General features: G+C 37.4%; 5 protein-coding genes across 6 annotated transcripts; 4 read left to right on the top strand and 1 right to left on the bottom strand.

The window, feature by feature from the left end:
- The first annotated feature begins 12,558 nt into the window (after positions 1–12,558).
- LOC127632088 (kinase suppressor of Ras 1-like) lies at positions 12,559–61,461 on the top strand. Its single transcript, XM_052110566.1, has 18 exons — positions 12,559–12,968; positions 32,323–32,463; positions 45,794–45,941; positions 47,163–47,625; positions 48,642–48,799; positions 49,495–49,564; positions 49,678–49,761; positions 49,846–49,907; positions 50,002–50,114; positions 51,583–51,751; positions 53,777–53,819; positions 54,884–54,944; positions 55,249–55,661; positions 56,173–56,263; positions 56,518–56,651; positions 57,176–57,307; positions 58,129–58,270; positions 59,096–61,461. Exons 1-18 carry the CDS (start codon positions 12,723–12,725, stop codon positions 59,216–59,218), a joined length of 2,793 nt encoding a protein of 930 aa, XP_051966526.1. The 5' UTR covers positions 12,559–12,722; the 3' UTR covers positions 59,219–61,461.
- A 4,613-nt stretch (positions 61,462–66,074) lies between these two features.
- Positions 66,075–73,772, top strand: LOC127632108 (galectin-9-like). The gene is made up of 10 exons (XM_052110615.1): positions 66,075–66,230; positions 66,934–67,022; positions 69,045–69,252; positions 69,395–69,514; positions 70,012–70,041; positions 70,353–70,382; positions 71,469–71,498; positions 72,519–72,607; positions 72,738–72,894; positions 73,076–73,772. The coding sequence occupies exons 1-10, from the start codon at positions 66,195–66,197 to the stop codon at positions 73,220–73,222; spliced, it is 936 nt and encodes a 311-aa protein (XP_051966575.1). The 5' UTR covers positions 66,075–66,194; the 3' UTR covers positions 73,223–73,772.
- Positions 73,773–85,245: 11,473 nt separating this feature from the next.
- On the top strand, positions 85,246–203,470 carry LOC127632117 (neurofibromin-like). Of its 2 annotated transcripts, XM_052110624.1 has the most exons (59): positions 85,246–85,506; positions 107,192–107,335; positions 107,435–107,518; positions 109,406–109,596; positions 109,820–109,926; positions 110,292–110,359; positions 110,467–110,542; positions 110,642–110,799; positions 114,804–114,977; positions 115,109–115,237; positions 115,663–115,737; positions 115,847–115,978; positions 116,112–116,240; positions 117,311–117,424; positions 117,572–117,651; positions 117,758–117,881; positions 120,674–120,920; positions 121,247–121,320; positions 121,674–121,757; positions 123,089–123,433; positions 125,261–125,400; positions 125,527–125,649; positions 125,762–125,845; positions 125,962–126,078; positions 127,482–127,663; positions 128,077–128,288; positions 129,213–129,374; positions 129,566–129,669; positions 130,110–130,245; positions 136,788–136,850; positions 138,761–138,919; positions 140,339–140,436; positions 141,074–141,220; positions 143,201–143,347; positions 144,855–144,965; positions 170,116–170,548; positions 171,636–171,976; positions 173,042–173,244; positions 173,416–173,609; positions 173,886–174,026; positions 176,271–176,550; positions 176,881–177,095; positions 178,464–178,525; positions 178,695–178,836; positions 181,250–181,351; positions 181,519–181,659; positions 190,600–190,726; positions 191,043–191,174; positions 191,598–191,733; positions 191,897–192,036; positions 192,695–192,817; positions 193,628–193,746; positions 193,901–194,001; positions 194,929–195,071; positions 195,265–195,311; positions 196,568–196,784; positions 197,574–197,651; positions 201,145–201,198; positions 203,188–203,470. In XM_052110624.1, the coding sequence occupies exons 1-59, from the start codon at positions 85,447–85,449 to the stop codon at positions 203,328–203,330; spliced, it is 8,394 nt and encodes a 2,797-aa protein (XP_051966584.1). In that variant the 5' UTR covers positions 85,246–85,446; the 3' UTR covers positions 203,331–203,470. The 2 variants fall into 2 exon arrangements, with proteins under 2 accessions (XP_051966584.1, XP_051966585.1); XM_052110625.1 differs by lacking the exons at positions 197,574–197,651; positions 201,145–201,198.
- LOC127632103 (oligodendrocyte-myelin glycoprotein-like) lies at positions 151,897–155,014 on the bottom strand. Its single transcript, XM_052110603.1, has 2 exons — positions 154,632–155,014; positions 151,897–153,155 (listed from the first exon to the last, which is right to left on the bottom strand). Exons 1-2 carry the CDS (start codon positions 154,643–154,645, stop codon positions 151,976–151,978), a joined length of 1,194 nt encoding a protein of 397 aa, XP_051966563.1. The 5' UTR covers positions 154,646–155,014; the 3' UTR covers positions 151,897–151,975.
- Positions 203,471–208,825: 5,355 nt separating the features above from the next.
- On the top strand, positions 208,826–234,773 carry LOC127632089 (A-kinase anchor protein 1, mitochondrial-like). Its single transcript, XM_052110567.1, has 11 exons — positions 208,826–208,960; positions 218,338–219,935; positions 223,684–223,817; positions 226,220–226,346; positions 226,433–226,560; positions 228,076–228,253; positions 228,329–228,479; positions 228,591–228,658; positions 228,745–228,818; positions 228,900–228,965; positions 231,582–234,773. The coding sequence occupies exons 2-11, from the start codon at positions 218,363–218,365 to the stop codon at positions 231,642–231,644; spliced, it is 2,562 nt and encodes an 853-aa protein (XP_051966527.1). The 5' UTR covers positions 208,826–208,960; positions 218,338–218,362; the 3' UTR covers positions 231,645–234,773.
- Positions 234,774–239,216: the final 4,443 nt, after the last annotated feature.

Raw genomic sequence — 239,216 nt, 5'->3', positions numbered from 1 at the left:
CATTCTAACCGTGAAGCATGGGGGTGGAAGATCATGTTGTTGGGGTGTTTTGCTGCAGGAGGGACTGGTGCACTTCGTAATATAGATGGCATCATGAGGAACAAAAACTATGGATATATTGAAGCAACATCTCAAGACATCTGCCAGGAAGTTGAAGCTTGTCGCAAATGGGTCTTCCAAATGGACAGTTACCCCAAGCATGCCTCCAATGTTGTGGCAATATGGCTTAAGGACAACAAAGTCAAGGTATTGGAGTGGTCATCATAAAGCCCTGACTTCAATCTGATGAAACATTTGTGGGCAGAACTGGAAAAGCATGTGCGAGCAAGGAGGCCTAAAAACCAGACTCCGTTACACCAGTTCTGTCTGGAGGAATGGGACAAAATTCCAGCAACTTATTGTGAAGAGCTTATGGAAGTCTACCCTAAATGTTTGACTCAAGTTAATCTATTTAAAGGCAATGATACCAAATACTAACAAAGTGTATGTAAACTTCTGACCCACTGGGAATGTGATGAAAGAAAAAAAGCTGAAATAAATAATTTCCTCTACTAATATTCACATATCACATTCTTAAAATAAAATAACAGACCTAAGACAGGGAATGTTTTCTATGATTATATGTCAGGAATTGTGAAAAACTGAGTTTCAATGTTATTGGCTAAGGTGTATGTAAACTTCTGATTTCAACTGTAAATCTGACATTTGAAAGAGTCGTTGACAAGAACGGTTGTCCAAGATGATAAAAATGAGGTCTTTTTGTCCTTGATGGTTTTATCAATTTATGAAAAACTTACAGTAATTAAAAAAATTTTAGTAAAAAGTACTAATAGTAAAGTATAATTATAAGCAAAATATGCGGGTATTGAGGGTCTAAAGGGGTTGTCTCCTATGTGTTTGCCCAGTTCAGTGTTAACAATCAAATGACTGGTCGTAAGCACACAGTGTTTGGCTAAGGTATTATTGGCCCAATCAATCATACATCTTTGACTAAATCAGCAAGGACTTGGTAGCTCCCTTTGTTCAGTGGGACATTGACCCAGTCTGTGAGTGTACAAACAAGGATCACTTTGAGACTTCACAGCTGTGCTTATCTTCACCGACTTCCCCATAACAACTCTCTCCTCACAGTGGAAAGCATTCTACTTGCTCAAACTTCAGCCCAAGGAACTTAAGATTGCTGGAATTAGATAAGTTAGATGTAACAGTCACCTTCTGTAACATATTTGGTCAAAACAGTTGTTTTGGAAATACTTTGTATAAAACTGCCTTCTGTTGAAGCTACATTCCAGAAAGTGTGGAAATTTACGTGAGACCAAAAGGCATGAAAGGTCATTATCAGGTTGATTATTGACTAACACCGGTAATGCTATCAGGTTAAATATTAAGGCTTACTGCACTGCCAATAAAACGTAAACTTCACAGAGATAAAATGATTACTGAAGGCGGTGTAAACATGCATGTCTCACATTCAAGTCAGTAAGTTCTAGGCTATTAAGCCAGATAGATCTGGAAATGCCCACGTGTTTGTCAGCTTGTGTTGCATATGTCGCAACCTCTTTAGAGTGCCTCAACTTCCGAATGTTTCTGTAACTTAGTATGTGAAGACAAAGACCGGTAAATTTAGATATGTTGTGGTTATTTCACAGTGGCAGACATCCTTCAAATTCTTTACAATTGGGTAATTTTTTCCCTCTAGATAAAGCTGTTTAGTTATCACTCTGTCTATAAGAGTTTTTCTATTTTACTGCAAGAAAATGGGGGTTGGGGGGTTGGGGGGGCGGTCATAGCAGTCTGAGAAATGGGACAGATATTTGTGAGCAACCAGTTCATGGCCAAACTGACGCGAGCATTTTTGACGCATGGAAAAGTGTTATCAGCTGAATGCATTAAGCCAGCACAGAACTGCCAGGAACATCTGGCATGACCCAGTTGTTGTTCAAGATATAAAAATCACATTCAGACAAATTCTATTTAGTTTTGATGGATATTCTATGCATGCAATTCAAAACTATTCAGTCCGAAAGCAGAGTGTGGCAGATGCAAACATGTCCACGTCCCATGCACTAAGGAGAGGTTAGCTGTCTTGGCTTGGTCTGCTATTACTAATCCAAAAGTGTAAAGTGAGCAGATGTATTTGGGGTATATACTACCTCTGCCAAAACATTGTGTAACAGGTATGCAGAGTTACAAATCATTTAGACAGACTGTGGGTCATCAAGCCAAGACACAAGATCAACAGATACCACAACATTATGTAGCATAACAAAAATGTGTGCTACTTTTTCCAGATATAAACTCTATACACCTATAAAGCTAGAGTATACCTGAGTATTTTCACTATTTAGGATATAACGTCACAGTTTTTAGGATGTATGCCTTGAATTTGACTTTATCTCAGTTATTCATATTTTGAAAGTAATTTCTTCCTCAAGAGAATAAGATCACCCAGGCTGATTTTTTTGGAGAGGCACTGTGTAGCTATCAGTCAGATGTGTGTGCAAAAAAATCCTGGTAGTCTTTAATGGTGTCCTGAAAACAACAAATTTGCCATCTACTGTGTCCGAGGTTGATACACTGTAACTACATATATAGTTGGAGGACCAAAGGTTTGGGTAACAGAAAATTAAATATGTCCATATTTCCTGTTTTAACAAGGTATTATTTAGAATAATAATGAAATACTCAAATACTAAAAGGTCTAACTGATTATAGTTTATGACATTAATTGACTTAGTAAGTAACTGGAGGTTACTTTGGAAAAATGGCACGGTCACTTAACCAATATTTGTTCCCAGCCATCTTACTCACCTGCATGTCACCTGTCCCTTCCGGACCTGTTACCAATACTGCTATTTTATCTCCCTCTTTCTTTGACCTGATAACATTAAAATATACAGTAGTCATATACCCATTTACCCATTCACACACCACAATGCTCAAAACTAATTAAAAACCATTTGGCATTAGTTTGTCACAACTACAATGTACAATTTATTATGTATTTTTTTGGCTTTTTATTTGTATATATATTTGGCACCCTTTTCCCCATATAAAGCACAGAGGAGAGTGAGGTAAAATGAGCCTGTGAGTAAGTTGACCCAGCCCCTGTATCTGGCATCATATCATCATGTGACCTTGTAAGCAGGAAGTATCCATCATATTTCTGTGAAGAGAAGCACACGAGAAAAGAGCAAAATATGTTTTTATACCGCCAAAAAATATTTTTGCTGGCCAAAGTTATTCTTTTTTTACATTTGAGGTTTACTGATTGTGTGCCACAGCAAATTTACCCAGGTACAAAATTACATATAATGCATAAAGGTGTTTATTCAGTGTATACATTATTTGATAAGCACAATATTAGCTCTGAAGCACTAAGATTTTTCCAAAATCTTTACTATAGGGCAAAATGAACCTTTATGTATTTACTGTAGGTTATACTAAGTGATTGATCTAAACATTTCATCATTCACATGGAATAAAAATCAATGTTAAAGGAAACACAACTAAAGTATTGTATTATAATTAACAAATAAATAGATTATAGATTACGCAATATAGATAAAAAATATATATTTGGAATTTTATTCAGTGTATAACTGGAGAAATTAAATAAGTCAACCCACAGATTGCTCATCTTACCCACTGACCAGGAGCAATTTTACTCAATCCTGGACCAGTTGATTTTGTGGCTTTCTGTCACAGACTCATTTTATAATATCAAGTGATAGCAAACACCTTGATATAAAGGTAGCTCAATTTATTTTACCTCTGTCTAATTTTTACTTGTATAGGAGACAACACATGTAAAAAATCGTCTCATTTTGCCCCATTCCCCCATGCCTGTATCCACGTTCCCTGATGAGAATTACAATAAGGGAAACCTTGTAAAATATCATGTTTTATTCCCTTGTTTTTATTTAATATTCCTAGTTGAATACATGTTCATTGACTATAGGGGCACTCATAGATCCAAGAGGTCCGATCTCTACATTTCCTTCCCAGCAAAGGTCCGGATAATAGTACGTAGCATGCACAGTGTCATATGTCTATGAAATTATATAATATATATATTTTTAATAGTTGTTATAACTTGCTACTTTACTTAGTTTTTACTTAGTACTTTGTAAAAACAAAATAATTCTAAACAGTCAAAATAGTCTCTTCAAAACTGGGCAGGATGAGGACATTGGGGGGCCCAGAGACAGCCAAAGAAGTGGGATCTGAGGGATCTTCAACCAAAAGATAAAAATTGGTGTGGTGGGGGCGTAGTTGAGTGCTGGTGAATGGAGAGTGAGATCAGGAGATGAGAACGGTAAGGATTATCACTTGGCAATGATTGCCTCTAGCAGCTGTTTGCTCATTGAGAGTAGAGATGGGCTTTAAGAGTGAGACAGATGCCAGTGAGATGGAGAGAGATACGAGACACAAGCCGAAAGAGACTGTTAATCTGTGTTCGCTGAAAACCGTGTTTTTAAGTGTGACTGCTAAAAAGCGTGAAGTTTGAGTACAAAAATAAACTGACCATTTGAGTTGGATTTGCCATCTCCCGCTTCCTCCTTTTGCCTAACTGTGAACATTGTTACACTGGTGTCAAAACCCAGGATTAAGGGAGGAAGAATGCCGCCATTGATCCCTCACCTCTGGAGGACTTGGTCAAGAACCTCGCCAGCATCCACCAGATACAACATCAGGCCCTCCTCAAGCTGCACACCGAACAGGAGCAGTGATTCATTCCGCTCCTCCAGGCCCTAGCAGAGGACTGGCAGATGTTCTGAATCTTGCTGCACCAGGAGGATGCTGCTGCCACAACCTTGTGACCACCCCACTCCATGTTCCGCTAGTCAAGATGGGCCCCCTAGATGATCTGGAGGCCTTCTTGGAGCTCTTTAAGCAGACGGCGAGGGCATGCGGATGGCCGAGCACCCAGTGGGCAGTCCGGTTAATTCCACTGCTGTCAGGGAAGCCCTACTCGTGGCACAGCATTTACCAGCAGAGAACCTCCTGGTGTACGCTGACTTGAGAAAATCTATCCTGCAATGGGTCGGCCGGATACTTGAGCAGCAGCACCAACGCTTCCGCTCCATAACCATTGGCGAGCATGGCCGCCCGTTCGCCATCCCCCATTAGCTCCGGGATGCCTGCCGGAGGTGGTTGCTGGCTGAGCAACGCAAAGTCGGAGCTGTCATCAATCTGGTGGTACTGGAGCACTTCATCGCTTGACTTCCAAGAGGGACGGCGGAGTGGGTCCAGTTCCACTGCCCGGACTTGCCCCAAATGGCCATCAAGCTGGCAGAGGACCACATGGCGGCGTATTCGTGAGCCAGCAAGCCCCGAGATTCTTCTCACTCTCGTTTTCTTGTCTCCTCTCCTCCCCCTGAAATGGGCAGGACCCCCTCACATACCGGCTCCTCGACTACAGGGATTGCAATCCCACTGGTTTCCCCTGCCATAGTGCACAAAAGTTCAATGTTCTCTGTATAGCAACTATAAAACAGTATGTATTATTAAAAGCACTGTATTCATTAAAAAGTTATTTGATTCTGTTATTCTGAATTATTGTCCGCACTGTTTTCCAAATTACCTTTTCCATTTAAGAGAAGACAAGCACATTCTACAACACTCAACAGAAAGTGAATTGCAGGCAGGAAAAATGCAGGGCAGAGGAAAATCAGAATACAGTTAATTAAAAACCTGATAAAACATCTCACTACTGTAAATGTCTCATTTAATAATTATGGTCTTTCACTGTAGAATTTATCCATTTAGCATCAGCATTAAAACAGTTGAAAACATGGTCACACTCACAGGCAGTTCAGAAAAAACACTGTTCCATTTTATACTTTTATACTAATAATGCCAAAACATGTGAAGCATTCACAAAAAAAGATTCTTAATAGAAATGAACAAACTCTCAACATTTCTAATGAACTTTCAGCACATGTACACACACCTGTTAGCACAATAAAGCTATTGTTTATGTAATTCATCGTGCTCTGTTTCTGGATGGCTACTGCAGCCGGACCGTAACAGTGGATAATATATATAATCCCCACTGTTGACTTCTTGCCAATAAAGTGAAAAGAGCACACCAACTAATTATTCCAAAGCTTTTTCAAACAGATGTTCCTAAGTCAATCCTTCTGTTGGCAGCCGATGGACTAGCATCTGGGACAAGAGAGCTGTGCTTTGCGAGTCTCTGATTGCTGTTTCATACAAAACTTTAGTTCCCATATGACTCAGTACACTTGATATTGCGTGCTAATGCATTTGGGGGGGTTGTCCTTTCACACAACTTAGTTGAAACCTCTCTACAATAGAGATGTCCAGTTTGTGAACGTATCGTTCTTTTGAACCAGTTCTTTTTAGTGAACGAGTTGAACAAGTTCCCTAAATCGGACTGAATCGTTTGAAACAGTTTGCGCCTTGAGTCAAGGCTGATCCACAAGTTACTCTATCTTAACCTGTTTCTTTGACATGCATGACACTCTGACTCGAAATGAGCTGATAACCTGGAGTAATATAATTCTAGAACTGGTGATATCTGCTTTTCCTAACTCTTCTTTGCAATGAACCGCACAAACTAGTTCACAAATCAGACTGAACTCCCCGGTCTCAACAGTCCTCGAGTCAACAGTACAATGAGGCTGATTTGCATCAGTAGGTTTCTTAGCACCCTCAAGCACCCCTGTAGAACCGGGCCATCAACACAGGTTGGATTGCGGTGTGTAATGGACGCCTGACTTTCAACATCTGGAAACAGGTGCGAAATGGCCATTACATGTCAACAGCCTAGAGCTACTGTCTGTCTTTCTAGCTTTAAGAGCTTTTCATTACGATATTGTGAATCACCACATTCTGATTTGTTTGGACAACACAACAGTAGTGGCATATATATGTTGCCATGACACGCTGGCCCATGTATGTCAGGCGAAATGCAAGTGTGCGCTTCCCCTGGTGCGCCTCCTTCATTCTGTCATCAGCAAGTCCGAGTGGACATTGAAACAGTTCTGTTTAGAGTTGAGGTACTCGAGTCCAATTCACAAGTCTAATTTTAATGGACTTGGACTTGTCACAGACTCAGATGCATTTTTACTTGGATTTGACTTGGACTCGAGCCTTTAGAACTCAGGGTTCATAAAATGTATGTATATAGATATTTTAGTTGCATTTATATTGACAGATAGTTTTTCTTAGTTGTGAAGGTTAAAATAAGCTTAAAATATTGATGTTGAGTTTACGGTTACAATTTTAATTCAGATCCTTGAACAAATGGATCCGGACTCGACTCGGACTCGGCATGTTATGGACTCGACATTGAGTCCGACTTGGCCCCTTTTGCACTGGGACTCGACTCGGACTCGATTGTTTAAAGACTTGGACTTGACTCGGACTCAACTAATGTGGACTCGAACCCAACACTTGTTCTGTTTATTGCGCCGAAATGGCCCAATCAGCCATAGTTTCCGGAAAGGATAGAGATGTTACAGCTCGCCATGGGAAATACTGCTGAGGAGGGATCCCCTCTCTCAGTCACAAGGCACAATCTGGCATCCCCAGTCCAAGCTGTGGAACCTGCATGTGTGGAACCTGCATGTGTGGACCCTGCATATGTGGAACCTGCATGTGTGGAACCTGCATGTGTGAACAGAGCACGCTAAAAACGTCAGAACTGATTGGTGTCTTTCACATGGCAAAGACCCAGTAAACTGCCTGAGATAAATTATGTTCATGGGCAATGGAGGAGTCAGAAGACAATGAAGCAGGTTCATGGTCAGTCTCTTTAATTGTTTGTTTTCAGCACTCCATCGACGGTAACCGTCGACAACATACAATAAGTTGTAAATAAATGAAAGCACTCTCAATTAATGACTCTCTTATTCCGGGCTGTCGTGCTTCCTGGTCACTCTCTCTCCAACACTTACACTCTGGCGTGCCTTTTCAGGTCGCCCTCCGCCATCACTATAATTAGAGACAGGTGTTCGAGTACTCACAAAGCAGGTGACAAGCCTTACTTGCTCTCCCTCTCCCGCAGACCGACACATGAACACGCCCTCATGCCACACTGCAATTTTTTCAAGAGCGATAAGACGCAGGACCCACTCCGTCAATGCTCAAAATATATGAGGTGACTATCTGCGTATCATGCACCTGAAGCCAGTTCCACTATAGGCAAGCATGTTTTAATCATAAAGTTCCTTAGAGGAGCAAGATGATTAAATCTACCTTGGCCGGCTATAGTCCTGACTTGGGACCTAACTTTGGTCCAAAAAAGTGCACACAGGGCCCCCTTTCGAGCCTTTGGACTCTGTTGATTGGGTTCGTGAAGGGGTAAATTCATACTATATGACTATAGTTCATATATGTATTCTGAGTGCTCCCCTCCTGGCACAACATGAGGGTCACTCTCTTGCGGCATACTCATGTCAGTCGCTGTCCCGTGGAACTTCGGCATCATGTTTCCTTTCTGGAAAGTTATGTTGTGTCGTGCGGCGTGATGGGATTCTGTTCCCCATATGCGTTAGCACGCAATGTCAAGTGTACTGAGTCGTAAGGGAATGTCTCCGTTACATATGTAACCGAGACGTATCGCTTGATTCTTAGGATAACCATTAACTGCACACATTGTCTGGGAAATTTCTGAGACATTTAACAACATTTAAAAAGCAAGAATCTAACCACATGACACTCAAGCAAGCAGTGACCGGCTACAGAGAAAACACTTACCAATCACACTTCCGCTAGCTAACCGGAAATTCCACCCACCTTGCGAAATACAGTAGACTCACTGAGAATATTGTGGATAGTGGGATGAGAGGCAATGAAAGGCAATCGCTGCTGTTCTGTGATTTTCTGATGTCAGCCGAACTTGAATTTGCATATGCAACAAATACTCTCTCTGAATCAACTACAAAACATGCACGAACTCCAAAGGAACAAAGCATCTTAATCTTGGATACTTATATTCTGCAAAATAGCCATTTGAATTTCCACACATCATTATTATTATTATGTCTGTGTGCTCATCATTTTCCAATTTAAGCCATAGTCATTGGCTTTGGCAATTCATTTGTGTGGCTTAATGCTCAATAATTTTTCTGATTCTTTCATTCTATATTCTTTATTCTTTTCTAACAATTACTTCAGTTCCAATGTTTCAAAAGCAAAACTTTCATTATTAAATTTCAAATTATATTTAAATTTTGTTCCAGTTACCGAAAGAGAGATTTTAATGTTACAGATAAATCCCTATTTATGTATAAATATTAAAATTACAATATGCAAATTAGATGGTGATGATGTCTATCAATTCTAAGGCCCTCCTTAGCTACCTCTCTGCCTAATCAATCAGCAAATCAATCCAAACCCAATCTATGTCTCTAATTATATTCATTTTCCTATGAATAACTGGTATGTGATAAGAAAATAAGCATGCACTGTAAACAAATTGAATGATGAAATAGAAATATATAAAACAGGTCAATAACTGTCTTTGATCAATTATTAAAAAAAATACAAATAAAACTCTTGGAAAGAAATTTCTAGAAGTGCAACAAAGTATACCTCTAAACTTGTAAACATAAATACTTCTAAACTTTTCGTGCCAATCATTTGTCAAATTGCTATCCAGTAAGGATCATGCAAAAGCATTGAAAGATTCACATGATTCAAAGGTCCTGCTTGTGTCCACAGTTCAGAAAATAAATGCACTATTTTACCCTTCCTTCAATTGTCTCAACTTCCTGTTCACCAAATACTTTTCTGCTTGTGAATCGCTTCCTGCCCCAATGTTGTATCTAACACTGCAATACTACACCACCAGATTTTAGAGTAATACCTATGGAAAATGTAACAGATACATCTACAGTGTAATACTACAATCAGTGCTACCAAGCAGTTAGTTACTGTAACAAATGACCTTTTAGTAAAAAAAAATTCTTGTAAAAAATTCTTGTAATCAGATTATGATTACTGACTTTCAATTAAAGTATTAACTTTAAAGTACATTACTTGGGTTACACATATTTCTAAAATAAAATGTAAAATGCATTTAAAATATAAAATCATGTGTTTATATGTTCGTCTCTTTGAGTTTCTGTAACAGCTAAACTGTGTGCAACAATGAGCAAAAAGAGGATACAGACCTTAAATTTAATTTGAGCAGGAATTTTTTTTATTTTATGATGTGTTTCAGAAAGTAATTTAAAAGTAAAGTCTTTAGTAATGTGATTGATTTTTCAATTAAGTATTATTTAAATTAATATGATTAAAATATTTTAGAGATGTAATTTGTTGTGGATTATTCATTTTAAACCTGACACTGACTACAATGTTATAAAATATTACAAGTTGTTGAGAGTGAGTTAATTTTAAAGTTAGCTACTATACTTCTTTTTCCAGCAGGAGGCAGCATGTTCTTACTCCAAAATAAACTCAGGCTCATCATCCAAATGGCAGTGAAGATGATGATAACAATTGCGTTTTCACTTTTTCTTCCATTTTTTCTGCGCAAAAAACAACAACAAAAAAAAACATCGTCATTTCAATGTGTTTGATTAAAAACTGCTATCAGATTTATTAAACAGATGTTTTGTGTGTACACAGTTGGTTGAAAATTGGATAAGCAACTCTTATTTACCAGCTGATAATTCAAAGTTTAGCAAGCCAAAATACAAACTGGTTGTAGTTTACTTTCTGTTCAGTGTGGATCAAAGCACCACTGGAGGAGCAGACAGAGAATGATCTCAAACCTATATGATTTATGTATGTTTATGATTGTTTGCGCATTGATCATACAGCAGTTCTGAATGATTGGTTAAAAAGGGATTTGGGGGTAAAAAGACAGTTGGCAGTGCATAGAGCCTCTTTTCTGACTTCTGTCCGCTTTACTGTCCAGGTAGAAATTATGTCTCCTATGGTGCACTCTTGGCAATCTCTTGGAGAGGAGAATTTTCCCATGTGAAAGTGTGAGCATGATAGAGGAAAGCTTTACTAAATCTACATGCTCAGAAAACATTTCTACTATGTCGCAATTCCTAAACAAATTATTGTTTGCTGACAACACATGTATTACAGTATATTGCATATAACAGCTCAAGAATACAAAGACTTGTATAAACTCTGAGCTGCCAAAATCCTGTTTATGTGGATGATCATATCTTTATTTATTTAGAGTAACAATTTGTTGACATTAAGAATTCCCAGGAAGTCGTAACTGAGTGGAAAGTTTGAAAAACTGCTCTCTTCTCATCTGAGTGGGCAGAGCAGTAGCTATAAACAGTCATACATGCTCTCTCTCTCTCTCTCTCTCTCTCTCTCTCTCTCTCTCTCTCTCTCTCTCTCTCACACACACACACACACACACACACACACACACACACACACACACACACACACACACTGAACATGTTTTTCCAGCCCTTATACAAATTATGCCTCTGATGACATAATGGGAACACTGTATCACTGAGTCAACATGAGAATAGATCAATGAAGTTACAGTTACAATATAAAGGGAATATATTGTTAAATATGTACAATCAATTTCAGATATACTGATACCAAACAAATACATATCTTTGATTTTGATGCATTTCATTTCCAGGCATAATAGAATAGAATAGAACAGAACAGAATTGAAGCTTTTATTGGACATTTTTGTAGGTACAGCTATGTAACATACATTAAATAATGTGTGAAAGTGCACATGAACAAATTTACAGTAATGTGTAAGATAATACACTACAAAATACGGTACAAACACACTTTACAGTCCTAGATGCAATGCCAAACAATGTATATACAGAAATCTGATATATGACCACATAAAGTGTTGGGTGTAATTTAATTATAAAGTACAACTGTAATTAGTTACTTTAATCGAATTACTTTTCAGTACAAAAAGTAGTGAAGCACATTACATTTCAAGTTCTTGTAATCCAATTGCAGTAACTGACTTTCAGTTAAGATAATTATTTTTAAGAACAGTAGGCCTACTGGGGCTACATATATTTCTAAAATAATATTAAATATGTAGAATACAGTAAAAACATGATTTATGTTCATATGTACCACTTTTTGCATTTTGACAGTTGAAAAGTGTGTGCCACACACACACACACACACACACACACACACACACACATACACACACATACACAGAGAGAGAGAGAGAGAGAGCGAGAGAGACAGACAGTTTATATATTTATGCATATATAATCACATTTCACTGTGATTTAGGAAAATAAAATGTTACATACAGTTGCAAAACACTACAAAAAACGTGACTTTTACATTGAGTTGTAAAAATAAAATAAAATGTAATGTGGCAACAGAATCAATAGTAGGCTATGCATATAAATGTCCGATTCTATCTAACTTGACTGCAACAATCAACAAGAAATCCTTTACGTAACAATCCACAAACGGTCCGTTGCGCGTCTTCAAAGAACTTCATTCACCATGATGCAACGCTTCAAGCGATGTTTCAAACAGCTGACAGAGGCTCAACCCTATGCGAGCGCTTCTTAGGGGTTCACGGGATCTAGACACAACGTCTGAGGCGGAACAAGCTGACAACGCGTCTTATCGGACTGTCAAACCAGTTCAGGCCGTTCCAGGAGTATGTTTGCACTCTTACGCTGTATAAAATAAATGAGCTAGGACTGTCACTGCCACTGCTGTTTCTAATGTCTTTGAACTAGTTGCGGTTCGAGCCCATGCCCCTCAAGCTGTGCCAATGCCGAGGAATGGATACTAGTGTCTCTGTCAACGGTGGAAACATGGTCGCAAGTGATGGTGAGCATTTGGAAGGGACCGATAGCAGTAACGTAGGGATGGACGCGCTTCACCAGTGCAAACTCATTCAGAACCTGATCGAGATCTCCATCTCCAGTCTGAAGGGACTCCGGACCAAGTGCGCCGCATCTAACGACCTGACACAACACGAGATACGCGCTTTAGAGGTAATGCCAAACTGCAATGCTGTAGGGATTCCCTGTGTCTATGAGTAACAGGCAACAGTGCATTGAATTATTATGGATGGTGTACATGCCAGGTTGTACACATCCGACAAGTTTATCAAAACTTTGATTACTTAGTGCGACTCAGGATGTTTGTTGAGATCAATGATAGGTCTTGATATGCTACATAATGATAATTGCTTAAAAAGCATTTACTTTGATTTTCATCAGAATAGGGATCATAACAGTCATCATAAATTGCTCTTTTCTATTGATGCATTGATACAAAAAAATGGGGTTATGGAAACCCCCTTTAACTGATATTACTTCCTGGTTCTTTAAGTAATTATTTAAGTCAGCACATGCAGACCCGCTCAATGTGATATTTTATTTGTCAAACTGTGCATTAAAATTGGCCTATGCATAAGCAGGGACGGATTATGAATGGCAAGGGTTCCGGGGCCAATATTCTTTTAGGTCCCACTCGGTCCAGTTATCTTTGAAAGTTGTGATCCATGCAATCAGTTTTCATTTGTCTCTTAATACCTTTTCTGTAATTTACAGTCAGATTAATCCAAACACACAGAGCGGATGTGGTAAAGAAACCAATCAACCGAAACATGTTCGCTGAACAGCCACTGTTCTTAAAGAGAAGGATCCATTTTAACATTTATGTAATTATGTAAACTCAGTGTAAATACCTGTACTTGAAAATACTACAAATTATGCATACAATAAACAAGCATGAAACAAAATGTATAATAAATGTGTAAATGTGCATATATTTAAGGGGGCAATAATACATTATGAAATATTTTAACTTCATCAAACACTTGAAATATTGAAGAATGTAACAAATAGGCTCCTACAGCATCTATGCATGGGTTTGGTTAAACTTGGCAAAGAGTTCAGGCAGTTCTGGCTCACGCTGCCATATCTTTTCTAGCTCATCTGAATTATGGGGTGCGTTCCATTTAGAAGTGATCATACCTATACCATATTTCCTTAGACTTTACCCTACTTTGTGAGAGCTTCAAAGGGCTGAAAGGTGTGGAGCTCAAATATAGTGGTCATTTGGTAATTTTATTGGAAATTCAGTATGGAACGACCCTACAGCTTGGCTACCATTATTTTTCTCCCATTAAAAAGCCACGTGAAGGCATCATTTAAGTAAAAATCCCTTAGACTACATTACATTGAGAGACTGTTAAAATATAAATATTTAATATTTTAACTGGGGTTACACCTAACCCCAGTTACATTTTGTAATGTAGGGCAAACATGCAGTTATAGCAATGAATAGTCAACCCGATCTCATGATAATTCATATTTTACGAGTTGGCTATTTCGTACGATTTAGTTCGTATAAATTCGTATGATTTCATCACGTGCAAATGCCCGGACGTCTAATAAGGAAGTAAGCACAAGTTCCACTCTCGAGGCATTAAGGACATACTTATTAATATTATGCCTTTACCCAAACCCCTTATCTGAACCTAACCGATCAGTAGAGTGTGTAAACATGATAGGAAGCTGTTATGTGTGATAGAAGCAAAAAATTGTCGCATGTTAAATGGAAACGATGTCGAGCGATGTCATTGGCTGTGGTGAAAGTCATACGATATCATACGAATTAGCCAAATTTAGAAAAGTCAAACGAATCCTTACAATTTCGCAGTGAGAGTGTGTTGGAATAGTATAATAAATGTATAATATATAATTTTTAGATTATATCATACGTTAGGTTTATAGGGTTAAGCTTAGTTTTTTGTATGAAAAGTTATGAACGTATGAAATAATCAAAAAATTATATATTTTATAATCTATTTATACAGATTTTTCAAAAAATAATGACATTTTAAGTAAACACATGTAGCTTCAATGCACTAAATTCACATTTTTAAATAACAGTAACGCTATAAACATTATTGTTAATTTAACTTTTATTAAAATCAGCAAAGATTTCACAGCAAAAAGATGAGTGCATCACAATATAAATGTAGCCATTTTGGAAATTATATTACAAGGTCTTCTACTTCCAGAAGTGCATGGAAACTTCCTCCAGGAGACCGTATACACGTATGATAAACTTGATGATGATTTAGAGGCTTTATAAAGTCAGGTATCATAGGGTTAAAGAAACAGGAAGGTGCTATAAGAGGTGCAAAATGGTGCTATAAGAGGGCTGGGGCCCCTCATAGTCACATGGCCTTATTGTAGGGGCCTTTAATGAGCTTGGGGGCCCACATATTCAAGCATATATAAACATTTGTTTCAAAGTTGATGGGCTACAACACCTTGCAGCCCAGGGTCCCCTGGTAGCCAAAGGCCCCTGGGCACTGGCCCCACTGTCCCGGTCCGTAATGCACCTATGTGCATAAGACATCAAAAGGCACCCTCAGATATATAGTATTGCTGTGGCATGTCTTATAAATTTACCTTTTAGGCTTTTGCAATAATGAAGTTGTACTTATTGAGCAGTTGTCATACTGATTCTCATGATAACCAGTGCAATGAATGAAATACTTTTGCAATAACCTGTTGTAGATGAGTAAACTAATCAAAGTCCTGTAGCTGGATTTAAAACTTTATGTTCCAGGTTAAACAGTCTGTTATCTCAGTTTCACTCTACAAACAAGAGGAGCATATGTCAGAGTAGTTGTGCGCTATTTTTAACCACACACAGGTATCTTGCAACACTGGTTAACCCCTCCCACAAAAATGAACTGAAATCCCTTGCTGGTTGAACCTGTGGAATAAAGAGTGTCACTTTCAGTCTTATTATGGTTTTGATTCTGGAAACCATATAAACAAGTGGCTTTTCTGTGAAGATGAACATGTTATCTTCTTAGTAAGGTCAATCACCTTGTTCTCTGAATCAATAAATGGCTTTATCTGAGTATTTCCCACTTAATGGTCTGTGCTCACATACTCGCACTTAAAAATACTCAAAAGGAGTTTGATGAAACCATAAATAATCCATCCACCTGGGAAGGTTTTATGATGCTAGTTCCCACAGACACTGGTAATTGTCACATTGTTGTTGGGTCTGGTGCTTATTTTGTTAATCTTATTTGAGAGAGTGAGTCTTAGGAGTGGGTTAATTCTTGTATTTCTCATAATTACATTCAGAAATAGGGCTCACTTACTTGAGTTGTTGTCACTCTACTTATTATAAGACAAACATATGAGACATAATGACATATAATGTAGTTACTCTGAAACCACAGCAAAAATATATAACAGAGAATGATAATCTGTGATGGCCCTGGCCACACAGCAAATTATAATTACAGGCAATAAACAATAAATACCAAACAGTAAACAAAATGGACTGCGTAGTTTACCGTTTTAAAATAAGTGCAGACAGTGTTATACAGACTTGTGTTGCAAGATGTAAACGTGCACAGTGTCAAGTGCTCATAAATTGACTGTAATGCAGCAAAGATTGTGCTGAGGAGGAACAATAACAAGCACAGTCAGGAGGATGGGTTACACTACTGCATTGGCAAGTGTGGTCATTGTAAACTGTAAGAGTTATTATGTTGTCGGTTGGTTTGCAGGAAGAAACTCTTCTGTTATCTGGCGGTTTTGCACTTAATGCTTATCAACCTTCCTTCAGTAGGTAGGAGTATGAATATACCAAAATATAACATAATAAAACAGTAAAAGTACTACTTCTACACTATATTCTAGGTCTTCTGAAGTGATACAATGTCTGAGTTCGGAATTGCATACTACCGATTCTGCTCTTAATATATCTGCCATATGTGTCTGCAACAGAAATATTATGGTAGTATGCATTTCCAAACTCAGCCAATCACATTGTGGAATGAACAGAATGACATTTAAGACATTAATCACTCTACAATCAAATAAAATAATTAATAAAGTGCTTAAATAAAATTGTCACCTACGATGTTAACATCAATCCTCCCTGTGAACCACACAATGAGAACCAATAAGGTTTGATGCAGAAACCATAGAAATTATAGGGCCCTGATTCCTTTTGTAGCTTCTGTCACCGCATTAAAATTATAGGGACCCGATAATTTAGGGCACCCACAAGCAAGAACATAAATTGGCCCTTATGATTTTAGAACTTCTTCGTTAAGATAGAGGTGTTCACGGTCCATGGGAAGTCGTTGGCAATTTGCACACCAAAGAAATGGAAGCTATGTTTTACATCAGTATCACACCGCTGATGCGCAGTAGCATTTTACCTACTCAACTCCTTCTAAAGTCTCCAAGTATAGTTTCTTTTCTTTTTTTTCATTAGACTCACTTTTCGTTAGACTTTGAGACTCTTGAGTCTCGTTGTTGTTGATGAGTGCCACAACTGTGATGTCATCGGCTCATGTGCTCATGTTTGTCAACACTCAGTAGGTTTACATGCACTATAAACGTTTTATTTCTGTCAGAATAAAACTGTAATTCATAATTTTAATACGTCACATATGTATGTATAGCACAGTCTGACTGAAATCATGTAATTCCGATTTTTTTAAGTCAGACTACCAGGCCGAGATAATATGATTGTAGCCCGACTTCATCCAGCATGCACATGTTAATCTGACTAAAATTGGCCACATTGTTCTGAGCATAATCTGAAAGACAGAGGTGACTTATGATTGTATTTAACCCAGAAGTTGAAGGCAATACAAAAAAGGTAGAGGTTTATTATTCAATAATACATACATGTCATGCATACTCGGACAGACAGGTGAAGACCATAGCTTGACTATGCAAAAACCCACTAAAGCACGACTGTAAATGTGCATGTAAGCAACTGTCACAGGTCAGGAAGGTGGGCACAGGAGTGGACTGACTGTACACAGCTTTGGCTGACGTTTGAAGTCCGTGAACAGCATGAGGCCTCAGCTGTTTTGATGCATGTGGAGAGTTGGTTAAGTGTGACGTGCGCTCTGTTCCTAGAATCAGAAGCTTTGAAGTAGAAGCTTTGAGGCTATATAGTTGGGATTATTCTGAAAATCATAAACGATCCAAACAGTTGCTGATATAATCAGTGTTGGATGATGCAAATACTTCAATGTAACCTAAACAGCTCTTCTGAGCGTATTCCAATTAGTATGCTTACATGCTCTTCAAAAGTTTGATTTCAGTTGGACTAAAACAGTAATTTGTGTTTTTAAAATGTAATGTAAATGCTTTAGTCAGACAGAAATCGTTTCAGTCTGATTTTTGCGAAGTTGCACTAACAGAACTAGATAGTACGATTGTATCTCGGTTTTGTACAGCATATACACACATTAATCGGACCACAACTGGCCTCTGTATTGTGTGCATGCTACGAAAGGCTGAGGTGATGTGTGACGTGCCGTGTTATGTAAGTTACTCAAAAAAGTCATAACAAATTACTAATTGCTTCTCTAAAATTGTATCTAGATTACTGACTTTACTGATTACTTAATTGAATAAGTAATTCATTTTAAGTTACTTTCTAAACTGACTTTACAACGGTGTGAGTAGGGGTGGAACTCTCGGTTTGTTCAATCACCAGAAGACAGGGGGTGTACATGATAAACTGCTTGAAAACAATGTTTATTTTTGCAATCCTGTTCGGTACCACTATTGGTGCAGTAATTACACACATCAACTTTAAATAAATTGAGGGATAAAAAACAAGGAACAGCGAACTTTACAAAATAAAAAGTCGCCAAAATGCCAGAAGTGGACTTAAAGGTCAACCGTAAAACTTCTACTTCACTTCACCAGCTGACAACCTTTCTTCAAATATTCAGTTGCACACTGTGTCATATTGGATGTACAGATGAAGACTGTATAGCTCAACTACCCAAAACCCTGCTGTAGACCGATTATAACTGTGCTTAAAATTTACTGAGTGTGATCGAAACAGTCCTGCAGTGGCCACACTTTGATAACCATGGTCATCTGTGATCTCAAAGCTGAGCACAGAGAGAGAATGCTAAATGGCAGTTAACATGAGATCCCTATCACTAAATCTCTTTATTCCTGTGGAAAACTGGCTTTCAAACATTGAAGGAATGACTGTGGTGAACAGCTGAGAGTCTTTGGTTGGTGGCCTGTCTTCTCTGGGCATTGGAAAGATTGCAGTATGCTTGTAATGTGCTATTGTGGCTGTTGCTATATATAACAAGAGCCCTCCCTTCATCTGGATGTGGGAGATGTCTAAAATCACATAACTTGCGATTTGTGTGCAAGAATTGGTAGTGATTTGGGAAAGTGGGTCAGACTTGCCCTATCTCCACTAAGTACTTTTTTGTAGACAGAGGGCATCCATCAAAAGCTTGAAGAACAAAAGTGGTGGAAAGTCCAGGCAATGTATTCCTCCCTCTCTCCGCTTAAACAATAAGCCTGCTAGCGGCAGGCAGAATTGCATTAGGAGTAGGGTTACATCAAGCACTCTGAATAAACTGTGTATTCTGTGTGTGTTTATGGACATTGGAGAAGGGGGACAGTTTGCAATATGACATCTCCTTTATCTGTCTCGGAGGTGGAACAAAAGGAGATCCACCTGTTTGATCTAGTCAAGGAAACAGATGCAGACCTGGGCACCAGCAGATGTCCTACAACCATGTGTTACACAACAACTATAATAACCAGGTAGTGTTACATTTCCATCTGGGCACAGAGCCCTTCTCTCTCCTAATAAAGATGTCGGAGGAAAGGTGCATTCACTCGGAGAAAGGAAAGGCGATTTGAAGTGACATGAGCGATCGACCACTTATTTTGTATTTTAAACCATACTTATTTGTGTCTCCACAGATATGTAATGGTTTTCTATTGTTATGTGTGCACACGTTCCAATTGTGGTGAGCTGTGGAGTGTTTGAAATTTAGATCTAGTTTAGCTCAGAAGGGTGTCACCTCTTTTCACAGCTTACTTCTAGGAAACAAATGTCGGTCTGTCTTCATCCAGGTGTAAAAATGTTCCACTTAAAGCCGAGGCGTGTATTTATTTATTTATTAATGTAAAATACTTTTTCCTTTACCATTTTAATATGCAGCCAGGACTATAAGTAAGCCATTTGTAGGTTGATTTTCCCACATCAGTGTAAACACTGTATCTCTCTGATCAAAACAGTGTTTGTTTGAGCATCTAGACCAGCCCAGCATAGCAACATTGCCTCAACCAGTGGTGTGAGTTTAGGACGGGACTATATGTTTGGCCACACCATGGAAGATGGGGTATTTGAATACTGTTTGAAAACAATCAGTATTTTTGCTGTTCCATTTGGTGACGCTAGCATAGACCAGCCCAGCATAGCAACATTGCCTCAACCAGTGGTGTGAGTTTAGGACGGGACTATATGTTTGGCCACACCATGGAAGATGGGGTATTTGAATACTGTTTGAAAACAATCAGTATTTTTGCTGTTCCATTTGGTGACGCTAGTGGTGTAGAAATAACCAGCCTGATCCCATTAAGTAAGGGAGTAAATTTTTCTCCCAAATGGATATTTAAAATAAAAAACCTACCTCTCAACCCTAAACCTTTAACCTAAACCTAGCCAATTGTGTCAATTGATAGATCAAAAATGCAAGAGTCGACTTGCGTGCTGTTTAGGACCCAGGTCCTTTGCTTTGCAAATGCAACGTTCTATCAGTTGAGCTTCCGTGTAATTTGATTGTACTCGAACAAGCTTGTAAATGTAGTTGTCCATGTAATGCAGATATTGAAATGCATGACCTTATAAGTCATTCTCTATAGTAAGTGTTTAAATGTCATAAAAACAGGGCAAAAATTATGTGTTAATATAATCATAATCTGCCATTTTATTCATGATTTGTGACAAAGGAAATTGGCTTAATGTCATTGTTGCTGTCGTGCCTCTAGTGTTCATTTCACCAGGAAAGTACTGCGAAATATGCAATGAGCCACGCAAAAATAATTTTACATAAAATAATATTTTTTTCTGAACAACAATCGAAATCAAGCAATTATATTATTTGGTGACTAAAAACAGCCATTTGGCTCCTTAATGTATCAGTTCTGGAGCCAATGGCTCCTAAGTAATTCTTTTAGTCTGGAGAGCTGACACAGTGTTTAAGAAATCGTTCTCCCAATATGTAAAATTCTGTTTGTTTGTTTGTTTGTTTGTTTTTTTAGCTCTATGTAATGCAGGTTCTCATGTGAACATGTATGCCACTGCTGAACAATCTTCTTTCATCGCGCTCATGAACGTACATTTTTAATTGAAAATGGCATGGACTTCTTTTATTATATTTTTGGGTGCTTTTTTAACTTTAAAGTGAATCTCTATCCACTGCCATTGTATTGAGATGACAGACTGCGATATTCATAAAAATGTCTACTTTTATGTTCTGAATAAGAAAGAAAGTCATACGGGTTTGTAACAACATGAAGGGGAGTACATTTTTGCTTGAACCATCCCTTTAATGTAAACAATGTACCTAGTTTGAAACTTGGGCAGTATAGTCAAGATACAAACCTGTTTGAGTAACCTGATTTTCTTGTAAACCACCTGCAACAACCTAAACTGGTTCTATTGCCTGCAGCATGGCTTGTGGCTTATTTCAGAATCTTTAAATATGCAGTGAATGGGAAGAGCAGTTGCCACACTGATGTCCTCTCATTTCACTTTCTGATGACACAATCTGGTTTTCTAAGCAAACTGCATGATATTCTTGTATGATGCTCTTCCATGTAATAGATAACTATTTGATATCATAATTGAGTGTAGAGATGTGGGGAAAACACATTTTAACAGCCACAGCCGGCTCCCTAACGTCTCCGTTTTGGTTTCTGGGAAATGCAAGTCTTTGCTCAATAGCGTGAGTGCTCATCAAAGGCGCTTTAAGGCTCATATATACTTTTTTTTTTCTATGGATGGAAAGTTAACACATCACTGCGTGGCTCATTAGGTGCGGTGGAGCATATAGGTCTTTCGGCCGACTAATGTTAGTTCATATCAGGAAATCCCCACGCGTCTTTTTTTCTCAATTCTCTTTTTTTGTGTCTTATGCTTCACAGGCTTGTGTAAGTTCTTCATTGTCATATACTGAGCTTTTTACTTCATTTTTTTAATGCATTTTTTTAAAATAATTTTTTAAAAATTATTATTATTATATATTTCCTCAAATTTAGTTCTAGGCCTAGCTATACATATCATTACATAAAATGTAAGTTTAAAGTGATTTATTGTTTTCATAATATTTTAATTAATTATTAATATTATAAGTTATTATTAGTGAATATACCCAATAGAAGAATGTGTTTCTATGTGGTTAGAAAAATATGCCTTCATAAAGGTAAAAAAATGCACAATTCTACAATGTATTGCAACATTTCTCTTCCCCTGTGACAAAAATGAAGTCTCAAAGTGTTGTCTTCCTGTTTGACCCACATCGATTTTAATAAACTGTATTCCTTCCATGATTGTTGGAATTTAGCATGGTTGTTTAATCCTAGCATGCATTATCCCATATGCCTTTATGCCTCTAACAGAAACAATAGGAGCTGGTTTGCTTGTATTGGTAACACCATGTGTAATAGCATCCACTGCAGTCTACAGTTACCTAATCATCTTTTACAACTGTGGCAGCTTTTATGTAAAGCTTTTACAAATTCCATGCACCCACTGATACATAAACTGAATATAATAAATATTATAGTGGGGCTATGACATGATACATGCTGACACAAAATAAATTACATAGGGAAAATCCAGTATGTAATCACATGTGTCTTACTCTGGGCACCCCATGCCAGAAACACTCCTCTTCCTAAAATTTCTTCAGCACAGCTTTACCAGGTGTCCATGGTGATTTAAATCAGCATCACACTTGCTATACTCTTATACTCTAAAATTTTCTTTCTTTTTTGAAGATGCATAATAGATATTTAATAGATTATTTGTACAAATACTTAACATTGCAACAATCCCATGTAGCCTTAATCGCCACTGTAACAGACATCATCAGAGGTACACTACATCACCCAGTATGGATTGTGTCTCCCGCTCTTATGAAGAAGCTAGCTCATTTTGCATGCACAAGCCCTCTCTTGCAAAACTGCCTGCTTTCTAATTTCACTAAAGATTCTCAACCTACCCTCTCAAGTCTCATGCAGACACTTTAGTTAAGCAGGTGGGGATGAATACCGGTCCCCCCTGCCCCATATTCCAGCCACCCCTTGAGAGGTGTAACCGAGATGGCAGATGAGAGTGGAGATAGTCATTGAATACAGGCATACCCTTGCGCATTGTGCCACCCTGTGTCTGGTGCAAACTAACACCCGCTTGCGTTTGTGGCCGACCAGTGCATTAAATCAGCTTGGGAGCATTCTAAGACAAAAAGAAGTATGCTCACCTTCTCAGACTGATATAAACCTGCTGAAACTTTAACGATACGCTGCTCTCTAATCCTTATTTTAAGACCACGCTACATGCTATCTTGGCGGTTAGTGGTTTAGACAGGGTGAAGTGATAATAAACTTCACTTTATGTGACTTGAGAGGTATTATATTTGAGGCTCATCTCATCTGATGCTGTCTTGTCTCAGAACGAACACTCAATGCAACTAAAAGGATTGTTCACTCAAAAATAAAAACTCTTATCATTTATCTACCATTATGTCCCATTCAGCCAGTGTTGTATAAAGTATCCATTTGTCATACTTGAGTAAAAGTAAAGTTACCTTCATGGAAACTGACTCAAGTAAAAGTTAAAGTAGCTCATGAGAAAATGACTCATTTAAAAGTAGTAAAGTAACTCTGTGGCAGGGTGGAGTGCGGGGCCGGGTCGTGATTCTACACACCCCGGTCCCTTATCAGGCTAATCAAGCCCCCGAGAGGGATAAAGGCCAACTGCGGAGGATGGTGCGGGAGAGAGAGATCGTTTACGGACATGTCCGTCATGTGTGTGTGTTTGTTTTTTAAGTTACTCATTAAAATATTATTTATGTGGTCAAGCCGGTTCTCGCCTCCTCATTTCCATTGGACTGCTTTACACTGGTGCTGAAATCCGGGAAGGAGGAGGGATGCCCGTCGCGGAGTCCTCCGCAGTCCGCGAGGCGAGTGGGGACTGGACTCCCCGACCACCTGGAGCCCTGCCATCCCCCAGAAACGCAAAGGGGTCGACAGAAGACCGCCGTCCGCGAGGGGAGGAGGGAAGTGACTCCCCAGGAGTCGCCGTGAACGCAGAGTGGCGTTCTTTCTGCCGTATATGACTTTCTTTCATCTGCAGAACACAAACAAAGATTTTAAAAGAATATTTCAGCTCTATATGTCAATTCAATGCAAGTGAATGTTGCCAAACATTTCAAGCAACAAAAAGCACATTAAGGGAGCATAAAGCTATCCATACTACTACAGTGGTTATATCCATGTCCTCTGAAGCAATTAAGTTGATTTTGTGTGAGAACGAACCAAATTGTAACTCACTGTAAATCTTGCCATTGCAATCTCTAGGCACGATCATGATATCAAGCTTTCTAGTGCTTGACGCGTGCACAGAGCCCTAGGAGGCGCTATAGGAAGTGTACTTGAGCTTGAAATCATGATCGCGAAGGAGACTGCTAATGTAAAGATTTATAGTCGAAAAAGGAGTTATATTTTGGTCTATTCTCACCCAAAACCAATTAGATCTGTTCAGAAAACTGTGGTTGAAACTACTGGAGTCTTCTGGATTACTCTTATGCTACATTTAAGTGCTTTTTTGAGCTTCAAATTTCTGGCCACAATTCACTTACATTGAATTGACCTACATAACAACAATAATCTTCTGAAAATCTTTTTTTGTTGGTGTTCTGCAGAAACAAAATGAAAGTCATACACATCTTGGATCGAATGAGGGTAAGAAAATTAAATGATCTACCCCTTTAATGGCGCATTAAAGTCAAATCAGAATGTTCATATTTATGGAATGAGTGTAAATGAACACCACAGTCCATAAGAATTCACATCTTCATAAAATATCAAAATATATATTTATGGACATATTCATGAGAAAATATCAAAATAAATATTGTTTGACATTTTCATGAATGCTGGTAATTATCCATACACATCATATCTTATTTAAATGTCAAATGTGATTGACTTTTATATGGATAGGTCTCCTGGAAAGGCGGGAGACTGATCGCAAATAACTGGCGCGTGCTTCGCTTGTGATTTTGATTCCGACTCGTGATTCGCAAAGCGAATCATTGAGAACGCTTTTTGAATCTTTGTTCAGTTCAAAAGAGTCAAATGTAAAATATTCGACTCTTTTGATTATTTTAACGAATCACACATCACTATCGCCGATCAGCATGCATTTATACACATACAGCTGCTATTTTTTTGCTGTGTTCAGACGCAAAATTAATGAAAGGGTCTGGAGAAATAATAATTAGTCTGGAGTAAAAGTATCAATTTCCTCTTCAAAATGTAGTAACGTTAAAGTAAAAGTCCAAGGAAATATTTATACCTAAAGTAGAAAAATAAAAAACTGTACTTTAGTACAGTAACGAAGTATTTGTACTTCGTTACTATACACCTCCACATTCGACCCATATTCGACTTTCTTATGTGGAACACAAATAAAGACATTTTGAAGACTGTGCTGGTCGCAAATTTCCATGCAATTACAATGAAAAGCTTTGAAGCCTCCAAAAGGATGCAAAAGCACCATAAAGGTATCTTAAAAGTGGCCCATACAAATTGTATGCTATATTCAAAGTCTTCGGAAGACATTCGATAGCTTTGTGAGAGAAACAGCTGCAAATTTAAGTTGCTATTCACTGAACATCTTGACATACGACATAGTTCTCCTTGGCACATTAGTTTCAGATTCATTAACAAATACATGTATATATATACTTTTCTGCTTCTTTGATCACTCTGCGATCTCTGCAAGTAAGCTAATAAAATCATTTCAACTCAAATTCATGTTTCATCCCAATTTATTTATTTATTTGTCAAGTAGCCTTGTAATAGGCTGAATAATGAGTCAGACAGTCATTTTCACAAAATAAACATCAACAGAACTCAGACGCAAATCGGTAGTGGATTTCAGCTGTTCAGCAATTTATTTCTCATCACTTATCTACATAATTTCAATGCAAATCAATATTTTAGGTCTATTTATATATTTATTTGTTTAGTAACCGTTTAATAAGCAGGATAATGTACAGTCAGTCGGTTGATATCACAAAATAAACCAACGTCAGGATGAAGCATCTGGGTTTATTTTGCGATAACAACTGGCTGACTGTACACACACATAACTACTTACATTTTGATAGCTTTATTGTTTGTTTTCAAATATAACTTAATTTAGAATTTTTGGGTGATCTATCCCATTAACAGAGATACAGATGATCTAATATAGAGATACAGGTGTTCTAATACGGCAGCTGCAATCTACCAGTGCACTTTGACCTTAGATACAAAGCTAATCATATGCACAGGTGGCTGGTTGCTGGGCTACAGGTGCAGGCTGCCACTGTGACCTATAAGGACTTTTTTTTCTATCAACAGATATCTTTCTACAGACAGAGCATGCAATTGTCAAAACATGGAATTATCTGGAAAGTGTGTAACAAGTGTGAAATAGACACGGCACCAACAAATCTGTTGTTTTGTTCATAATACCAGGTATTATTCTTACATACTGGCAGCTCTTATAAACTACTGGTACTCTCCTCTGTTTCTGCTCGACAAGAGTCTGCCCTGTCACACTCACTGTTACATTTCTGTCTATCTGCATTAAGTCTGGTGTTTATTATAGCTTATTCTGAGCAAAATTAACTAATTCATTTTGCTTGTTTTTTTTGTTGTTTTTGTTACGGTGGTTTTACAGTTGGATCAGTGGCTCCTGCAGCTGTACGGATGTACGCGCTGTGTGTACCATGTGCGCTCCGACTGGCCTGAGAAACATTTGCTCTCTCAATATTTAATCAATCATCAAGTGTGTCCCGTATTTCTGTATAAAAGAACTAGCGATGTCCAATTTGTGAATGAATAATTCTTTTGAGTCGGTTCTTTTCAGTGAATTGGCCAAACAGTCTTGCAAATCACAATTAGTTTGGAGTGCTTTTTCACTGAATCATTTGGAGCACAGTAAAACAGTATATTTATGAACAGCACTGTATAAAGTAGGGTGGTTTATAGCATCTCTCATGGGACTGCTGCATTTTAGATGCTGTGTCAAGTTAAAAAGAACTTCTTCAAATTCTCGAGACAACTGCTTAATTCTTTATGGTCTGTTTAGCTTTTTTAACACGAGAATGAGTTTGTTCTGAACTGTTATTGGAGCTTTAGCCAATAGTTACATGAACGCTACTCATATACAAGAAAAGAAATGCTTCTCTCAAAGTCATCAGAATTTAATGCTTTGGTGTTGTTTTTACAACCCTAAGATGAAATCCTGCAGGCACCCTTGCAGTGAATATTTGGGGCATAGCACAGACATCTAGTCTTAAAGTCTAGTCTAGTCAGACATAAAGTTTTAATTGTCAATTTATTTTTTACACAAACCTATCGATTTGACATTAATTAATCAACTGTAGTCATGTGGATTACTTTTATGCTGCCTATATATGCCTTTTGGACCATCAAACAGCCACCAGCCTGATGGCACCCATTTACATGAATTGTATAGAGTCTGTAACATGTATAGATCAGCAAGTGAAAATGGCCTCTTCTCTATGAATAGAGTTGCTGTTGTGGCTGTCTCAGGGGTGTTTACACACTTCAAAGCAGGTGTGTGGTGGTTTCTGTTAACCTGTGGACCACAATTTCTTGCTGCTCCATGATGTCACACGGGACTCGCTGTGTTCCAGCCAGGGTTGCCATAGTGACAGAACAGACACCCTCATGAGAAAGAGTCCAGACTCCCTTGCCATGATAACCAGTGTCTATTTATAGACAGCCCTGTTTATTACAGTGGGAGCGCTACACCAATAAAGGGAGGGCACCATCTGTAGTTTCTTTGTATTAAGAGACTTGAACATGATTGGCTTGTTGTTTTTAGCCCAATATCTGTCTAGTTATGGTAAGATAATGATGGGTGGATGCTTGAAACTAGACTCTGGCCTTTATTTAAAGTGAAAAAAAGAGGCTGTGGCGTGTTTGTACAGTGTTTGTATGTACCAGATGCGTAATGCAAGTGGATTTTAAAGGGAACTTTTTCCCTAAAAATATCAAATTAAAATAAATATTTAAAAAAGTTAATTGTGTCCTTGATAATTAAGTTGTACTATCATATTAGGTATATCAAATAAAGTGTTTGCTTAAAACACTGGCAGAAATTCACATCAAAATGTTGTCAGTCCAATTGAGTCGCACCTTACACAAAGGGAGTGATAATCATATTGTCAAGGCTGCTCTTTTTTTAACACTGAAAATGTTTGGATCACTGGATGTCAAGTTCGGTTGCAATTGGTTTAAAAAACATCTATGTATTTGGTCGGGATTTGATCCAGGGTCCCCTTGATCGCTATTTAAAAAATAGGCTCATGGCACCCCTGGTATGCACTTACTGTAGTTACTTTGTTATTTTGCTGATACCACACTCATACAAACACAAATGTTCATCACCCACTTTCAATGAAGTCACACATGGGGATTTCCTTTGCTTTGTTCTCACTTTGCATTCTGCATGCAACGCTCACTTGCGGACACAAAGGTTTTGAGAATCTGCTTGCTCTGAAATATCGCTAGGTTTCACATGCATGCATCTCCACTGCAATCTCGTGTGACATCTTGCTTGTCCCATTGAATCTGCTCCTTTTTTCTCAGAAGTGCTGTGAAACATGATAAAACATTAGAATATTTTGTGATGTCACAAAAATGCAGTTTTGTTGCCAGTACTGATTGTTCTCAGTCCTCATCCCTGCAAAAAATCAAAAACAAAACATAAAACAGCCTGAAGTGGTTTGCCAGTTTTAGCTAGTTTAAGCTGTTCTTACAGCCTGGCCAAGTTGGTACTCAACTGGTTTAACTGGTCGGCCAGCTGGTCTCTCAGCTTGACCAGCCAAAAAGTTTCCCCAAATCCCTCTAAACCAGCAAGCTGACAAGCTTGACCTGGTGGGAGATCAGCTAAGACAAGCTACCTATCATAGTCTGGTTTAAGCAATTTTTTTTCGAGCAGGGTTCATGTTAGCAGGGGTGTGAAGTAATGAATTACAAACACTCACATTACTGCAATTAACAATTAAAAATGGTATACTTTTAATTGAGTACATTTTAAGTGCTGTAACTGTACTTTTTAATGAGCTATTTTCCCACCATCTGTGTTCGCTACTTCCCTGTCCTGATAACATTTTTATCTATCAACATGATTGGCTAGGTAGAGTCTGGTGACTCCCATCCAATCAAATCACACCTAAAAAAGCTTGAACGGCAGCTGCTGATCTGGCGCCAATTGTTATGGATCTGGAGAATGCCTCAAACACAGTTTACAGCTGAACATCTCGGCCGCACCTAAAAGGGCTTTTCGCAGTGAAAAAGGCCAATTTCTTGATCGTGACTGTCATGTGAGTTTAACTTGCTCAAGCCAGATATCAGCGTAAATCCTGCCTCTAATTTGAAGATACATATCAAGGTAAATTTCATATTTCTGTTTACTAGATTCTGTGTGCCTATAATTTAACCATCTATCAATGAGATTATTGGGCTGCTGTGAGAGATTAATGTAATGTTATCAATAGGGCTGGGCAATAAAATGATCTAGATGTTTAGCGGAAAAAGTGAGATGTTCTCTATCAAACGTTTGAGTAGTTTGCTATATTTTCTACATCTAGAACAGGTGTGTTCATTACATCATTTGCGATAGCAAGACCACCACTGGTTGGTTGATCTAGATAAAATATAAAAGATTGACTTTTTATTTCCTGACGTCTGTCACTGCATGTTGTTTGATTGACAGGTGGCTAATGTTTGAGCACTAATGATCAAATACACTTTAGAATTCTGCCAATGCCCGTCATGGTGAGGATTTAATGTAAACTCAGTCGTTTATGTCTAAAGTGAATTTAAACAGTAGGACAAAAAGTGTATTTGCATCAAAATGTCGTACTTGAAGTGAACTTGTAACCGAATTGAGCACTATCTAGTAGGCTATGTCATACAAAGGCTATTAATCAAACAACAACAACATAACTTGTACAGCGGGGGCAGTGGTGGCTCAGTGGTTGAGGCTCAGGGTTACTGACCAGAAGGTTGGGGGTTCAAGCCCCAGCACCACCAAGATGCCACTGTTGAGCCCTTGAGCAAGGCACTTAACTCCAGGTTGCTCCGGGGGGGATTGTCCATGTATAAGTGCACTGTAAGTCGCTTTGGATAAAAGCGTCTGCCAAATGCATAAATGTAAAACAGTGACATTTTTAATAGTAATATTTTTTATAAATGTTTTTTTTAATAATGCTGACCCCTGATGTAGAGAGTATGTTAATTGGTATAATAAATTACCAGGAAAGTAGAGATGATAAAATAATTTGTAGTTCTATAAAGATAGAAAAGTATCAACATCTGCAGAGCAAAACTTCAGCAGAACATTCCACCAGTCACAAACTTCAGAAAATTGTGCATCATGCATTAGAATGAGTACACAACTATTTTTGGGCTTACAGATACAAGAACTAAATCAGTGTTGAACATTGTATCTCAAAATCCCCCCCATGTGCTACTTACTTTTTTAGAAGAATATTGCAGCTCTGTACTGAGTGCTGAGTATTCAATATAAGTGAAGGGGTGCCAAAATGTTGATGCTCCAAAAAGCACATAAAAGCAGCATACAAATAATACATACAACTCCAGTGGTTTAATCCATGACTTCAGAATTGATATGACAGGTGTGGGTGAGAAACAGATCAATATTTAAATCAGTTTTTGCTAGAAAGTCTTCTTTCTGCCCAGTAGGTGGCGATATGCATGAAGAAAGTGAATCAGCAAAAACAAAATAAAGTAAAAGTTTAAGTGGAGATTGACTGAGTAGGGAGGATAAATAGTAAAAATGTATTAAATATTGATCTGTTTCTCACCACATCTATCATATTGCATCTGAAGACATGGATTACATCACTGGAGGCACATGGATTAGACTACTTTTATGCTGATTTATGTGATTTGTGGAGCTTCAATGTTTTTGCACCGATTCACTTTCATTGTATGGGCCAAAAGAGCTGAGATATTCTTCTAAAAATCTTAATTTGTGTTCTGCAAAAGAAGTAAATGATGAGAGAATTTAAATTTTTGGTTGAATTATTCCTTTTTAAGCGTGATGTAGCCCCTGTACCAAACCAACACATTCTCACACCCCAACTCGTCACATACGGACGCTCGGGCAGGACCCCTTGGCGTCGCTTATCGACGCGCCGGGTGTACCTTTGGCGTCATTTTACGACGCGTCCGGGTTCTGAAACATCAAAAAACAGTTGGAGGGCCATTGTAGCCTATTCCTTTTTATTTTTATTTATTGCGGTCTCGACTCTCGACCCGTTCGTGGCGTGAGCTTTTACCCAAAACGTGAAATTTCAACGGCACAACGCTCCGGTTCAGAGATACATAGAAGTCTATCGGACTACCCTGCGCGTCGAAAAACGAAGCGATAAGCGACGAAACCGCCCGGAGCGTCCGTATGTGACGAGTCAGGGTGAGAATGTGTTGACCATACAAATTTTCCCATGCCTGCTCTACCTCCTCTATTGTGCAGGACATGACGTGCCAATTGATCCTGCTTATTTAGCATTTTTTTGGCATCCTTGCATTGTTTTGAACATGTTTATGCACAACAATAACGCTCTGTCAGCATTAAGGGAAATTTAGATCCTACACATAAACTGATTTTAATGTAATTGTTTCATACATTACTATTTAAAATGGTGATCGGTGTATTGAAAATAAGCGTGTATTTTTCATCTTTTCATTTCTGTTATCATGTCTCCCTTTTATTTTTTGGAATCAGGTTAATGTAGTGTTTATCATAGATAAGTGATGTATTTTAAAAGTTGGCATACAGTGTTCATTATTATGGGGCATAGGTTTTGCAACTCAGTACTCAATATTCACTACTCTTGAGTACTTTTAAATTAGCTACTCTTTTACTTGAGTAGTTTTTAGTACAGTTACTTTTAATCTACACTACATTTTTTGGGAAGTAACTGTACTTCTACTTGAGTATGAATTTTCAGTACTCTTTCCAACCCTGCATGTTAGACATTTCACACATTCAGTGCTTAGTCCTTTTTAGTTTGAAGGGAAAAAATGGTTAAACTAATTTGAGGGTACACAAGATTGCCAAGCAGTGTCAGTATAAAAGGCAAACATTTTGATCCTTTGATAGTAGCTCCTTACCATAGATGAAACCAGACATTACCCAAGTCTATGTGTGTGTGATGGCCCTCTACAGGTGAAGATAGTGAAGTACATCCGTAAACAGTTAGAGTGGAAGCAGAGTGTTCCAGGAAGTGACCGACCGCTGGCACTGGACTCATACCCACACCTCACAGACTGGCTCTACACCCTCAACCTCAGGCCAGAGCTCATAGAGGTACCTTATGTGTGTGTGTGTTCTGTGCTCATACTCCGATTATGATTTTCAAAAATGTCTTGCTTCATGGCCCCAATGAGTCGACATTTAAATTTTGGTCCTAAATTGCATTTTCATTGTTCATTTATTTATGTTTTAATTTAAGGATTTGAGACATATGTAATTGACATAACATGAATATTTAAAGGGATAGTTCACCCAGTAATGAACATTCTGTCATAATTTACTCACCCTCATGTTGTTCCAAACCTGTAAGGCTTTATTTTTAGTTACTAGTCACTTTCATTGCATCTTTTTCTATACAGTAAAAGTAAACGGGGACTGATGCTAACATTCCCCTTTTGTATTGCAAGAAAAAGAGAAAATCATATGGGGCTGGAACGACATGAGTGTGAGTAATTAATATCAGAATTTTCATTTTTGGGTGAAAAATATCACTCTTTTTTTCACCTTCAAGATATTAGGATACTATTTAAATTGTAAAAGGAAAAGTATATATTAGGTGCTGTAACTGTTCTTAATTTGTTGTTTGTTGTAATTTTTTCCCCCAACATTTTTTTTTATCAAATTAGCTTTTTGCCGTTCAATTAAATAGTCTAGCAGTGTAATTATTTTGATTTTAAAAAGGCTTTTTCAAAAGTACAAATGTTCCATGCAGTTTTTCCATTAATAAAAGGACAAAATCGGCAAGTACTAATAATAATTCTACAAGAATAACATTTTTGGTTTAAAATAGTTTTAGATGTAGTATGTCACTCCACTATACTGTCATTGCTTGACTATCCATATTCAGGTGTTTTTGGATTTAGTAATATTTAAAGCATGAAAGTCCAATGGGATCTCTTACCATTAAAAAAAAAAATTGTATTTAAGGGTTAAAGAAGAGATGTTTTGCTAGCTCAGTGCTGTGTGTCTCTGTTGCATTTAGTCCTCTGTGGATCCACGCACCTGATGCCACTCAAAAGTTCAGAATTTGCTGTCAGCCGCTCTATCAAAAACTCTCCCATCTGTCTATTTATACTCTTCCAAATGAGGTCTATCGCTCCCTCCCTCTCTCTGTAACAAACACATACAAAGCTGACCAGAACAGAACTGCATTCAGTACTGCCTGGCAAACACGCTGGCTTGTGTGGCCTCATTAGACACGGAAACAGACAAACAGGGAAATAAACAGAACAGACAAGACTGAAGAATGAAAACGTTAAAAATAGAAGCTTAGTTTATCCTAGTGGAGATGAGAGGGGGTCAGTTTGCAGCATGCCTCTGATTAGCTCACTGCTTCCTTTTGGTCACTGAGGTAGGTCAGAATGGGGTTTCCGAAATTGTGCTTTTTGTTTTTGTTGTTATGTGTCCTCCAGTTTTCCCTTTTCTTTGATCCAAATGTCACAAAATACTTACCCTGCTTTTGTGTTCTCCCAAGAGTTTCTTTCTGTTTCTAACTTCTGTGGCCTTCTGTCCTCTAACTCTCAACTAGTTTTGCTTCAGTATATGCACTATTTATATACAATTTGATTAGTAGTATTATATATAAATGTATTATTAATCACATTTAGCACTTTATCTCGCATGGTTTTATTTTTGAGGAACATGCAGTTGTTGTCCATCTTGGCATCTATTTAATTTGTCTAAGTGACACATGAATATCTGCCAAATTTTCAGATAATTTTATTGGACACTCATCCTTTGACGTCGAACACAAAAGACATGGGAAAAGTTACCACTATTTGTTTTCTTATGCTAAATATGAATTTTATTATTCACATTTAGCATTGTTTTTTGGGGGTGTTTTATGGGTCTCTACCTCCCAGTTATATGGTTTTCTAAATCAGAAAACTCCAGTTTCTAATAAGGTTGTTTTTTAACATATCACGCCAAGGCTGCCATGCAGCCATAGTGTGAATTAGGGGCAGGAGTGCAAGCATGGGCAGGAGTGGGCAGCAGGGAGTTCAGTGACCCCTGCATATCACAATATGTGAGAATAGGGTTAGCCCTGTATTTTCCCAGGAAGAGATGGTAGGAAGACAAGAGTGGACTGAATCAATGAATTTGCATGATTGGACGGTTCAGGGAAATGGATTGCATAGCAGGTATTTTACATATATGTGACTTGTGGTTCCCAACGTGTCGACAAAATACCTGGAAATACCTCTGGTGGCTTCCCTGTTATTGTTAGTGGATGTTTACTTCTAGATTTTGTATTGTGTATTATGTATTGTATTTTTCTACATTAAAGTATTGTTACCAGAAAGACCAGTTTGATCATATCCATATCCTATTTCATTTAATATCTGATCAGGTTTATGTCTAATTTCATACAATATATGATTTCATACCTCCCTATATGCAGTGTATGTATGTGTATGTGTGTGTGTATATGTATAATATATATATATATATATATATATATATATATATATATATATACACACACACAGTATATGAATTTCCAGTGACCCCAAAAAGTTACTAAGTAGACACTTAATACACACTTAAAAATGAACAAATGACATTGTATACTGTAAATAACACATTATCAAACCAAATGGCATCACTTTTCATAGCCACTTGTTTCAATTAGTTAGTACAAAATATCCAAATACTTTTTATCATAATTTTGAGGAAGATTTAGAACCTATTTTGCATGAAAAGTGTCCATGTTTTAAGTGCCCAAAACCCACTGTGGTTTCATATACAATGTTACCATACCCTGACATATACTAATTTCCATATCAGTTAGGATGAGAAAAAGATTGTTTTCTTAGAGCTAGAGTCACTACACAATAATAACTATATAGTATAGTATAGTCTAATATACTACACTGTATTATGCATATTGTGACTTACTCCTTGATATGGTTATCTGCTTTGGCTTGGTGGGGTTTCCCATTGCTCAACGAGAGTGAGTGGAATAAACATGATCCACCATTTAAACCTTTTTTTTTTTTTTTTGACATTTTAGATCGGAAACTTATTGTGAGTCACCTATGGAATAGAATGCTTATATTAGTCTTACCAGTGTTTGGAACATTTTTGTTGGAATGTTTTGGCAGCCCAAAACATTCCATTGTGTATTGGTTATCATGTAAGTTCAAAGGGCACAGGCAAGAGTGGTTTCTTGAGTAATTTCTTTGTTTGTAACATCCTGTGGATCTACAAGAGGCTTCCTTAAGTTAGAGAGATAGAGACAGAAAGAAAAATTAGATTTTGACAAAAGCAATCTCACCAAAGCCTTTGTTTCCTGTGCTCTTCCCCTCTCGCTCTCCTTTGTTCCTTTGGTTTGGCCTCTCTCTTGGCCCAGAATTATAATTCATGCTCAAAATGCATGGTGGCAGGTCAAACTTAACCCTCATTAATCTCTGTTTCACACAGTCAAAAGACATTTAGCACAATTAGTAGCCTCATAAATGAAAGTCTTTCTGTAGAGCATATGGCGTATTTATATTTACATTTATGTTTAGTCATTTAGCAGATGCTTTTATCCAAAGCGACTTATAAATGAGGAACACAGCAAGCAATTTGTCATACAATAGTCAACATATCTGCAGGATCAGAGTGTCAAGTTTATACTCATGTTCAACTAGTGGTTTTAAAGCGATGTTTCTCAACTGGTGGGTAACAAGCAACTCAAAAATGTGTTGCAGGTCTGTTCTGATAGGGTTGTTGTGGACAGCAGGGAAGAAACATGGATATTCGCAAATAATAAAATGTGAAAATAGTCATACACAAGGAGGATAGACAAATATCAACTTTTAAAAGGGACGAGCAGCATTTTTCTGCTCTTTTGTTGTTGATGTCAAAGGCTGTGCGTCCAATCAAACTCTGTGGTATTTTGGTGTATCTGTTCCTTAATTTAAGCAACAAAATATCATCATGGACTGGTGGTGAGACAGGCTTCATCCTTGAAAACCATGAACAAAATTACATAATGTTAAGGAAAATAAAGCCCACACTCATTAAATACATTTTTACTTGCAAAATGGATAAAAATGCTGTTTGTGCTTTGAATTATTGGCTACCGGATGAATGAAAACATTAAAACTCAAGAAACATCTAGAAAACAAACAAACAATCAAATTATAAAGACAAGCCTAATACAATATCTCAGCTCTGTAGGTTCATACAATGCAAGTTGATGGTGATCAGCAATTTAAAGCTCCGAAAAGCACAGACAATCATAGTAAAAGTAATCCATTCGACTCCAGTGGTTAAATGAATGTCTTCTGAAGTGCTATGATCACTTTGGGTGAGAAAGAGATCATATATTTAAGTCCTTTTTCCTATAACTGATTACTTAGTCACTCTCTAATGTGCATCTATGAGGGGAATCCGTTCACGCTCCCTCTCGTGTGACAAAAGTGCACTGGCATGTTCAAATGAAATCAAATCCATTTAAACATGTGAACAGCATTCTCTTGTAAACAAATCATCGCATCAGTTCTCGCGTAAACGTGAGAAGGCACTACGTCATGCGAGAGGCAGCACGAACTGATCCCTCTCATGGACGTGCATTGAAGAGCGACCAGAAGTAAGTTATTATCATGAAAAGGACTTAAATATTGATCCTTTTCTCACCCAAAGCGATCGTAGCCTTTAGAAGACATTAATTGAACCACTGGAGTTGTATGGATTAATTGAACCATGACTTTTTGTGCTTATTGAAGCTTTAGAGTGCTGATCACCATTTAATGCATTATATAGACCTACAGAGCTGAGATATTTTTCAAAAAATCTTTATTTGTGTTCTGCTGAATAAAGAAACGTATACACATCTGGTATGACGTGGGTGAGTAAAAGATGAGAGAATTTTCATTTCCTTTATAAACCTGTCTGTTTGAGAGAACTCTCTGTTAGTGCCACTTAGTGGACATTTCACCTCGGAACTGCGGTGATATGTGTAATGAACCATGTTATGTCATTTTGCAAGTCGTGTAATATTGATTAAATCAGGCTGGGACTGACAGCCTCAGTCCCATTCACATTCATTGTATGGACAAAAATACAGCATCAACATTCTTTGAAATTTCACATCCTCCTCTTCTGAACATGGAAGAAAGAAAAAAAGGTAATACGGGTTTGGAATGGGGGTCTATAATTAATGAGAGCATTTTCATTTTAACTAGCCCTTTAATACATTTCAATGTTTGAATCTAAGGACAATTTTGATACTGTGTTGGTTCACCACTTGATATCCAGTGTACTGTAAAACTTGGTACTGAATCCGAAGTTTTAAATAGTCAGTTCTGTTGTGTCCTGGAGATTAGATTTGTGTATACAGAAAACACAGGACTTCTTTGGGACGGCCCAGTCGGTGACCATTTGCTTTTAGGAGGAGTGTCCAGAGCTGTGGAGACTTCTCAGGCATATTCACAAGAAGGAAAGATAGAAGGGAGGGACAGTGCAGAAAGGGAGGAGAGATGGGGTGGGTATGAGGAGAAGTTTGGGTTAGAAGAGAGCAGTTCTCAAAAGCTTGTGTGACTTCTGAGGGGGAGACTTAGATTTTTCGTTTCTGGGAAATGAGATTTAAGAAAGGGCAACTTAACAATCTCCCATGGTATTGTATTTTTTTAACTGTTTCTTGTTTTAGAGCCTTCCTTTCAAACTTTGCGTCAACTGTCTTTTGTGTTTTTTTATGTTTGTTGGTTTCCTGCCTGCATGCAAGTTGGGTTGAATGTAGAGAGACTCTGTGGTCATAGAAAAGCTGCAAGCAGAATTGGCAACAGCAGAAATCTACTCAATGTGTGTCAAGAGTGTTAACAGACTTGCAAGCTTGAGGTAATTCCTCCAATTCCTGTCTATTATACAGTTTGTAAAGGCAGTTTGTAGGTCAGTAAGTTTTTTATGTAGCTATTTGGGTGCTTATTTGTTTGTTTGATTGTAGTTTAATGGGAAAGTATTCACAGACCAGATGTAGCCACCATGTTTGTATACATGTTTGGTTGGAAGCTAATGCATGCTGCATCTCGGTTTGATGTTCATAGCATCACTCCCATGGTTATGTCGGCTCATAAATTCAGGTAGGAGGCATGTCCAGACATCACCTTGGTATCGGTATGTGTCGTTTCACCTGCTTTCTGCCCCGGCTTGCCCATTTTAACACAGAACTCACACTTATTAACTCAGATACAACCTGTATGTAATAACGACAGGTGTTGTTACGCCCTCCTTATGCAACCGTGGCCCTTTAATCTCTTATTGGTTGTGTTTTGTGAATGACAGTATAGAGAAATAAACATGCGTCCGTTAGATGAATAGTTAGTCACGGTACTGAGGGTTTATGGAAGGATTAGGCTTATTGTTTGGCTAAGACCTGGCTTACGTTGCTTTTTGTACTCTTGTTGTTATTCCAACTGTAAGCTAAACCTTGAGAATAGGATTTGGGCTAATATTTGGTTTGAAAAAGTCGCAGGATGCAGCTAAATCTGATCTCTGGCTCTTTGCCAAAAAGGAAGTCTCCATTAGGAGGGTGATTTCCATTCCTCTGAGTGCCATGCATACCATTTTAGATGGCTTTCACTTGTTTGTGATGTCGTGTTGGTTTTATTTTCTGTTTGACTGACACACACACACACACACACGTTTACCTATATTACCTATCTATATTGAGACATTTTTTTTTGTGATTTTATTTAAATGTATTGTCTTTATGTTTTTGTTGCAAATTTGTACTGAATATCTAGCTTTTTTTTTTTTTAAGATGTGCGTGCGCGCACACACGCACACATGCACAGACCTTGGAGGCTGAGGTCACCAGAACACTATTGTCTAATAAAGTGCCCAAGGTTCGACGTGTTGTGCATTCTGAGATGTTATTCTGCTCACTACAATTGTACAGAGGGGTTATCTGAGTTACCGTAGCCTTTCTGTCAGCTCGAACCAGTCTGGCCATTCTCAGTTCACCTCTCTTATTAACAAGGGGTTTTCATCTGCAGAACTGCCGCTCACTGGATGTTTTTTGTTTTGGGAACAACTCTAGAAGTAAACTCTATAGAGTTTACAGAGTATATAGAGACTGTTGTGCGTGAAAATTCCAGGAGATCAGCAGTTACAGAAATACTCAAACAAGCCTTTCTGGCACTAACAATCATGTTTACATAAAAAATCACTGAGATCACATTGTGATGGTTGATGTGAACATTAACTGAAGCTCCTGAACTGTATCAGCTTCATTTTATGCATTACACTGCTACCACATAATTGTCTAATTAGATAATCACATGAATAAGTAGTTGTACAGGTGTACCTAATAAAGTGCTCGTGAGTGTATTTATGCTTTTTGTCTACAATAGAGTGCCGTTTTCCTCCACCTTTCGAAAACGCTCTGCATAGCTGCATGCTTTCAAAAATTATGACGTCAGGAAATTGAAAATGGAGGATTAAAACTTAAACGGTCTGGTGTGAACATGGCCAAAATTTGTGAGGACCTCTCATGGCCGTTCTGGAAAAACCAGCCTAAACTGGTAGGCTAAGTTTGTATAGCTGGTCGCCCAGCCTGGTCAGGCTGATCAGTTCACTGGTTTTGGAGCAGTTTTGGGCACTGTTTAGCTGGTTAAGCTGGGAGACCAGATTAGGATAAGGCTGGTTTTAGCTGTTTGTTTTGTTCAGTAGGGAGATACAGTGGTTTTCATACTTGGCTAATGATATTTGAAATATTCTAAACCTGACCACGATGACGTTAGTTGGGAAATAATGAACTGTCCTATTTGTTGCGCTCAGGGAAATGCTTCCCTCCCTGATGGCCAAAACAGAGAGAATGAGAAGGAGCTTCTGTCCCCAGGCCATCCTTGTCCTGAAACAAGCACAACACCAGGACTTATTTCACTATTCAACAACACACACTTGAAGCAATATTACACTCTACATTATGATATTATCATTATTCTACATCTACAACATCACCTCTATAACATCAGCCTGTTGCAGGTCAACATTACTGCACAATTGCACTGTACCTTGCACAATGTACATATTGCCAGCCAAACTGTTGCTTCTACTACCTCTACATCTGTCATTATGCACTATTTAATATTCATATGCATACTTCATATGTCTTCCTTCTCCTATTTTATTGTGTATTTTAATGTGTTGTAAACTGTCTTTTTTTATTGTGTTTTTTACTTCTATTTCTACTATCTATCTATCTATCTATCTATCTATCTATCTGTCTATCTATCTATCTATCTATCTATCTATCTATCTATCTATCTATCTATCTATCTATCTATCTATCTATCTATCTATCTATCTCTTTATATATATATATATATATATATATATATATATATATATATATATATATATATATATTTATTTATTTATTTTTATCGTAAACTATCGGGAGAGAAGTCTTACCAAGAATTTCACTACATGTCGTACTGTGTATGGTTATTTATGTGACCAATAAACCTTGAGACTTGTGAGGACAAATTAAGGCTCACATACATAGTAAAAAAGTGCACACCCAAATCAACATTTAAATAATGCACACGCATATCCCTGGTGTCAAGAAGCACATCAGAGTCTATGTGGTTTTCCTGGCCCAGATATTCAGAGCCTGAACTCACGAAAATTATATTCCGTTGCTCCTTACACATATTGCAGCAGTTCCAAAGGTTAAATGTCCACTCTGTGTTGTAAAATCAAGTTAATGTTCTCCCAAACAGACAAGGTTTTTAACGTTAAAGGCGTTCGTTATTTGCTTGGAGGCAAAAAGAAGTCTGAAACGGCTGCGCACCGACATACTGTCTGCGAACATCAAACACCGGCCACACTGCTTGGAGAGGAGTTTAGAGCATGCGTTCATGGCGCTAATGCACTAACATGCAATATGCGGACATAATATGCGCTGGTTACACTCTACTATTGTAATATACTGTATGATGACACTAATACTACTGCAAAGATGTATGTATAAATGAGTGTTAATGGTCAGAATACAGACAAAATAATTTTGATGTGCATTTCTTACTTTTGGCAGATGCGTGAATGGCGTTCGTCTGCGGAAGGTACTTGAGTGAAGCAACATATCAAACAACAGAGTGAATGGGCACATAAGAGTATTTAAGTAGATTTGATCACACACATATATATATATATATATATATATATATATATATATATATATATATATATATATATATTAAATCAACAAAACCTACCTCCCTACCCTAAACATTAAACCTAAACCTAAACCTAATGGATACTAGTGTCAGAAATAGCAAATGCGACATGAAAAACTAAATTTCTGAAGCAACTGCATAATTTTTCTGGTGCTACTATGACATTTTCAGCTCATATGTCCACTCACATCCTCTTCAGATTGTACCCTGGTTCTTTTCATAGCAAGTGCAATGTTCTATCAGTTGAACAACTGTGAAATTCAATTGTGATTCATCAAGCTTGTAAATGTAGTTGGTTGTGTAATGCAAACGTTAAGCATATCACCTTACAAGTCATGCACCATTGGAGAAGTGTTTTGATGTCATAAGATAGCATTGTGTGAGGAACAGGGTGAATAGTAAATGTTTATGAACTGATAATCTGCTGTTTTACTTGTGATTTGTGTATAGGGAATAGAAGTCATTGTTGTTTTAGCACCTTTTGTGTTCATTTCAGCAGGAAACTGCAGCGATACGTACATTAATGTGTCAATGTGACGTGGTTGTATATACACTGTACAGCAAACTGGTCCACCTAGTCTATATTTAGTAACCGAAAACGAAAGCACAGTTATCAAAATAGCCCCTGTGACCACTTTGCGTTGGTGTGTGCTATATTGAATCACACTTTTAAATTCAAAACCCTGAAGAATGTTGTAATGATGAGTCTGATACACCCCATTGTCTTTCAAATTAGAGGTTTGGCCCCTCCTCTGATCCTCTATAAACGGGACCTTCTTGTGTCCTGTTGTCTAATCATTTACCATGTAGACCACACTAACCACAGCGCCAAATGTTGCTGGGCAGTTTTTCAGTCATGCAAGTTAGTGTGTGTGTTTGGGGTGAGAATTTAAATATGCCAGAGAGATGCCAAAGAGCACAGGAATGTGGTTGGGTGGAGGAATTGAACAGAGAGGAGCAGACAGAGAGAAAGAACTGTACCATGCAGGGCATTTTGACCAGGGCTAACTCTGGGGCCATGAGATGCCAACAGTCTTAGTGGCTGCTGGGGAATTCCAGGAGGACATGATGCTGCTTTTGTCTGTCTCTGTGAATCATCCTCTAATTAACATACAGACTCCTCCCCGCCCATCTAAAGCCACACGAGGCCTCTCATTGAGAGCCTAGCTTTGGCACTGGCAATGCCAAAGGTCATGGGCTTAATTCCCAGGGAACACACATATTGATAAATTTGTATTTAAAAAACCTTGAATGCACTGTATGATGCTTTGGATAAGTGTCTGACAAATATTAATTAAATGAGTATTATGGTGGTTCTGATAAGTAAAAAAGTTAATAAATGGGCCAAATAAGATATAGAAATTAATACACAGCTCTCTGCAATACTTGATTCTTATTGGTTGATCATGGCATTCTGCAGTCAAATATAACGATAGTGAAGCTGAATAATTGACTGATGTCCATTCCAATGCAATAACCAATACATAAAGTCGGTTTCATCTCACATAATTAAACAAAACAAAACAATAAATAAAATAAAGAAATAACAGTTTATTTATTCAGTAAGTAGCCATGTAATAAGCATGATTTGCTGGTCATTATCACACACAAACACACAAAACTCACTTTTTGGATCTGGATCCTTTATTTATTTTTGCTATAATGACTGGTTGACTTTACATGATCCCTTATTAAGATAAAGTGTAGTGTGTACCTGTATGTGTGTGAGAATATGAAATAGCCCACCTGCATCATTCTGCTCTACTTAGCATTGTCAAAAGATCTTTTCAGTATGCAGGTTTGTCAACCTGGATACACACCCAAATTGTTTTAAATACATATTGTCAGTACTCTGTTCTGTTGATTGGGTGTCAACAAACTGTCTGTTTTAAAGGGAAACAACAGGTGTACATTTTACGTCGTCTATCGCTGTAATTATGGGGACTAACGACCCATGCTGACCATTCAAACAGCAGTACCATCTCACGCATATCCAGTCCTTGTTATTTTGGAGACATTGATAGACTAGTATTGTTTAGTTAGACTTTTGTCTGGTACGCTTTGCTGCTTAATCTGACCAATAACCACTCACTTAGACAGACTGTTGCCATTTGTCTGACATGTAATGCGACAGAATTCAGTATGTTTTATTTGAGTAGAGGCAGGCATAACTGTGAGAGCAAATCATAATATACAGGTATGGCCAAGGATTGTTTATAAGGGATTAAATGTCTCCAGAAACACTCCTGAATATCTTTGAAAGATTTGATCCCATGATGAACCTCACAAACTTCAGTAATTCTAGTGACTATTTCTTCCTTGGAAGTGCTTATTGTAGCAGCCTGGGATCTTGATTTTGTTTCCGGGCAGACTGATAAAAATCTGTGCACTTTGATTCCTGGCAATTGCACAGAAGCCAGCATTAGTTTGCAACTGGTGATATCAGCCAACTCTCTGTATTTCTGTGTGCAATTTGCACAAGAGTCTAAGAATGATCTGTGGGTTTCCATTCTAAACAGTGTTAAAGGAATATTTCAACCAAAAATGAATATTCTCTCATCATTTACTCAACCTCATGCCATCCCAGATATGTATGACTTTCTTTTTGCTGAACACAAACAAAGATTTTTAGAAGAATATCTCATCTCTGTAGGTCCATACAATGCAAGTGAATGGTCACCAGAAATCACTTAAAAGCAGCTTTAAAAGGGGTCTGGGTAGCTCAGCAAATATTGATGCTGACTACCACCCCTGGAGTCGTGAGTTCGAATCCAGGGTGTGCTGAGTGACTCCAGCCTGGTCTCCTAAGCAACCAAATTGGCCCGATTGCTAGGGAGGGTAGAGTTACGTGGGGTAAACTCCTCGTGGTCATGGTTAGTGGTTCTGGCTCTCAATGGGGGTGCGTGGTAAGTTGTGCATGGATCGCGGAGGGTAGCATGAGCCTCCACATGCAGAGTCTCCGCAGTGTCATGCACGATGAGCCAAGTGATAAGACAGTCTCAGAGGCAACCCAGATTCTTGTGAGTAACCACGTCTTGTCCTCTTGTTCTCCGCAACCCAGATTGAGGTGAGTAACCATGCCACCATGAGGACCTACTAAGTAGTGGGAATTGGGCATTCCAAATTAAATGTTTTTTGTTTTTTTTTAGAAAGCAGCATAAAAATAATCCATACGATGCTAGTGGATAAATCCATGTCTTCAGAAGGGATATGATTGGTGTGGGTGAGAAACAGAACAGTATTTAAGTCCTTTTTTTACTACAAATGTCTACTAAGCACTCACTTCTCTCCTATGAGAGGTGGTTCTTTTATTTTTGTTGATAAGCATTCTTTGTGCATATTGCCATCTTCTGGGCAGGGAGGAGAATTTATAGTATAAAAGGACTTGCATGTTGATCTTTTCCTCACCAACTCCTATTATATTGCTTCTAAAGACATGGATTTAACAACTTGAGTTGATGGATTACTTTTATGCTGTCTTTATGTACTTTATGGAGCTTCAAAGTTCTGGCACCGTTCATTTACATTTTTGGACCTACAGAGCTGAGATATTCTTTTAAAATCTTTGTTTGTGATCAGCAGTAGAAAGAAAGTCATACACATTTGGGATGGTATGAGGGTATGTAAATGATGAGAGAATTAAAATTTTGGGTGAACTATTTCTTTAATCTCACCAATGACATTACTGTTAAATAAAGTTGATGATTTTTTAAAGTGTCAGCAATAATGAAGGCGAGACGAAAAAGATGCATCACAATGATAATCAAGCAGTTTTAATTTAAACGTGCTGTGGACGAAAATATCTCATGAAGAAAATAATGCTGTAAAGATATAGAACAAGTTTAAATAGTTAATAATAATTAAGTTTTATAAGTATTTTATACATTTTTCAAAATATTGGAATGTTTGGTAAAATTTTGGTCTGTTACAGTTTTATTGAAAATTGACTAAAATTTATGAAAATAACATGAACTATTGACTGACTTTAAATGACATTTTCAGGCAAAAACTAAAATAAAAAACTGTGTGAAAACTATTGATGGATGGACTTCTTAGTTTGGATATTTTCCATGCAATGAATAACATTAATTCAATTGTTTTTTTTTTAAAGATTTTTATTTTCCAGTGCTTAATAAGAAGTGTGTGCCATATGCAACCACACGTGTCCATTTCTGTCAATATGCATTTGTTATAAATGTATTCTGTCTTCCCAGGCAGTTCCAGTGAAGTTATCGTTGGATGCTCTACTGCAGATGTCCAGTGCCCAGGTGGAGGAGACCATGAAAAGACTGGGCTCCAGTGGTGAGGAGTGTTCCCGCATCACCGCTGCCCTCTCCTGTCTCAAGAGCGCTACTGACACAGGTCAGGGCTGACCCCTTCCTCTTTCCATTCTTCAGGCTGTCTCAGCTGTAGGCTCTCAGCTCAGCAAAGCAGAGAAAGGCACAGAAAAGACAGTGTTTGATTATGCATAGTGTTCTGATAGTCAATGTATTTAGTGAGTAGAGTATGTTCATGTTCAGATCCTGCCCAGGGCACTTCCTTGACCAATTATTTTTAACCCTTGAGTAACTCCTCCTTAAACTCCTGTTACTCCAGTATGCTCCCTGTTCTTTGACTTATGTAAATTTGATTTAAGGGACATATGCAAATTATAGCCATTTGTAACTATGCAAAAAAAGGACTGAAGACCACAAAGACTTTATGCAAATACGCAAACATAAATGCTCGGCCAATGCATAGCAAATGTTCGGTCCCATTCTACAGTATATACTTTCTGTGTTTTTGCATTACTGTGGCAGTAAATATCCTCAGTACTCAAGGGTGTCCCTTCAAAAATGTCTGTGCCATTAACTAAATGTATTATTATTCAGTTGCTAGCTAACATGTTGACCGTTTAACTTTAGCTCTTCAGACTGTTGCTCTGCCATGACTTACATTTACATTTATGCATTTGGCAGACGCTTTTATCCAAAGCGACTTACAGTGCACTTATTACAGGGACAATCCCTGGAGTTAAGTGCCTTGCTCAAGGGCCCAACAGTGGCATCTTGGTTGTGCTGGGGCTTGAACCCCAGACCTTCTGGTCAGTAACCCTGAGCCTCAACCACTGAGCCACCACTGCCCCAAGTACCTGAAGAGGGAACTGACTATAGAAGACAGTTTACTCAATGGTCGCTACAATGCCATTTGTGGCGATGCTGAAAACGCAACGTACTGTTAAGTTGCGCGTTTGCACATTTTGGAATGCAACTGTACTAGAAATTGAGCTTGCATAGATATTTATTACTTCTATTACTCAATATTAACAATCGCTATTACAGTATCAAGATAATTAATAAACAATTATGATTAATTAATGATTAACAAGCCCTAACTTGCAGTAGGAGTATGTTTCAAGCCTTAAATGTGTAATCAATGCTCGTAAATAGAATTATACTCACTCTCCTTGGTATCACGACAACTACAGAATACATCTTTTTGCTTCAAAACAACCTTCAGAGATTACTTGGTTTGAATTTCAGTGTCTCACACTCCTTCAAATGTTGTGTTGCAAACTTATTAAAATCTCTCTTTTTTTTCCAGGAGGTGAACTAAGGAAAGGGGGTATCCCCTGGATTGCAGAACCCACTCAACGTGACAACAGTACCACTGCTGACCAGCTGACCTGTTCCATACGTGCACATCGACCTTACAGTCCCAGCCCCATCAGCCGTACTCCTCTTACCCCTTCTGCTGTCCCTGCCCCTCGCTCCTGCATCTCTGTTTCTGCCTTGCCCTCTACGGACTTCCCTACATTTGTCCATACATGCTGTGATGGACTGACAGACCCCTTTCCACCCTCACCACAGCTCAACCGCTGCACATCTGGGCTGCTCTCCACCCCCCCAGCTACCCCACCATCGAAGAGGTATGGTAAGCTGATGCTCCCCCGGACCCCACCAGCTCCCCGTCGCAAACTGCTGAACCTCCTGCCCAACATCACACTCAGACGTAGCAAGAGCCAGAGCCAACTGGCCAACCAGATAGAGGACCCCATGCCCAACAAGTATGTTTAGCAGAGAATACTATTTCATCCACATTTGTGATTGTCCTAAGCCAAACGCACTTAAAGGAATAGGCATGGCAAGTTTATTTATATAGTACATTTCATACACAATTGTAATGTGCTTTACATAGTGATTTACATCATTTTCACCCAAAAATGAAAATTCTGTTATCATTTACCTATCCCCATGTCATTCCAAACCTGAATGACTTACTTCTGTGGAACACAAAATAAGATGTTTTAATGAAGTTAAAGAACCCTGTGTCTTTGCAATACAATTGCAGTTGATATTGACTCATTTTAAGGCTTAAAAAGGACCCAAAATAATAATAAAATTAGTCCATGTGACTAATTCAACATTTTCCAAGCTTTCTGATGGCATAGGATAGGTTTGAAACAACCCATTTGGAAAGCTGCTTCCCCTTTAGTTATGTGTGATGGAACTCCTTGGACAAAATGTTCTACTATTTTCAACTCTATAGTTCACGTTTGTCATGTGCATACCATTCTTTGCTGTCTGTATGCCCTATATACCAAGTGTGTTTTGTCTGTGGGAGTGATCTGCAGTGTCATTTGAGATCACTGATGACCCAGTTCCAGGTAGGTTTTGGAGGGGGGAAAGTAGTTCAACACTTCTTGTGCATCCACCCCTTCAGTTAGCCACAGTGTTTCCCGTTATCCCAAGGCTGAGGTCAGAACCCTTCTCAGACTTGCTGGAGTCCAGTACTAGATCATTCCCACTCATTTCCTCTCTCTCTCTATGAGCCAATTAACATAGCCAATTTCGAAGCTCCTCCTTGGAATATTTGTGTGAAATGAAGTCCACTGCACAAACTCCCTACCTCTGAAACAGCATGCCTGCATTTGTCTACCAAGTTTATTAAATATTTGTGGTTGCATGCTGCTGAATCGGGTTTATTGAGTGCTGTAGAAAGGTCACTCTAGTCCAGTAAAACTTTGTATAGGTGGCAAAATAGAACTTGTAGATATTTAATCTAGTCTCCTCTGCCTTGCAGAAGTGGGAAGAAAAACAAGCCACTGCCGAATGTGCAGATAAACGGTGGAGGGAATGTCTGGGAGGACTCTCACTCGAGGTCGCCGCTGCTGTCGGCGCGTTCCCCCTGCATACTACCAAACACCCCCACTCAACTTGGGGACCCTACGGGGGTAAGAAGTAAGTGTTCTTCTTCAGTCCTAGTAAAACTATATCAGACAATATAACTAGACAATTTTAAAACATCATAATGTATTGTAAGGCTTTAGTCTCGACATAAAGCTGTTCTAAAAGGTACGTATAAACATTATGGTGCCTTATAAGATTGGGCTTGTTTTGGTTCTAAAGAAGCATCTCATGCATCCTTCATAGATAAGGCACTCCCATAATCCATGGTGACAACAAAATGAATCCAAGATGGCAGCAGAGTCGAGAAAAATTTAGACTATACATATATGTAATTTAATACTGAAATATATCAATACAAATAGTTTGATCTAATTATTAATGTACTATTTATCCAATATTTATGTGTGCTATGTATTTTTATGCTTACTTGAGTACTGCCTCATTAGCTTAGCAACAAGCTAACTTCAAACTCTATTGGAATCAATTGTGAGTCAAGTCCCACATGCCTTTCTTACGAGGAGCACTAATTGTGTGGTACACAGTTGCTGCCTGTGGTTCCATGATGCTTGCGATGCTACTTTAATAGGCAGCTGTATAAGGAGTTATTGCCAAGATGACTCACTCAGTTTTTGGAACAGAGCTGAAGTCATCCATTGTCAGCCAAATTTTGATGGTTGTTTCACAGACATTTTTTTTTTTTGTCTCATTACTATTTGTTATTTTCCACTGTCTTTGCCATTGTATAGATAATGTTGCAACGCATGGAAGCTCTCCGCTAATTATGAGGAAAGATATTGGTCTAGATGTCACACACAGGTATAAACCACAACATTTTTGTCTGTTTTTATTGTTTCATATCTCCTTGTTGGTCTTTCAACTTTACTTTGGGTGACAATTGAAACTGGCTTTCTTATTTATCCTCTTCAAAGGTTTTCCACCAAGTCCTGGTTGTCTCAGATGTGCCAGGTGTGCAAGAAGAACATGATGTTTGGTGTAAAATGTAAACAGTGCAAGTAAGGAATAACAGAAGTCCTTGTATGGAAACCATGTCTGATTTCCCAGTATCTTCTTGCTCATGATTACTTTAATCTTTTTAGGGTAAAATGCCACAACAAATGTACCAAAGAGGCTCCTAAGTGCAGAATTTCATTTTCACCATGTAAGACTTCAACATGGTACAGACCTTAGTATATTTTTACAGTTTAATGCTTTAAGCTGTAGAGCATGCAAAGTTTCTGTGTCTGTTCTTTCAGTTCCAAACAAGATCAGAAGAACAGAGTCAGTTCCGTCAGGTATTAACGACAAGGTGGAGCGGCCGGCCGAATCTCATCAGTATGGAACGTTACCGAAGGCAATAAACAAAAAGGTATGTAGCAAACCACACAAACCAGGAAATTAAGTGTCATGTCATGTTAAAACACCATCACCATCAAATTAAAACGCAATTTGTGTTCTGACTCCATGTGGTGGTGTTTTTTGAAGAGGTGAACCTTCATTACATTCTGTATTAGTGAAAATTGTTGTGAACTCTGTGGCTGCTGTGCATGGAATATAAATCTATTTTCATTTAATGGGACAATAATTGTAATCTATTCCATTCCTTTGAACCTACATAAGTTTCATTGTTGGAATGTTATTGTTAAATATTTTTTAACCAAATGTTTTGGGAATAGTTAAGACCTTATTCACGCTAGAGCCATCTTTCATTTTAAATGGGAATGGCAACAAGGCTGTGAGGTATAGACTTAGTCTCTTCGATTGACTGTACTGTACTGCAGTTGAAAGTTGTGACGAGGAGGAGGACGTGGCCGGACTGTGATGGAGCATGGCCGGCGCTGAATCAGCTGATCAGCAGGAGAGCGAGATAAGGGGCAGCCGGAGACGCTGGTTGGGGAGAGAGAAGCACGCGGCCGCGTTGTACTTTGTTTTATGTTGTGTTTCAAAATTAAACATTTATGTTGATTGTTCAGCTAGTCCTCTCTATCTCTCTGTGTTCACTATGTGCTCACACTTTCCCTCCGGCCACGCCCTCCTCGTCATCACAAAAGTGTTTTTGGATCGTTCTGCGGACAAAACATTTAAAAAAAATCTGTCCAAGGATATTCAGTATACAAAGACAACATGAGTGCTTTATACCACTCGTGCCATTGAAGAGATGGTAAGTCTATCCCTCACAGCCTTGTTGCCATTCGCTTTAAAAATCAAAGATGGCGCCAGCGTGAATATGGTCTATTGTCTTTCTTCTGTGAAACATCAAAGTAGATCTTTGACAGAATGTCTGAGCTTCTAAGTAGATGGCAAAACAAAGTTCTAAAAATAGTTAAAAAGCACCAAGTATCATAAAAGTGGTCCATTTGTACTGGTCTTCTGAAGCCATATGATAGCTTTGTGTGAGGGAACAAATAAAAATTCTCCTGTTGTTGATCTCAATGTCATATTAACGTCATTGATGCCAAACGGCATTGGATCTTTCATGTCACCTGACATCATAAAAATACGACTGCAAATTATATTTGAGAGCTATGACAGAGGGGAAGATTATCAGTGAATAACAACCAAACATTTGATCTGTGTTGGAGTCAGATGGACAACTTGTACGATACCTAGGCAATGATTTACTTGAGCTTGCTAGTAAAATAATTTGAAAAAATGTTGTTTGAAAAAGATCTGCTTTGATATTCTGCCTTACTTAGTTTTGTCCCTTTTGTATTATGTCCCTATTTGTACTACAATGTATGTAAATAAATTCTTTCATTTCAGGTTTATAAAATGTTTATAAAATTTGTGCACCTTTTGCTAAATGTTAACTAGTGATGTGTCCCTTCTCCCTTCAGGACCACCCTCAGTCACTGAGTCACCTGGACTCCAGTAGTAACCCTTCCTCCACCACCTCCTCCACCCCCTCCTCACCTGCCCCCTTCGGTCAGTCCAACCCCCCAAGCGCCACCCCGCCACCCAACCACTCCCCTAAGTGTCTCGTTGACAGTCGCTTTCACTTCCCAGGTCAGTCTTATTTACATGGATACCATATGTACTTACCGCCTCATCTCTAAAACCATTTCAAATTCTACACTGGAAATATCAGGGAATTTTAGAATTGTGTTTTACAGGCATGGAAAAGTCAAGGAAATTTCTACAGTGAACATACATTTTTCTTGTTACGCTCTGCTCTGAAATAGTTCATCTAAAAATTGCTTTTGGTTAAAGCTTGTGGAGGGTAGAATTTTCTCACTAGCCAAAGTGATGTCCGATTTGTCAAATTAGTCTGAATGATTCATTAACGAATCAGTTTGAATCAAAACGACTAAAAAAAAAAATCATGGAATTTCATTAGTAAAAAAAGAGTGGGAATCCTGACTACAAAATATCACACTTTTTAAGTATACCATTCTAGCAGTCCTCTGTTGTCTGGCTTAGAATGCTTAGCATTTTGATGCTCAGTAATGTCCTCCTTGATTAATGTATACTAACATTTATTAAACGTTGTGTGTTGCTTGCTAATATCTGTCATTAACACGGCCGTAGTGCAGTTTTAAAGCAAAACCTCACCAGAAATATGTTTTCTGGTAATTTTTTTTTTACCAAGCTGGTTAAACTAAACCCTTAGGATTGCTTTTTAACAAGCTCTCTCTCTTTTCCTTGTGTCACGGACAATTTTCTCTCTGTCCTGCTCATTAGCTGCCTGCTACTTTCAGCATAGACAACAATTTATTTTCCCTGGTGAGTTAACACCCCACATTTACTCTTCAGGTGTGGTGTTTAGATTTCTTGTCCAGTAATGGCTTTTTGAATATCTTGAGTGCTTGATGTATGATTTGATATTAAGTTGTATTTATACTGTTGTATGGACGCCTCCTGGTGGCCATTTGTGGGAATTGCTCTAAATGTTCAGTTGTCTGCTCTTCGAGCTCTGTGTGTCTGCCTCTTGTGTTGTGCCAAGAGAATATTTTAAAAGAAAACAAGCACTGATACACCTATTATTCAGATGTATCATTTTAAAGGTGCACTAGGTCATTTATTGTTTGTTTTACTGGCCATTACAACAATTGTCTTGCAATTTGTACTAATCCCTGTTCTATAACAGCAAGATAGGGTAGTATGTAGCTATTTTGCAACCTGTGTAGCATAAAATATATTTTCTAGGCCACTTACTGGAGTCTTTATTTAATGTTGGTGTGAGAACTTCTTTTTTTTATTTATTTTATTTTTTTTACAAATAAATAAATAATAATAATAACTTGGTGCACCTTTAAATGTAATCTGACTGTTTAAAGGGATAGTTCACCCAAAAATGAAAATTATCTCGTCATTTACTCATCCTCGTGCCATCCCATTTGTGTATGACTTTCTTCCTTCTGCAGGACACAAAAGAAGATTTTTAGAAGAATATCTCAGCACTTTAGGTCCATACAATGCAAGTGAATGGTGACCAAAAATTTGAAGCTCCAAAAAGCACATAGAGGCAGTATAGAATTAATCCAGTGGTAAAATATATGTCTTCTGGTGAGATCCAATCATGACAGACAAAATGTAAATCCTTTTTCACTGCACATTTTGCAATCGCAGTCTCTAGGCACAATCATGGTTTCAAGCTCGATTACACTTCCTAATGCTTGATGTATGCACAGAGTGCTAGGAAGTGTAATCAAGCTTGAAATCGCTATTGTCAAAGATTTATAGTGAAAAAGGGGTTACATTTTGGTCTTTTCTCACCCAAAACAAATTGGATGACTTCAGAAGACATGGATTAAGCCACTGGAGTTGTATGGATTACTTTTATGCTAGCTTTATGTGCTTTTTCAATCTTCAAAGTTTTGGTTACCACTCACTCGCGTTGTATGTACCAACAGAGCTGAGATATTCTTCTAAAGATCATTGTCTGTGCTCTGCTGAAGAAAGTCATACACATCTGGAACATCATGGATTCAATTTTTTTGGGGTGAACTATTCCTTTAAATAGCTAATTAAGCATACACTGCTTTTGCGATCAATAAATGAGTGACTAAGGAATCACTTTTTTTCTGACAGATGTATCTAATTCCATGCATTCAGATGGCTGCTACAGCACGGGGTAAGACAATACTTTTTGCTGTATTTCAACAGTATTTCTAAAAGTGTTTTGACCCAGTGTAACTGAAACACAAATCACATTGGTTTTGGTTCCTCATAGCACATTGTAATTACTGTGCATTTTTGAGCAGTGTAGCAACACTCTTCGTTATTTTTCCATGCAGAACCCACAGTATGTGACAGTTCTGACTTCCAGTAAAATATACCAGCAAGTTCACATGCATCAAAGAAGCATACATTTTTTTAGATATAGATCTTATGTAGGACTGATATTGCTATATGTAGTGGCCCCAAAAATATTTGGACTCTTTTGGATACTAAAGTCACACTTACAAATGCTATAGATATATTAGAGACATTTATTTAGTATCTAATGCAATCTAATTGCACAAATCTCAGTTGCTACCACGTCTGAGACGTCAGTCCACGCATGTTATCATGTGGCTTGTTAAGCGCGTTACCGCGAAGACCTAGCACGTGTGGAGGCTTCATGCTAGTCTCCGTGGCATCAACGCACAACTCACTACGCAGCCCAACCGAGAGCAAAACCACACATTATAGCGACCACCAGGAGGTTAACCCAATGTGACTCTACCCACCCTAGCAACCGAGCCAATTGGTTGCTTAGGAAGCCTGACTGGAGTCACTCAGCACACCCTGGATTCGAACTTGTGACTTTAAGTCAGCGTATTTACTTGCTGAGCTACCCAGGCCCCCGAATTTCTGATGTAGCCATTTTTGCTGGTACTTTGGACCCAAGTTCATTTTTAGTGGCTGCATGAAGTCCATTCCCCTAAAGTTCATCATATTATATGGACATGTTCCACAAAGTTTGACAACCTGAAAGTGTCAAAATACTAATATATCTATTGGTTTTAATTTCAAACCTAATAAACTTGCGACATGTTTAGCTTGAATGGTGTGTTTGTGCTATAAACCTTTATCATGAATTCCTCTTTTGATATGTAATCTAACCTAAAAGTGGCTTAAATGTACTTTTTGTCAGCACTGTAGATAATTTGATTAGTAAAAGACAGCTGTGTATTGTGCCTTTTTCCTATTTAGAGAAACAGACCATGTGGATGGTAACATCATTCAACAGTCGGCTAGCCAAAGGGAAGCTGTGGTGAGTGCTGCAGGGCACATGTTCCTCAAACAGAGCTACCAGGAATTCGTAGTTGCTTACAAGAATTACTTAGAGGGTACAATTTCTAGTTTACAGTGAGGTCACATTATTTTGATATATGGCTAGTTACCCTAAACCATAAGGAGACAAACCCTTTTTAATTGAATAACATATCTACATTTTGAATCATGTGATGACAAAACATAATCAGAATTCTTTAAATATGCAAATATCAAAGATTCAAAATGTACATTTAAAAGGGGACAACAACAGGCTAAATATGTTTATTATATTCATCTTTGAGAATGAAGATTGTGAAGAAGAGCAGCAGGGGGAAGAGGACGGTCAGGGTCAGGAAGGATCAGGCGATGAATGTGAAGGGGATGAACTAGATGACCTGCCCAGCTGCAGGGGCTACTGGAAGGACCACATCAGCCGTAAGGCCAGTCAGACCAGTGTTTACCTGCAAGAGTGGGATGTTCCCTTCGAGCAACTGGAGCTCGGAGAGTTGATCGGTAAAGGCCGATGGGGGAAGGTGTACAGGGGCCGCTGGCACGGAGAGGTGGCTGTTCGCATGTTAGAGATTGATGGAAACAACCAGGAGCATCTGAAGCTGTTCAAAAAGGAGGTGATGAACTACCGGCAAACGCGACATGAGAATGTGGTTCTGTTTATGGGGGTCTGCATGAACCCACCCCATCTGGCCATCATCACCAGGTTAACATCTCTTAGTATTAACATTAGTCATTTTAAAGACCCCATAAAATCAAACTTGGAATTGTGGGGCTTTTTGCCTTTGTCTATTAGCTTCAAAACTATATATTTATAGTTATAAATATTATAGCTTGTGTACTTCTAAAGGTTGAAAAAAATTAATCTAAAATATTGTCGGCTCATGCTGCACTATACAGATTTTTGTCCAATCAAATGCTCTCCAGAATGAGAATGTATAACAGCAATTGCAATCAATTAGCAAGTAGCAAATGTGCAGGAAATATGTCAACACAGAAGAGAAAACTGTGCTCATGGGATCTGGGAAACTCATGGGAAACTGATTTCATGGGATCTTTAAATGAACAGATGTATATTTTTTAAAATGTGTTTTCAATGTATAAAACTCAAGTCAGGTTGAATTTTATTTTGCTAAAGTGAAAGGTTATAAGAGCATTTTTGTGTCTTAAACTGGGTTTTGAATGTGTTTCAGTGTATTTGTTTTGTCGTTTCACAGCTTCTGTAAGGGACGGACACTGTACTCGGTTGTCAGAGACTCTAAACTTGATATCAACAAGATAAGACAAATCGCTCAGGAAATCGTAAAGGTATGTGGCGTAACGGATTCTTAACACAGCCAGCATCAGCTTCAATCTTTCATCAAAATGAAACTTGCTCCACCTCTGAAAGATCTTTACTTTTTAGCTGATGTTACCAAGCCTTTATATTTTCAAACCCCTCCTTCCAACCAGCTTTTCACAATCCAATAAATTCCTGATGAATAAAAATCAAGTCCTGCTCTACATTCGAGCACCATTTCTTGTTGACGTTATCTTTTTTAATTTCTTCTCTTTTTTTACAGGGTATGGGCTACCTACATGCAAAGGGAATTGTGCACAAGGATTTGAAGTCCAAGAATGTGTTTTATGATTCAAACAAAGTAGTCATAACAGATTTTGGCCTGTTTGGGATGTCTGGAGTCGTGCAAGAGGACAGGTAGGCTCATGTATTTATTTTGTTTCTTTCTCCCCAATTTGGAATGCCCAATTCCCAGTGCGCTCTAAGTCCTCCTAGTCGCTTAGTGACTCACCTCAATCCGTGTGGTGGATGATGAATCTCAGTTGCCTCCACATCTGAAATGTCAATCCACACATCTTATCATGTAGCTTGTTGAGCGTGTTACCGTGGAGATTTAGCACGCGTGGAGGCTTCAAGCTATTCTCCGTGGCATCCACACACAACTCGCCAAGCGCCCCAACGAGAGCGAGAACCACATTATAGCAACCATGAAGAGGTTACCCCATGTGAGTCTCAGTCACCATTCATTTTGATTGTATCTTTTTTCCATACAATGAAAGTGAATGGTGACTGAGGCTATCATTCTGCTTTACATTTACGTTTGTGTTCCATGGATGAAGGTAAAAAGTCAAAGGGTTCAGAACAACATGAGGGTTAATCATTTTCTTTTTTGGATTAATTATTCATTTAAGAGCCTTATTAACATGTGTGTTTATGTGTAGGCGGGAAAATGAACTGAAGCTGCCACGTGGATGGATCTATTACCTGGCTCCTGAGATCGTGCAGAAGATGGGACCAGGAAACCAGGAAGACTGTTTGCCCTTTTCAAATGCTGCTGACGTTTACGCTTTTGGGTAAAAACCACAGCTCTGTTTTCCCAAGCACTTCTAACACAAATAATGGTTTGGGAGTCAGTGGCCCAAATGACACTGTGCACGTAAACTACACACTATGCACTCAGTCATGTAGTATATTAAGTTTAATGGAATGGAACAATAAAAAAAATTATTACTTCACGGAAGCCTCATCCGTTTTTTAGCTGGCGGAAGTGACATTTTGCTTGCATGCAATATTTATACTAAATTTAGCGGATTAGACAAACTCAGTTTAACACTTGTATCTCAAGGAATGTACATATTCACACAGCGTGGGGTGATGGTAAAGCATTCAACCGGACACTTGTAGTCAAGGGCCTAGCCAGGAAATGACTTTTGGGTCGGCCTCAATAAAAATGGATGGGCCAAATTTTCCTTGGCAAAAGAAAGGCAGTTCTTTCACACTTTCAGGAAGCAGAATTTACTAATTTTGAAAACTATTTTATAAATACATATTTGAAGTAAAAAAAAAATATCTCTAATATTCTGGATGGGCCTGGGCCTAATTTGGGTGGGCCTTCCCACCCTTGGCTGCGCCACTGCTTGTAGTACTCTTCTTATGTTGCATTTTAGCTGTACTACTTTCACTGCGTACTCTGCAAAATAACATAGAATAGTGCAGAAGTGTGCAATTTAATCTTGAGATTATTTTCTGCTTCCTCTTTGAATTCATTTTCAAAAGATATTATAAACGTAACTTGAAAGCCTTTATCCCCAATTGTATATTTTCAAAGTCAAATTAAAGTATTTTTCAAGTCATTGCTTGGATGATCGGTTGACTTTGTGTGTTTTTGTCTCAGCACCATCTGGTATGAACTCCAGGCCAAAAACTGGCCCATCACCAACCAACCAGCTGAAGCTTTGATCTGGCTGGTGGGGAGTGGAGAAGGCATAAGAAGGTTACTGGCCCAGAGGGGTACTAGCCTGGGCAAGGAGGTTACGGTAAATCAACCCCAGATACTGTGGGGCAGCTCACCAATGGACTTTGTTGACCTAGGGTTTAAAACCAATATACAAGAGTTTCTGTCCAATTATGACTTTTGGCTTCTGTTGCTAATTCTATGTTGTTGATCATTCCTAACTAAAACACACTGCCAATGATTATATTATTACATATGAATGGTCTTGATAGAACTATATTATATTAAATTGAAAATTGTGGGAAAACCAATTCTTTCCCTTCAATACAAAGTAGCAACTCTACTACAAATTTTTTTTAGGATTGCGACAATAGTTCAGCTGATCTGAAAATAGGATAGCTTTTCCCGTTACAAAGTAGTGGTATAATATAACAAAATACCATATTGCACTTTTTTGACCCATTATATTGCGCTTGCAACTTTACAGCCTATTGAGTTGATGCTATTATGAAATGCATTTTTATGTAGCACTGAGAAGTCTGATTCAGTTTAGTGAATTGGTTCTTTTGGCTGATTCATGTAAAATGTTTAAAAAAAAAAAGGATTCACCAAATGCAATATTTTATGTCTTCTGTTTTGTGGCAAAATGTTTTGTTAAATGCTGCTTATAGTCACTATGTCTCTAGTATAAATGTATCTGTTTATTTGTATGTTTAATACTGTCGTCCTAAATACTTATGACCTTTAATATTGATTATATTAGATTGTATTATCTGATAGTTTCGTTACATAGCTTCAGTATAGTTGAAAAATAGCTTTTTGTAGCTTTTTAAAAATAATTGAATTACTGCAGTTAATAACATATATATATATTTAGGTCTAATGTGATCACTGTACTACTTTGTAGGAGATCCTGACAGCCTGCTGGTCATTTGAGGTGGTAGACCGGCCTACATTTACTCTCCTATCAGACCTACTAGAGAGGCTGCCCAAACTCAACCGCAGGCTCTCGCACCCTGGACACTTCTAGAAGTCTGAGGAGTATGTATCCTAGGTTTGAACGCTGGGATGCTTAAGACTTGATACCCCATTTCCCCACTGGTCTAGAGAGTGAACTCTACTAACTGATCGCTTGGTTTGAGCCAACATTTTCATTTTCAATTAATTTTTTTATTCTGAGCCTTTTTTAACCATCTTAATTTCTGAACGTATTGGGTAAGGATGCTGTGCATGGATCAGCAGGATGTGTGCTGCTCATTTATGATCAAACACAATATAGCCTATTTTATTGGGTAGGAAATCATTTCCGAGAGCGTACTTGAGTAAGCTGGAAAGTGTATGTTTGTACTACAAAAAGTGCAAATATGTGTAATGCCCTACCATTAGAGAATTGTCTTTTATTATTCACCATATAACAGTTCAAGGCTCAGGTTGTGTTCTGAAAATGAGCGGCTTGAGGGAAGGTGCCTCTTATAACCTATAGCATTTTGAGGAGGTTCATATACACCAGTATCTGGCCTGTGGTCAGTTATGCACATCTATAATACATAGTTAATATATGACACAATCCTTTATAGAACATAAAATCATAATGTCTCTGTGTTTTGTCTGTGTTATTTTTCCTGTGGCTCTCTGACCTTACTGGGAATGGTTCAAACCTGTGATTTTTCCTGTCTCTACTTTGATGCCACGATCTGTGTTCTTCATACTGTACCAAATCCTTCCAAATCCTTCCATATCATGTTTTCCCTCATTCATACTGTGATTCCTCTCTTCTGTTTGTCGATTGGCCGGATGTTTAGTGCATGGTATCACCACTGTCTGCGTGAGCACTGTAGCCAGGGCCTCCGTTCTCGCTGTCCCTTCATGTACAAAAATGACGGTTTTAGCACATCTGCCATTGACTGCAAAAAGTATTTACTGAATCAGTATTTTTGTCCCTTTTTTACAATAAAAATACCTCAACATCATTAAAACATGATCAGTTTACTACAGAAGCAAACCGTATGAGAAAATAAGACTTGTTTTCAGAGAATATACCTTCAAAATAATAAAAATGTTCTTGCCCCATTGGCAAAAGTTTTTTCCCCCTTCTTTAAAGCATAAATGTCACTAAATTTAATTAGATTTATGCTTAAAACAAGAAAACCAAAAAAAAAAAAAAACGATATGCTAATAGGGTACTAAAAATAAACTTAATTAGTGTCTTGTTTTAAGGATGTTTAGATATTTTTAATGGAAATCAAGACAAAATATGGATCTTTTTTTACGGTTTTTATTTTTATTCCTTATTCATTTTTTTAATCGGAGCCTTTGATAAAGAAATTGTCTTATGTACCGTTGCAATGTTCACATTGATGTTGTTGTTTTTTTAGCACAATCTGGAAATTGACAAAGCTAATGGTAGTTCAAACTTTAGCATCTCTAAGCCTTTTCAACTTTGGTCTGTATGCACCTATTGACTTATACCTAAAGTTTTTTAAGTAATTCTTGCTAAAGTTGAGTTTGTGAGTGAAAACATGCTGTTGACTACTGGATAGGGTTTCAGCACTTTAATTCATTTTGCAGACATGGTGGCATTGTTTCATATTTCTATTTTGTGTGCTGTGTCAATGGAATGAGATCACCCTAGCTGTCTGCTTAAGTCAGAGAAACAAGAACTGATATTGTTGCAAACCACAAAGCATTGTACACAACAGTACTTTCACAAGTATGAAGAAAATTACCTTTATTTTAACATATGTGAAGTCTACTTTGAGTAGTAATGTCTTAAAAATCTATCCATACTCAAGATATTTAACTCACATTTCTGGTAAATATAAAGTTGTTTGTAAGAGCAGGAGTGAAAGATGTTTTTTGACCCAGCAGGACAATGTTCAGGAACATTCAATGTAATACCTCTCTCGTGTGTGTGTGTGTGTGTGTGTGTGTGTGTGTGTGTGTGTGTGTGTATGTGTGCGTGTATTTATCACTTTGTGGGGACCAAATGTCCCCATAAGGATAGTAAAACCCAAAATTTTTGACCTTGTGGGGACATTTTGTTGGTCCCCATGAGGAAAACAGCTTATAAATCATACTAAATTATGTTTTTGAAAATGTAAAAATGCAGAAAGTTTTCTGTGAGGGTTAGGTTTAGGGGTAGGGTTAGGTTTAGGGGATAGAATATAAAGTTTGTACAGTATAAAAACCATTATGTCTATGGAAAGTCCCCATAAAACATGGAAACACAACATGTGTGTGTGTGTGTGTGTGTGTGTGTGTGTGTGTGTGTGTGTGTGTGTAGCGTGTATTTATCACTTTGTGGGGACCAAATGTCCCCATAAGGATAGTAAAACCCGAAATTTTTGACCTTGTGGGGACATTTTGTTGGTCCCCATGAGGAAAACAGCTTATAAATCATACTAAATTATGTTTTTTGAAAATTTAAAAATGCAGAATGTTTTCTGTGAGGGTTAGGTTTAGGGGTAGGGTTAGGTTTAGGGGATAGAATATAAAGTTTGTACAGTATAAAAACCATTATGTCTATGGAAAGTCCCCATAAAACATGGAAACACAACATGTGTGTGTGTGTGTGTGTGTGTGTGTGTGTCTTTCTGTCTGAGTAAGTGTCAGAGTGTGTGTGTCTTTCTGTCTGAGTAAGTGTCAGAGTGTGTGTGTCTGTCAGTGTGTGTCTATTTTTGCTGTGCTGCACCGCACTGAATTAAAGTGGCAGCGCATTGTTCACATTAAAATAGACATAGATTGTCAAGAAACTGTAATAATTTCCTCATATACGCATAATTAGAGTTAATGTGTTCTACAGTTACTAAATTACAGGGTCAAGAAAAGCAAAAAAGTATGATTATAGTCCCAAAAGTTGCAAAATGCCATCATAGATGATTTTTTTTACCCTAAAAAAAGACAGTGAACCCAAATACGTCTCATTCTTCTCCTTATTAGCAACAGATATAGCGCGATAGCTTTTCTTCTGTCAACAACTCGAACTACATGTAAAACAAAGAAACACAATGATTAAAATTAATTTTCATACTGATTCAATGCCTTAAACAATCTCAAAGTTAACGTTCCTTACAAAATTCCTTACACATTTTGATTTTGTGGCACACAGACACTGCGGATCAGTAGCGCACTGCAAACGCAGCATAGGCTATGTGAAAGCACTATAGCGCGTGCTGCTCCTGTATCGTATGCGCACCGCACACGGAGTATGTGTGAAACGGGCGTAAGTGTGTGTCTGTCAGAGTAAGTGTCAGAGTGTGTGTGTCTGTCAGAGTAAGAGTGTGAGTGTTTGCATGCAAAGTTTTGGGTGATTTATTTTGTATTGAACAATGACTTTTGTTCAAGATTGCAGTGACCATCCCCACTACAACAGACAACTTAAAGGAATTTTGAAGAGAGACGTGTTGTTTTATTTATTGTACAGTTAAAATGTCATATATTATTTGTACAAAATTTTATGTTTTTGTCACAGTATTTTGAAAAGGTACTTTACTCCTGTTGTACAGCTTTTTATATAAAAACATAAAATGTAAATTTGTAGAATGAGATTGCTGTTTTAATGTTATGTATGCATTCATATTTTTGTAACGCTTGTGGCCACTTGTCTGTAAACAATGTTATTTTAACTCTAAAAAAGCAATAAACAAATCAAAGATTTCTCTTTTTCACCTTCAAGGAATGTGAGAGAATGGGACAGAGCAATATTACATAATGTAGTTCATAAGTGGGGGTGATAACTAATGCCTTTAGCGCTATCTTTTCATATTTACCCTTAAGAACTTTGTATGTGTAACACAGTTAAGGATGGGCAAGGAGGAGGCGAGAACCGGCTTGTCAACATAAAATCACAATTTTAATGAAAACTTAAACCAAAAGCATAAACAAACACACAAGACGGACATGCCAGTAATTTTTCTCTCTCTCTCTCTCACCATCGTCACCGGCCGCCTATATCCCTCGCGCGCCTCATCAGGCCGATTGGGGACCGAGCGCGCGATATTCCGACCCCGCCCCCCTATAGAATCAATTCCATGCCACATATATTTGCAAAAATATAAAGTATTGCATACGCCCCCCCTCCGCTCCACAGTAAGTTCAAGTGATTTCATTACTGACGTGCGGTCTGGGTAGGCAAACTTGGCACTGCCTACCCTGCCAAAATTCAAAAATAAAATGTTTATTAAATAATAAACTTGTATTTGTATTTTTACTTTTTATTCTTGTGATTTATATATGCAATATGTGTGTTATTCCAATTGTTTAGACGTTATGATGACAAATGTAAACAAATGGTAGAATAAGCAGTGCTTTTACGGTCCATTCATTGCAGACGACAAGCGGAAAACTCGATCCTGTCTGTATTCTTTAACATGTACGGCAAAAAGCACAAATCTTCTGTGCCTTTTGACGTAAATATGTTATGCCCGTAATCATCTCCGTTACGTATCAGACACGGACCAATTAAAATCCAGATATTCCTGGACATTTGCGTAGCTAACGTCATTACACCACAGCTAGCGTACATGCCTAATCCCCGCCAAATTCAAAATCAAAATGACAGCACCGGCCGTAATCACGGAATTAAGAAATTTTTCCAAGCTCGATTTTAATTCCAAATATGAGTTAATTGCAAGAGGGAGGTCTACGCCAGCCTTAGATGGACTAGTACAGCAAAAGGTCCCAAAATGTATCCGATCATTTCAAACTGATTGGTATGTAAGAAAAGATTGGCTATGTGGCTGTGCTAACAATCAGCGGCTGTACTGCTATCCCTGCCTGCTTTTTTCAACCAGTCAGACTGTTTGGACTTCAGCGGGATATTGCCGATGATATGCCGCGCTTGTGCGTAACGTTCACTGTTTACGCGCTTATGTGTGTGTGTGTGTGTGTGTGTGTGTGTGCGTGAGAGAGAGAGTACACGATAAACATCCTGATTTGTACATTTCTTGATATGCTGCGCTTGTGCGTAACGTTCACTATTACGTATTATTAGCTTAAACAGTAAATCAGGTAATCTGGCTTTCATAACTCAGTGCCTAGCCTCTTTAAGACATCACCGCACTGGATTTCATAATGTTGTATTCTTCACTTAGTAGTTAGAATTTCTTGATATAAAACATAGCTAATGTTGCTATTGGGTGCAACGCTGAACTTTATATGCACCACAGCAGGCTACCTTCCTTTTCTGTTGAACAAAAACACATGAATAAACCTGTATCGAATCCTCTCATCAGAGATATGTGAATGATACAGAAGAATATCATATATGGCACTTAGTAGGCCTACCACGTTTCCAAAAATATTTGTTTCTAGTTACTTGCAAGAGTTTTACAACTCTTGCAACTACAGATTTACATTTTGCTAGTAGTTGCAAGTTAAAAACACCTTTTTTTTATTTTTATTTATAGATTACTTCCTGAATAAGAATTATGAAGGTTGTATTTTGAAAAGATATTGAGCATTTCCTTCCAACCAGAAATAAATTTGTTGTCTTGGTCAGGGGTGTAAATTACAAATACTCTTACTACTATTAATACTGTAATAAAGTTGTTGTTTTTTTTTTCACAGGAATTGTACTTTTTAAGTAGGCCTACTTTAAGCACATTTTCTACACTTATCCTATATTCTGCATCTAGACCACGTGTTCATTACATCGATCACAATAACAAGACCACCACTGGTGTTGATCTAGATAAAATATAAAAGATTGACTTTTTATTTCCTGACGTCTGTCACTGCATGTTGTTTGATTGACAGGTGGCTAATGTTTGAGCACTAATGATCAAATACACTTTAGAATTCTGCCAATGCCCATCATGGTGAGGATTTAATGTAAACTCAGTCGGATTGGTCTAAAGTGAACGTATTTGCTTCAAAATGTCGGATTTGAAATGTATACATGTAACCGAATTGAGCACTATAGTAGGCTATGTCATATAAAAGCTATTAATCAAACAACAACAACAAGGAAACGAGAAAACCTTTTGGCTGAATAACTTGAGTAGCTTTAAAAGTATTCATGTAAATAGAACAGATAAATTTTGAATAATGATATTTTTGAATAATATTGTTCGTTTTTTAACTGAAATTAAATTTAGAATGAGAACACAACTATTTCTGGGCTTAAAAGTTGCAATAATTAAATCAACGTTGAACATTGTAGCTCAAAATGAGGACAATGTGCCCCCATGTGCTACTTAAAGAAATAATTCACACAAAATTGAATAATTCTCACCCTCATGCCATCTGTCTATGACTTTCTTTCTTCTGCTAAACAAAAATTAGATTTTGGAAGAATATTTCAGCTCTAGGTCTAATTTGTGTTCTGCTGAAGAAAGAAAGTCATACACATCCGGGATGGCATGAGGGTGAGTATGATGAGAGAATTGTCATTTTTGGGTGAATTATTCCTTTAAAGCCCGATGTGGCCCCTGTACCAAACAACTGCTCTACCCCCTAAACTGTGCGGGACATGACGCGCCAAGTGACCCTAGCTTTTTGCATTTTTTTCCTTACATTGTTTTGAACATGTTTTATCTGCATCAGTCGGTATTAAGGGAAATCTAGACCCTACACATAAACTGATTTTAATGTAATTGTTTCATGCATTATGATATTGAAAATAACATTTTCATCTTTTTATTTCTGTTATCATGTCGCCCTTTTATACTCTCTTTAAACCAAGTGTGCTAATGACATCTTTGTAAGATTGTCGACTGAAGAGAGCGCGGGTAAGAGAAACCGAATATCCAACGAATGTGAAACTTAAAACGAACTTTACCGCGGTCCCAATCTGCGTGTTGAACACACAACTGAAAGTCAACTTTCCGACTCCAAACCGCTATCTTTTTTCTAATGTTTTTTTCCAGAAGCGCGTCATCTATGGGCGGTATTCTCATATACATATATTCTCTGCATTCTGCTTTTGTAGCTAGGCTTTAGAGATCTTGACAATTTTAGCTTTAGATACGCTTATATACGACTTTATTAAAGTCAGAACTGGCATAATGGCATTTTATCAACAACAGCCGTTTTACAACCCGGTAAGTGACAAACTGATTTTTGTAATCGCCCATAACGCAATGATTTATCCACAGCATATATCTGTGGCTATTTGTCTCTTCTTACATCCTCTTTCAATGTATTATTTCAGGATGTCACTTACAGAGTTCACTATTTAAAGCTACAGTGCAGTGCTGCGCTCAAAACTAAAACCGTTTTGTAACAAATATGATAGCATTACGAATTGCACCATTTTTATGTGCAAAAGTGTATATTGCCCGATTAAGCTCTTGTATTGGTTTATTCTCCAAATGACGAGGAATCAATCTTCAAAACGGAAATGCATAATTACTCGTCACAAATATAATAATTGTAGGCCTAAAAAAAATATTATTTACTTCAAAACCACAATTACATCAATAAACATGGGTCCCATAAAACAGCTTACATTAAAAAATTATTTTGCAGGTTAATTTAATGTTGCAGGTTCTTCTTCAAAATAAATTGAATTATTTACTCAACGTAATAGCCTGCATATTTTCAATAACTTTAAAACACTATTTTAATTAACAAAGGTTGTGTTTTAATGCACTTACATTTATGAATATAAATTTCCCCAGAAAAATATAAAATAATATGTAATAAAATCTGTGAAGTGACCATGCTCTATTATTATTCTCTAAGAAGTTATATCATTTCTTGAACACAAATAAGGTGTTATGAATGATATTTACTCCAAAACAGAAAACCCCATTCCCCGGTTTGATCCAAGGAGGCCTGCAGGACGGAAAGAGTATTATCATCAGTGGACGGGTTCTGCCAGGGGCTAACAGGTGAAAAACAGTTTTGTTAAAACAAAGTTTTATTATAGGTTGTGGGTATTACATACTCTATGTAACTGGTGCAGACCTTGTTTCTTTATTGTTCTGTACTCTGTACTTGTAAAAAATGGTAAGCTACAATTGTTACCTATTTCTTCTTGATCTAACCCTTGTTGTTTCATAATTTTGTCATATTTTTTACTTGAAAACCAGTTAATTTAGATGTAATCAAGTGAAGCACATTTTTAGGTTACCTAACAAAAGTATTTCTCAGATTAGTGCAGATATGCAGTCTGTGGCATTTTGCAGAATTGGGTTTCGATGGGTGAAAATCAAGGGTTTGGTGCTTGAAAAGCCTGTTTCTCAGACTTTTGTTAAACCACAATATGCTTTAGGGCTTAAACGATTAATCGGTGTTAATTGACAACGTCGAGAATAAAAAATTGTCGACAAAAATGTAAAAAGTTGTCAAATAGTCGTTTGATCTAATTTAATGTTGAGATAATTTTAAACTCTAATGATGAGAGCAGAACTGCAGCTCGCACCTGAGAAGAAGAATTACACAGCTCACACTCCAGATCCAAATTGGGCTTCAGGTGATGTAGATCCCACAGTATGAGAGAATTATAATGCAAAAATGCAAAGTAAGTAAATACAGAAGCACTATCGTTGTGGAAAAGTGGAGCTGGAGCGGCAGTCTGCTGAAGCAAAACTTGTGTCGAGCGTCTGTAAAGGAAACACCCTGCCAATACATCTTTAATGCATTTATATTTAATGCGTTATAGATTTATTAAAGTTCAAATAATATGGAAGCAGATCATGTAAATAACTAAAAACTCCAAAACTGGCATTTCTCTGTGCGGTGTAGAGCCTCTTCTACGAGTTGCGCAAATGTCCAGATTCTGAGGGGGGGGACTGAAACTGCACCCGGCTGATGCACACTCTGTCGCGGTGATGCTCGTTCCTCACGCGTGCACGCTTAATGCAGCTAGATTATAACGTGATGACTCTCGAGTTATTGAATCATAATATATATGTTACTGTGTATTTCTTATCGTGAAGAAAATTGGCAATAAGCAGCTTTATTAATTAAAGAGAATTCGTTTTTTGTGAGTTAAAGATGGATTGAAGTGAACAAAAAGGTGAGAGAGGTAGTCTTGACTCTTCACTCATTATGCACTACAACAAAATATGTTTTTGATTTGTATTTGTTTTGGCTTGTTTTCCAATATAAATATGTAAACTCTTTTAAAACAATGTACATTTTCTTTAGCAGCTATACTGCAGAAGAAAATGTTTTTTATCTGAGAATGTTGAATATAATATTAAAAATACAAATATTATAAAATATCTAAAAATCCTTTAAAAAAAGATGCATTCACCTGAGAAGCAGCATATGAGATATTTAGACTTGCTTTTAGAGAATAGATCTTGAATATTTTTGACTTTACTGCACTCACAGAAGTATAACCAAGTAAACATTACTGTATATTTAAGACATTCTCTTTAAAGCATGTCTAAAAATCTTATATGTTGCTTCTCAATTAAATGTATCTTGTTTTAAGGAATTTCAGACATTTGTAAATGGAAAACAAGACAAAAACACTTGATTCTTCCCCTTTAATACAGTGAATGTCATTTAGAGCTATTTTTAAAAGACGATTTTAACCCCCCCTTTATTGTTAGTAAGCACGTTTAATACAACCTTTTAAGTTGGGACACAAGCAGAATAATCGGTTAAGAGCTAAAGATTATCAAAATAATCGTTAGTTGCAGCCTTAATATACTTACCAAATAATGGTGTTTTTCTTTTTCCTTTACTGTAAGCAGCAGAAGTGAGATAAAGAAAATGCAAATTATACATTTCTGTTCATTATTTACCAGTTCAAGTGTCCTTTCTTGAAACTTGAGCTGGATTGCACAGGACTAACATATAGAATTATAGTCCTGGCAAACTATTTCTCATTGCACAATACTTGTTAGAGCTGTTATTTCCTCTTTCTACACTACCTCAGTTCTCATTGTGGTTTCCAGATTTCATGTGAACCTTCAGTGTGGCTCTCAGAGCAAAGCAGATGTTGCTCTGCATTTTAACCCACGCTACGAGAATGGCTCTGGCTATGTAGTGAACAATGCCTATCAGAATGGTTGTTGGGGCTCAGAAGAACGCAAGTATGAAACTCCCTTTCCATCAGGCCAACCATTCACCCTCCAGATCCTTGTCAGCATGGATGCATACAAGGTCATTCACTCTCTTTCACATTTCTTTTTATGAACTAAAATGTTCCTGAGTTGGTTTACTCCTTAGCTGGTTATCTATCTGTTACAATGATTAATTGTTAGAGTATTTCTCCTCTACCTATTTCTACAATGACCCTTTCTAGATAAGCACAAATGGGAGACACTTCATGGACTTCAGACACCGTATTCCTTTTACTCGTGTGGACACCGTCTTTGTGGATGGAATGGTGGAACTGAATTCTATTGCTTTCCAGAATCCTATGGTGAGGACAATTATAGCAATGTTTTTGGTATTATATGAAAGTATTGGGGATAAGAAAACGATATACAACTCAATACAGTGGACACAAAATATATTCGGGAACTTTTAGATACTTGAGTCACATTTCAAATGTGTGCATTTCATTGCCTTAGGTAATAAAAATAGATGTTGAACCATTTTTCCGATTACTTGAGTCCCGAGGTAATTTCAGTGTATGTATGAAGTTGGTTCCTCTCAAACAGGTGTCCTAGTAGAGTAACCACAGCTGTTGTTTATCACATTAACTATGGACATGTTTCACCAAGTCTGGCAACCAGAAAATATCCAAATGGTTTTGTCTTAATTTCAAACAGAATATCTATTGTTGTACTATTTGAAACCTAACTTGCTTGGAAAGTGTGCTTGTGCAATTTTCTTTAAAATGAATGGCATTTTAGTTTTTGTATGTATTTCAGTAATATGATAAATACACATTCTGAACTTTTTTCTTATTTGCAGTCCTACTTTCCTCCACAACCAGGTTATCCAGTAAGTACAAACATCCCTGTACCTTTAAGACAGAGTTAGTGTAATTTCAGCTTATTCATTTTTGCTCTGTCACTGTTGATTGTTACCTGACAAGCATACCATTGCAACATCTTTTAGCCACTTTGTACATTTTGTAACATATTAATATGAGCCAGTCTTTCCAGGAAATCAGGTAGGAACATGTTGGAGGTATGATAATGTCTTTTTGAACTGTTTAGTCAAGTAAAACAAGGAAAAGATCATTTTTTAAAGAATTGCATTTTCATTTAAGCAACCCTGCCATAAACAACCACAATTCATTTCATTTACAGCCTCAGTATACTGCACCTCCAGGATGTGGGGTAAGCTCAAGATAGTAAATACCCAGAAGTCTTTGAAATGCAAATCATGTGACAACTTTATAGTGATCTATGAAAGAGAGTTAAAAGATTCCTGGATTTAAGATTCAACAAACATTAACAGATCTACAACTGATGATCCAATGAGTTTGAAAAAGCCTCTAGAAACAAGATTTATATTATGAATCACACAATTCATTAGATTGCTGGTTCAAAAATCCCTGTGATCATTCTTAGAAATTCTTAGTAAATATATGGATCTGGCATTATGCCTCATTTTTGGATTGAACATTAGAGGATTTTTTATTCATCCATTGAGAAACATGTTGTTCTTTCACTTAGTTTTGTCCACACAGCCTATTCTACATTCTGTATTCCATCAAATACCAATGAAAGAACTGATTACAAAGAATATCTATGGATAAATGTGTTTTTACATGAACATATTTGGTAGGCAAGGAAAGACTTGTGGGGCTCAAGAAACTGATTAAACTTAATCCACTTTGCAACATTTACAGTAACTCTGCACTGACAGTAACTTCCTGTTTTTCTAAGTGATTTCAACATACCAGCTTTACAAAGTGTGACTCCTCGGTCAGAATTTCAGTCTGCAGTGTGATTTGTTTAGCTCTCATTTTTAATAGTTTTATTTCATTACATAATTAATTATTATCTTTCTAAATTAATTATATAAAATTTGTGTGTGTGTTACATATATTTTGTTGACAAAACAATGACAGAAAGATATGAGGAAATGCTAAATATGATCTGAAACAGTAGAGAACAATACAGCAGAAGATACTACAATATGTATTGTGACAAGGCGGAGGGCAGGGCTTATGATTTTACACACCTGGTCGGCCCTTATCCTTAGACCAGGTGTGTAAAATCATAAGCCCCGCCCTCCGCCCTGTCATATGCATATTGTAGTATCTTCTGCTGTATTCTCTACTGATTCAGATCATATTTAGTATTTCCTCATATATTTCTTTCATTGTTGCGAGATTGCACTGTATTTCTTCTTTATACAAATGTGAAACTACTACTAATAACATATATATATATTTTTTTTGTTGTTGTTGCTTTCAGTTCCCTTCTTACCCGGCTCCAGCTGCCTATGTAAGAGCGGTTCCCATCACAGGAAATTACATCACATTTACAGCAAATCTAGGGGAAAATTCATAAATGAATGATTATTTTTAGATTATATGTATGTTGCCTTACAAAACAGTTGAGGCTTTAGCAATTCTTCAACTCTCACATTTTACTGAATTTAACATAAAATATTATCAAGATAATCAGTTGACACTGGTATCTAGCATATATATATATATATATATATATATATATATATATATATATACTGTATATATACTGTATATATACTGTATATATACCTCATGTTGTTCCAAGCCTGTGTAACATTCTTTCTTCTGTGGAACACACAAAAGGAGATATTTGCAGAATGACAGCCCCAGTCACTATTCACTTTTGCTGCATCTTTGTGTCATACAATGATTCTTGGATGAACTATCCCTTTTTTGTGGAACATTTGCCAAAGAAAAGAGTTTATAGCCTTAACTGTAAAAGTTACTGTAGGACATTCAACATATTTTTTCAGGAGCCACCCAGATGTTGGCCTTCCCTTTCCTTTGTATGCATTTGGCAGACGCTTTTATCCAAAGCGACTTACAGTGCACTTATTACAGGGACAACCCCCCCAATAGTTCCCTCCTTTATTTTCCATGAAATCCTCTTGCACTTTAAAATAGATTTTAAGTCTCTGCTGACAAAGAAAATCTGTAGTTATAAACATAATTTCGATATAGAGATAAATTCGCATTGGCATTTGCACCTGAAATTTGTCTATTTTTATTCTGTCCTCACATTTTGAAGTTCTAGCTATTGCTGAACATGTTCATAAAACCAGTGTCACTTTAAATTAAGCCTTTTTTAAATGTTTTAACAAGTATCACATATAATTCAATATGAGAATGTGTTTGTATTTCAGAAAAGTGTAAGAATTGAGAAAAGAGAAACAAAATACTATTTTTATTATTACAATACAATATACACATATGTAATGTGCTATATTGCAGTCCATCATAAATATTGTCTATTATTTTTACCCTCACTCAGACTATCCCGTACAAAAGCGTCATCAATGGTGGACTGCACCCTGGCAAAAACATGGTCATCCATGGAGTGATCAACCCTAACGCTACTAGGTTTGACACATAACAGAATAGCTCTTCAGTTTCAAAATATTTTTTTAATCATTTTTGAGTCAATATTAATGTCACAAAGTGAAGATAATTATAACATGTTTGTCTTTAATTCTGCTGCTTTCTCCATCAGAATAACATTTAACCTGCGCCACAGAACTGGGATTGCATTACACTACAATCCCCGTTTCGATGAGAATGTGGTTGTGCGCAACACCCATCATATGGAGAAGTGGGGAACGGAGGAACGGTTTGGAGGCATGCCGTTTAAAAGAGGGGAAACTTTTCAGGTAGACAAATTCACATCTTTTAGATCCCTGAAAAGATACTTAATATTCAAACGCACTGTAATAGACATGTTTCTCGAAATCCTTAATAAAGGTAGTCTATGTTGTTGCTGTTAAGAATTGTCGTTGTGAAAATGGCAATAAGTGATAACGCATCTTATTCTTAATGTTTTATGTGTTTCAGGTCACTATCTCTTGCAATCCCCATCATTACAATGTGTTTGTCAATGGCCAACAAGCACACACTTACAATCATCGTTACACAAAACTGGACGATATTGATATTTTGGAAGTTTGCGGAGATCTGCAGTTGACTTCAGTGCAGGCCTAACAAGGATTCAGGTCTTCAGGTCTTCATTTATGTCATAAAGTGCTCTTAAAAATGCAATTTACTCAAAGGAAAAGCATTGTTAATTAAGGAGTTTCACTGTGAAACACATGAAAACTGTGAACTAATATCATGCAAAGTACTGTGATTTTGTTGTATTGATTGTATGTTTCACAAGAAAAAACATACAGTAAATTCATATTTGTCCATATTTATCCATGCAGCCTCATTGATGAAAAGACATAGATAGCATGCTTTAGTTTATATGTGCCAATATGTTTTTATAAAGTTCCTTACTGCCTATGTGCTTTATTGACATTGTACTAGCTATTTGTCTGTACTAACATGTTTCTATGCTGGTTAGAGAATAAAAAATGTCAACTGTGATGTTATTATTAATGTCCCTTAGTTAACTGTATTTTTGGTTGCTGTAAGAATAAAGATTAATCTTGTAATCTGAAGTCATTCAATAGTTAAAAGAGCCTAATATTAGGAAGATTTATATTGTATGCGTGAATAAGAAAATAAATGGTGTCTTTGTTTTGACTTTGAATATGCTGAATAAACAGACAATAAATATTTAAACCATATTCTGATTTAAAGAATCTGACACCTAATAATGACTATCCTCAATAGCCATATTTTGGCTTGTTTTAGATTTGGCAGTATAACACTGAGCTCAAATCACTTCAAGAGTGTAGGAAAGTAAGTATGGACAGAATGGCTTTCCACCAACTGCAGCACATTTACAATCATAAGTGGCTATTTTATTTATGTTATTGCCTTTAAAATGAGAAAAAAAATGTATTAGGTTAGGTTTATCAGCAGCAGACTGAATGTTCACCAATCTACCTATCTTTATAGAGTTAAAGTGAGTTTAAACTATCAGAAGTAAATGTGGCCAGTTCCATACAACAAAGTTTTTCTTTGACAACTGTTTGTTTCATCATTGTATATGTATATGTATATTTTAGATTAATGCAAGTGATGCAATAAATGCATGTAACATGAATGTACAGGATGTGAATCATAATGGGCTCTCACATAGCCATGGGCATTTGACCCTCATTTGACCCAACATTTTTGGGCTGGAAACTGAACAAATGCACACAGAACAGGATTAAACTGACGGTAATCAGTATTTAATAACTCACAGACCTGTGTAAATATTAACAGATCATCTGGTTAGAGTTCAAGACACTCTGTACTTGTAGCCTTACTGCCATTATGCATCATGCAATTTGTTACTGCCTTGTAAAAAGACTATAGGCCAGCTGATTTGAGATATCCATTGGAAGAAGGAGGAAGAGGAGGAGGAAGAGAGAGAGAGGGAATCTCTCATTGCACACTCTCACTTTAGTCTCCTTTGTTAACCTAATTTAAATTATCCATTAGGCATATTTAATATCTTTAATATATATAAGTATGACATGGTCAAATGACTCACTATGCGTTCTTGTCTGTACTTGTGAAACATCGTCATTCGCAGCCCAAGTACTGTCCAATTTGTGATTACTTTTCTGTGTTCTTCTTATGTTCTCGTGGACTCATCCTACGTCATTATCCACTGCCGAAGTTTGATTCCAGTCTTCAAGAACGATCATTTTAATGCAGTAATAAACATGGAGAGTTTACAAACTTTATTCTTTTAACATGTCACTAGTCCTGCATCACTGGTGTGATGATATTAATGCTGTCACTGGTATGAATGTCAGTAGTTCTCTCACTGGATGCTGTGACGGTTAATTGCACAACAGGAAGTTTGCAGCACATCTCAAAGCTCGCAATAGTATTTTTGTAGGCCAACTCGGAAGTTATCATCACCCTGTTTTTTTTTTTTTTTTACATATAAAAAATCAGGTGGGGTTTATTCAGGACCATTTCTTTTCTGATAACATTAGGCGTTTCGTCAATATTTACATTTATGCATTTGGCAGACGCTTTTATCCAAAGCGACTTACAGTGCACTTATTACAGGGACTAATTTGTGTGATTTTGTTAGTGAGTTAATTTTAACACTTTAATAAAAAGGTTTTTGAGTGATGTGGACAGGTGGGCTTCACTACATTTATCAATGACTGGGAAGGTTAATGTTATAAAAATGAATTGTATTCCAAAATTCAACTACCTACTTCAGTCTCTCCCCATTGAAGTTCCCCTCTTTTAATATTAAACAATTTGATAGTAGTGAATGGTAAACATCCTCGGACAGGCCAACCATTCACACTACAGATCCTTGTCACCAGGGACCATGGTCATTCACTCTTTTTAATTTCTGCTTTGATGTTTTTAAAATGTTTCTGAGTAGGGTTGGTCCACAGCAGTGCTTCTCTATTGTTCTGTTCTAGCAGAACAAGAACAATTAATGAACTAGAGAAGTATTTCTCTTCCTATACTGATTTTCACAGTGGTTCTCTTTAGATAAGCACCTCGTGGACTTCATCCAGTGTATTCTATTCACTCGGGTGGACACCATCTTCGTGAATGGAAGGTTGGAATTTAATTCTATTGCTATCCAGAATCCTACGGTGAGGACAAAAATACACACAACCACTATTAGGCATATTGATAATTTGCTTGGAATGTGTGGTTGCACATCTTTCTTTAAAATAAATGTTTTTTTGTTTTTTTACAATGCAAAATACTTTTTGGGCTCATTGTATATTTGAATGGTGTATATAATCACCCTTTGCCTAGAATTTGCAGACATGTACTCTTGACATTTTCTCAACCAACTTCTTGAGGTATCACCCTGGGATGCTTTTTAAACAGTATTGAAGGAGTTCATCTATGTTGGGCACTTATTGGCTTCTTTTCTTTATTATTTGGTCCAAGTCAAAAATTTCAAAAACATTTTTTTTTTTTTTTAATAAAATTTTTGTTTTATTATGAAATAAATGAATATTGTGAAACTAAACTAATTTCAAACATTTAAGCATACACCTTCAGATAAAAAGATTTTTAAGATAATTTCAAAACTTTTGTCCGGTAGTGTATATGAAGATTTACTGTTGACCTTCAGCTTGTCTGCATGTTAACCTGCTGCCTAATGATGTCAAAATTGCATCGTGGTGTGTATTCAGGGGATAAATTAGGATTTTGGAGTTTTAACAAAATGTAGTGTTCTGAAAAATGTCAAGAAAATAATTACAAGTCACACATTTGTTTGAAATTTAAGGATAAAAGATAAGCATTTCAAAATTTTTATGTCTACAAATTTTAAACTACATTAAATTAATCAGATTAAATGTATTTTGTGTGTTGGTTTACATTTGCCTGCGATGGACTGGCGACCTGTCCAGGGTGTCCCCCGCCTTTCGCCCAATGTTAGCTGGGATAGGCTCCAGCCCCCCGCGACCCTGTACACAGGATAAGCGGTTGACGATGGATGGATGGATGGATGGATGGTTTACATTTGCAATTTTTGACACATTGGCCTATTTGAACATTCTGCCAGTGTAAGGCCACGGTCACACAGCAGCAGAATACAGTTGTCAGGCCTGTTTTAAGAAATGCTTAATACGGTTACATTCAGACACTTCCAGTGTTAACTTCCAGTGAGAACAGTATGTACAGAAAATGTGTGCAAAATAAGGAGAAGTTACATTGAGTTTTGCTGATGGTTGAGTTTGAATGAGAAAAAAAAATATTAATTTTGATAGATGTGGTCATTGAATACACTTTGTATGAAAGTATATACAAAAAGGATCCACAATTAATTTATTCCAGATACCCTGCTCTTTTGCTGACTGTATGAAGAGTTTGAAAATGTGTTTTTGGTATTGAGAATTTTTTATTTTTTTTATTTATGAAAAAACTGTGAAATACATTCTCCTATCTCAGACTATTATGCAGAAACAATGATAAGTAAGCTATTTGTGGGTTTCTTTCCTTGAGAACACAATAACATTGTCTCGAGCAATGGCGTGAGTTTGGGGCAGGACTGTCTGTTGATTTGATCAGTGGCAGACAGGGAGTGTTAAAAAAGCTGTTTTTAAACAAGGGTCATTTTTTCAATTCTGTTTGGAGAACACTCTTACACACTTCATCTTTTTCTATGCACCCGCTTTTCTACATCTTGCATTTCAACTGCATGCATTCGTTTTCTCCTCTGTGTGATTACTCCATCAATGTGAAACTTCTGCTGATCAGAAACCACTACAACAACAGCAAAAAATTGCATGAGGGATTCACATCAATCTGAAACCCTTACCGCTCAAGAATAACTATACCAACAACAACAAAAACAATTGAGTCATGGCATCTGCTTATGTTATTGCTTCCTGTATTGCATTCTGCATGTTTACTATAGCTTCTTCCATCAGCAGTGAGGGATTTACTTGTGATAAATATAAGAAATTAGTCAGGCTGACAGAGAAATTGAATGAGTTAGAGCAGGGGTCGGCGACCTATGGCACGCGTGCAGCATTGGCACGAGGAGGGGTAATCACTGGCATGCCAGCAACGGCGAGCGAGAAGTAGACTATTTTATTTATATAAATTCTGCACCTGCATTCCAATCTACATCTTGATGAAATCCTTCCTCATGATCATTCAGCGTGTTTTCATGAGCTGAATGGGAGGCTAAACAAAAAGTAAAAATGTGACGAAACTTCACTATACCCAACAGACTCGTGCAGCACATGCAAGCCATTCACATATCATGAGCCGGATGTGCTTTACTTTCAGATAAACGCAGTAAATGCACCCACTTTGCTTCGGTCAGGCTACGCAGATGACAGTGTTTTCAGATGACATTCCGTGTTTCATTTGTTTCTTTTTGCTTTCAGAACAACACGTGATATAATAATGAAAACATCACTATTAATCCTTAATATTTCCAACCCAGCATACAGGTACACCCTCCTTAAATCATGGGGTTAAAAAATCTGAGTCTATTCAAAATATAAATTAAACCTGGAAATAAAGTTTTAGGATTTTACAGGTGTGATTCACCAGAAAATGCAAACATTTGTGATGCGCGAATGGCTTGCACACGCAGCGCAAATCTCATCACACTTTAATAGTGTTTACCCTCCCGTTTAGCTGATGAAAACATGCTGTGTGATCATGAGAAAGGATTACATAAAGATCACATTACATCAAATACATTACATGCGAAAACTTCACATAAATAAATGTTTTGCTCCTTTCTCACTGTTGCTTGTATGCTAGGAATTTTTGACCAGGAAAATCACCAAAACAGTTGCCGACCCCTGAGTTAGAGACATGCATCCAAATGCTAGTGGAGGCCAGTGAGAAAGAGAAGCCGGTAGATACTGTTTCGGATGTGGGTAGAACAGTGAACAACACACACTGTGGTTCCGGCTGTTGAGCCCCCGCAGCAGGGTATTTGGATGACGTCTCAGCGGCATACTCAGCAAAGCGACACCACTCTCTCGTTCCTGTTAGGGTTTCCAATTGATTCTCCCCATTCAGTGATGCACCCACTGAGAATAATTTTGAAAGTGCCCTTGGTATCGGAGATTCTATTATAAGAACGTGGAAATAGAGACTCCAGTCACTATTGTTAAATTAATTTTGGGGGCTCGGGTGTCTGACATCAGATCACATTTACAAGCACTGGCTAATGCTAAATGTAGATTTTCTTAAATTGTTGGCACTAACGATGTCCGGCTTCACCAGTAAGAGATCACTAGAGATAATGTTAAAGAGGACTTGCAAAAACTATGCCAGGCACTGTAATATGCTCTGGCCCCCTCCCTGCTCATCATGGTGATGAGGTTTATAGTATATTAGTGTCAATGAATGGCTGGATGTATGAGTGCTGTCTGGAGAACAGCATATAGACAATTGGAAGAGTTTTTGATGTAGACCTGACCTGCTAAAGAAAGAAGGACTCCATCCCTCCAGGGAAGGTGCCACTCTCCTCTCTATTAATTTGGCTCATAATCTTAATAGTGATAGAATTTGACTAACTGGGGCCCAGGTCAGGAAGTAGACAAACTGGCTTCTCCAAACGTCTGTTAGCTGCCTTGAGATGTCACACAGGTCACATAAACTATAACACATAGTGACTGTATAACCTAGATATCACATAGAGATGGTGTCTGTTCCCCGAACCAAACACAAACACAAACCCCTCACTAAATCATTCAGAAAATGTTTTATTAAGGTAAAACTTGAAAATAAAAAATAAGAATAATAATAAGAAAGAAATGTAAGATAAACATCATATAAAAGGTTGGGCTACTAAACATTAGATCTCTTTTTTAATCAAAGCACTAATTATAAATGAAATTATTACAGATCACAATTTGGATGCACTTTGAATGAAACCTGGCTTAAACCGGATGAATATATTACTTCTACGAATCTACTTTCACAGGTTATTGTTATAAACATGAGCCTCATCTGAAGGGTCGCGGAGGAGGTGTTGCTGCAATTTACAGTTACGTTTTTGGTGTTTCTCAGAGGACGGGATACAAGTTTAAGTCTTTTGAACTAATAATGCTTAATGTGACACCATCAGATACAAATAAAAAATCTCTGTTGTCTTTTGCCCTTGCTACAGTGTATAGATCACCCGGGCCTTATTCTGATTCCTTGGTAAATTTGCAATTTTTCTATCAGATCTAATAGTTACTGTACATAGAGCTTTAATTGTTGGTGACTTCAACATTTAAATAGATAATGATAATGACACATTGGGATCAACTCTCTTGGAGTCAGACAAAATATGACAGGACCAACTCATCGCCATAATCATACGCTAGATTTAATGCTGTCATATGGAGTTGATGTTGAGAGAAATTCTGCTGCAGAGCGATGACATTTCAGATCATTACCTCATTTCTTGTATGCTGCGATCAGCTAATGTCACTCAATCTACACCACGCTATCGTTCAGGTAGAACTATTCTTTCAACCACTAAAGATAGCTTCACTAATAATCTTCCAAATTGATCTCATATACTCAGTAAGCCAAATAGTCTAGGAGAACTTGATATAATAAGAGAAATTATAAATACAGTCTTCTCTAGCACTCTTGATAGTGTTGCCCCCCCCCCTTCAATTAAAGAAAATTTAAGAAAAAAGCCCTGCACAATGATCACACTCATGCTCTCAAGAGAGCAGCTCGCACATGTAGAAGAATACAAAATTAGAGGTATTTTGTGGTGCATGGAAGGATAGTGTCTGTAGTACAGACAGGCACTAAAAGCTGCATGGTCAGCACATTTTAGTAATCTCATAGAAAACAGCCACAAAAATCCTAGGTGTTTATTCAGTATTGTAGCTAAATTGGTTAGGAATAAAGCCTTGACTGAACCAGATATTTTGTCTCAGCACAATAGTAGTGACTTTTCTTCATTAATTTACTGATAAAATTGAAATCATCAGAAATAAAATGTTAATTATCTGTCACAGCACCTAGTATCAAATGACTTGCTCTTATCATCTTATTGCTACTGCTTTTCTCATGTAGTTTTTTTTTAGATCTTATAATGCCTTCGACACGGTATATAACAACATTTTCTTTAATAGGCTCGAGTAATATTGGCATTTGTGGACTTTAATTCAAGCATTAACATGGTTTTGGTCCTATCCACTTTGTCTGTGTAATTGTAAAATCAAACAAAAGTTAAATATGGAGTGCCACAGGGATCAGTTTTAGGGCCTTTTCTTTTCTACTTATATATGCTTCCCTGGGAGATATCAGGAACAGAGGCGCCTGCAGCCGATTTTGCCGGGGCTTCAGCCCCGAATGTTTTGAGTGTAGCCCCGAATGTATTTTGAAAAGTTGACTGACAAATATGAAACTGGACAATAGCCTATGTAAACCCCCGAAATCACAAGTTGCCTTATTTCATTGTGCTTTGGCTTTGCACATAATGCATACAGCCTGTAAAAATAGACATAGGCATAATCTAGCCTATAGAATAAGTTTCTTTGCTGTCGGTAGCCTATGGGTGACTCCGTTTCTTCCTCTCTGTTGAATATGCAGCAGGTAGGGGAGGAGCTGACATCAACTTACTTTACTTAGTGGCGAGTTAACAGCAGTTAGCAGGAAAGACAGCAAAAATGAAGCAAATGAGGCTTCTAAAATTTCCAAAAGAAGTCAGTGGGTAAGAATTCGCATTTGTTTTTGTCCTTAAAGTCTAAAGATCATCATCTGGCTGGCTTTCACCCACAGTAGGCTAAACCTGCTACTGATTGATATCATATGTTGTAACCTCTAGCCTCGTGGTTAACGCATCAGCCTATCACACTGGAGATTGCGGTTCAAGTCCAATTTAGAGCATAATTTTCTTGTTTATCAGGTGTTATTTTCTCTAAGGATAACCAATAAGCATTAGCATAAAATGTATGTGTGACTTGTTTTGTGATATTAGTTTGTTGTAAATATACACTTTGAGGGTAGCAAAGATGTGCCAGAATCAGGCATGGAAACTGGTAACAATTAATCAGTCACTTTACTTTAGAAAGTTAAAAGTGAAACATTGTTTATCCCAATGATCCTAATGAAAGGATTTTGACAGATGAACATGGAGAATTATATACAATTCGATGCCATGGTGTGTCAATGAACTTAGACTAAAGTCATTCATGTATTGCTTTAACTTAGGATCTTATACATCATTTTGACTATTTATGTCAAAAAATATAAATTATTTATATAAAAAATTTTTTTTGCTTCACTTTACTCACTATAATAGAACTCTTTTGTGATGACTTTATGGTAATGTACATGAAAATTCAAGAATCATGATAGATCTTAGGGCAATCCCACTGATCTGCTCTTCCCAATACATTTACTTCAATGGTATTGGTCTACAATTTGAAACATGTAGCACTTGATGAATTAGTTGTTTGAAGCTGATTTGCAATAAGTTATGTGCTGTATCTGTTCTTTTGCATCACAGATGATTCAGGGAGGAGAGAGGATGAGTTAGTCGAGGATAGTACTAGAGTGGAAGATTTAGGAACTGTAGAAACAGGACCAGCCAGAGCAAAACTCAAAGAATAGCCTGTCACCAGCTTTGGACTACAGAGAAGTGGTTGCTAGTGTGAAAATAAAATTGTCTGGGCTAAGCCCCGGATGTCCTTCAATGCTGGAAACGCCTCTGATCAGGAATCATGGAATAAGTTTCCAATGTTATGCCGATGATACCCAACTTTATATTTTTTCAAAACTAATCAAATTTCACAATTCTCCAAATTAGCAGAGTGTTTTAAATAAATGAATCAGATGGCTAGAAATGTCCTTCTACTCAATTCCGACAAAACAGGGGTACAAATTATTGGACCAAAAACTCTAAAAATAAGCCGCTAAAATATTTTGGACTCTCGATGGATGTACTGTTACATCGCCTTCTACAGCAAAAAGCATAGGTGTTATGTTTGATACAAATCTGTTCTTTAACATTGTTACGAGTCACGACCCTCCTATGACTCGTACCCATCTAGGGCTTTTAGGAGGGGAACACATATAACCATCTCAGACACGTCACACTATAACACTGAATGAGGTTAGAAAACACGAGACCACTGAATAAGTTTTAATATATATAATGAATAAAGATATACCATAACAGAACCAACCACAAAGGAAAAAGGGGAAAATGAATTGTGCCAAAGAAATGAAAGTAACAAACATAAAGGCTAACACATTAAACAGCTAATACTATAATACAAAGAAAACCCAAATGAAAAGTCTTCAACGTCCAAGACGTCATAACTAAAACTACACTAACTAAAAGAACATAAATACAGCGGGTGGCACAAGACTCATCGTCTTAACTGACAAGCACGATAGCCAATCCGCAACAACCTAAGAAACTGAGAGTGAGAGAAACCCCCAACCCCCCCCCACCACACACACACACAACTATAAACGTTCTTACGGACGTAACAAACATAAAATGACCAATGTTTGTAGCACAGCACTCTTCCACCTCAGAAATATTGCTATGTTACGACACATGCTCTTTGTTGCTGATGCCAAAACATTATTAATGCGTTAATGACCTCAAGACTATATTGTAATGCATTATTGGGAGGATGTCCAGCAAGTTCAATAAATAAACTTCAATTGGTTAAAAATGCAGCAGCCAGAGTGCTGACTAGAATCAAGAAATATGATCATATTAGCCCCATTTTATTGGCTACCTGTTTAATTTCTTATAAATTTTTTAATTTTGTTAACTGTGTACAAATCTTTGAATGTTCTTGCTCCGCAGTACTTAAGTGTCCTTCTACCACACTATATTCAATCAAGTTCATTACTATCGCAAAATTCTGGCCTGTTAATAGTTCCTAGAATATCAAAATCCACAAAGCTACATGTCTCTGAGTGATGATGACTAAATGCAGCTGGTGCCAGCCAGACATCACTTCAGTCTATTACGATGGACTTCAGAGGATGAACTGATGCCAACTCTAACCATGAAATGACCTGCCGGCTCAACTGCGATGCACCTCACTGATCTCTGCCTGCATCACCTCGGCCTAATGATGGACTACAACCTTATAATGGAATACATAGACTTTCAATGATTTGCCAACAAAACCCTTCATCAGCAAACTAACAAAGGACAATGCATCAATGTGAACTTCTGCAGTTAGTCCAGAATGGACTTCAAAGACATTAGTTATTAATCTTATAGTTCATACAAAATCTTTTACTCCATTTTACTTTAATAAGGGTAATCTAAAACCTTAGGAGCCTTAATGTTGTCTTAAAGCACAAACTACAATTTATTAATACTAGATGAGATGCTTTCTTGTTTGTTTATGATTGTTCATGATGATTAATGATATACCACATCAGATTCAAAGATTTGTTTTTTCTTTTAGGTTACCATACGGAGTCCCTTATGTGACCTTAATCAAAGATTTATCACTTAATTGGCTCTGTATTACAAACTCTTGACTGGAGGACAAACTGGAGGATATTGAAAGTTTGGAGTTTGTGCATATGTGCTGTTTTAATTAGTCCATTTTACGGTTGTATATAGATGATTTTTTTCCAGGTTTAGGAAGTGCATTTTCAAAACTTCTATGAATTGATTTGTAGTGGATTTAGCTAACTTTAGCATGTCAACATAGCATACAATTCTACCAATTTCGATTGTAGGGTGTTGTCAAATTACCCTAAAAAATAAACGTACTATCTGAAAATAAATATTTGATATTATAATTTAGATATACCTGAAGATGGCAGTAGAGATCCACTAAGTATTCACATCAGATAATTACTATAGCCTTGTGAGCTTTAGCGTCTCTAGCGGCATTTGTATGCTAAAATATAAAAGGAAAAATATTTTAGGACGGGTAATTTGATTCCGTTACAGAAAAACTTTTAGACTTTTTAAATAATCTATAAAAAACTTCACGAGTATTTTTAATTGTCATTTATGGTCATCAGAACCCTTTTATATAATCCATGGAAGAGTTTGTTTGTTGTCTTGGATAGTGATTTTTAAGGAAAGAAATGCTTCCTGTGTTTTTAATCAGATATTTTTCAGACAGGTTCTGCACTTACTGAGTCTCAGACAGATGGATTGGATTGATGGATGGACAGATAGGTAGGTAGACAGACAGGTGGATGTTTGGAGGACGGATGGATAGACAGACAGACAGAAAGATGGATGGATGAATGGACAGACAGATAGGTAGGTAGAAAGACAGAGTGATGGATGGAGGATAGATAGATAGATAGATAGATAGATAGATAGATAGATAGATAGATAGATGTAGAGACGTTGTACACAAACATTTTACACAGCATTCTTACTGTCCCTCGATTTATAAGAGCAACTAACAGCAAATTTACCAGAGGAATTGCATCCTATACTGATACTTGTTATTGCGTCTTATTACCTAAAATGACACATTTATCTTATTATTCTTTTGACCCCCTCAATTGAGGCCCACGCATTCTATCTACCTATAATAATGTACCATCTTCAGCACAGCAGCAATAGCCGCGCACGCGCAAAACCCCAGACAGGCTCGAGAGAGAGGTGGTTTTAAACTTCCGGTGGTGTGTCATGGCGGCGTGGTGGAGTAAGCTTGAAGTGAAAAACTAAACCCAGACCCCCCTCCTCCCTCCACCTCCTTCCACCTCCTCCTCTGTTCTCCTCCTATATTGTTTTTCGGAGCGCTTTTGGGGGTATTTGGCGCATCGGGGGCGAGGCGCGAACAGGAATCGGGATCGCAAAAGTGATTGATAGGAGACATTGCGGCGCGCGCATCCGCCTGAGCATGGCGGCGCACAAGCCCGTGGAATGGGTCCAGGCCATCATTAATAGATTCGACGAACAGGTAAAGAAAATACACAACTTGTATGTCTTGTTGGGGTCTTTGACATTTCAAAGCCAAAAAGCGAGCACGCAAACTGTGAAATGGTTGCTGCATATGCATGCACGCGCACTGTTTATGTTGAGGATGGTAGGTAGGTTGGTGGTGTTTGGGCTTTTCACTGGCCAAATGCTATACGTGCATGTCCTAGTTCAGGCCTGATGTCTTGCAATTGGTCAGCGAAAGCCAATGTTGGGTTATGGATCCGTGATTGATCTGATGAATGTTCAGCTCAGTTGCTCGCGCGCCGTGGCTAAATATAAACAAAAGGAATCAGACTCCATTTGTGCTGTTGACACAGAGAGATGAGATTGCATAGTTGGAGCAGCTTCACAGAGATTTACCATCCTGTGCATGCAAAAAATGCAAACAAATGTTTCTAATCGACCTAAAACATAAGAGTTGTTTCAATTAATGAATGCTCTATGTGCTTGAAAGATGTTTGAATTTTTTTAAGACAGTGTTGCACACAAAGTTTGCATTCAACATTCTGTGCTGTCAGCAAGTATACAGGCTAGGTGTTTGGTTCTTGTACTGGGGTTAAGGGGCTGGATGTGGTTCGTAACAGTTTGATTAAAGTGTAACAAGAGGTTTAGGCCGATTTACCTCTAAGCTGGTTTAGTGCTCTTTAAATTGGAGCTTTTAAATTGGATTAAGGCTCTTGTTTGGAGTCTTAATGTGTTGACAAGTCAAGCTTTGACCACCTTCTTGCACTTTATTCATTCTGTATGTTATCACAGTACACATGATGTATATGACAGCTGCTCACCATAAGCGACCAACAACAATTACATTCCAAGCATAATATAACATTTTCAATAGTTAATTCACCCAAAAATAAGATTCTGTCCCTAAACATGTGTTTTAAACATGTATGGCTTTCTGTACCCCCCTCCTCCTCAACAAAGTTAATAGTAATTGAGGATACAATTCTACTTAATATCTCCTTAAGAGTTCTGCACAAGAAAAAACAGTCAGACTTGCTTTGATTAACTTGAGAGTAAGTTTATCCTGACTGAATTTTCATTTTCAGGTGAACTATCCCCCAATCTTGAATAATAGCTACAGGATTACACTTGGATTGCTTGTTGTTTTTGCTGCAAGATCAATACTGATGTGTGGCTTGTCCCACTTGTAATAGGCAAGTTCTCAGTCGTGGTTATTGCCTCGTCAGCAGCTGTATGAATGCTAAGAGCACCTTGAAACAATGACCTCACAGATGCCATTGCATGGTCATGGAAAACTAATCTGTCCTCTCTCTGGGGAGAGCTCTGACTCAGGAATGAGAGGTTGATGAGGCATTGTATTCTACATGGATGCCAGTTTTGGAGATTTAGATTTAGTATTTGGCCAAGGTTTCACTACGAGATGGCAAGAATTTGAAGATTATTTCAACTGAATGAAGATGACACTTGATTGAAGGGATTTTTCTCTTCTCTTGGTCTTGCTGTTGTTATTTTTCATAGTTTTATTTTTTTGCCAGTAGCTTAAGGGCAGTGTAAGCTGTTTTAGTGTTCTGAAGCTTTCACGTGACTGAGCCGTTGAATTAGCCATGCCCCCTCATTCAAACCCTGCTCCCCAAAGATAATTTTGAGACCAAAACTGAGCAAAAGAGCAGAATTGTTTGTTCTTGTGGCTATCAAATACTAACAGTGGCAAAATAGCGCCCTCAACTGACAAACGCTATGAATCATAGCCTCAGTGACCATTTAAATACAATACTATTAGAAAGAGCAAAATGATTGACAGGTATATCAGACACTTATTTCATAAATTTTTTAAGGGAGTAGGAATTATTTTTTTTTTGCATACATTTCCATGAAAAAAAAATTGCTTACAGCACTTTTAATGGAATGGCATGCAGCAAATAAAATTCTGTCATTCACCCTGCCCTAAAACGTAGATTATTAGGAAAAATTATGAAGAATGTTTACGCTGCCCTTTTCCATAAAACAAATACATACAGTGACTAAGGGCTATCCTGCTGCAAAAAGGACCATAAATATAGTTTGGTTCTCACAAGACCTGTCAAGGAAAATCAATGTGTATTTCTACAGTTTACTGTTTTTTTTTACGTACATCTGTTTTTACGAGCCTCGTCATTAGTTGGCAGCACGCATCTACAAACCTCACAAGCAGCACAGTTACAGAATGAGAAGTGCTTACTTAAGCCCCATTCACATTGTCAGTGATTTTGTCGCTAGATGTTGCTAGTCTCTGTATTTCTTGTCGCTAGTAGGTGTGCCTATTACTGTCGCTATAATATTATTGGTTGGGTGCACAACTGGCCATAGCTTTAGAAAATCTGATCACTGATGAGTAGGGCTGCAACTAACGATTATTTTGATAATCGATTAATTAACGATTATTAGAATGATTATTTGATTATTCGGCGATTATTGCAACAATTAATCATTAGCTCTTAACCGATTATTCAGCTTGTGCCACGACTTAAAAGGTTGTATTTAACATGATTACTAACAATAAAGAGGACAAAATCATCTTTTAAAAATACCTCCAAATGACATTCACTGAATTAAAGGGAAAAATACTTTTTATTAAGTTTAATTCAGTAAAGAAATTCACTGCAAAAAACTATTGTTAAAGTGTTTTTTTCTTGTTCTCCATTTAAAATGGCCTAAAAATCCTTAAAACAAGATACATTTACTTGAGAAGCAACATATAAAATATTTAGACTTGCTTTAAGAGAATATATCTTAAATATAAGTGTATTTTGTATATGTGTATTTATTTCGCCTTGTTATACGTCTGTGAGTGCAGTTAAGTCAAAATATACTTGTATTCAAGATCTATTTTCTAAAAGCAAGTCTAAATATCTCATATGCTGCTTCGCAGGTGAATGCATCTTTTTAATATTGTATTCAACATTCTCGGATAACAATTGCAGTACAGCTGCTAAAGAAAATGTACATTGTTTTAAATGAGTTTAGATATTTTTATTGGAAAGCATGTCAAAACAAATCATAAACATAAATTGTTGCATATAAATGCATTAAAGATTAAAAGGGTGTTTCCTTTTAAGAGCTCCGACTCCACTTGTGATTCCACAACGAGAGAGCTTCTGTATTTACTTATTTGGTATTTTTGTATAATCCCTTGTACTTTGCAATCTACATAAGCTGAAGATGTTTGGAAAGTTTAGAGTGCACCTGGACAGTGAGCTGTGTAATTCATCCTCTCCTCAGTCTTGCGTAAACTGCAGTGCTGCTCTCGCTCATCATCATTAGAGTTTAAAGTTGTTACATGTTACATTAAATTAGATGATTATTATGTCATGATTATTCGACAAATAAACATTTTTATTTATATCAAATATTTATTGTCTAGGTTTACTTGCTTTAATGTTCAAAAACACTTTATTTTTCTCATACTGTACATTTCAGCTAAACCTATTCTCATCCTCTGGCTCAAATGCTCTGATTTAGGCCCTGTCTATTTAAAGCCCCTCTTTCCGAAAAGCCCAGCTGGCCTAGTCTGTTGTGATTGGTCTACTGCCTAGAGAGTGTGTCGGAAATGTAACGTTCCTTAATATAACTAAGTTAATGGCAACCAATATAATGGCAAACAATCTGCTTAATTCTACACATTTGTAAGTAAAAGTGGCCCACAGCTGATTAGCAAACCTATTTCAACACAATAACATAAGCTAGCAGGTTAGCAGATGCCCACATCTGTGCACTGGATGTGCACCGTAACTACAACACAAAACTCTGCATTTGAACTCTTGGTAGCAGATAAATCAACAAATAATCAAGCATGCTTGCAGCTTATCCTGAAGCACCAGATTGTCCCAATGAAACGGGAACTGCGCCATCTTTCAGGAGTAACTGTTTTGAAAATCCAGCATTGTGGTTGTACTGCTGAATAATTAAAATACATTTTAACCACTGAATCTTCAATTAGTCTGCCTTTGGAAGTCCTAACAAAGAGGTTTTGCTTTTGCAGTGAAGAAATCAGCATCTTCTCGACATGGCGACAACACTAAGCCAACTCTTCCTGGCAGGTGGCCAAAGTAGCATTAGAGCTGCATGATTTGGACAAAAAGTAATATTGCGATTATTTTGAAAAATATTGTGATTGCGATTTGAACTGCGATTATGATGGTAAAGTTTTCCACATGTTTAACTGCAAAAAGGCTACTTGGGTTTTCACACTTGAGCCCTCTTAAAAAGAACCAAACTACAAACCACAAACAAATAAATATATAAACAGTGAAACAAAGTCTTCTTCATATTCAAATGTTACCGTCCACCGTGTACCTGTTTTTGTCCATTTTGTGATAGGGTCTCAGCCCACTAATCATCGTCATTAGTTTTTGAAACACAGTCAACTTGAATATTAGGGAAGCTCCAATCAGGATTTTAACATCCAATACCGATCTCCAATTTTCTTTTCATCTCATCAGTCGATGCTGATCATTTAACTTTTTATCAGCAGCTCTGTCAAAACTGGTTATATGTAAACGTTCTGCTCAATGTCACTGTTAACTAAATTGGATAAAAAACTGTTAACTGTGGATTATCCCGCTTATACCACGGTTATTTGCCAAGTTAAAAATAAGTTAAAGCTGTAACTGATGTTAATTTTGTAAAAATAATGTAATTTTTTAACAGACGTGTAAAAATGACGGTTATTTTCTTAAGTTACGGCTCGTTAGTTCTAGCACTCCGTCCACTTTAAATAAAGTAGAGCCATCGGATTGCTTTTATTTGAATGAATTATCACATTTATTTAAATTCATTATTAAAAGAGAGAGACAAAGAACTGAAAGAGTCCCCTCGTTGCTTAAGCATATAGCTAACTTAATGATTATTTAATGGATTTATTAAAATTATTTATGAATGACAGGCAACACTGACAGTGACAAGGCAATCTTTATTTGAAATAATCATGTCATTTTTTAAATGAATTATGTAGAGTGTGAAATAAAACCGGTGTCTCTAACCACGATTAGGCTATATAAAGACACATTAAATTTATTGAAATGCATTAAATTAAATGAAAACAAAAAAATCAAACAGTTGGACATTTCGATAGGGGATTGTTTTACTCAGCATTATACTAATTGATGTTAAACTCTACATTTCCATTTATCGTGAAGTTAGACATGGAAAAGGGTAGGGTTATTTCAGTTTTAGGCTTGGAGGTGAAATTATGTTTCGCTTTGCTTGTTGAGGTTCTAGATGTCAGTATGTCACTCCATTCCCTCCTCTCTGACAAAGATGGGGCCCAATATGACTGCAAACTCGCCTCGCATCGGTGGCCTGTCACTGACATGATCTGGTGACTTTCTAGTCCTGCATCAGAGAGTCGTCCAACGGCAGTGCTACGCAAACTATGGTTTGTGTACATTTGTGAGATACCTTCCACCTGAACAACAACAATTTAAAGTATACAATTTAGATTTGGAAAATAATATAAACACAGTTTAAATTTATGGGCAAAAACGAAATATCTATTACCAACCTCTTCACAAATACTTTTTAGCATATTGCCAAGGTAGTTGAGCCCCATCGGCTCCCTGGTGAACCACATTTCGGTGCTCTCGAGTTTGCACAGAGGGATGCGTCTCGGATGCAAATAGAACGCTCCGGTATTTTCTGGACACTTTGACAGATATTTTTTAAAGCTGTCCACGGGACAAAGTGGGTCGCCGGGGCTCGCAAACATAAATCCTCGTAAATTTTCTCTATCCGATGCGGTGGGATCCTTGTGGTGTTTTGTCTCTGGGTTATGCGCCAGGGTCATGTACTCTTTCCCATTCTCGTCTTGCCGGAGAACGAAAGACTCTTTTGATAGGTTACGGTTTCCTTCTCTTCCCCTCCGTGCAAAACACAGCTGTATGTCAAACCAAACATTTTTTACAAGCCCTGTGGGTGTGAAAGGGGAGAGTGCAGGTGCATTTCTAATTTTCTCCAAGTCAGACTCAGTAATACGCGGATGATGAACGCTGGTGTCTTTTCCATTTTTCCTGTAGCGCTTTAAAAATGATTTAAAGATGGCATTGCTTGACTTGAAGTCTTTATCACTTACAATGTTGTATTTTGTAATGTGACGGTTTATACCTGCTCTGAGACACATCAAACTTGCAACACTGTATTCGCGTCCAGCGGTAGACTGAACAGAGGCATAAAACTCCCGCAATGTCTCATTTAAAAGAGAAGCAGAGCAGGTCTCGAAATCAAAATTTTTCTGTCTTTGGCGCAAAAAGTCACTGAAAGTGTTAACTGCCCATTTAGTTGTCTTTTTCAGTATTGACCTCATCTTTGTCGCTCTTCGATCTTATCTAGCTCTGTCGGTGTTAATTCTTTGTGCCGCTTTTTGTCATTCAACGTCTTCTCCAAGTCTTCTATTTCGTCTTGTGCCTGGGCCCATTTCTCAAAATTGCCATATTCACCATACAAATTAAACGATATGCAAAAATCATCCATTTAGCCTACCTAAATAAACGTTTTCATATGTTTCTCTCACTCTGTTTGCAAGTGTAACTGTGTTACTATGGTTACCAATGATTATAGTAGCGGATTAATTTCGAACTGTAATCAAACTGACTGGTACTACCTGGGCATTAAACGGTTTTACTGCGCACCTTCCAGCCAATCAGAATCGAGTATATAAACAGCCCGTGGTATAATGTATTATATTTAATTAAGCAATGCATTATATTATAGTAACTAAATATTTGATATAGATTTATTTTATGTATGTTCCTTTTCCTTTTGTTGGATGTTGGTAATATCAGTTCCGCTTTCCCCTGTTTCCTTGGGGAGTGTAATAAGCTCTCTCGTGAGGTAAACAAATGACAGGAGTGTGAAGAGATGTTTCTGGACTCTATAGGTGTTACTGTTAATGCTGTTTGCTCAAAAATCATTTAATAAAGATGTTTGAATTATACCCTATAATATCTTTTATTCTGTGATATTAATATGATACCTATGCCTTGCGGACACTGCTACCGCAGATAATAATAAAAAATGCTTCACACAGGACGCGCCAGTTTAGTGTAAATAAGCACGTAAACAAACGGAACCGAACTCAGAGCACTTCTGTTACTGTAAGCATGAGAGGGAGTTGTGGAGCACAGAACCGCTCTGAAAACATTGTAACAATACTGTAATTTAATATAGACTGGACAGAGCAGCGCAAATAAACTTTGAAGGGAGCATACTGTTTATTTATTTAATTAAATCGCAGCCCGTTGCAATTTAATAAGCGCACAAGGTCATATCGCGGTTTTGATTTTATTTCGATTATTTGTGCTGCCCTTGCGGGCATAATGCAAATGTGTTACATAGTGACGTAGATACTTTACGGAAGAAATGGCTGTACAATCCAGCCGTTTCTTGTAGTTCTTGCAGTGTTGTCTGTGGGAGAGAATAACTCCCTTTTGCATGGACTTTGTGCTTTGTAAACTTGCAGACATTTTACATGTGCTAACAGCTGTATTACACACTAAAGGAAAGGTTTTCCCTTTCCCTTTTTAATTTACTTGCCTCTAAATATGAGTATTCTGGACAGGAAAGTGTTATAAACTTCAACAGTACTCAATGCATTATATCAACACAAAGATAGATCTTTCAATGTATCAATTAAACTCGCTCAGAATGGTGACAAATTCTGACATGGTTTTTCATGCATCATTGTTTTCTTATATCCATGTAAGATCTTACAGAAACATGATATAAAACAGTGAAATCGATGACAACAACAACTCCCCCATCTTTCCTGCACTCGTCTCCATTATCGCACTGGAGACAGATTACCGTTTCACTGTCATTTCTCATTGGCTGTCGCTGCCCAATATCGATCTGCATTCGTCGTGTCTCTTGACATGCCCACATCCTGTTGCCAATGATTACTGTCGCCGGATGTCACTAGCTCTCATTAAAAATGAATGGTCATCTGCCGCATCCAGAGACAAAATCGCTGACAATGTGAACGAGGCTTTAAGCCCCATTGACACCGCTGGTGGCATCGCGAAACACAATCCTATTAATTTTCAATGAGAGCAGAGCGACTTGGAGTGGCACGAGCTACAGTGACTAGCAAGTTGAGAAAATGTCAACTTAATGCAAATTCTCAAGTGACTGCCAATTAGAGTGAAGACAATGGAGCTCACGTCACCTGTTTCCAGGCAGTGAGTGTGAGATACTGGAGTTGAGTGCAGGCAAGATGGAGAAGTTAAAAGTTTCTGTGAGCGATTTCTCTATTCTATCATTTGTCTGTTACAACATACATGGATTTAGCCTAGACAAAATAATGCATGGAAAGCAGTGTCAACATTCAGTGTCGAGTGAGTTTGAATCATTCATTTAGTTATTGATATGATGCATTGAGCACTGCTGCAGGTTATATAAAAACACTCATGCAAAATGTTAATTTTAGAAGCAGTAAAATGGATCCCTTGTCGAATTAGAATGACATCTTAGTTTTACTGTTAGTATAATCTCTAATCAGAATTTCCAAAGCTGCTATGGCCAGACGTGCTTTCCATCAATACAGTTAAAGTGACAGGAGGAAGGACAGCAGATGGGCGAAGCACAAGAGAATACAGGAATCTTGAGATCCGATTTACTCATTTTCATCTACTTTTAACTTGACACGGAAAATGTGGCGTTCATGATGCTGAATACTAGTGAGATGCCCCAAACATGTCTGTCTGAGGCATGCACATGTACATTCTGCAGCAATTAAAAATTGCACAGATGGAAAGCAATAAAACGCACTGTGAGAACCAGACACATTGATGAACTCAATGCAAATCAGATTGCGGTGAACTGTTTGCTTGATCATTAAAATAAATCAAACAATATATTGAATTCTTAAGCCTTGAGTTCTTAATATAAAGAGATCTTTTTTTATTGTCTAATCCAGTGTTTCCCAAACTTTTTCAGTCAAGCCCCCCTTTACTAATCAAAACATTTTCAGGCCACCCCCTATAGTTTTTAGATAAAACTAAAGTTAATGTAATTTTGTTCAAATGTAATTGTAACTAATTAATGTTGCATACAGCGAGCTCGTCGTCACAACAGAACGGGTGAAAAGTGGTGCAAGACACACTGGTGTGTGCTCCATAGATGTGACGAAACCACACATGAACACACACAACCCGACTGTCACCAATGGTGACTAGATTTGAAACAATAGTCGCATTAAATTGGTCTCTTTTGCAACCATTTTAGTCATCGTCTGGAGCCCTGAGTGGTAGGAAAAGCCATGTGCCTCAATGATCGGTCCGAGTGATGTTGTGTATGTACATCGAGAAGAGGAGGGGTCCAAGCACTGATCCTTAGAATAAATGGTCCGAGATATGTAAAGGGGTAACGAGGATATTGGAGATTATATTATATGTAGGACCACCAGCGAAGCGATGTCCTCAGGGAATGAAGACCGCAATATATCTAGCTCTTCAACAAAGTTGGCTAGTTGACCTGGGGTGCTATAGATGACCAAAAAGTGGATTTTATCAGGAGTAGTGGCATGACATTCAAAAGGTGTGTTATTGCAGAGAGAAGAGAGTGGAGTGAATTTCCATGAGTTTGAAATAAGCAAACCAGTTCCCCTACCCCGCCTAGTCAGACTAGGGGTGTGGGTGAAAGTTAAGTCTGTAGAGAGAGCTGAGGGAGTTGCAGTGTTGTCTCTGCAGATCCAAAAATACTGAGTTTTGATTGACTGGAAAAGGCCGGAATAAAGACTGATTGTTGACCGCTGATTGGCAGATCCACAGTCAAACAGAGATAGAGTGGGGCTGTGGAGAAGCAGTGTTAAGTGACTCGCAGGTCTAGAGATAGGTCTTCACACGAAGAGAGCTGCACACAAGGGCTGCCGCTTCCTCTACAGTTTTCTCACTACTTAAGTACTAATTTCTGTACAGCTGAGTCCAGCCCACAAATTAGCAACTCAAAGTCAAAAAGTGTCAAATGCCTGAAACTGAAGCAGTATTGCCCTAAAAAGCTCACTAATAGGCAAATATTTACTTTAATTGTCAGTGAAGTGCAGCTCAATCTCCTGGCTAACAACAGCTACTAGTCCAGTGTCACAGCAAACAAACAAACTACAGTTTTTGTTCCCCGTTGACAGACCAATTGCTTGTTCTGGCAGGTAAACAGCAATGAGCCTGTTATATACCTCAACAAATGCATGAGTAAACCATTTTACTGAATTGAGAACTGTGCTTTTGTAGAAGAAATTTTGGTTTCCTATTCCAAAACAGATATTGTTTGACTTCCACAGTTGTAATGCACAATTCTGCAATAGTTTACTGTGATAAATCCTAGTAAGGTTGTTGTTGATGTGTAGACGTGAAAGTCTTATAATTGATGCTGGTGAAGACAGGTGTTTTCTCTTTGTCAAATCTGTTTAGTATGTCAGTGCTGTAGCTGTTTGAAATGGTTGAATTGCTCCATAGCCCTTTAAAATAGAAAATTCTCCTGAAGAATTCAAATGGGTTGCATACGTTTAGTCGTCTGCGCCACGAAGTTGAGAGAAACCCAGTTTAATCATGCATGGAACCCATTCTGCACTATCCTGTCACCGGAGCTTACATATCGAGGGAAGCCTGGTTGACGTGCATGCACCTGCATGCTCCAGAGATACAGTAGAATAGAGCAGAGCACATCTCGTGTGATTCTCTGTGTATCGCACAACACTCACGTGAAACCAGTCTTTTAACCCATGCTCATCCATGTTCCAGATGAGAAGCATAGTTAGTGTTTATAAAATGGCAAAAGCATGATGAATTTGAATATCATATAATTTGATTCAGTGGCATTTCAATTCGTGTTCTATATTTTTAGTTTATATTTAGAAATATAACTATACATTACATTTATAAATATTTGAAGTATACATTAAAATAATGAACTTATTTTGGGGGCATTTCTCAGCAAATAATGATGTATGCAATTAATTCCAACTAATTCGATAAATTAATCTGCATGTTATGTATATTCAGATGATGTAGATTGCAAATTATGAGGGAATTATAATGCAAAAATACAAAAGTAAATACAGAAGCACTTTCGTTGTGGAATAAGCAGAGCCAGTGCTCTTTAAAGGAAACAGCCCGGTGTTACATCTTAAATGCAGTTAGATTTAATGCTTTATAGCTTAAAGTTCAAATAATATGGAAGCAGGTCATGAAAATAACTCTGAAAATGGCATTTCTCTGTGTGGTCGGTGCCTCTTCTATGAGTTGCGAGAATGTCCCGATCTAAGGGGAGAGACTGAAACTCTACCTGGCTGATGGACACACTGTTGCGGGGACGGTCTTCCCTCAAACGTGCATGCTAAATGCAGCTAGATTTTAACGTGATGGCTTGTGAATTATTGAATCATAAAATATGTGTCACTGTGAAGAAATATTGTGTGTGACACTGTTTTTGTTTTGGCTGGTTTTCGTATATAAATATCTACATTTAAATCAATGTACATTTTCTTTAGCAGCTGTAATGCAGAAGAAAACTTTTTATTATAGAATTTTGAATACAATATTAAAAATACAAATATTTTAAAATATCTAAAAATCCTTTAAAAAAAAGATTAATTCATTTGAGAAGCAGCATATAAGATATTTAGACTTGCTTTTAGAGAATATATCTTGAATCTAAGTATATTTAGTCTTTTCTGGACTCGCAGAAGTATAACCAAGTGAAAAATGTACTTCTATAAAAAATACACTTATATTTAAATACATTCTTTTAAAGCAAGTCTAAATATCTTGTATGTTGATCTCAGGTAAATTTATCTTGTTTTAAGGATTTTTAGACAATTGTAAATGAAAACAAGACAATTTGCATTGAATTTGCATTGAATTTCTTTACTGAATTAAACTTAATAAAAATATTTTTCCCTTTAATTCAGTGAATGTCATTTAAAGGTGTTTTTAAAAGATGATTTTTGTCCTGTTTATTTTTAGTAATCATGTTAAATACAACCTTTTATGTCTGGGCACAATGTGAATAATCGGTTAAGAGCTAATGATTAATTGTTGCAATAATATTTTTTTAATTTATTGTTCTAATAATCGTTAGATTAATCGATTGTCAACATAATCGTTAGTTGCAGCCCTGTTGTGGTAATGAGAATTTTTGGGTGAAATGTGCGTAACTCATGAAAATGATGTCACAATAATGATGTTGTCACAATGTAAAAAATCTTATGACCTTAAAATAGTCCCAGTTTTCTTTATGCATAATATCATTTCTAATTTGTTTCTATTAATTTGAGTAAAATAGGACCAGGACATTTTCTGGTCAGGTTTCGTGAAGTCACCAGTCTATAAGTCTGTTAAGTTATATTCTAAGGTCTCTGAAGCCATACACAATAGCTTTGTTTGAAGAATAAACTGGATATTCACTTGACATCATTTTAATTTTTAAACTATGCTTTTAAAATTAGATAATTTTGTAATTAGATCAGATGCAATGTTCCTGTCATGTCATCTTTTTTTAAAATTGTATTTAATGGCCACACTCCATAGTTCATACGAGCACAACTAACTCTGCCAAAGCGCACAGAAGGGAAGTGTTTGGTGTCTGACCTTTCTGGAATTTTAAACCGTGCCTGAGAAACAAAGTGCTCACTGTCCATAGGCATCCTGTATTAAAATGGATTTCAACAGGGTTGGGCTGTATGTGTTGGGAGAGTGTCTGTGTTTCACGTGTGTAGAATTAGTATTTGTGTGTTGCTGGTGCGTTGGGCTCAACAGCCGGATTCTTCTATGGTCTTGGGACTTTCATTTCCAACCACTCGCTTTTCTCTTATGGCCACACAGCAGAGAGCCAGAGAGAAGGAGGGGGAACCTCAGGGTTTCTCAGACTACTAAACCTGATGTTCTTAAAGCTACATTGGCCATCATCACCATTATTGATTTGCAGGTCTCAACAATTAGTATGGCCCGCTGGCCCAGGGTCAGTCAGTACATTAACATTCACTTTAAATGTTCGATTTCAGTTGGACTAAAACAATAATTTGTCTTTTTAAAATGTCATGTAAACACTTTAGTCTTCTCATTTTATTTGTTATTTATATAGTTATTATTTATTACATTTATGTAATATATGACTAAAATATATTAGAAAAGTTTATCTGTAGCTAGCTACAGGTTGTCATATGACTTTTTCAAAAGAAATTACAGGAATATATAAATTGTATAATAATAACTAATAATACACTTTTTCACAGCATTGCTAAACGATCTGTTTAAAAGCTGCAGGAAATTTCTGTGAAGTTTCGTTAACAAAAACATTTGAATGAGTGCCTTATTGCAAATATGGTAAAATGCTCTTATCTCTGCTTCTGTCCACAAAACATGGTGTCATATGGTTGTTTTAGATTCGTCAAGTAACAAGTAGTGACCAGTTAAAGTAAATTTAGAGAATTGTAACATGTAGCAGGTCTTGACATTAACACTTTTCCGGGTTAAGTAGCCTAGTTAAAATGTCAATAAGTGAAAAAAATGGCTATATTTGTGATATAGCCTATGTGTCACATATTACAATATTCTTATTCTGCTGTTATTATAATATAGAGCACGTAGGCTTCTGCATAGTGTGGATTAGTGTTGTCAAAAATACCGGTACTCCGGTACCAAGTCGGTACTCAATAAAAATGTTTTTACGATACCAGAATTTCTGAAGGTACCGAGTACCGGGTCTACCTTGTTCCCAATCAGGGTCGGGAACTTTCGAACGCTCACAACAAGCAAAAGATGGCGACAAGCAAAGCTGCTGCTGCGGAGTCTCAACTTAATCTTGTCGAAAAGAAAAGTGGAAAAAGCCAGGTTTGGAAATTCTTTGGATTTGAGGCTGATGAAAAGGGAAACATCATAGATCAGCAAAAACCTGTTTGTAAATGTTGCTTTCACGATTTTCTGACGAAAGGAGGAAACACATCAAACGTAATAAAGCATATGAAAGACAGACACCTGGATTTATTCAATCAAATAAAGCAGGTGAGTTTAAAAGCATATTATGATTTCCATTAGGGCTGAAACGTTTAGTCAACATTATCGACAACGTCGAAAATAAAACATTGTCGAGATAATTTTTCGTTGTCTAATAGTCGTTTGATCTCATTTAACGTAACATGAAATCTCATTAAACTGTGATGATGAAGCGTGAGAGCAGCACTGCAGTTCACGCCTGATGGAGGAGAAGGATTACACAGATCACAGTTCAGATGCACTCTAAACTTTCACAGCTTCCACTTATGTAGAGCCCAAAGTATTAGGGAATTATAAAAAAAATAATAATAAATTCAGAATCACTCTCGTTGTGGAATAAGCAGAGCCGGAGCTCTTTAAAGGAAACATGCATTGCATCTTAAATGCAGTTATTCTAATGTGTTATGGCTTTATTAAAGTTAAAATAATACAGAAGCAGCTCATGTTAATAACTATAAAATCAACTATAAAATAACAGAAACTGGCATTTCTCTGTGTGGTCGGTGCCTCTTCTATGAGTTGCGCGAATGTCCCGATCTAAGGGGGAGAGATTGAAACTGCACTCGGCTGAGAGACTCATCCCTCGCGTGTGCGCACTTAATGCAGCTCGATTAGAACACGATTGCTCGCGACTTATGTAATCATAATATATGTCACTGTGCATTTCTTATTGTGAAGAAAATTGGCAATATGCAGCTTTATTAATATGAGAGCACTTTGTGCATTAGTTTGGAAATTGTTTTTTATTCATTCTATTGTATGCTTGTTTATTTAGTGTTTTTTTTAGTACTTGGTAAAAACTAAACTTAGTAAAAGTTGAAGCAAATTTTATAAGTGTTCAAAAATACATTGCATATATTGTACAGTTTTGTTATAATTCAAAAATAGTATAGCTCAATGGTATATTTTTGTTCTTAGTTCAGCTGTTAATTTGTTAACTTTGTTAATAAAAGAGTGTTGTTTAGTAACCTGTTTTTGTGTTTTGCTTTGGTACCGAAAATGGTATCGACTACCGTGAAATTTCACTGGTATTGGTACCGAATACTGAAATTTTGGTACCGTGACAACACTAGTGTGGACTGGATAAAGCATACTGTGTACCAGCTGAATATCAGACAAATTTACCACTTTAAAATTGGTTAATTACCTCACTCAAACCAGCCTCTGTTCATGAGATAAATCACTTTATCCACAACATATAATGTTTGTAATATTACAACTTACATCTGCACAGACAATTAAGCGAATGAACAGGTGAACATCCATACAAGAGGAACCATCACAGGAAACTAATAAGTCTCTAAAGTATAAAGAATCCAGAACACAGTAACTTTTTAAAAGTAGCTAATACTTCAGTATAGTCATTAAAGCCTATGCTATTATTTCAAATAGCTCACATCTGTCACTCTGTGCATGAGATTCAATTTGTGGAGTAAGCAACAGACAGAACCACCTCATGTGTGCTCAGAACAAAACTGTGCATGAACAGCGTGATGCGCTTGCAGACTGTTTGATTAAATCACAGCCCTTTGCGTTTTAATATAATTTTTAGTTTGATGGATCATTTAGCCCTACGCAATGCAATAGAAAACATGTTGTTCTTGTGGTATTTTGCAGCATGTGCTCTTTTTATCTCATCATCTCACAACTTGGCTCTTGGCAGAGCGCATGCATAGGCACTTTGTACATGCATAGGCACTCGGTCACCTTCAAACAGGTGTATTTGTCGCCCTTACGCATACTATCATGTATACTTGACCATACAGATGAAGATTGATGGTCCTTTAGTCAGCAAGGAAAAGAGGATGTAGGATTTATAAAAGTGGGCATTTGGGACAGTCTTCAAGACTTTAATCGATGATGCATTTTTATATGTTATGTATGTTAATTTATAGTTTCTGAAAAAATTTCAATAAAAATGTATTATTTTTATTGTTGGGCATGTTAAAATCTGAACCACTGACCCGACAATTAAATAAGACAACTAAATAAGAGGATAAATACATCAGTCTCTAGTTTGAGAAATAGACACCTCACATGTCCTTAGCTGACATTAAATTCTACCCGCTCAACTGCAGTTTCATGTACAACAGTAAAGAGAAGACTCAGGGGTGCAGGACTTATGGGAAGAATTGCAAAGAAAAAGCCACTTTTGAAACAGAAAAACAAAAAGAAAAGGTTGGAGTGGGCAAAGAAACATAGACATTGGACAACAGATAATTGGAAAAGAGTGTTATGGATCTTAACCTCATTGAGCTTTTGTGGGATCAGCTAGACTGTAAGGTGCTTGAGAAGACAGCCACATCTATGGCAAGTGCTACAGGAAGTGTGGGGTGAAATGTCGCCTGAGTTTCTGGACAATCGGACCGCTAGAATGACAAGGATCTGGAAAGCTGTCATTGCTGCACGTGGAGGATTTTTTTATGAACTCTTTGAAGTAGTAAAAAAAAAAAAAATCAAATTGTAATAATCATTTTTCACGTTATTAATGTTGTGATTAGTTGAATGCCACTTTGGATGCCACTTTGTACAAATAATGTACACATTTGACACACATCTGTACATTATTCCAAACTTTTGCCCGTGTGTGCGCCTGTGTGTGTATGTATGCATGAATACACCCATACATACATATACATTAGTGTTGCACCGATCAGGAAATTTGATGCTGATAACGGTCTCCTATTTTTTAACACTTAGATCGGCTGATACTGATTTTTTTTCTTATAGTTTCCTTTGCCACACTTTTGCAAATTATATGTTGCAATTATATGTTTATACCCCATACAGTAAATTTACGGTAACACTTTACAAAAAGGTTCCATTTGTTAACATTATTTTACAACATCACTGTAGTTAATAGTTATAGTTACAACATGTACTAATACATTTTTAAAATCAAAAGTTGTATTAGTTAACATTAATGCACTATGAACTAACAATGAACAATTGTATTTTTATTAACTAAAATTATGATTAATAAATGCTGACATTTTTTTTGTTCATGTTACTAATGTTAAAGAAATGAAACTTTTTTTTATAAAGTTTTACCAAAATTACATTAATTGTGAATTGCTAACATTTAATTGTGACATACAACAGTAAAAACCATGGGAGCATCTCACACAGCAGAGAAACATTCAAAAATAAGAAAGAAAATCCATTACAAGCTCTAAAACTGCTCCAGTGGGAAATCATTTATATCTATGATTTGTTTACTGTCTTTGGCGTTCGCAGTACTGTTCTGCATATCGCGGCACAGTTTTCTGCACCGTTGAGCATAACGTGCGGCTCATTTTTGCTTATCGCGGCCCATTCTGCACGTTTCACGGTCGATCCACCAGCCCGATCGGTTTTCCCGCTGGCCAGTCCACCTCTGACCGGCCCCAAAGTGTGTCGGCCCACCGGGAAAATGCCCGGTATGCCAGATTGCCAGTCCAGTCCTGCATCCGACTTAAAAGGATGGGGCATCCTCTATTTCCATGTCAGTTTCAGCCGCACTGATTATTCAACACCTTTCTGGCAGCAGCTGCTAGTGTGCTATGAAGTGACTCTGTTCACGTCACCGAGTGACGTAAGTGTGGAAAGACAAAGAAAAAAAAATATAGAAAAAACTGTCCAGTCTCCACGACACAATAATTTTTTGAACCACGTTACACAATATATTGTTACACCCCTAGTAAACAGAGTGCAAATTCACATTGTAGCATGAGGCACATACAGAGTGCATACTTATTTAATTAAATGGCAGCCTTTTGCGGTTTAATAATCATTCTGAGTCACGTGACGATGGGCTTTTCCAGAGTGGGAAGCTGCCATCAAATGTCAGAGCTCCTTTAGGGACTAAAAACAAAATGTTTTTCGGTTCGTTCTTAGCAAAAACTGTTTTTTCATTAAGTCTCATAAGTTCTGCAGCCTCCTTTCCAAAAGGTGATCTGTTAGGACAAAATAAGAGTTTTTTTATTTTAATTTTTTTTTATTTTTTATAAATGACAGCACTGTGGAGTGGGCAAAATACCAATTGCAGTGTTGCCAGATCTCGCAAGAGAAACAAGTAACATGGTGTGGAAAAACAAGCCCAATATTTGCCACTTGCCTCACCAAAATAAGCAATTATTTTTTTTTCCTATGTGGTGAATACTGAAGACTTCAGTGAAGACTTTGAAACAACTAAGAAATGTACATGCTACCTCTAATAATGTTTTACTTGTAAGTGGATTAGCTGTGCATGTATATGTAGTAATATAGTTGTTTAAAAGGTCTACATTCAGAGAATGCAACATCTACAATGAGCAATTAGACAAAGAAATGTGTGATGCAGCAGTTTCCTTCAGGATCAAAGCATGTTTCATTTTTTCAGGCAACATGAAGTGGTGCAGTTACAAAAAGTTTCTGTTATAAACCCTTTGGCCTTTAATGGCACTTTGAAAAGTTCAATTTTCACTGGTTAAAAGTTAAGAATTAATTTATTAGACTCCATTTTGATGATAAATTAAACTTTTAAACATGAGTTCTGGAAAATAATAATTATTAAACTATTAAAAATATCTAAACTGGTGTGTTCAGTAGCACAATCATATTAGCATATTTTTGCTGTGGTATCAAAATGGGTATCGAGAACCGTGAAATTTCACCGGTATCAGTACAACTACTGAATTTCTGGTACCGTGACAACACTACTGGGAACTTGAGTTTGATCACTTTCTTTTCTTTATTTAATAGACAGTAAAAAAAGCAAATTCTGGTCAAAAGAGTGGAGAATGGGATCAGGAAATGTTGCAAGCCACATTCAAACCCACATTGCTCAAATGATCACCGTAGCTCAACATGCCATGCACTAACCACTAGATCATGGCTCCAACAGTTATCTGATTCTGTGTTGCTGTTGTCCATAAGCGGTATTGGTTTAAAACTGTTAATGTAGGCTAAACAGCAAAGAAAAATTCCTCATCAGGGAACACTTAGAGGGGGGAGACTCCTCCACCCCCTCATTCTACATTTGCTTCATTAATAAGGCAGCCAGACCGTGTGTGCTTTCAACACTCCCACTGCACAGACTTAACTGCTTGTGTGTTTGAGAGAACCAGAGCAGATGTGCTGGCCTGCAGGTGTGCAGCAGAGGCCAAAAGTCTGGATTGCTTGGGGCTCTGTTTTAACACCTAAAGTTTGAGAGTTTAGACCCCAGACAGGGTGGGTGAGGTCTTAAAATGCTTGGATGTTTTCTCTGCGGTGGGTGTGTCACATTTAAGGCCGATTGACCTCTGACTTCTTCCTGTGCAACCCACATGTTATTAGCTGTTCTTTACCCAGTGCTCTCAGTAAAAGCACATCAAGATCCAAAACACAGACTGGCCACAGGAACCCAACATTCACACCTGTTTGGTAGATACATGGGTCCTCTCCCATCATTCTTATCCCTTGTTTTGTATGAGGACTGTACATGTATTATTTGTTTTTTTATTTTTATTATTTGTTTGCGTTTTGTAGTGTGGTTTGGGAAAGTTTGTGTTGTTCAAGGTTAACAATAGACCAATATTAGGAGTGTAACAATTCACTCATCTTTAGCGTTGCAGCGGTATACTGGTTTCACGGTATGAAATTTATGGTTTTCATACCATGTACATTTGCTTATCTATCTAGAAAAAAAATGCAACCGGACTGAGAATCTCACCTGCGCATCTCCTTTCCTCCTCGACAGCCTGTCAGACTGGTCAACTTGCGACACGCACACATGCAGCGGAGAAAATGTCAGAAAGAGGCGAGGGGGTCTGACATTTGTGCGTGTGTATGCGCTCGCGTGCGCGTGTGTGTGTTAAAGCAATGTTTCTCAGGTTATGGGTCGCAGATCTGTTTGGACTGGGTCATGGACCGAAGGGAAAGAACAATGCCATGTTTCTCCAATTTAAGATATTTTGGCGGCCGCCCAAGTGATAGCCTATTTAGGATTACCGAAGCAGATTTAATGATAAACTCAGTTTAAGGCTTCTCATCAGCACTTTCACACAAGCGTAACGGAACCAGCTCACGATCACGATCTGCTCTTCTCTCTGTCACGCACGTGCAACAACCGGGCTTCACTTGATATTGCGGAGCGCAGACCTCAAAACTGATGTGACCAATTTCAATTCTAGTGAGACTTTTTGAGTTTAAAGCGTTACGGATGAAGTCAAGTCGAACCTCTCAAATAGTAGGCAGCCCTGACAAACAGCACTGAGGAGAAAAGGAGCACCACTATGCTATGCTCTTTATTTTTTTTATAGTTATACATCACCTTTACAAAATTGTTCATGATTTTACATGAGTAAAAGTAACTTATATTTTGACAAAATTGTATAGTTTTATGTGAAATAATCTAAAGTTAGAATCTATTAGACCTCATTTTATATCAACAGTGGCAGTTTTAGTTATAGTTTCAAGATGTGTTTTAGCTAGTATTTATTTTTTCATAAATACTATAATTTATTATTATTATTATTATTATTATTACTATTATTCAAGACTAGCTACACTGACCTAACCATGGTAATGAGGAGCTTTTCCTCCTGTGTATTATGTACAGCCATGGCCAAAAATATTAGCAGTGACATACATTTTGTATTTCGAAAACCATGAACAAAACTATGCAACATAAACAGAAGTGCGAGCCAGGATACATTAAATACAGGTTACGTTTTTACTGTGGTGGTTCGACACTTGATTTCCAATGTAAAATCTGTCCTGACGCAAAACCAGTTGAGAACCACTGAGTTAAAGGTACAGACAAGACCAGTCTGGCTGCAATGTTGCGCACCTACTGTATATTTTGATTATTAATAATCATAGGACATTACTTCAAAAGCTCACACAGCTGATGCTATTATTCATTTAGTAGTTAATTTAACATGCTATGCTAACATGTAAACTAACATACTTTAGTTATATAACATGCTATAGTTACATGCTAATTTCGTCTATAATTCTGTTTATTATAATTCTGTTAGCTTTCTTATTTTCATAAGGGAGAATTTTTTACATCTATTAAAACAAAATGGTTTTAAGATTAATTTATAATAAAGTGTTTGTTAGCATAAATATACACAGTATTCTGCATTATATATAGTAGATTAATATGGCATACTGTCATTAAACCTCAGATCACTCTCGCGCTTCAAACGGACATTCGATCTCAAGTGATGAAACATATTGTTGTGATTGACGGATATGGCTTTGTTAAATGGCTGATACAGTTATTTAGAAAGCAAGATGGCTAATATAAATGTATATTTAGTGATAGCAAAAAAGATGTACACCAAATGTTTCAATTTCAATACGCTGTATTCACAATATACACTAAAAATACATAAAAATATTAAAAAACAGAACATGAACATGTGCACTATCCATAGACAGAATGACTGACAAATTCTTGGCAAAATGACTAATTAAGAAAAAAAACTGGCATATTGGTTTGTCACTAAAATATTGTGTTGAATAACATTTAATTTATTTGCACAATTTTATCTCATTTAAGTCTCATTTTGTTACTCAGATTTGTGTGATCTCATTTGCTGTCACAAAATTGTGTTGTGTACTGTATATATCTAGGTATTTGTTAAATCCATATTGGTTGCCCACTCTGGTCGTCACTGCTCTGATTTGTTTTTTGCTGAAAATGTTCTCTGTCTCTCTCTCTCTCTCTCTCAGCTCCCTATTAAAACAGGACAACAGAGCACCCACACCAAAGTGAGCACAGAGCACAACAAAGAATGTCTGATAAACATCTCTAAGTACAAATTTGCCCTCGTCATCAATGGCCTGACCAACATACTCAAAAATGTGAACAATATGGTAAGTCCAGTCAATAACATTCAAGTTGCCCACTTAGTTAAATGAGTAGTTACATTATGACAGTTTTTGATTATTCAATTTTGTATATTTCATTCATAGCGGATTTTCGGCGAAGCTGCCGAGAAGAACCTCTACCTCTCCCAGTTGATTATTCTGGACACACTGGAGAAATGTCTGGCAGGGGTGAGCAGCCCGTCCTTCAAAGTGTAGACTTGTGCAACCAATCCCATTTTTTCACTGTCCTACATCCTGCCTTTTGTTACACAATGCAATTTCAGCTTTATAGCTGAATGCAAAATTACTTTATAGTCTCAATCGTTCCATGATTACCTGCCCACACCTTATCTCATTGTAATCTTATGGCAAACATGTTATTAAAAAAAATAACAAACTTGATGTAAAGCAACCGTAACAAACTTGTTACTATTTTAGATTGGAATCTGTAATTATTGTCTCTAACCCTAATTTCCAGAAATGGTTATGATTACTCATGAACTCTTTTGTTAGTCTTAGATATGGAGCCCTGGTAAAACAATTAAATACTTGGCTTTTACTCCCAGATGAACCGCTCAGGAAAAGCCATTGCAGGAGATTATTACATTTGCAGGTGTTTCCTCATCTTGAGATCAGCTTTATTTTCCTGTATAGATTATTCATTATTGTGCACAGACTATTCTGTGCATTTGGTTTGGGTTATGCAAAATGTGACGCTTTCTTGTCAAACTGTTTTTATATCGAGTTAATATGGAGAGATTTTTAATTGAGGATATATTTAGTAAATATAATTTACTTGTCTCTTATTTTTCAGGATAACATGAAAAATGTAATATAAAACTCTCAATATAAAATGACGAGGGTTCTTAAACTTTCTCAGCTTGACACCCAAATATGACGTTTTGTGTTTACCTGGGACCCACTCAATATGCAATATGTTGTATTTGATTTTCCAGTAATTTATTCAAAAAACAATTGTGATAAAGACAGACATTTAGAGAAAACATAATTATTTTTTCAAACTCAAAAGAACATTTGAACTGAAATTAAAAATTTGAACATGCACACTTTAGTAGATAATAATAATAATAATAATAATAATAATAATAAAAAAATCTATTGAAAATAAAATTATTTGTATCCAGTTTTAACTGGAAAGCATCATGTTTTGCAATTATAACCTCTGTAAACCTTTACCAGGGCAACCATAATTTCTACCAGAAATACTATAGTTACTAAAGTAATGTTTTTTTTTTATATACAATATTTATCATCAGTAGTGCTTGGCACACATCCAAAATTTGAAAGCTCATTTTAGCATTCAAATGATCCTTTTTGTCTTAAATTTGGCGAGTATTCAAATTTTGAATTTTAATTTAATGGGTTTACAGTAGCCAGTAAAGCTAAAAGTCATGGACCAAAAATTACATAGTTCCCATTTTGATTTCATGGGTTCTGGTGGTAATGAATGTCGACTGATTGCTCCGCCATCATTGTTACACATTCATGCGCTTTGCCTGACACTGTCAGTACAAGCGTGCAGGGCATTGATCTACTAATGTGTTAGTTGGGTGCTCTGTCATTGAATTTCTGTTCCGTCTCTTTTCTGCTTGCTGCTGATATTAAAACTCTTTCCCCTCACTGTAGCCTCTGTACGGTTTTCAGCTCACTTGTGTTGGCTGATTTATTGTGTTGGTGTATTAGCACATTGTAGTGTAGTGATTACAAATAGATATACATGCTCTGGTCCTTGAATGAGAAGAACACTGGCCCTTTGAAATAAAATTAACCCAGATTAGATCAGACCCAACCACTTTTAGACTTAAACTTTGGTGATTTATACATTCAAGGTAAGTAGCAAAAATTCAATGCTACTTGATGGATAACATTGTTATATTTTCAAACTTTTATTTACTATAATATTACTGTTATTAGGATAAACATCTTTTGAGTATTATTAAAATTGTTGCAAAACTGTTTAAAACAAACAATTTTGATATAATATTGTGTTAAAGTATACTGTAATCACAGAAAAATAACATAATATGTGTGTGTTTTTGCATGTTCGTTCTTCAGCAACCCAAGGACTGCCTGAGGCTGGATGAGGCCATGTTGGTGAAGCAGTTGTTGCCTGAGATCTGTCACTTCCTGCACTCATACCGTGAGGGCCAGCAGCATGCTGCTCAGCTACGCAGCTCAGCATCAGCCGTGCTCTTTTCCCTTAGTTGCAACAACTTTAATGCCGTCTTCAGTCGTATCTCCACCAGGTGTGTCTACAACTCAACAGGGTTTTCCACAGGGCTCTGTTCTAGGCCCTTTTTCAATGTGTGTTTAAGTCCCAAAATACCCCCATAATAACCGATTAAAATGCTTATTGTCAGCATCTGGTCACATTTTTGTGTTTTGTGTGAATGTTGGGCTGTTTTGCTTGGTTAGCTACAATTGTAGATGTTAAACCCTTGATGTTTATTTACTGATGTCTCCTCACAGATTGCAGGAACTCACAGTTTGCACAGAGGACACAGTGGATGTCCATGACATTGAACTAATACAGTATATCAATGTAGACTGCTCTAAGTTAAAGAGACTGCTACAAGGTAAACAAAACTGTTTCATCCTATCTGGACACAATGATTTTTTTAAATGGCATAAATGAAATGCAGTACCATAAATACTACCTAGATGCATTTGCATTTTCTTTATGGTCAGGAGTGCATTTAATGCCTATTACAGAAGGCTACTGTCAATTGGGGAGGGGGTTTAAATGTGCCTAGTTGTCATACAAATAATGTACAAATTGAATAACTCTTAATGGTCTGAAGTAGTCTAAATTTTGGGGTGAAATATTGCTTGTATATTTATTGAGTTTTACCCTTACATGTAACATGTAAATGCTCCCTTATGTTATTTGATCATTCATTTCTTGATTGATTGCTGATAACTTCTCATATGTTCCCTTTAGAAACGGTACTCAAATTCAAATCTTTGAAAAAGCCAGCGCAACTTTCAGTAATCAGCAGTTTGGAAAAGGTATGTACTTCTTATACATTAAAATAGATTTAAACATCCCTTAAATTATACTCGTTAATTTCAGGTTGAACGTAACAAATAGCTTATATACATTATGCTTGTGTCAGGCCTTCTGGAACTGGGTGGAACACTACCCTGATGAGTTCACGAAGCTCTATCAGAGACCCCAGGCAGACATGGCCGGTGAGTGACATTATGATTCATATCTGAATGCACTCGTTTACCAGAGTGTTGAAGTTCTTGTCTAGATGTGTGAGGTGATATGTTTCTGTGCAAATGCAGATTGTGCAGAAAAGCTGTTCGACCTGGTTGACAGCTTTGCGGAGAGTGCGAAAAGGAAGGCTGCGGTGTGGCCGCTACAGATCATCCTCCTCATCCTCTGCCCAGAGATTACTCAGAGTATCACCAAAGAAGTGGGGGGAGAGGAGAAAGCCAACAAGGTCAGAGGTCACACACACAAATACTTTTGTTTCTGCTTCAGTTTGTCTGCAATCTTTGTTTGACAGCACAATTAATCCATACTGAGGCGATTTGACTAATTAAAGGGATATTTCACCCAAACATTTAAATTATCATCCTTTACTCTCTCTCATGTTATTTCAAACCCATATGACTGATTTTCTGCTGTGGAACCAAAAAGATGTTAGGGTGAATGTTAACCTCTCACCATTCACTTTTATTATATGGAAAAAAGATGCAGTGAATGGTGACTGAGGTAAAATTTAGCCTAACATCTCCTTTTGTGTTCCACATTAGAAAATGTATCTTACGGGTTTGGAACAGCACAAGGGTGAGTAAATGTTTACATAATTTTCATTTTTGGATTACCGTAATTTCCGGACTATTGAGCGCACCTGAATATAAGCCGCACCCACTGAATTTAAAAAAATATATTATTTTGAACATAAATAAGCCGCACCTGTCTATAAGCCGCAGGTGCCTACCGGTACATTGAAACAAATGAACTTTACACAGGCTTTAACGAAACACGGCTTGTTACAAAAATAAATAGGCTTTTACGAAACACGGTGTGGCAGCGGGGGCGTGGTCATGCGCCCGTCCGAGAGAGAAGAACGGTAAGGGCGCTTACATCAAGTGCTGAAAACTGTCACACTGGTGCCAGTGTGACAGTTTTCCCAAGAAGGACACGTGAAGCAGGGCACTTGACGTTCCAGGTAAGGCTTTTAATGGCCACAGCAATGTTTACAATCAATTTTATAAAGTTTCTCAATTCTTGGTCTTCTATGCGCCAACACTAGACTGACGTGTGTCTGTCTGTCTGTCACTCACTCACTCACTCACTCACTCACACTCTCTCTGCTGCCTTTTTATGCCCCTCTCCCCACGCTTACTGAAATTAGACACAGGTGTTAGACATTAGCTCAGGTGTAAGCGCCCTTACCGCTTTTCTCTCCCGGACAGGCGCTTGACCACGCCCCCGCTGCCACACACGGCTTGTAACAAAAAATAAAAAATTAGCAGTAAACAGTAGCCTAGCAAGAAAGTCATTGGTCACTATCTTCCTCCTCCTGTGCACATGAAACCACTGAAGTCATCTCCTTCGGTGTCGGAGTTGAATAGCCTCAGATTTAGTTGTCTTTTTGCACTGAGTCAATTCATCACGCTGCTGTTTCCAACGTCTCCCGTGCAGCAGCTCTATTTCCTTTTCCAACAGCCAGATCAATCGCCTTCAACTTGAAAGCTGCATCATATGCATTTCTCCGTGTCTTGAGGGTGACAAAATGACTACTATAATCAGAATGATGGGAAGTTTGAGCGCGCTCGATTTAATCTAAACCGTAAACAAAAAAGTTGTTTGACCTTAACCCGTTCGGCAATTTCATTGGTCTAATGAAAGCTTCACGCCGCCAAAAAACTGAGCACGTCACAGAATGTTTTTAATTTTTTTTAAATAAAATTTGAAAGCAGGAAAAATCCATATATTAGCCGCGTCGTTGTTTAAGCCGCGAGGTTCAAAGCGTGGGAAAAAAGTTGCGGCTTATAGTCCGGAAATTACGGTAACCCTCTGGGGTCTGAGGGTGTTTTGGGCCCTGGAGAAGTTTTGACGTGCCTTGACATTTGTGATTTTTTTTTCAGTTGCTTAAAAACACATTAATGGCTAAAGTCTGATAACCGTATTCAGCACAAACTGGGCTACAATAATATGTGAGCAACATGTGTGTGCATGTTTGTATTTTTGAGAAAATAATGTTTATGCATGGTTTTTGAACAAAACTAACATTTTAAGTCATTGAAATAAGGCCATATAACACATACTAAACATTTGTCCACAATCCTTTTGAGAACTGGATCTTGTAGCCTAGATTTTCTGCTACAAAATGATGTGAAAACCATCCTGATCACTCATTCATACAAAACAATATAGTAATTGAACTTTTGTAAGACCCTTTTAGTGTTAGAAAGGTCATGTGCGAGGAGGAGTGAACTATCATGAATATTGATTGTAATTCACACCTGAGGAGACAAAGACCCTCCCCTGGGCCTATCAATGAGGAATGTGACAGAAAGAGAATGAATGTGAGGAAACTTAATGATCAAAATCAAGTTTTAAGTTAAAAGAAGTAATCTGACTATACATTTTCTTTAAATAAAGACTATTTCATTTTAGACCTACACTACCATTTATAAGTAGTCTTTTCTGCTCACCAATTCTGCATTTATTTGATCCAAAATACAGTAAAAACAGTGACATTTGTAACTATTTTTGCAATTTAAAAGAACAGTTTTCCATTTGAATATATTGTAAAATGCAATTTGTGATCAAAGCTGAATTTTCAGCATCATTACTGCAGTCTTCAGTGTCACATGATCCTTCATAAATCATTATAATATGCTGATTTTCTAATATGGGCATATTTAAAATGCATTTTACTCATTTACACCTGAACAGATATTTGCAAGCACAAGCATTGATGATAATGAGGCAGCATAAGCACTAGATCAAATATATTCTATACATTCATATAATTTTATATTATATTACATATCATATTTATATCATACAGCATACAATTTAAATACCTGCTTTAGCCACAACAGCATTTAAATGTAAATAAAACTTGCTTATTAGGACATATTTCAAATTTCAATACTCTGAATCCTGGCTGGCAAGTCTGGAAACAGTCCCACTAGTAAAATATGTACATGTTTATATAAAATAGCATGTCAACTAATGAAAACTAAATGACTTACTCGTCTGAAATTGTATCCTCGGCTGGATCAAGTCTCTCGTCAAAATACAAATGTTCATCGGAGTCCCGCTCTTCTTCTGAGGAAAATTGTAACTCTTCGTCACTATCCAGGAGTTTTCTCACTTGTGTATCATACTGTCTTTCAAACGTGCAGAAAAATTAACAAACTTGTTGTTTTTATGGCACAGTCAAGGTGGGTTTACCATTTGCATTGATCGTCTCAGCACATTAGCGTATGAATGGCACGCTCTGCTGGTGGGTGGGATCATATTAGAGATAAATTAGCTGAGCCAGGAAAACTGTACATTGCTTTGTTTCATACAGATTACATTGCAGGAGAATATTTGTTTTAAATTTGAAATGTATTATTTAAAAGTAGACATTTTAAGCTTTCTTTTGACATATGTTTCATGTTTGTGTGATAAGTATTCACAGAGTTTCAGTTCATTTTTGTGACCTGTTTCAGAAATATGCTCGTGAACACAGTGACTCCTGAAAGCTCGATTTTACAAAAGCACAAGGTTTTGTTGCTTTTGTGAGTGTACACAAATAAAAGTAGACCCTTTATTGTATCTAACGATGTCTTCCACTTATATGTATGCCCAAAAATAATTTTATGTTGTTTCCGCTGTAATGGCGAAGAAATCCAGCAGTACGCGCCAGCGTCCAATAAGAAGTGTGTTGAAGGGCAGTTTTGACTTCATACACCCAAAGCACATGCTTTCCTTCTGAAACAACTTTGAAGTTTGATCAGCAGGATATCATTTATATATGAAATCAACAGGTGATTTTGTTACATTCATATTGACAAACTGTTTTTCATAGTTGTGAATTTAAATATTAAAATATTGATGTTGAGTTTACAGTTACAATTTTAATTCAGATTCATGAACAAATTAATACGGACCCTGACTTCACTCGAACTCGACCTGTTATGGACTCGGTCTTGAGTCCGACTCGGTTGTTTAAAGACTCTGACTTGACTTGGACTCGACTAAGGTGGACTCGAACCGAACACTAATTAAAAGTGAAAGTAACTAAGTAATTGTTATCATATCAAATCGAGATAATATCGATTTGTAAACATCATATCGTATATCAAACCGAATCGTGAGAACCATATCGTCCTACCGCTTGTAGGGAATGTCCAGCAGGTTTCTTGGATTAACAAAGTAAGCTGTTTTTTTTTATATATATATATATATAATATATATATATATATATATATACAGAAGTCTTTTGTGGACAGTCTGCGGAAGGCTCTGGGACAGCACAGCAGCAGCAGACAGTTGACCGAAAGTGCAGCCGTTGCTTGTGTAAAACTGTGCAAAGCCTGCACTTACATCAGCTGGGAGGACAATTCAGTCATCTTTCTCCTTGTTCAGTCCATCGTCATGGACCTTAAGGTAAGGGAGGAGATATTTAACAAAAGTGAGTGAATACAGATACATAGCCTAAATCTGCTTGGTGGAAACTTGAAATTTTATGTGAAAAATTTAAATGTTTGCGTGTAACCTTGGTCTGTCTGTTATACCAGGGTCTCCTGTTTAACCCCACTAAGCCATTCTCGAGGGGTGCGGGCTGTCAGAGTGCCGATGTGGATCTCATGATCGACTGCTTTGTGTCATGCTATCGTATAAATCCTCGTAACAACCAGCACTTTAAGGTCAGTTTATCTTCCCTTAAAGTTTACAGCATGTTTAGGGTTTCCAGGGCATTACAGCATTAAGAGTTTTTTAGTTTTTTTTTGGAGTTGATCACTAACCAGAGAGTAAAGTCAATCAAACCCATATTTTTCAAGCCCTCCATTTCCAATCAATTCTTAGTGAATAAAATCAAGTCCACCTTACATTTTTGTTCAATTTCACTCAAAAATAAGTCACATCATGGAAGTAAAATGGGTTGGGAATGCCGTTTCATGTTGATTATCACAATAACAGCATACTGAGAAAATCACATTTCATTTAAACAGTGTAAACCAAAAAAGTATTATGTATATGCAATGTAGATGTAAGACAATTGTCACATATGGTAGGATTTTAACCCTAACCCTTACTGAACAGAGAATTATTTAACACATTTCTTTGCTAGGTCTGTCTGGCCTCAACATCTCCTCCTACCTTCCATTTCGTCCTGGTTAATTCACTGCACAAAATTATCACTAATGTAAGTAGGACCTTATAATATGGGTTTATAGTTGCTACAGAAGTGTACTTATTTGCAGTATTAAGGGCATTTGCTGCATGTTAACCTTAAATACTCATGTTCCCTTTAGTCTCACCTGGACTGGTGGCCAAAGATCGACGCCATCTACTGTTACTCAGGAGAACTGCGCACCATGTTTGCCGACACACTTGGCAGAGTAATTCAGAGTCTCAGTGCACATCCACCTCTGAGGACGACATCAGTAAGACAAGCTGTATTATATCCTAATGAGAAACATTGAACACACACACATGCATCAATGCCCATCTAATCAAACTCAAAGCAGGTGTCATGTATTTTGCTTTTGCTTGACAAAGTTGTATTTTTGTCTGCAGAGTATGACTTTAAAGGAGAAAATGACAACCAGTTTAAAGTTCAAAGAGAGGTCGACAGATCTTGACTCCCGTTCTCTGCTGCTGGCCCTGGTCAAACTCATTCATGCCGACCCCAAACTAATGCTGCATGTGAGTATAGTAAGAGGGCTTTAATGTTATGATGTGTGTTTTGGTAATTTAGGATGCAGAGTTCAGTTATGTTGGGTATCTTTTGTGAATTCACTATGTAAGAGATAAACTGCTCTAATCCAGCTGTGTTTGGGTTTTTTCTCGGCTAAAGCTTTCCTTATTGTTTTAATTATTTTTAAAACAATTATCCATGGATTATCCAGATCGGGTCTTACATGTGGATTTGCTCCTTTTTCAAAAGAATGGATCATTTTGTAACAAAGTGGATGTGAATGCTTGTAATTTAGGCCTAAATAGTGTGTCTTGTTAACTTTTCTAATCCTAGGAGTTGCATTTTAGTTTAAGGAAATTTAGAAAGAACTACAACCCCAATTCTAAAAAGTTTGGACCGTATTGAAAAAGCTAATAAAAACAAGAAGTAATGATTTGTACATTTGATTCACCCTGTGTTATGTTGAAAGCACTACACCAACACATTATTTGATGTTCTTATGAATTGAATTGTTTTTTGGAAGTATTTGTTTTTCAAGAGCAAGGATGTGTTGAAGCTGGCCAATTTGCCAACAGTTATGTAAAAAAAAAAAAAAAAAACAGCTTTGGGAATATTGTTCCTTAAAGACAAAGGATATTGGGCATTTCACCCTCTACAGTTTATAAAATAGTTAAAAGATTCATAGAATCTGGTTAAATCTCTGTGTAAAGGGCAAGTCTTATAAACTGTCATGTGTCTGTAATAGAAATCATGACATGGGCTCAGGAATTCGTCAGTAAACCTTTTGTCAGTCAACAATTTGAGAATGTGTGGTGCATTATGAAGCTCAAAATATGACTATGAAGGCATTTTAAAATTGTTCAGTTGAAGACATGCAAAATGGATGAATTTGGGAAAAATTTTCTTGCTACACCTAAACTTGTTATACTTTCTTTCAATAGCACAGTGTGAATAGAATTAAAAATCACTCCTTTTTATTTTTATTAGCATTTTCCATTCTATGTCAACTTTTTCTGAATTGTGGTTGTAATTGATGCTGATTAAATGTTACTGTACTGACTTTTTTTCGCACCACCAGAATCCAGGAAAACCTGGTCAGGAAATCCAGAACAGCACAACTGAGCTCATCAAAGGTCTGGTCAAGCTGGTTCCTCTTACACACAGCACAGAGCTCTCACAGGAAGCCATGGAGGTAAGATCTCCTGTTCTTCTGTAAGATTTATTTTGTTACCCCTGATTGTTCTTTATTCATGGTTGTTATTCCTCAATATACTGAGCTGTTATGATTTAGATGTTTTTTCAATGCAAGAAACTTAATTGTGCCTTTGTTGTAACCCAGGCGCTTTTGGCATTACATCAACCAGAAACCATTGAGCAGTGGAATCCTGATGCACCCATCGAAACCTTCTGGGACATCAGGTGGGCAACACATGAAAAGATTTCTCAGCTGATTGGAGGTGTTATTCCTGGAGGTTGGAGGTTGTGCAGACGAGATGATTTGAGTGTGTTTTCTTTCTCATCTCAGCTCTGAGGTGTTATTCCTGATCTGTAAGAAGCTGATTGGCCATCCAATGATCAACAGTACAGAGATACTGAAGTGGCTCAGGGAGATTCTCATATGCAGGAACAAGTTCCTCCTCAAGAACAAGGTGAATACACATTCTGAATTTGCATAGACATCTTTTAAAAGCTACGTATTTATCCAGAATTGTTATTATTTTTTTTTTTTTCTTAATTCAAATTACTCATACCTGATACTGATATGGGAATAAAACAAACAATACACTGACTTCTAAAGCCAATTTTTGTATTGTCTAATCAATGCTTTATTAGTTTGCAATAATTCAAAATGTTTAATCAGAATTATATATATATATATATATATATATATATATATATATATATATATATATATATATATATATATATATATACACATACATACATACATACATACATACATATACATATATACAATTCTGATTAAACATTTTGAATTATTCCAAATGAATAAACAAATACATGTATACAAACACACACTACCTGTCAAAAGTTTTGAAACACTTGACCGAAATGTTTCTCATGAGGCGTATGCTTAAATGTTTGAAATGAGTTTTGTAGACAAAAATATAATTGTGCCACCATATTAATTTATTTCATTATAAAACAAAACTTTTATATAAAAAAAAACTTGGAACGAAAAGCAGCCAATAAGTGTTCAACATAGATGAACTCCTTTAATACTGTTTAAAAGCATCCCAGGGTGATACATCAAGAAGTTGGTTGAGAAAATGTCAAGAGTACATGTCTGCAAATTCGAGGCAAAATGTGACTACTTTGAAGATGCTAAAATATAAACACAGTTTGATTTATTTTAGATTTTGTTTAGTCACAACATAATTCCCATAGTTCCATTTATGTTTTTCCATAGTTGTGATAAATTTACCATTATTCTAAAATGTAAAAAAAAATTACAATAAAGAATAAGTGTGTGTGTATATATATATATATATATATATATATAAATATATATATATATATAAAATATATTTCAATTATTACATTTTATTTATATTTAATTATCATTATTTCTGGACATTTCTCAACAAATATTGATGTGTGATTAACTAGATTAATTAAATGGCATTTTAATTAATTTGAAAATATTTATGGATTTAATATTATTTATGAAATGGTTAGCTCAAACCCTAAATTCATACACACCGTATATATTCATATACACTGAAAACCCTAATAAGTTGACTTGACTCAATTGAATGAGTAATGGTGTCTCCAAAACTTGTGTAATTATGTTCATATAGAATCAAGTTAGCTAGATGGTAGGAGACTTTAAGTGATCGTTCACCCAATAATGAAAATTCTCTCATCATTTACTCACCGTTATGCCATCCCATGTGTGTATGACTTTATTTCTTCTACAGAACACATTTGAAGAAAAATATCTTTGCTCTGTAGGTCCTTAAAATGCAAGTGTATGTTGATCAGCACCAAAAAGCACAGACAGTCAACATAAATGTCATCCATATGACTCCAGCAGTTACATTCATTTCTTTCAAAGCAATATGATTGCTTTTGGTTAGAAAAAGATTCATATTTAAGTACTTTTTAACTATAAACCATCGCTTCTGGTCAGCAGCAGAATACGCATTCACGAGAGTGCCGAGTTCACTTGGTCTCTTGTGTGACGAATTCGCATTGGCATGTTAAGGACATAATCTCAAAATTTTCTCTCAGTTGAGATATCCAGGTTAAGCACACAAATTAACAATTGTGAAAAACAAACAGATACAAATACAGATCAAAACCAACAAAGATTCTGTGCAGCATTTCTCCTACATGGTAAACAGCGCAGCTCTTCCAAGTATGTCGCACGTGTGTCGATTCTCATGTGAACATGGCAACGTGCATACTGCTGATCAAATGTGTGGAGATTTAGTTAATATAGCTTGATCGAATCAGAATAAGAATGAGCTTTATTGCCAAGTATACACACACACACACACACACACACACACACATACACACAAGGAATTTATCATGGTGACAGAAGCTTCCAGTGCAAAGAGAATGCAACCATATATGCATACATACATATAAACATATACATTTAAACATGTATACCTATAGTGATTGTGATCATTTAAAATGTTCAGAGAATAAATGGATGATTTAATAAACAGCGCAGCTCTTCCGGGTGTGCGAACGTGTGCAGCTCGTTTGCCAATGTGATTCAGCACGCACATACTGCTGCTGACCGGAAGCGATGCTGTATAGTTATAAGTACCTAAATACCTTTTTTTGCATTGAAAGCAATTGTCACTTAAGAAGACATTAATGTAACCGCTGTAGTCATATGGATGACGTTTATGGTGACATCACCATGGAGGGTTAACACTGTAGAAATGAGATGGCACTATATAAAGGTGCCAAGTTGCCACGTTACTTAGAATTTATAAACAGTCTGCAGTTTTGCAAATTAACTATATGACTTGATTATTGTGGTTATTATAAATAGTATTGAACAATTTATTGAACATTTATGTATTTTGTCGAATGACACTTCATATCGTTCATATACCCTCATCTGTGGTAAAATCAGGTATCAAAAATATAAGCTTTACTGCTGTGCACTTTAGGCCATTATTATGTTATTATTTTTCAAATGTGCTATTTGAAAAATCTATACGCAAAATGTGCATTTTGTTGTACTTTCTGACTAAATTACACTAATTGTCAACCAATTTTTGTTTGTTATGTATATACATTTTTTTGGTTGTGCATTAAAATTACTGTCAGTTATTACTGTGTAAGGGAACAGAAATTTCTGATTACTCCGAATTAAAAACTCATCCCAAAATGGAACAAAATTGTTCATATGCAATGTAAAGCAAGCCCAGTCTGCCTGTGTGTTTGCCTTTAGGAGTTTGCTACACAGGGCAGTCTCATCCCCATAGGTAGACAGGCTCAGACTAAACTGGAGGTGTGTCTTTACACTTTCCTGTGGAGCCCTGACGCTGAGGCTGTGCTGGTGGCCATGTCCTGCTTTCGCCATCTCTGTGAGGAGGCAGACATCCGCTGCAGTGTGGATGAACTGCCAATGCACACTGTCCTTCCCAACTACAACACCTTCATTGAGCTTGCGTCTGTCAGCAATATGATGGCTACAGGTTAGTGGTGCCAAAACCTGGATGCTGTAGTGGAATGCGTGAAGCCTCCACATGCGCACTATGTCTCCTTGGCAACGTGCTCAACGAGCCACGTGAGAAGATGCGCGGATTGATGGTCTCAGACGCGGAGGCAACTGGGATTCATCCTCTGCCATCAGGATTGACGTGACCACTAGGACTTAAAAGCACATTGGGAATTGGGCATGCCAATTTGGGAGAAAAAGGGGGAAAATATTATAAAAAATATTGTCAGTTTGTACAAGAAGATTTGTACTTTCACTGCAAAATAAAGCAGCCTATAAACTATATGTGTTTTGTGCGTTTAGGCCGAAACACCCTTCAGAAGAGAGTGATGGCCCTGTTGAGGAGGATAAAACACCCTACAGCTGGGAACATTGAGGTAATTGTATAATCATATCACTCGGTGCGATTTTTGAATGTAATTTTGGTCACTTTTTTATTTTGCAGTGTCTTTTACACACATTATGCTACAAAAATTAATTACTATAGTAGTAATTATAACAATTTGCATTTACATGCAGATGTACAAAACAACTACGGAGTATGTACATGTAGTTAATCAATATTACTTTGTACTTATGTAAATACACAGTGACACAGACACTGTAAAACCAAGTTTGACCATCATTTTTTTTCTGTTGTTTAGAGATAAGTGGTTTTATATGCATTGTAGCTGTTTTGCTTACCTCTCTTCTTTAGTTGACTCCGATTTCACCTTTTTGTTTTTGTCAGGCATGGGAAGACACATATTTAAAATGGGAGCAAGCTACTAAACAGATACTCAACCACCCAAAAAACAAAGTTGAAGATGGACAGGTAACTGAATCCGGACAGATAATATCTAATCCATTGGTTCTCAACTGTGGAACAGTGGAAAAGGAGTTCTATTTTGACCTGTTCTCACACAAAAGCGATTAGATCACTTCAGAAGACATGGATCAAACCACTGAAATTGTATGGATTACTTTTATGATGCCTTTATGTGCTTTTTGGAGCTTCATGGTTTTGCTCACATTCACTTGCATTGTAAGGACATTAAAGCTTAGATATTCTTTTAAAAATCTTTGTCTTCAGTAGGGCTGGGCGATAGGACTATGTAATCTGATATTGACGATGTCTTACAAAGAGCCCGATGCCGAACAGACATAATCGACAATACCGGGAAATTGCTAAACCATGGATCTAGGAAGTCACCAAATATATAAAACAGTGACCAGGGTCTGAATCTAGCACCCCCCAACCACCAAATGCGATGAGGCTGAGTCCAGTTCGCAAGTTCCTCATCCATATGTGTTTCAGGCACGGGTCATTTTGCTCATCTACCCGCAACAGGTCGGCGATGTGCTGCAAGACGTCTCGGAGTAACACATGACAAGTAATGCTGTTAGACATGCGCTTGAAGAAACACACTTCATTATATTTTTAAGAACAGAGAAAAGAAAAGCCGTCAATACCTGTTTTTTTTAAGATATTGCTTAAAATCTGCTGGATGGAAACACCAAGATGCAAAAAAAATCTCCACAATGCGCATGGAAAACTTACACGCTCGCTTGAAGTGGATACATTTTTTATTCGATAAGAAGAAATGTGCATAAACTATGATGGAAACACATTTACAGAATAATCTCCTATTGAATTTAACAGGAATACAAGATATGCATCAAAAAAATCATGTGACTGAATAATTCATAACTGGACGAACCAGTGGATCAATCATCACAACTGAATTGTTGTCCTGGTCTTTCTAAAATTCCGGTGTCCTAAAAATCCAAAGCCTGCATAGAGTTCTCAGAGCAAATAAGTTAAACAGAAACATGCACTTTTTAAAGAATATCTTATAGATTCACACCGCAAAGTCATGATGTAGGAACGTGCACACACACATGCAAGAATACTGTCGTCTATGAGAATGCTGAAAATGATCTCTGATCATCTCAGGAGGTGCTGTTAGTTTAGTTTGCTTTATTTCCACGCAGTTGGCATGCATTGTGAATTGTTTCATACTCATGCACCCAATAACTCGCTACACAAAGCAGATGAATTTGCATTTTTCTTTTTTGTTGCCCTATAAGACTAGACATATGACCCATTTCCTAGCGTATTTCTCCTTGTCTGTTTTCCCTTCCTAAATTTATTTTTCTCCACAGGAGTGGATCAACATGACTGGTTTCTTGTGCGCTCTGGGAGGGGTGTGTCTCCAGCAGCGCAGCACACCCAGCCTGGGCACCTACAGTCCTCCCATGGGCCCTCTGGCCGAACGCAAGGGCTCCATGATTTCCATTGGCTCATGCGAAGTGAACAGTGAGACGTCTCTCAACAGGTTCATAGAGCGTCTGCTGGCTCTAATGATCTGTACGCATGAGAAGGTGGGCGTGCAGATTCGCACTAACGTCAAAGACCTGGTGGGACTAGAGCTCAGTCCAGCGCTCTACCCCATGCTATTCACCAAACTACGCAACAGCATCGGGCGATTCTTTGATACCCAGGGCCTGGTAAGAGGCAGCAGCTATGACATGCAGCATTGGAGATTATTTAGTTTATAGATTGTGATAATTTAAAATGTTCAGAGAATAAATGGATGAATCTGAAAAAGAATATTTATTTGGTTTATTTCACCCCCAAATAAAATAATAAAAAGATATTTAAGATTTTATACATTTTTCCAGTCTATTTCAGGTTCTTGTTTTTCCACCACATGAACTAGTTCCATTTGGAACTAAATCCTGTAGCAAACCAGGAATATTTTTAATACCTGCTCCTGAAGTGGTACTTTCCTTGCAAAGGAAATGCAATGTTCAATAAATATGCGCCATCAGACAGCCGATACCAGACGTTTTTGTAAACATTGTTAAAACTTTTGTTGAGTTGTTATTTTCAAATTGAAATGGATAGGACAGATAAATCAATGGCCATAAATTAAAACATTCAAACAAAACCTTTCACAGAGACATCCATTGTTTATGTTTTGATGTGAGTCGGCTCAGCTATTTTTGTACCAAGCGTTTACCTCAAAGCTTTAAAGAAGTTTGCTTTTGTGCCCTAGGTGACAAACGATGATTAGAATTTAATCGGACCGGGTATAGTTCTTTTGTAACATTACTTTCATGACAATTCATCACCCTTCCATTACTGTATTGTGACAAAAAACAAAAAAGAGTTTATTCAGAATGGTGACAGAAACAAAAAACATCCAGTGAGCGTCAGTTCTGTGGATGGAAATTCCTTGTTGATGAGAGAGGTCAACAGTGAATGGCCAGACTGGTTCGAACTGACAAAGTCTATGGTTACTCGGATAACCCCTCTGTACAGTTGTGGGTTGTGTAGTTTTGGCGGCATGAGGGAGACCTAGACAAAATTAGGCTGTGTGTGTGTGAAGTTAGAAATGTATATAGGTTTGAAGACAAGAGGACATTTCTCCAAAAAGTAAAATCTTTGACCCATGTGCACTTGCAAACTGTAGTCTGGCATTTTTTTTTTATGGCGGTTTTGGAGTGGCTTCTTCCTTGCTGAGCAGCCTTTCAGGTTATTTCGATATAGGATTCGTTTTACTGTGTATTTAGATACTTGTCTACCTGTTTCCCCAGCATCTTCACATGGTTCTTTGCTGTTCTAGAATTGATTTGCACTTTTTGCACCAAACTACATTCATCTCCAGGAGACAGAATGCATCTCCTTCCTGAGCAGTATGATGGCTGCATATATATATATATATATATATATATATATATATATATATATATATATATATATATATATATATATATATATTAGGGCTGTCGATTTAACACGTTATTTCAGTGAGATTATTTTTTTTCAAAATAACGCTTTAAAAATGCCCCCGGACTGTAATAAGGAAGATTCCTGAGAAATACAAGCTTGTAGTACCACCTGTTTACTCCAGAGGGCAGTAAGTGAAACTTCAGCCGTATGAGCAACGCACAGTTTATTCAGTGAACAAAACAAACCTTAATGAAATTGAAGAAAACATATTGTTTTTATGATATTCACTTAAATAGAAACAGCATAGATCAAACAAATGACTTATTGTTTCACTAATAAGTTGTCATTTATGTTTTTTGGACATAAGACACAACATTGCTTGATCAATCTAGATAATGCAGTCTTACAAATACTATCAATTCAATACTTTTTATGAGCGATCATTTTAATATAGAATGTTATTACATTAATTGAATACGATGTTATTTGTGAATGTCATGTTTATTTGTATGTTATTCCATAATATCCGCGTTATGCCATCTTTGGTGTTTTCCGTTAGTTACAGTCATGTTCATTAACTTGGTCACTTTCTTCTTCAGGTTCCCATTACAGACACTAACACACTGTTCGTAGAGCAGACCATTGCTATTATGAAGAATCTGCTAGACAGTCACACTGAAGGAAGTTCTGAGCATCTTGGCCAGGCCAGCATTGAGACCATGATGCTCAACCTGGTCAGGTCAGACCTCATATAGCCCATATCAGTGCTGGATTTGTGTAGATGTGTAGGGGGAAATAATTTCAGGATTATACTTTAAAATCAGGTTTTGTTTCAGACCCTCTTTCTCATTTTTATGTCTTACAGATATGTGCGTATTTTAGGAAATATAGTTCATGCCATTCAGATCAAAACCAAACTGTGTCAGTTAGTAGAGGTGATGATGGAACGCAGGGATGACCTCTCCTTCTGTCAAGAGATGAAGTTCAGGTAAACTCCTTAATGGATTCATGCTCCAGTTTCAGATGTCACCTTTGATTTGTATTTGTTGGCATGCAAATTGTGATTTTATCATATGTCTGATATGTTGCTTCATTCCCAGAAATAAAATGGTGGAGTACCTTACTGACTGGGTGATGGGCACCTCCAATCAAGCAGCAGATGATGATGTTAAATGCCTCACCCGGTATGATCTCTATAATTTCAATGCTTTTACTGCCATATAAGCTCTTCTTTGCTTTGGAAACATTCTACAGTGTGCTATTATCTCATGCTTGCCATTCATTTGAATGTGTTTTTCAGGGATCTGGATCAGGCAAGTATGGAGGCAGTGGTCTCTTTGTTAGCCGGTCTTCCTCTGCAGCCTGAGGAGGGTGATGGTGTGGAGCTCATGGAGGCCAAATCTCAGCTCTTCCTGAAGTAAGTTAATTCATCTCTCTATTGTTTTTCCCAGTTTCTTCTTATATCATGTCCTAACAAGGTTTGACATGAAGCGACGCAGTGATTAAAGCTAGCTCTTCTATGCAGACCTAGTTGTCATAACCAATCAGAACTATCAACAAAATTATTAGTTTGACTTTCTAATTACCGTAATTTCCGGACTATTGAGCGCACCTGAATATAAGCCACACCCACTGATTTTTAAATAAAATACTATTTTGAACATAAATAAGCCGCACCTGTCTATAAGCCGCAGGTGCCTACCGGTACATTGAAACAAATGAACTTTACTCAGGCTTTAACGAAACACGGTGTGGCAGCGGGGGCGTGGTCAAGCGCCCGTCCGGGAGAGAAAAGCGGTAAGAGCACTTACACCTGAGCTAAATTATGTCTAACACCGGTGTCTAATTTCAGTAAGCATGGGGAGAGCGGCATAAAAAGGCAGCAGCCACAGAGCTGAGAGAGTGACACACGTCAGTCTAGTGTTGGCGCATAGAAGAATTGAGAAACTTTATAAAATTGATTAAACATTGCTGTGGCCATTAAAAGCCTTACCTGGAACGTCAAGTGCCCTGCTGAAAACTGTCACACTGGTGCCCGTGTGACAGTTTTCCCAAGAAGGACACGTGAAGCAGGGCACTTGAAATTAGACACCGGTGTTAGACATAATTTAGCGCAGGTGTAAGCCTCTTACAGCTTTTCTCTCCCGGACGGGCGCTTGACCACGCCCGCTGCCACACACGGCTTGTAATAAAACATTTGCAGTAAACAGTAGCCTACCAAGTCATTGGTCACTATCTTCCTCGTCCTGTGCACTGAAACCACTGAAGTCATCTCCTTCGGTGTCGGAGTATAGCCTCAGATTTAGTTGTCTTTTGCACTGAGTCAATTCCTCACGCTGCTGTTTCCAACGTCTTATCATCGACTCATTAAGACCAAGCTCCCGTGCAGCAGCTCTATTTCCTTTTCCTTCAACTTCAAAGCAGCATCATATGCGTTTCTCCATGTCTTTGCCATGGTGAGGGTGACAAAATTACTACCGTAGTCCTAATCAGAATGATGGGAAGTTTGAGCCTTCGATTTAATCTAAACTGTAAACAAAAAAAGTTGTTTTGACCTTAACCCGTTCGGCAATTTCATTGGTCTAATGAAAGCTTCACGCCGCCAAAAAACTGAGCACGTCACAGAATGTTTTTTTTTTTATTATTATTATTTTTATAAAATTTGAAAGCGGGAAAAATCCATATATTAGCCGCGTCATTGTATAAGCCGCGAGGTTCAAGGCGTGGGAAAAAAGTTGCGGCTTATAGTCCGGAAATTACGGTATTAGTTTTGTCTCTTGAGTCTCATCTCAGCCCTCTATTGCTTTTCTCCATTCTAAGGTACTTCACTCTGTTCATGAACCTGTTGAATGACTGCAGTGAAGTTGAGGAAGATGGACAGCAGGTGGCGGGTAGGAAACGTGGCATGTCTAGGCGACTGGCTTCTCTGCGGCACTGTACAGTGCTGGCCATGTCCAACCTACTCAATGCTAATGTGGACAGCGGCCTCATGCATTCTATTGGTGAGAGGCACTCAAATGATCAGTTACTTACTGTACTTTTTGAATTGTGAAGTGACATCAACTTTGAGAGGGAGTCGTATCTGTATTTGTTATGAACTTTATTATTAATGGTATGTAATTTACAGCAAATAAAGCAAATTATATTCATACTAAACATACATTAGAATAGATCAGACTGAATTTATTAAGAGGAATAATTCTAATTCTTGCATTTCTTAACTATATCTATTTAAATTGATTTTAAAATAAGCTATGTGCACATTATTTGGGATCCTCCACATTAATTTTATGTTTTTAATGTTAACGATTAATAAAAAATTGCTAATAATCCGATCCGATCAACTGTTAAAGTTCCTTAAGTGACATTCATAAATTTGAATTCTCTTTTTATGTTGCATTACATCTCTATACAGGTCTTGGGTATCATAAGGACTTGCAGACACGGGCCACATTCATGGAGGTACTCACTAAGATCCTTCAGCAGGGGACAGAATTTGACACATTAGCAGAAACTGTGCTGGCTGACCGCTTTGAACGATTGGTAGAGCTGGTCACAATGATGGGAGATCAGGGGGAGCTGCCCATTGCCATGGCACTGGCCAATGTAGTGCCATGCTCCCAATGGGTGAGATGCATCAACAATTCAAACGTTTATAATTTTAAAATATCTAAATTTGGGTTATGTTTGTTTTAACAAAATAAATTAGAATGTGAAGGCCTATTCACACCAAGTCAAAATGATTTTGCATGCAACCAAACCGCATCTTTTTGACCTTATTTCACCCATCCCAGATGTGTATGACTTTCTTCAGCAGAACACAAAGATTTTTAGAAGAATATCTCAGCTCTGTAGGTCCATACAATACATGTGAATGGTGATCAGATGTTTGTACCTCCAAAAATCACATAAAGGAATCCATAAGAATCCCTGCGGCTAAATCCAAGTCTTGATAAGTGATATAATAGGTGTGGGTGAGAAACAGATACAAATTTAAGTCCCTCTTTTACTCTAAATCTCTACTTTCTCAAGTGGAAATCATTTGGAGATTTAGAGTAAAAAAGGACTTAAATATGGTTGTGTGTCTCACCGACACCCATCATATCGCTGCAGAAGACATGGATTTAAACACTTGAGTCATATGGGTTACTTTTACGTTTCCTTTATTTGACTTTTGGAGCTACAGTGGTCTTATCACCATTAACTTGCATTGTGAGGACAAACAGAGCGGAGACATTTTTCTAAAAATCTTCATTTTCTTCAAGAAAGAAAGTCATACACATATTGGATGACATGAGGGTGAGTAAATTATAAAATTATTTTCATTTTTGGGTGATCATATACCTTTAATTCAGAATCCGAACCGTTTTCTGAGATTTACAAAATTTGTGATTCAGACTTGTACTTGTCAATTTGTCATTTTGACATTTTATTGCATTGTTTTTAGCGTAAACAGGGCTTAACTCTGTTTTGTAGATAAAGAGCAATACATTGTATGTGTTTGGTTATTGTTCATGGTAGAAGAGTTGTGTTTAATGTTCTGATCTGCAGGATGAGCTGGCCAGGGTGTTGGTGACACTGTTTGACTCTCGACATCTGCTTTATCAACTGCTGTGGAACATGTTCTCAAAAGAAGTGGAGCTGGCTGACTCCATGCAGACCCTCTTCAGAGGCAATAGCCTGGCCAGCAAGATCATGACCTTTTGCTTTAAGGTAACATGAAACGCTGTCACTCATAGCCCATGTTGCATGCAGAAAGTGGATGTTATAGTGTAAAACTCAATTCAAATTTGATTTCCTATAAGATTCTGTAATTAATGTCAGAGAGCCTCAAATATGAATGTCTTGACTCATGATAAGTTTCTTTTAAATGACTTCTACATTTGTACTCCGTGGTTTTGCAGGTGTATGGTGCTGCTTATCTGCAGAAGCTTCTGGAACCGCTCTTGAGAGGAATAATCACCACACCAGAGTGGCAGCAAATTAGTTTTGAAGTGGACTCCACCAGGCATGTCTAACGACCTAGAAACTAATGCTTCACCATATAGCAAACAACTAAGCAGTTTTATATGCAGTTTTACATTTGATTGAAAAAGATCACGGTGTGATCCATGTTTAGCAAAGCAGTGAAACTAAACTATCGTCAGATAAGCTTATACATGCACTCTGGTCCGCACAACTGATGACGACTGAATGCTGTTGCACGTGCCAATGTGTTTTGTTAATCTCACCACTGATTGCTGAGGCTCACGCCTAAGAACGCTGAGTTTTGCACAGAGTGCTCTGGTATTTCAGATGACGAGACAAAATCAGTTGGAAGGCCAGACAATTGACTAGCCCTGCTGTATGTACATTATTTGTCTTTTAAATACAGAGGATTTTCTGTCTTTGATTCAGTTGAATTATAGCTCCCTGAGGGATTTGTTAACCTCTCTATCCCTTATTTAGGCTAGAACAAGCAGAGAACCTGGAGGAGAACCAGAAGAACCTGTTGCAGATCACTGACCGCTTCTTTCTGGCCATCATCAACTCTTCCAGCGAGTTTCCTCCTCAGCTGCGCAGCGTGTGCCACTGTCTGTATCAGGTACATCCATTGCCTAATGCCACCCTGCTTTAGCTGCATCCTTTGAATGAATGCACTGAGGCTGTCTGTCATGCTTGGGCATCCACTGACCAGTCTTTCAGTCACTTCTAACAAGGGAACCTGTTCTTATCCTGTCTTGCACCACTGCTCACAGCTGCCTATCTGTGTACAAATAAATCAGGCATTTTAAATATTTTTTTCCTCATGCATCCCACAGTTGTTGGTAAATATACATTATTTTAAAGGTTCCTATAGGGCTGTTATAATTTAATTTATTTTGTTGTTTTGATGATTCATATTTTTTATAATTTATTATGTTGGCTTGACATACTGTTGTTCTACACACTTGGTTAAGGGTTTTTTCAAAACCCCTAAAAGGAGACCAAAACCTCCAACACTTACTCCTAGAGCTTTCAAGATACATCCACCAAACTTGCCACTTGCCCAGAAAAGATGGCACTGCAGATTGCTGCTTCGGTGTGGAGCTCTTTAGCATTTTTGTTACTGTTGTTTGTTTGGCATGTTTTTTGTCACTCTTTCCCAATCAGTTTCACCAGAGATGATCTGCTGAATATTCGGCAGAGCATAGCTGATACATTTTTTGCCAGTGTTTGATTATTCAGACATTTTATTAGACCTCTTAGTTGGAGTCGCAGCTGTGCTCTACAAGTGATCCAAAAGACGCACATGAGGGAAGCCAGCCGGCACACTTGTGAAGCTCCATCAACGTGGCTTTAGGACTCCGCTGCCAAGTATTCATCTGGTGAATGTTCACTCCGCTAAACGGATGAACTGCTTCTGCTCACACAAACAAAAAAAGGACTTTTCTAACTCCTCTGCTCTGTTTCATGTAAACCTGGCTGAATGAAGCCACCCCGGACAGCACGTTACATCTGCCGGGCTTTCAGCTGTTCAGAGTTATCAGGGAAAACAAGAGGTGCTTTTACATCAACGTAAGTTGTTGTACAGATGAAGATGTGCTGTCCTAATTTAGAAGCGCTCTTCATCAACTTTAAGCATCTCTACTTGCCGTAGGAATTTTCTTCGTTCATTCTGGTGAGTGTGTACATCCAGCCACAAGCATGTGTGAACGTAGCATTGCGACAGCTGACTTATGGACTCTGTTATCATTATTCTGGAAGATTTTAATGAAGCTAACCTCACCCATGAACTGCCAAAAAACAAACAACACATCACATGCTCCACCAGAGAAAGAAATATTTTGGACTACTGCTACACTGTAAAGGATGCATATTGCTCTGTCCCACGTGCAGTACTCTCTGATCACTGTCTGGTTCATCTCCCACCCTACAAGCAGAAACTAAAATCAGCTGTAGTAAGGACTGTAAAGAAATGGACAATGAAGCTGAGCTGGAACTATAAGCCTGCTTTGACTGCACCGATTGGAGTGTTTTTGAGGCTGCAGCCACAGACCTGGATGAGCTCACAGATACTGTGACATCATATATCAGTTTCTGTGAGGATATGTGCATCCCTACTAGGACATTTTTTATCATTCAATAATGATAAACCATGGTTTACAGGAAAACTAAGACAGCTTTGTCATGCCAATGAGGATGCTTACAGAAGTGGTGATAAAACCTTGTACAACCATGCCAGGAACACGCTTACTAAGGAAATCAGAGTGGCTAAAAGAAAAAAACATTATCAGCCAACAATCCTGCATCTGTGTGGAAAGGCCTAAAATGCATCACCAAGTACAAGACACTTCCCCCTCACTCTGTAGAGAGTCAACTAATGGCTGATTAACTGAATGTGTTTTACTGCAGGTTTGAAATGCCCAGTCTCGCACCCCTCCCCTGCTCTGATCTTTACTTCACACACACACCAACACCTCCTGAAACCACCCTCCTCCCACCTCCTGCTACTCAATCTGCACTTATGATCTGTGAAGAGGATCTGTGAGGTGTGCTGGGCCTTTCGTTAACAAAAGACTAGGAAAGCTTCAGGCCCAGATGGTGTTTAACCTTCCTGTTTAAATGTCTATGCTGACGAACTGACCCCCATCTTCACACAGATCTTCATTAGATCACTGGAGCTGTGTGAAGTTCCCTGCTGCTTCAAATGCTCCACCATCATTCCGGTCCCCAAAAAAACAAAATCACAGGACTTAATAACTACAACCCTGTTTCTCTCATGTCTGTGGTCATGAAGTTGTTTGAGAGACTGGTTTTTGCCTACCTGAAGGACATCACTGGACTCCTGCTGGACCCCCTTCAGTTTGCATACCGAGCAAACAGGTCTGTGGATGATGTTGCCAATATTGAACTGCATTATATCCTGCAACACCTCAACAGGCCCAGGACTTATGCAAGGATCTTATTTGTGGACTTCAGTTCAGCCTTCAATACCAGTATATCTGATCTTCTCTCAACCAAACTGACCCAGCTCTTCATGGCCACCCCAATCTGTCAATGGATCACCAGCTTTCTGACAGATAGGCAGCAGCAAGTGAGACTGGGGAAACTCACATCCGGGACCCTCACTATTATCACTGGTACTCCTTAAGGATGTGTTCTCTCTCCACTGCTCTTCTCCCTGTACACAAATTAATGCACTGCAAAAGACCCCACTGTTAAGCTTGTGAAGTTTGCGGACGACACCACAGTCATTGGCCTCATCCGTGATGGTGACGAGGTGGTCACAGCAACCTTGAGCTGAACACTCTCAAAACAGTGGAGATGATAGTGGACTTCAGGAGAAACAAAGAAAGAGTGAGAATCCTTTACATTTGTTCCGTGAGACTGCATGCCACCAAACAAATATCGCGTCAGACATGCGTATAGATGGCATTTCTGTCATCTGTTCTTAAAAATATAATAAAGTGTTTCTTGAAGTGCCTGTATGTGTGTCTAACAACATTTCTTGTGTCATTCAGAATCTGAGACGTCTTACAGTTTCCCACCATTCACGTACTTTGCTGCCTGTTTAATTTGATACGTTGGTAAAGAACATCTGGCTTTCAGTGCGTTATTTATGTTAATTTATCATGTGTTGCAAACTCTGTATTAGATGACTATTCTTTATTTAAGGCTATTCTATTCATTAGGCTATTGTATTTTTTCCCCCTTTTAGCTAGTATAACATTTTACTCTATTGTCCCTTGTACGAAGTAAAATCAGTAACACCTTACACATGGCAAACCTACAGAGCTTCAGACTGTTCTAGAAAAGTAGGCTATGTCTTTTTTAACTGATCAGAAGTGAATTTTGCACAGCGGGACGATCAGAAATCTGAAAAATCCAATAGACTTTCATTGACAATGTACAAATTGGCCAACACAATGCTCGTTAATTCAAACTCCAACTGTCACAAATTTCAAACGTAAACAAACCCACAAAAGGCCTTTTGCTCTTTATTTCTCTCTAACAATCTAGCTAGCTATATTGTAATGTCTGTATAAACATCAACCTTCAACCTTTTAAAACTAGATTAACATTCAGACAAGGTGTTGTCAAGCCAACAAAAAGGTCTGGCTTGACAAACGTTACCTATGTAGCTGCCATTAAAGTTTTTTATATCACTACTACATTGTACCATTCACATTTGAATGGCAAAATGTGATTATGGATTTTAAATTAAAAATTGATTACCACTGGATCAAAATACTACATATTTTTAATACTGCTGGGCCTGTATAAATTAAGTGACATTTCACATAAACTTGGTGCTTAAGTAGAGTTATGTAGAAAGTTTGAGGACGATCCTGTATCACTTGTTTCTGGTATGTTTGTTGAAATATAGTGTGCCACAGAATGATTGCAAATGACAAAATTCATAATCTGCTTAATTTTAAATGCATTCAAATTTCAGTTTAGCTAACAAATTCTGGGTTCCTATGTGTCCTGGAAAACCTGGTATTTGGTATTGATTTTTTCCAGTTATGAAAAGTCCTTGAAAATGTGACAACCTAAATGTTTGTGAAAATTAGTTGCCCTGTAAATTGATTTAATGCAACATTTATAATGAATTTGAATGACTCTGTCAATAATTTTCATAAAATATGGAAATAATGGCCCACCTTTGAACTTTGAATAGGGCAGTTGCTCTCAACCAGGGGCCTCCGATATCATCCAAGGGGGCTTTTAAATTAATTAAAATTATTTGAAATATGTTTTAGGCAATAGCAATTAATCTTAATTAAAGTCTTAATTGTAATGCTAATGTTTTTTTGTTTTATTTTTAGAAAAGTTAAGATAAAAAAAAAAAAAAAGACAAACTATGAGTTCCTGAAACTTATTGAATAACAAAATTAATTGTGGTTTATTATTTTATATTTATTTCTTGGTAGGGTATTACGGGTTGTGGGACTTTTGAAAGTAGTCTTAGACAACTGGGTGCCTGGGGGTCAAAAAGTCAGATCTCTATTTTTATATAGTTTTGCTACTGCTGGCAGCTGTGAATTGCAAGAATGTTAAACGTCAAAGACTACATGTCATGACTGTACCCCAGTCAATCTATACCCAGCTCTGATACATTCCTGAAGTTTATACATCAAAAATATTACAAAACATAATTTTTCAAGATAATGAGTGGGGAATTTTAGATAACCAAGCTAATCTAGTTATTAAAGATATCTATTCAAATTATTTCCAATTTCAATATTATTCATTTGGGTATATTTCAGTTATGATGTTCATTTTGTTTACATATTAAAGCAATAATTTGATCATTTGAAATTCTCAAGGATTTGTTCAAGACAAGTAAACGGTTAGTAACAGTAAGAAAAATAAACAAGCAAATTTTCAGACCACTTAATTTTTTCTGCATTTTGTTATGTTGCAGACTTATGCTAAAATGCTTTAAATTATATATATATATATATATATATATATATATATATATATATATATATATATATATATATATATATATATATATATATTATTATTATTATTAATAATTTTTTTTTTTTTTTTTTTTATCACTTGATCTCAACTGCATACCCCATAATGACAAAGCAAAACCCATATTTTTGCTAACTTTGCACATTTCTTAAAAGGAAAAAAACTGAAATCGCATTGACGCATGTATTCAGACCCTTTGCTTTGACAGAAATTTAGCTCCAGTGCATCCCATTTCTCTGGATCATCTTTTGATATGTTTCTACACTATGATTGGAGTCCAGGTGTGGCACATTTAATGAATTGGACAGGCACGCTGCTGTCTATTTAATGTCACACAGCTGAAAATTCATATCAGAGCAAATTAAGGTCTCTGAAGCCATAAGGTCAAAGGAACTGCTTGCAGAGCTCAGAGACAGGACTTTGTCAGGATTTTTTTGTATGGAAAACACAACCCTCTTTTCCACTTTCTTAATTTTCTTAATTCTTGTATTCCCTTAATAGTCTTTCCTGTCATGTTTTATCATTGTGATCAGGGTGTGACATTTGGTTGGTTAAGGAGAAATAAGCAGAGGCCAGGGTTGCTAGCTTTCTGTAGATTGTAGTTTGCATGAATTCTTGGAGCGTAATATTTGTGATGCCTGTATCCTCCTATTTTCTACTTATCTCTCCATCACTCTTCTTCTGAAATGAAAACATTGATAAACGCACCTATTCAAACAGAGTTACATATATGCATCAGGACTTCTCAAATTACATTAGTTAAAATGCACGTTAAGTTGATGTAAACCGTTGATTTGCAAAACAATGGCGTGTTTTGACCATTTGTGTACGTGTTATGAGTGTGTGATAGCTTGATGTAATTGGCCCAATGAAAGGTCCGACCGTGGTACATAATTCTTCGAACATAACCCTTGAGATTTGGAAGTGTTTAACCCAAAACTGGCAGTTTAAGTGGGTAAATTACAATACACAAGAACAGTTTTGGTTCATTACACAAGAGAGCAGGCACTCCCAGGTATGTGGAGGCCATTTTATTACTCATTGTATCAAATATTACACTTATTCTGTGGCATTTCATGGCAGAAATTTCCACAGAAATGAACATTGTAGCCTCTTCATATTTGCTTTGTAATCTTTACTTTTACTTTTTTTTTTTTTTTACTTGAAATATGTTTTAGGTCATTGCACATGACGCTATAGTGCCTTGGAAGCCTGTCTGAATCTAGTTTCCTTAGGATGTACCTTCATACATTTATACATTCTCTGTTTAGTCAACTGACATGGCAGTAGGGCAACAAGACAGCTGCTTTATACTTTCAGACACAGCCATATAGACTTTCTGTTCTGGTCTTGTCTCTTCCTGTGGCTAGTTTCAATTTATCCTTAATAAAATATCTTAACACATTCACTTTCTGCTTCGGCTGAGTGCTCTCTCCCTTTTCCACTGCAGCTTCTTTGCAGATTTTGTTTTACGTTTGACTTGGAAAGCAGTTTCTTGAGCCTTAATCACTGATCCTTGTTGGTGGCGATGAATCAAACTGTTCTGAGATCAGCTCTCAAGAAGGCAGAAGTTGTGTTGTGTGCCCTTTCATTTTGTTTGTATATGCACTGTGGCTGTGCTGAGTGCAGATGTATAGCTGCTGTGACCTTTCTGTGCTAATCTCTGCCCTGTAGGCTACTTGCCACTCCCTTCTGAATAAAGCCACTGTAAAAGAAAAAAAGGAAAACAAAAAATCCGTAAGTGTCTTCGTTTTATTTTTCCTTGGCTACCATTTATTGGTTTGATTATATTCATACCACAATTGCAACATGTTTTTCTGTTTAACTTATTATTATTATTATTATTTTTCATGGTTTGTGAATTTTTCCCCGCCAAAACATGTTCAGCAACACCTGTGTAAACTGTTGTTTGCGATACGGTTTTCTCACAAACAGACCTCCCATTTGTGATATAACATGCTGAAAAAATAAGATTAAAAAAACAACTTATTACTTCCGATTACACACTATTTTTCTTTAAATTTCAACAGGTGTGGACTGGGTTAGTGGTGATGGGCAGTTGGGATTGATTCAGCTTTTTTTTGCCAGAAAAACATGCTGTAAAGAAGTCTGTTTTCACTATTGGGATTGTAGTCTGATCTAATGAGAGTAAAAAGACACAAGCACATCAGAAGGCTGATACTGATTTCATCTGGTGGGCATTTGCCATATCATAGCACAAACTGCATACAGGAAACATGAACTTCATCTGTTGTTTGTTCCATAACTTGGCTCTTGTATTAGGAAGTTGAGTCAAAGTCATTTTAATTCTGGGTTTTAAGTGATTTGCATCCATTAAATGGGATCTAATGAACATGTTGGTGCTACAATGGGTTCTGTCATGTACTCTGTGTATTGTCTTCTAATATATGGTTATGCATGTTTTCTCTTTGTGAGAAACCATTGGTGTTTTGCATGCATGAACATTTTCTTTTCTTTGTATTTGCTTATTTCCTTTTGCTTGAAACCTTCATAACCTGTTGAGTGTCAATTTATCTCAATAAATGAATTGTCCATTTTTATTTATTTGATTAATTTCATTGTAAAACACTATATTTTGTCTTCATTAAGTGAAGGCTTAAAACGTGATTGTTGTACTAAGTGAAGACCCTTAGTAGCCTAATTTAAGTCCCTGTCTAATTAGAGTAATCAAAGGACATAATTCAGTTCCTTAAAAAATTATGTCAGGTTAGGTTGTAATTCACCCTGGATTTTGTTTATAAGGCATTGTAGGTGTACTGTTTTGTAGAGTGTGTGATCACTGTCACTTAGCATTCAATGTTTATTTTTCATTTTTTGGTAAAGGTGTTTTTGTATGTGTGTGTGTGTATTTAATGCATTTCACTATTACACTATTATAATGCATATAATAACAGTGAGGGCATTCATTTGCATCCTTGCAATTTTGATGTTCAAGTCCCGTGACGTACGTTTTTCTTCTTTTAGAGCAAAGAATACACTCTCATTGTACATGACACCAAAACATCTTAATTTTTCTTCTACCTTTTGTCATTCTTTCTTCTTTCATTATATCCTTATGCAAATTTCTAAACTTATGGGGTCTCTTTCACTATTAATATTAGATATTCAAATGTAGATCGACGAATTCCTCTGTTAACATATTCCATTTTATTTTTCTAAAAACGCAGTCAAATTGAGCTGCCAAATTTTGAGGGCGAAGAAGGCATGGGTGGTTGTTGAGCGTGTGTGAAACTGGCAAAAAACATTAAGGCTAACAGGAATGATTTTTGCGCAGTTTTGGTTTGAGCTTGGATTGAGATTTTATCATTAGCACATAATTTTTTTTTAAATGTGACTTAATGAATCAAGATTTCTCCGTGCAGGTTTTGCACAGTTAGTGAATGAGACCCATTGAAATACGTATAAATCTGTATGATGTGTTCATTGATTTCACTAAAGTTGGATTTTTCAAATTGAATTTTCTTATTGGAACATTTTATATCCTCAGGTTTTTTGATGAGAATGATATACTTGGATACATTTGAACTTGACCTGTCATAGCATGTCTTGACTCTCATTTATCTTTGTATTCACTTACCCATCTTTCTTTCTTCCTTCCTTCCTTCCTACCAATTGTGTTTGTGCAGGTGGTCAGTCAGCGGTTTCCTCAGAACAGTATTGGTGCGGTAGGAAGTGCCATGTTCTTGCGCTTCATTAACCCCGCTATAGTTTCTCCATATGAGGCAGGCATTCTTGACAAGAAGCCTCCACCTCGGATTGAGCGTGGCCTCAAACTCATGTCTAAGGTAAGAGTGTGACATTAAAAGAATATAGGTGACCTTGGGTGGTTTGAAAGGTGCCTAAAATTAAATGTATTATTATTATTATTATTATTACTCACTGAGCACTTTATAAGAAAACCTATTGTCTTAATGAAGTGCCAGACGTGGTCTTCTGCTCTTGTAGCCCATCCGCCCGGTTCGATATGTTGTGCATTTTGAGATGCAATTCTGCTCCCTACAGTTGTACAGAGTGATTATCTGAGTTACCGTAGCCTTTTTGTCAGCTCAAACCAGTCTGGCCATTCTCTGCTGACCTCTCTCATCAACAAGGCATTGCAGAACTGCCCCTCACTGGATTTTTTTAGTTTTTGGCACCTTTCTGAGTAAACTCTAGAGCAGAGGTTATCAACAGGGTGTTCAAGTGATGCCAGGGTTGCTGTGAGCAAATAAGTAAAGAGGAGGTTGTTGGGTTACAAATTGGAGGGGGGGGGGCATTTATCAGTCATAATAATCAAATCTATCGTCAAGTTTCTCTTTGCATTAAAACATTTATCTAGACTTGGAGTATAGTAGTTGGTTCTCAGTTATACGGGTTGGTATGCTATTGTACTATGGATCTTCTGATTTTGAAGTCTAGCATCTGAAGTATCTGGTTTAACAGTGTCAAATACACAGGCGGGGCTGGGTTAAGGGAATGAAGTAGGAGGGTGTTAATCAAAAAAAGATTGAGAGCCACTGCTCTAGAGACAATCCCAGGAGATCAGCAGCTACAGAAATACTCAAACCAGCCTGTCTGGCACCAATAATCATGCCACGATAGAAATCACTGTGATCACATTTTTCCCCATTTTGATGGTTGATGTGAACTTTAACTGAAGCTCCTGACCATATATGCATGATTTTATGAATTACTGCCACACAATTGCTGATTGAGTAATCGCATGAATAAGTAGGTGTACAGTTGCTCCTAATAAAGTGCTCAGTGAATGTACTTTCGGCTCTTTTTGATGGACACTGTCTAAATCGGTATCAACACTAAACTGAACAAAGAATTCGTAAACTAGTCAAATTTAATCTTGACCTAGTGTGTTATTTGATTGAAGGGCTGGACTAGTTAAAAACTTGCGACCTGTGTACCATTAAATTCACTTATCAATCTATAATTTGTCATCTTTCACATGGATCTCTGAACTACTTTTGTAGGGTTTAATGTATTGCGTAAGTTTCAATAGGTCTATGTTGAATAGCAGCACATTGTTGTCAGGTTTTGAAATGTTTATATTATCTTTACATTTAAAAAAAGTGTTGTATCATACAACGTAACCCTCTGCCCCACAGAAGTGATGATTGAACTGTAGTTAAAAAATGCTAATTATATTAGAACAACATTTATATATTTATAAAATGTATTATAGCTACAATGTTTTTCCTTTCTCTTTTTAGATTCTCCAGAGCATTGCTAATCATGTACTCTTCACGAAAGAGGAGCACATGCGGCCCTTTAATGATTTTGTAAAAAGCAACTTTGATGCAGCCAGAAGGTATATTTATAATCGTTTAATTTATTATCTCATGTAAATGCATAAATAGCTGTAGTATTAATGCTTGTACTGTGTTTAATGTAGTAGTTCTGTTTATCTTTAGTGAAGATTCATGACTCTTATCAGTTAGTGGGCAAGAAAAGTCAGCAGACTTTACAGTTATGTTGGAATTTAAAGGGATAGTTCACCCAAAAATGAGAATTCTGTCATCCCTTTACTCATGTTGTGCCAAGCATGTATGACTTTGTGTCCTTCTTTTGTTAAACGCAAAAGGAGATGTTAGGCAGAATTTTAGTCTCAGCCCCCATTCACTTTCATTGCATCTTTTTTCCAAACAATAAAAGTGAATGAGAGTTTACTTTGCCTTGCACAGTATAGAAATTCATAGAGGTTTAAAACAACGAGTAAATAACAACAGAACTTTAAATTTGGGTGTACTAACCCCTGTACATTGCCAGATTTCAATTAAACGGAATGCCACCCTGCCCTTAATCTGGGTTAAATTCTTTATTTAAGGGCATTGGACTGGTTAAACACAATGTTTCCTCAGAATCCGTATGACCTTTCAAAGTAACATTGGGATGAAACATACCTATTTTTAGCTCAGCAACAATTTGTTTTTGCTTGTTCAATGCAGGTTCTTCCTGGATATTGCATCTGATTCTCCTCCGAGTGACTCGGTCAACCACAGTCTGTCATTCTTAAGTGACAGCAATGTGCTCGCTCTACACCGCCTTTTATGGAACAACCAGGAGAGGATCGGCCAGTACTTGTCCAGCAACAGGTAAAATAACTCCTACACACTCAGAGGAGATCTCATGAGCACATCCTCTCATGTCATTTCCATAGATTCAAAAATATAACGAGACAAATGTTGACTGTATTGGGCCATTGTGGACAATTCTTTTGGGTTGTTCAGTCACTAACTATTTAACTTATCTCTATACAATATTTTACTTTTGCTGTAAATCTAAATTATTATTTGTCCATTGACTGAGATGGACCCCTGCCCCTCACCTTCTAATATATGGGTTTCAGCTACACCCATTTAAAACAGGTTCATAAATTCAAGCAAACAGCCATGCAGTCTCCTTAGCCAAACATTAAATATAGAATCGGGTTTACCAAAGAGCTTTGCGACTGAGTGAAAATGCCACCAGTAAAATCATTTACTTAGACTGGTGTGGCCACCCCTAGTGGTGCACAGACTGAACACAGGGGGTGTGCAAAAAATATTTATAATTGTGGAAAACAATTGTCTTTAAAATTCTCTTTATACATCTGAGATCTGGCTTCACATATTTTCTACTCTGGATAATCTTAATTTAAGTCTTCAGTTCTCAGTGGCACTGTTTCCAACACCCAGGACAAAGTTGAATCATTAGTGAAAAGTTCATTTTCTGGTCCAACTGTCACTCCTGTCTGTCACTTCTCCAATCCCTCATCTCTCATTTCAAGAGCAACAAAAATATTATTATGAGTTATCATCTGATTACAGCATACTTAAAAAAAAAAGAAAGAAAAAAAAAGTATCCAGGCTTGTCAAAGTGAGCACTGCATGTAATGCCCTTTGCAAACACATACTTATGTGAGATGCACATAAGTATCTGCACTGACATTGCTAAAAACCTAACATCGACGAAGGCTAGATGCCAAGAATGATTTGAGGGTAAAACTGTCATCCATTACCCCCAATTTTAATGATCTGTGTGCAAAATGCCAGTATCATTATAAGCAGCAATAATCATTGTTGTTTATTTATAAATGAAATGTCTTTATTATTAATGATTTTCTCCCCAATTTGGAATTCCCAAAGGAATTTTTAAGACCACGTGGTGGCATAGTGACTCACCTCAATTCAGGTGGCGGTGGACGAATCTCAGTTGCCTCCATGTCTGAGACCATCAATCCACGCATCTTATCACGTGACTTGTTGAGCGCATAACCACGGACACATACTGTATGTGTAGGCTTCATGCTGTTCTCTTTGGTATCCAAGCACAACTCACCACGAGCCCCACCAAGAGCGAGAACCACATTATTGCGATCACGAGGAGGTTACCCCTCCTCGTGAAAAAATAAAAATGTAAGTGCTTTTTGGCTATAATCCAACGTGAGGGTAAATTTCAGGAGAGGGTGGAGTCCAAGCTGTCTCTTGTGTGACATACTCTGTTGCCATTATACAGAAGTAATCTCACGTTCTCCTCTCGGTTGAGACATCCAGGATAAGCAAACAAATGCACCATTGTGAATAAAGAAAACGATAAATACAGATCAAAACCAACCAAGCTACTGTACAACAGTTTTCTGCATGTGTGTTCTGGTGAAGAAAGTAAGTAATTCAAACGTGGTATATCATGAGGGTGAGTAATTAATGAGAGAATTTTCATTTTTGGGTGAACTATCCCTTAAAGAATGAATTGGAACAGTGACTGCGAGTCAGGCCCCATTCCCCAACATCAGTGCCTGACCTCACTGATGCTCTTGTGTCTGAATGGGAGCAAATCCCCACAGCCAAGTTCCAACATTCAGTGGAAATCCTTTCCAGAAGAGTGGAAGGTTCTAAAGCAACAAAGAGAGGACAATCTTTCTATTAATGGACATTGTTTTAAAATTAAATGTTCAACAAGCACATAAAAGTGCAACGTTCAGGTGTCCACATACTCCTGGCCATGTTGTGCATTTGGAAAAAAGGTTTCTGCAAATATGTATGTTTCACAATCAATCAGTTACACAGATCTTATAATCAATCTTTAAACAATAGGGACCACAAAGCTGTTGGCCGCAGACCATTTGACAAGATGGCTACCCTCCTGGCGTATCTGGGACCTCCTGAACATAAACCAATGGCTGATACTCACTGGTCCAGCCTCAACCTCACCAGCTCAAAGTTTGAGGAGTTTATGACAAGGTGAATATAACTTATTTTCCCAAAGTTTGGTTTATTCTCTTCGAGATACAGTGCATAAACTGGCAGCCAAAGGTTTGGAATAATGTACAGATTTTGCTCTTGTGGAAAAAAATTGGTACTTTTAAGAAAGTGGCATTCAACTAATCACAATGTATAGTCAGTTGAAAGAGTTTCAACATTAATAACGTGAATATTACTATTACAGTTTGAAAAAAAAAAACTTAAACTACTTCAAAGTGTTCTCATAAAAAAAAATCCTCCATGTGCAGCAATGACAGGTTTGCAGATTCTTGGCATTCTAGCTGTCAGTTTGTCCAGATACTCAAGTGACATTTCACCCCACACTTCCTGTAGAACTTGCCATAGATGTGGCTGTCTTGTCGGCACTTCTCACGCACATTACAATCTAGATGATCCCACAAAAGGTCAATGAGTAAGATCCATAACACTCTTTTCCAATTATCTGTTGTCCGGTGTCTGTGTTTCTTTGCCCACTCTAACCTTTTCTTTTTGTTTTTCTGTTTCAAAAGTGGCTTTTTCTTTGCAATTCTTCCCATAAGGCCTGCACCCCTGACTCTTCTCTTTACTGTTGTACATTAAACTGGTGTTGAGCGGGTAGAATTCAATGAAGCTGTCAGTTGAGGACATGTGAGGCATCTGTTTCTCAAACTAGAGACTCTGATGTACTTATCCTCTTGTTTAGTTGTAAATCTACTTCCACATCTCTTTCTGTCCATGTTAGAACCAGTTGTCTGTAGTATACACCTATGTATGAAATCTTCAGTTTTTTTGACAGTTTCAAGCATCATATAGCCTTCATTCCTCAAAACAATGATTGACTGACTAGTTTCTAGAGAAAGCTGTTTCTTTTTTGCCATTTTTGTCCTAATATTGACCTTAAGATAGTCCAGTCTGTTGCATACTGTGACAATGCAAAAACAAACACAAATACAATGTTAAGCTTCATTTAATGAACCAAATAGTTTTCAACTGTGTTTAATATAATGGCTAAAGTGATTTTCTAGTACCAAATTAGCAAATTAGCATGATTACTGTTGTTGGAGCGATGGCTGCTGGAAATGGGGCCTGTCTAGATTTGATAAAAAATTACTTTTTTCAAATTGTGATTGTTGTTTTTTTATGTCAGTAATGTCATGACTATACTTTGTGATCAGTTGAATGCCACTTTGATGAATAAAAATACCAATTTCCTTCCAAAACATCACAATCTGTTCATTATTCTAAACCTTTGGTCACCAGTGTGTATGTGTGTGTGTGTATATATATATATATATATATATATATATATATATATATATATATATATATATATATATATATATATATATATATATATATATATATGGCATAATATCTTTTGATAAGCAAATATATGGTTCAATTTAATACAGTTAATGTATTTGCAAAATGTTCTGTTACATTTGCTTAATTAAATATTCACCATGCATGTTTTTTAAAAGAAACCTTTTTATTATTATCATTAAAGGCATCAAGTCCATGAAAAGGAAGAATTCAAAGCTTTAAAGACACTCAACATTTTTTACCAAGCTGGCACATCAAAGATTGGCAATCCTGTTTTTTATTACATTGCCCGCAGGTAAGAGCTTTGTTTCTCAATTTGTTTTGTTTTGTCTCCTGCTTATGTTATAGTATTTTGAGATGAGTGTTACATAGGGCTGGGTGACTAATACAATTGTATTTTCAATTCCGATTTTGGCTTCCAACGATTATGAAAACAAGATAATCGAGATAACTATAATTGTGCTACATTCAGTTTGTCAATAAAAACACCCAGCATTATATCTTTAAAGCATCCTTTATTAAAGTTCAAATAAGAAAGCGTGTTATGAAATAAACTCCAAAACTGCCATTTCCCTCTGCGGTCAGCGCCGCGGCTATGAGTGAAGTGACCAAGGAAGAGATTGAATCTTCTCCCGGCTGATGCACACTCTGGCATTGAGACCCTTGTCACTCGCACGCATTTGCTGCAGTTAGAGTATAACGTGATGGCTCGTGATGTAGTGATTCATAATATATGCGTCATGTTCACTGTGTATCGTATCATGAAGAAATCGGCGATATGCAGATCTATTAAGGAGAGAAAGTTTGTTTTTTGTGAGTTAAAGATGGATCAAAGTGAACATAAAGGTGAGGGTGTAGTCGTATCCTATTATACACCTATTATACTTTTTTGGCTTGTTTTCCAAAATAATATCTAAATCTCAATCTACCTTTACTTTAATTCCTATTCTGCAGAAGAAAAATGTGTTATCGGAGAATGTTGAATGCAATATTTAATCTGGGCTCGACATAAATGCTTGTGGATTTGTGAAGGGAAATGTGAAGGAGAATTTTAGTTGGCCGATCGGACAAGCTGACTGATTAAAATTGAATTATGACAAAATAAATAACCGGCTGCATTTGTGATAGCCTAGGCATATGTCACTTATTAGAAAGTTCATATTCCTATTCTGCTGTTAAAAGTAATCCAGAGCTCATAATATTTTAATTCGAAATCGATCTAGTAACCGCTGCTCCCTGTTTGATTGACTAATGTCCATCTGAAGGTTCAAATACATTTCAAAATTCTGCCAAAATGCCCATCTTGGTGAGGTATTCATGTAAACACAGAGAGTGATGTCTAAATTGAACGTAAACAGCAGGAAAAAATTTCAGATTTGTATTAAAATGCCGGACTTGTAAAAATAAATGTAAGCTAATAGACCTGCTGCTGTCTAGTGTAGTTTGTCATTATAATAATCAAACAACCATAATAAGAAAACGTGAAAACACTCACTGCTCTTGACTGGGTAAATGTATTATAATCATACAGTGAAGACCAGTAGTATTTTTAGGTTGCATTTCATTTTGATTGTTTACTTGAATACTTTAAAACTTTTAAAGCTGTTAAAAAAAGCACTGAATTTTCTTTTTTTTTTTTTTATTATTTTTCATCTATTTCTGTTCATTACTGTTTTTTATTGTTGTTTTATTACTGACTGTTTACTAGTCTTCCATAAGTAACATATTACTTAGTGTTATTTTTTGTTGTGGTTTTGAAGCTGGTATTAAGAATCGTCAGATTTCACAACCGAATACTGAAATATTGGTATTGTGAGATAATCTGTAGCTCTTATTGTTCATGGTAGATCTTGCTACAATAACATAATGAAAAAGTAGATCTCATTCCACAGAAGTGGTAGTGCCCCTGCTGTAAATTATGGCGATGGAGGCCTTTCTTTATTTGACTACCATACATAACATAAAATTATTATCATTTGACAATATCCTCCTCCCATACTCAGTGCAGTTTACATTTCAAGTTCAAGCAAATCCACTGTTATAAAGACAATAATAATTTAGAAAAAAAGTTCAATAAATGCACGATGTTTCCAAAGTCAATGAGTAATCATTTTAAATAATCGTGATCTCAATATTGAGAAAACAATGTTGTTTTTTAGGATGCTAAGATATTTTTACTGGAAAATAAGATGAATGTAATGAAAATAAGAACAATATTGGATAATAGTATATTTATTTATTTTTTATTTTTTTACAGTGTACACATCCTTAATTGTTTACAGGTGGACGGTAATTTAGAAATGTTAGTGTATTCAACAAAATGGATTTTCCCATATTTGTATTTATTCATGTTCCCATGGATTTACAATATTCAAAGTAGATGCTCTCCTAAATCCTTTTCAGAATGTCAGAGTGAGTATATGGAGAAACAGTTTATGTAACTTTTGAAATTGATTTGAATTTACCATAAATTTGAAATGTTTTTACTGTTGCATGAAGGTGACAACAAAATCGGATTACTAAAATATCAAAATAAATTAAACAATCAATCCTGAAATTATCTGAAAGAAAGACTTGTAAAATATTTAAAGTTCAACCAAAGTGTCTTGAATATTGTCACAGGTTTGGTTTATCCTGTGTGTATTAGCTGTGTGACAAACTGATTTAGTTCATCAACACCTTGAGCCCCTAGAGAGGATCAGAGTTGCTGGAAGAGTTTGAAAAGTGCAGTGGAGGCAACAGTGTAGATCAGAAGTCCAGGCAGCCCCACGATCCCCATAGGTGGAAGAGATTTTGCTGTTGTGCTGGCTGTTGCTCTGGGTGTTGTGCTGGCTGTTGCTCTGGGTGTTGTGCTGGCTGTTGCTCTGGGTGTTGTGCTGGCTGTTGCTCTGGGTCTTCTGCTGGCTGTTGCTCTGGGTCTTCTGCTGGCTGTTGCTCTGGGTCTTGTGTTGGCTGTTGCTCTGGGTCTTGTGTTGAATGTTGCTCTGGGTCTTGTGTTGACTGTTGCTCTGGGTCTTCTGCTGGCTGTTGCTCTGGGTCTTGTGTTGGCTGTTGCTCTGGGTCTTGTGTTGACTGTTGCTCTGGGTCTTGTGTTGGCTGTTGCTCTGGGTCTTGTGTTGACTGTTGCTCTGTGTCTTGTGTTGACTGTTGCTCTGGGTCTTGTGTTGGCTGTTGCTCTGGGTCTTGTGTTGGCTGTTGCTCTGGGTCTTCTGCTGGCTGTTGCTCTGGGTCTTGTGTTGACTGTTGCTCTGGGTCTTGTGTTGGCTGTTGCTCTGGGTCTTGTGTTGGCTGTTGCTCTGGGTGTTTTGTTGGTGGCAGCGATAATTCCATTGCTTGCAATCACTACAGCCAGCAGCAGTAGTATTTGAGTTTTGGAAACCATATTCAAGTCTTTCACCATTTATATGAAGAGATAACATTGAGGTTAAATATTACTCCATATTCCTCAAAATCTCCAACTCGTGTTGTTGCACAAACCAATATTACTTATGTGCCTAAGACTTTTGCACAGTACTATATATTCACACGTAGTGTAATTTTTAAGCGCTTTTTTATTGTGTTTGTTTGATTAGTAAAATTTTATTAATTTACATTAATCTGACAAATTATCTTTTAAACCATAACATTTTTACATTAGTATTTTATGTAAGTTTTAATGCATTCCATTCATTGACATACCAACATTCTACAACAGCAATCAATGTAATACTTGAAAATGGTGGGGTGAGTTTATAGCAAACATTTTAGAGGAGTTTTCCCCCCTGATTTGATTAAAGTCAAATATTAAAGTCGATATGTTGTCGGCTCAATTTTTAATACATCTAGTGCTACAATGCTTTACTGGGCTACGTTGTTATTATGTAATGCCTTGTTTGAAACATGAGTTCATAGTCTGCTACATAAACATTTAATCTTTTTATGCTTGTTATTTGTAGTAGACAGATGTAGCTAGGCTTTTGGTCTTAGAGCTCTTTCTCATAGATTTCTTCAAAATGTTTTTATTTTTGATTTGCAGTTAGACAAAGGTAAAGGTTTGATGTTGCATTACATTTTCTCCTCATGGACTGCACCAGATTTGCCAGTTCTTGCTCTGAGGTGTTACCCCACTCTTCCACCAAGGCACTTGCAAGTTTCCAGACATTTCTGGGGGCAATGGCCCTAGCCCTCACCCTCTAATCCTACAGGTCCCAGATGTGCTCAATGGGATTGAGATCCGGGCTCTTCGCTGGCCATGGCAGAACATTGACATTCCTGTCTTGGAGGGTCATGTCAGGATGAGCCTGCAGGAAGGGTACCACATGAGGGAGGAGGATGTTTTCCTTGTAACACACAGCATTGTGATTGCCTGCAGTGACAACAAGCTCAGTGCGAGGATTAATTTGTGCGCTGAATGTTCACGCAGTTACATTCGTATGTCAGACTGTATTGGTTTAAATTTTATTCCTCATTTTCCTTTCCGCCCCAGACCTTGACGGACCCTCCACCTCCAAATCGATCCCGCTCCAGTCCTGTCTGGTCCAGCTAAGGTGGGTTTGTGCCCATAGTCGACGTTGTTGTCGGTGATGTCTGGTAAGGACCTGCCTTAAAACAGGCCTACAAGCCATCAGTCCAGCCTCTCTTAGCATATTGGGTACAGTCTGAGCACTGATGGAGGGATTGTGCATTTCTGGTGTAACTCGGGGAGTTGTTGTTGCCGCCATCCTGTACCTGTCCCGTGGGTGTGATATTCAGATGTACCGATCCTGTGCAGGTGTTGTTACATGTGGTCTACCACTGCGAGGACGATCAGTTGTCCATCCTGTCTCTCTGTAAAACTGTCTTGGGTGTCTCACTGTACGGACATTGCAAATTATTGCCTTGGCTACAGTTTCAGTCCTCATGCCTCCATGCAGCATGCATAAGGCACATTCATGCAGATGAGCAGGGACCCTGGGCATCTTTCTTTTGGTGTTTTTCAGAGTCAGTAGAAAGGTGTCCTAAGTTTTTATAACTGTGACCTTATTTGCCCACCTTCTGTAAGCTGTTAGTGTCTTAACGACCTTTCCACAGGTGCACGTTAATTAATTGTTTATGGTTTATTGAACAAGCATGGAAAACATTGTTTAAACCCTTTACATTAAATATCTGTAAAGTTAATTGGATTTTTACAAAATTATCTTTAAAATATGGTGTCCTGAAAAAGGGATGATTCTTTTTTGCTGAGTTTATATACCGTATAACAGCCATTTATTTCAAAACTCTCTGGACCTTTGCTTTGCTTTGTTTCCGGTTTTGCTATATAGCTGTTGACTTCTATTTTATATACTGTATTTTCTGGAATATAAATCTCAGTTTTTTCATCATCTTAAAATCTCTACGGAGTGGTCTGACATGCTGCTTGAACAGCTGAATGGAGGTGGGGCAGCTGCTCACGGGTATAGGGGTGTGTTCACACTTGGCAGGTTTGGTTCGATTAAAGCGAACTCTGGTGCGATTGCTCTGTTAGTGTGGTTAATTTGAACAAGTGTGAAAACTGCCACCCGAACCAAACTACACTACTAAGAGAACTGAACTACAAGTGTGAACACACACTTAGGGTGCTTTCATGCTTGGTTCGGTTGCTTGGACCGAACCAGAGTTTGTCTCCTCCCCCCTCTCCCTGCCCCCGCTGGTCTCTGTTAATATCATATTTTTTGGGTCCGAACCACGGTCTTGAGTACGTCATCAACGTGAGTACAAGCGGCAGCTGTTTACTACTGTAACTAGGCAACATCTCAAGAAGACATCAGCTTTGCTGCTTTATTGAAGGTATTCATCTCTATGGATTTACCACCAAAACTTTACATGCACAAAACAATTATGTTTGTATGCTGCGGATGCATTGAATGTGCAATGATGTGAAGAATATTAGTGTTTGTCTTCTGCGAGCTCGCGGATGGGTTGCAAGAGATGTGAAGGCTGTCTCTTTGAAGGTGATTTATTTGGACACAAGCTGGTACGAGAAATTCATTAAACCATAATAATTGCAATTAGGAGCCTGCGAATATTGAGTTCATATTAGCAGCAAAAGGTACCTGAGTTCACATGAACCATACCCCAGACCAACTTTTCAAGCAGACTTGGTTTCGGTTCACGGCTGTGCACCTGAGTTTGGAAAACAGCGTTCACACCACCCAAACAAACCGAACTTTGACATCATTCGAACTTGGGTGCGCACCAAAAGTGCTAGTGTGAAAGTACCCTTAAGGCCCAGGTATACTTCACTTTGCGTGTTACGTTCAGTTTCACATACAGTTGTATGCACACAGCTTGAAAGTATACCTCATGCGGGTGAGCGCGAATGGACTCGTTCCACACATGCACGGTACAGGTTCTTTGTTATACACTACCGAACGTTAGAGGGCAGCACCGAGTTGTCATTTAGAGGAAGCAAGAACTGCAACAACAGTAGGATGAAGAAGGATATGTTCTTCGACTACTACTTGACAGTATAGCCCAGCTGTGCATATTGCCACCTTGTGGACTCATCTATCTCAACAGTCAACCTTGCGTATGTGCATTTGTCGGTGCGGACCGAAAAAATTGGCTGGACATGGACATTGTGCGCGGACGTCCTCAGACACTCCTAATGACGAAAATTACGTCAAGCAGGCTGTGCGCGGACCGGCGAAGTATACTTTGGGCTTTAGTGCCTGCCGCATGCAACCTCTTTCAGTGCAACCTATATACAGATGTGACTTATCTGTTTTTTGTTTTGTTTTTGTTTTTTCTCAACATGATTTTGACTAGACGTGACTTATAGTCAGGTTATATTTTCGACTTTATTTCCTGAAAATACTGTAAATGTATTAAATTACCACTACCGTATAACTAAAGAGTAGTTAAAGATGTATTTTCCCTTTTATTATTTCAACATTTAAAGGCAACCTGTTGGTACAGATCCATAATCCACGTCAACTGCAATGCAGTTGTAATGATTTAATTCATAAATAATATAACCAATAAAATACACATATCTCTGTCAATGGACAAGCATAACACTGGAAAGAGCATTCTTTTTTTTCCACACCAAGAAACTAAAAACTGTATTGTACATGTTTACATTTCTAGAAAATGAGTATGCACCGTAGCCATATAGTACTAAGTCATGTTCTGAGGGCGGTAATTTTGTTGGAAGCAGGCAGAGATTGCATAAATTAAAGAATGCTCATCGTGGTAATGTAAAAATGAAAACCAATGAGGTGAGTATCTCCTTTTTTGCATTCTGTGGATTTTTTTTCCCCCAGATTCAAGGCAGCAAGACTAGTACAAGACTGATTTGCAGAATCACAAAGCATTGATAATCATTGCTGTACATAAAAGACTCAAAATAGCATTTTCAGAGATGGATTTGTGAATTTGATGACTTGTGCTCTGAGCTCTACCTGGAAGGACCTTCTTAGTGCTTCGTGTTCGGATTGTTGTGCTTGCATGTGTGGATAGGGTATGTGGGGTGGATGTGAGAAAGCCTCCACCCATGGTCAATGCTTGCTCGCCTGCCCCAGTGGCATTAATGTCACTTGGATTGTGATGCACGTTCAGCAGGGCCGACTTGGACATATACCCAGAGGTAACTGCCTGCATTGGTGCTTGATAGCCAGGATTACGTGAATCGGCACCCAGCGGTGGCTCTGTGAATGCCGCTGAATGCCAGGTTCTGCTTGTAGACAGGTGGACCTCCCCACATGTGGGCCTAGTGTAGCAGGGGCAGCCCAGCACTTTTGCATGGGTCTGCTGCATCCAAGTCATCAGATGGTTAATATTCTCCTCATCCTCACAAGCCCAAGGGTTATCTCCAAGTGTGAGGAGCTGCAGTCCCTCTAGTCTACTAAATGTGTCTTCACTTAACAAGGTAAAACGATTGCCATGCAGGTAGAATCTAGACAGCCTGAGCAGGCGATCCAGTGAGCCAGGCAGGATCTGCAGAAGGAAGTTGTGAGAGAGGTCCACAATCTCCAAATTGTAGGGCATATTTGTGGGGACCGTCCAGAATTTATTGTAACTGAGATTCAGGGCTTGCAGACTGGACAACGTGTTGTTGATGAAGACCACACGCTCCAACTGGTTGTGTGACAGGTCCAATGACTGAAGGTTCCAATGGTAGGCTGTATCATTCTTCACCAGTTGCCGGATGTAGTTTCCTGATGCACGTACATCCCAAAGAGATCGAGGAAGGCCGACAGGAAAGTGATTGAGATAGTTATAGGAGATGTCTAGAGTTCTTAAATGGTCAAAATGGACAAGAAATCCATCAAGATCTTGGAGCCGGTTATGTGATAGGTTGAGAAAATGAATGTTGTGCTGCAGGCTGTCAGGAAGTATACCCAAACCACGGGCAGAACAGTCCACAACCCTATGGCCCCTGCTACAGGCACACATTGGTGGGCAAATGGCACCAACATGCACCCCAAACAGAAGCAGCAGCAACAGGTTAGCTGGCATGGAGGCAGGTATGGTGTTGGCTGTCCTGAGGAAAAAAAGCAAACTTATCACTACCTTAAAAATTGTTTTGCTTTGATTTGATGAAACATTATTAGCATCCAGACAGACTAGATACACCAAACCTTTAACCTGGACACCTACTGGGATAATATGATTTGACCACATGGACCAAAGGAGTAAAAATTTCAGGGTTCATTTTCTTGCAATGTATCCTGCTTTGCGTATACATCCCCTGTTTGTACTCTTAGTTTTTCAATTATCAATTCAACATCAATTTCCAAGGATGAGCAATTTCATAAGCAGTTTGCTCAGCACACATTTTTGTTTCTCTGATCTTAAGATGTTGGTTCAACATAATAGCTAGTTCTTTTAAAGATTGCCCCAGAGACACAGCAATCATTTTACCTTGGGTTGGACTAACTTGGGGATCCTTGCTGAGAGCTGAGGAGTCAACATTGGCCCCACCCCTCGAAGACTTTTTTTGGGAGATAATCATTTCTTTTCTAACGTAGTCTTAATGTATCCCCTTCCTTCATTCCTCAGCTTCAGGTTTCACCCCAGTACAACAAGATACCTGAAAGGTGTAATGACTTGTGCCTGACAGGCTACTCAGCATTACAGGCTTTATATGGTTGAGATTAGTGGTCTGGGTTAGAGCATTGGTAGCCTGCCAGGAACAATTTTTGTCACCTTTCTGTAATTTGTTAAAAAAGAAGATCAGAACGGCAGTTGTGTTATGCATGAGCAAGGTTGGGACAATCAATACAAGGACATTTTAATTCAGCAGCTTAAGATACTTTTTTTTTTTTCTGTGTATTACAATATATTGTGTGATTGCAGTGCGACCTGTTGTTAATAGATGCTCTTAGTTCTCTCTGTTGTTAATAGAGGCTCTTAGTTCTCTTTCTCTCTCACCAGGTTATGCTGACAGTTTTGAGTTCCTGCCAGGAGCTAAACAGTACTCCTGCAGCAGTGAGAGGCTAGCACGTAGCTTTGACAGCAGTGCCTGCATTGTGCACCCCCCACCTCCCCAACCCCACGATTATGGGGCATATTAAGACAGCGTTACATGCTGAAGTGAGACAGCACCGAACATCTATGTGTGTCGACGCCATTGTTTCACTCTCAGTTCTAGAAAGTTCTGGGTTGCCACAATGGTACACACGAAGCCGAAAGCATTAGCAAATCCCTTAGTAATCAAAAAGCACTGCAATGTTTGAGTGTTTGCCAGCATTATCCAAAGACTTGAAACTAAACCCTTAGGAAAGTGTTAAAGTTTGCTTGTGTGTACACATGCAAGAAATTGAGAAAATGAAGCATGAGCTCTGATTAAGTCGTCCCTCTTTTGCGAAAAGAAATGTCCTATTGCAGTCTCCATCTGACCAAGCGTCACTGCATTTTGTGAATGATTATGCATGCTGCGTGACTTGACAGCCCATAGAAACCTAATTGCATGTGTTCTATTCTCCAATATGCTTGCCAGTCATGTCATATATCTTACCTGATTCTTTCCATCACTTTGCAGGCATTTTGTCTGTCTCTCACTCTCTGCTCCCTCTCGACTTATTCCCAGTAGCCTCTTCCTGTTCCCCCTCTTACTAGACCAGCAGAAAGCGAATTTCAGTTGCTTAGTTGGTTTCTGTCCTATGTATTTCTCCACTCTTGTTTGACAATTGGGTCCTTGTTCTATTTTGCTCCCTCACTCGTTTTCACATAGGTTTTCTCTCTCGCTCTCCTTTCTTCCCCGACCCGTACATCACCTCTCACTGGTAGCAGTGAGTTATTTTGGTTTAGATTATCTTAGCCATGTCCCTGCCTTTCCCTTTCTCCAGGCATGGTCGTGCAATTTGTTTGCACTCCTGGATGGCATCCACTGCTGCTGGCTGCCTGCTTACCGCACCAGCATCAGGGCTGCCTTTGAGAGGAGGTGGAGGGAGGAAGATAAGACCGAGGGAGGGGAGTAAAGGATATTTGGATGTCGGGGGGGGGGGTTGTTAGTGGAATGCAGCACAGAGACTGCTGCTGATGTGGCGGGGGTGGGGATGCAGACTTCAGTGTTTTATATTCTGAATCTGCACACGCAACCAAATCATCTCTCATTCTTCCCTCTCTCTTGCTCACTTACACACACACACACAGTTTTGTTCTGTATATCACAGTCCTTGCACACACAGTCTCTCATTACTCACTGCCCGTTGCTTTGATAAATTAAAATCACCTGTGTTGCGATGGTCATTGATTAATCTACCCGTTTATGACACAGCTATGCAGCTAATGGTAGGGGATAGCGAAACATGGTTTATGCCCCTATGCATTCACGGCCTCATGTAGGTGACGGTTGTTGATTAAGGTTTTTCATTTAATTTCTAGCTCTGTCAATATTTACCAAATAATATCCTCATGGAAAGTTTGATGGAAATAATTGTTGACTAACTGAGGTGTAATATCAAGAAAATTACTAGATTTATGCCACAACAAGATCTTAATATTCATGTCTAATATTGCAGTAAAAATTGCAGTCATGAACTTACATGGACTACTTTCACACCATCCATCCATCCATCCATCCATCGTCAACCGCTTATCCTGTCTTTCACACATTCCATCATAAAATACAATATAAGATGGCAACTGATGCTTACTATGGCCAAGGTTAGCATGCTAGCATTAGCACTATGAATTCAGGATGTAAAATTACAAATTACACATTATATACTCTCCATATATGGTACTAGCTTCTTTTACAATTCTCATTTGTTCCATTCATGCATGATTTGAATGATTTTTATTGAATATGCTGCCTGAAGCACAACAGCTATAGAGACAGAGCTGTTTAAGGATTCAGACAAGAAATACCAGCGATCGCAGACAAACAATATATTTTCTTATTTGCCTATTTGTGACATATAATGTTTAGAATGAAAAAACATTATTATAACGCTTTACACCGTGTTTATAAGTATAATGTCCTAGTGAACCAAAGCAGAGCTCATATAGTTAGAACAATCTAGGAAAAATTGTGTCGTCTTCTGCCTTAGGACTGCACCATAAGCATAACCAATAGAATACATCTGATCTGCACCAAAATCGAGGCGTAAAGAACAACATGTTGTTGTTGTGACTGTCGTGTGGGTCTGATGTAGCTGATTTCAATGCGCAACTATGGCGCAAAAGGTCAACACAGAAAATATCTGTCATGTCCTCAGCTGACGTTGATTCTTGAACGGTTCGATTGTGTATAGTATCATGCATACTTGGATAGAGAGTAGGGTTGGGCGATGTCCCCTAAATTGGCAGTTGACGATGTTGACAGTAAAACATCGCGATGGACGATGATATCGTCGGTGGGGTGGGGCGGGGGTGGGGGGGTCGGTGTGGCGGGATTATATAATTTCATATAATTTTCAAAAATTATATTTAAAATGATAATTTTGTTATTTTACTAACCCAACTAATGACTCGTCGGCGCTTTATCAGTAGGTTGCACGACACGTGAAGCATTTTTTTTTTTTAGCTTTCACTTAAGAAGAGTTGTGCACTTTTTATTTTAATATATCTCTTTACATAAATACTATTTTCCACTTAAAAACTATAATTTCGTTATTTTACTCACTGATGAGCAAAAGGTCGAGGCAGAAATGACCATGTACCTGCAGGAAATGGCCATTGATGGGGAAGAGGACCCGCTGACTTGGTGTAAACGAACGACAAAAGGTTTCCGTTCATGGCAAGATTAGCACAGAAATATCTGTGCATATGTGCTACCAGTACTCCATCAGAGCGGGTCTTCAGCACAGCGGGTAGTGTAGTTACTCCAATCTGCAGCTTATTAAAACCAGATAAAGTGAATATGTTGGTATTTCTGGCCAGAAACATCGAAATTTAAACATGGTCTATGGTGAAAGATATTAGAATTCTTTACGCATTTTTTGCCCTCCGTTGCGGAGCTATTCGATTTTGCATATTATTTTTTAAACGTTCATTTGTGTAGTTCATATGACCACTTTACAATATTTCAATAACATAATTTATTTTGTAGCCTGTGCTGAAGTTAATTGTGCTGCTAATTATAAGTGAAATGTTAATGCTGATTTTCGGTCTGAGTGTTGCTCCAGTTTTCTTGTTCTTTATTTGTTGTTCTTCTATGTTTTAATAAATGTGTGTTATTCATATTCACCTTGTTTCTTTCATTTGATTTGACATTATGGATTTATGGCCAAGGAAATCTTTCTTTAAAAGTATTAACCAGACAAAAGTTATTTGACGTTCGCTGGTCTGGGTTTATCTTAAACTGCCGCTTCAGTGTATACAAGAGCTATGTGACAATGAGCAAGATTTTCTGACACTACATCTACTAATAATTCATTAATAAAGGCTATTTTCTTGTAGCCTACAACATAAAATATTTTAATCTAAATGTACAGTGTAAGACATGTAAAAAAAAAAGACAAGAAGCTAACAATGTCAAGATCAATATTTGTGTAGCCTGCCTAACACGGTATTTTCACAGACTAACACGTCACGTCTCTGGCATATACTACAGTATTTAAAATAGCATATATGCATTAGTTATATTCTCAATTTAATTTACAGAGCAATCCCTGCAAAGTTTTTAGGTTAACTATAGAAGAGACTTGGATTAGTGAGTCACACTAGCAAGACTCGCAAAAGGGGGCGTGGCATCACGATGGTGGCTCTACATCGTGATGTTGGTCAGCCATTACGATGGACGATGATATCGTCCATCGGCACAACCCTAATAGAGAGAATAAGACTGTTGGTCAAAAACATGCTGTAGTTCGATTATAACCACCCATGTAAACACTCCTTGTTACACTGAAGTATCTTTTGTGAATTTGTTTTCTTATGTGAAGTATTTTCCTTGTGTTTATAGTTCCTACTAGGCAAATTTGGCTCACTTGGCTGGCTGTTTAGCCTTAAGGGGTACCTTAGTGGAAGGCACTGCATTTTATTTAATCAAGTTAATAGAACATGTGAATGTCCTACACAAAATGTGTGGTTGCATTGGTCAAGTGGGAGAAAACACTTCTTTTTTTCCAGTCGATTAGGTTAATGTGGGATGATACTGTGGTCTGTCATGCTCCATTTGTCTCCCATCTGTTTCCCTTTAGTGTTCTGAATGAGTATTTGCAATTTTCAGAGCCCAATGAGGTATGAATTTAGCAGTGGAGCTAAACAGCATGGCAACACCGATCAGATGTGAGAGCACCTTCATAGCAACATATTAAAGCTTTGTTAGAGATTGAGCTATTGAACCAAAACATTTTCACAGTTAAATGCTCAGAACTGGATCTTGTCAGGAAATTAATCAGTTGATTTAATAACCCTTACAACAATGTCCTGTGTTGATCAGTTTTTCCCATAGGATATTGTGATAATTGGTGAGATTATTAGGATAATTGGACCCTGTAGAGGGGTCCGGGGGCATGCTCCCGTCTAAGTATTTATTTTACATTTTAAAGTTAAATGCATCAATCTGGTGCAAATCTATGAAAAACTTTGTGTTCTTGTAAACAATTTTGAGCTCTAGTAGTAATTTAATCATAAAATCATTGGTTGTATAGATATGAATGGTGATGACACTGCAAAAAAGTCACACCCACAAAGCATAAACGAGACTGAGATTAATGCAGTTCACAAAACACAAAATCGACTAGAGCATTCGTTTGAGCTAGGGCACAACATTAAGCATTGTTATGTGCTGGGAGTGAGAGATCCTTTGCCATAGCAACTGCACAAAACACAATGTTAGCAATCTTATATGTTATTATTAGAAGTATAAAAATGTTTTTGGTTCATTATGAAACTGTGGCGGGTAATTAATGGGAGATACTGTGGTATAGTCATGCTATCATTTCGAGTTGAGGGGGGATGCGAGGGGATGCAATCCCCCCTGTTGCAAGAAATACCAAAAAGCATTCCCCTTATAAAACCACCATCCCTCCTTCCTATCCCCTTTAGATAAATGACAAATAAGGGCGATTAGCTGGTCAGACTTTGATTCCGACATGTGTGATGGACATGGTTGCCAGATTTCTATATGTGAAATCCCCCAATCAGATCTGGACACTTGTACAGTTTTGATATATGCTGCCATGGTGACGCTTTAGTCCAGGGATGGGCAATTATTTTGGTAAAGGGGCCACCTCGGGCTTTAAGTAGTGCTCGTAGCCACATTGTATTCCTTTTGAGATACAATGTTCTGCATTGATTTGGTTTTTGTCATTTTTAAGCCCAGAAATCGTTGTGTACTCAATTTTCTGAAGTGTATCTATGACTATTCTGCAATTGCCGAAAGTATTGTATTGCTCTACAAAGGTAGATACTTTTCTATCAGGCATTAAAAAACTGAAGAAAGGCTGAGCTTACACATTTATTTTATCATCTCTACATCCCTGTTAATTTATTATTCAATTTAACAATCTCTTCATCAGGGGTCTGTTTTAATAAAACAAATTACATTTATAGAACTTTGAATGTTTGTTGAAAAGCGGGTGAGTTTACTTATTTTTAAGGGTCATGATGCAGGTCTACTCGATGGTTTGACTTTCAGCACACAACTGAATAACACCGGCTGCATGACTATGAAAAATAATTAGTGCAAGAGTTAGATTAAGATACAGGTGCGAAGGAACTTTAACATTTCTAAATTGCATAAATAAAAATACTAGGTCTGTCAATCGATTAAAATTTGTAATCTAATTAATTACATGGTGTCCAGATTAATTAATTGCATATACAAATATTTGCTGAGAAAGCCCCTCATATAACAATAATTCAATATATAATGATGAAATAATTATACATGATTATCATTGGCATAAAACATGGATGAGCGCATTCCACTCACAGCGGGAGCATTTTATTGGTATGGTGTGTCCCTGTGTCACGAGTCATTTGAGGTCTTTTTTCTTTCCCAGCAGCCTGTTTGGCTTTGTTGATGAGCTTATGCAGGAATGAGAAAAAGAGGAGCAGATTATCATATTCTCCTTTGTACTCTGAGAAATAGTGGTTGTGAAGGTCCTTCAGGAAGTAGTAAATGGCCTCTATGGTCGCTAGGTACGTGTCTGGACATCCACAGCAATCCATTTCACAAGTAAATTTGTCAATCAGTTTGAGATTTATTATGAGGGCTTGTTTAAGGACACCTGTGTCAGACATGCTTGTGTAGCATCTCTGGTGCGTTGCATCATAAACATAACAATTTTAGGTCACTGTGTCAAGTTAAATATAGTTTAATACTTTTAATACTCTTGAGATCCCTTAGTTTGGATTTGCACTCAGTGTTTTGAACGCAAGAACGTAACGCATGTTTGTGTTCTGTCTGCTGGATGGTTGATTTCTTCACTGTATAAACTGCACGTTGCCCACACAGCTTAAGTTTCACTTACTGCCCTCTGGAGTAAACAGGTGGTACTACAAGCTTGCATTTCTCAGGAATCTTCCATATTAGTCTGGGGGCATTGCGATTAATTGTGTTAATTTTTTTTAACGCAATATTTTTTATAAAATTAATCGCACTGAATTAACGCGTTAAATCGACAGCCCTCAAAACACATATACATATTAGTCTCTGGCTTGCTTTTGCTCGCATGTTAATGATGCAGAGATCTACTTTTAATTTAATCACTGAGAAGGTTTACCTGCACCAAACATCACAAGCAGCCTCAAGAATGGACACAGAGTAGCCGTATAACACTTTTCCTTGAGCTGAATATTGCACTACAGATCGCTAAATTTGTTCAAAGTTGAAAGCGAGATAGAAAAAGCACACTCGTGTGCATGGTTGCCAGATTGCACAAAATAAGTTTAATACTAGGCATAATATTTCCAATTTGCGCAAGGATAAATATCAAACTGGGGGTGTTGCGTCTCTTATCTGGTAACCCTGAGCATGTTAAACGCTTGTGGAGATGCGTTAGGTCCCAATGCAAGTTAACTGAAATATCTAAAGAAAAAGAAAAATGCTTTTACGATAAATGAGCCACAGGCAACATTAAACCATGTGGAGGGCCTGATTCAGCCCACGGGCCGTATGTTGCCCATGTCTGCGTAGTCCCACAATATGGCAACCTTGAGCACGCAAGCTCTCTCTCCACTGCAAAAAAAAAAAAAGACGCTGGGTTTCTGAAAACACTGGCAGGTATGTTGGAGTTTGCGGATAGTTGACTTGTCCTTCCTACTGTTCACACGAAACTTGCGTGACAAATTTTCAAATGTTTCAGGCACTTTCATACAGTGTCAAGTAGTAGATTGGAGTAAAAAAAAAGTGTGACTGCAGTGGGCAAGCGATCTAGAAAAAAAAAAAAAACGTTTCATGATCATAACGTGGATTCTATTCACAAAATTATTTATAAAATACGATTACAGAGGGCATGTGTCCTAAGGGTCAATGAAGTGATGCTAATTTTTGTCCAGATCTATTAAATTAAAAATACATGAAAAATGCAATTCACACAAACCACTTACTTGAAGTCACCCCTTCTATGATGAACACTTGTTAATTGCTGAGTTTAAAATTATATTGATATTTTTTTCAGGGGCTTAAAGTAAAAAATGTCATGTGGTGTCCAGAGACAGTAAAAAAAAAAGTCAAAGTCCCATTCAAATCTGAAATTCCTTAAAAAGGAAATGTATATTTTATAATTTTTTTCTTTAAAAACTGGAACAATTGTTTTTAAATATGATTACAAACACTTTTGTCCACCAAATCAAAGTCATTGGGTGTAACCAACATGTAGGAAGTTATTTTGTAGTTTATGTTGACCATAAAAACCATAAAACAGAGCTGGCACCTTTAGACCCTTAGTTGTGAAAAAAAAAAATATATTTTTTTTTTACAGTTTTATGAAAAAGCAAATTTTGTTTTTTGGTGTAACTCTGAGAAAACGTAACTCTGAGAAAACGTATTGATATTTTCGACACAAAAATTCATAATATTTATAGAAACAAATGTATCTTGAAAAATGGGTTTTATTCATATATATATATATATATATATATATATATATATATATATATATATATATATATATATATATATATATATATATATATATATTAATATTATTTATTTTTTATCATTGTAGCATTTAGAAACTTTTGAATTCAACATTTTTTTTCAAGGTGCTGTGAAAAATCAAACTAACTTAACATCTTATTTCTGTATGGCTAGTTAATATTTATGAGTAAACCACTTTACTGATATGGTACTGTGCTTATAGTAAATATGTTTGTTACCTGCTCCATACCAGATATTTCTTTTCTTTTAGCACTCTTAGTGATTTAGCAATAATTGTGATTCTAGGAATATCTGAAGCCAAGCCAGTTTACTAATATCAATCATCATTGGAATAGGAAGCATATTACAATGTTACACATGACTACCTTCATAATTTATAAAGGTCCAGACTTTTATTCTACATTTTGGCCTACTTATCCTTTTGCTTACCATAGTTTTCTCCTCAGTGGTTAGTTAGTCTTTCTTAAAAAATTAACTGCTTATTTTTTATTAAAAATAAATAAATAAATAAATAGCCCTGACACAAACTGCTACAATTGTAATGTAAAGCACCAGAAACAACATGAATATCATAAAATTTCACTTCGTCGGCCCAAAATTTTACTTTGGCGACTGCAGAAAAATGTTTAGTGTAGGAAAAAGCCTGCATTTTATCACTGTGTGTTCCCTGGAAATCTAACCCATGACATTGGTCTTGCTAGTGTCATGCTCTACCAGTTGAGCTACAGGAAATCAGATATGTGAGATTAATCTTGTTGCACAGACCATGTTGTTGCAACACTTTCTTTTTAATGTAAAATGTACTGCCACCAGAGCTGCTATTCGGTCTGTTTTAATGATGTTCACATAATGTTTTTTTTATTTGTATTTCCACCATAGAAATGTACACAGTGGCTGCAGCAATTCTGTAATGCACTCAGAAATTGTTTGGTTATACTAATGATGTGCACAAGTAATTGAGTAATAGAGTACTCGTTCTGCACCAGCTACTCGAGAATTAAAAACACTTCTCGAATATCGCAAATTCATTCACTGTTCCCTTTGAATGTCTCACCAAATCACATAGTTACAATTGACTCCGCTGTGTATCCACTTGAGGTGTTGGATGAGAAGATATATAATGGCATCAGTGCTACTAATCCTAAGCCAAGTTATATTACAAGGCAATACTTGTAATATTTAGGTTCTTATTGATTTCTACTCTATTTGTATATGGTTCCTGTTGGAGTCAGTATCTGCTTTTATAGTGGGAAAAAATGCGAAGTTAACTCTTAAGCTGATCAGACAAGTATGTGTGTGTGAAATCTCTTAACACAGGCAGAGTGCATTTTATAAAAAGTCTTTCACCTTTCACCACATGTTTTTCTGAATAATAATGTGAAATTATTGGGTTAGAGTACTCTACTACAAAATTGCATGAAAATGCCCATCCCTAGGCCATACCTGCTACATGCCATCTTCCATTCTCACACATGCATTCACAGATTGGAAGTGTTGTATTGTTTTTGTCTGAGCTTGCCATATGTCAGCAAGTTTTTTGGTATGTGTTTACAAAGACAACCCATTTCTTTTTAATAACAACCACCCTTTTACCATTTACTAATTTATGTATAAATCACTTCTTTTCTCCATGGAACACAAAAGGAGATTTTAGACCGTGTCCTCCTCAGTCACAATTTACTTTCATTGAATGGAGGTGAAAAAAGATGCAATGAAAGTGCATTTTTGCTGAGACTAACATCAGTGTCTACTTCTGTTGAGTTCCATGTAGGAAAGAAAAGACATTGAGGTTTTGAACAACTTTAAATGAGTAAATGATGACAGAATATAAGGCCCTAGTTTAAGAGTAAGCTTTGGAGAACAAAATGTTATGAGCAGAAACTATATATTTTCAAGTGAGATTGGACCTTAATGAAACCGTAAAGCCGGTAAAGATTATTGCATTTAAAGCATTTATATGACAATGTCAATTTATTTTAGAATGCAATTATAAGCCTATTTGTTTTCCCCATTGAGTTGTTAGTAGGGGTGGAAGCAGTAAAAATTGTCTGGATTATCGAGATTAAGGCAGTGGTGGAGCTGGAGGAACAAACCCAACATCTGTTGTTTGGAGGGGAGCAGGTTCTTCCGAAAGTGAATCAAGATCTATAGACACTAAAGTTGGAATTGGTTTAATTACGGAGTCTGTGCCAAAAGATGGTGATGGACTCATGTCATCAGTCTGCTCTGTAAATTCTTGGATGTCCACTGTAACTGCAGGGTTTTCTTCTATAGGTGGTTTTGTGTCTTGAGAAACCATGAAACTTGAACCTGGTTGGTTCTCATTTTCTTCTATCTTAGTTGGGCTTTTAACCACTGGTTTCCCATTGAGTTCTTGGAGCTCATTCAGACTTTGTCTGGCAAAGGTACTTCCTTGCAGTATGTCCCCCATGAAAACGTCCTCGTTTATGTTCCTCCGAAGTGTCAGGTGTTGAGAAAGGTGTCTGTCAGATATATCCATTTCTGGCAAGTTGGGTTGAATCTCGCCATCCAAAAATGGCGAAGGTCCAGCCCACTCGGGATTCTCTAGCTGCCTTTTCTGGATTTTATGTTTATGTACCAAGATAACTAGGATCGCTATGAACATCAAGATGAATGTGGTGCCAATCATGGCTGCCACAGCAGCACCAGGGTTCTTTTGATGCTTGTCGTTTGGTGAGGCTTTTGATGGAGGTTTTGTGGCTAGCTTAATGGTGTTTTTTTTGGTGGTATATGTTGTTGTGGATGTCTTAACAGTAGGCTGAACTGTGGATCGAGTCTGAAGTTCAGGACCATGAGTATCACTGTCTTTCCATTCTTTTGTGATTTCTGGCCCCTGTGTGGATTTCACACCATCTGTACTTAGTCCAGTAATAATCTTATTGAAATCTGTTGCAGTTATTACTGCAGAAGTGTGCTCATGAGTCATTGTGCTTGGTTGGACTGTAGTGTCCATTGGTAGCTGCACAGTATGAAGATAATTTGTATTTGTTGTTTTGTCATCTGTTCCATTTATTTGAGGAACATATAGAACAGGGGAATCATAATTAGAGGCTGAAGTGTTAACTTGTGTGATTTCCTGTGTCTCCTCTTCTGTTGAAGTTGAAGGCAGTCTGGTTGTCTTTTCCTGTGGCAAATTATCTGCCTTTTGGTTTTTGGGGACCTCTTGGACAAATTCTGTAGTATTTTGTATCTGCACAGTAGAAATATCCTGTGGTCTGGGTGAGCTTTCTGTTGGATTTAGTAGTTCCTTTTGTGGAGTTAATACCTCTTTCGACACTATTTGTTTTCCAGGCTCTGTTGTTATGCTTAAGTTGTTTTGACTGTCATCTATGTTCCTTTTTGTCATCTTATTCAATGTCTCGCCTTCACCACTGGAAGTCTTCACCCGGATGCTTTGCTGCTCTGAATGACTTGTGCTTGTAAGGTGTTGCCTCTCATTGCTGCTTGAAGTTGAAACGTTTTCCATACCAGAACGATCAGTGTATTGCTTCTGTCCTGATGGCTCATCTGCTGTGCCTTTAAGTGTGGGTTGGACAGTGAAATCCTCATAGTTGTTGATAGTTGTACTCTGTGTCAAATGGCTATTTAGTCTCCATGGTAAGAAGAAGAAGAGGAAGATGACGAGCGGGCAAAGAATAGTCCTCATGATGTCCTTAGGATGTCCAAAACCTTGCCAAAAAGAGAGGTATTTGCACATGACAAAACAGTCCTCTTGTGCAATGAGTTCTGATTAAAACTTAAAAATCTTAGTTTAACTTCCAGAACATATTGCAAACAATAAATACCAACTTGACGGTCAAAATAGCAGTAAAAGCACTGACTGCTTATGACAGACTAACTGTTTCTCTGTTAACATGATGTAGTATCACATATTTGAAAAACTGTAAATGTAATAAATGTACAAACTTCACTGAGCTTTGGTCATATAATATCTTTTAATGCAATTGTTGGCTAGACAAAACGAGAATATGTACATACCCACACACCATCCAAAGCATTTGTTAAAGACTGAAGTATGATCTAGTGAAAACGGAACCTTCACTTAACAGGAAACGAAAGCTGCGAAATAGCTGCATTTTTTTTTTTTTTTTTTTTTTACTAATAGCAGTTTGCTTTTTCTACTGAGGAAAGAATCTGTGGTAATGGTGAGGCATACAGCAGCTTTTTATTTTTTCTACTTGAAGAAAGTGTCTCTCAATGGACATTTTATGCATTGTTTTGGGGCATACCATGGAAGCATAATTGTAAATTATTTTTAAAGAAGAGCAACTATACGTTTTCGTACTATCTTGAACATTTCTTTAGTGAGCAGAAGTTGTCAGAAAGGAAATTATCTCATGCCTCTGTTTTTGTAATCCTGAAATGTTCGTTTTAAACTTAAACAATGGAATTATGACAGTGAGCTTTGATTACACACCATTCTTTTTATTACCAATGCAACTAAAGAAAAACTACAAACAGGGATAGTTATCATTAGCATTTAAGGTTATGTTGCTGTACAACATATGAGGGCAAAGTACTGAAGCTCAGAAAATGACAAGGAAATATGTGAGGGTAAACCCATCAAACTGAAAAGCTAAAGCAGAATGCTCATTATTTAATTATTTGTGAGGCAGAAAAAAATAAAAAAAACATTATGTGAATATTTTGGGTTTCTTCCAGTTCTGTATATAGTGGGTTTTGAGTTTCATCCACAACCATTGTATCATGATACAGCTGGACGTTATTCTTAGTTTAAAAACTTTACACAATGATGATGTTAGTTTTTGTCAATTTCACAACAAACAAACATACACTGTTGGCACTTAATTTGCCTGTAGTCCTTTTTAATCATCACTTAATGACTCTCCCAAGCTGATTGATAAAAAGATCACAAACTTGACAAATATCTTGTTAACAGGTTGTAGACGTGATCTTTTTACTGATAATTTGTCACATCAAACCTAAATTCTCTTTATCTAACATTCAGTTACAAGAAATTTACTTTTTTAACAGGATGAATTCATTGTTTTCTTTAAAAAATAAAAAACTAAACATAGTCCTTAAGACATGTTAAAGGCTGCTTGTAATTGTGTGCTTTTGTTAGTTTGAAGAAATTATTCACTGCAGCAGCTTGAACAGTTGAGAAGCCATTTATTTTAAACCCTGTTTACAAAAAAAAAAAAAAAAAAAAAGGATCTGTTCACACCATTAAAGGCATGTTCTCCAAATTTAAGGGATCTATGCAGGAATCCCTGGAGGTTGAACTCTGCATGGTTGTTGGAACACTATCAGAGTCACCAGATACTTCAGTAGTGCTGATGTAATGGGTCAGCCCTGCCTCGCCATCATGGACCTCTTCTTCCTCCCCGTCAGTCTTTAAATCCTCCAGTAGAACGCTGGTTTCGCATGGACCCACAATACCCCCCTCTCTTCTTTCAGAACCCCAGTAGCCCGTCCCACTCACCAGATCCACATTGCTTCGGGATGTATGTGGGGCCTGTTGACTACGTTTCAGCCTGGAAATGTTACACGCCAACATTATGGTGGTTGTTAGTAGGATCAAAATGACACATACAGAAGAGACTGCCGCTATAAACACTAGCTGCGCATCAATAAAACAGGCAATCTCTGAGGCACCAGTTGGGGGCATGCTAGATGTTGCAAGTGAAATATTGATGTCATTGTACTTCAGTGCTTGGATAGTGGTGCTGTCCATCATTAATCCTGTCGTCTGCGTTGTCTCCATGTTTTTGAGACCTATAGATTAAATAAGTATAGTTATTCAAATCGAAATTCAAGAACACAGCACAAAATATTTTTTTTTACATTGTATTTTAGTTAAATGTGCACTGTTGCATTTCAGTACACTGGTGCAATGCATCAAGTTTGTAATAGTAAGCCATTTGTTCGTTCACACTGAATGAGATACTGCTGCGTGACACAAAAACAATTGATTAATTTCACAAATGGCATTCAGTATTCTTACCAGCAGAATTTAAGACTGTATATATAGTCATCCATCACTAGAGGCCGCATTGTGATCACTTGTGATCGGATCACCAAAAACACATTTTAATACCAAGTGTTAAAGGGGTCTTAATGTAATCAGTGTTGGGGCATTTCTCTACAAAAAAACATGTTTTCTGCACACACCATGATAACATGTTTACAACATGACAACAAGCCCAGTTGATCCGCTGGTCTCCTTATTTCATCCCAAACTACAGTTGTCCGTGAACACCGGGAGAGCATGAAGGCACATTGAGCTAACATCTCACCAGCACCAGAGAAGTGATATGTTACTTACTGTGTTTACGCAGCGTATTATGATTTGAGTTAATTTCAAATAAAAAAAGTCTAAAGGACCGAATCATTTTAATTAACTCAAATATGTATCTTTTATACAAGTTATTAAGAGCAATTCACTAACAGTAATAAAACTATTCATAAATTGGTATTAAACATAGCCTAAATGAACTAAGAATATTTTAATTGTAAAATGCAAAAACTTGCATTTCTTAAGTGTATTTCTTTTAATTATATTTAAACAAAGTATTAACGTTAACTATTAATTGATTAACTGATCTTTAATTTCCACGACAGTCATTGGAGCTGAATTTTAAATCAATCACAATTACACACATTTTAAAAAAAACAAGTAATCGACTAAATTTCCTGTGCCGAGTTTGTACAAAAACTATTATATATGTGGTAGAGATAGCTTTTAGGGGGTTTTGTCAGGTTGTACCTGGTTAGGACACTGTGTTAAGCCATGAACCGTAAAGTCGGGATCACTAATTTGTCAGATAATGGAAAAAGCAATATTTATGTGTATTATGATTCTTATTATTAGTGAATTGCTGTTGTTGGATTTAGCTTTAGATTTTAAATGCAGTTCATTAAAATGGGGTTATTTGAAGCCACTCCCAAACCACTTTAACGTTATAATTAACACATTAACCACAGCATTTGTAGTTTATATTTTTTTGCCTTTCGTTTGCAAAGTCCTCCATTACAAATTAGCTTTAGAGATAATTGCCAAACTAATAGGTACTTACTGAAGTGACTCTAGTGGCTTGTCGGAGCTGGGTGATGAAGAACAATGAACTGAAGAAGAGAGAAGGGCTTATGGCTTGAGATGCAGAACACATTCACTTCCTGTGCCCACGCTTAATGATGTTATTTAGGTATTCTGCAGTTTAGATGCTCTTTATCTGTGGTTGAAAGAGGAGAATTCAGAGATATATTTAAGTTACTATACACAGAACTGGTTTCTATTCATCTGATGAAACCATGTCTTTTATGAATTATTATACTATGTTTATGTCATTTGGAGTTATGGTTACTGTTTCGTTTGAAAGGTCCTATAGGCCTTAATGTGACAGTTTATTGGCATATACACATTTAATTATCACCTTTAAAAAAGGAGAGAGATTATTTTTGCTTTTATGTTTTTGTGGATTTGACATCACCCCCAAAACACACTTTTCAAAGATGCAAAGCCCTACATTTTTTTTAAACAAAACATTTTAATTTTAATTGGTGCTCAACTGATATCTAGAAATCAGACTGACCGATATATACGGTTTATTTACTGTATACATAATACAGATTAATGATAGCAAGTGAGACAATTGCACAATTGCCCAGATTAAATTATAGTTTTTTTTACTCCGTATTCACTCAATCGCTAAAAAAAACGAATAAGCAGAAGTTATATATCCACTGACAAAACTGTTGGTAGATTTTGTATCCGACTCAAGATTTAGGTAACACTTCTATTAATCAGCCAAGGAGACACTGTTATTGGCCAATGTCAATTGTTACGAACAAAAGTCTGTGAACAAATGTCAGCTGATTTCTCAGCCCCATCAATATATTTGTCTATCACCAATTATAATTCGACTCAAACTTTAATCATTATTGTAATCTCTCTTAGGTTTAAAACCGGACAAATCAATGGCGATCTTCTAATCTTCCACGTGCTGCTGACCCTCAAGCCTTATTATGCCAAACATTATGAGATCGTAGTAGACCTCACCCATGTTGGCCCCAGTAACCGCTTCAAGACAGACTTTTTGTCCAAGTGGTTTGTGGTCTTTCCCAACTTCGCCTATGAGAACGTGGCTGCCGTCTACATATACAACTGCAACACCTGGGTGCGAGAGTACACCAAATACCATGAGCGGCTACTGACTGGTCTGAAGGGGAGCAAGAAGCTGCTGTTTATAGACACACCAGCACGTCTAGCCGAACACATAGAACCCGAGCAGCAGAAGCTTCCCGCTGCTACCCTGGCACTGGAGGAGGACCTAAAAGTGTTCCACAATGCCCTAAAACTGGCACATAAAGACACAAAGGTGTCGATTAAGGTAAGGGCTTATGAACATGGTGGGCACTTAACCCTTGGCTGTTCCGGGAGAGAATTTTTGTAAGACACCTGTAATAAGTGTACTCTATGGATAAAAGCATTTGCTAAATTATAAATTAGTAGGATATTGGGGAGAATTAATAATGGAAAACCAATTTTTTTTAGGCTTTTTAAAATGCCAGTTGAAATTTCAAATAAATTTTAAGTTTGGGGCCATTTACACAGGATGCATTCTTGCATTCCTTCTACACATTTTTTTCAGCTATATATAATTCAGTTATATACACCAAATGTAGTAATTGATTTTTCATGTAAATAAAAAGTTTACCAAAGGGTTATATACAGCTAATTTTATTTTGAGGAATTATCAAATAAATTTGACAAACCCAGGGGCCATTCATAAGGGAAACACATTCTTGCATTCTATCTATGCTATTTTTAAAATGGGTTCAAATAGAGGTAGACGATATATCTGTTTTTACAAATTAATCAGTTCCTATAGTTCCTTTGGAGCTATCAGTTATCTGCAAAGACCTAGGGTAGATGCCGGTAGTTTTGTTGTTGTGTTTGTTTTTAGCTGATTAGTTGACTCAGTGCCGGCCGTGCACCCTAACAGTCTGGCCACGGCCTCCTCTTCATCACGGTTGCTTTCTTGCATTCCATCTACGCAATTTTTATAAATGGGTTATATGTACCAAATCCCATTTTGAGGCTTCTTAAAGTGGCTATTGATCTTCATATAAATGAACCAAGGGGATGTTCAAATGGGATGCTTTCTTGCATTCAGTCTAGGCTATTTTTATGTATTTATTTTATAATTGTTGATCTATTTTCTGTCAGCCACTTGTCTTTGGTCATTGCTTCACATCTTGCTGTTGCCATGATCGTATTTTTTCGAGGTATTTGTCATGTTAAAACTTTGTAAAAAGTAATCTCTTGCTGCTGTTTTGTTTTATTTTGTTGCACTTTTTTTGAACGCTGGAACTCGTCTTGTATGGATTTCCCTAAAGACTACCTATTGTTCCTTAAATTGGACTAACATTCCAGACCTATTTTGTCTTCAACTTGTAAGGCCTGTTTCTATCTAGGTGGGCTCAACAGCCGTACAGGTAACCTCAGCCGAACGGACGCGTGTCCTGGGACAACCTGTTTTCCTGAACGACATATATTACGCTTCAGAGATCGAAGAGATTTGCTTGGTAGATGAGAACCAGTTCACTCTGACCATCGCTAACCAGGGCACCCCTCTCACATTCATGCACCAGGAGTGCGAAGCCATTGTCCAGTCCATCATCCACATCCGCACACGCTGGGAGCTCTCCCAACCAGACTCCATCCCTCAGCACACCAAGATAAGGCCTAAAGATGTTCCAGGCACCTTGCTTAACATCGCCCTACTAAACCTGGGAAGCTCGGACCCAAGTTTAAGGTGAGAGCCATTGCTTTTCAAAGCATCTTTGGATATTGGGTTTTGGACCATGCTCAGACTGCTGTTTAGCCTAACAACTTTTTTGGGTGAATGGTCCAATGCATCCTGCTGTTCTTATTATGACAATGGGTCTTCTATTTGAAAGCTTCTGTCTTTGTTGTTGTAAACTGATTAGAAATGCTAATTCTGCTCCGTTGTGTCTTCAGTTCAGCTGGGACAGCTCTTGAACTTGCCGCCCTAAGGCTAGTATAGAAGTCATAGAATCATAAACCTGTCATACCAAGAAAGAATCACTGTTTTATGAAGATATTCCAATGAATATGGAAATAAACATGTTGTTTAAAGAGTTTGTGGCTTTTAGTCCATGTCTATTAGCCTTTAGGCCATCTATTAGCTAGTGTGTTCCTAAATGTTGACAAAATTCACTTTTAGCAGGTATAAACGTGTTTGAAATTGTACACTCTTTCTGTTCTGTGAAAATGGATCAAAATATAATAATTATGTAGAACTACACAGATTTTTGTTGCAAAGAGCAAAACATGGTTAATGGCTGTGACGTACTGGTATATAAAGCCACTGGCTATTTAAAAATAGCCCTTCAGGGGGGCCTGGGTACCTCAGCAAGTAAAGATGCTGACTACCACCCCTGGAGTCGCGAGTTCGAATCCAGGGAGGGTAGAGTCACATGGGGTAACCTCCTCATGGTCACTATAATGTGGTTTTCTCTCTCGGTGGGGCATGTGGAGAGTGGTACGCAGATGCCGCAGAGAATAGAGTGAAACCTCCACATGCGCAATGTCTCCGTGGTAACTCTTAACAAGCCACGTGATAAGATGTGCGGATTGACGGTCTCAGACACTGAGGCAACCGAGATTCGTCCTCCGCCACACAGATTTAGGCGAGTCACTACACCACCACGAGGATCTTGAGCGCATTGGGAATTGGGCATTCCAAATTGGGGAGAAAAGGGGACAAATAACAGCCCTTCAAAGTAATGGCTCCCATGAAAATGACTGCTAACTAAATGTGCTAACTAAATGTGCTAACTAAAACTTCATTCAACAGGTCAGCTGCATACAATCTCCTCTGTGCCTTAACTTGCACCTTTAACCTGAAGATAGAAGGTCAGCTCCTGGAAACGTCTGGCTTGTGCATCCCAGCCAACAACACCCTTTTTATTGTGTCCATTAGCAAAACATTAGCAGCCAATGAACCCCATCTCACTCTGGAGTTCCTGGAAGAGTGCATCTCTGGCTTCAGCAAATCAAGTCAGTATCACAGTCAAACAAAGACTATATAATTACACAAAGAATAAACCTTTCTTGTTTTTATGTTTACAATTTTCTGCAAAGCACCGACTCTTATAGTTGCTTTTCAATTATGAAAGCTTTGAAAAACTTTAAAAGGATGTCTTTCTCTGTTTCCTTTGTTTGCCTCAGGTATTGAGCTAAAGCACCTGTGTTTGGAGTATATGACTCCTTGGCTGCGTAATTTAGTACGCTTCTGTAAACACAACGACGATGCTAAACGACAGCGTGTCACGGCTATTCTGGATAAGCTCATCACTATGACCATAAATGAGAAACAGATGTACCCCTCCATACAGGCAAAGATATGGGGCAGCTTGGGACAGGTAGGCAGGCACTCCATTCTTTCAAACATATCATTGCCCTGCTCTCTGCTTGTATTTCTAATTACTTCAGTTTTATTTGGTTATAATTATTCTGAAATTGCTATGATTGGCACTGGAATGATAAATGCCTTCTAAGTGTAACATGAATTTCTGCAGCAATTCTGGCTTTATTCTGGTACTCTATGTGAAGTCCTGTGGCTCAATAAGAAACCTGTCAAAGTCAGAAATGACAGATTGCCCCCTTTTAACAATGCAGATCTTCTCCTGTGTTTGTAGATAACAGACTTACTTGACGTGGTGTTGGATAGCTTCATAAAGACCAGTGCAACTGGGGGTTTGGGATCCATAAAGGCTGAAGTTATGGCTGACACAGCTGTAGCTCTGGCTTCAGGAAATGTCAAGCTGGTGTCCAGCAAGGTAAGCACTAACTATTAAGCTATCATATTAGACTGTAATATTTTGTACTAGGTTTTATTATTATTTTTTTATAATGACTAGAATGTTTTATCGATCTGTTTGATGTATTAATATTTGATATGTAGATAGGACAACCATGAAACAGAGTGTACTTAGCTAGATTATATTGAAATACATATGCATGTTATCATAGTTTAAAAGCAGTGAAGGTTTTTGAGCAAATGGAAATGCTACATAACTGTTGCAACAAGAGTATAGATTTGTATTCGTGATACTATAGTTTATTCATGGTACTATGGAATTTGAAGCATCCATTTTGCTCACTATCACAATTTCATTTCACAATTTGTCCACCATCACAAATGATTGTGCTAATTTTATTAAATGTTTCTTTAGTTGGCAACTTGGTTGATGATTGCCCAAAATGGTCAAATCAATTTGGATTTTTATTTTGTTTTAATTTTTTATTTATTATTTAAATTCCAGAATAATTCAAAATTCTCTAAAACAGTCTCAATGACATTATTTGCCTTTTGTACAATTTCATCTTATTTATCTGTTGTCATTTTTATTAATGTTATATTGTAATTGTTTGGTTTGACTTCCACAACTATTTACTACTCATTCATTTTTTAAAAGACACAGTATAAAACAGCAGCTGTTTTGCATTGGTCATGACTAATTCCAATAAATATTCTGTTGCTATTTCCTATATTCAGTTCTTGTTTCATTTCTGGTTAGCATCTTACGTTTTCTTTGGTTATTTATAACCCACTAACACTCTCTGAAACAGGTTTCGACTTACCAATTAAGTGTCACTGTCTCTTGTATTCCTGAATCATTCCTCTTGTGATCTTATCCAGGCTGACTAGCTCTCTAACCCAGCATCTATTATCCTAAGCGTTTGTACACAAATGCCCAATTTGTATGTGTGCACGCACAGACAGACAATAGTTAACCAGTCGGGCTGTCGCTCCTATTATATGGCCAACTGTTAGTCATCACGCTCAATGGACGTCATTGTTAAACGTTTAAGCAAGAAGAAAGCCACATTTACGAATTCAATAACTCTAGTGGCTTAGACGTTATGGCTCTTGATTGATTGCAGTAACCGTAGCTGAATATTCCTGCTGTCCTCAATTAGTTGGATATATTTAACTTTTTTGAAATTCTCTGCTGTGCTGAATAGATGCTGAATATTTTTTGGTTGGCATGTGCCAGCCTCTGCTGATGTCACAACAAGCCAATTTTGCAGCACAAGGGCAGGCTTTGTCAACTTGTTGTGTCTGCTTTTTCTAAGACTATAACAGTGGAACTCTGAGGTTAAGTGAAGGAGAGACCAAGTATAATCTTATTTAGTGGGCTGTAAGTCAGTGGAAAGTGATGTTTAGATACTTGTCATACAGAGGATGTATGTACTTTTCTGTATCAATTTGCTTTGAGGATTGTTGCAAAAAAAAAAATTTAAAAAAAATTTCTACGGGTAATATATTGAATTTCAGGATAACTTTACAAATGCTCTAAAACAGCTTCAATGTCATTATGTGCCATGTGTTCAGTTTAATTCATTTTATCTCAATTGGACTTCAGACATATTTGCTTTCATTGCTTTCAAACTTTGTATGTTAAAGTTGTGCTCAGTAATTTTTTGTTTGTGTCATCTTGGACTACAGATGCCATTGTTGAAAGCCACTATTCACAATCAGCCATAATTAATTTAAAGTGTAAAAGTGCCCAGTACCAAAATTGTTACTGAGATTAAGCGAGTAGTATTCAGCTGGTCATGTGATTCTAAAATGGCAGCCTCCATGAGGATGCCCCTGCCCCGTGTAGTATAACTAATTCTAACTAGTGCTAATATGACTAGAGTCCTCATCTCATGTGAGCAGTCATGATTTTTATACATGTTTCAAAATTACTGTTAATTTCTTTAAGAGTAAAACTTTTTAAATGAGGAACAAATGACTGAGTGCTCCTTTAATTCTACATAGAGATTGTCCCCACATGACCGGCGGAATATTACTTGCTTAATCTGTTACTGCCCTCTTATTTGGCTCTTTAATGCATAAATGAATCATTGCTGATAGTGAATAGTGATTTTCTTCAATGGCATCAGTAGCTAAACACTATTGCATGCTGGATCCATGTCACTAGGTGTTAGTGTCCAAGACGACATAAGCCAAAATAGTGTACCTTTTTAAATTTAGCATACTAATTTTCAAAGTGACTATATTTGTCTCTCAGGTAATAGGCCGAATGTGTAAGATCATCGATAAGACGTGCCTGTCTCCCACCCCCACTCTGGAGCAGCACCTGATGTGGGACGATATCGCCATCCTGGCCCGTTATATGCTCATGCTGTCCTTCAACAACTCCCTAGATGTGGCTGCTCATCTGCCCTACTTGTTCCATATCGTCACCCTACTGGTGGCCACTGGCCCGCTGTCCCTCAGAGCATCAACACACGGCCTAGTTATTAACATAATCCATTCGCTCTGCACCTGCTCACAACTCAACTTTAGTGGTGAGAAATAAACCTAGCAGTGCACAAAAAAATAATACCATTATATTCACATCTGTTTGGGTGGTTGTGGTCTTCATATCATAAATTCAAGTAGCTTTTTTGTGATGGTAATTTGATTTAACTAACACGTGTACATAATGATAAAACAATATTTTTGGAACAAAAACTTAATGTAAATGTTCATTTTCAATGGAAAAAAAAAATTTTATTTAATTTTTTTTATGTATTTATTTTTGTAATATAATTATATGTAAATAGTATATCAGACATTCATATGAGAATGTGAGCTTATCAGTCTGATTTGTTGCTGTTCTTGGTCTGCCTCTGCAGAGGAAACTAAACAGGTGCTGCGATTGAGTCTCACTGAATTCTCTCTGCCCAAATTCTACCTGCTGTTTGGCATCAGTAAGGTGAAATCTGCAGCAGTTATTGCCTTCCGCTCCAGCTACAGAGACCGCTCTTTCTCTCCCGGCTCCTATGAAAGAGAGACCTTTGCACTGTCCTCACTGGAAACTGTAACAGAGGCCCTACTGGAGATCATGGAGGTAAGTTACCAAATGACGACTGTTCTGTCACAATTTGTCCCTCATATATGGACTTGATGTGTCCCTGTTGACAATGTTATTTAATTTTGTTATTATTAATATGTATTTTTCAATCAATTTTAGAGGTTGGCCGATATAGGATTTTGCCGATACCGATAACTAAGTTGGGAAGATAACCGATTAATCTGCCGATAGTTTTTAAAATTGATACTGAATGAATAAACAACATTTAAAGTAGGGTTGCACCGATACCACTTTTTCTCTTCCGATACCGGGAATCTCAGTATCGGCCAATACCGATCCCAAACCGTGTTGTTTTTTTCCATAATCAGTTTAGAATATCTTTACATTATTGTGTCGAACTAATTGGCTGTACTCTTTAATATGTAAAGAAACACAAACCTCTAACTAAATCCTCTACTAATTTTCATTTACACAGTTATTTTTTGGAACCATTCAATTTAAATATTGTTATAAATTGTAAACTAATACTAATGATGATGATAATAATAATAATAATAATAATAATAATAAATAGTTATTAATATTATTATTATTAAATATATTACTGTTGTATTTAAAATTCAAAAGTCAGTAATAATAATAATAATAATAATAAAAAGTCATGCTCTTTTTAAACCCTCATGCTTTTATTTTGACATTCTAAACTCTTCAGGAAGTCCCTGTATGTGTATGTTTGTAGGCTGTATGTGTATGTTAAAATTCTGGTCAAATGCACATCTGGTGCTGTTCTAAATGCATATAAGTGAACGGAACTATTGAGCATCTACATCTGAGATGTTCGTGAGTAGCGCTCAAATATTGCGTAACGAGTGAAGGTTAAAAATAGCCATGGGTGTGTGTATGTAAACAGAGCAGAGCCATTCACTGATGCTGCGCATACTATATATTTACTTATTAAACACATTCAAGAAATTAATTACTTTATAATGATATGATAACATGCACTGTATACATACCTTTTAGTTGTTGGTGTTTTAAATCTGCATTGTTCAGCTCCATGCAGTGTTCCGCTGTGTCACGTGTCAAAACTACCTTCACGAGGTATCAATGATAGTTTTTATTTCACCTCTAGCGGTCGCTCTCATAATGTATAATGATAGCGTGCCCTTCCCAGATGCTCCAGCACTGGACACAATGGGACATAACGGGAAAATAATCGTGTGGATTTTTGTCGATAACCGATATTTCCAGAAATCATTATCGGGCTGATTAATGGGCAAAACCGATATATCGGTCGACCACTAATCAATTTGTCTTTAGCTCTGTTCTTAGGTGTCATGAATCCTAATGACCAATTATGTCAAATCCTATGCTGTTAAAACAATTATTGTTTGTTCTCAACAGGCTTGTATGAGGGACATTCCTGGATGCAAATGGCTGGATCAGTGGACTGAATTAGCTCAAAAGTGTGTACAATTTTTTTTGTTTTGAAAATGGCATGATTGACTTATTTCTTATAAAGTTCTTTCAGGTATTTGCACATCACAAAGCATACATACCACTAGTTTCACATTCTAGGAATGTGGTTAAGGAATCTGTTTAACATTAACAAGATTGTGATGTTTCCTTTAATAGGTTTGCCTTCCAGTATAATCCGTCTCTACAGCCGCGGGCTCTGGTGGTGTTCGGCTGCATCAGTAAACGTGTGACCCACGGGCAGCTCAAACAGATCATTCGTATTCTCAGTAAAGCCAGTCCTCTGCTCAGCATTGACCGGGTTTGTTTTCTTTTCCTCCCCTTTCTATTTTTTCTCTGATTTACAAGTCAAAAAATATAAAATAAGGCTGTGGAAAAGGCTGATTAATGAATAATCGGCTCATTCTTTTTTATTATTTTTATGTATTTATCAATTTCCCAATAAAAGTCCCAATAATTACCAGATAAAAGAAGATTTGGTGCATAATGCTGGACTTTTAACTATAAACAAGCTTGAAATACACTAGAGACTTTAATAATAATTAATAGAGACTTGGCTCTGTTATAATATTCTGTATGTATGTATTTACCAGATAAAGCTTTTTATAGCTTAAATATTCACCAGATGAGGAGTTTTGTATGTGTGTTTGTTTTTTATATATATATATACACACATACACATATACACTCACCTAAAGGATTATTAGGAACACCATATTAATACTGTGTTTGACCCCCTTTCGCCTTCAGAACTGCCTTAATTCCACGTGGATTGATTAAACAAGGTGCTGAAAGCATTCTTTAGAAATGTTGGCCCATATTGATAGGATAGCATCTTGCAGTTGATGGAGATTTGTGGGATGCACATCCAGGGCACGAAGCTCCCGTTCCACCACATCCCAAAGATGCTCTATTGGGTTGAGATCTGGTGACTGTGGGGGCCATTTTAGTACAGTGAACTCATTGTCATGTTCAAGAAACCAATTTGAAATGATTCGAGCTTTGTGACATGGTGCATTATCCTGCTGGAAGTAGCCATCAGAGGATGGGTACATGGTGGCCATAAAGGGATGGACATGGTCAGAAACAATGCTCAGGTAGGCCGTGGCATTTAAACGATGCCCAATTGGCACTAAGGAGCCTAAAGTGTGCCAAGAAAATATCCCCCACACCATTACACCACCACCACCAGCCTGCACAGTGGTAACAAGGCATGATGGATCCATGTTCTCATTCTGTTTACGCCAAATTCTGACTCTACCATCTGAATGTCTCAACAGAAATCGAGACTCATCAGACCAGGCAACATTTTTCCAGTCTTCAACTGTCCAATTTTGGTGAGCTCTTGCAAATTGTAGCCTCTTTTTCCTATTTGTAGTGGAGATGAGTGGTACCCGGTGGGGTCTTCTGCTGTTGTAGCCCATCCGCCTCAAGGTTGTGCGTGTTGTGGCTTCACAAATGCTTTGCTGCATACCTCGGTTGTAACGAGTGGTTATTTCAGGCAAAGTTGCTCTTCTATCAGCTTGAATCAGTCGGCCCATTCCCTCTGACCTCTAGCATCAACAAGGCATTTTCAGCCCACAGGACTGCCGCGATACTGGATGTTTTTCCCTTTTCACACCATTCTTTGTAAACCCTAGAAATGGTTGTGTGTGAAAATCCCAGTAACTGAGCAGATTGTGAAATACTCAGACCGCCCGCCTGGCACCAACAACCATGCCACGCTCAAAATTGCTTAAATCACCTTTCTTTCCCATTCTGACATTCAGTTTGGAGTTCAGGAGATTGTCTTGACCAGGACCACACCCCTAAATGCATTGAAGCAACTGCCATGTGATTGGTTGATTAGATAATTGCATTAATGAGAAATTGAACAGGTGTTCCTAATAATCCTTTAGGTGAGTGTGTGTATGTGTATATATATATATATATATATATATATATATATATATATATATATATATATATATATATATATACATACATACATACATACCACTGTGCATATACTGTATATTTCACCTGATGAGGAAATTTTTAAAAACTAGCGTCAACTATTGCAATGATTTTTGCTGATAACCGAGAGTTAAAGTAACTATCAGCACAGATTAATAGGTAAAACCGATATATCGGTCTAACTGTAGTCTGATTTCACTCTGTTAGTTGATCGACATAACTTATTTTGTAAGGCAGAAATAGTACATATGCTGCTAAACAATTACTGAGTTAAGACCTGAACAACAGCTATACCTATGTTGACTGTAAAAACATTCCTATCGGGTTTTAGCATTAGATTTAGATTTCACTTTAACGTAGGTTGAGGCTTTAACAAATAATCTTATCAACCTTTGATTTTCCTGTTTTAGGAGTAGTTAAAGCTGAAGTGTTTAATTTTTCTATGTTAAAATGATTCAGTAAAGTTTGGTCAAATACTTCACATAGTAGTGTTTTGTTTTAGTTTTTTTTTACTCCAACTTTAGGTTTCCGGTTTTATGGTGGATATCTTTTGTAAACTTCTAAAGAGAGTTGAATTCATGCTTGTGACAATATCGGACATAGTCTGTGAATCATAAGTTTGTATTGCATCATGTTCCTGTGATTCAGGGCTCTACAGAATGCTGTGCGCTAGTTTAACTGCTGTAGTGTTACTCACTCTGGGCATTTGCCGCTGTCATGCTCTGCCGCTCCACCTGATTAATGCTATTCCTGCACAGGGGTTGGAGAGCTGCTTAAAGGGGCCGGATAATTACAACAGCCAAGTTCTCATCGAGGCCACAGTCATCGCACTTACCAAACTACAGCCTCTGCTCGATCAGGTGAAATCAAGTTGTTTGCAATTATTAGAAACCTCAGCTGCTGTTTGATATTAACTCATGTCATTGTGTAATGGAATACCCTTCATCTGATGTGCAATATCTGTTAGAAACAAGTGTGTATGGAAGAAATGTTTAATAGCAACATGTATGATTGTATTGATCCACAGGATTCTCCAATGCATAAAGCTCTGTTCTGGGTGGCTGTGGCTGTGCTTCAGTTGGATGAAGTGAATCTATACTCTGCCGGTACCGCCCTACTGGAGCAGAACCTGCATACTCTGGACAGCCTCCGGGTGTTTAATGACAAGGTACTGGGAGCTAAAATGAAGATACAAATGCATTTGGTCACACATTTTTGTTTAGTCAAGTCATTTGTATTGTGCTTTACACAACACACATAGTTTCAAAGGAGCTTTACAGAAGGTCATGTATTAACAAAAAAAATGAAACCAATATATATAAAGTCTTAATGATCATTGTGTAGTTTGATTAAATATGACTGTAAATTGTGTATAAAAATTAAATGAATAATAATTGTATTTAGAAACCCCAGTGAGCCCCTATCATTAGTTCAAAGTTCAGGCAGTGGCATATGAAGTATCCTACGTCTTACAGTTGGAGTTAGCATCAGTTAATTCTCTGAATTCCAGCGTAAAAGACTGATGTGATGTCTGGCTAGCACCCCGGCTATAGTTTGTAGTCATCACTCAGCAACACCAAGCAGGAGTGTAGCTGAATCTGGCCGGCTCTGGTAACCTGGTTGAATATGGTTGAAACATGTAAACAATTTTAATAATACTAGTGTAGATTCCATTCAATTGTATGCTGAGTTATAGATCATGATAGATTTTTCTGGGTCCAGTAGATCTAACTAAAGCAGCCTAATTGTGAGGTGATGGATAAATTAGGTGTATGCCTGGCTAAATAGATAAGTCTATAGTCTAGACTTAAATTGATGGAGTGTGTGTGTCCCGAACAGTGTTGGGGAGACTATTCCATAGTTTAGGAGCCAAATAGGAAAAGGATCAATCTCCTTTTGTGGATTTTGATATTCTAGGAATTATTAACAAGCCAGAATTTTGTGATCGTAATGAACTTGATGGAATATAGCATGTCAGAAGGTCACTTATGAACAATTTGAAAATACGAAATTTATCATGTAGCCAAAGTAACGAGGATAAAATTGGGCTAATATGATCATATTTCTTGGTTCTTTTTAGCACTCTGGCAGCTGCATTTTGAACCAATTGAAGTTTATTTATTTATCTGGCTGGACATCCTCCCAGTAATGCATTACAATAATCTAGTCTTGAGGTCATGAACACATGAACTAGTTTTTTGGCATCAGCAACAGAGAGCATGTGTCGTAGCTTAGCAATATTTCTGAGGTGGAAGAATGCTGTTCTACAAACATTAGAAATTAGATTTTCAAAGGACAGATTGACATCAAATATAACACCTAAGTTCATCGCTGTTGAAGATGATGTAACAGTACATCCATCGAGAGTCAAATTATATTTTGCGACTTGTTTTTAGAGGTTTATGGTCCAATAGTTAGTACCTCTGTTTTGTCGGAATTGAGTAGAAGGAAATATATGGCCATCCAATCTTTGATTTCATTTATATACCGCTAATTTGAAGAATTGTGAATTTTCATTCGGTTTAGAAGAAATATAAAGTTGGGTATTGCTGGCATAACAGTGGAAACTTATTCCATGATTCCTGATAATATCTCCCAGGGAAAGCATGTATAAGGAGAAAAGCAGAGGCCGTATACTCCCCATACTTTGGTTTGATTTAACAATTTTTCGTTTACGTATACAAAGTGGTAGCAGTCTGATACATAGGACCTAAATCATGCTAATGCAAGTCCACTAATGCCAACATAATTGTCCTGTCTATTCAAGAGAATGACTTGATCTATCATGTCAAAGGCAACACTAAGAGCTAAAAGTACTAGTAGAGAAATGCAGCCATGATCGGATGATAATAGCAAGTAAATTGTCTGCACTTATATAGCTCTTTTCTAACCTTAGTGGTTTTCAAAGCGCTTTAAACTGTGACTCATTCACCTATTCACACACTCACACACCGATGATGGTAGAGCTGACATACAAGGCGCTAGCCTGCCATTGGGAGCAACTTTGGGTTCAGTGTCTTGCCCAAGGACACTTCAGCATGTGAAGAAATTAACATAGTTGGGAGGACACTACATTTTCGAGTATTTTCGACATAAATGATAGATTAGAAATCGGTCTGTAGTTAGCCAATTTTCTTAGATCAAGCTGTGGCTTCTTAAGCGGTTTAATAACTGCCATTTTAAAGTTTCTTTGGACATGTCCTAAGGATAGCGAGGAGTTAATAATATTAAGAAGGGGTTCTGAGACTACAGGGAATACCTCCTTAAGAGCTTAGTTGGTGTTGGATCTAACATACATGTTGTGGCTTTTGAATTTTTTATAAGTTTTGTTAGCTCTTTGTGACCTGTGACAGCAAAGGATTGAAGTTGCTTATGAAGAAAATTATGAGACACTGTTTTCTGATATGATGTGACAGTTGATTGCATAGGTCTAATTTTATTTCTGGTTATTTCAGTTTTATCTGGTAAAATAATTCATGTAATTTGATACTTACTATTAAGCACAATTACTATTGTGCTGCGGAATATGTGACAGAATATCTGGTTTAGTCATTGTTTATTCCGAACCAATTTACCCACAGTACTGAATAAACATCTAGGATTGTTGTTTATTTTCTATGAGTTTGCTAAAATATGCTGACCTTGCAGCTTTTAGTGCCTGACTGTAGCTACAGACACTATCCTTCCATGCACCGTAAAATACCTCTAATTTGGTATTCTTCTACTTGCACTCAATTTTCCGAGCTGCTCTCTTGAGAGTGTGATCATTGTACCATGTAGGGATGAAACAGTTACTGGTTTCATGGTAAACCATGATAAAATTCCCTGACAGTTAGTGTTACCGTGTCACATTTAATTATCATTAAATTTGTGCGCGATTTATCGTAATTTGTAAAACTTGTAGTAAATGCTGTCCACACACACCCAGCATGAGTCTGATGCATGGCCGCAGCATTGTTATTGTTGTTTTTTTAACGTGAAAACATGGCGGGAGAACATGGCATCCCTCCAAGAAGACCAAATCAGAAGTGTGGTCATATTTTGAATTTTATAAGAATTCTGAGGGAAAATTAGTAGAAGATGGTAACTCTGTCTGCAGAGCTTACCAGAGGAAAGTTTCTGCGAAATAGGGCAACGCAATATGGCGAGTCATCTTCGTGACAACCATCCATCACTTTTATAGTGCATGCAAGGCAAGTTAACTTTTAGCTCAGTGCATTAGTTGGGGAAAAGTATGAGGAAAAGTAAATAGTTAGAGACAATATTTAATTGGGTTGAAATAATTTCTCACTTGTAAAAGACGCAAGCTTGCACAAAGAAAATGTTCCTAGCAAGTGCATTGCTTTGAGCCAGGACAAATTAGTGGTATGAATGTACATCACTTAAATGTTATTATTATTATTATATATTATTATTATTATTATTATTATACTGCATTTGTTGTTTGTTGATTTTCAAATATAAAACCTGTTTAAATTATTCCAGTGTGTGTATCAGTACTTTTTGTACATTTTCAGTACATTTTAACAATACTTTGATAATACTGTTAACCGTGATAGTTTTGGTCACGATAATCGTGATATGAAATTTTCATACTGTTACATCTCTAGTACCATGGTGCAGGGCTTTTTTCTTTAATCGAAGGGAGGCAACACCCATATGACAGAATTAAATCTAGCTTCATGGTGATGAGTTGGTCCTGTCACATTTTGTCTGACTCCAAGATAGTTGAGAATATCGATAAATGCTAATCCCAGTGTCGTTATCATTATCTATGTGAATGTTGAAGTCACCAACAATTAAAGCTCTATCTACATTAACCACTAGATCTGATAGAAAATGTGCAAATTCACCAAGGAAACCAGAATAAGGCCCAGGTGATCTATACTCTGTAGCAAGAGCAAAAGATGACAGAGATTTTTTATTTATATCTGATGGTGTCATATGAAAAATTATTAGTTCAAAAGACTTATATCCTGTCCTCTGAGTAACACCAAAATCTTCACTGTAAATTGCAGCAGCACCTCCTCCTCGACACTTCAGACAAGTCTCATGTTTATAACAATAACCTGTGGAAGTAGATTAATTTAAACTAATATATTCATCCGGTTTAAGCCAGGTTTCAGCCAGAGCGCATCCAAACTATGTCTTGTAATAATTTCATTTAAAATTAGTGCTTTGGTAGAAAGAGATGTAATGTTTAGTAGCCCAACCTTTTATATGATGTTTATCTTTGTGTTTGGTAGTTTGGGGAACGGACACAGTCTCTGTGATATCTAGGTGATTTAGTCCCTATGTGCTGCAGTTCATGCTATGTGATATCTAGGTGATATTGTCTCTATGTGCTGTACTTCATGTGAATTGTGTGATGTCAAGACAGATAGCAGACATTCAGATTAGCCAGTTTGTCTGCTTCCTGACCTGAGCCCCAGTTAGTCAAATACTATCACTATTAAGTCTATGAGGGGGACTAGGTGTGCTAACAAGTATGCTAACTACCACACCTGGAGTTGCAAGTTCGAATCCAGGGCATGCTAAGTGACTCCAGTCATGCTTCCTATGCAACCAATTTGCCCGGTTGCTTGGGTGGGTTGAGTCACGTTGGGTTGATCTCCTTGTGGTCGCTATAATGTGATTCTCTCTTTTGGTGGGGCCCGTGGTGATTTGTGCATTGATGCTGCAGAGAATAGCGTGAGCCTCCACATGCGATAGGTCTGTCTCTTTTTAGCAGATCAGTTCTACCCCAAAAACTCTTCCAATTGTCTATAAATCCTGTACTATTCTCCGAACACCTCTCAGACTTCCAGCCATTCAGTGACGGTAATCTACTACAAACCTTGTCACCAAGACGAGCAGAGAGGAGGCCAGAGCATATTACAGGGTCTGACATAGTTTTTGCCAGTTCATACACATCTTTAACATTATTTTTAATGATCTCTGACTGACATGAATAAAAGGTTTTGAAAATCTACATTTAGCATTAGCCACCACTTGTAAATTTGATCTGATGTCAGACGTTCGAGCCCCAGAAATGCATTTAACAATGGTGGATATTGTCTATTTCCACATACCTTACAATAGAATCTGCAATTATTAAGGCTCTTTCAACATGATTCTCAGTGGTTTCATGACAGAGTGTGGAGAATCTGTTGGAAACCCTAACAGGAATGAGAAAGTGGCATTGCTTTGCTAAGTGTGTATGCCGCCAAGATGTGACCCAAGCGCCCTGCTGCGGGGGCTCTACATCTGGAACCAAAGTGTGTGTTGCTCGCTGTACTACCCGCATCCGAAACCGCATCTACTGGCTACTCTTTCTCACTGATCTCCACTAACTCATTAACCTTCTCCGTCAACCTGACTAATTCCTTAACTTTTTCACACGTAAACCCCTCACTGCTGATGGAAGAAGCTATAGTATACATGTGGCATGCAATGCATGTAGAAATAACATGAGAGGATGCCATGACTTTGTTTGAATTGTTTGTTGTTGTTTTTGTTATGGTTGTTCTTTAGTGCCCAGGTTTTGAGATTGATGTGGTTTGATGGAGTTTCTAAAGTTTGAAATTGATGCAATAATCCAAGTAAAACACTGGAGAAAACAAATGCACGCAGTCAAGACGTGTGATGTAGACAAGCATAAAGATAAAAGGAGAGAAAATGGGTTTGCACGGTAAAATACATGCAGTTGAAACGGTAGAAAAGAGGGAAAAACCCAAAGCATGCGGTAAATTGGCAAAGGATAAAATTATGAACGTATTAAAATAAGCAATGCTTAGCAGACTAGCAAGTCTTCAGAGTGCCGGCAGCAACCGGAACAGAAAGTAAGTTGACAATATAGAACCGATTATGTTATTTTCTCATTCATGAAAATGCACATGCTGGAGAGTCTCTTTCACTTAAATGCTCATTTACTGTATCTGTATAGCACTTTTTTCATAATATGAATAAATCTGATGCAGCTTAACAAAAAATTATATTATGAATTGTAATAATAATAATTGTAAATCTAATGGAGTTATTGTTTTTTTTTTTGTTTATTTAACACTATGATAATAAAAGAACAATTCAGAAAATACACAACAGAAGAGAAATATTTGAAGGAGAGATTTGAAACTCAGCTGGGTTTATTTGAACAGCTTTCCTCAAACACTTGTAGCTTATTAGATCACAAGTAAAGAAATAAAAGAAAATAAGTGAATTGTAAAATATACATATATATATTCTGGACAACATCCTAGATACATATTGCATTCTATTCTACTATTGTACTTGTTTTAGACAGATAAAGGGACTCTTGATATTTCTACTCTAGAGAGACGTAACAACTCCCCCAATTTTCAGTCTGGTTTCTGACTGCATCATAGCACAGAGATGGCACTCATAAAGATCCTGAATGATTGTAACTGTGGTGGCCCCAGAATCAATTTAAACGACTTTTTTTTTTATAAATTTGGGTTTCAGACAAGTTTTGGCCTGTCAAAATAAATCTTTTGCCCAAGATAACTCAAAAGCCACGAAAATGTGTAAATGTATTTACAATGAATTCACAATGAAAAGCATTTTAAGTTTTCACAATGTATTTTTCAAATAAACAGAGGAAATCAATATTTCAAAACACAAAACAAAGAAAATAATTCCCAAATAACACAAAACAAAGCAATGATCAAAAACAGAAAATTACAAAATCACATATAAACAACAAAACTTCAAATTGGGTATATATATGAAAGTGTATAAATGTGTATGGGTGTAAATGTGGGAGGGGGAATGTGAGAAAGTTCAGGTGTGATGGGGTAGAAGTATGGTGTACACTGATTCTAAAAGGAGATTTAATAGAAGGGAACACGGGTAGGTTCAAGCGATCTGCTGGAGCTTCAGTTTTCACCCTTTGTTCCATCACACATTGACTGCAGAGCTCTTCGGCGGTCAGCAGACTGCTTGCAGTTCCCTTTGACTTATGCCACTCCACATGAACTTGTGATCCAGGCCAACATTTTTCAGTAACTACGTTTTCACCCATGAATTTTTTGCAGAAAAAGTTTTAGCGCATCAAAATAAAGATGATGGAAATGCACATTATCGCTAAAATGTCACAAAAGTCGACATCATATTTTTCTGTTTAACTCAAGCGCATAAACTCATGCACAATGAGGCATCGAATGTCGTGAAATAATGTTTTGGAAACACTTTTTGTCGATAAAATTGGCATTAACGTAAACATAACATAGTGTCACATGACAGAGTTTACCCCAATCATTAGCCTGTGTTAATAATGACGACAGTATTGTAAGCCAGTTTATTGTACGTGATTATGGACTGATCTTTACAGATGGCATATAGAGCCGATCGGCAAACGTGACGCTTCCAAGAGTGCCAACACAAATAACTTGTGCACGTTAAACAAATGAATGGCTGCATTTAATCACAGTATCCATGGATTTATTTATTAAAGTTGCTTTTCCACACCATTCAAAATAATAGACGGCAGTCACGGAATTAGCCCACAGTATAAAAAACATATAATTCTGTGCATAAAGATGTATTAAATTAAGAATAAATACACAATACTAGGTGAACAGCTTCAGTGTGCGTTTTTTGGAAAATTTACAGCCCAATTCTATTAAATTATTGTTTAGTCTATTTTTGAAAAAATGCTGGCAAAATCCCCTGTATTAATTAAATTACCAAACGAAAAAAGCATTAAATAATTTTTTTTATTTCCAAACGAAAAAGACGTTAAATTAAAAATATTATTACGATCCTCAGCTGGTTCAGGTCTTATCCAGAAGGGAAGGGTTACTATGTAACTTGTACATAGGCAACTATGAATCTGAGTGGACATCCATGACGTGGAGTCCCACAAGGTTCAATTCTTGCACTGCTCTTGTTTAACCTGTATATGCTCCCTCTAGTCCAAAATATGAAAGAGAACCAAATTGCCTACCATAGCTATGCAGACGACACCCAGATCTATCTAGGCCTATTGCCAAATGACTGAAGTCCCATAGACTCTCTCTGCCAGTGCATTGATGAAATTAACAGTTGGATGTGCTAAAACTTTCTTCTATTAAATAACGACAAGACATTGTATTTAGCAACAAAGCTGAAATTCCCAAGGTGAACGCATACCTTGACTCCAAGGATCTAAAGACAAAAAGTCAAGTAAGGAATCTTGGTGTCATTTTGTAGTCAGACCGTAGTATCTGTAGTCACATCAAAGCAATGGCTAAATCAGTCTACTATCATCTAAAAAATATAGCCAGAATTAGATGTTTTGTATCCACTCAAGACTTAGGGAAACATGCATTCATTGCCACTATGGTGGACTACGGCAATGGACTCCTCACCGGCCTTTCCCAAAAAGACCATTAGACACACGCAGCTCATTCAGTATGCCGCTGCCAGGTTTCTCGCCCAAACCAAAAAAAACAGAGCATATTACTCCAGCCCTCAGGTCTTTACACTGGCTTCCAGTTACATTTAGAATTTATTTTAAAAGTACTATTACTCTTTTATAAATAGCTCAATAGCCTAGGACTTAAATATATTTTAGAAATACTTGTTGAATATAATCTTAACAGACCTCTCAGATCATTAGAATCAAATCAGTTAGACATACAGAGGGTTCACTTAAAACAAGGTGAGACAACGTTTAGCTATTATGCCACCCGCAGCTGGAACCCGCTTCCAGAAGATGTCAGATGTGCTCCAACAGTAGCCACTTTAAAATCCACACTGAAAACATCTGTTTAACTGTGCATTTATTGACTGAACACTCTGCTGCACTTACTGCATCATTTTATTTCTGTATTCTTTTTCTTTTTATTCATTTTTATAAGTTTTACTTATGTTTTTAAATTCTTTACATTTTATTCTCATTTCTTGTTCTTGATTGGTTTTAAAATAAAATGTTTCTTGTATTTTCTTTAGCATTTATATGTAAAGCACTTAGAATTACCAATTTGTGGATGAAATGTGCTATATAAATAAACTTGCCTTAAAATTAGTGTCACACAATAATCAATGTTTTGCATTGTTAGGAATCTAAATCAGTGATATTTTAATGATATGATCTTTAATAAAATCATTCTGTTATTGCTCTGTGTAGAGTCCAGAGGAGGTCTTCATGGAGATACGGAAGCCTCTGGAATGGCACTGTAAACAAATGGACCATTTTGTTGGACTCAACTTTTCCTCCAATTTCAATTTTGCATTAGTAGGGCACTTGCTCAAAGGTAAAAAATGAAAGAACTGTGGCATGTTATAGGGCTGTTGAACAGAGTATATGCAAGTCAATTGGCTACTTTATATTATTAAATGGATGCTTTGAAGATTTCTGTCTGAAGCATAGGTCTTTTTTTTTTTTTTTTTTACATACTTTTGTTATATATTGGTAACTAATTTATCCATTCTTGGCCTATTTAGAAAGTCACTAAATTGGTTGACTGTGATCAGTCACATTGAGCATTTGTTTGTGTCATGGCTCAATTGTAGATCAATAAAAGTTCTTCTGTATCTTTGATTCCTCAACTTTGTCTTGTCTTCTTAAAGGATACAGACATCCCTCTTCCACCACGGTGGCCAGAACGGTTCGTATCCTTCACACGCTCCTGGGTTTGGTAGGGAAACACCGCAGTTGTGATAAGTTTGAGGTGAACATACAGAGTGTGGCCTATCTAGCAGGTGAGTGAAATACAACGGAACCTGAACCCAGTGTTATTGTTAACTAAAGCTAAAAGTAAATAAGCTTTTTTTTTTTTGTTGTTAACTGAAATGGATATGAATACTGATATTATTGACAAAAATAGAGATTTTCATGGCTACAAAACTAGTTTTAAAAGGTTTTTCCATTCACGGTATATTATTAAATTTGAAACTGAAAATGCCACTAGATGGTGATAACATTAGATGGCCCTGAGAAATCAGTTAACGCACTAACTTTGTCAGCCCTAAATTACTCAAATGAAAATAAAAAATATACTGAAAATCTAAACTGATGCTAAACGAAATGATTGAAATAAAAAGTAATTGAAACATCCAAACTGAACCAGACATTTAGATCTTATGTGTTAGTTCTGCATCTAATAGCTGATGTTTGTTTTACAGCTTTGCTCACAGTATCTGAGGAAGTGAGGAGCCGCTGCAGTCTAAAGCACAGGAAGTCGTTATTGCTTTCGGATGTTACCATGGAAAACTTCCCCATGGACACATACTCGGTGTACGATAACGAGGCTGGATGCAGGTGAGATCATTTCTCTGACTTTTCATCAACCAGCATTGAATTTCCTGTTGTCCTCTTCCTGTGATATGCATTTGCTGTTCCAACCACACTGTATTGATTTTTGTTTTTTTATTATTATTATTACTTGTTGGTTGTTAAATACTCACACTCCTTTATGTGTCAGGCCCTGGGCTTCTCCTAATGTGTCAGAGCGCAGCATCGCACCACAGTACTCAGCCATGGGCCAGACCAGCCTTCGCCCACGCAAGTCCATGAGTGTGGACATGGGCCAACCGTCACAGGCCAACACAAAGAAATTACTGGGTATGAACACAGTTTTTATGGCTGCTTTTGGCTAAACAAGAAGTACCTAAGAAAGAAACAGGGATTGTTTTGTTTATAAAGCAGAATTTTTAAATAAGTCATTGGGTCTGTTCCTCTTTCTCTGGAGGCTACATGTTAAGGCACCATAAGTAGTTTTTTATATTTAAATAACTTTTTATAATAACATTTAAATAACCAGTTGATTTTAAATGGTGCTGTTGTGTGACAAATTAGTTTTAGAGGTACAAATATTCAGTATAGTCTTTCAATAAATATGAGGTCATAAAAACTGCATTCATAATAATTATCATCAATTACTTTGTCAGTGTGTTACTGCATCATACTACACTGTAAAGACAAAGATGCGAGAATACAATTTTATTCAATAAAATGAATACAAAAATTATATAATAAAATAAAATACAGATTATCATTTACACATCAAATGTAGTGTGGTCACATGCATTTTGACTACCTCCATATGTTTTGTAATCCGATCACAAGACATTTTTAGACCCCGTTGAGGCCTATATTTAGCACTGACCACTTGTGGTCAAATCTCCCTAAATGCTTAATACCAGGTTTAAACTGGGTTGAAGACTAACCGTTTACAGCCTCTTTAACATTTGACTTTTCTTGTGTTTTTGTTTTTTCCCAGGCACCAGAAAGAGTTTTGATCATCTCATTTCTGACTCAAAAGCCCCAAAGAGGCCAGATATGGAATCAGGCATCACTACTCCTCCAAAGATGAGGCGGGTTTCTGAAAATGACTATGAGATCGGTGAGTGTATTATGGTGTATGTGTTCAGCCACATAACAAGCTTTTGATGCACACATTTAAACATGTCATAGACTAGTGTTTCTCAACTGGTGGTCATGACCTAATAGTGGGTCGCAAGTCTATTCGAAATGGGTTGTGGACAGCAGGGAAAGAACAAAGATTTTTAAAAGTATTTTGACAAAATGTTATAGTTTCATATGAAATAAGCAATAGGTAGAATCTATTAGACGTCTTCATTTTATATCAACAGTGGCAGTTGTATTTAAAGTTTCAAAATGTGTATTTTTTCATCAATAGGCTGCTATAATTTATTATTATTATTACTATTATTTAAGATTAGCTACGCTGACCTGACCATGGTTATGAGGAGCCTTTCCTCCTGTGTAATATGTATGTACTGTTTGAATGATGTTTGAAATTAGGAAACAAACAGGATAATAATGGGCTCATAACCTATAAATAAATATGCTCTTCAATTTTTATAAGGGGGAGAGAAAACTTCCTGAAGATTTTGTTGTTGTTTTGTTGTCAACAACAAAAATAATTTAACTTGATGCAAGCCCTTATACTTGAAAACCATAAACAAAACTATGCAAGATAAAAGGAAATGCGACCCAGGATACATTAAATACAGGTTACGTTTTTACTATAGTGGTTCGCCACTTTGAATCTGGGTCCCGAAGCAAAACCATTTGAGAACCAATGTGATAGACCATATGGATAATATAACAGGCAAACTTTTTGATCCATATATAAGAATTGAAAGTTAGAAATGTTACCATAGCTGCTTACATCTGCTCTTTATTCCAGAAACCCAACGCATGGCCAACTCACACTTACGCAAAGTGTCCATGTCTGAATCAAATGTTCTCCTGGATGAGAAAGTTCTCACAGACCCAAAGATACAGACTTTACTACTCACTGTGCTGGTGTGTGCTCCATACTGTTCCATCCTCACTCATTAACCTCGACCCTGGAGACTGTTGAACCAACAGCTCTTATATAACTAACTATCTTAAACTATTCTATACTTAATGTTGTATAATTGAACCCCCCCATTTTTCTTTAACTTTTTTATTGCAGGCGACGCTGGTTAAATACACTACAGATGAGTTTCATCAGCGAATCCTGTACGAGTATTTGGCTGAGGCCAGTGTGGTATTCCCCAAGGTCTTTCCTGTAGTGTGAGTATCTGCCATATTTCACACCAACACATCACAGTCAGCCGAGATCTATTTGTCTGGTGCCAATGCTGAAAATCAATGCACCAAGTTGCAATCAGGGTCAGAATTAAAGATGGCTTGTGGCAAAAATGCCACGAAAAATAAAAATAAATCCCCGAAATTCAAAAATGAAAAATAAATATATAAGATTGTAATGAATCTGGTTTTATTTGTAACAGCTGATATAGTTCTTAATGTTTGATTATAGTCAGAGTTATACATAATATGACATTTAGTATCGGTATATGTTGATTTTAATTTTGGGGTAAGAGATAAATTATCAATCTCGAGAGTTTGTGTTTGTGAGTATTTGACCTAAACAGCTGAAAAATTTCTGTCAATAGTTTCAGCATTGCTTGCCAATTGTAAACAACTACTCTAGACCGGCCACTCAAAAATTTAAGCCATGACCCTTAATTAAATTTGAGAATGCTTTTACAAGCATTTTAATGTATTTCATTCAATGTTTCATTGAGTCAACATAATTTAGTTAGATTAGGTCAAATCAATGTACTATAGTAGTTTTAACTCAACCCCATTAGTCTTGTCAATTCATTTTCTTATGTTGTTCTAACTTCATTTAGTTTAGCAATCATTAGTAAATCCCAGGTGAGCAAGTGTAAGGACAGTGAAACTCTTGCACTGTCAATTTAATTGCAACTGCTTAAAGAGCTAAGCAGCACTCAAATCAAGTATCACTTGAAAGTGAAAGTCCATCCTCAACCCAAGCACAAGTGTCATTCTTCACTACATAACAGAATATTAAACATATCTTATCAAAAATGCAGAAAATAACACTTGCTTTCCCCATCCAGTTCCATGTCATACTTTTGGTATTGGTATTATCTTGACATGACATTCATTTTGCTTGTGTCGTTTCGGCTCTAGTCATAACCTGCTGGACTCCAAGATCAGCACCGTCCTCTCCATGTGCCAGGACCCCAACCTCCTGAACCCCGTTCATGGCATCATTCAGAATGTGGTGTATCATGAGGAGTCTCCTCCGCAGTACCAGCCGTCCTGCTTACAGAGTAAAACATTCTCTCTCTTTAATCGTTTATTTACTTTCAGATTTATTTTCTTGGCAGAGGCTGTTTTCCACCATCTCTTTTTTTGCATCATATAATGACATTTTGTTCACAGTATTTCACTTAAACTTTGTCAGTGTTTGATTAATCCTCCCCTTCCTTCTCTCTCTTTCTGTCACCTCTCTTTAATTCACAGGCTTCGGTTTCAATGGACTCTGGAGGTTTGCCGGGCCCTTCTCTAAGGTATGATTAACTGCACCAATAAATGTTGTTTTCCAATGAAGTACACCGAGGAAATTCAGCATGCTGTGGTCTCTCTGCGGCTTTCTAGATTTATTGACCAAAACGGCCTACCCAAACATCTTCCTAAACCATCCCGCCTGTTACTCTCCCAGAATTGTGCTGTGTGCTTTAAAAAGGAATGAATGGCAGGGATGTATTCCTCCCTTAATACTCAAGGGGTTCCCCATTCAGTCTTGCTGACAGTCAATAGGGCTTTGAATCAGTTCAGTGGCAGTGTTTCAGTTCAGTAGGTTCTGTAGGCAACAACCTAGAACACCCTGTTGAACACTTAACATTACCTTAACAACCACCCATAACACCTTAGCATCATGGCAGTATACTTCTCATGAACAACGTCACTCACATTTTCTTTAGTATATGTATATCTTTTCTTTAGTAAAGCTAACTGACTTTTAAAGAAATGTTACAGGTTCAATGTCAGCTCAGTTAAAAGCATTTGTGACAATGTTCGACAAAAATTATTTTGACTTGTTGCTCTATGAAAATCATGATAACATTAAAGGAATAGTTCACCCTGAAATGATAATTCTCTCATTATTCACTTACCCTCATGCCATCCCAGATGTGTATGACTGTCTTTCTTCAGCAGAACACAAATAAAGATTTTTGGAAGTAGATTTATCTCTGTCAGGTCCTTATAATGCAAGTAAACGGGTTCCAGCACTTTGACGGTCCAGTAGTCACGTTTAGGCAGCGTAAAAGTAATCATGCGACTTCGGTCGATCATTGAATATCTTCTGAAGCAAATCGCTAAGTTTGTGTAAAAAAATAAATCAATAATTATAACTTTATTAACTTTTAATAAGCACTTATTGCCAGCAGTTGATGCGTCACGTAAAACTTAAAATCGTGCTGGCACCCGTTTACTTGCATTATAAAGACCTGACAGAGCTCTATCTTCTAAAAATCTTAATTTGTGTTCTGCTGGGAAGGCATCAGGGTAAGTGAATAATGAGAGAATTTTCATTTTTGGGTGAACTTTTCTTTAAGGCACATTTAATGGAAGCGAATGGGGCCAGTCCATAATGTAATGTTCACATCTTGTTGCATATTTTGAAACCGTGATTATGGCCCCACTCACTTCCTTTTCCTTCTTTCTTTTTTTTACATGAGGGACCAGTTGAAATTTTATTTTGCTACAAATGCTGTCTTTAAACTTATCCTTTACATGAGCCTACTCCTAATCTCTCCAAAAGCAAACCCAAATTCCAGACTATGCCGAACTCGTGGTCAAGTTTCTGGATGCTTTGATTGACACCTACCTTCCCGGGATCGAGGAAGAAGGGGGGGAGGAGTCATTGCGAACGCCCACCTCGCCATATCCTCCCACTGTCCAAAGCCAGCTCAGCATCACTCAGAATCTCAACCTCTCCAACTCCATGACATCACTCGCCACCTCACAGCACTCACCAGGTCAGTGTTCACTTCCAGCAGTCGAGCGTCAAAGACACACATACAAACATTTACTAATTCACTTGTGCACATTCAAATATTCCTACACAATGCATTAGATTGGCAGTTGGGAGTCATTCCCTTAAAGGGATAGTTCACCCAAAAATGAAAATTCAGTCATTGTTTACTCATTTATGCTTGAGTTGTTCCAAACCCATATGATTTTATTTATTTTCTGGAACACACAAGTAGATGTTAGGCAGAATGTTAATCTCAGTCACCATTCACTTTCATTGCATCTTTTTTCCCAGACAGTGAAAGTGAATGGTGACTGAGGCTAGTCATTCTGCCTGACATCTTTTGTGTTCCACAGAGGGGAAAATAAATCATAAATGAACACTTGTTAGAAACAAAATGAGGGTGAGCAAATGATGACAGAATTTTCATTTTTGTGTGAACTACCCCTTCAATGCACACCTTTTGCTAAAAAAATAAATAACAACCCGGTAACAGCTATAGTCACGCTGCTGTTTTTAAACACGCAGAACATTACCGCTTTCCTGGTTGTCAGCGCTTTTCTATCTTCTTTCATATCTGAGATCTCTAAAAGTGCCTCTCTGTCAACTAAGCTCACATTTCACACATTTCTTGGGCTTTGCTAGCTAGCATGTTAGACCAAGACAGAGATTAGCATAAACAGTGCTTTGACTGAGGTTGTGTGTGCATTTTACACCTTTGCTTTGCATTTGTATCTTCATTAACCTCACTGCATTCTGTCTTCTTTTCATTGGGAATGTGCTGTCGATTCAGAGGGCCCTATAGTTTATAGACGGTCCCCAACTCTCTCCCATCCACGAACCACAGAGGAGGTGCCACCGAAAACAGCTGGTACAAACCTAAACTATAGAGCTGTGTTGGGCAATTAATGTCCAGTTCTATAGTTTGCGAACTGTGGTAACTTATTTAAGTGCCTATTTCTTGTCTTTTACTTTCTTTCAGTGGTGGCAGTGTGATAATTGGCCATTAAAGAGTGTACATTCGTAGCAGGGGTATTTATATATAACAAAAGTCAGCTGATATCCAGCAAGCACCCTTAAGTGATTGTTGTCACATTCCTTCTCACTAATTTCTCTACTGTGATATCAATTTAAACTGCATTTTGAGCTAATACATTATCTCTCCATTTTTTTCTATAGTTTTCAGTATTTATTTATGCATTTGCTGTATGATTGATATATTTATATATGTATAACAGAGGCACCATAATTTTGACCAAAGAGCCATGGTAGCCAAAAAATTCTAAATGTTTAATGCTAGAATTAAAATGCAGCAAAATCTACTTAAAAGTAATCGCTGCATGTTATTCTCTAAATAAACACAAGGAGGAATGATTTCAGAGAACATTTTTGAGGGATGGTGCAAAGGAAGCATTAAATCGATGTTTTGAACAGAGATTCAGTTAATTGTGAAGAATTTACAGAAATTAACCAAAATTACCAACTTCATTGCCACTTTTGCTATTGAAGTTTAAATCAGAGGAGCTAATATAAAGTTTTTGTAACGTACACTAAGGTTCAAAGCTTTGGGGTCACTTGCCTGAAATGTTTCTCATGATCTTAAAAACCTTTTGATCTGAAGGCGTATTCTTAAATGTTTGAAATTAGTTTTGTAGACAATTATAAAAGTGCTACCATATTAATTTATTTTTACAAATAATACATTTGTTAGTTATTTGTAATTAATTTATAAGCATATATATATAGGAGCTCCTTCAATACTGTTTAGGCAATGTGTGGCCACTTTGAAGATGTTAAAATATAACAGTTTTTATTTATTTTGGATTTTTTTAGTCAAAACATAATTCCCATATTTCCATTTATGTTATTCCATAGTTTTGATGACTTTACTATTATTCTAAAATGTGAATAAAAAAAATAAATAAAGAATGAGTAAGTGACCCTAAACTTTTGAATGGTAGTGGACTTAACGCACTCTCGAATGGAGGATCGGGTCTGCCAATATTATAAATAAATAAATATTTTTGCAAATAAATGTAATTTTTAAAAAAAATATAAATAAATGTTCAAATGAGTATTTATACTTTTATTTCCTTATTTATATATTTATAAGTTTAGTTATTTCCACATTTATATATTTCCAAATTTATTTAATTTTATATTTATTTCTGCATTTGTCATTATGGTAATGAGAGGGTGTGTTTTCTAGGTTGGAAGTCACAGTGACATCTTGTGGTTCACAATATTAAATGCAAGTCTACAGATTTAAATATAGTTTCTATGTACCCTTTTTATGTTTTCACATTTATTTGGAAATATATTTATTTTATAACTTTTATTTATTTATAATATTTACAGACTTTTTCCTCCATTTTCTCATACTTACGAAACAAGGAGAGGGAAAACTTATTTCAGGGAACTTAATATATAAATAAAAATCACATTCAAATCATTGCTATACTCACAATGTTGCTTGATTTTATAACACCAGCGAAGTCATCACGAATGTACTGTATTGTGAATATTCAATATACAGTTGAAATCAGAAGTTTACATACACATTATCCAAATACATTTAAACTCAGTTTTTCACAATTCCTGACAATTAATCATAGAAAACTTTCCCTGTCTTGGGTCAGTTAGGATCACTACTTTATTTTAAAAATGTGAAATGTCAGAATAATAATAGAGAGAATTATTTAATTCAGCTTTTTTTTTTTTCTTTCATCACATGCCCTGTTGGTCAGACTTTACACAATTTGTTAGTATTTGGTAGTATTGCCTTTAAATCGTTTAACTTGGGTCAAATGTTTTCGGTAGCCTTTCATAAGCTCTTCACAATAAGTTGCTGGAATTTTGGCCCATTTCTCCTGACAGAACTGGTGTAACTGAGTCAGGTTTGTAGGCATCCTTGCTTGCACACGATTTTTGTGTTCTGCCCACAAATTTTCTATCAAATTGAGCAATACCTGCAGTACCTTAACTTTGTTTTTCTTAAGCCATTTTGCCACAACTTTGGAGGTAAGCTTGGGGTAATTGTCCATTTGGAAGACCCATTTGCGACCGAGCTTTAACTTCATTGCTGATGTCTTGAGATTTTGCTTCAATATATCCACATCATTTTTCTTCCTCATGATGCCATCTATTTTGTGAAGTGCACCAGTCCCTCCTGCAGCAAAGCACACCCACAACATGATGCTGCCACCCCCATGCTTGACGGTTGGGATGGTGCACTTCGGCTTGTAAGCCTCACCCTTTTTCCTTCAAAGATAACAATGGTCATTATGACCAAAAAGTTACATTTTTGTTTCATCAGACCAGATCAAAATTCTCCAGAAAGTAAGATCTTTGTCCCCATGTGCACTTGCAAACTGTCATCTGGCTTTTTTATGGTGGATTTGGAGCAGTGGCTTCTTCCTTGCTGAGCAGCCTTTCTGGTTATGTTGATAAAGGACTTGTTTTACTGTTGATATAGATACTTGTGTACCTGTTTCCTCCAGCATCTTCACAAGGTCCTTTGCTGTTGTTCTAGTATTGATTTGCACTTTTTGCACCAAACTACATTCATCTCTAGGAGACAGAATGCGTCCCTTTCCTGAGCAGTATGATGTCTGTGTGATCCCATGGTGTTTATACTTGCATACTATTGTCTGTACAGATGAACATGGTACCTTCAGGCATTTGGAAATTGCTCCCAAGGATGAACCAGACTTGTGGAGGTCCACAATTTATTTATTTTTTTCTGAGCTCTTGGCTGATTTCTTTTGATTTTCACATGATATCAATCAAAGAGGCACTTTGTTTGAAGGTAGGCCTTAAAATGCATCCACAGGTACATACAAGTTTCAATATCTATCAGAAGCTAATTGTCTAAAGGCATGACATAATTTTCTGGAATTTTCCAAGATGCTTAAAGGCACAGTTAACTTAATGTATGTAAATTTATGACCCACTGGAATTGTGATATAGTAATTTAAAAGTTAAACAATCTGTCTGTAAACATTTGTTGGAAAAAAAAAGTAGATGCCCTAAATGACTTGCCAAAACTATTGTTTGCTAATATTAAATCTGTGGAGTGGTTAAAACAATGAGTTTTAATGACTTCAACCTAAGTGTATGTAAACTTCTGACTTCAACTGTGTATTGGATAGCCCTAAGTATCAACTTCTGCTTAGCTTCACTCTTTAGCAGAACTCTTGTTTTGTTGGTGGTTAAGATTAAAACAAGTTAGTTATTTATATGAGCTGCCATTTTTATTTTGATTTCCTGTTTCTTTCATTCATCTGTCCTTCCTGTCCTCGTTTGAGTTGTGAATGTGTCACTCATGTCTTTTTTGTTTTCTTTTCTACTCTCTCTGTGTGAAGCCTGTCTGCCTTGCTCTAAGTCGGCCGTATTCCCACCCCACCTCGTCCTTCCAGGTACTCATCAACCTCCGTTGTGTGAAAATAGCAGTTTTTGCCATTCACAGCTGATCTGAGAGTATTTATTGTAAATTTGCTCCAGGAATCAGTAGTAGAGGATCCTACTGGATCAAAGCAAGAGGGGCTGGTTTTACAAGAAGTGTGAAAATGAGATCACAAGAGCCATGTGTTAAGCAAGCACTCAAAGTCAACTGCTACCTAATAATATAATGGGACATTACATATGAAGTTTTAAAAGAGTTATGGGCTTTTCACACTTGTTGTTTTTAACCCTGGTTTAAGAATATCCTGTGCGGTCTTGTTCCACATTTCACACTCGGTACATTTACATGTGCAGTTAGACAGTATACATGACACAATGCACATTCATATTTTGCTAAGAATGTATACTGTATATACAACCCCAATTCCCAAAAAGGTGTGACAGTATAAAAAATGCTAATAAAAACTAAAATGAGTGATTTGTAAATTATATTCACCCTTTGCTATATTGAAAGCACTACTACTACACAGAAGATGTTTTACCTTTTTTTTTTTATTTTTTTTTTTATGTACAGTCATTTCAATTCAGTTGATTGCAAAACCCTCCAAAAGTTGAGACGGGGCAATTTAAGACCATAACAATTTGGTGAGTTGAAATAAGGCGATGTGAAACAGGAGATGTTAAACAGGTGAGGCAATTGTGTCATATTACTGTATACTGTATAAGAAGCCTCAAAATCAGCCTAGTCCTTCAAGAGCAAGGATCGTTCAAGACTTGTCAATTTGCCAACAGATGCTTCAGCAAATAATCCAGCACTTTGAGAACAATGTTCCCCAAAGACAAATTGGAACGATTTTGGGCATTTCACCTTCTGCAGTGAACAATATAGTTAAAAGATTGAAAGAATCTGGTGAAATGTCAGTGCGTAAAGGGCAAGACGAAAACCACTTCTGAATGTGTGTGATATCTGATCCCTCAGACATCACTGTCTTAAAAAACATCATTCATCTGTAATGGATATCATGAACATGGGGTTGGGATAACTTAAGTAAACTTTACTATGCAAAGCAGATGACCTACATCAACACTGAACAGAAGCGCTGACGACTTCTCTGGTCTCGGTCTCATCTTAGATGAAAAGTAGAACAGTGGAACTGTGTTTGTTGTGGTCCAAAGTGTCCACATTTCAAAACGTTTTTGTAAAACACTGCCGTTGTGTTATCCGGGCCAATGAGGAAAATGACAATCCTAGCGTCAGGTCCAAAAACCAATGTCTGTATGGCAAGGTGTGTGTCAGTGCACTAACTCGCACTTCTGTGAGAACACCGTGAATGCAGACAGACATGAACTTCAAACCACATACTACCTGGATTACAAGTGTGTGGCTGTGTGAGCAGAGAGTGCGGGTGCTAGATTGGCCTGCCTGCAGTCCTGTCCTGTCTCCATTTGATAATGTGTAGTGCATTATGAAGCACACCATATGTCAATTAAGACCCTGTAAAATTGGTAGCTAAAGACCTACATAATGGATTATTGGGGGAAAATTCCACTTTCTAAACTCAACAAACTTGTGTCTTCAGTGCCCAAATGTATTATAAGGAGGAATTGTGATGTTTCTCAGTGGAAAACACTCGACTGTCCCAACTTTTTGGAACATGTTGCAATCATCTGATTTGAAATTACTGAAATTTTTTTTTCTTTTTAACAATGAAATACACAGGGTATAACATCATATAATGTATAGTTGTAGTGCTTTCAATATAGCAAAGGGTAAATATAATTTACAAATCAGTCATTTATGTTTTTATTAGAATTTTTCATACAGTCCCAACTTTTTCGGAATTGGGGTTGTTTGTTTGTGTGTGTGTGTGTTTAGATAATTTAGAAATTATGCAAATGACTGAATACATTGAGTCAGTTTTTTTTTTTTTATTAGATAAATATAGACAACAGTTGTGCTTGTAAGGTCATGATTCAGGGGTGTTACATAATTTCTTCTGCAGGCATTGACAAGGAGAATGTCGAAATTCCTCCCACCTCAAGTCTCTCCACCAGCGGGCGAGCACGGCATGGGTCAGCCAGCCAGGTACAGAAACAGCGCAGTGCAGGCAGCTTCAAACGGCCAAGCATCAAAAAGATCGTCTGAGAAGATTTGAGGTGTTTCCACTCACCCTGAGGCCATCGTACTTCTTCACTAATCCTTTGTTTTCTGTTTCCGTCCAGTTTAACAAGGTTCCTGCATCAAAAAACCACTTGAGTTTGTTTTTGAAATTTTTATTTATTTATTTTTTTGTTTTGTTAAAAGAAAACCGTAAGGATGCCAATTTAACTAAAGTGTTTCGAAATACCTGCAGATGAGTTTGAATTCTTTCTGCCATTGCACAAACTCTTTGCACTGCTTTCAAAACCATCAAAATGATTAATGTTCTGGGACCGGCCACATTTTAATGCTAGTTTTGATGCACCTGCACATTTTTGTCCAATTCAAGCTCTCAAACCTTTTGGAAAGTGCACCAGGAGGTGTCCACTCTTCATCTTGCAACTTGCACAAATTGAGATTTTGTCCTCATTGATGTTTGAAGGAAACACAAATGAGAAACAGATTTAATCAAACACTACATCAAGCAGATGACTAATACTAACTGCGTGGAGACTTTCAGCCTCATCATTCTGGTCTTTCCCATTTAGTCCTGGACCTACACTTGGGATGGACTTGCAGCCTGTCCATAGACAACCTGATATCTACAGGCTTGAAATCTGGATTGTGAAGTCGTTGCATTCCCAACCAGGTGTATACATGGAAAGTATATGGGTACTATACTATTGACTATAAAAACGATCACATGTTTTGGGTTCTTATTTTATCCATTGTGTGCCTTTGTCAGGGTTTTCAGCTGTGTATAGTTTGTAAAATAGGCAAGACCTTGATAAGGAAGGGAAAAACAGGTACTAATTATTGAAAACGTGTTGCGGCTTTAACAAATACCATATGTCCATATGTTGCTATAGTGTAAACAGTACCATGTGACCATCCAATACAACAATATCATATTGCTGCATCAAAATATTCTGTAAATGTAGATAATCCTTTCAAAAAAAATCACATTTAGAAATTGTTTTGCGATCGTTATTATAAACATCATGAGTCATCAAAACAAGATTATAGAAGAGAAAAGGATGAGTCTGTTTAGTATTGTCTTTTTTTCATCATGGAATTTATGCTTAGTTTACAATTGGATGATGTACTGTAATGGGGACTGAATAAAAGTGCCATTTCCAAAAACACCCCAATCAAACACAACAAATAAGCATTAAAATGTACATGTTTTAGTGTCTCGCAGTGGTGCAATATGTTTTGTCTTGTTTTGTTAAACACTATGTGTGTGTACAAATTGCACATCATTGAAGTGTGTTGATCAGAACATATCTGTGCACACTTTTACCTTACCCTTTATCCGTCTCACTAAAGTCTCACATAAGCAGTGGCACAAGAGTCTGATTCCCTCCACACACTGACATGGTAACATTGCACCAAAGACTAGTCTGCAATATTGCAAGGGGAAACTGTTGTGAACTCCATTTTTGTATATTTGTTATGTCTGTCTAGTATGTTGTATGGCTTTAAATAGTTTCTTCCATACAGTTCTCACTTAGATTTGTAATAAAGGATTCAACATTTAACTTTCACCCAAAAACTGGTTCTTGTGAATGAGAGGTGAGCGATACCTTCAGTGCAAATTTAAACAAAAATATGCCATTTAAGTTTGAGATGCTATGAACAGGGCTTCTCGATTTATTTAATGCACAATGAAGTGGGTGATTTTTGTGTGCAATATTTGTTTTCTGCATTGGTTGTCTTTACTTGACCAGCTAATCTTGTCGAAACCTGGTAGTGTACCTAATAACAAATTGATTTGTTTCTCAGTCTCATTTAATATTTAGTTGATTTTTTTTATTTAGTTTTTTGGGAGGGGAGGTGTTGTAAATGTTGTTTGCTCCATGTAAAGATGCTAATTAAAGGGAAATGTGTATTACTAGATAAGGGTACCTACCAAAACTATGAGGACAGAATATTTATGCATACATTTTAGATGTTTTTTTTTTCTCCGAAGAAATTACTGCTCTCACGTCTGTGAGAACCAGAGGTATCGGAATTGGGACCAAATCAATGTATTTTCTGTTTAATTTGTGGATTTATTTGACTTTTTTTTTGTTTGTTTTACAATGTATGTATGTCCAAAAACATCTTTAAACTGACTTGTGTACGGTCATTTTAGGGCACTAAATATTACAGTGAATTATAATCCCAACAGCAGATTGCTGTGTTTTGTTACGATCAAACACAAATCTTCAAATGGTATTCAAATGTTTCTTCCTGCTTTACATGTTGTAATGGTGAATTTAACACCAGTCCTTGTCAAACTTACAGGTGTGTTTCAGTACATATTTAAAATATGAAGGAACATCAATGGCCCAATTGAGTGTTTGAAATGTACTTTTTCATTTTTATTTAATTTTACATCCTTTACTCTAAATAATTAAAATATATCTGTTGAATTATAGATGTTGCATTGCTAATACCAATCTAAAACTGACCAATCAGATGTGTCCTTAGAATGTCTGATATTTAAATACTTTAAGATGATATTAAAAGGCACAGTCTTGGCTGCTGTGGCAGCAGTCAGATATGACATGTCCCCAAGCCTTTTAAATTGCATATGTGATTATATTGTCTTGCATATTCATCCTAAACAGACTATAAAAATGGTTTAATATTATGTCATTGGAGCTGTGTGTCTAATGCATTTACCACATTTTGAATTGCATTTGTCACCTGTAAATATGTTTGTGTAAAATTGGAAGGTATATAAATACAAGTGTAAATATATGTGATATTGTATTACTTGCTTTTTTTGTAAAGCGGTTAGTTGCTGTACATGTATAACATGGCAATTTAATTATACCAGTGTTCGTAATAAAAGTTTCCCTCAACCATGTTACCATGCTTTCCAATGTGTGGAATCAGTTGTTACACTATAGTTCTCAGTAGACTTTTGGTGTTCAAAAATAATTTACTGATTTAAAGGCCAATGCCAAAAAAAGATACCTCAACTACCCCAAAGGCGGCCCCCAATCAACTTGTGGGAAGGCCATACATTTTATAAAGGATGATGACAATACTTAGTTACTACCATATTATCACAATTTCAGTTTGGGGAGAATCAACTTTAATAGAACACAAAAGATTGCAGACTTACTTGGCCAACTTTTCATGACTTGAAAAGAGGGGGAAACTGGACTAATGATGCTCAGTAGGTGTCATTTATGGTGTTGCATCCATCAAAATGTGAACAAATACGGCTTAATTGTGAAATAAGTAAATTAAGTTGAATGTTCAAATCATCACAGCCTTGATTGCACACGCACAACACCCAGATGTCTATTTGATGTTTTTTGGTTGTTTGCTCAACTGCAATAGGTCTATAAGATGTTTCCTCAGATGTCTCAGGTTTGCTATCTGGGAATGGTTTTGTATTGGTAAATTTGCTTTAGAAATCAGCGCTAACCCAGATAGCACACGTACATCTCCGAGATGTCTATTTAGGAGCGTTAAATCTGAAAAGCATTGCACTCTAATTGACATCTGCTAAACATCTTAAAAAGATCAAATTTACATTCTAAATCATAGAAGTCTCAAAACATCTGCTGAATATCTTATTGACTTCCAAGAAGAAACATCTTTATCGATGTATGGCAGATGAGCAAACAACATAAAAAATGTGTCTGCCAGATGTAAACACATCAAATACATTTGCAAGGAGATTTTTTTTCTACTGATACTGTCGGCTTGAACCTTTGTGCAAGTGTACAAAACGTCAGAACAGGTTAAGATTAACCTTTGACATTACTGGTTTCAAACCTTCTTTAACAGAGCACAATAGAGTAACAAACTATCACCTTACCACTCAAAACTAGAACATCTTTAGATGTGTCAACTTGTTTCCCTCAACCCTGTTATCTATTCCTTATGGGGATTTAATTTAGTTTTGAATTAACTTTTAGTTTTTTCATTCTCTATAACATAGACTGCTTTTTGAAATATTCCTATTCCTCTTGAGTACATGAAAAACAGAACTACAACATCACATATGTACCCGCTTTGATGCCCTAGATGCAAAAAGCCAAATAAAAAAAAATGACTTTAGAAAATACATTTGAGATGCAAATGAAGAAAAGAAAAATCTTTTTACTGAGGCTCAGAAACAATCCATGGGAAGATCCTAATCTTTTTCTTTGGAGCAGCTGAACAACCGCACATTGTGAATGCATCACTTTTTTCAAGCCAAATAATCCAAATGGATTATAACTATTGGTGGTTTTGTATTGGTAAATGGTAAGTGGTGGTGGCGTAGTGGGCTAAAGCACTGAACTGTTAAGCAGAAGGTTGTCGGTTCGATCCCCACTGCCACCACCATTGTGTCCTTGAGCAAGGCACTTAACTCCAGATTGCTCGGGGGATTGTCCCTGTAATAAGGGCTCTGTAATTCGCTTTGGATAAAAGCGTCTGCCAAATGCATAAATGTAAATGTAACTAGAGGCAGACCGATATATCGGTTTTACTGATTAATCGGTTCCGATAGTTGCTTTTTGGACCTATCATTATTGGCAAAAATCTATGCCGATAGTGTTTTATTTATATTTTATAATTTTATATATATTTTCCTCATTGTTCCTCTGGGGCCTGCACTGGAGGATTCTACAGTATAACAGCGGCCTCCAGAAGTGAAATATAAACTGTGGGGGTTTGTTGTATCTAAATCTTTTATCATTGCCCATATTTATCCAAATTTTTAGTGCATATTTTGTTATTTTAAATAGATCATCAAGTGTTCTTAATTGAAGTGAGGGCACGCAAAGTAAAATGTAACTAAATGGAAGTGTGCCCCTTCAGCACATCCACTGTATCTTCAACTTCATATCTATTTATCAATTTATTATTTAAATATCAAATTTCACTTTCACAATCTTTTGTTTACTCACATTCTTGGTGCATATGGTAAATGGTCTGCACTTATATAGCGCCTTTTTAACCTTAGCAGTTACCAATGCGCTTTACACTGTGTCCCATTCACACATTCACATTCACACACTAATGATGGCAGAGCTGCCATGCAAGGCACTAGCCTGTCTTTGGGAGCAACTTGGGGTTCAGTGTCTTACCCAAGGAGGACACTTCGGCATGTGGAGTCATGTGGGCCGTGATTCGAACCACCAACCCTGTGATTAGTGGACAACCCACCTGAGATGGAAGGAGATTTAATGGTAAAAAGGACCATTGATCTCTCACCCCATTTTGAGCCTGGCCTATTACAACATGTATGTACATTCTATATACATACCATTGCATTCCATGTCATTGACGTACACTTTTTAATCATACACTTGTACATTAAATACATTCCAAATCCATAAGCTATCACTTCTAAATCAATCTATCTTGCTATTTGGCAACTCCAAGTCTGAGGCCAATGTAATATCGCGAGAGTTTTTTCCCCCCTTGCACTGTGTGGAGTTCTCGCGGGATTTGATCAGCTGTTACGTCTCTGTTTTTAGTGTGTGCGTTCTGTCGGTCAACACGTGGGGAGGTGAGACAAGAGAGACACACACATACACTGAGCCGGGGGGACACGTTGGGATTGTGCCGGGACCGGAATACGTAAAATTAATATAATACGAGACAGTTCACGGTGGCGGTGCGAAGGACGCATAAACACAGTGAGTATAAACCATGTGTGTTGTTTTGACTCCATATATTAAATAGCTGATAGCGCAGAGAGGGAGCCCATTTTAGCCGCCTGTCTATCTGCTAATTCCTGCTGTTTCATGTTGCCATCTGTTTCACCTCCAAGCTCATTTATACTATCTCGCCGGTCTTGGTGGAATTTTTAAAGGGATTTCCACCTATATTAAACTGACAATTTATGTGTGTCATTGCACCAGTGAAATCCACTACGTAAAGCGCACCGTTACTTAACTAACCATGGCATCTGAAACGCTTTAGCCACAGTGGCTAACTGGCATATGCTGTGGGTCGCCTCATTTCCACGAGTTTTCAGCCCATCTGGATGGCATGTAAGTTTTGCACATGCATTAATGTTAACTATTTGGCCAGCCTTTGTCACTTGGGTTCCCATTTGGTTACAATTCATAGTAATACGCGTGGCCATTTGCAGTCATTATGGTCATTTGGTGACTCAATTAATGTAATTGGACAATGCAATACTCTTGAGTTGTTCCAGCTTTCTTCTCTTGTCACATATTAAATGTGTTACTGACTAAATCAGCTAGCACCTTCATCCAGCTGAATTATGTACCAACCGGTTTCTGTGAACTCATGGATAATTCATGGCTGCTCTGAATGAAGAGGACGTGGTGGAGGGTTACCCTCGTAAAATCGGTTTGGCTGAGTGTTAAAGCCAAGATACTTGTTTGACGGCATAACTAGAGCTTACAGCTGGACGAGGTTGTAATTCATTCAGCGCCTAGGCCTACCACGCGTCATTACGCGCAGTGTAGGTCAACATCACATCGCTAACTGGTTATTCATGCTCCTTTTTAAGCCACCCCAATTATGTGCATATTTTAACATGGTCTCATTCGTTCCATAAGATTAAGACGCACTGTTATAATTTAGAATTGGGTAAATGGACGCATGGTTGTTCCTAATAGTAGCAGTGGACAGTTAGCCTGACTGCTAACACACGCAGCATGCATTGCAACCTCGAGGTGGGAGTTGGGCGAAATAAAACCGACATCTGGCGCGAGGTGCATGGTTGCTTAAACCACTACAAGCACCATTTATGATAGTGGATTATATCACTGACTTAGCTGCAGCGCTAATGTGCCTTTGCCTGCATTGCTAGCGCATGGCACAACACTTTTCGGTATCTCCGGTGTACAATTCTTCTCCAATATCAGACTGCGAAGGAGTACCGTTGGGTTGCGTATAAAGGGGCCGCTAAAAAGCTGTACAGGGCTGAGTAAGGGTGTCTCGAGACGCGCGTTTAAGAAGTTGACGTTTTTTGTAGCCTGCCAAGGCGTCTAAAAACGTAGGTGTCCTGCGCGAGACTCTGATCAAAACATACGCGTGCGATAGGAACGGCCCATGAGTCCCCTTAAGCTGGCGAGTGAATTGAGTTTTGCTTTTGTATTTTAAATAGCCTAAATAAGCCTCTTATGGTGAGTCTACACTCAATGGGCTTGTTTAACGCGTTGCGCGGTTGAATTACTACGGTGACCCTCTACACCTCTCTCAAGGTCGAACGGCCACCATGTAGTACGCGCGCGGCTCTTTTTCCACACTGGTCCGCCCGCTCTCAGTCCGTGATATGTCAGAAAGAGCGCCGCTTACTTCACGTGCTTGATTTAACCTCGTGAAGGTGAACGGCGGACTGATTTCAGGAGGCTTTCCCACGTTTCACGCAGCCGCATATGTGAGAGGGAGACATGCAAACACTAGACAAGCATGTGACTTTAGGTCGGCCTGGCTCTTTTAAACGCATTCGAGATACAGAGCTTCTATCTGTGTAGGTATTATTATTATTATGACTTAAATTGTACTATTGCATGAAACTGTAATAGTAATCGAAATGGATGGTTGGTTTTGTTACTGATTTAGTTTTTAATGCAAAGTCTGGTTTCACCTATGTGTACTTTCAGTATACTTGCAGTGTACTCACCCAAGAAAGTACTAGGGCTAATTAGTACTTGGTAATGTCAGTTTTTCAAACTTCCTCACATTTAATCATAGAAAACATTTGCTGTCTTGGGTCAGTTAGGATCACTACTTTACAATTTTTCTGACATTTCACGTTCTTAAAATAGAGCGAATTATTTCTTTCAGCTTTTATTTCTTTCATTGCATTCCCAGTGGGATCATTGCATTCTTTCAGTGCATCCCCAATTAAACATTATCTTGTTTACTTTGGTTCAAACATTTTGGGTAGCCTTCCACAAGCTTCTCACAATAAGTGGCTGGGATTTTGGCCCATTCCTCCATATAGAACTGGTTTAATTGAGTCAGGTTTGTAGGCCTCCTTACTCGCACACACTTTTTCAGTTCTGCCCACAAATGTTCTATCTGATGGCCACTACAAAACATTGACTTTGTTGTCCTTAAACCATTTTGCCGCAGCTTTCTAGGTATGCTTTGGGTCATTGTCCATTTAGAAGTCCCATTTGCGACCAAGTTTAAACTTCCTGGCTGATTTCTTGAGATGTTGCTTTAATATATCCACATCAATTTCCTTCCTCATGATGCCATCTATTTTGTGAAGTGCACCAGTCCCTCCAGCTGCAAAATTCCCCCACAACATGATGCTGCCACCCCCATGTTTCATGGTGTTCTTCGGCTTGAAAGCCTCACCCTTTTTCCTCCAAACATAATGATGGTCATTATGGCCACAAAGTTCAAGTAAGATCTTTGTCCCCATGTGCACTTGCAAACTGTATTCTGGCTTTATGGCGGTTTTGGAGCAGTGGCTTCTTCGTTGCTGAGCAGCCTTTCAGGTTATGTCGATATAGGACAAGTTTTACTGTGGATATAGATACTTGTCTCCCTTTTTCCTCCAGCGCACCTCCTCACAAGTTTCTTTGCTTTTGTTCTGGGATTTATTTTCACTTTTCACACCAAACTATGTTAATGTCTAGGAGACAGAATGCGTTTCCTTCCTGAGCAGAATGATGGCTGCGTGGTCCCATGATGTTTATACTTGCTTACTGTTGTGCAGATGAACGTGGTACCTTCAGGCATTTGGAAATTGCTCCTAAGGATGAACCAGAATTTTTTTTCTGAGGTCTTGGCTGATTTCTTTCGATTTTCCCATGATGTCAAGCAAAGAGGCACTTTTTTTTGAAGGTAGGCCTTAAAATTTACCCACAAGTGCTCCTCAAATTCAGTACACCTCCTATCAGAAGCTAACTGGATGCTTGACATCCTTTTCTTGAATTATCCAAACTGCTTAAAGGCACAGTTAACTTAATGTAAACTCTGACCCAATGGAATTGTGAAACAATATGTTTGTAAACAATTGTTGAAAAAATTAGTTTTCAATGCACCAAGTAGATATGACTTGCCTAAACTATAATTTGCTAATATTAAATCTGTGGAGTGTTTAATGACTTCAACCTCAGGGATGTAAACTTCTGATTTCAACTGTACTTAATATGGGTTTCATTTAGGGTTAGTTCCTAGTAATTCCTGTAGTTGTTGTAATTATATTGTACATAAATGAAGAACAGTATTGTAAAATAAAATGCTACCCAAAGTCTTCTGAAGCCTGAAAAACCTAAATGTCTATCACTTTTAAAAGTACCTTGGTACTTTGTAAATACCATGGTAGATGTCAGAAAAAACATAGTAATATCATGATACTTTTTGGAAATGTAAGTTTTATCAGGGTACCAAAGTCTTTTTGTTGGAAATAATCTGAACATCAAAATCTTAGTTCCATACAAATTTTAATCTGTGCCTTAAGTAAGCATCTGCTGTGATTTTACGGTTTTCATCACATGTAGTTTGAGGATAATTGGCTAATGGATAATTTAATACAAATGATTTATAAACTGCAAAGAAACAGTTTTCTTAACATAATATCTTCAGTTTGTAAAATGTGGCATAAATTGTGACTTTAACAGCATTTTCTGCTGTTCAAATAGTTTTTTCATAGATGTGCATTATTGAAATGTTATGTTGTAAAATCTAATTTCTGTTGGCCTTATAACCACAGCTGAGCTGTACTGTAATTAGCCTAACATGTCACAATATTCATGTCTCTTCAATTCCAATACCATTCATAAGACTACCAGTTTTCTGTTTTGTTAGTTTTTGAGCTTCATATTTAGAAACTGTGACGCAAGTATCAGCTTCTTAAGAAAACTCTCTTTGTGACTTTGACATGCTTTTTCCAAAATGTATTTTTGTGCATTCAGAATCAAACTCTCACCCCCTCCCCCAGAGGCACAACTTCATAATTGTCGATACTTTCTAGTCTGCTTTCATTGTCAGTGAAGGAGGCAGTCTGCCTTTTGAAATGTTGTATGCAAGCTGAAGGGAAACGGAAACCCCTTTATCAGTGGTAACTATGTACAGGAGTAAATGGGAGGTGTTTGTCTGTTATGTATTCCTCCCCCTCAAGAGGCTAGTTTATTCTGCGCCCATGATGGAAAGGCATGCATGGATGTCATTTTTTAACTTGGAACGGATGCCCCTCCCAGCCAATGATCAGCAAGGCAGACATGGCATGTACAGTTCTGTAAAAAGTATTTGCCCCCTTCCTGATTTCTTCTTTTTTTGTGTTTCATGCTAAATTGTTTTAGGTCTTCAAAAGAGATAGAACATGCAACAAAGGCGACCTCAGTAAACACTTTAGCAGCAACAACTGCAACCAAATGCTTCCGATAACTGGAGATCAGTCTTTCACAACGCTGTGGTGGAATATTGGCCCACTCTTCTTTGCTGAACTGTTTTAGTTCAGCCTTATTGGAGGGTTTTCGAGCATGAATTGCCCGTTTAAGTTCCTGCCACAGCATCTCAATCGGGTTCAAGTCAGGACTTTTACTAGGCCACGCTGAAACTTAAATGTTGCTTCTTTTGAGCCATTCAAAGGAGGACTTCTATGCTTTTGATCCTTGTGTTGCTGCATAATCGAGTTGCACTTGATCTTCAACTCGAGGATTGGTGACCGGACGTTCTCCTTTAGTATTTTCTGGTAGAGAGCAGAATTCATGTTTCCCTCAATTATTGCAAGTTGCCCTGGCCTTGCAGCAACAAAGCATCCCCAAACCATCACGCTACCACCACCATACTTGATCGTAGGTATGATGTTCTTTTTGTGGAATTGTGTGTTTGATTTACGCCAGATGTAACAGGTGTAACTTTATGCAAATGAAGAGCGACTTTCGGGAGCGACAGCCAATACGAGAGATGGTAGAACTCACGTGATCCTTCTCTCTCTCAGCTCCTGCAGTGATGGAAATATAGAGGAAAGGCTAATCCTCGCTGTTGGCAATTTTCCAGTGTTATGATATATCTCTTCCCCTGTACAGGGACATATTTAAGAAACATTATACGTGGAAAGGTGTATCTGAGATTGTGGGGATCCCAAGTAGGTTTAAATCATCAAATAGCCTGTAAAATTAACTTAAATAATTTGTTTTGAAAATCTTTTACATGTATGACAGCAAACGTAACTATATAAATGATCAGATATAGAGAATAAACATACCATATTAATAACCTTACTAATATTTTAATAATATTAATTGTAAAGAAACGGTGCTGTTTGGACTCTCCATACACACCACTAGCAACCTAACCGCCAGCCACTGGCGACATGCAGCGACAAAGTAGCTAGCAGTGTGAACACAGTGTTAACACTGTTAATTTTACTGCTACATTTTCCAGTATACTAGTTAATTATAAAGTTTTTCTTAATAAGCTGTACATTTATATTGAAATAATGTGTAGTTAGAGGTTTGTTTCTTTACATTTTAAAGAGTACACCCAATTAGTTCCACACAATAATGTAAAGATATTCTAAACTTATTATGCAAAAAACAATATATACCAATATATAAACATAGATACCAATATATCTATGAAAGGCTAATATCAGCTGACCGATAAATCGGTCTGGCATTAATACACAAAAACAGAAGAAATCTGGATGGGGCAAATATTTTTCACAGCACCGCACTCTGCGGTCTCTGAGGTTGAATGTCAGCTAGGGCTGAAATGATTACTCGACGTTATAAACAACGTCGACAATAAAAATTGTCTACAAATATTTCCGTTGACGATTAGTCGTTTGATCTAATGTAACGTAACATGAGATCCGATATGACACTAACGATGGCACATGCGAGGAGCACTGCATCTTGTGCCTAATCAAAGAAAGCATGCACAGCTTACAGACCGGACGTACTCCAAACTTTCCAAAGAGCTTCAGGTGATGAAGATCGCTAAGTATGAGGAAATTATACAAAAAGACTAAATACAGAAGCACTCTCGTTTTGGAATAAGCAGAGCCAGAGCTGCCGTTCCACTGAAGCAAAACTTGTATGTCAGAGTGCCTTTAAAGGAAACGCCCTGCCATTTATATCTTTAATGCATCCTTTATTAAAGTTCTAATAATGGGGAAGCAGGTCATGTAAATAAGTACAAACTCCGAAACTAGCATATCTCTGTGCGGTCAGCACCACTTATGAGTCACGTGAAGGGACCTGATCTTAGGGGGAGAGATTGAAACTGCACCCAGCTGATGTACACTCTGGCGTGTACATGCTTGTCCATCGTGCACACTTGCTCCAATTAGATTATAATGTAATGGCTCGCCAAGAAGTGAATCAAAATACATGTGTTGCGGTGTGTATCTTAAGGAGAGAGTTTGTTTTTTGGGAGTTAAAGATGGATTAAAAATTGTTGTTTTCCAATATGAATATCTAAACAAATGTATAAAGTACATTTACTTTAGTAGCTATACTGCAGAAGAAAAATGTGTCTAAAAATTCTTAAAACAAGACACATTTACCTGAAGCAACATGTAAGGTGTTTAGACTTGCTTTTAGATAATGTATCTTGAATATTTTTATATTTTGACTTTACTGCACTGGCAGAAGAATAAACAAGTGAAAAATACACTTATACAAACTTTTTTCAAGATACATTCTCTGAAAGTAAGTGTTAATGTATAATATGTTGTTTCTCAGGTAAATGTATCTTGTTAAGGATTTTTAAATGGAAAACAAGACAAAGCACTTGATTACGATATGATTTTTTTTACAGTGAACATTCTTTACTGAATTAAACTTAAAGTATTTTTTTTCCTTTTTAAGTGAATGTCATTTAAAGATGATTTTGCCTTTTTATAATTAGTAAGCATGTTTATTACAGCCTTTTAAGTCAAGGTACAAGCTGAATAGTCAGTTACGAGCTAATGATTAATCATTGCATTAATTGCCCAAATAGTTGAATAATCGTTGTAATGATCGTTAGATTAGTCAATTATCAAAATAATCGTTAGTTACAGCCCTAATGTCAGCCATGTAATATTGTCCCTGATGTTTCAGAATAGCTGCCCAGAACATTCCCTTTATTTAAATCAGCCGCACCAAAAGTACAACAAACAATATGAGATAGCATGCATGAAGTCAAACAAGTTAAGCTGTTCATTTTTTATGATCTGCCCTTTTTATGATTGTATGTCTGTCTCGTCCTGGCAGGCTACATTAGCTGTTTTCATATTTTTATTTCATGCCCTGAATTATCATTGTACAAAATGTTATGGAAATATTTATAATGCCAGTTGTTATCTAAATGTTACAGAGACTTGTGAACAAGAAAGGAATGCGTGTTGACCAGGGTGTAATTTCCCCATGATGAGAATGAGTCACCCATTCTTTCCTTTCTTCCATGGTGACTGTCCCAAAGGAAACTATTCTCTGCCCAGAAATAAAACCTCATGCAGCACCGCCACTGCTGTAACTGACAAATCTTTTCACATACTTTTCTTGCTACACGGCTCTCTGGATTTCATTTTGATTGGTCAATTGCAGCACTCTTTGCTCAAATATTTTTATAATGACTTTAAATCTGTTTTGTTTGACTTGTCACAGTCAATTATCTTCCTAAATACCTGTGCTGTACTCATCTCTTTGCAGTCTTTTTCTTTCCACAAAACGATTTCAACTTAAACATTTTTAATTTTTATATATATATATATTTCATGACCATTTATTTATTTGGGAGGTACCTTGTTATAAATTACATTCAGCTAGTCATTACGTGACTTAACATTCACTACAATATGCTGATAACTTCCAAAAATCAGCTTATTCAAAAAATCATCTGAATATTTTCTGCTTTTGCTGCCAAAATGTAAACAGGCATGCACACTACTTTTGGCCAGTAAGTATGCCAGTAAATGTGTTTACATGCAGAGCGAAATTGGGGTATGGGTGAAAATCTGTGTGTGCTTATTGGTTTATGCTAAACTTTTATGAACTTACCCTGATAAAGAAAAATATTTTAAGGCATTTTGTTGGTTAAAGCATAATCTGCATGGAAATATTCTAGCTGTCACAAAATAAGACGCTTTTGGGCAATGCATGACTCAAACTGTCTGGTTTTATTTTGCCATGTCACCTGTAGACTCTACTTTTGTCACTTAAATCACCTTTTTTGACACTACGTACAACAGACGATAGACGGAAGTTATTCTTTTCAAATAGAGATTCATACTCTGGCTGCGTGGGGTTTCGACCATCTCCAGATGCCTTTTATTTGACCTTCGGCTTCGTTGCAATATTTCAACTTGTGCGACTAGACTGTATGCGACCACCTGACTAAAGCGATGTGTTCATGCAAAACTTGCAGCGCAAAGTGAGAAATATCTTGTCCTAAAATTTCAACGTTAATTTGGACAAATTTGAAGAAATCAATTTATTCTTTACATTGCAAATATTTCACAAAAAGCTTTTGAAATTACAGTAAATTTGTGATTTTTAGATGTAATTTATTTCTGCACAGGCAAAACCTACACATTTAAAATCATATCTATGAATTTATTCTTCCTATTTGTGGTTTATTGATGTTAATTATCATAATTACTACTAAATGCAGCATTCATAATTTATATTAGGGTTGCAGTGGTATACCAGTTTCATGGTATGGAAACGTACAGTTTTCAAACCATGTACATTTGCTTATCTACGGTATTGAGAAACAAAATGCAACCAGGAGGAGAATATCACTTGCGTGTGCGCATCTCCTTTACTGACTGCCTGTCAGACTCGTCAACTTGCGTCACACACATGCAGTGGAGAAAATGAGAGAGGTGAGGGGGTCTGACATAAGTGTGAGTGAGAGTTAAAGCAGTGTTTCTCAACTGGTGGGTCACAGGTCTAATCGGACTGTGTCACAGACTGCAGGGAAAGATTAATGCCATGGTTCTCCTATTGAAGATATTTTGCCAGCCACCCAAGTGATAGCCTATTTAAAGGCTGTAAAAATCCTGATCCGAGCATCCCTGTTGCCAATAATTACATTTTAACTAAATTAAAAACACTAAACATCTTTTCTTGTTGCCCCACAGGTGTAGCTGCTAGGGTCCAGAGGAGATGCCACTGAGGTTCCGGTCCTTTGTTCCGTATACACTTCCTGGAGTGCTAGCTCTCATAGGCTGGTGGTGGTACATCTCCCGCAAGAAAGGGCGAATTACCAGCCACGACAGTGAGGAGGGTTCAGCTATGGGCTTGCGGACCTCCTCTGGGGAGGGCAGCAATGGGATTGTCGATAAGGGCTGTCACACAGAAAGCACCACACAACGTAGAACCAGTCAAGACCGAGTCAAAGCCAAAGAGCAAAGACCTGTTGTGCAGAAAGTTGTAGCCGAGATTCACACACCACTGCTAAAAAGGACATCGGGAGAGGCTCTTGGCGCTCCTCCAGTTGTCCTGGCGAGAGGACAGCGACACACTTCTCAGAGCAATACAGAATCAGTCCCCCAACAGAACAACCCAGAGACCACCAGGCAGACGGCTCAAGTCTCCTCTTCAACCCCAATAAAAACAGTGGAGGAGAGCCCTCATCACAAAGCACCAGAGGCAGCCACTGAAAGCATACCCTCAAACCAGTTATCCCAAGCAATAGATTCAGGGAATACTGCATCAATTAAGAAGCAGGGCGAAAAGAAACCACTTAACGGGCAGAGATCTGCAGAATTGTCCAAAGCGGAGCGTCCTGAGCCCGAAGGAGAGGTGGCTGCTGAAACCACTGCACCAACTTGTGCCGACTTGACGAATGTTGTGCTAGCCTCCACTACATCCTCAACCGAGGACCAAGCTGGGAAGCTGGAGACCATCAGTCCAAAAACACCCTTGTCTCTGTCTTCGTTCCCCAACTCCACTAGCACACCCCTCTCAGAAAGCTCATCAGAGGCCAGGCACCATGAAAACGGAGAACTGGGTTTGCCGGCCGAGACCAGTCCAGACATGCAAGAGCTCCAGCGTCTCGCAGCAGGACTGATCACTGAGGTCATCTCGGCAGCCACCCAGGAGATCATGGCGGTCAGCAGCTGTGAGTCCCGGCACAGCAAGGGATCTGGGGCAGCCGACAGCAGCACACAAGCTGTAAACGGAAGAGAAGACACCAGGGATAAGGATCGGTGTGTACATCTGGAAAGCACTTCTTTAAAAAGTCATGCAGAGACACAGGCAGCGCAGATAACAGAAGAGATAGTCAATGGTTGTCTGGCGCCTTCTCTGTGGAAGATGCCGGAAAGTGACAAGAGGAGAGCGGAGAGTGATGAAAGAGGCTTGTTGACAATGTCATCTGGGGAACAACTGGAGTCAACATCGGTTCTGGCCAGACTCCATGCGGAGGAAGCTCTGGTTGAAGACTCGGGATGTAGTACATGCCAGTCCGAGGATGGAGTTAGCACAGAGGACCTCCATTGCACAGGGTTTTCCTCTGTTGTGTCTGAGAGCAAAGAGGACCTTATTCAAATTTCAGGTACATGTAGGGTGTCAGAGGGTCATGGAGATGGACTGCTGGAGAGGTCTGCTTTGTCTGCCACTCAGGAGTCTGAACTTACTGCAGAAAATGTGGCTACAGTTTGTGAAGCAGCACAGTTTAACGGCACAGGGCTTAGGAACAGTGCCGCTAGTGAGGTAGAAGCTGACCAATCTGGAGGTGAGTGACACTTCTTTCTTAAGGCCAAAGTATAATTCAGTTTTCCACATCCCAGTATGACATGCGCACAGTGTGCATGACACAAATTGCGTCATTAACACAGAATGCACAAACTGTCCATGTACAGCTCAGTTCTTGTAGACATGCTGACAGTCTGCGGCTTTGCGTGTCGTCTGCACATGCACCTTTAGTTGACTGTACTAAAAGATATTCACTAAGCAGTCATAGTGCACATATATCTAACCCCTCCCAACATGTTCTAATAGACTTTAGTTCAAAATAGTATACTCTGAAAGGCTTAAGCATTCGGCCATGCACAAGACATGGCTTACGGAACAACAAAGTATACCCTTATCTTTGAGTTAACACTTAAACTGCACTATTAGTCAAAGTAAAATGTATTATTAACTAATAAACTCTACATTCTTAAAAGTGAGGGGCTGCACTCTTCACTCTCTGTAGTCTACTGTAGAGGTTGACCGATATATCGGGCCGATATTTGTGTTTTTTAACTATTGGCTATTGGAAAAATTAACAGAGTATTTTTGGTGGCCAGCACTGGAGAATTCTAGTCTGAACTCATTGGTTCTACAGTATAACAGTGCCCTCTAGAGGTAAAAAAAATGAACTGTGTAGTTTGTTGTGCAATGTTACTAGGCTTTTTATAGAGACAGATGCTTTAAAAGCAGATTTTAAGACATCGACAGAGAAAAGCCAAGGTGTGTATACAGTACAATATGTGTTATTTTCATGGAACAATAAATCAATCATCTAAGACAACCAAAGGTGGTTTGATAATTAATTTGAAGAAACCTCTGACTGCTGCATAAACTGCTATTGTGTGGAAACGGATCATAATGTAATATATTGACAGACTGGGTGCTAAATTTCAGTATGTTTGCCATTTATATATTAATTTAATGAGGACTTTTTGCCGTTTGCAACAAATCCCCGTTTTAGAAGTAGCCAGGATTTTTTTTTATCATTCTAAAATATTGTCCAGTGTTTATGGAAAATCAGATAATCTGAAAGTTGGCTGGGAAAGACTACACACTGTTACAGACCGTATCTGACAATTAACTTTTGTGTTGACTGACAGCTCTTGACCTTTCCAAAATGACGGACTCGTCGACGTATTGCAACCCATAGGAACAGCTTCTAATAAGGTATCTAAGGATAGATATCAATGGGTTGAGGGGCGTCCAATTTGTTTCAGTAGGTTAATAAATATGAGCGCTCCGAGGACGTTTTGTTTTTGCATTTACTGACCTGTAAAATGTTTATTCATATTTTCATTAAAGCCTTTGCCATCTGAAATTAAAGAAGTTACCAGTGTGGGAGAAATTTATTGAAGTATCACTGTGGCAGGGCGGAGGGCGGGGCCGGGTCGTGATCCTACACACCCGGTCCCGTATTAGGCTAATTATGCCTCCATGAGGTTTAAAGGTCGACTGCAGAGGGCTGTGCGGGAGAGAGAGATCGTTAGCGGACATGTCCGTCATGTGTGTTTGTGTTGTCTTTTAAGTTTTCCATTAAACTATGATTTATATCGTCAAGCCGGTTCTCGCCTCCTCCTTTCCCATCCTTTAACTGTTTTACAATCACAATGGAAAGTAATAGTAAAGTTCAGCACTTTTAAATTGAGTGGAAATGTTTCATTCATATTAAACGTTTTTTGGATTAATCGGCTATCGGTCTGTTTTCCCACCTTCGTTATCGTATCACAAAACCCACTATCGGCCAACCTCAGTATACTGCTTTGAGCATGCGTGGCTCATGATTTGGTGTTTTTCACTTAAACATTTAAGTAACTCAACATAAGTGAACACTCAACACACTCCATCTCAGAATGTGATCTGAGTTTGTTTCACTTAAAGTCTCCAATGCGGTTAGACTCTAAGCTCACGTGGGTTTCCATTTTGAGGACGCACAACAGGAATGAGCAAACTGACAATGGCAAGCAACGAGCCATACACTAAGTTGATCAGCTAATATATATTTTTGCAAAGTTTTTATTGTTTGCAAATTATAAACCAGCTCAAGTGGATTTTTTTATAAATTTCAATGTTAGCTAAATATATTGCTGGCTTCCATCACTGTAGCGTGCTGATTTTGCCCGCTAACTTGTTTCAAATCTGGCAACCTCGGGTGTCGAAATACTATTGGGAAAAGGGCAATGGGCGGGATCACACAGGCCAAAAATTTCAAAGTAGAATATACTGTCTGTAGCATTGTTTTCAGAGAAGCCAGTATGTTCAGAGAAGCAGGCATGTTTCCTAAATCTCTAACATATTATGATAATGTTATGATTTATACAGTAAATGTATTACATATTGCTCCTTTAAATAAAACCAATCAAATTTCTTTACATAGGAAATTAAATACAACCTTGATGTTTCCTCTTAAAGGAATATTCCAGGTTCAATACAAGTTAAGCTTAGTCGACAGCATTTGTGGCACATGTTTGATTACCACAAAAATGTATTTCTGCTTATCTCTCCTTTAAAAAAAAAAGAAGCAAAAATTGAGGTTACAGTGAGACTCTTAAAATGGAAGTTTTTTCTTCTGTGTATTATTTGAGCTGGAAAATTTAAATTGTCATTTTAGGGTTTGTTGACATTGCATCGTCATGGTAACAAAGTTGTAAAATTGGCTGTAACTTTACACAGAAAAGGTTAGTAAGCGATTTTATAACAATAAAATAATTTTTACAACCATATTGTTTGTCTTGTGGCTATACTTTTGAAAAAGTGAGTATTTTAATGTAAAACAAATTGGCCCCCATTCACTTCCGTTGTAAGTGCCTTACTGGAACCAAGATTTTAGCTCTTTTTTTTTTTTTTTTTTTTTTTAAAGAAAAGGAGGAATGAGGAATAAATTGTGGTACTCAACATTATGCCACAAATGCTGTCGATTGATCTTAACTTGTATTGAACCCAGAATATTCCTTTTTAGTGTTTTGATTTAGTCCCTAGAAAAGTTGGTAAATGGGTATTTGTGGTGTTGTCAATTAGAGCTCGGCTATACAGCAGAAGACTTTATTTTGAAGGCAGTTTTGTTTGTTTGTTTCCCAGGGTAATCATAAATGACCAAATTGTGTCATTGTAGCCAATTATATTCAAGATAGTTAAGTTTTCCACACTGTTTTTCACTTAATTTATTAAACAGGAGAGTCCATTGAAAGAAGGTGAATATTTTTACAAAAGCATTTTAATGTATGAAAAAATGGAATGCAGGGAATGTTTCTTCTTGTGTGATGATGATGCAAAGAAATCTTTTAATTGAAACGGGCAGTTTGAACTGATTCACAGAAATTAATCGAGGGAAGAGGCTGATTGTTTTCTTTATCAGAGGACATTCTCATCTGTATCCATCGTGTTTGTTATTGTTACCCATTGGTTGCTTGGCCGACAATAGAGACCTGTCTAAACAGACATTTGTAAAAGTATGCCCCTGAAAATCGTCTGTATGAGTTACAGTAATGTTGTCAGGAGCATGTGTGCCATTTGTTTACTCTTGGAAACAAAATGCCAACTATGGTTTTAATGATGTACAGTTCATCTCAGAGTTTGGTTCTGGTGGTATTTGTGTTCTATTTATTCACTTAGCAGATCTTTTCTTACAAACAGTTTAGCGTAGGTAAATTTTTGCTTAAGGTTTTTTGATTTGTATAGATTGAATTCAATTAAATGTGTGTTAGAACTTTTTTCTTTGACTAAATTGACTAGACTGCTTGTCTTCTCAACAGGTTCAGATGTGAATAGCATGGATTCAGTGGACAGCTTTTCCACTTTGGGGATGGGAGACAGCCAACCGAGTGGCAGCCAGGCCTGTCAATCACAGAGCTCAGATCTTATTGTGTGGGAGATTGAGGTGCCAAAGGTACGTTCCCCTTTAGACCTCAGAGTTTGTTTCAGATTTACTGTTTACGGATTTAATTTAAGTTTTTCCTTTAACCGCTTTAGCAGTTTTCAGAGAAAAAATCTAAATGAAATGTCAGAGCAGTACTTTTATGTGTCTGTGACCTCTGGCTTCTTATAGTTTGAATAGGAGGAACTACTAGTGAAAACATTAGTTTTTCCATTCAGAGTGTCACATTACTCATAATTTGTATTCATTTATTATTTATGTATTTTTTTTTAAAGTGGTAATGTTATATATTTTTTTTTTTATATATTTTTCTCTCCCAGAATTCCACTTATGTAAGCAAAGTTTTTTTTTTTTTTTTTTTTTTGTGAATGTGTGCAAAAAACAATCATAATTTAGTTTTCCATGAACAGATTTTACTCTTTCTTTGACCCCTAGACTTAAACGGTCTGTGTTTTGCAGCTGTGCTTATAAGAAATGTCACCTTATAAGAATAGCATAAAATATTGATACATCGATAATTGATCTGAATTTTATTTTCTTGAAATATTTTTGAGGCATCGATATACATTAAATTAGAAGTCTAATTTGTGTACTTTTCAATTCACTGTCAGTTGGCCTTCCGTTTAATGTAGTCTGGCGTAATAACTTTGGGAGACCACAAGTGGGTGATATAACAGTTACTGCACTTGACAATCACACACTAGACAAAGTGCGGCATCGCAGGTAGGACATGGTACAGATATCACAAACAGTCGATGTGGTGCAGGTTGTGAATCTAGTCACCATACACACACAAGTTATGATGGTTTTTGTACTTCAACAATGAACAAAGTGATGTTGAGTATTTTTCAAATTTTAGAATGCTTCATGTTGTCCGCTAGGGTAACCCTTCCTTTACTCATCAGCTCAGACTTTACCAAAGTTGTGTTGAGAAATATGTAGTGAAGTGACAAATTATTGTGCAACTAGTAGCCCTATTTATATCTGAAAAAAAAAGTATATATAGATCGATAAAAATCTGAAAAATTCTGATTATCGATGCTTGAAAAAACATTAATCTCAAGCATGTAAAATGAAAAGCAGCACTTTATATTATAAGACACAGGTTGCCCCATTCTTCAGTAATTGCCTATTTGCAAAGGCTGCATAACTTAAGCCCCAATCGGATGGCAATTATTTTACACGGGGACGTGAGGTAATTCCAGCATTTACAGTGGATACTTAGTGATTTTATTGGCGTCCGAATCCGAAAAGGTCGTGTGGTAATTTAATTACTGTCCGAATCCACATCTCTGAGTTTATAATCCAAAAGCCGTTTTGGAAATTCTTTTTGACTACTGCTAAGTGCCGTACAATTGCGCTGATCGTAGTAACGGCTCTGGTGATAATGAACAGTCCTGGAAGTTGGAAGATTGTGTAACAGAAAGCCACTCCACCACAGGAAGTGGCAACCCTTAAGTAGAAGGGAAAGAAAAACGAGAGCCAGATCACGTAAACTTTTGAAATGTTCCATTATTATGTCAGCAATGTAATACAATTGTAATGTCACATTTTATGGTAGAAACATTTACTAAATTACATTTATACATAGGTCTTGCATGACTACTCGTATATACGGGTCGAGTAGTCCCAGAAAAGTTACCAGGTTAATCTCTAATTTAAAAGGCTTAATTTCCATCTCCACTTTTTAAACACTGACAGATAATTTCAAACGATATCTGTCATTTTGATAGAAAAAACATAAGTAAAACAATTTTTACCATAGCTCCTCCAATATCATTTGAAATATCTTTACTGTCCTTGATATGTGCAGCTTCTATGTCTCCTTGCGTGTGCTTAGGAGAGAGTGTGCTATCGGTGCAACTGAGGTGATGTGGGCGACGAAACAGCAGTTCCACCATTAACAGATTTATTTGGCTGCGTTGATTAATAGTCTTGTCCCTGCAGTTTCTTGATTCATTTAATTGCTCTTTGCAAGAATTTGTCTTGCTCCGTATGTGAAAGTGTCCTCTTTAAATGTCCGCAGCATGGTTCTCATGCTTTAAAATTGTAATTTTCACTTAACCTTAATTCCAAACATATTTAAAAGCAAATAGAGGACACAGTTTGTGTATTGATGAATATTCCATATAACAAGTGCAACTGCAATCATGTGATCGACAAGTCTCGCTCGTTCCTTGTGATTTAATTGTCATCTGAACACGTGAGTTTTATGCCGGAGGAGCCATGAAATCTTTTTTTTTTTTTTTTTACAGACATCACCCTGAGAAACAGGGGTTGCTTTCCGAATAGTGCTTATGTGATCCATGCAGAAATGAATCTCTTTCTCTTATAAGATAAAGGAAAAATGTACTTTCCAGTATGACTCCTTTAAAACTTTCACTCATCTCTGTGGTTCCCCTCTGTTTTTGCAGCATCTTGTTGGGCGGCTAATCGGCAAACAAGGGAGATACGTGAGCTTCCTGAAGCAGAGTTCCGGTGCTAAGATCTACATTTCAACCCTGCCTTACACTCAAGAGTTCCAGATCTGCCATATAGAGGGTGAGTAAACTCCCTTTGCTCATATTGTTCTGGGATCAGCAATGACATCCTTGACCTCCTTTTTGCTGTTCTTGTTTGGATCTTAGGGACCCAGCAGCAGGTTAATAAGGCACTGGCTCTGATTGGGAAAAAGTTCAAAGATTTGGACCTGACAAACTTGTACGCTCCACCTGCCCCACCACTAACGCTGCCCTCCTTGCCCATGACTTCCTGGGTAAGATTGGTTTAGATGAAACCATATTGATAATCTGCATTTCTCTCCACTGATACATAAACATGTATTAATTTGTTAACTAGACTTATCGCAATGCTTTATTCGAAGTCTTGCTCTGGGAACAAAGACATCAGAAGATTAAGGGGCAGATCACAATGCGCTTTTGCGTCCGTCTGCACTTTTTATTAATTGTTTATTAATTGTTTTTTTTATTAATTGTTTTTACTGTGCCGCTTCTCACTTTTTTCCAGTGTCACACTCAAGTTAATGTTAAGTTTAGTGATATGTTAAAAGAACCTCAACTTTTACAGGTGAAACTCGAAAAATTAGAATATCGTGCAAAAGTTCATTAATTTCAGTAATTCAACTTAAAAGGTGAAACTAATATATTATATAGACTCATTACAAGCAAAGTAAGATATTTCAAGCCTTTATTTGATATAATTTTGATGATTATGGCTTACAGCTTATGAAAACCCCAAATTCAGAATCTCAGAAAATTAGAATATTGTGAAAAGGTTCAGTATTGTAGGCTCAAAGTGTCACACTCTAATCAGCTAAACACCTGCAAAGGGTTCCTGAGCCTTCAAATGGTCTCTCAGTCTGGTTCAGTTGAATTCACAATCATGGGGAAGACTGCTGACCTGACAGTTGTGCAGAAAACCATCATTGACACCCTCCACAAGGAGGGAAAGCCTCAAAAGGTAATTGCAAAAGAAGTTAATGTGGGACATTTTAGAGCACTTCATGCTTCCTTCAGCAGACAAGCTTTATGGAGATGCTGACTTCATTTTCCAGCAGGACTTGGCACCTGCCCACACTGCCAAAGTACCAAAACCTGGTTCAATGACCATGGTATTACTGTGCTTGATTGGCCAGCAAACTCGCCTGACCTGAACCCCATAGAGAATCTATGGGGCATTGCCAAGAGAAAGATGAGAGACATGAAACCAAACAATGCAGAAGAGCTGAAGGCCGCTATTGAAGCATCTTGGTCTTCCATAACACCTCAGCAGTGCCACAGGCTGATAGCATCCATGCCACGCCGCATTGAGGCAGTAAACTGAGTACATATGCATGATTATACTTTTCAGAGGGCCGACATTTCTGTATTTAAAATCCTTTTTTTTAATTGATTTCATGTAATATTCTAATTTTCTGAGATTCTGAATTTGGGGTTTTCATAAGCTGTTAGCCATAATCATCAAAATTATATCAAATAAAGGCTTGAAATATCTTACTTTGCTTGTAATGAGTCTATATAATATATTAGTTTCACCTTTTAAGTTGAATTACTGAGATTAATGAACTTTTGCATGATATTCTAATTTTTCGAGTTTCACCTGTATAAACTTGTCTTGAGACACCTCAATTCTGTACCATTTGTTGAGCTACTAGCTGCTGCTTTTTAAAAAAAGATTTTTTTGCAAACACGTGTTCCATCTGAATGGCCCCTAATTCCTCAAGATCTGCATGCTAAAGAAGTTTTTAATTGGGTCTGTCTGTATTTCACAGCTTCTGCTGCCCAATGGGGTGACCGTTGAGGTTATTGTGGTGAACATTGTCTCGGCCGGTCATGTGTTTGTCCAGCAGCACACTCACCCGACATACCATGCCCTGCGCAGCCTGGACCAGCAGATGTTCCTTTGCTACTCCCAGCCCGGCACACCCACCTTGCCGTCACCCGTTGAAGGTAAGATCTTTTTGATTTTCTTCTTTTTCTCTGCATTGATATGTCATTGTTCTCAATCTCTCATCTGTTTTTCAGTTGGTGTGATTTGTGCGGCCCCAGCTGTCGATGGAGCCTGGTGGCGAGCGCAGGTTATCTCATTCGACAAAGATTCAAATGAAGTAGAGATCCGATATGTAGATTACGGAGGCTATGACAGAGTCAAGATTGATTCTCTTCGTCAGATCAGGTTAGTTTCCTTTCACCCAGTACACTACTATTTCACTTTTAAATACTCTGATAGGGTTAAAATTTGACTTACAGTGACTTAAAATGTGACTCCATTAACTTTTCTTACCAGGTCTGACTTTGTGACATTACCGTTCCAAGGAACTGAAGTTTTACTGGACAACATCGCCCCTCTTCCAGGTTTGGCTTGTTCTTTTATAGCTTAAGTTGAATCTTAAGGCCAATGTTCACCATCTTGGATCTTACCATATTCACATCTGCATTAGGAGAGGACAGGTTCTCGACTGAGGCCAATTCAGCATTCGAAGAATTGACCAGAGGGGTTCCTTTGCTGGCACAAGTGAGTGTTTAATTAATGGATTATATCTAAAATAATGCGATTTGCATTGGTGGAAGATTAATGGGAAATTCTCTCTTTTAGGTCACCAACTATGACAACAATACAGGACTACCTTTAGTACAAATGTGGAACATGGTGGGAGAGGAGGTGAGGGGTTTTTCTACTCCTTTGTTGCCTCAGTCTGTTTAGTATGTGCATATACACATTCTTAAAGCAGGGTTTTTTAAATTCTTAGCCCCCTTTGACAAAGTTTACATATGCCCCCCTTAAGACAAAAACCCTTGATTATATACAGTATCTCACAAAAGTGAGTACACCCCCTTTTGTTGCCAGCGGTTTAGACATTAATGGCTGTGGGTTGAGTTATTTTGAGGGGACAGCAAATTTACACTGTTATACAAGCTGTATGTACACTCACTACTTTACATTGCAGCAAAGTGTCATTTCTTCAGTGTTGTCACATGAAAAGATATAATCAAATATTTACAAAAATGTGAGGGATGTATTCACTTTTGTGTGTGTGTGTGTGTGTGTGTGTGTGTGTGTGTGTGTGTGTGTGTGTGTGTGTTTTTAGACATACAATTAGTTAATAAATAAGATATGGCTAATAGGGAGCAATAGTGAATGAGTCTACATTTGTGATACTCGCAGCATCACATCTCCTGTAACAAACGCATGAAGACACATCACCCCAATCTCATTTTGAAGTAATGGACACTTTGTGATTTTGTTTTACATATTTTTGGATTTCCTACATAATACACTAAATTGTAAATGGTCTGCACTTATATAGTACCTTTTTAACCTTAGCGGTATTCAAAGCGCTTTACACTGCATCTCATTCTCACACACACATTCACACGCCAAGGACACTTTGGCATGTGGAGTCGTGTGGGCCAGGAATCGAACCAACAATCTTGTGATTGGTGGACAACATGCTATACCACCTGAGCCACAGCCACCCCATTGTTCCACTACCGGTCAAAAGTTTTGAAACACTTCTTCGTTCTTTATTATTCTAAAATGTGAAAAAAATTAATACAATTATAATAGTGAAGTCATTAAAACTATGAGATAACATAAATGGAACTATGGGAATTATGTTGTGACTAAACAACATCCAAAAAAAAAAATTCAAACATTTAAGCATACGCCTTCAGATCAAAATATTTTTAAGATCATGAAAAACGTTTCAGTCAAGTGTTTCAAAACTTTTGACCAGTAGTGTGTGTTGCCACATGAAGTTCTGGAAAATCTTTTAAGCATTTTCTCTGAGGTAAAAGGTGTAAGAAGACATGATTCACAACATGATTTCATGACTGTTTAGGCTATATCATTTGATTTGCTAATTGATCTTATATCGACAACAAGCATCAGATTGTCATCTGATGCTTATAATACAAATTAAACCATGTATTATGCTGCAGTTCCTAATAAAATTACCGCCAAAATGGTGAGTACTACGTTTGGTTCACGTATCTCAATTGTTTTATTTTTTTATTAATCTAGCTAAATCCTGTCTACAGAGGCAGACCTATGGTCTTTAAAGCTATAAAATATTTTCTATTTTTATTTAATTTGTATTTATTTAATTTGTACATATAATATATACAATAAAATATAATGTGCCCCCCTTGACATGCTGTGGCCCTCCCCCTATTTTGAAAACCGTTTTAAAGTAATATTTTAATGCAATTCAATACAAGTTAAGCCAATTCAACAGCATTTGTCACAATGTTTAATACCACAGAAAATAATTTTGACACATAGCTTAAAATTGAAGTTAGCAGGACCATGCAGTTTGAGGGTTAAAGAGCAGAAATATATTGTATTTTTGTGAACGCGCTTGAATTAATTCTTTCTTTAAAAATAAATGTATTCTTTGAGCTATTTATAATGAATTTTATCAGTGGGACTGCAGTTTTAGGTGGATGAACTTCGTTAATCATCACTGATGGATTTTCTGAGTTTAGAGTTTTCTGTACAGTATATAAAGTCCTTGTCTTGTATATTGTTACATCATTCAAAAAGTTGCTGTGTTTCTTCAACTTCATCACTTTTAGCATGGTGGATTTAAACCCTCTTTAAAATATTTTTCACACACACATTTAATTTGTCTACTATCAGTTTACATTGTTTTAAATGTAATAATTTGTATTTTTATAATGCGTTTTCATAATTTAATATTAAAAGTCGGGCTCTGGGACATGGCTAAAAATAAATCTATACACAAGTCATTTGAAAAGGACCAAAAATAAATAAGGGCTTGGTAAAAAGTTTGTTGGTTTTAATGTGACCTTCATATAACAAACAAAAAAAAAAACTCCTGGGAAATGAAATTGCCCAAAGTTGAAGAAACACCCATTTACTGGCTTTACATGGTCATGACAGGAGTGTGTATATTGGTGTCATGTAAACCTGTCTAATGTTGTTTTTGAAACAGTACTGTATGTGTAGTAGCATGAAGTGTGAATTACTGTAACAAAAACATTTTCTTTTTAAAGACTGATTGTTGAGTCAAATTATTTTCAGTGGTAATCAACATTAAACCACAAATACGGTCAATGGAGAAATGTTTTAAAATGGCTCTGCGCTTGAGCGTAGTGAAAGGTGTTTAACACTCAAACACTGCATCCTGTCTCTGATGATATATATGTATATATGTGTCACTAATTTTAAGGAGCACTGTGTCATGCACCATCATATCACTTTTTATGATAAGGAGTACAATAAATAACATATTTTTTGGATCTTGTTTCGTAGCTGGTCCTACTGAACCGCACTTTGGCAGAGCGAGGTCTTGGCACCTGGGTGGACAGTTTCTGATCCTCAAGCCTGTGCTCCCTCGTTCCCTACTCTTCAGACCACCTGCCCCCTAATTATCATCATCATGCTTTATGAAGATCTGCAGGTTCTGTCCTCACACCACCATGAAGTGCACATCAATGGCCATGAGAATTTCATTTTTGATTTGCTGTCCCCGCCTTTTCCGTTTTTTTTCTACCGCCTTTCACAAGAAATCTATGTGCTATATAAAAGAAAAATGAATATAGACAAGTGTCAATGACCGAAACACCCAATAAGGACTGAAGAAGTGTCTTGACTCTCTGCTCTTGTAAATTTAAATATTGTAACTAAATAAAGGTAAAAATGTTTCCACCCTACCAGACTCTTTCCAGCACAATCCCGACAGTGGATTATAATGACCGTAGATGGAAGATGGAAAAACTAATTTTTTTAAATAAAAATAACATTGAGTCGAGAAGAAAACAGGTGCAGTGAAAGCTGTTGTTACTGTTGTAATGTTGGAACTACATGGCATCATGTTTGTCTTAACATTATTATGGCTTCGTTCCAGTGTCTCACTCTCCAACAAGGTTGGTTTTTGGAAGCAATTGATTCTTGTAAGGAATAGTTCTGCGGAGCCAATGCAGAATAATTGGTTCACAACTGCAAGACCTCCATTTCAATGTCTGTCCATATAACGGTGTGCCCTTAGAGGCGGAGACGACACCCATCCCATCACCCCCCTTATCACTCTCTGGATCTTTAGTACTCGTCCTGCAGACTGCTTTTGATGTGAAAAGGCCTGACACCAAGCTTCACTTTGAGGTCATGCAGTCTTTGAATTACTTCTACTACACTTAAGTTTTTTAATTCAAGAGACATCTACGCCCTCTTGACCTCTGGGCCTTTTTTGGGAAGACTACACAAGTCCTCTAGCCCTAGAGTAACACTAGAGCTTGAATTGGTGCTGCAATAGAAGGTAAAAGGGCATCCTACACCTATCCTGACCTGTGGACACAAACCTTTGGCCTGAACGAACTACTACATAAACCAGAACACTACTGTGTTACTGGCACTACTGGGTAGATGAACTGCATATAATGAATGGGTCTGTATATATTTTTGTATGCATGTAATTCTGCTCCAAAGCACGTGTTTGGCCTCGTGCATTGTCAATTCACTCACCACTTTCGCACTTCACTGTGTACCATCATAAGTGTGATGGACGCTGGCTTGCATTTCACTCAGATCGTGCAAAAAAGTCCCATAAAGTTTCTGGCCCACGACAATGTTCCATAGATACTAATTGCCATTACTGACATCTGCTACTCTCTGAATTCTGTAATAACATGATACACTGTGTTCAATCCCAGAAACCCACCTTCCTGTCATTTATACACCAATTGGCTACTAGGAGAAGCTCCCGATTCACTTGTCTTGAAAAAGATATAAGCCTTATTCGTTGCTTTTTTATGTTGGTTTTACATGGGTTGTGAAGTCACATTAATACTGTATCTGTAATTTGTATCAATTATAATGGCACAGAGATTAATAATATTCCTCTTCCTTTTTTGTACGTTTTCATTGATCATTATTTTTCTAATGATATTTGGCCAGAACTTGCCCCTATTTCTGCTGCTTAAATATTTTTAGTCCAATGTTGTTTTGACCCCAGAATGTCTAATTTTGTTCCTGTATGGCATTTAGCTTGCTCATCGGTTGTCTGGTTGGTTTTGATTGTTACAGTTTAAGACTTTCTTTTTGTTTGTTTTTAAAGCCCTCTAGCTGGGTGCATTTGGATCTGCATTGAGCAAAAATTGAGTAAGTAAATCACTGTGTATATTTGGCCTCAGACTAGAAATGTTCTGGACAAAATCTTTAAAGGTTTAGTACATCCAAAAATGTATATTCTGTCATTTACTCCTGTTGAGAATGATTGCCTCAGTCATCATTCACTTATCCGTTATTCCGAACACCTCCCTTTGTGGTCGACAGGGAAAAGAAGCAAGTCATACAGAATTGAAACAACATGATGGTGAGGAGATGATGAGAGTTTTAATTTTTGGGTGTGCCCTCTTTTAAACAAAATGTTCCTTTAAAACAAAATAAATGGTAAAACGCCACTATCAGTAGAATAGAGCTCAATATGCGAAAACTGACTGCACTGGAAAGGAAAAAGTTTTGGAGAAGGGTGAGACTTTAGTGAGGGGCTCTACACAAACATGTGTTGTTTTTTTTGTACTGTCTTGCATCCATCCCAGGCATGAGCTCTTAATTTGATAATGTATTCTATGTTACAGGACTGATATTAATATTTTTTAAGGAATGGATGTGCTTGACCTATGTCAGGGTGTTTAGCCTTTTGTGGAATTTCCCTGTGCGTCTGCCTGCAGTAAAGTAGGTGAATGAATAAGGAGCCACATTGACCTCAGAGACTAATTCTATAATTCTCCTTTAACTATAAATCTTTAGGTCTGCATTTTCATTTCATTTATTGATCATACACTACTCTCTTCACTGACATGGTTTCCAACCACCATTGCAAAATGTGTTCTCTGTATGTTCCTACCCGCTCTCCTTCAATGGAAAATCATGCTACTTTTGACATGTCCAGGTGTGTGTGTGTGTGTGTATGTATATACCCACACACAAGGTGTCTCACTGTACTTTTCTAAAAACACTGGAGCGAGTGTAGGAAACAAAAGGGATTTTTTTTTATTAATTTTTTTTCACACCCCTTTCCAAAATCTGCTCATTTGTTCTCTGTTGGTAGGAATGGTTTGAAATGTTTGCTTGGCTAGATAATTAATCATTTGATTATTTAAATTAGTGTAAGCAATCCTGCATAGACATGTACAGGTCAGATTGTTTTTTTTGTTTTTTTGGACAGACTCGATAAGATTCTTTGGTTGTACAGCTCTATTCGAGGAAAAAAAAAAGAATAAAGTTATTAAAAACGTATAATTTCGTTTTTTAATTTTGAGATGGACACTTCAACAGAAGTCAACGAGTAATGAATGTGTAATTTACACTCTGTTAAAAGTTAGGATACACTTACATATGTTATTTTCCAATGTTTTAGAATAATCAAAATGGCCATTTCTGTGTTCATATGTTACTGTGAAGTTAAAGGAAAATTCCAGGTGCAGTACAAGTTGAGCTCATTGAAAAAATTGTGGCAATCAACATTTAGCCACAAATGCTTTCAATTGAGCTTAACTTGTGTTAAACCATTTTTTTTTTTGTTTTGTTTTTTTTAAACAGAGACCCGCCCCAAAATCACAAAACATCAGATTTGGAAAGCTCTACTTAACCAGTGGTTAAGTTTTGGGGAGTAACTTTGTTATCTCTAAATATAAAGAAAGTTTTTAAAAAGAATCAAAACATTTTAATCAAAACTATCTTATGTTTTGACTTCTAGGCTACTACATCAAATATGTTAAGCGGAAAAAAAAAAATTAAGCAATATCTTTTTTTCCCCAACTTTTTAATCAGTATAAAGCTTTTTGGTTGTATACATTTTCATTTCACATTTCGAAATCACATTTTGTTCCTGTATGGCATTTAGCTTGCTCATCGGTTGTCTGGTTGGTTTTGATTGTTACAGTTTAAGACTTTCTTTTTGTTTGTTTTTAAAGCCCTCTAGCTGGGTGCATTTGGATCTGCATTGAGCAAAAATTGAGTAAGTAAATCACTGTGTATATTTGGCCTCAGACTAGAAATGTTCTGGACAAAATCTTTAAAGGTTTAGTACATCCAAAAATGTATATTCTGTCATTTACTCCTCATGATGTTCCAAACTCAAATGAAGAAGATTTTGTTGAGAATGATTGCCTCAGTCATCATTCACTTATCCGTTATTCTGAACACCTCCCACCAATCGTGGTGGAGTGAAATCATTTTACTTGACCGCTAGAGGGTGTAAGAGACAATTGCATGAGCGTGCTTCCTCTCAAAGGCTGATGAATCCAAGCATTTAAGCTCTGTGAATCTAACACTGACAAAGACAATTCTAGCAGTAAGAATATTCTTTCTGACACGATGTAAACATTTCTAAATTAGAATCTGCTTTATTTTTTATGTTTATGTGCTATGAACTTTGCAGCTGAAATTGAATCCACTAGTCCCTGAATCATGGCTTTAATAGAGGGAAGGTTTTTTTTTTTATTCCAGAGAAATGTATATTGTGGTCCACCTCTGCACTCTGGTCTAGAAATTTGACAGTTGCACCTGAACTTATTGTACAAAATGATTAGCTATTTTCCATCTTATGGTGTACCAATTGGCTCTAGTGGCCTGTCCCATGTCATTTCAGAGGCTTTAAAAAAGCGTAGATTGGCAGATAATGCCGCAAATAAAATAACTGGTAATGGACAAGATGCTAAAGTGCCACCTTTCCAATTAAAATTACAGAAACAAAATTTTGATGGCCTAACAACGGATAACTTGTCATGTTTCTCTTTCAGTGTGTTTCCACAAAATTTGCCACAGAGCAACAAAAGCACCTGAAAAGTTGTATGGTGTTTTCAGAATTATGGAAATGAACAGTCACTCATAAACCTCTAGTGCTGTCATTTAAAGTGCATTTAATACCTGTGATTGTGCTTTTGAATTGCAACACCATGCAAAGTAGGAAGGTTATTCAGAGGAAAACCAATCGCTGACCAAATCGCATTATGACAGAGATAGTCATTTGAACAAACTGCTGTTACCATACAGCTAATGTTAAGATAAAAACTAAGGTCAAGGTCACATTCTTTTCAACCTTATTGGGTCCCAAAGGAGATTCCACATCATCTGACTATAAACCACTAAATTCAAAGATAAGTCTAACCGTCTGGCAATTTGCCAAGGACGGATTATGATTGGGGCCAGTGCTTAGGGGCTTCTGACTAGAAAGGGCCTCAAACAGAGAGAAACCCAGCAACATCTTAATATGCCAACCTTGTCTCGTAGAATTAACGTTACTATAACAAAATTTTAGCAAACTGTCATTTACGTGCCACATTTGGCATTTTGTTGCAGTTTCTAGGTCAAATTAACACCAGAGGTGCTACAACAACTGCATTTTATTCACTTTAACATGAGTGCAACAGCTCATTATGACTTTATAAACACTTATTTTTCACTCTATTACACATTGAAATGTTATAATATCTAAACACTTTTACTTTAGCATATCATTTGAAAAATTATACATTTTAAAGATTTTTTTTTTTTTTACAGACCCACCCTACATTTATGTATTCCCATGTGATTAGCTTCCGTGGTAGTTTACCTGATAGAATTCTGGACTTTGAACTCTGTTGAAACCAGTCAAGCTCGTAAGCTGATATGTGAGACGAAAGTGTCATAAAAGCAATATAATTTGATGTGGTTGCTTTAGAAAATGTGCTATTCATGTCGCATTTGCTTTTAGTACACTATCGGTTAGGTTTAGATGTTGGTTAAGGTGTGTTTACCTCTCATTTGCTTATTGGACACTTAGTTAGGTTTAGGTTACAGTTTTGGGTTTGGGAGGTATTTTTGTTACTCATTAAAACCTGCATCTAATATTCACCATAAAAGCCTCATCTGATTACAACAGCATCTCACTTGCTTTTGGCACCCCCGGTTGGACATTTCATTGGGAAACTGCAGCAAAACGTGTAATGAAGCATGTCATTTTGTTTAGCAAAAATGTAGCCACGGTCAAATACTGTTCATGAGATCAGGCTGGAATATGCTAAAAGCAGCCTTATTGGAGGGTTTTTGAGCATGAACTACCCATTTAAGTCCTGCCACAGCATCTCAATTGGGTTTAAGTCAGGACTTTTACTAGGCCACTCCAAAACTTTAATTTGGCTTCTTTTGTCATTCAGAGGTGGACTTACTCCTGTGCTTTGGATCATTGTGTTGCTCTATATTCCAGTTGCGCTTGAGCTTCAACTCGCGGATTGGTGACCGGACGTTCTCCTTTAGTATTTTCTGGTAGAGAGCAGAATTCATGTTTCCCTCAATTATTGCAAGTTGCCCTGGCCCTGAAGCAGCAAAGCATCCCCACACCATCACACTAATTGATCGTAGGTATGGTGTTCTTTTTGTGGAATTCTGTTTGATTTACACCAGATGTATAGTACCATGTATACGGTTACACTTTCGACTCATCAGGTCTTGTAGAGTCCATGCCTCGATAGATCTGCACTGTTTTGGCTGTACACGGACAACCAACAGCATATTAGGCAGGTGGTCATAATATTTTGGCTCATCAGTGTACATAAAATGGTAAGTGAGAAATACCCATATGACCGACTAAACACTGAATTGCATAAAAGTGTCTCTTAAACTGTAAGTGCTATACATATACCAAGAAAGTTGTTCCTTGAGGTTAAATTGAACCTTGTTAAACAAAACCAGAGTAAATTATTTTTGCAGTTGTTGTTACTAAATCATATCTTCTGGTCAAAGGACGAGTAGGTCATATGTCCAGGAATGTATTCTACTGACCTACATCCCTAAAGAACATGTTTAATCAATGACCGGGAAGTACGCTCACCATCAAATTCAGTACGTACTCTGATAGTACATGAATTCGGATTGAGTGGAAGTGTTTATACTTGTAATGCCAGCTTTATTTTCTCATTTTTATGCTTTTTAGATTTCACAATTGCCACTTCATTTCTCATTTGCAGTATAATTCATTGTAATTTGGACATATATCTTGCAATTGCAACAAGAGGGTGCCTCTCCAGTAAGGCCCTGGGTCCTTGCAGTACTATTATAATTGTGTTTTTAATAGTATTAGTATGCATAATAATTCAAACGTGTATTTTTTTTTTCCCAATCAGGCTACCTCGTTACAGTGCAGTCTGGTAAATCATCATTCCTGATAAACTGATTTTCATTTTTCTCTGTAAATGATATACCACATACAACACAATGTTGCTGTTTAAGCAATGTTATGGTGCTTGTAATGGAAAAGGTTAATTATATCAGTATAATTCCCAATTTACTGTGCTGTTCTAATATGTGAGCATTTAATGTGCTGTTTACTCATAATCGACACACTTGAATCAAGAAACACTGGCTATTTCACATTGGCAGTTGTGTTTTATGATTGAATGGATATACAAATGTCCGACTCATCTCTCTGTCTGTGTGCTATCAGAAGTCTCATTTGAAAGACAGAAGGTCTCTTTAAAGGAATATTCTTTATTCAATACAAGTTAAGTTCAATTGACTGCGTTTCAGGCATAAGGTTTATTACCATAAAAAATAATTTTGACTTGTCCTTCCTTTTCTTAAAGAAAATAACAATGATGGGTTACAGTGAGGCCTTTACAATGGAAGAGAATGGGGGCAATCTGTAAATGTTAAAATTTGAAAAGTATTGTAAATTGCTTACTAACCTTTTTCTGTGTAAAGTAATATACAATTTTACTATTTTGTTGCCATGGCAACCTAACACCATAATGTCCATAAACCCTGTAAACTACGATTTAAAGGTGCATTCAGTACTTTTTGCTTGTCATCTTGGACTTACAGTAAGACCTAGTGGTGTGGATGCAGCATCATTCAAAATCAATAGTTTTCAGTTACAGATGCCATTGTAGAAATGCTTTATTTACAATC

The sequence above is a fragment of the Xyrauchen texanus genome, chromosome 38 (assembly GCF_025860055.1).
Source record: "Xyrauchen texanus isolate HMW12.3.18 chromosome 38, RBS_HiC_50CHRs, whole genome shotgun sequence".
In the NCBI taxonomy this organism is placed as follows: Eukaryota; Metazoa; Chordata; class Actinopteri; order Cypriniformes; family Catostomidae; genus Xyrauchen; species Xyrauchen texanus.
Note: the sequence above shows the minus strand (reverse complement) of the source record. Positions and strands in the feature narration are given on the sequence as shown.

Excerpts from the sequence above, each read along its gene's own strand:
- LOC127632117 (XM_052110624.1), top strand. The coding sequence starts at position 85,447 with ATGGCGGCGCACAAGCCCGTGGAATGGGTCCAGGCCATCATTAATAGA. Across the intron at positions 130,246-136,787 it reads TGTGCCACTGTCTGTATCAG|GCTACTTGCCACTCCCTTCT; the intron begins GTACATCCATTG and ends TCTGCCCTGTAG. Across the intron at positions 144,966-170,115 it reads TTTTATTACATTGCCCGCAG|GTTTAAAACCGGACAAATCA; the intron begins GTAAGAGCTTTG and ends AATCTCTCTTAG.
- LOC127632089 (XM_052110567.1), top strand. The coding sequence starts at position 218,363 with ATGCCACTGAGGTTCCGGTCCTTTGTTCCGTATACACTTCCTGGAGTG. Across the intron at positions 226,347-226,432 it reads CCAGATCTGCCATATAGAGG|GGACCCAGCAGCAGGTTAAT; the intron begins GTGAGTAAACTC and ends TTTGGATCTTAG. Across the intron at positions 228,966-231,581 it reads GGAACATGGTGGGAGAGGAG|CTGGTCCTACTGAACCGCAC; the intron begins GTGAGGGGTTTT and ends CTTGTTTCGTAG.
- LOC127632108 (XM_052110615.1), top strand. The coding sequence starts at position 66,195 with ATGGCATTTTATCAACAACAGCCGTTTTACAACCCG. Across the intron at positions 66,231-66,933 it reads AACAGCCGTTTTACAACCCG|AAAACCCCATTCCCCGGTTT; the intron begins GTAAGTGACAAA and ends ACTCCAAAACAG. Across the intron at positions 70,383-71,468 it reads CTGCACCTCCAGGATGTGGG|TTCCCTTCTTACCCGGCTCC; the intron begins GTAAGCTCAAGA and ends TGTTGCTTTCAG.
- LOC127632088 (XM_052110566.1), top strand. The coding sequence starts at position 12,723 with ATGCCCCTCAAGCTGTGCCAATGCCGAGGAATGGATACTAGTGTCTCT. Across the intron at positions 51,752-53,776 it reads CAGTCGCTTTCACTTCCCAG|ATGTATCTAATTCCATGCAT; the intron begins GTCAGTCTTATT and ends TTTTTCTGACAG. Across the intron at positions 54,945-55,248 it reads CTAGCCAAAGGGAAGCTGTG|AATGAAGATTGTGAAGAAGA; the intron begins GTGAGTGCTGCA and ends TTCATCTTTGAG.